The sequence below is a fragment of the Dipodomys spectabilis genome, unplaced genomic scaffold (assembly GCF_019054845.1).
Source record: "Dipodomys spectabilis isolate Male_0828 unplaced genomic scaffold, ASM1905484v1 ptg000178l, whole genome shotgun sequence".
NCBI classification, from domain to species: Eukaryota; Metazoa; Chordata; class Mammalia; order Rodentia; family Heteromyidae; genus Dipodomys; species Dipodomys spectabilis.
In genome coordinates, this window is record NW_024870855.1 from 7,568,141 (window position 1) to 7,854,006 (window position 285,866).

Here is a 285,866-nt window from a genome sequence, read left to right on the forward strand (position 1 = left end):
AGCGCTAGCGTTGAGCTGAAGAGCTGAGGGACAGTGCCCAGGCCCAGAGTTCAGGCCCCACGACCGGACCCAACCCCTTCCCCGTCCCCCCCCCCCCCCCCCCACAAATCAAACTGCTACTCTTAATGTTCGTAGAAACATGGTGCCTACTTAGTTGGTATCACTCAAGTAAAATAAAAGTGGCACTCCAGAATAAAATGTTCTTTAAAGAAAAAGAAAGAAGGAAAGGTCACTCACCTTAAGACTAGCTGGAGCATCACGTCTTCACAATGTAAACCAATGAGAGTTCTGAATAATGCCAGGGACACCACACAGAGCTGAGGAGTCATGAACACATTATTCTATTTCAGATACTGGAACAACAACCTCATCCCCACCACTGTCAAGTAAGTCAGAATTCCAAAATAAAATGGCTTTCTTTCCTCTAGCAGTTTTATGAAACACACACTGCTGACGGAGAGAATGTGTACTGAGGATATGGGCTCTCCTGTAGGAGGGGGTAAGGCAGTGTCTGGGCATGTCACTGAGCAGAATTATCCTATAAACATGCCAGTCTCAGTGTCAGCCATTAAGGATCCAGGAAACATGCTCCCTGTACCACCACCTCCTCCCCCTTCCCCTCCCCATCCCCTTCCCCCTTCTCTTCCTCCTCCTCCTCTGGTAATTTATTCTCTTATCTTTTAAATATGGCCTTGGTTATTCATAGGCCAGATCTCACAGAATGCAACCTAGCCCAACTGTCTTTTAGAGTTCTCAGCTTTTCTCTTGGCTTTGGGGACAAATATTCTCCTTGGTTCCATTTCCTAAACCACTTACAGTGTGATAATGTACTTCTCAAAGAAGTTTGTTTTTAAAAAACCACAAATTCTTTCAATTTCTGATTTTCATAAGGAAAAAAACAAACTTCCAAATAGTGGTGATACCCAAAGGTATGTTATAAAACCATTGTACTCTTTTGAGAGTAAGCGTTCATCAATCTTCCAGTCCATTTAAGTAATTTAGGCTCTCATTCTTCGTACAGGAGAGTAAGTACTAGTTTGTCTTGGAACAGGATGGGCTTCAAATCCGGTCAATGAAATCCATAATGGTGTGGTAAAGAAATAGCTGTACTTGACCTACCCTGACACATCTCTTTTGTTCAAGGAAAGTCGTATACCTGTAGTTAGTCAGAAGCAGAATATCCACCAATTCCAAGTCATTGTATGTGCTGTTTCTTTACCTGGAATTCCTTCCCCATCTCTTCAAAATGCACCTCTTACTTATTCTCAAGGACTTAGGTTAGGTATCAACATCTCTTGGAAATATTTCTATTCTTCCTCACTATATTACCATTCAAAACCTCCTCTGTCCAATCTCAGTTAGGTATCCTTCTTACCTATTGCCAGGAATCCTACAAATCATTGCCAAGTGGGGAAGGGGCTCAATTATATCTTTTTATAACTGAGTTCTTTGTTCTGTGTAAAAAGTACCTTATCAGATACATGATTCAAAAGAAATTCTCCTATCCTTTTGTGGGTAACCTTTTCAATTTGTTGATGTCGTTCATGGAAAAACAAAAGTGTATCATTTTTCTGATTGATGTCCAATGCACCTGCTTTTTCTTTTGCTGATCATGATTTTGGTGTTGTATCTTAGAAAACTATCATAAGGCCACAAGATTGAGTCCTATGTTGTTGTTGTTGTTATTTGAAGAGTTTTATACTTTTTGCCAATACATTCAGGTCTTTGGCCCATCTGGAGTAAATATGTATGCGGTATGACTTAAGACTGACTTTTCCATATGAATTTTGGAATCAGCTTATGAATTTCAGCAGAGAGGACAGAAAAGACAGGGAATGCTTTAAAACTCCAGATCAATTTGGAGAGTGTTCTTATATTAACAATATTGGGACTTCATTTCTTCCTAAATATTTTATTCTTCTAATGCTATTAGAAATAGTATCATCTCCTTAACTTAATTTTTGGATTACTTACTGCTATTGTACAGAAATTTCATTGATATTTTACATTAATCTTACATGTTGCAACCTTATTGAACTCATTGTGAGTTCCAATAGTTTTTAATGTACTCCGCCTTAGTTTTTTGTATTACAGATCTCGTCATACACAAATGCAGATTGTTTTTCTTCTTATCTGAATGATTTTATTTTCTTACTTAATTTTCCTGACTAGAACTTCAAGTACCATATTGAATATAACTGTTGAGTACAGACATTCTTACCTTACTCATTTTTTAGGGGAATTGTTTTGAACATTAGCTCTGAGTTTGTCAGAGATGTTAGATATTGAGTTGAAGAAGTTCCCTCTATTCTTTGTTTGTTGATATGTTTATCATTTTCTATACCTTCTCAGATAAAGATAATTTTTTCTTTTATCCTATTGCTATGATATAGTATATTAGCTGATTTTTTAGACTTTAAGCCAACTTTGTAATTCTAGATTGCTAACTCTCATCTGATCAGAGTATAATTGTTTTCATATATTCTAAATTCTATTCACTAGTGAGAATTTATGTGCCTTTATTCATAAGAAATATTAGTCCACAGTGATATTTTCCTTCCATCTAATATCTTTGTCTGGTTTTAGACTCACCCTGAGCTCATAAACTGAACTAGAGTGTGTTCCTTCCTATTCTGTCTTTGGAAGATTCTGTGAAGCAGTAATTATAATTATTCTGTTTTAAAAATTGTGATAAACATATTATGAAATTTAATTTCTCAATGAGTTTTAAGAGCACATTTAATAGGGCTAAATATATTCACATTGTCATGCAACAGATCTGTAACACAGTTATAGCAAAACTAACTGAATACCCACTCCTCATTATCTTCACCAGCCAGCCCCTGGAAACAACCATTCCACTCTACTTCTACAAGCTTAACTACTTTAGATGAACTACTCTGATGAGTGGGTTCTAGCAGCTCATGCTAGAACTGGCTTTCTTTTTTTTTTTTTTTTTTGTCGGTCGTGGGGCTTGAACTCTGGGCCTGGGCGCTGTCCCTCAGCTCTTCAGCTCAAGGCAAGCGTTCTACCACTTGAGCTACAGCGCCACTTCCGGTTTTCTGGTGGTTTATTGGAGATAGGAGTCTCACGGTCTTTCCTGCCTGGGCTGGCTTTGAACCGCGATCCTCAGATCTCAAGCCTCCTGAGTAGCTAGGATTACAGGCGTGAGCCACCAGCGCCCGGCAGAACTGGCTTTCTTTACCTCGTACAATATCCTCAAAGGTTCATTAGTGTTGTAGTATATCAAAGTAGATTCACATTTTCCTGATGATTTCTTGTTTGACCTACTAATTACTTAGGAACGTGTTATTTAATTTCTATTTGTGGATTTTCCAAATTCCTATCAATAGCTTTTCATTTCAACCCTTAAATCCACTGTAACCAGAGAACATACATTGTGTGATCTTGATCCTTTCAAGTTCATTAAGTCTGTTGTATCCCCTGTCTCTCTTGGAGAACGCTGCATAGACACTTGAGAAGAATGGACATCACTGCTCTGGTTAGACAGAGTATCAAGTTAACTATCACTCCTATCATGCCTCTTTTTCTTTCGAGACTGGGTTTTTTTTGTTTGTTTTTCTTTGGTCAGTCCTGGGGATTGTCCCTGAGCTTCTTTTGCTCAAGGCTAGCACTCTACCACTGAGCCATAGTGTCACCTCTGGCTTTTTGTTTTTATGTGGTATTGAGGAATTGAACGCAGGGCTTCATGCATGCTAGGCAAGCACCCTATCACTAAGCTACATGTCCAGTTGAGACTGGGTCGTGCTGTACCATTCTTGCTATTCTTTTGAGTCTACTGTTTCAGTCTCCCAAGTGCTACGACTATAGGCGCATACCACCATGCATCTAGCTCCTGATTATATTTCCTCAGTAATTTCTTTAGCAGTTGCTCCCAATATTTAACTTATCAGATTCTACTTTAGGTTTATGCTAAATTTTTTCCAGTGAAACATCGAACTGTTTCTACTATTCTCCTGTTCTCCCTCTTTATGCTCTTATTAGGTTAAATATATTACAGTATATATACAATAAATCCAAAGGTATGTTGTTATTCTTGCCTTTAAAAGAATACTTTTTATTACAATAGGGATTGCTTTTGGTAGGGAGTGTGGGTATGAAAGTGGCACTAGTGGTGTTAAGAGGATTTTTCAAAACAGAACTCCCAACTAAGTGACCAGCACATCAACTCATAATTTCCCAGCCTTTCACTTCAGAACACATGGACATAAATATAACTTCCAACAACTGAACCTGATATACTGCTTTTCTTTCTCTACCTGCACCTAACACAGTTCTGCCCTTCTGGAAATGAGTTCTGCTTGTTGCACAGAAGAGAGGGCCAACATAAGCCAGGGGAGGAAAAATGTCCTTCCTATCAAAGGTGGCAGTGCCTGCCACCTCCCTGGCAGGACTCCAAAAAATGAAAATGACATACTTCATCTCTACCCGAACAGAAAGAAGTTAATGGCTGTGGAAATAAAAAAGAAAGGAGAAAAAACAAGAAAAGTAAGACGAGTAGAGATGATCCAGTTTCCCAAACAAACCCATGGATGCTGAGTTGCAAGGCACTTCCTCTGGAGCTTGCCTTACCCGGAACGGGGTGTTGATCCGGCTGGTGAGTGTCCAGGATGTGCACGTTCTCATGCTGGTGCAGCAGGATGAAGCGCAAGAAGAGCTCCAGCAGTGCGGGCTCTGAGATGCTGCGCAGGAAGAGGTCCAGGTATGGGGTGGGTGTCATGACCTCCTCCACAGTCACCTGGGACCTACAAGAGAGTGAGTACAGGTGAGCCCCTTCTCCATGTTGCCATGCTTGCGTCCCCAGGGCCCCAGCCTTGTCACAGTGACCCCATCCAGGGCATACCTGCCACAAAAATTACTCATCAGAAGCTCACAGCCTGCTCCTATGCCATAATGGCTCGTTTTGCTTCTATCCTTTAATTCTACTAGTGAGGACAAAAAAATAAAGGGGAAGGAAGTGATTCAAGTGTTCTAACAATGCTAATCATCACATGTAGTTCAAATACCATAAAGATTTTAGTGCATAATCAAAACTGGAGAGGGGGATTGTATAAAAGTATCTGCATGGTAGTAATGAATTAATGAGAAAGCTTTGTATAACTTGTTCAATTATTGGTCATTCACTAAACATTTATTGGGATCCCTGCCATGTACTAGGAACTAGGAAGATGAGGATATATTTTATACTCAGGAAGATGAGCTTTAACAAATGAAATAATATAATAAATTGCAAAGAAGAGGTACAGACACGATGTGTACAGATGTTCAGATGTCTTACTGGAGAGTAGAAAGTCAAATTTTACAGCTGAGCAATAAACATAAAGAGCCATTTTAAAATGGTACTAGAATTTACTGCTTAAAAAGTGACTGTGATTTTTTTACAATACAATTTAATACTTTCTACCTATATGCTGTTCCCATGTTGTAACACATCAATCTCTGAGTGACTAAGACTCTGAACAGCCAAGGGTTTCAAAGAAGATCTGATGCTCATGGCATCAAAATTGAACCTTAAACATTCTGATTGGGAACATTTTAAGAGCTAGTCTGTGCATTTTGTTGTTGTTGTTGTTCTGCTAGACATAAATGCAGTATCTCATCTTGATGACTAGGGATCATCATCAAAGTCATCAAGTGTTCCACCCACCCTGGAATATATAAGATCATCAAAGCAATAGTTAAACCTTTCAGATTCCAACCCCACACCCTAGAAATCCCTGCTGGGAATTCAATGCACCTGATTCTAAATGAAAGGACATGGCAATGTTTTCAGTAACTATAGCTCCTCCTTTCTGGCTTTCCATCTTCTTTCTTCCTCTGTTAAAAGTGTTGGCTGTCACTTTATTGTACCATTACTGTGCCATTCCTTTTAGACTGCATTCCTCTTCCCCTTTTAGTTTTCAGCTTTCAAAACCCACAGATCAGTTTTGAAACCAGATGTCCAGATCTGCTAGATAAGTGTGGATAGGCCCTGAGTGGATGCATCTGTGAATAAAGGCTTGGCAGCATCTATTTTGGCGGCTTAAATTACTTTTTTTAAGTTCATGGTGCTCAGCTGTGTTGTGAATAGATAAGTCTAGGTGCATACGGTATTACCAAGTCAGCAGTTTGTTTTCTTTATACTTGTTAGACCACTCTTTCGAAATCTACGAACACTCCCCAAACACTCAGCACACCACACAGTCATCTGACCGCTTTGAAGGGCTCTCTGTGGCCCAAGTACAGCAAGGGAAACAGGTGAGTTTCAACACTGGACAAATCAATTACACAGAGAAGAGTGCTTCTCACAGGCTTCAGAGTCCCCCGCCCTGAAACAAGCTGCTCCATGCTCAGACTCCCTGGTGTTCTCTAGTCCCTGATGCATGGCACCTCCTAGGGTGTCCCACAACACACACTTCACCAGCCCAACGCAATGTAAAAAGCCTGGCACACAGAGGCATTTCTCATGGGTGAATGAGAGCAACCCTCCATCATCTATTGACTGACAGCTGAGCTTAACTTTTAGCCTTTCTTATCTTCTGTGTATATCCTCAAGCCTTGGAAAAGTGAGGATGTTTCTCTTTCCTTCTTTCCCTCTCTTCTTTTTCCCTCTCCCCCCTTTTCTTCTTGTCTTGTCTATTCTCTTTCTCTCCCTCTTACACCACCATTTTTTTTTTTTTAGTGCCAAGGATACAAACCAGGGTACTGAGTTACATATCCAACCTTTGTTGTTGTTGTTTTGTCAGTCCCGGAGCTTGAACTCAGGGCCTGGGCATTGTCCCTGAGCCTTTCTGTGCTCAAGGCTAGAACTCTACCACTTGAGCCACAGCACCACTTCCGGCTCTTTCTGTTTGGGTGGTACTGAGGAGTCGAACCCAGAGGGCTTCATCCATGCTAGGCAAGCACTCTACCACTAAGCCATATTCCCAGCCCCCAACTTTTGTTTTTTGAAGACAAGCTCTTTCTATGTGCCCCTGACTGGCCTCAAACTTAGTTCTCTTGCCTCAACCTTCCCAGGGCTGAATTACAGACATGTACCACCATTGCTGTCCCTAAGTATTAGTTTATGTTCATTTGACTACTACAACCTTAGGATTATTTAGCAAAACTTAGTGTAAAGTGATTCAAGCCAAAGTCTAATTTCCTAACAATCTTGATTGACAGATAAAAGTACCGTAAACTGGGTACTGGTTGCTTATGCCTGTAATCCTAGCTACTTGGGAGGTTGAGATCAGAGGATCACAGTTCAAAGCCAGCCCAGGCAGGAAAGTCTGTGACTCTTATCTCTAATTAACCACCAAAAGCTGGAAGTAGAGCTGTGGTTCAAGTGGTAGAGTGCTAGCTCTGAAAAAGAAAAAAAAAGAAAAGCTAAGGGACAGTGCCCAAATCCTGAGTTCAAGTTCCAGAACCCGCACCGGAAAAATAAAAAGAAAATACTGCAGTGTAATGGCTGCCAATGGGCCATGTATTATAGCTTCTTTAACATCACATTTTCAACTTCACTGTGCACAGCTGACCTCTGGTTCCCCCTCCCCACCCCATGTCATTTCCCCTCTTAAGTTAAACTGCCCTTAATCAGCTCAAAAGCAAAGCAATATGTTAACTGTAGAATATGAGTCTCAGCCTTGGGGGCTAAGAGGAATGGAGGGCATTTAGCATCTTTTGTTTACTACTCTTCCTTTGGATACGTGAAAAGATTTTCTTTTTAGAAAGCAAAGATATCATTAATAAGTGGGTGGGATTTTAGGAAAGACTTGAAAAGGCAGTATTTATATAGCACATAATAAATTTAAAGGAAAAAACCAATCCCATTAAGTATCAAGGTTGCAAACTCTTTATAAACTGATGTCATACTTACCATATGTTAATACCCCAACCAGGAAAATGGTTCCTTCCTTTCTCTTCTTTCCCTTCATCCCATCAGACACTCAGAGCCTCCAGAAGCCTTTTATCCCAGAAAATCTTTCTCTGCCCCATCACCGTACTTTCAGAAACTTCTTCTAATCCCGCCACATAGGCAACCTCCTTAGCCAGGCTGAGACCACAGCCTAAGTGTGATTACTTGAAAGCTAACGATAAACCACTAGAGGAAAGATGCTCTGCTGTGAGGAATGCAAAATGGAGTCTTCCACTAATGCCCCAAAGTAATACAGCAAAGCAGGAAAGGAGCCAACTCTCCATGTTCCAGAGGGGAAAGGCAGCCAGCTATAATTCTCTTCTAGATGGCTGTCAATGTTTACTTACCTCATTCTGTAAAGGATGGCAAGAAGCTACAAACTTAAACAGACACACTAATGGAAGTAGTCAGTGAGGCCCCATTGCAGTATTCTATCTTATACAGTACTGGTGTTTAAAAATAGTATAGCCTGGGAGTGTTATTTCTTAGTAAAGGTGGACCACATGACTGCAGTAGCCTAAAGAAAGCTCAGTTTCCACAAACAAATAATTACCCTTGACTGGATGAGGGCAACTGAAACCCTGGGGACACATCTGCTAAGGCACTCTGTTTCGAGCTGGCTTTCCAGCCCAAGTTCTAGAATGGAGTCCTATCTCATATACAGTACTTGATTTTTATTGCTGTCAAATCCCATTTAGTTCCTACTTGGAAATAAATCTTTCTTCACCCTCCTCTACCATTGCCTGGCCCTTATTCATGTCAGAGCCTACACCAATCCCTTAAAGTGGACTTTTGAAAGAATAGTTTGAGACTGAAGAATGGGTGAATGAATTCAATTTACTGGTTCACGAATGGTTTAGACCAGATTCAAATAGAAAATGTTAGTGTCTTCTGCATGTAACAAGCACAAATACTATGCTGTGAGACTTAGGGATACATACTCTGTTGTACATATATCACATATGCATGCTAGTAAATATATATATATATTCAAATGTATGAAACACATTTCTGACTGTGATAAGCAGTCCAGAATACTAGAAACAAGCATGTAGCAGCACAATCCCCAATCTCCTGTAATATCTGTCACCCACTGGTTCTAGTCACCCGCTCCCCATCCTCCGGTCTCTACCACAGCAGGGTCTGGCCTGGAAGAAGGACACAAAGTGAGGTGACTTTAGTGAGCATGAAAGAAACTGAATTTTCATTTAGTTGCCTATTCATTCTTCACCTAAGAGCTCCAAAAGTGTACTTTTCGATTAGAATTTCAAGCTTCACAGAAATAACCAAATGGACAGTTTGTTTGCATTTTTTAAAAAGGCAGTGGGTGGAGGAGGTGACAGCATTTGTAACATTGCACTTTACCATAAAGTCAAAACTATATTAAAAAAAAAATGAAGGCTGGAATACAGCAGAGCCATCATGCCCACAATCATGGCAGTCCATTAACTTGATGCGTAGGAGTGAAATTGAGCATATAGGCACTCTGACCTTTCTGTAATCAGCTCCAGGTGGGCGATTCTATTTGCATCTAATTTAGCATCAGAATCTTCCCTGTGATGGCAAGTTTATGTGTGTCCTGAAAAAATAATTATTAATTGTTTTTGTTTGTTTTGTTTGTTTTATATTTTGGGGGTCTCTTCAGGGTTTTCAGAAATCAGTCACCTTGTTGAACCACTACTAAATATCCTCATGCTGCTGATCACAAATATGGTATATAACATGTGAACACTGTTATATATTACAGACTGTGGTAGACAATTTGCTCCAGGGAAGTTAGAATGAACTTGTGACTTTGAAATTATGTAATCATTTAATCACAATCAAAAAAAAAAAAAGAACCTCGGGGAAGGGAGGGAGGGAGGGGATGGTAGGGGGAAAACAATGGAGGGGGTAACAATGTTCAAGAGGAAGTGTACTCATTACCTCACTCATGTAACTGTAACCCTCTGTATAGTAGCTTTACAATAAAAAAAAAAAAAAAAGAAATCAGTCACCTTGGAACAAATAGATGGATCCTATCTTCTGCCACTCATGTAGGGGACAGGCAGGGGTCAGGTGACTGTGGCACCTTCTTTAAGTTAGAAGATTTCTTTCTTTGGCTTTTCCTGAAGGAGAGAGCTGACAGCTGGTTCTGGTGGATCATCTGTGAGGTCTAAGACCTACCTGCTCCATGGAGGAAGAAAACAATGTGTCTCAGGAGAATATGACCCCCTTAAAGCAGCAGAGGGGGAATGGGATGGTGGGGCCAGATCACAGGAAATAGGAATCAAAGGGTCTTTTCACTCAAGTCTAGTTGCAAGTCTGCTCACTGAGGCAGTCAACAGGCAGGAGGCAAATCACCCATGGGCAGCCAAGGATGGGTTCTGCACAACCCTCTTCCCTCCAAGGACACAGGGCACCACCCAGAATAATATTCAAGTGCAGAAGGTTAGGAACAGACACCCTGATTCTCAACAAACAGCCCTACTGTTTCAGCCAAAAATGTGAGACAGAAAGCATTCAGTTATTCAAAGGCTGAAAACAGACTGCTGTTGACGAGCTGAGTGCCTTCCCTCCAGGACCCCTTTCATGCCTGCCTTCTGCTCCTCAAGCTCAAGGCCACACACTATATTGATGCCACTGCAGGAAGCAGGCTGTGGATGTGGGTGGAGGTGACATTCAAAGTCACAAAGACTGGTTACACATTCCCCAAATATATAAGGAAGGAAGAAATGAAACTAGTGGCTAATGTGAGGACTTCGGGAACCTCGTTTGAGGAAAACACATTTCAAATAAAAGCCTGTCTGCCAAAATTTCCCCAGTATTTCTTCCATGCACCTGTAACATAGTACTTATATAAGTAGAATAGACTTGTTCTGTCTGAAAGCAAGCCACTTGTCAGGCTCCTTCCAGCCCTGACTGGTGTGTGCCTCTCTGTCTACCCAACAGAAAGTGGACTGAGGTTTGCCAAGAGTGGACCAGGCAGCAGAGACACACTCCAGAGGGCAGTGCCACTTGTCCTGCTCAGGCAATGGTGGCACTTCTGAGGTCAGGCAATATCTTTGCTGAGGCTACTCCCCCAAGCCTGCTCTTAACACTCCAAACTGACTCCAAATAGAGATACATGAACTAACCCTGTTCTCATGGAACACCTTTACCAAGCATACCTCAGGTCTTTTGAGCTTTCTTTCTTTCAGAAAGAACACAGGCACACAGCTAGACAAACTCAAGTTCTAATTCTAATGTAATTTTTACTTGTGTGACCTTGATTGATTGTGTTATTTAATCTCTCTGAGCCTGTTTCCTCCTTTGTAAAATGGGGGCACTCTATTATCTTCCAAAGTATAGACCGAACAGACACTATGTTGGAAATGAACTACACAACTTAGCGGGGGTGGGGGAACTGGGAGAAAATGAAGGAGGGGATGACACTGTTCAAAAAGAAATATACTCATTATCTGACTTATGTAACTGTAACCCCTCTGTACATCACTTTTACAATAATTTTTTTAAAATAAGAGACAATAAATAAAGATAATGGCATGAATCTCAAACCAAAGGGACTGAGGAAGAGACAACTACCATTATTTTCTGATTTGGGGAAAGGGGAGAGAGTATTAGTAGGTGATATCGGTGATATAAAAACAATATGGCCAGGTGCTCGTGGCTCATGCTCATAATCCTAGCTGTTCCGGAGGTTGAGGTCTGAGGATTGTGGTTCAAAGCCAGCCTGGGCAAGAAAGTCTAGAAATGGAGCTGTGGCTCAACGAGGCATGCTAGCCTTGAGTAAAAATGCCCAAAGACAAGCCCTGAGTTCAAGCCCCAGAACTGACCAAAAAAAAAAAATCCAAGTAAGAACACAAAACCCTGAATTCAAGCTCTAGTACCATACATGCATACACAAAAACAAAATGTGCCTGGTCTGTACCTATTTGGGAGGTTGGAATGAGAAATGAGAAGAGTAACAGTCCATAGAGAAAATGGACCTTCCTATTTGTACTTCTCCTCTCCTCATTTCCTCCAGAATCAGGGGGTGCTGAGTTGTCGCAGTAGATGGTCTGAGACAGTCCCCAAATAAGTGTGTCCTAGGACAGGCTAGGGTAAGAACAGACACTAAGAATCGCTAAGGTATGTTTTCTTCTACATTTTCCAACATTATGCATTTAACCCTCACTCTAATCTCACAGGACCAACTGAACAATATTCAAAAGCAAAAATAAAGCAAAAAAAAAAAAAGGCCTCATGTCCAAGGCTGCAACTAGGCTTGGTCAAGTTGAAGGGCCTTTGCACTTCTGGCATCAGTGCTTTTTATTCTGCCATCATAAACCACTCATCTCTGGAGTATTCAGTAAATGGTTATGTCTACAATTTCCTGTCCCATATTATGTATGCATAATTTGTGCCCATTAACTTAATTACAACATAATCTATCAGAGTGCAATTCAGTATATGATCCATTTCATTTGACTTTTATCCAATAGAAATACTCCAAATAGGAAGGATTTCAGAGCAATACTCTGAAGCCAGAAGGAACATTAAAATTTGAAGGTTTTCTAAATCACAATCAAATATTACATGAGTATTTCAACGATCATTTAATTCTTTCCTTTCCAATTTACTAATTGTTCTAGAAAGATACTTCCTTATAGATTCAAACTTCTAGACTGCACCACAAAAATGACTTAAAAAGAAAAAGCAAGTCAGGGACTAGTTCCTGAGCACCCACTGTGTACTTAAGGAATTCTGTAAGCATCCAGATGACCATGCAGAACAGATCCTCACAGGAGGCACAGAGGGTGAACTCACAGAGTCACCATCAGGCAGGGAAACAGGAGTACAAAGGATAGGGGTCCAAAGCTGAGCAGCCAAGGCACAGACTGTACATGTGCATTAGCCACCCAGCTCAGACAGAGCTCAAAGCTCACAATGATCCACATCAGAAGAAAGCACTCCGCATCAAAGGGAGATTTTTTAAAACAGTTTTTTATTGTGAAAATGTTGTACAGAGGGGTTACAGTTACATGAATAGGGTAATGAGTACATCTCATAGTTAGCACTGTTACCTCCTCCTTTATTTTCCCCCACCATCACTTCCATCCCCACTTCCCAATTTGTCCCGCCCCCCCCCACATTGTAATGTTCGTTTTCAATATAGAACAATAAAAGACCCGAATAGCAAAAACAATCCTTAGTAGAAAGAAAAGCGCTGGAGGAATATGAATTCCAAATTTCAAACTCTGCTACAAAGTTATAGTAATCAAAACAGCTTGGTACTGGCACAAGAACAGACCTGAGGACCAATGGAATAGGACTGAAGACCTAGAAATGAACCCACAGACCTATAGCCACCTAATCTTTGACAAGGGAGCTAAAGAAATAGAATGGAAGAAAGACAGCCTTTTCAGTAAGTGGTGCTGGCAAAATTGGTTAACACTTTAGAAAACTAAAACTAGATCCTTATATATCACCCTGAACCAGAATCAACTCCAAATGGACCAGAGACCTCGAAATAAAAGCAGACTTCATGAAAACATTACAGGAAGGAACAGGAGAAACTCTAGGGCTCCTTGGCACAGGCTGAAATTTTCTTAATAGAGACCCAGAAGCACAACAAATCAAAGAAAGGGTGAACAAATGGGATTGTATGAAACTGCAGAGCTTCTGCAAGGCAAAGGACAAGCTAGCAAGACCAACAGAAAGCCCAAGGACAGGGAGAAGATCTTCACTAGCCATGCAACGGACAAGGGTTTCATATCTAAAATATACTTAGAATTCAAAAAACTAAATCCTCCAACAGCAAATCCCCAAAGAAACAACTGCCCAATTAACAAGTGGGCTATAGACTTAAAGAGAAACTTCTCTGAAGAGGAAATAAGAATGGCTAACAGACACATGAAGAAATGCTCGACCTCTCCAGCCATAAAAGAAATGCAAACCAAGACAACGCTAAGATTCCACCTAAACCCAACTAGAATGGCCATAATCAAGAAATCTAGTGACAAAAGATGCTGGAGGGGATGTGCCAAAAGGGAACCCTATTGCATTGTTGGTGGGAGTGAAAACTTGTTCAACCACTCTGGAAAGCAGTATGGAGGTTACTCCAAAGACTCTACATAGAACTCCCTTATGACCCAGCAATTCCACTTTTGGGCATTTACCCAAAAGATCACAAAACAAAGTCAAAGCGACCAACACAGTCATGTTTATCAAAGCATTATTTACCATTGCTAAGATATGGAACCAACCCAGATGCCCCTCAGTAGATGAATGGATCAAGAAAATGTGGTATACATACACAATGGAATTCTATGCCTCCATCAGAAAGAATGACATTGCCTCTTTTGTTAGGAAATGGAAAGACTTGGAAAAATTATATTAAGTGAAGTAAGCCAGGCCCAAAGAAACATAGGTCCCATGGTTTCCCTTGTTTGCAGTGACTAGTATATGTCTAGGACAGGCAGAGAAGGTCAAAGCCATGTACATACGACCACATGAGATAATGTTAAGCAAAATGTACCCAAGACAGGGACGCAAGAGGTTTTGGATTTTTTTTCTTCTTTCTTGCTAGTGTTTTTAATGTACTTACAATGCACTATGTGATTCTTTTATTTCTATTGTAGGTTTTCCCCCAATGGTATAACCCATTTTCACTGGAATTGATGCCGGTGTTCTGCATCTTCTATATACATTTTTGTAATTTGGGGAGGGAAAGGGATATTGCAGAATGCTTAAATGAGGATGCAGGCTGACCCATTGTGATGACGAGATGTACAGGCCACTATATTGAAAACAAACGTTACAAACGGAGATTTTACCTGCTGTTTTCCATTCATCTAGACCTTCCCTCATCTTCAGAAATGGTGCTAGAGAAACATTATCTCCAAACTCCCCAAACTCAACTCTTACCTCTTCTGGAAGTCTTAGCCCCTTCAGAATACACTTTTCTAGACTAAGTAAACTCTCCTTCTCAGTTTTCTTAATGCATTTATCTATCCTTCAAGACGGTGAATTTTCCTGCAGACACAAGTACACCTAACTTCCAGTGTGAATTCTCCCCCCTCCCCCCCCCCCCTCCCTGGTTGTGGGGTCTGAACTCTAGGCCTGGGCACTGTCTCTCAGCTCTTCATCTCAAGTCAAGCACTCTACCATTTGAGCCTCAGCCCCACTTCCGGCTTTTTCTGCTTATGTGGTGCTGAGGAATCGAACCCAGGGCCTCGTGCATGCAAGGCAAGCGCTCTACCACTGAGCCACCTTCCCAGCCCCCCAGTGTGAATTCTCAAAGGACACTGAGGGGTATTCAAAGCATAATCAATAAATCAATGTACTGATAGAAATCAGTAGCTTTCTTACAACAACAACAACAAAACCCACTGGTGTTTCAGTCTGTGTGCGGAATGACTTAGCAAGGGAAGGAGATTAATATCACAGAAGCAGAGGAAACTTTCCATTTATAGTTTATAACACACTTCATTGAAAACATGGATCTTAACTCAGGCCAGGCTCTTAAATTACTGCAATTTGGAAAAGTGATCCTCTGGAGAAAAGGATCCTCCTTGGGCTGCTGTATTGCACTTCCTGAGTAGTAAGACAGCTCTACTGAATTCTAACTAGACTAGGCCCAACCTGGAATGATGTGGGTGAGAACCGCTGTAGGAGGTGTTATTCAATGCCTGCCACCCCTTCCCTTATTCCCCAGTGCCCCCCCTCTTCAATCTGCCTCCTGGGCCAAACAAAACACATTGTTTGGATGCATTTCAGAGGGGAATTGTATATTTAGACCAATTTTCCTAGATACTAACTATAACAAAAACAAGTTCTGATGACAAAAGACATTTCACTCCCAGCTTATTTTCCATAAGTGATACAAAGACCTCAATACAATGGGAAGACAGTGTCTGCCGGAACAAATTCAGTAATGCTAGTCATTCTGGTCATTTTTTTCTCTGTTATCCCCAAACCTGCTCATCATCCAGCACTGGGTAATCATGGAAAAGCATCTCCTCAGAATGCAAGTCTGACTGAAGATGAGAGAGTATTGCTTTAAAAGTCACTGTGGGGCAAGAGAAAACTAGCAGGAAAGTAAGATAAATAAGCCAAACTCCTGCCCTGTTTTTCCTTATTTTTTTTTTGTTTTGTTTTTTTTTTCCCTTACAACTACTTGAAGATAAACTTGCAGGGCATTTGTTGCTGATCAATTTTTAATGTTCTCCTAGGAGAGTGCAGGGAAAGAATAAAAAATTCACACCAAATTTCAGACTAGATTTTCCTCTTTCTCTGCATTTATTTACAGGTCGAACACCACCTGGCCTCCTTAGATAAGGTGGAGTTTTGTGTGAGACATTTATTTATTCCCGTATTTCTCTGTGTAAGGGAGGGTGGGGCCTTCTTTATCTTTTCATAATTCTGATGCTTAAGAAGCAAATCCTTTGGTCTGGCATTATCTCCCTCATGCACTTATTGAAATTTAAAAAGGAAACCTAATTTTGCATTTCAAATCAGAACCAAATGGAATCTTCATTTATAACATAATTTCCCTTCCTACACTGGGAGAAAAGTGGCATGAGGCCCTACAGAGAGAGATGAGGAACTTTGATGTACTTATTTTCATACTCCAAAACTATGCAAAAGGGCCACAGTTTTGTCATCCAACCTCTACAATTTCAAAGTTAGGTGAGAAGAGCTGCACTAGGAAGGATAAAGAAATCTCCAGTGTCTAGGGTCAAATGTTTAGGTCCTCTTCTAAGCTGCCTCTGTGCTTATTCCAGCCCACATAGGACACTCTGGCAACTTAGAAAAGTCAGTCCCCTCCCTCCAAGCCCATGGACTGGTTAGCTTTGCCAGAACAGAATGCGCTTTCTGCAGTTTCCCCCTTCCAGTGGGTGAACCCAGCCCCTTACTAGGGCACAAAGACAGGGAGAGAAATGTGAACGCATCCCTCCAGTTTGTACCTTCCACATCATGCCCTTGTGCAATGGACAACCTCCTCCAAGCAAGTCAGCTACTTAAAAAAAAATTATGCTAGTGAAGTCCATTCCAGGTGACAGATTAGGATGCTTCTCCAAAGAATTCACTGAAGCCATAGAGAGAGGAAAAATACATTATTAAGCCAACAAAAGGAACAAGTAGTTTTTTTCTATTTTTTCTATTTTCCATTTTCCTATAGTCCCCGGTACAAGAGCCAACAATAGCCAATCAGTGCTGTCAGGTAAGGACAATGATAATCTTACTTTAAGCCACCACTCTCAAAAGCACAACCTTGGCCCTCACATCTCACATCTCTCAGCCCTGGGCCAAGCCCAGGATGCACTTCACCAGCACCTCTGGGATATATAATGGAGGAGGCAATTAGACACAATGAAAACCTTGCTACCAAATCACAACACATCATAGTTCTTACATTCTGAAGGGTAGTCTTGTAGCAATGGTTCTCAACTCTGCTTCCATGTGTGGGTTCCTCAGGGGGCTACTTACAAATATCCATGCTTCTGGATCAGATAAAGAAGACACGCCAGGGGTAGAGTTGGGCATTACTGGGTGACCCCTATGCCTCCTGCAATGACCAGGAAGCATCTAAACCATGGAAAGAGACCCTAATGAAGACCTGCATCGGGCTCAAGATTGTCTGGTCATCAGCTATGTAAGCAAGAGCAATTCATTTCACCTCTCTGATACTTGATGCCTTGGTCTCAAGTGTGAGGACCTGGGACCAGATCATCTCCAGAATTATATTCAGTATTAAAACTCTACAAGTGTCCATAGCATGCTATGTGTCTAACTTCGTTTAACTTTCTCCATTTAGATTTGGTAGGAAGACAAAGGATATGTTCCATGAAATCTATACCTTCTTAAAAACTGAGATTTTTCAGCCAGGCACTAGTGGCTCAGGCCTGTAATCCTAGCTACAAAGGAGGCTAAGATCTGAGGACTATGATTAAAAACCGCCCAATTTAACTACCAGAAAACTGGAAATGGAGCTGTGGTTCAAAGTGGTAGAACACTAGTCTTGAGCAAAAAATTTCTGGCCTTGAACTTAAACCCTGAGTTCACGCTCTATGACAACCACTACCAACAACAACAGAAAAGCAAAACAAACAACCAAAAATCCAGACATTTTCTATTTATTGAAAGACACAAAGTACCTACTGGGACCACCAAATTTTAAAAATCTCCAAATTCCGGGTCTCTATTCAGAAAATTTCGGCCTGAGCCAAGGAGACCCAGGGTTTCTCCTATTCCATCCTGTAATGTTTTCAGAGTGTCTGCTTTGAGTTCAAGGTCTTTGATCCATTTGGAGTTGATTCGGGTGCAGGGTGATATATAAGGATCTAGCTTTAGTTTTCTACATGTAGTTAACCAGTTTTGCCAGCACCATTTACTGAAGAGGCTGTCTGTCTTCCATTCTATTGTTTTAGCTCCCTTATCGAAGATTAGATGGCTATAGGTCTGTAGGTTCATTTCTGGGTTTTCAATTCTATTCCATTGGTCCTGAGGTCTGTTCTTATGCCAATACCAAGCTGTTTTGATTACTATGGCTTTATAGTAGAGTTTGAAATTTGGTATTGATATTCCTCCCAGAAACACAACAAATCAAAGAAAGGTTGGACAAATGGGACTGCATAAGGTTGCAGAGCTTCTGCAGGGCAAATGACATAGCTAGCAAGATCAATAGAAAGCCCACGGATTGGGAGAAGATCTTCACTAGCCATACAACGGACAAGGGTCTCATATCTAAAATATACTTGGAACTCAAAAAATTAAACCACCCAACAACAAATCCTCAAAGAAACAACTGCCCAATAAGTAAGTGGGCCAAAGACTTAAAGAGAAGCTTCTCTGAAGAAGAAAGAAGGATGGCCAATAGACACATGAAGAAATGTTCAACATCCCTAGCCATAAAAGAAATGCAAATCAAAACAACATTGAGATATCACCTCACTCCAGTTAGAACAGCAAAAATCAAGAACTCTAACAACAACAGATGCTGGAGGGGATGTGGACAGAAAGGAACCTTACTTCATTGTTGGTGGGAATGTAAACTTGTTCAACCACTTTGGAAAGCAGTATGGAGGTTCCTCAAAAGACTTCACATAGAACTCCCCTATGACCCAGCAATCCCACTTTTGGGCATTTACCCTAATGTTTACAAACAAGACCACACTAAAGCTACCAGCACAACTATGTTTATTGCAGCATTCTTTACCATAGCTAAGATATGGAACCAACCCAGATGCCCCTCAGTAGATGAATGGATCAAGAAAATGTGGTATATATACACAATGGAATTCTATGCCTCTATCAGAAAGAATGACATTTCCCCATTTGTTAGGAAATGGAAAGGCTTGGAAAAAATTATATTAAGTGAAGTAAGCCAGGCCCAAAGAAACATAGGTCCCATGGTTTCCCTTATTTGCAATATCTAGCATATGTATGAGTCAAGCGGAAAAAGTCAGAGAATGTGATGTTAGGAAAACGAACCCTCAAATATGTATTTTAATGTTTTTGTTTCTTTCATACATGTGTTTCTAACGCATTTATAAGATTATTTCTTTGTTGCTTTGTATGTCCCTCCCCCACAGTGTAACCCCCGCTTTCACTATATTTGATGTCAGTATAACATGTGGAGGAGACGGGGACAAACAAGTCGTTTAAGGATTCAGGTGTACCTGTTGCAACAATGAGAAGTACAAAATGTCATGTCAAAACCAGCTTTACAATGTCGGTGTGGGGGGGGAGGGGGGTATGATTGGGTGGGGGGGAGGAGGGAGGCTGGGAAGGGAGGTGAAGGGTAAACAAAGGAGGAGGCTGCAATGCTTGGTAAGAAATGTATGCATTATCCTGCCCATGTAATTGTAACCCCTCTGTACAGTATGTTCTCAAATAAAATAAAATAAAATTAAAAAAAAAATAAAATAAAAATCTCCAAATTCCAAAGCTCAGATGCCACCCCAAATTCTATACTTTGGATTCTAGTGTTCTCTGCATTTCCCACAGAAAGGAACAACTTTGTCAGTGAACATGGTTGGAAACCAGATCCGTATCATCAAAGTGTTTTGCATCAAAAAGTGACCCAGATGGCAGCAGGGACGTGGCACACATCCAAAACTGCAAAAGGAAGTCTGCAAAAAGAACCAGCAGGAAGAAGGTCCCTCCCCTCCTTCTATCCCTAACCCTCACTTCCAACTCCCAGACCAGAGACGCTTGAGTAGGGAAGGAGAGAGGGCTCAGAGGCTGGCGCTGAGGCCACTCTGCTCATGTCTCACCATGGCTGTAACCTCAGTGCTCAATTGTGGACCATTAATATTTTATTCTTTTTTTTTTTTTGTCGGTCGTGGGACTTGAACTCTGGGCCATTAATATTTTATAATAGTGATAATGTGAAGATGCTTCTTAATTGCTCTTAAAATCTTCACTCATGATTTGCACTGGACATAAAAATCCAAAACATGCATTGCCAGTGAAAACCAAACCTGGCTGCAAAGGCGTCCTGGCCTGCCCACCTGCATATACACTGATGGCAAGCGGACAACTGGCTGCACCCAGCCTCTCAAAATGTCCAACGTTCCTTCTCAAGTGCCCCCAAATCCTCCATCCATCAACTTAAGTCAATAAGCCATGAAGTACTGGGCCCACAGGGTGCAGATCATGAAAATGTATGCGTGTGTTTGGAATACACAAGGCTGTACAACAAATGGGTTCCATGGTAGCTTGTACGAATCCAACACACATGCCCTTAAGGAAATGTCTGGAATTATTCTTCATGTGTATGTTGTTCAAGCACGGTTTCAGCACACAGGAGAGAGTGGAAAAATAAGGCTTTCTGATAGATTTTTTTTTTTGCTTCTGTTTTTCCAGTCACACTTGCATGGAATAATTTGCCAAGTGAGACACAGCTTGCTGCTCTTGCAAAAACCTCAGAGACACAGGCTCTCTCTGAGGTCACAGTAGACACCTCTATGGCTTTGAGATGCTTGAAGAAAGATGTGTATGAAAACCCTCCCCTCCACCCATCAAGCGCCTCCCAGTGCTTCTGCCTACCACAGACTCCCCAAACTTCTGCCCGCTTTCCTAACAACTCTAAAGAAAGGAGCCAAAGCAGCCCACAGCACTGAAATCAACACAGGTACTTTGAAACAGCATGACTGAGCCAGGGTATGATTTCCACAACCCTCTTAACCCTCCAAACACCTTCCAAGCTTCTTTCTCATCCGAGAGTTGAGACAAGTACTGGAACCATTTTTGGCTGCTACTGTCAGCCATCCACTGGTCTCCCATCCAGCCCAGAACCCTATCAACACACCTAGACAGTCTTCCAACCTACCACCAGTCAGTCAGTCAGCCTGCCTCACCTGTTCTTACCTGATCATACAGGGAACAAAAGTCCTCACCAATCCTTTCACAAGGCCATCTTGCATCTACTTTGGGAGCTTCCTTCCACTCATAAGCCACCTCCAAACACTTTGGACATTACAGAATACAATGTTGCCTCTCCAGCAGGAGCTGGCAGAGTTTTTCCATGAAGATTCAGTGAGCAAAATATTTTAGTATTTGTGGGGGGCAGGAGTGGGGGTAGGGAGCTTGTCGTTTCTTTTTTAAACAACCTTTGAAAAATGTACAAACTATTCCTTTTTAAAAAATGGTAAAATTCACACAACATACAACCACACATCATCCTAACCACTGTGGGTTTTTGTTTTTGTTTTGAGAAAAAGTTTTGTAATACTTCTACCTCAGCCTTCTGAGTGTTAGGATTACACATGTGCACCACTGTGCTTAATGTGCAAACAGTGCAATTCAAATTGCTGTGCAACCGATCTCCAGAACACTTTTCATCTCACAAAATCCAGGGAACCCTTTCAGAACCTTCCCAGGCAGGGCTGCCCACTGCTCAGCTACAGCGAAATCAGAGCAAGGGACTGTGGAGTGCTCCAGCATGGAGGCGTGACCACAGATAATAGCTCTGTAATTCAGCCAGGCCCTGGTAGCTCACGCCTGTAATCCTAGCTACTCAGTAGGCTGCGATATGAGGATTGTAGTTCAAAGCCAGCTTGGGCAGGAAAGTCTGTGAGATTCTCATCTCTAATTAACCACCAGAAAACCAGAAGTGGTGCTGTGGCGCAAGTGGTAGAGTGCTAGTCTTGAGCTGAAGAGCTGAGGGACAGTGCCCAGGCCCAGAGTTCAAGACCCAATATGGACAAAAAAAAAAAAGAAAGTGGAAATGTACTTCAATGTCAAAGGCTTCAAGGAGCTGAGTGCTAGTAGCTAATGTTTGTAATACTAGCTATTCAGGAGGCTAAGACACAGTAATCTGGGTTCAAAGTCAGCCCAAGCAGGAAAGTCTTTAAGACTCTTATCTCCAATTAACCAGCAAAAAGCTAGAAGTTAAGGTGTTAGTTCAAGTGTAGACTAGCTTTGAGGCTCTGAGTTCAAGCCTTAGTACAGGTACACATACAAATAAAAGGGAAAAAAAGAATAAAAAGTTTTCAACATAAGCAAATGATACATGTTTGAGAAGCCAAGTATGTTTACCCTGACTTAAACATTATACAACTTATTCATGTATAAAATAATACACAGAGCACTATTCATATATAAAAAGAGTTGTCCTCAAGGGTAAACAAATTCATCAGTGGTGCTCACTAGACACTATGTTTAAAATAAACTATCCAACTTGGAGGTGAGGATGAGAGGGAAAAACTGGGAGAGAACAAGGGAATGGGTGACATTGTCCAAAAAGAAATGTACTCATCTGACTTAGGTAACTATAACCCCTCTCTACCTCACCTTTAGAATAACAGTTAAAAAAGAGTTGTCCTGAAGGGCGCTGATGGCTCAAGCCTGTAATCCTAGCTACTCAGGAGGCTGAGATCTGAAGATTGTAGTTCAAAGCCAGCCAGGGCAGGAAAGACCGTGAGACTCCTATCTCCAATAAGCCACTAGAAAACCGGAAGTGGCGCTGTAGCTCAAGTTGTATAGCGCTCGCCTTGCGCTGAAGAGCTGAGGGACAGCGCCCAGGCCCAGAGTTCAAGCCCCACAACCAACAACAACAACAACAAAAAGTGAGTTGTCCTTACTATCTATAACATTAAAGTATGTTACTGTAACATAGATATCCTGAAAAACAGTAATCACAGTAGCTATCACTATCATAATAATTGTTCTATGTAGGAGCCAATAGGGAAGAGAGTGAAAGTCCAGTACAATCAATGGATCCTGAAGCTCAGCTACTTTCCTCTAGCGGGGGCCCCTCCACTCAGAGACTGGATGTTTAGTACAGGACACTCACCCCACCCCAAGCAGTACAATCAATACTCACTATGCATTCTGCATGTCCAGAGATAAATGCAAAGGTTTGCCTTACATTTTCCAAATGGATCTAATTGCACACACTTGATATTTTTTTGCCCCCAGAAACTACTAAAATAACTGGGGAATCCCAGTGTTTTGATGTTTAAACCACATCCAAGGTTAACTCTTGAATCTATACAACAGAAAACTCCTAGCCAGACTGAGCATCCTGTTTACTTTGGAAAACCAGGACCCTGCTTTCATAAAACAGGGAGAAGGCTGGGAGGAAGAAGCATCCTCCATGAAGACCTGTGCTTGAAACTAGACAACTCCCAGAGCGCACTTCGTGGCTTCCGCATTGCTATGAATGGATTACTCTTAGACAGTGAAAATGAGACTCAGCATGTAGAAACATGAGCATTTCACCAAAGCAACCCAGAGGTGTTCCTTGCTTCTCTCCCTACCAGAGATAGCAAAAAAGTCAAACTGAGAGAGAGAGGGAAAGAGGGAAGGAGAGGAAAAAAAGAGAGAGGGAGAGAGAGGGAACTAGGGAGAGAGGGAGAAGGGAGAGAGAGGGAGAGGAGAGAGAGAGAGAGACTACTTAAATCAGCATTCTATGTCCATGGTGTCTTAGCAGCACACAATGACAAAGACAGCAGTTGACTTATTACCCAGGATGTGAGTCATCAAGAATTCAGAATGTGCTAATGAGACATCCAACCTTTGATTGGGACTTTCACTTGGCTTCACTTTTAAGTTTTGCTGTCACAGGATTGTCATAATAGAAAATCGTGTCCATTAAGGAGGTGGCAAAGCCAAAGCACTGTGCTCCCCTGACCTATCTACATCCACAGAAGACAGATGTTGCCCTATAGGGCAGCTTAGTAGAGCACCTCCAGCAGCCCCACCCAGGAACTGGAGCAGGTACCAGAGACTCCCTGCCAGTATCCTTTACACTGACTGCCTTACTGACATTCACAAGGCCATATTCTACTATACCAACCATATACCACCAACTTACATGGTGGCTAACTTCACAATTCATGTGTGATATGTTAAGTACGGATGGGAACGGGGAACAGTGGCTCATGCCTGTAACCCCAGGTACAAAGGAGGCAGAGGCAGGATAAGCACCCTCGGAGGCCAGCCAGAGCAGAAAGAGATAAGAACCCTAACTTAAAGCAAAAAGGGCTGAAGATATGGCTCAAGCAAGAGGCCTTGAGTTCAATTCTCAATAATGCCTTCCGTACTCTTCTCCCAAAGTAAATATTGAATGAGAAATGAAATCAAAGGATAGAGCCACCATGGAGTCAGTCATGTTGGGCTCACTTTCCTCAGTTTCCCTAGTTGTAATAGGAACAGACAAAAGATGACATCAGCCAATCAAGACCTTGTGGAGGACAGGAGCCAAGACTGGTACCAAGAATCCATTGTAAATGTAATTGACAAGCTGATTTGGATCAAGGGGTGTGCCACCTAGGACAAAGCGAGAAGTCACAGAAAATTCAGTACAACCTCCCAACTTTCTTAAATGATTCCCTTTATATTCAGAATTCAAAGAGAAAATCTAATTTGGGGCCATTTGTTTGGTAATTAAAGAATAATTCAGATCTCCTACTGCTACATGATTTTTTTTTTCAAAAGATTTATTTAGTATGAACAGCATGGATCCAAATTCAGGTGCAAAATGCTAATTATAGTGAGTTTGTTTGAAAAAGAAGACAGTAAGTAGACCAAACATGTATAAGGACTCATAAAAAGGTTAATATGAAGTATAATTTTTTGCCCCTGATTTCCTTTCTAGGTCCCATCTTATTACTAATTTTTTTATTTGTTTTTTTGTACTGGTCCTTAAATTCTTTTTGCCCAAGGATAGCACTCTACAACTTGAGCCAGCTCCACTCACAGCTTTTTGGTAGTTCATTAGAGGTAAGAGTCTAATGGACTTTCCTGCTTGGGCTGGCTCTGAACCGCAATCCTCAGATCTCAGCCTCCTCAATAGTTAGGATGACAGAAGTGAGCCACCACTACCCAGCTTTATCACTGAGTATTTTTTAAAAGAATTGTCAAAGTTGACAACTAAATATACTTATTTGCTAGCAGAAAAGATTTTCTCAGTTTTAAGATACATTTCCTGATATTTGGGAGGGATATAGAAAGCATTTTCTTAAAAAACAATGTTCTAAAGCAGAGAGTAGTATTTAGGGAGGATTGCAGTTTGAGGACAGCCCCAGGAGAAAAGTTGTCAAAACCCCATCTTAACCAATAAGTTGGAATAATGGTTTGCATCCATAGTCCCAGATACACAGGAGGGGTAGGTTAAGATGATTAAGGTCCCAGGTTGGCCCCAGGCCAACAAAAACCATAAAAATAAGAAAAGCAAAAAGGGCTCTGGATATTCCTCAAGTAGGGGAGTACTTGCTAACAAAGCAGAGAGCCCTGGGTTAAAACCCTAGTACCACCAAAAGAAAAAAAGAATTATTTGGCTTCAATTCAAATATTCAAATATAACTCCCTGTTCTTCATCATGTCCATTAACTTTACTTTTCTTTTAAAGAAAGCAATAGTTAAACAACAAAATAAAAAGCAATTTCTCGGGAATGTGGCTAGATGCTTAAATTACTGCTAACCTCTCTCTGTAGACCTGGAGAGGAACTAATAGTACTGCCATTGTTTTTATTCCCCCACTTCCATAAGAAAATGCTGATAGACTGCAATATTAACGGAAAAAATAATTTAAAATGTAATCCATTTATTAAGCAATAAAAATGCAATGGGAACTAAAGTAATTACGTGCACTTTCTTACAGTAGCTATTTCTTTATTTGATAGATAAATAGATTATAGCTAACATTTTTCACCCTAAAATCACCATAAAATAAAACTGATTTCTTAATAAATCCAATATTAAGGTATATTTTGCTGTATAAAACATTTTTTTGATGAAAGCCCACTACATCCTTAAATATATGTAAAATTTCATTTTTATTGAAAATACGAAATCTGGAGGTAGAAATTGAATCACGAAGCCAAATATACAGAATTTCAGTGACTATTTTCTTTTCCCCTAAAGCAGGCCAATTTCAAAGTAAATTTACTTCGTGTTGCTAAGAATATGGTTAATGTCTTCCCAATTCAAATGGGATAACAATATTCTTTATGTAGTATGCACCATTAAGCAAAATAAAGTGTTTTCCTTTGTTGAATCCCTAGAAGACCTTGAAGTAAAAGTGTTATAATTTGGAGTATTAAAAGCCTAACAATATCTATTTAATAAGTCAGACACTGAACTTACTTATTTTTGATGGTTAAGTGGATAATCAAAACAGAATTAACACTTTTTAAAGAGAAGATAAAGAAAGTCATCTCCGTTGTTTTTTTTTTTCTGAACTGAAATTTCCCAGAAATCTACAAACTTTTTCACTCTTCGGAGGGCACTGGATGGCTTCTGGTAAACTGATCTAACTATCTACAAGTACAATAGGTTCTAGGCTCTGCTGCTGGCTAATCCTAACTCTGCCCTGGCTGCCCCAGGGTGGGGCAGGGGGCAGGCGGAGAAAGGGAGTGCATGGTTTACCTGAATGACTGCATTGCAGAACTCTAGGGAGTTCATGAATTGCACAAGGGACGGCAGCAGCAGCCAGTCGTTCTTCAGAAGGCAGTGCCATTCCTCACCCTTCTCCTCCAGTTTTGTGGGCAGAGAAGAGTAGAGCCCGCTGAGCCCAGTTGCAAGCACCTGCATTCACAAATAGAAACATTCAGTCCTTCCCAACAGCTCACAAGTCATACCCACTGCTGGTCCAAAGACTAGCCTTCGAGTGTGAGGAGTTAAAAGCATGAGAAACTTAGCAGGAAGGAAGGAAGTCATCACCAGGGGAGAGGGGAGGGGAGAGCCATCCCAGGGGATCGGACGACTCCTCACCAAGTGATGAGGTGGCACATGTGTGCCAGGTGCCATGCTGGACTGGGGCGGGGTGAGTAAGAAGGGTAGACACAAGATGAGTAAAACCCCACCCTGAACCCAAGAACTACCAGAAACAGACCAAGTCATAAACAATTGGGGAAAGTACAGTACACTGAATGCAAGCACAGAGACGTATTTTTGTGCAAATACCCTCATCTATAAAGCAGCCTTGAGTTAAGATGTTCCAGGACAAGTAGGGACCAGAAGAGCTTAATAAGAAAGAGACTTGTAATTCCTTGCGAGTTTAAAGTCATGGCTGATCTGTGCATATTTACGATTAGAAAGAACTGGGTAGTGGAGGTCAGTTAGATGTGGTAACTCCATTCAAACAGAGCTAGAAGCATCAGCAGGAGAAAAAGAGGAGAAAATACATGAGCCTCACACATAAAGTGGCTATCAGGGCGATCCAACCAACACATCTGGTTATAATCCAAATTCCTGGGGTTTACTACTCCATTTAAGAAAGATAACTCAATTATCCAGTTAGCCAGTATGGTCATTAAGAGAAGGATGATGCCTCTAATAGAGAAACACTTAATGCCAATGCTTGCTGCAAGGAAAACCATGGATTTCACAGATCTGGGGCCCCCCCTACCTGAGTAGGGAGGGGAGCCTTAGCAGCACTTCAGTCATCCTGATTCAGCAGATACATACACAGAAGGAGTGGGAACAACACTGACTGGACACAAGGGAGTTAGCTACACAAGGGAACATTCTAACACAGATCTGAGGCCAAGGTGAGCTCAAACAGGATGAGCACATTCCAGAAAACACAAAGGGGGAGGCCCAGAAAAGAAATTCTGACATTCTCATTGTCTTATGAGTGGCAAAGGCTCTAGTGTGGTAAATGTTCAGAACACACAGTAGAATACACACATGTGGGTGGACATAAAGCTCTTGAGACAGGCTTGGAGAGAGGGGGCAGTGGGAATAGCCTTAAAAGTGATGTCTGGCTGGGCACTGATAGCTCACGCCTGTAATCCTAACTACTCAGAAGTCTGAGATCTGAGGATCTTGGTTCAAAGCCAACCAGACAGGAAAATCTGTGAGACTCTTATCTCCAATTAATCACAGAAAAAGCCAGAAGTGGCACTGTGGCTCAAGTGGCAGAATATTAGCCTTGAGCAAAAGGAGCTCAAGGACAGTGCCCAGGCCCAGAGTTCAAGCCCCAGGACAAGCAAAAAAAACACACCAAAAAAAGTGATGCCTAACCTACTAAACAATAAACAGGAGTCAGAGACAGAAAGAGAGTATAGGGGATTAACAGTACCAGCAGAGGAAACAGACTGTTCAAAACTTAAAGAAAGGATGGTACCCTCTAGGAGTAAAAAAAGTGCAGAGTCCCAGGTGGGAAAAGAGACAGGCAAGGTAAAAATGAACCTAGAACCCCTGGAGTTCTAGGTCACAATAAAAGGGGCAGTCTGAGAGCCCAGTGGAGAGGCTGATGGACGGCTATATGGGTTTGGTGCTCGGGGAAAGCACTCTCAAGCCACACAAATCAGAAAGAGAAGAAGAGGAGGGAAGTTTCCACAGGTGAGGTATGATAAAAGCCATGGAGCCTTGACATGAGAAAATCAGAAAAATCTAAGGGAATATGGGGTCCAGGTATATTCATCTTAGGGAGATGATTTCTAGATTTAATGCCGTCTCCCTTCCCTTGTCATGCCCATCCAGCATTCTCTGTGTGTCTGTGGTGGTCATCTCTCTGGCTTTCATTAGTTGACTTCATTAGTCTTCTCCATCTCAGGGAAGACCTCCAGTTCCCACTGGAGGTAGGGGTAACACACCTAACTCTACCACCAGAGTAATGGTGGGAGGTCTTAGCACAGAGAAAGCAGGTAGGGACACAGGAGGAACCAGGAAGGCTGATGGAGATGACAAAGGAGCCCGTGGCATAGAATAAAGGGCAGTGAGAGAAATGGACTGACCATCCATTGCAATACTAGAGGAAAGCAGATCACATTCGTTCCTCTGTTCTACTGTGAATTATCACTGTTCATTCACTTTTTTTAAAAAGGGGGGAGGGGGACTTGTCTTCAGGCTAGGTACTAAGTTAAGTTCAGGAAATATAAGCAAGATCATTATCTCTTTCACAATCAGGGCATCTGTGGTCCCAGAGGAAGATGCTCCATAATTAAAGCACTTAACTCCTTGTTAACATACTCAAATCTCTTTAATTCTTCAGATGTGACCCAAATGAGTTACCTGTGCTAAATCAGAAACCTCTGGTAAAAGCAAACAGACCCCAGAAGTTCTCCTTGAAGAGAAGTCTAATCTCGATGCCACATTTTTTAAATCAATTACATTTGCTAACTCATGCTAAATTAACCACAGAACAAAGGCTTTCATTCTGCATACTCCTGCCTTCTTAACCACTGTGGGCTTTGAAGATGAATTCATAAAGACAGACTTAATTTGTCGGACTAAAAACTGGCAATAACTATTCAGTATATCAATATAATTAGAGCAACAATAATTTTCAAATTACATACATCAGTGACAGTAATTAAAAATAACACATACCTAATATTCACTTTTCTTAAGTGAGTATTTTGAAAGGGCATGGCTGGGATGGGAACAGAAAGAAGCATTTCCAGACAATAGGACCCTCCCAGGGCAAGAGCGACAGCTGAGGAGGGGGAGTCCCCAGCTCTGCCTTATCTCTACTAACCCCTCAGAATGACAAAGAAATATGGCGGGGAAATACTCTGCCGAATACAAAGTATTTCCTATTCTTAGGAACAAGAGCCTCAAATGTTCTAGACAGGTTCACTATCACTTGAGCCATGTTCCTCTTGCCCCAAGCCTTGTATGCTCTTGCTCATTTTTTCTTAATAGGGTCTCACTTTCTGCCTGGGCCAGCCTCGACTGAAATCCTCCTATTTACTTACACTTTGCTCATAGCTAGGATGCACATCACCATGACCACATTTTTTTTTTAAATGGTTTAGGTGAGTTTCACTGAACTCTGTCCCTGGGTGAGTCTCTGACTGATTTCCTGATTACAGGTGTGAACCACAGTACTTAAGCTCCCAAATCTTTACAGCTCTGTATATCCTCCCTTCCTAGGTTGATATGCTGAATTCAGAACCACCCACCCTGATGGCACATAGCTCTAAGACAAATACTGTGGGCCAAGCACAAGCAAAGTTGGTGCTGGATAGAACAGGCAGCAGCTAGACATTAGCAGTGTATCCCTGTGATTCTAGCTACTCAGGAGGCTGGGACCTGGAGGATTGCCATTCAAAGTCAGCCTGAGCAGAAATGCCCAAGAATCTCCATCTCAAAGTAACCAGCAAAATGTTAGACTAAAGGATGGTTCAAATGATAGAACACTAACTGTGAACAAGAAAGCAGAGTGAGAATAGGAGGCTCTGAGGTCAAGCCCTAGTACCAGAAGAGAAAAAGAAGAAAAGAAGATGGAGAAGATAGCTCATTCATCCATAAATGCAAGGTCAATTGCTATCCTAAGGAACGGAGAGAGTGCTGTGGCCACTAGGGAAAAGTAGAGTAACAAAAGGTCTATAGATAACTTTTCCAGGTTCAAGAGTTTGATAACATAGTAGATTTACTTTTTATTTTTTAACAGTATTTGAACTGAAGGTCTCGTACTTGCCTGGCAAGACCTCTACTATTTGAGATACACCTCAGCGCTTTTGCTTTTAGGTTATTTTCTGATCCAGTCTAGTATTTTTGCCATAGCTGGTCATGGATCAAGATAATACTATGCCTATTACGTAGCTGGGATTACAAGCATATATCACCATGCCCCAGACACTCTTTTCCTCTCTAATTTCATTTTAACTTGAAAATGAAATTATAAAAAATTTAAAGATGTACTCAAGACTTACTTAAAAATAAAATGCTCATCCACTATTTTGGCCTTTTTTTTCACTCAGACCACACAAAACTTGAAAAACATTTTATTTATTCTCAATAGTATTAACCCAATGTTTTTGTTTTTGTTTTTTTTTAATATATCATCTCCCAAGAGCACTCCTAGAAAATACATAAACTCATGGATAATAGGAGGCAAAGTGCAAAGAACTTCCTTGGCAGCAGCATAGCATGGTGGTACTGAGACCAGGGTTTGAGTATCTGGTTTTTAGCCGGAGTCTGCCACTGATGAGTAGTTATGAAAACTCTCTAAACTTTAGTTTCTTCATTGAATTGTTGCAAGGATTAAAGAGAGCAATTGATGTGATGATATTAGCCCAATAATTTCCACACAGCAATGTTCCCAGGCAGACTCTAAGCACCTTGTTAATTTTAGCAAAAACAAAGATTTTTAGCAGATGGTTTTAGTCTGAAGCTAGCAGCAAAACACCTGCCGGAGACCATTTGATATGACTTGCCATAAATTTTGGATACAGGATAAATAACTTCCTACCTGCAGCTGTGTATCTAAAGGTCATTTATTTCAACACACACATCTTCATTTATGTATAGTGGGCTGTTTCCTGAACTCGCCAACATGTCCCAAAAGGCATGGGCATAACTACACATATGTGGTTAAAAATACCAAATAACCTAAGATTATGTCATCCCCAGCCATCTTTGGCTCCAGGCTGTTCTCTCAGATACCCTTACTCATCGTTACTTAGAGAGAAGAGGCAGCAAAGTCTGTGCTGGCCTCTTCCCATCTACAGTACTTCATAAGGACGAAGTTTGTTAAAGAGGCCCAATTTGCTGAAAGACTCATTACTCTTCCAACGGCCCGATGATAACAGACTTGGACAATCATAGTAATTAGAGAAACTTTCTGTCAATTGTGTCCCTTAGCTGGGGTTAATAGAGTATGCTTTTATTTGCACCATAAAGGGGCCTTTTTATTTTAATTATGTGGTCAGATGTAATTCTAGAAAACTGGGTACAAATGAGATTATGGGATCTGTCCTGAGGAGGAACTTAACACCATGAAGCTCTTCTTCCACTCCAGCAAACGAGGTCAGCTGGTGATTTTGTTTCCTCCACTTTAATGAACTGTACAACGTTTGCAAACACATTTTTAGATAGCAACAGTTACTCAGTGAAATCTGCCTATAACACTTAGCTGAAAGCTAAATATTAAAGGCATGCCCTATTTGATTAAAGTTTTAAATTTTGGAATATGACAAACATACAAAAAACACTAGAACTGAAACCCCTCGGCAATAGCGAACAGATTTTAGCATTTTGTTATAATTTCTTCAGAGCACTCTGCACTCTTTCAAAATACAAAATGTTACAGACTGGGGGTGGAGCTGAGTAGTGGCACTCAGGCGTTGCATGCTCAAGGACCGAGCCTTAATCCAGAGCAAAAGCATCACAACAAATGAATAAAATATTACAAATACAACTTATTCCTACTCCTGACTTTATCTTCCTTCATCCTTCAAACTATAGTCCCAAACACAGTCTATACCATTCCTGTTCTTGTTTTTGTACTTTTAGTGGGTGGTGGGTGGAAGGGCGTCTGTCTGTGTGTAACCAAGAAATGTCAGGCACTACAGTTTTGTGTTCTAAAGCTTGCTGTAAATATGATCACAATGTATGTAACCTTTTGCTACTCAGCATGTCAGCTCTGGCCCCTGCACACAACCTACCAGTTGACCCTCACATCTCTATGACAACCACCAAACACATCCACTTCCATTTCTAAATATCCTCTAGGGAACGTACCACCACTGGCCAAAATCTTCCCATAAAGACTTAACTATGAATTTAACCTACCTATGGCAAGTTACCTCCCCGGTTCCAGCAAAACTTACTAAGGGTGTCCCGCACTATTCTGCAAGGCATAATGCCATATATATTATGAAGGTTGGTAAAAACAACAGATAATGGAAATGTCACTGAACTGGGAAAATATTAATAGCTGTTGTCCAGGAGCAGAAGGCACAAACCTATAAATCTGTCATTTACACCCTTCTTCAAAGACAGCAGAAACATCAAAAAATCACTCGGAGGCCTAAGAACTCCTATGAATTTCAAATTGCTTCCAGTATTTTCTGGACTTGATTAGGCCTGGATTACAAGCTATCTCTAAAGAATCCTGCTCACCATACTTTGGACTTAAAAAACACACAGAGCAGAAAATTCTTGTTACTGCAAATGTGCATTCATTTTTCAAAATAAAATCAATGCTTTGGGTCTACAACTAATGGTCATTACCTTGCTGAGACACTAATTTGTAAAACCAGCTGTGAGTTTTCACCACCTGCCTTGACTCACTGGAACAAACTCAACCACAAGAGCTAAGAATTTACAAAGTGCGAGTTGTTGTTTTTTGTTCTTTTTCTTTGGGTCCAGTCGTGGGGCCTGAACTCTGGGTCTGGGCACTGTCCCTCAGCTCTTCAGCTCAAGGCTAGTGCTCTACCACTTGAGCCACAGCGCCACTTCTGGCTTTTTTTCTTTTTGCTTATGTAGTGCTGGGGAATCGAACCCAGGGCCTCAGGCATGCAAGGCAAGAGCTCTACCACTGAGCCACCTTCCCAGCCTAAAGTGCGAGTTTTACAAATCTCTCAGGATGTGCTCTTAGAAAAAAAAGAAAAATTAAAATCATTCCCAACCCAATAAAAACGCATCAAGAAACAGTAGCACACACAATTTCCTCTTGTGGGTTATTTTTTTTTTTTTGGGGGGGGGGGGGGGTCCGGTCGTGGGGCCTGAACTCTGGGCCTGGGCGCTATCCCTCACCTCTTCAGCTCAAGGCTAGCGCTCTACCACTGGAGCCACAGGGCCACTTCCAGCTTTTTTCTTTTTGCTTATGTGGTGCTGAGAAATCGAACCCAGGGCCTCATGCATGCAAGGCAAGCGCTCTACCACTGAGCCACCTTCCCAGCCCTCGTGGCTTATTTTGAACTGCCAGTGCTCCGCCAAAGAGCCTCTAGGCCTAGATACCTCTGCTCCCTTCAAAGCATTTCTCATAGCTCACAAGAAGAAAGGGGTGTGGGGGGAGAACACTAAGGAGAGGAACTTACTGGACAGAAGTAGGTGTTGTCCACGATGTGATGGGCCACATGCTGTTCTCGGCAGAGAGAGACATGGTAAACAGCAAAGCATCTCGAGCTTGCTGGCCTACTGTCCCCTCACGGTGAATGAAGGGGAGGGATCAGGAGAGAGATGAGGAAGTTGGCGGCCCCTTGATCTTCACTGGTGTGGAAAAACAGTTCCAGAATGGATGGATCTTTGGCAAGGATGGAGCAGAGCTGATTGAGCAGGACAACCAGCTTGGCCTCCACAGCAGGCGTGGTTGTTCCGGAACAAGAGCTCAGCAGCATCATCAGGGGCTTCAGAATGGACTTATGGTGCAGCAGGGGCTGGTGGGATGCATGACTAATATTTCGTACATCTTTAGCTGCTCCATTTTAGTCTCATCAGTGAATTCACGCCTCAAACTCCACAGGAAGAGCTTCTCCATGATGTTCTCTGAGACCACAAATTCCAGAATTGGCCCCATCACAACATCCTTGGCTTGCTCTTCAATTAGCAGGAAGAGCATGTGTTCTACATAGTTCTGCACAGCGCTGGCCTCATCTCGGGGGATGGAGCCATATTTTGTCTGTGTGTTCTTCAAGGGGTCATGCTTCTCGAAGATTTTCACAACCTGTAACCAAGTTAAACATTCATCATCCATCAAATGTTTCTCATGCTCTCAAAACATACACTACCACTCATTTTCACTGAGCCATCATCAAAAATACAAAAACCCTTGGCCACTGAGCCATCATCAAAAATACAAAAACCCTTGGCCACAAGATTTATGTAAGCATTGTAAATTTGTCCCTCCCTCTTTTCCTTCCTTCTTTTTTTTTTTTTTTGGGTCCGGTCGTGGGGCCTGAACTCTGGGCCTGGGCGCTGTCCCTCAGCTCTTCAGCTCAAGGCTAGCGCTCTACCACTTGAGCCACAGTGCCACTTCCGGCTTTTTTCTTTTTGCTTATGTGGTGCTGAGGAATCGAACCCAGGGCCTCAGGCTTGCAAGGCAAGTGCTCTACCACTGAGCCACCTTCCCAGCCCTCTTTTCCTTCCTTCTTAATTCCTTCCCTCCCTCTCTTGCTCCTTCCTTCCCTTCCTCTCCATTTTTCATAAAATGAAGAGTTAAGCTATAGAAAGAATATACCCAAAGGTACTAATTTACAATAGTTATAACTTGGGGCAACCTAAGAACCTAAGAAAATAGTATGGTGATATGAATTAATTTCTTAGACTATTATTATGAAGACTTGAGAACATGAAGAAATGTAAGTGAAATTTAGAAGAAAAAAATGATTTATGGTACAAACATTAATTATCAAACATAACAAAGGGTAAAATATGTGAAAATAATCCTTTTTGTGTTCAAAGGGATGATAAGTTCTTAAACTTCCTCTAAACTGTTAATGATATAATGTTTTTAAATTTAGGTGCATTGAGAAGTACAAGAAAATCTGACTGTTTGTATTCTCCGAGAAATTGAGTTGCTCTGAAGATTTCAGCAGAGCTATATAGCTCCTCACATACCATCCCTCCCTCTTCCACTTTAGTAGGCGCCTTCTCCAACCAAGCATGCAGCACTAGGGAAGAAGAAAGGCAACTGAAACTGAAACTGAAAAGTGAAGACTCTGAATGCTTCATTTCTGTAAGCCAAAAAAGAAAAAAATCTGATAACCAATTACAAAATAAATCCTTAGGAGAAAAGCTTCAAAAGGTAATCCAAGCCAGTTGTCAGTGGCTCATGCCTATAATCTTAGCTACTCAGGAGGCTGAGACTTGGGGATCACAGTATGAAGCCAGCATTGGCAAGAAAAGTCCCTGAGGTTCTGATCTCCAATTAATGGCCAAAAAATTGGAAGGGGAGCTGTGGTAGCCTTAAGCCAAAAAGCTCAGGGAGAGCATCCAGAGTTTAAACATCTGAGCTCAAGCCCCTAAAACCAGCACACATGCAAGGTAACCCAACATTTACCTGCAATAAATAAATAAATAAATCGTTAAAGTTTGGAATGATAAAAAGTTTTGAAAATGACTATGAATATAGTTAATGCAACTGAATTACACACTTAAAATGGTTATATGGTGTATTATGTTTAAGATGCTTCAGTAAAAAAAAAATTGTTAGTCATGGGGCTTGAACTCAGGGCCTAGGCACTGTCCATGAGCTCTTTTTGCTCAAGAATAGCATTCTACCACTTTGAGCCACAGCTCTACTTTCAGTTTTTGGGTAGTTACTTGGAGAAAAGAGCCTCATGGGAACTTTCTTGCCCAGGCTGGTTCTGAACCATGATCCTCATATCTCAGTCTCCCAAGCAGCTAGGATTACAGGCATGAGCCACCAGCACCCAGATACAAAAGTAATTTAAGGGTAAGTTTTTTTTTTATGCTTAAGTAAGTCATGTCATAACCCTGGTCTATTTCTCTCTTACCATGGTAGTCATTTAAATATTTCTTACCTCTCTCTGGCCACTAATTAGTTATTTCTATATTTTGGACCTAGAAATTTAAACAATTATAGACCTCAATTTCTACTTAATTTAATAATGAGATTTAAATAAGAAGTCCACTCATTTTATCCCCTTTAAAAGGTATATACTTGATACTTCATAAATAAGCTAACAATTTATCTATGATTTTATCTTTGGTCCGTTTTGCTTTGCTGAATTGCATGCAATGTTTATCTTTGGCAGAGCCCTCTTGACCCAGTTCTGTGATGTGCTGCTACATGTTGTGTGTTTAGGTAACAGAATATGTTTAGGTAACAGAATATTTGCAAGACACTGAGGAAGCTGGCAAATATGCAATGCTATGTCAGCATACATGAGCAATGTGGGAAAATTATTCCTTGGGACAAATCCTAAGGTCTCTACCCTATCAGAAGTAAGGGGAGAAATCTCTATGAACCAGACAAGAACATCATGAAAGAATAAATGGATTTCCACAGAATCTATCATTTCTATCAATTTCTACTAGAAAATGAACAAGCTATGTTGCAAATGAAAAGCTCACTCCATGGGCTGGGAAGGTGGCTCAGTGGTAGAGCGCTTGCCTTGCATGTATGAGGCCCTGGGTTTGATTCCTCAGCACCACATAAGCAAAAAGAAAAAAAAGCCGGAAGTGGCACTGTGGCTCAAGTGGTAGAGCACTAGCCTTGAGCTAAAGAGCTGATGGACGCGCCCAGGCCCAGAGTTCAGGCCCTATAATTGCCCCCCCCCCAAAAAAAAAGAAAAGTTCACTCCACATCCTGGAGTTGGCATTTTTCATGATGAAGGCTTTCAATGTTCAGGTATACAAGAAGAATATGGCTCAGAGACTGGGGTCCCCAGAGCAGCCACTAGACATCCACTTCTTTGCCAGATTCCTGCCTCCAGAGTCTGCCCACTTTCCCATATCTCTGCTCAACCCTGCAGAACTTTTTGCACACCTGGAAGCCTCACTGGCAGCAGAGACCCTGGGACCTGGCTGAGCCTTTCCCTTTGGTTCAGGACCTTCCCAGCATCTCAGAGCAGAACTGCAGTACCTTACTTGCTCCACAGGGGTCTCCCACCTCAACACTGCACTCTCCAGCTCTCAATGTCCCTACCTCCAAGGCTCCACATTCTGAAGGACAAATACACAATACACTTAATCCATTCTATAATTTCAAATTCCACATGTCCAGTTTACTTGTGAGAGCTACCTTTACAGCTAGACCTTCAAGTAAAAATGTATGTACTTCTCCTGTACTCAGGCTGTCCAAACAGTCTAAAACAAGGATTTTTGAAAAAGGTATGGCAAATTACCTCAGTTTTTCTGGAAAACAATCTGATAATATATAACATAAGTTATGAAATTGTTCCTCCCTTTTGACTTGTAATCTGATCTTAGGTGCTGGTGGCTCACAACTATAATCCTAGCTACTCAGGAGGCTAAGACCTAAGGATTGCAGTTCAAAGCCAGCCCAAGCAGGGAAGTCCATTCGATTCTTATCTCCAATTAATCACCAAAAAAGCCAGAAGTAGAGCTGTGGCTCAAGTGGTAGAGCACTATCCTTGAGGAAGGAAAGCATCCAAACAGCACCCAGACCCTGAGTTCAAGCCCCAAGGGACTAGTACAAAAATAAGGTTCATATCAATAGGTTCTAACAATAAAATTTTTCTTGTTAGTTGCTCTAATTTTCTAACAGAATTAAAATAAAAGTAAGCAAAATGGTTTTGTAGTATCTAAAAAAGGAACCCAAAAAACTGAGTTAAAAAGAATTACTGAAAATCTCATAATTCTCAGAAATTCCCAGGCAATATCAGTTTATAAATATACATACTGGTACTATATGCAATATTTATTGTATACCTAATATGTAATACACAGAAAAAACATTTACATGTCCATAAATCACACTTTTCTCATAAACTAGCCTTCCTTACTACTTAGCACTCTTCCAGCCCTGCTATGAGAAATCTTAGAGAGAACTGAGAATTTTACTCAGACATCAAACTTCTTAGCACTTCTAAACTGAAGTATCTTACTCCTCCTTGTAGTCCCTCCTCTGTGCTATTTCTGAGTAAATAGCAGAGAAAGTGAGAACAGAGTTCTAACAGCCCTCACACAGGGAAGGGTTGTTGATCCCAAGCCCTGGCCACTGGTTTTACTGCCTAGAAGATGGGTGTGTTACAACAAAGGGCTTGAGTCTCTGAGCACTCAGTGCTCCACAAGGTGCTGATTGAACCCACAGTTACCACATATCCTGAACCTGCTCCCCAGGTATCAGAGCCCTCCCAGGCCACCTCCCCTTTCCTTCTAGGCACACATACCCATGACCTGATTTTCAAGTGGGCTCTAAAGGCCTCATCCTGGCACTGGTTCTAACTTGGCAGGGAATAGCTCAGACACTTCCTGGCTGGAACCCAGCCTGCACCAAAATGCTCAAGTGCTTCTACATGGATGTCCAAATTCTTCCACCTGAATGATGTCACAGTTCTTGCAGTTCCTGGAAATTGACTCCTTATGTAAATTATCTTTTCCTTCACTGCCCTCAAACTCCCATCAAACCCTGGTAGCCCTGTTTCCCTGATTTCTGCTTGCTGACTCATGTCACCCATTTGCCATCTCTGACTAACAATCCAATGGGTGCTGAGATTCCATGCTGTACACAGAGCCTCCTACAGGCCTGGCCCTTCCTGTGCTCCTCCAATCTTAATTTCTCATTCTTGTCTTGGATTTTCCAACCCTGGATTCTCCACTATATATCATTGTCAGGGATTCATTTCAGGAGAAATGAATAAGGCTGCAGGGGTTTAGTAGATGAGAAAGTGAAAACAAGCAAAATATGCACTATAAACATTTTCTTTACAAAACAAGTTCACTTTGTTAAGCTGAAAATATCAAAACCCATCAGTACATAAGAACACACATGTTAATTAAGAAAACTAATTGAAATTGTAACAACATTAATGCTGATCATGACTGGGTATTTGATCATCGATACACTTTAATAAATATAGGCACCTGTGTGCATGTATGCACATGCATGTGCATATCATGGGTCACATTTAGAGCCAAATGTAAATTACCACAACCCTACAAAGAAGCATACATAAATCAACAATGTGAACAATGGTGTAAAAATTACCATCAGATCAAAATAGCTAAATTTAAACTAGTTTCACAGCCATTTTTCCTACAAAAAAATTATAACGATTAATGTGGATAAATATAATTAACAGATAATATATTTCTTTCTTAAGCATTCTTTCAGAATGCTCCTTATCTTTATTCCTAATAATGACCCTTGTCAGAGATAATGAGCCTGAAGTTTAAACAATTACAAATCTTAAATAATAGAAGGTTCACATTAATCACAGAGTAGCTAACAAAGGACTTTCCGTCATAATAAACACTGATGTTTCTCTGTTACATTTACTTTGATACCATCTCACTATTGTTCTATGTCTTACATACAACCTGGTATCAAGTGACCACTTATACTACTTTGAGAGCCTAGTTATTTCAGGAAAGTCACCTGACTACAACCCATACCTCCAAATGCTTTGGAATGATACGTTAAAGTAGAATTATGGAAAACAAGTTACTAAGGAACACTTCCATCACACAGAAGAGTGATTTTAGCTGTGCTTGGCCAAATTCTACTTATGTACCCAGGATTTAGCTGTCCTAGGCCGAATTCCACTTACTGCACCAAATAACTACAAGAAAAGTATATTTCCATCCAGTCCATGTTTCTGGGCTCAATTCAGTTTGGAACATTCCTTGCATACCTGTCTCCATAGGGGGAATGGACCTCACCAAGTCATTTATTTTTCCTATCAAGAAGACAACACAGCTTGTGAACTTGTCCCAGTGGTTTAAAGACAGCTTTAATCCTGAGCATCAGAAACTTGTCTAACTCTGAGATGAAAGAGGAAAAAGGAGGACCTATACACAGACAGAAGAGTGTCCTAAGTAATAACATTCCAAGGAACACTCCCTTTAACCACAGCAAAAAACAAAAAACAACCTTATCAAGGAGTCTGCGGTAGTAGAACTGCTGACATTTCTATAGACTCAACTACTTTGTGGTGGAACAGAAGCCCTCATCAATGCCTTAGGCACTTCACCTTAAGAGGAAGAGTTTTTGTTTTCTTTTCATCCAGCAAATTTGGCGTTACCTGTAGAGTTGGTGTGACAAATACAAATTTTTAAATGTTAACAAATAAAAGCTTCCTAAGATAGTCAGAAGAGTAATCAAAGTTCTCTAACAATGTCTCAACTTTCATCTCTCCAAGGCTTTTTCCCCTGTCATTTAGTCTACCACAAGGCAAGTATCAAAAGAACAAAGATGAACATGGCAAGTGAATAAGATTCAATACATGTGACAACTCTACATCTAGATACCATGTGCTCTTCAACAGATTCAGGCTATGTGGAAATCTATACAAGATGCTGTAAATAAAACCTACTATACTTTGCACTATTGTGAGAAGACATTTGACCTAAGCAATCTAGATGGTTCCATTTATTTTCCCATCCTCATTCTCTCTGAAATGAAAAAGATGACTAAATCCACCTCTTTTTCCTCATCTATCACCACTACTGTATTCTTTTTTTTCTTGAGACAGAGTCTGACAATATAGTCCAGGCTGAGCTCAAACTCAAGGACTTTAAGTCTCAGTGCTAAGATTACAGGCATATACCACCAAGCCCAGTCCTCTGATTTTTTTAACCTAATTCCTATGTTCTTGTAGCTCTAAGGACAGACACTACTAGTATTCAGCGCTTGAAAGAAGTATACAGAAAGGTCTATGAAATCACAAAATAACAAGTGGTTAGTGCATACAGCAATCTATTAATTGCTTGGTAAGCCAACGCTCCTTTCTAATTTTACCCTCTTCCATTTTGAAAATGCAAAGTCACAAATATAAGAGATAAAAACAATATACTAGATTATAAAGTGTTCATGAAAGTGACTATAAAAATTAAACACACACACACACACACACACACACATATATATATATATATATATACTATTTCTGATCAATGAATTCAAACCAAATCCAAAGAACTTCCTAGAAGCGAACTGTGCAATGTCTTCAAAATAGTATATAAGACTGAAGCTGTTTCCTATATCTCTCAGATCTTCTACCACTGAGCCACCTTCCCAGCCCGTCTCTCAGATCTTCTGCAGTTGCATTTCTTATTTTCTGCCTTTCAATTCAACAGTTCATTAAACCTCTATAATATGTCACACTCAGTTCTTAACACTGAAAATGTAGATAAATTAGTAATGGTGCTAATCTGGAGGCACTCACAGTGAAGTTGGAAAGAAGATAATGTATCCATAATTGCAATAAAATGTGACTGGTTTAACAGTGAAAGAAAACTCAGGGTGAAGTTGCAACACAGCATAAAAGACAGCAGGAAAAGGCTTCCAGAAGAAATGAAGTTCAAAAGAGTTCTGGAGAAAGAAAAGCATTTAGCCAAGCAGCAGAATACTCAGGCAGAAACAAGAGCAAGTGCTAAGGCAAAGAGGCATGAAACCAGGGAGTAGGTAGCTAGAAACTCTAAGCAGCTTTGTATTTCTCATGACTAAATGAGACGTAGGAATGAAAAAAGGGCATAAAGAACTCTGTGTGCCAACAGGGCCTGTGGGTGGCCAGATGCCGCTGGAAGGTCCAACAAAAGGGACAACCTAGAAAGGTCTTGGTTGTAGGTTCACCTCAAGTTAAGTGGCAAGGTGGCCATTCAGAAGGTGTGAGGAAGTACAAGCAGGTGCTATTTCCTAACCACATTCTTCAGTCACTTACCAGGCATGCAGTTACTCCTGAATGCCTACTCTAGAACTATTCTGGGGCTGCCACAGGGACCAGTGGGACCAGGGAGCAATTCGGAAATTCAAAGTACCTCTGGAACTATCCATGTCTATCTCCTGGTAAGCTCCAGAGTCACAATCTGCTTTGAATATGATCCTAGCTACTTAGACAACTCCTCTGACAGCGACATGGTGCTTGAGACAAGATACTATAACTAGAAGGGCAAAATTTGGGCCAGAGGCTATCTTCCATCTATGACCGCTCTGAAACAGATGTTACTGATAAACAGCAGAACAGAATCAGTCAAATGCAGGTCATTTGTGTTGTATTTTTCACTCAAGGGCCCTATCAGAGAACTCTGAGTCCTACAGACTTTGGTACCTTCATTTCCTCTCATTATCACACATAAAAGCATTGCTCTACTCAGCTAATAGACACTTCAATAAATAACATGTTGCCATCTTGTCTTTGCCACATTTCTGATCTTACATCCCTTCTGGGATTTCTAGGATTTTCTCAGGAAAGCAGCAACTGCAATTCCAGCAGGCAAGAGGTGTGAGTCAGATTTTAACACATTTCTCTACTGCTCTTCCTCTCCAATGGAACAACTCATTACAAAGAATGCCATCTGAAACTCCAAAACAAAGAATACACAACATTCATTTCTACCAGCTGAAGGTCTCTCATTTCCAACCCAAATATCTTATCCTGAAACTTTTTGTCTTCTCCAGCTTCCCCCCCACAATCCCAAATAGGCTAAAACTATTCATTTCCAATATTCATACCATAAAAAGTTTTCTCCCTCCCTTTTCACAGCTAAGTTACCAAACACAAAACAATCACTTTTCCCACTCACCAGTCCATTTCCATCCATACCAGCTCCTTCCCAGAGAGAAGCCAGCATTAATCACTCTGTGATAAGGATTTTTACTCATCCACATTAGCTTGTACATTTCTTAAAAGCCCAGGCCAAGGCTCCCAGCTTAAATCCCACCTGGCATGCAGACAGGGCTGTACTAGTACTATGAGCTAAATAAACCCCTGAAGAACAATAGCCATTTGCCAGCCAAGAGAGTTTCTCACCCAGTACTCTCATTCATAAGGTACCGAAAAAGCCCTCGGGACCTCTGCAGACTAAAACTATGAGTATTTTTAAGATTTGTTTAAAAGGAAAAGTGAAGGGTGCCAGGGGCTCATGCTTGTAATCCTAGATACTCAGGAGGCTGAGATCTGAGGATGGCGGTTCAAAGCCAGCCTGGGCAGGAAAGACTGTGAGACTCTTATCTCCAATAAAACCACTCAGAAAACTAGAAGTGGTGCTGTGGCTCAAGTGGTAGAGCTCTCACCTTGAGCTGAAGAGCTGAGGGACAGTGCCCAGGCCCAGAGTTCAAGTCCCACTACCGATATATATATAAATTCTTTAGCTGGGCTCTGGTGGCTCACGCCTATCCTAGCTACTCAGGAGGCTGAGATCTGAGGATCATGTTTAAAGCCAGCCTGGGCAGGAAAGTCCATGAGACTCTTACCTCCAATAAACCATTAGAAAATGGAAGTGGCACTGTGACTCAAGCAATAGAGCTCTCGCCTTGAACTGAAGAGCGCAAGAACAGTGCCCAGGCCCAGAGTTCAAGGTCTACAACTGACCAAAAAAATAAAAAAAAAGGAAAAGTTAAGCCTCAAAAGATTTTCAAAAAGAAAACAACCAACCAAAGTTAGAGAAATAACTAAGCCAGAACAGTCCTCACTTTGCACAAGAAAGTATTTAATGACTATATACGACAAAGTTCTTACTTTTTTGTTTTTGGAAGAAAAGAATGCTAAGTACCTGCAATATGCTTCCAAACCCATATGATATGTGTATCCTGGGATTTCGTTACAATATGACCTGGGACCAAAACTTATTTTTTCAAGCCAGGCACTAGTGGCTCACACCTGTAATCCTATCTGCTCGAGGATGAGATCTGAGAATCATGGTTTGAAGCCAGCCTGGCCAGGAAAGTTCATGAGACTCTTATCTCCAGTTAACTACCAAAAGCTGTGGGTCAAGTGGCACAGCACTAGCCTTAAGACAAAAAAGCTCAGGGATAATGCCGGGGCCCTGAGTTCAAGGCTCAGGACCAACATAGACACAAAAAATTCACCAGTGTGAGAGATCAATGACATGTTTCTGAACAGGACATTCTAACAGCACTGCCACACTATATAAAAAGCTTGACTGGGACAGAATTTGGCAGGGCAATAACTTGCTGACATATAATCATGAAGCTGAGGCTATAACATCCCTTTAAGAATGGCATGGACTACCAAAGGCATACATCACAGATATCCAGAGAAGTAATTGTAACCAAAGAAGTATATCCAAACAACAAACAAGATGGAGCCCTGGAGCAAAGACTATGTATTAGAGATCTAGATTCCATCTATCAAATGAGATGACTGGAACTGAAAAACACTTCTAACTTGATTGTGCATTTCTAGCAGTTAAAAATAAGCATCAGGGGCTGGGAATGTGTCTTAGTGATAGAGTGGTTGCCCAGCATGCACGAAGTCCTGGGTTCGATTCCTCACTCCCACATAAACAGAAAAAAGCCAGAAGTAGAGCTTTAGCACATGTGGTGGTACGCTAGCCTTAAACACAGAGAGGCCCAAGGAAAGTGCCCAGGCCTAGTTCAAGCTCCAGGACTGGCCAAAAAAAAGCATCAATAGCTTAATTAATGAATAAACACAATGCACTAATACATAATGATACTATGTACATTGTAAACACAAAATACGAAAAGTTTTGAAGAAAAAGAGAGATACAGGTCTTCCTGTATCTTCCCATACCCAGCGCACTATCAGCAGTTTCCGGTAGGGCTCACCCCTCCACTCTGGAATCAATTTTAGAATACTACAAAAAAAATACAAAGTAGAGGAAAAGGTGTTGAAATACTTTCTTCCCTTTACTACTGCAGATGTTACCACCATGTCCACAGACAATCCATTGAAATTTGAACAACAAAAAGTCAGAGAATGGGGAATGCACAAAAATTCATGGAAGCTTTATCCTAGATGGTGACAAGAAGCTACAAAGTGTGAACAGCCCACAAGCCATATTAATTTTGTTCCTTTTTTATTTAAACGATGTCTCCTAAAATTGCTGTGATTTGCAGGTTTGATGCTTTAACTCATGTGTTGTTTCTGGACACAGGAAGGAGCTAGGTAGTCACTAAAAGACTGTCACAGAAATAGCCACTTACCAGCTCACCTGGGAGTGTAATGTTGAACAAATAGTAAAGAATGCCAATTTGGTTTATTTTACTACTGATAAACTCCCTGAGGAAAGGGGAAGGCTAGTCAATTTTCTGAACACTCAACCCTTAATTATCTACACCAGTAGATCAGAGAAGAGTCAGAGAAGCCAAAATAAATAATTTTTTTTAAAAAAAATCAGCTTTGTAAAGAAGACAGATATTTAGGCATAGCCTGACATTTTTCCTTAAATTACACAGCGGCCACCAGCCTGAAAATGGTAGAGTGCTGAGGTCAAATACAAGGGCTTTAGAGTCAAGGGAGTGAAATCTAAGGGCTCACTTGGTAATTCACTAGTTATAGAACCTCAAACAAGTTATTTAACCTTTGTAATTTTCCATTCCCTCGTCTGTAAAATGAGGAAGTTAATACTACTCTGTAGGTCTGTGGAAATTGAGTGATAGAAAGCACAATACTTGGTAAATCCTTAACAAATGTGTATTTAGTAGAGTTTAAGGACTGGATGGGATCAGGAGGGGAAAAGGACCAAAGGGAGAGCTTATAACTATGGTGAAGAGTTTTGTAAGGTGATGTAAAAGTCATTTCAAGGAATGATTGCTGTTATTCTAAAATTACCTTGGGAACAAGCATGTTTCCTAGGTGCTTTTTTTTTTTGCCTGGCAGGGAGGGGAATGATCTTTTTTAACTGGGTATCTATGATAGGAAAGCAAGAAGAGAATGTTGCCTTTGTTTCCATCTAAGAGGGTTTCCCTCCTTGTGTTTCTGAAAACTGAGTTATCCATCACACAGGTAGAAAACCCTGGCTGTGTGTGACAGAGGCTGGTGGGGCTCTGAGGCCAGTAAAGAAGGCGGAGCTCACACATTACCTGTGCCCAGTGGTTTGTAAACACAATCATGCATGTTTCTGGGTCAACTCTTTGCAGGCTCACTGCAGGCTGGAGTTTGCTTTCTGTCGAAACTGATGACATCATAAACCTTCAATGCTTCTAAGTCATACTTCATGTTCGCAAAAACGTGATAGGCAGTCATTAACTTTCAAGCATCACATCAGAAATGTAGCTTCTTCTGTTTTCATGGTTACCTTTAGAACCTGTAATGACAATAACACAAAGTATATCTTGTTATGTTCATATGCTAAGTAAGATGCTAACGGTTAAGTTTAAATCAAAGATAGGTATTATAAAGGAGATGTTTATCCTCAAGTCTTTTTATTTTCTCTTGTCTTGCTACTACAATATGAAGCTCTATTCACATATTAAACAATTGTTGATTTTCTTCTTTCCATAAAACCAAGCACAGTTCCCCATTATTATACTGCATCACTTGAGTCCTGTTTCCATAATTAAGCATGATATCAACTATGTTTGTAGAGTTAAAAAAAAAAAGAGTAATAAAGAGCCATGAGTTGACAGAAATAAAATGGCTTAAGACTATTTAGAAGAATTATAAAACAGCAGTCAGACTCCTGGGCCCAATGTGGTTGAGGCTTTGGTTGTTTGTTTTTTTTTAAATTTTAATCAATGACTGACTAATGAATTGAAAGCATCTCAACTTGTGGTTCTAAACTAGGTGAAAGTTTCTAGCTTTTCTGAAGAATAATAGAATCTTAATAAGTCAGTTAGGAATGATCTACCAAGCGGGGCTGAGAAGGTGGATCAGTGGTAGAGTGCTTGTCTTGCATGCATAAAGCCCTGGGTTCAATTCCTCAGTACCACATAAGCAGAAAAAGCCGGAAGTGGTGCTGTAGCTCAAGTGGTCGAGCGGTAGCCTTGAGCTGAATTGCTGAGGGATAGCGCCCAGGCCCAGAGTTCAGGCCCATGACTGACAAAAAAAAAAAAGAAATGATCTACCAAGGGCTGGGAAGGTGGCTCAGTGGTAGAGTGCTTGCCTTACATGCATGAGGCCTTGGGTTCCATTTCTCAGCACCATATAAGCAGAAAAAGCCAGAAGTGGCGCTGTGGCTCAAGTGGTACAGCACTAGCCTTAAGCTGAAGAGCTGAGGGGCAGCACCCAGGCCCAGAGTTCAGGCCCCATGACTGACAAGGAAAAAAATAAAGTAATGATCTACCAAAATAAGTTGGTGCTTTTGAGGTGTAAGTACAAAGTAGAGTATCTACAAATGAAAGGTGAATTCTGTGGATAAAACATAAAGGAACCCTTATTACCACAGTTTGGCAGGAGAAAAAGAGGAGTCATGAGCAAACACCAAATACAGCCCAGGTATGTGGTACTCTGACAGAAGCAGAAAGATAGAGGCAGTATCTCCCAGGTTCATCAGCCAGGAAAACACTGGGCAGAGTTCAGAATGTGACTTCCTTTAGTGCACAGACTGGAGGAAGTTCAGAAAAAAGTACTCACAATGATCAGAGCTGAAAAACAAAATCTGTGATAAAAATTTGCAGACTTGCGCCAAAACAGGGCATCTATGTTCAAGTGGGTGACAGGAGGACACCACAGGAGCCCTGGGAACGGCTCCCTGTCACCACCACAAATGTGTGGAAGGGAACCTGACGTGCTGAGTCTGGGCCAACTTACAGGTGAAGCTCTTTGTGGGGAGTAGAGTTAAACATGGAAATAGTTGAGGAGTATTCAAAACAAGCCCTCTCCTGCATCAGGGTAGGAACTATTCAAAATGAAAGGATCTTCCAAAAGGATTTCTAGGACATAAGAACAGAAAACTTGTAAGAATTCGTAATTTTGAAAAACTAAATTTAAAGAAAATAGGAGAGGACTAAGGCACATAGAAAGAAATGTCTGTGAGAGAGGCTACAGAAATCACATACTAGAGGAAAATGACTTGTGTAGATAGATAGATATGTATGTATATATGTTATTATTAAAAGACTATTTCTGATTCCCCTTCCTCCGTCTTGGTTAGAAACAGAATCTCTCAGCATTTCTTAATTCCATTTCTCACTTTAGTTTTATTCACAGCACTTATGAACATCTGACACAGTTTGCCGGCCATTTGTTTACTTATTGTCTGTCTTTCCCGCCCCCCCCCCCCCCCCCCCCCCCCACTGAGCTACAATGCTGTAAGGATCTTTACTTATTCACAGACAAATTTTGGACCTAGATCAGGGGCTGGCACACTGTAGGCCCTCAATAGATCCTTTTAAAATAAATGAATGCTGAGTGTCTCTAGCAGGGAGAAGTCTCCCAGGAGCATCAGGCTGGTTCTGCTTCTACAAGAAATCGTGAGTGTCAGCAGGGTCTTGGCCTATGGGATGGATACTTAGGCTGTGACAAGGGTCTCTCACCTCCTCAGTCAACACCGTTCTTTGTGTAACACTCTCCCGTGCTTCTCACCGTCTCCCATAAAGGACTTTGCTTACCAACTCTCCTGAGCTGGATCACAATTCTGAGAAGTATGGATGGAAAGTTTTAAGTTTCTTTTAAAAATATAATCATTTTACAACTAAAAAAAAAAAAAAGACTATTTCTGAGAACATGCTAGCCCCTTTTATTGAGACAATGTAATGATAATAATGAGGAAAATCAAAGTATTCGGGTTTATCCCAGAGATTGAAAACTGAAAGAACTTCTTGAGATTCTTTGCAGCCCCAGGATTCTAAGATTCTCTTCAAAGGAAGGAGAGGAACATGTACACCCAATTGGCTCCAAATCAAACCCTTTTTAAAGATGCTTCCTAAAACCCTTTAAGTTAGGTCTCAGAAAGAATTTATAAATGATCTTGAGAAGAGAGAGAATGCAGTTGAAATAGGATTGATATCTTAGCCAATGTCATGAATACTTTTGATGTAAACAGAATGTTAAGTCTGTAGGTTCCCAATCTAGTACCCCTTCTTAGGAAGTTAGACTCTTCATTCTCCTGACTATAATACAACTCCTGGCCCAATTTTCTTAAGGAATTTCTATCTTTTCTAGAAAGAAACAATTCATATCACTTTTTTTTAGACCAAAATGCTTATCCAATTGCACTTTAGAGACAGATACCTGAGATTCACAATGTATAATTTATACAGAGAACATAGTATAAAGAAAACCTGGGCCAGGTGCTGTGGCTCACACCTGTAATCCTAGCTATTCGGGAGGCTGAGATCTGAGGATCGTGGTTCAAAGCCAACTTGGGCAGGAAAAACCAGTTAATCACAGAAAAAGTTGGAAATTGTGCTGGGGCTCAAGTGATAGAGCTAGCTTTGAGCAAAAAGGAGCTCAGGGACAATGACCAGACCTAGAGTTCAAGCCCCAGGATTGGGGAAGGAAGGAAGGAAGGAAGGAAGCAAGCAAGCAAGCAAGCAAGCAAACAAGCAAGCAAGCAAACAAGCAAGCAAGCCTGGCAAAGAAAGGAAAAATAAGACAAGTCAGAGGAGCTAAGCTTGAGAAAGGAAAAACTATGCAAGATCCAAGCAATGGAAATTGTACTGAACACACCCAGATGCCAGAAAGCCAGGCATTTCTTTCTATTCCCTCTCTCTTACTTCCGCATTAGAGTATTCAAATACTGCCCCATTCCCAGAACAATATAAACTGAAGTAATCCTACCACCAGAAGAGATGGATTAAGATGCATAGTTCCTCCAGCACCATAGTTCCTCCAGCACCAGCACTACATTGACTGCATTTTCCTCTTATCAACCTTTACTTTTTTCTCTTTCTGCAGCCATTGCAATCATTTTATTAAACTCAGATCACAAGAACCAAGTGAAGAACGGGAAGAAATCAAGCAACAAGCTGGGACAGGCAGAAGGGGCAGTCAACAGAATGTATGCCTAGGCCAGGATCATGGAGTAGCAGACACTTGTCGTGCCCACCGCTCTCAAGCTAGGGTATATGATGCTGACGGTTTACAATGAAGCTTGCCACTCTCGGCAAAGATCCAACCCAGTGCTTTAAATTTCATGCCTGAGAGAAAGCTCTACAGACCATTTAGACCTTAAGAAGTGATCTTTTTCTTGTTTTAAACAAACCACAGACACTAAAAATTACCCAAAGGATTCCGTTTACAACAGTGATGGCACATGATTTTAAGGTATGGTTACTATTACTGAATTTTTTGATGGGGGGTGAGAGGGCAGGGAAAAGATGGCTTGTCAAAATAATATGTATGACAACTGGATATTTCAGCACAGATCCTACACTACAAAAACTAAACTGCCCATACTGTTTCTGAGGACACTACTGACTGCTCACATTTGTATTTTATTAATATTATAAAGAGAAATACCTTCCTTTAATCACCAAAGAAAATATTCTATTAAATATTGTTGAAGATGAAATAACCAATATAAGAATCATGTTTTTATTTGTCCTTTTTTGAAAGGACATTTATATTTGACTATGCAGAACAATATATGCTTCCGTATCACGTAAGTATAAAATTTACAATACAATCACACAAATTTGAATTCTAGTGCTCTCAATCACACCTCTTTCCAATGTAAACCTTTCTTCAAATTCACTCCCAAACAGTCTAATTTCACATTCTTGGAAAGCTGTAGCATGTAAATTATACGTGTGTCTAAATCACATTTCTTGTGTGAACTACCAAAGAATTCTATTTTAACATACCACACTCCCACTAGAAAACAGGACTTAGATAATAAACATTTTGGCATTTACTTACATACAATGTCATACTATCCTCCCTCCATCCTTCTCAATGTCCTACTATCCTTCTATTCTTCTATGTATTTGAAAATAATAACAAATTATTTTCTTAAAAACATCCTTAATTGAAAGAGTTGTGCCAAAGGAAATCTTTATTAAAGGAAAACAAGTCATATTTGAAGGCCTACTGGAGAGAATCCAAGAGCATAAACAATTTGACAAAGAAGGTTGATGGAACAAAGAGAGAGAAAAGGTGGGGTCCAGGGAATAGGTAGGAGAGGCCCAGGGGAAAAGGAGAGCAAAGCTGGGTCTTTTCACAGAGAGTTACCAAGTCAGAAGTAATACCTGGAACTTGACAGGAAGACACTGGGACCCCTTTCCCACTTCTTCATCTGTCCAAGAGAACTATTGTTGATTTGAAGAAATGGCCAAAGAATTTAGGTGAGTTTGAAGCAAAGACTAAAGGGTAAGGGCTATGAGGTAGTATCTAAGTTCTCCAAGCCTGGATATTTAAATATATAATGCTAGAGCATGTGAACTTGAGCTCTGAACTCAAATACAGAACACTGGGACTCTAATTCTAGCTCTCAGAGCTGTGAGATCTTCAGCAAACAAATGGGGCTCTCTCTCTGGAACCCACTTAGGTAAGCAGTTAGGACTAAATCATCATTTCTTAGGTCTCTTCCAGCTCAAGTCATTATTTCTTGTACTTTATTGCAACTATTATACCAACTGGGGAGAGTTAATCAGATAATCATTAAAGAAGGATAATAGCCTTTGTATAAAAATCCTTGTAAGAATTCTAGTTATGAATGAGATTCCATCTGTATTCTTTCTTTACTATTAAAGCACATTTCCCTCAAGGAATCCACTGCACAGAAATCAACCGCTCAAATGTAATTTCATGAGTGAGTTTTTTTTTTCCTTCCTTGAGCAACTGTCAATATAAAAACTCATTGTTTTAAAATGCCTTGAACTGTTTGCTCCTAAGTACATTAAAAATTCTATTACTGTAATGTGCTTATCATGTAAAATTCACTCTAAGGGTGAAAACTCTTCAAATATTAGGAACACCCAAAGAGAGGTGAACCCTATGTCCTCAATTACAACTAATAGCAGTTGGGGTGGGGGTTCATTTTGAGTCAAACTACCTCAAATTCTTCTCACAGCCTCACAAAAATCTTATTGATCCTAAATCCTCCTATGCTCTAACCCTTAGGCTCAATGTTCTTTTTCCTCTTTCACAGAATTGAGTGACAATGCTGAACTATGGAAAGTAAAGCATGCATCTAATGGCACCTGATTCACTTCATCCTTCTGTGTGCCCTCAACATACAAGAGTCTGACCTGGCCTATCTGTTGTACAATGTCTAGTATCTCTTCCAATAACTTATGTGCATGAAGAAAACTCTCTCAATATACACATTCTAAATGGCTCCAGGCTTTGAAAAATGCATGCTTCAGAACAGTAACAAGGCTGCAAAATACTGTTAATAAGGCCCTGAAGTAATCCTACCATGTTTTATAGCTCAGTTTCATAGGAGCAGGCTATCAGCTAGTTATATCCAACTGAATGGTTAGCAGCACAGTGGAGAAAGAAAAATCAAAATTAATATGTAAATTCATACTTGAAATTTGTTTTAGAACTCATTTTTAAGATTATTTAGGAAAATAGCATATCAGATGCACTACTTCAAAAAAGTTGAAAAGCCATTTCAAAGATGCACTCGGGTAAAAAAACATTTAAGAGTCCAAAAACACAGGCTAACAGCCAGTTTTGATGCTAAAACTATTATTGCAGAGAATTGTGAGGTTTTATGAGTTTTATGACAACAAAAGTTTTCCTACTAATAGAGAAAATGAAATCATAGATAAGAGGTCTGTCTGAGACTGTCCTGTAACCTCTCTTATTCCAGAGATATCATTTTAGCACTGTTTAAATAGTCAGCAACTACACATCCTACATTCATCAATGGCAGTTTGGATATATAAATTATATGCCATTTCTAATACTACATCACAATTTTTTGTGTTTTTAACAAGAGGTAGTCCCGGGCTGGAAAGGTGACTCAGTAGTAGAGTGCTTGTCATGCATGAGGCCCTAGTTTCGATTCTTCTTCAACACCATATAAGCAGAAAAAGCTGTAAGTGGCCCTGTGGCTCAAGTGGTAGAGCGCTAGCCTTGAGCTGAAGAGCTGAGGGACAGCGCCCAGACCCAGAGTTCAGGCCCCACAACCAACCAAAAAAAAAAAAAAAAAAAAAAAGAGGTAGTCCTAGCTGGGTGCTGGTGGCTCACACCTGTAATCCTAGCTACTCAGGAGGCTGAGACCTGAGGATCGCAGTTCAAAGGCAGCCCAGGCAGGAAAGTCCATGAGACTCTTATCTCCAATAAACTACTAGAAAACCAAAAGTGGTGCTGTGGTGAAAGCAGTAGAGCACTTGCCTTGAGCTGAAGAGCTGAGGGACAGCACCTAGGCCCAGAGTTCAAGTCCCACAACCGGCCAATGTGTGTGTGTGTGTGTGTGTGTGTGTGTGTGTGTGTGTGTGTGTGTGTGTGTGTGTGTGTGTGTGTGTGTGTGTGTGTGTGTGTGTGTGTGTGTGTGTGTGTGTGTGTGGAGAGAGAGAGAGAAAGAGAGAGTATACTCATTAACAGCAGATATGTTTCTTGAAAACTTCATTTTGCTGCAGGCATCATTTTGAGTATTTCTGAAAGCTGAAGAGAGCAAGAGGTCGCTTGCCACTGAATGGAGCAGTGCTAGTCCTCAATGAGGGAGGTACACCCTTGTCCCTGTGCACAGAGATGTGCACATTGTAACACACCTGCATTCATTATTTTATCCTTTTTCAGAGACTAGACAACAGAAAAAGTTCTAAGTTATTTGCTATTAAGCAGTAAAACAGACTCTAATTTCTGTTTGGGAGTTCAGCATTTTGGCCTCCTGTCTAGCTCTACTAAGAGGTTGAACTCAAAAGATGAAATTACTTCTATTAACTAGCTCCTCTATCTCAGAAAGAATGGCTTGTTGCCTGGGTGCTGCCATCCCCACCCACCATACAGCCTCCAAAAAGGGAGATGATATAGTGTCTTTTGTATAGAGAAGGGGGCAAGAGAAAACAAAAGCCAGGAAAGGAAAATCAAAAACAATGTTCTAAGTTGTTTTGCTTCAGATAAACTTTGCATTGGACATTATTTCTCCCTAGAACTGATGCTTCATGTAAAAAACAATGAGCAAGAGAAGATGAGGATTCCTCCATTCCCCTTAAAAATATCCCTCAGAGCTAATTAACTTCAAATCAAAGGCATCGTGAAGAAAGTTGGAAAACAAGAGGAACCTGGCTACTTTGCTTTCTTTTATTTAAAAAATGCATGCAATATTAACACATACATCCATAATAATCCATCTCCATCCTATGCTCTAGAGAATTAACATTAGAAGAGAACTTCAACTTCTCTGGAGAATACATTCTGACATTAGTGCATAAGGCAAGGCATGAAAATTCTCAAAATTAAAACCTCACATCCCTCAGCAAGCAAGAAATCAAAATATTTCTCATTAAGTTGAAGAAGGAGTTAAAAGTTCAACAAAGCAGAAAGTATGTGGGTCAGTCTATAAAAAAAACAATGTGTATGTTCAAATACACAAATTACTTGAGCTGTAAGTGAACTTTAGTGTTTGATTTAGGGAGTACAGAAGTGGGGGAGACAAGGACTTATGCAGTGAGTGAAATGACTTCACAACGCTGGACCTTGTTTCCATATATACCAAAATGTGCACAAAAGTCTATGTACATTATATTTCCTGTTTTTATAAAAGATTATATATAAAAGGAATCAAATGCGGTTAAGGCATCCAATAGACAACCCAAGTAAAATTAAAGACAGATTTTTTCCAGTAAGTAAACAAGACTATTTCTAAAATATCTTCAGTTTACACCTACAAATATGGCATATAAACACTGCCAATTAGAAATTCAGTTATAAACATTATACTCTCTGAAACATTTTTACAAAAGTAAGGGAAATGATAATAATAAAATAAGATCTAAACAAATGTAAGTCTCTGAGTTTTAGGTACTCCTGATTATGCTAATATTTAAAAAAAATTGATGGAGAATTTGCAGTAAAAACTTCCGGCTCATTTCTAGGTTCTTTCTTGAGAAATACAGAGAAAATTTTTATTTTTAACTCAAGCCACAGTTGTTTCTAAGGCTTCCAAAATATGGATATTATATAAGAGTACTTATTTAGCACCAGGGAATACCTCACACGCCTAAATATTATTTGTTGAGCAAGTAAAATTATTCCCTCAAAAACTGCCAGTCTCTTCAGTCATTTATTCTGTGAATGCAAGCTATACAATAAGAAAAAGGTAAATGGGCTGCCGGATTACATTTCATCTAATTATATCACAATAATATCTGTAGTCTAACAAAATCAGTATTCTGTATTTATTGCCCTCACAAACGTGTAATTACTCGCTGATTTGATCAAAATTACTAGGTGACTTGAGTAATTCAGTCAGCCAGCAAGCTTTAGGGCAATTAGTCAAATCAACAATCTATCAAAATGACTAATATGTTTCTGAATCATGGATTAGACTCTCTATGATATCACCATAATTCGTAGATTCAGTCCCCAAATCTCAGTTAGGTTTAACTCCTATTTTCCTTGTAATTTATATCTCTGTACACCACTGAATCTTTCCTCCCCCTTCAAGGAAATAAAGGAAAGGAACAACAAAAACCAAAGTGCAAAACTCAGTGAAATCAGATACTCTTGTTTCAAGAAAAAAATCAGAGGATGGGAAAGAAGAGGAAGAGTGTTATTTTTATTATTGGGCAAGAGGAGAATAGTTGAGAAGAAAGAAACAAAAATGGTTTCTTACCAATCAAACCACTCCTGAGTGCCTCAAATTCCATTAAAGGCCACAATTCTGTTGACTTGATGCCAAATGTTTCTAAAATGTTCTTATCCAAGAAGAGTGTGTTTTTGAAAGAACAAGGAAAGCAATACATTTAAAGGCTGGGAGAAAATTTTCTTCCATTTACTGGGGTCAGTGAAACATCCAGCATAGTGAGACGCAAACACCTCACAGAATTAAAGACCAGACAGCTACTCAAGGAGGAGATCAAAGAGTCAGTGCCTCTGGAGGATTCAAACAAGGAATTGTCTGAACAGAAACCCCGGTGAGTCTTCTCTTAAATCTAGCTTGTGTGATGGGGGGTAGGGAGGGTAGAGGAAGAGCACAAAGCAGAACATGCTATCCAGAAAAGTAATTAATTCTAGTTTGGCTCCCTCTCTGGAGAAAGAATCTTTTCAAAGTCATTAAACAGAATAACCATATAATGAAAGTTTTTAAAAAAGCAAAAATGTTCAAATTAGCTATGTGCTCTCACTATAACTAGGCAATATGAAAGTATTTGCTCAGCATAATGACAACATACTCAGTAAATGACTGTAAACGTATCAAAAGGACCTGGATGTATTTAACTGACATTTTCAGATCTAATTCCACCTGCATTAGCTAAAATACATTGTCCTATCCATTCCAGTCATATGGACAGTTCTAAGAAGTTGTCACGAAAAGTCAAAGCAGGTAAAATTCAAGGTAGAAATAGAACATGTCCAGTATAATTTTAGCAAAATTATTTACCTAGTTTCCAAAATTAAAAAAAAAACACAACACTGAAATAAAATGCCTTTTTTTAAAGGGGAGAGGGGGTGAGAAAAGACTGGACCACAATCTTCTTTGTTTATCCCATCAGAGCTAGAATGACAGTGGGTGCCATTATGGCCAGGTAGGATTACATTATGCCAGTGCAAGTTTTAAACCTATCTACAAATATCTTTCTTATCTTAGTTGATTATTATCGCCTATGGCCCACATGGGTTCTACTTCAGTTTTTCACAACCAAACATAGGTCTCCTTCAGGACATCTTTGGTTATTCATCAGCTGGTACAGAGTGTGGGGCATGTGAATAAAATCTAGTCCCAGACCTCAAGGAGTGGTCAGCTAGGGGTGGGGGCAGGTATCAGCAAGGGGTAAGGAGCCATCAGGGAGCAGGGTTGCCACTCCCTGAGCACTTGCTCTGTACCAGGCACCAAACTCAACGGTGTTTATTCAACAACTACTCAGTGAAGTGGGGACCACTAGTTTCACTTTGCAGACGAAAACACAGAAGCCTTTAGAAAAGTGGCTGGCCACCTGGCTAGCAAGAAGCAGAGGTTGACTGCAAGGTCTGCCTAGGAAAAATAGAAGTCAGTTTGGACCCATGATTTTGAGAAGGGACTCTGAATGGCTTCCCCAGAGAGCAATACCATTCATACCATGTTTGTGTAAGGATACATCTAACAGGGCAGCAGGAAGCAACTGGCCTAAGCAAATCAGAATATGATTTGCACAAATGCCTGATTCCCTACAGTCCAACCCACCTGAAGGATCTCCATTTGTCTGCTTGCTTGCTTGCTTGTTTTTGCCATCAGGCCATCAACACAGTGTTACAGAACTTGTACCAATCAATCCAACTTTCAGGAAGATTAAAAATCTAAACTAAACTAAAAATAGGGGCCAGGGCTGTAGGATTAGGGGCAAAGTACAGCAAGTTATTATTTAATGTGAATTCTTTGGAGAAAAAAAGCCTTCCAGTCTTCTTGTACAGAATTCATTCAGCATTTACAACAAATAGGACTTTGTTGGGAATGCAGAACATCAAAGGGCTTTTTTTGGTGTTATATGTGCAAATCACATTTTCTACTAAAAACTGGAACTATGGCATCACACCTGGGAAAGTCTGCCAGGGTGCAGATGTCTGCCCAAGGGCAGGATGGAAATTACTTTCAAGTCGGAAGATACTTGCTCCTTCAACCCTGCTTGGACAAAGGGTTAATTGATTAAGAGCCAGGCACTGGTGATTCACACCTGTAATCCTAGGTACTCAGGAGGCTGAGATCAGAAGGTCATGGTTCAAAGCCAGTCCAGAAAGAATGTCTTTGAGACTCTTATCTCCAATTAACTACCTGAAAACCAGAAGTGGAGCTGTGGCTCAGCACTAGCCTTGAGCAAAAAAAAAGCTCAGGAACAGCACTCAGGACCAACCAAAAAAACAAAAACAAAACAAAAAAAAATAGTGATTGAGACACAACCAAGAGTGACTCACTAAAAAATGTAGTAGACTAACATCTGAAGAATTTCATTTGAACTACCTATACAATTCTCCTAGATCAATAATGAGGAGTTATTATCTTATCTTCGTCTCCATAGATGGTAATAATTTTTATTTATTCAGTAGTATAACAACCCGAGGCAGCACGATGGGATACCAGAGCAAAAGAAAATGAGAAAAACCGAGGAGGGGGGTGCGGGTAGTGGGGAATCCAAGGCTCACCTGCTCTTAGACCCCAAGTTCCTGCAAGCAAGCTTATTTATTAGGTTTTGTACAAGGAAGGTTACCAAGGGTACATGCAGAAAACAAAGCATCTAAACTATTATTACAATTAGAGACAAAAAAGAGTTTGTGAGAAAAACTGGCTCCCTTATTGTTTTGAGAAAAAAGACTGCAACCCAGGCAAAATCCAAACATGCATTCCACTTTATCAGGCTTATAAGGGCTAGTTCTTAGCCTTTCCAGCATTACATCCTCTTAACCCTTTCCAGAGCTGTCTGCTTCAACCCTTCCATAGCCAGTTCTCAGTGCTGTCAATCTCTCAAACCTTTTCCAGATTTCACAGCTCAGTTTCAGAGTTCCCTACATACAGTGGGGTATGAAATTTGCTAATTTTTGCATTTGTGGGACCTCAGAATTAATCTTTTACCTTAATAGACAGTGTTTCTAATTGTGGCATCAGGAAAAAACATAATGACAATACAGATATATTTTCAGATAGTGTGAAATTAAAGAATCTATAGTTGGTTTCAAAAATGCAATGGGATTCACATTTTATAAATGTAATAGTTAAAAAAATATCGTGAAGAGATCAATTGTACTCATGACAGAAGAGCTCAAGGAGTGTATCCTAATATGTGAATATTATCAAATTTAGCTGTATGTATAGAATATAATCTGTCAGTCAGAAAAAATTACTAATAGTCTTGTGATAATAAAGAGTTTCAGATCTTTCTGAATTGTTAGCTTTCATTTTTAATCATTACTTATCCAAAGGTGCCTCAACTCTGCTGAAGTGATAAATATGATATGTGTGTGTGTGTGCGCGCGCGCGCGCGCGCGTGAACATGTAGATGCGCATGCGTGTGTGCATGCTGATAATGGGCTTGAATTCAGAGCCACATGCTCTTTCCTAGCTTTTTCAATCAAGTTTGGTATTCTACTGCTTAACCACACCTCCACTTCCAGCTCTATGCTGGCTGATTAGAGATAAGAATTCTCAGATTATCTGCCCAGGGTGGCTTTAAACCATTATACTCAGATCTCAGTCTTCTGAGCAGCTCGTATTACAGGGTGTGAGCCACCAGTGCCTGGCTCAAGAGTGATAAATTCTTAATTACTACAATACATGCCATCATGTTACATTTGCATTTAGGTAAAACATACTATCTCCTAATCCTAAAATGCAACACTCTGAAAGCTAAAATAAATTCTCTATTTTTCTAAGTTTATTGCTAATTGTATCTATACTTAGTTGGTCAATCATACTGAAGGAACATAGATATTACAAACCTGAGGGAAGTTTCTGTAACAATAGGGAAAACTTATTTTCTTAGTCCCAATCAACAATTTTACCAATAACGTAGATGTTAGAAAGAGAAGACAGCCTGCCAGGAAAAGTAATCCACTAAACACTAATATATTCTTGTTCATTACTTATTCTAAGAGCAGAAACATACACGCGGGGGCACGCATGCACACACACATACACACACACCTCTTGAGTCATACACTATACCAGATGTTGACTCAAAATATTTTTAAATGTCTTCTTTGATAAGGCAATTGTTCAACAATGTGAGGAGCCACTGTTCATATTCTGTTGTTTCCTGTATGCACTTAAATTAGCAACTTAAAGTGTAACTATATGTGCTTTTCTGTAATTGTTTATAAAATACAAGATAGTATACTATTTTTAAGTCCAAAATAAAGTCATTAATCACACCAAACCCGGCACCCCCACTCACCATACACATATATACCTGCCATGAATCAGATTCCACAATTTAGCTCTTGGTTTTATGAAATTTCTTTTAGATTATTGTTCATATTCTCCATGCAGCATGGCCCCAGACTTTTCATGATATAATTAAAATACAAAGCACATGCTTCTGTATTCAAATGATAGATCTGTAACTTAGCAGGGTTTGGAATTTAAGACTAGAATAAATCAGATCACCAACAGGGCAAATAGTAAATAATTGTATAATTGTATAATATATAATTGTATAAGAACAGTAGTTTTGTCTTTAGAGTTATGTACCAAGTTTTCTCTTCTCCTCCTCCTCTTCCACTCCCTTCTCTTCCTCCTCTTCTGCTTCCTTCTCCTCCTCCTCTTCCACTTCATTCTCCTCCTCCTCCTTCTCCTCCTCTACTTTCTCCTCCTCCTCCTTCTCATCTTCTTCCTCCTCCTCTCTCTCTTGTTCTCTCAGGAAAAGTAGATTTGTCAATGGTTTATATCTTGTGTAACTATCTGTCTACCTTAGGACTGAATTTATCACACAGAAATTATCTGATGACTTTCTTTCCACCTTCCCTTACCCATTTTACTGAATTTCAAGAATTAAAGCATCATAATAGATGCTTAAATGTATTCTCAGTTCCCTCAGGACTGAAAGACTTATTCTGTCTGCTGTAAAAATGGCTGGTTGACAACCATTGCCAGAAACTGATCTCTACTGAAGAGAGCCACTTTGCCCAATACTGCACCCTCTCTTTGAGTAGGGGTGAATGTGATCCACTCTCTCCCCTCTGAGGGGCAATCCCTGACTCCCCGGAGGGCCATCCCAGGCAGTGGTAAGACTTGGAAGCCCATCACCACGCACTACACAAGCCCCAGGCTGATACAGATTCAAGAGAGCAAACCTAAACCTAGCTAACACCTGCATTCAAATGCCCAGCCTGAATCTACCTCTCAAGAGGACATGGAGAGGATCTGGGAAAAAATCATATTAAGCAAAGTAAGCCAGACCCAAGGAAACATAGACTCCATGGTTTCCCTCAGTTGTAATAATTAGTACATGTCTAGGATAGTCCTAGAAGAGGATCATAATAGCTCAATAGCTATGTACATATGACCATACAAGATGATGCTAAGCGAAACAAACTCCAAGATATGGGAACAAGAAGTTTTTCCTTGTTGTTGTCATTTTTTAATGTATTATGTGAAGTTATTTCTTTTTTCTTTCATTATTTCTTTTTTTCCTCCCCTATGGCTTATCCCTATTGTCACTATATTTGGTTTTGGTACCCTGTGTATTGTATATATTTGTCTCAATTAGAGAAGGGAAGGGGAACAACAAAATGGTGAGACAAAGGTGAACCAATGCAACAGCGATATTCACAAAGCAATATGCTGGAAATTAGCTTTACAATTTGATGGGGGGCACTGGGAGGGAGGGAAAGGAGGAGAAAATTGAGGGAGGGGATAACAATGTTCGACAAGAAATGTACTCACTACCTTATGTAACTGTAACCCCTCTGTACATCACCTTGACAATAAAATTAAATTTAAAAAAATAAAGCTGAGAGACATGAACTGAGAAAAAAAAAAAGAGGACATGGAGACTACTACCACTGTTGCTGTGGTTATTAAAGACCTTGAGGGAAAAACTATTGAAGAAAGTATTCTTTTAAATACTACCAGTCTTGGGGCTGGGAAGGTGGCTCAGTGTAGAGTGCTTACCTCACATGCATGAGGCCCTGGATTCAATTCCTCAGCACCACATAAACAGAAAAAGCTGGAAGTGGCGCTGTGGCTCAAGTGGTAGAGCACTAGTCTTGAGCTGAAGAGCTGAGCGACAGTGCCCAGGCCCAGAGTTCAAACCCCACCCACAAATGACAAAATGAATAAATAAATAAATAGTATCAGTCTTGAAACAGGGAAATATCACTTCCTCTTCTAGACAAACCAAAAACACCCCCAGGCAGTTTCAATAAACTTTGTAACTTCAATAAATATTTTCCAATAGTCAATCCTTTAAAATTATGATTCCTAGACCATCCTTAAGCATTAACAAGAGCTTTTCATATTAGATAAAGGAAGCAGCTGTGTATTTATATTACCATTTGAAAAGCAGTTATCCTTCACGCTAAGCTAGTAGGTGACTGAATTAAATTAAAAATAAATAACAACAACCTAGAGAACAAGAAAGATAAATTAATTCAGCCACTTGCTTTTTTTAAAAAAACTCTCTTCAGGAGTGGGGTATAGCTCAGTGGCAAAACACATGCATGAGGCCCTAGATTTGATGCCTAGCATCAAAAAATACACCCTTTCCGACTTGGAAAAAATTATATTAAGTGAAGTAAGCCAAGCCCAAAGAAACATAGGTCCCCATGGTTTCACTTATTTGCAATATCTAGTATATGTACGAGTCAAGCAGAAAAAGTTAGATAAGGTGATGTTAGGAAAATGAACCCTAAGATATGTAAATGTTTTTTTTTCTTTCATGCATTTGTTTCTAACGCATTTATAAGATTATTTCTTTGTTGCTTTGTATGTCCCTCCCCCACAGTATAACCTCTGCTTTCACTGTTATTTTTTTTAATTTAATTTTATTTGTGAACATACTGTACAGAGGGGTTACAATTACATGGGCAGGATAATGCGTACATTTCTTACCAAGCATTGCAGCCCCCTCCTTTGGTTTACCCTTCACATCCCTTCCCAGCCTCCCCCCCAAATCCCAATCCTTCTCCTTCCCCCCCCCTCCCCCCCCCCCCCCCCCCCGCACCGACATTGTAAAGCTCGTTTTGGACATGTCAACTTGTACTTCTCATTGTTGCAACAGGTCCACCTGTATCCTTAAACAACTGGTTTTTCCCCATCTCCTCCACAAGTTATACTGACATCAAATATAGTGAAAGCAGGGCTATACTGTGGGGGAGGGACATACAAAGCAACAAAGAGATAATCTTACAAATGCGTTAGAAACACATGCATGAAAGAAAAAAACATTAAAATACATATCTAAGGGTTCATTTTCCTGACATCACATTATCTGACCTTTTCCGCTTGACTCATACATATACTAGATATTGCAAATAAGGGAAACCATGGGACCTATGTTTCCCAAAGGGAAAGTTTTTATGACTGGAATCTAAAACCTTGAGTATTTCTGTCTTCTGAGGCTTAGCTACCTACAGAAATAAAGTCTAGGCTCTAAAATAGACCAGAAGAGCTGAGATAGTACATATGTATAGCATACATAAGACCCTGGGTTCCGAGCTGGGAAGGTGGCTCAGTGATAGAACGCTTGCCTTGCATGCATGAGGCCCTGGGTGCGATTCCTCAGCACCACATAAGCAGGAAAAAAAATCCAGAAGTGGCACTGTGGCTCAAGTGGTAGAATGCTAACCTTGAGCTGAAGAGCTGAGGGACAGCGCCCAGGCCCAGAGTTCAGGCTCATGACTGGACCCCCCGCCCCCCAAAAAAAGACCCTGGGTTCCATCAACAGCACTGCATAAACAAATAAAAAAGCATTTTTGTCTTTGAACTGAAGATTTGAATATTTACAAGTATTAAAAAATATCTGAGGGCTGGGAAGGTGGCTCAGCGGTAGAGCACTTGCCTTGCATGCTCGAGGCCCTGGGTTCGATTCCTCAGCACCACATAAGCAAAAAGAAAATAAGCCGGAAGTGGTGCTGTGGCTCAAGTGGTAGAGCTCTAGCCTTGAGCTGAAGAGCTGAGGGACAGCGCCCAAGCCCAGAGTTCAGGCCCCACGACCAGACCCAAAAAAAAAAAAAAATAGAAAAGAAACCAGCATGATAATGGCACCAAAAGTTTGACAAGAAATGTGTTTATCGCCTTATTTACATAACTGTAACACCTCTGTACATCACCTTGACAATAAAAAAATTAAAAAAAAAAAATATCTGAATTTCCAATGTTTTCCTTCTTCACTGTCCATGTGAATGACCAGGCGCAGTAGTACCACACCATTTCACATGGCATTTTCAGATGTGGCTATGGCAGCCATATTTTTCAGTTCTAAGAATCTCACTTTTCTGGTCTTGGCTCATAAATCTCCACCACTCAGAAATATTCCCAGGAAAAGTTGTCCTTTTGCCCCATAATACAACAAATTCCACAAAGGCAATATCTACATCTGATTCACCACTATATCTTCAAAGTCTGACTAACACATAATTATGAAATAGTGTCTGAATGAATGAGCAAACATTTTAATTTTTACTTTTTGTCTGTCGTGGGGCCTGAACTCTGGGCCTGGGCACTGTCTCTCAGCTCTTCAGCTCAAGGCTAGTGCTCTACCACTTGAGCCACAGCACCACTTCTGGTTTTTTCTGCTTATGTGGTACTGAGGAAGCGAACCCAGGCCCTCATGCATGCAAGGCAAGCACTCTACCACTGAACCACATTTTAATTTTTTAAAGAAATGGTTATTATGCCAAAAATTTAAGCCCAGTCATACCTATTATTTCCTTATCTTTAAATAACTGTGTCACATCACTAAAATACATGCACAGTCTTTCTTTCATTCTTTCTTTTGTTCTTTTGAGACAGGTTCTCAATTTGTAGCCTATGCTGGCTTCAAAGTCAAGATTCCCCCTGACTCACTGCTGGATTTACAAATGTATGCACCCTAGCGTGGCTAAAGGTAACTTTCTAAGCTTCTCATACAAAAGTCTAAGTGTCACAGTAGTCATCTTTCTCCAAAATGAGAGATCTTCAAAGCAGGTTTCCTTTTCTATTATGTACTTTATTGGTATATTTAATCCAAATTTATTTAATTGATGACATCCTTTGTTCTTGGTTAAAGAGAGATGGTAAAATGTATGTTATTCTGACACTGCATAAGGAAGTATTTTACCTTGATAACTTTATAGTAAATCCTACTGGCAATAAAGGAGAGTCAGGAATTAAACGTGTGGTTTCAAGCCTCAATACTGCTACACTTTGATGACTTAATCATCTCCATATTAGCACAAGCCATGACATTTACTTTTCATTCCACATCACTGGTAAGCAAAAAATTAATCCACCCTACACAGAACTTCCTGGGGGCCATGTGCTCCTTGGGCAAGTGTGAAACATAGAAAGGGCAGTGTGGACTTGCATCCTCTAAACCTGGAGAGAAGGGCCATTGGAAGAGGAAGGCTCTGAGAACTCTCCTGGGGAAGATTAAGTCAAGTTGAGCCCATCTCCATAAATTAGTTAGACACCTCAGCTTTTCTCAGCAGCAGATTGTAACTGTCACCTAAACCCACAATCCTAAGGGATCCTATTCACAAGCACTGGGCAACCCTCCCAGGGGCTGAGGCCTCTGTCTATGAGGGGCCAGCCATATTTCAGATCCCCATCGTCACACTCTTTCCTGGTGATCTGAGGTCTACTAGTTCCGGTGAGAAAAGGAGACCTTTAAATAGTGTCAGATGTGGACTATCAGGTGACAGCAATCAGAATCCCTCTGTCTTAGCCCAACATAATTATTCTGTTCTATGGTCATAGGCTGTAACTCCAAATCTTCCCAGATGAGTTTTACTATAAATGAAGATAGGTGGAGATATGTGGATGGATGAAGGTAAACATGAAACAATGTGACCTAATGAAAAAATCAGTGAGTTTTAAGACTGGAAATTTAAGGTTCTATTCCTAACCAGCTATATGAGTTTGTACAGTTACCGGACCTCGCTGTTTCACTTTCTTTACCTTGAAAAAATTAAGCTGGGAGCTGGGCGCTGGTGGCTCATGCCTGTAATCCTAGCTACTCAGGAGGCTGAGATCTGAGGATCACGGTTCAAAGCCAGCCTGGCCGGAAAGTCCATGAGACTCTTATCTCCAATAAACCACTAGAAAACCGGAAGTGGCGCTGTGGCTCAAGTAGTACAGCGCTCTCCTTGAACTGAAGAGCGCAGGGACAGCACCCAAGCCCAAAGTTCAAGCCCTACTACGGACAAAACAAAACCAAAAACATTAAGCTGGGAATGAGATACATAAGCTCAGTGGTAGAGTACCTGTCTAGTATTGTAAGGCCCTGGGTTCCAACTCCAGCAGTACGAAAGAATAAAAAAAAAAGTAATGGGGATATTGTAAATAATTTCCACAGCTTTCAGATCCTAAAATTCTAGAAAGTTTCTCATCCACTATTGAAAATCCATTACATAAGTGCTCATGGACTATAAAGACTTTGAGTCTTACTACTTTGAAGTCCTTTGGGTTGGGTGCACCTATCTCATTAGCAAAGGTATATCAAAATATGGGAGGGCAATTAATGCTGAGAAACACTCATCTCCCACAATAGAGAAAGAAAGAAGTTGGTGCTATCTTTGAAAGGTAATTTTGCATATTTACCACAAGTCTTTTTAAGGTCACAACTTTTGACATATTTCACCATAGAAATGAATGTAGTCACTTGAAAATCAGAAGCACTATGTATTCAAACTAAAGAAACATTTAAGTTATCACATTCTCTATAACAACTGATAATATTTAATGACACAGGAAAATTCTCATGTTATAATATTAATTATAAAAAGCAAGATGAAACACTAAACAAATTGCATGATCATAATTATGTATTATATATGTTCTACATTGTTATCTACATATGCACAGTATTCATAAATAAGACTAGGAGGTTAGATAATCTGTGAATAGTGGTTATTTTGAGATATATTTTCTTATTTGGTCTCTTGATATTTCAGATTCTCTTATGACACTATGCAAAAATTATAGCCAAAGGAAGTGTTAGTATATATTTAAGACTCAAGGATATAAAACAATGAAAGTTTTGGCAATTACCAACCTGTTTTATCTACTAAATACATTAGGCATTCAGATGGAAGAATATCAATGTGGGCTAGGATGGGGAATGAAAGAGTCCTAAAGGGGTTCATCTGACAGGTCCTTATCACACAAACAGAATTTGGATAGAAAGACCAGTACTTAATCCACAGGTTTTAAAGGCAGATTTCCTATATTCAAATCTTAGCTCTACCACTTTACCTGCCATATGGGATGTTTCAGTTTTCTCATCTATAAAATGGGGCTGCTATCTTTCTGTGTCGAGTTATTCTGATGAATAAACCAGTTCATGAGAAAAGACTGAAGGACAATATGTGCCTAAATATACACAGAAGGTACAGTATATAAGTGCTAAAATAACCAAAAAGGGTTTTAGGTAACAACATATTTCACCCTTTTGCTAATTCTTACTATGTATAAGATCCACACAAAACCCACGCTCACAGGTCTAAGAAGAATGGCCTATCACACCCAACTTACAGATGAGCAAAGAGGGCCAAATTACCACTTGATCCCAGCAAGTTTGACTCTAGTTCCCAGGCTTCTACCATGGTGCCATCCTGCAGGGAGTAGTAAACATTCTCACCTGAACACAGGAGTTCCTCTTGAAAAGTACAGGAAATACAACTGACAGAGGGTGTCCAACTGGTAATGAAATCTAATCAAGGGAATTAAACTCTAATTCCTTAAGCAATTAGAAGTTCATAAAGAACTCTGAACAAAGCTGTAGGACCAAGTATGAATTTAAAGAAATGAGCCCCAGTAGGTAAACATAGGCTGCGCTGGCTGTAGGAAGACAAAGGAAGAAAAGACAGAGGCAGAGAATGACAATATGTAGATATTATAGATGAAGCAGGTGTTGTGTTGATGAGGGACCAGGCAAGTGACAACAAAGAGCACACAAAATTGAGCCAATCAAAACCACTTTCAAAGGAAGATTAAGAAAAACTACAAATAAAATAGTGGGAGCAAAACAGGGCTACGTTACATGCTGGTGGGATCTCATAATCCACTCACGGTGAGACAAGCAAGGTTTCTGTAAATTTCATCCAACTTTTTATGCAATTAACTTAATATTAGGACATTTTGGAACCTAACCCAATGGTGGTCGCAAGCAGAGCATCACAAAGCCCTGTACCCAATGAAGTAAGGCCTGGTGAGTGAAAGGCAGACTGCAGTAAGAGACAAAAGTGATGAACACAGAGGGCATAAACACCGATTGTATAAAGTGGCCATTTACAGAACCAATATAAAGTCCACACTAATGGCTAACACTGACACAGGGTTGGAAAACATCTCCTAGTACAAAGGCCTACTGTTTACCTCTTGTTTTAAAGAGGCAGCTGAGCCTGCCAACAAAAATATGTGATTGATCTAATTAGCACACTGAACTGAGGAAAACAGTATGCTAAACTCATATCCACTCAGGATGACTCCTTCCAGGACAAAGCCATGTCCCATAAAAGCCCTATTCTTCAACCTGCATATTCGCATTCATTAAAAGGGGCAAACCCCTGCCAGTACTCAGCATGGAGGAGCTTAATGAATATTATTGGATGGAGATGACACAGACGTGACACTCAAAAGAATGAGCTCTCAGGGTAGAAAAGAGGAAGAAACATGAAGGGCTGTATAAATGTATGCGCAGTAGCTAAACTCCAATTACCAGCTGCAGCCAGCAATTGCGCTATATTATCCCTGTGTTCACATTCCCACTTTCTGCTTAATGCTTTATTAACAGAGGTGATAGTGCTGCTCTTCACTCAGGGTTATTAGCACATACAAATCTGTTGAGACTGGCAAACTACTTCATTCAGTCAACAAATACGCTTGGGCATTTACTCTGTGCGGGTAATAAAGAATTATCTAGTCTTTCATTGCTAATGCAAGAGAAGGTCTAGAAACCAGGCAGGTGTGTCAAAAATAAACAAATATTAATGGGAAAGGAACAGCAACAACATTGGGGGAGGGGGTGGGGAGTGACATTAACCTCCACCTAACAGTCTGCTGATCACACAGAGCCACTGATCAATGGTGATCTTTGGGGGTAGTTCACACAAACACCCTTCTTTAGGGAGAAGACAACTTCACTGTCTCTCTCATGGATTCAGGGCAAAGTCAATACAGTATGAAGAAAGTTTTATATAGTTATTCGTACAAATTGTCTTGTGTCTTGCCATTTCTCCCTTCAGGGAAGCACAGCAGTTAGGAGGTAAGTAGATGTGGAAACTGGGGTCTGGAAGCCTGGGTGGAACAGGAATGCCTAAGCAGACCCAGGAAATCAAGGCCAACTCTGGGTATAGTGGGCATAGAGCAGTGCACTGATCACATCTTCTATTCACTAAACTTTTCATCATTTTATAAAACTATGACTTTATCTGAAATTATGGTAGCTTATTATCCCAATGTTATGGCTTTTGGATACTTCTGAATTTGATAAATGAATCACCTTGATACTCTTGACCATGAGAAATGAATCATCTTGTATCTACTAATACTGAATAATAGGCATGGGTTTATATGAGAAATCTTTCATGGAGAGAGAAAACAAAAACAAAATGTTGATTTTACCATAACCATTCTACTAAATTATAATTACTCACATTTGGTCAACTGTTCAGCTTTCTTAGCATTCAGCTCAATGACTACAAAAAAATTCTTATTTGAGGAGGGGAAGGGAAATAACAAAATGCTGAAATAAGGATACAGGTTGACCCATTGTTAACTATGAGATGTACAAGACTCTATGTTGAAAATAAACTTTGCAAGTTCGGGGTGGGGCGGGGCGGGGGGGGGGTAGGGAAGGGATGGTAGGAGAAAAAACGAGGGGGTAACAATGCTCGATAGGAAATGTACTCATTACCTTACTCATGTAACCGTAACCCCTCTGTACAGTGTCTTTACAATAAAAAATATATACAAAAAATGATTTTTTAAAAACTGCTGAGGGCTGGGAAGGTGGCTCAGTGGTAGAGTGCTTGCCTCACATGCATGAGGCCCTGGGTTCGATTCCTCAGCACCACATAAGCAGAAAAAGCTGGAAAAGGCGTTGTGGCTCCAGTGGTAGAGCACTCGCCTTGAGCTGAAGACCTGAGGGACAGCGCCCAGGCCCAGAGTTCAGGCCCCATGACCTGGGCGGAGGGGGGGGGGGGGGGACTGCTGATATTCTTTCGCAATTAACAAGAATGATGGTAGGTTAAAGGCCTATGTTATCTAAGACAAAGAAATATAAAATGTGTATATATATTTTAAGTATTTTATCATAAAGCCTAAAAAGAAAATTTCCTTGCCAATATTTTCACGTGGGTCAAAGCTATTTCTCCACATATGAAGTTCAAAGTTATCTTTCTTGCACAAACAACACTCATAAAATAAACTCTACAATTTCCTATATGAGCTATTTGATTTTTTTTAAGAGCTTGATGTGAATCAATCTCAGTATAGAATCTTTCCATATTTTAAATGTCTTTCCTGCCAGGCACCAGTGGCTGACACCTGTAATCCAGCTACTCAGGAGGCTGAGATTTGAGGATCACAGTTCAGAGCCAATCTGGACAGGAAAATCCATGAGACCCGAGTCTCTAATTAACCACCAGAATACCAAGTGGTAGAGCACAAGCTTGAGTAAAAAACCTCAGGGAGAGTGCCCAGATCCTGAGTTCAAACTCCACAACTGACCAAAAAAAAAAAAGAAAAAAAGAATCTTTTCCAGTCATTTAGAGCTCTTTCTTCCGTGTCTAAGTTGTTGCAACGTCTTATAGCAACGTGACACCACTCCATCCAAAGAATTCATAGAAAAACACACATTTCATCCATTTATAGGTTATGTAATAAAATGGTGTATTACTGTAACAACTCACATTGCTCGGCAGTGAGAGATGTTTGAGGCTTTGAGAACTCACTGGGCATGGTCAGAACACTCAGTGGGGAATGGGTCTAAGTCAAGATGTTTCTCAGAGAGCATAGAACCACTGGTAGTCTAGGGAACCACTCTGATTGGGCAAGAGAACTACCACTGTAGTGTACAAAGAAGCCAGTGTGTTCTAGGCATCCTCTAATTTCAAAGGGTATCTTCAAACAAGGTTGTACTTGTTTAGAGGAAATGTGAGTTAAGTCTCTCAGGGTAGGAATGTCTGTGTCTTTTTGCAGCACCCCATGGGGAAGACATGCTGTAGAATCCTTCTTTTTTGCCCAAAAATTATTCACAAATCTCTCTGGTTATCCCCGGAGCTTAATTTACAGTATTTGCACTGCAAATAATATACAGACAAATAGGAGAATTATTAGAATTGAGCAGCCTGATCACAAGAACACTGACACAGAGAGACTCGCAAATAGATTCTCCTCTTGGTCTCCTGACCCAAAAAGATGCCACTTGATAAGACCAAACACAAACTGGTAGCCAGAACAGTGAACCCAGAGACTTGATTTTCATTACTATGCTTATCATTTGGAGACCTTTGGTTATGGCTGCCATGCCTCAGTTTGTCCTCAATCCCACCACTTCCTATGGTATCATCCTGTCTGATACAAATGGGTCTGCAACTGAACCAGTTGGATATACAGCTCTACTATAACTCAATTCTGTAGAGAAGCTAGCTAATCTTGGCCACATCAGAAGTGGTCTTAAGAGAGGAAGTATTTTCGATGGCAGAAGTACCCACTTGAGACCATGAAAAACCATGGACACACAGATATGATCACAGACCTAAGGTAGCTGTTTAAAACCTTCAGCAACCCTTGGAAGGACAATGGAAGATTACTGAAACACACATTCATGGGTCCCTTTCCCTTCTGATTCTGATTCAGTAAATCTGGCAGTGGAGAGCCAAGAACCTGTACCTCAATGAGTTCCCAAAATGACAGGGTACCAGACCCTGTTTCAAACACTTTAACTATAATTACTTAAATCTTGGAACAACTCTGTAAAGTAGGAAGTAATATTATCCCTATTTTACTAATGAAAACATTGAAGGAGAGAGAGATTAAGAAACATGACTGTTCTTTTTCAGCTCATAAGAAGAAGAGCTAGATGAAGTCAGGCAATCTGGTTAAGAAGTTCCTACTCAGTATTACATGGCCTATGCAAACTTGTGAACAATAAAACACAAACCTCTCAAGGTTCACTGCTGCTAACTCAGTTAAAACCTTTTGCCCATCAAGACAACCATCTACTTGTTAGTTAAGCTAAGGACATTTCAACCCAATTCCTACACAATTACCTCAAGTTATGAAATTAAGACCAACATTAGTAAGCCTCAACAGCAGGTCAGCAGTCCATACAAGTCAGGTCGGGTTCTTAGACATGACATCAAAAGCACAATCCATTAAAGAAAAAATAGATAAACTGAAATTCATCACAATTAAAACTTTTGCTCCACATAAGCCTCTGTGAAGAAAATAAAAAGACAGTCAAACATGGTGGCATACCTGTTAATTTCCAGCATTCTAATTGTAAGTTCAAGCCTAGCCTAGGTTATTGGAACTGCCTCATAAGAGAGTGAGGGGCCCTGACAGAACCATGTGGCTTTGTACACATGCCATGTGACAGGGTGTGGGCCCGATGCCCAGATCATATTAAATGGTCTGAAAATGCAGGCTGCTGTTAGTACTCCTAATGACAAGTGACATAAGGTCAAGATAATGTAACAAGGATGTCAACAATAGCTATTTCAATCCTCTTTATGTGTTACAACTGAGGAAACTGGGATATACCCAGCTGAGCCTAGAATTCAGAGCTCCTTCACTTGAGCCTCAGTCTCTTTCTCTAACACAATCTAGTCTGTCAGTGATTTTCTATGAGCAATAGGAACATAGAGATACCTCAGTTCTCCCAATTACACCCAATCAAAGCAATGTGCAATTTGAGTCTCCTTGCTCAAAATACACATGGTTTACAAATATCTGTTACATAATAGTTCCTTAGCAGATATTTTAAGTTTCAGGCTAACAGCAAATGGGTTTGCATCTACCACAGAAAATGATGAATGACTGATTAGAAATCTCTGCTCTGATACAGAGTTTCTGATTGCATTAGACAGAAGGCACGGAGACTAATTAATAATGCTCATGCATTAATCAACGTTGATTTTGAATCCACTGCCCAAGGTAGGGGTGCAGTGCCGTCTCCACAACGACAGAGAAAACAGATGAATTCCCACTCACAACTCCCACAGGTGATCTGTCTTGATTTCAGGGTAAGTGGGCTTTCCCTAATAAACTAAATCACAAACAGAATAACAGGGAGAAAACTCTAGGCCATATTTCACTATTCTAGCTAAGCAGAGGCTGGCCAGACCTGCTCACATGGCACATGACCAATAAATAATTACAGTGGATTGGTAAACAGGTCTGCAGGCATACTTTAGAGATTTTCAAAACTAATTTTTCTAGACGCCTACATAATTGGCAATCACAATACATGATCCAGTGAGGTAAAGGAAATGCATCCTATCTGTCACCACAGATGGCCCTTGCATCCCATCCAGGCCTGCTGTGGGTGGCCTAATCTCTTTCCACCCCTTCAAGGCAGCAATTACCATCTGACAGTCAACCTGCAAAAGCATCACCAAGGTGAAAATGCCAACAGGTCCTTTCCAACAAGAAAAGAGGGTTATTCTCACACACCCCCAAAAAACTCTGCCTCTCACCACAAAGAAGAATGAAAAGAAGCTGAAGTACATTGTGTTCTCCTGTTCTCTCCCTTTCACTCCCCTAACTCAGAAAGCCAAAACTACCACCTGCCTCTCTGACCCAGCTCAGGAATCAGAATGTCACCCAGTGTCAAGATACAAGTGTAGACGAAGAAACCAATACACTCTCAAAGTATCCCTTACTTAAGGAACAGATAGCAGTATTCCTCCAAGGGGCCCCCACAGCAGCACTAGACATTTTCAAGGAAGGAGTCAAGGGAGTGGAAAAGGAATTATAACCGTGTCTTTAGAACCTGTGCAGCATACATCAAAGGCCTGGGCTCCATTCCCAGCACTGCTCAAAAAGTGCACATGCAACCAGGCGCTGGTGGCTCATGCCTATAATCCTAGCTACTCAGAAGACTGAGACCTGAGGATCACAGTTCAAAGCCAGCCTCACAGGAAAGTCCGTGAGACTCTTATCTCCAACAAATCACTAGAAAACTGCAAGTGGTGCTGTGGCTCAAGCAATAGAGCACTCGCCTTGAGCTGAAGAGTACAACGCCCAAGCCCAGAGTTTAAGCCCATGACCAAGAAAAAAAAAGTGCATGCAAATCTGAGGTACTAACTTTGTGATCCACATGATGTATAAAGAATCTGCAACATAAGATATGGATTAGAAAACACATAGTCTTCATTAATAGCAAGCAAAAGTCAAAGTTAAGATATTCAACACAGTGGTTATAATCCTCAGACAGAAAAGAGAAGCTGCTTAAGCAAGATACTTAGCAAAAGTGGTATAACTGTTATGCAGTCACATTTTGAAAAAGCCTTTGCTAGTAATCCTAGCTACTCAGGAGGCTGAGATCTGAAGATCACAGTTCAAAGCCACCCTGGGCAGGAAAGTCCGTGAGACTCTGTCTCCAATAAACCACCAGAAAACTGGAAGTGGCACTATGGCTCAAGTAGAAGAGTGCTAGCCTTAAATTGAAGAGCTGAGGGACAGCGCCCAGGCCCAGAGTTCAAGCCCCACAACTGACAATAAAAAAAAAAAAAAAGAAGAGGAAAAGAAAAAAGAAAAAGCCTTTGCTTTTGTTGAATAATAATCAAATAATAGCACTGATTTATGCAATGCCACACATCCACAGTCTCCATGTTCCTCTCTTATAGATTACTAGGAAGCAAAATTGACATGTTCCATTTAGCAACTTTCTTATATATTCCTTAATTCCTTACATATTTCCTAAACATTCCTATGGGGTTTTTCCCCAGAATCCTTGGCTTTTTTTTTTTTTTTTTGCCTTATTCTCTTCTTTTTCATTTCCTTTTGTAGTATTGGGGATTGAACTCATGGCCTCAAGCCCCCTAGGCAAATGCTCTACCATTTCAGCCATGCCTCTGGCCCTCTTGTTTTATGAACTTTGTTTTTGTTACAATCCAGCTGGCTTCAAATTCATGATCCTCCTACCAAACTGATTCAGAAGGCAAGGGAGTCTACAAAACTAAAGGCCTTACAGAATCGGTGGAAAACGGGTAAAAAAAACTGCAGCAGCAGAGCCCACTGGCTGCAATGGACATTGATGAAAATGAACCACACAACTCATGGGCAGAGATGGGAGGGTGGCCATGGGAGAGAAGGAGGGAACTGACGATACTATGCAAAAGGAAGGAAATGGACTTATTGAATATGTAAAGGCAATCCGCTGTATATCACCTCGAAAACAATAATAATTTTAAAAAGAAAAAAAACTAATGGCCTCAAAATGAAAAATGAAACAAACAAAAAGCACAGCAGTGGCATTATAGGTAAGCAGAGAATGTGAGTAAAGGTTGTGAAAACAGAGGGCTGGAGAGAACAAAAAGAACAGCCACCTTGTCTACAAACAAAATTGGAACCTGATCCCAAAGAAGCCTGGCCACTGGGTCATTCAATCTTGATTGCTTAATGAAAGAAAGTGTGCAAATCAGCAGACATTATGCTGGTATATTCCAAATGTCCCTAATTATGACCAAGTAGATAAAGGCCTTCACAGTCATACTTCACCCTACCTGAAAGGGTGTCTGGCACATCATTAATTAAAACACCTCATCTCCCAACTACATTAGAAGCATGATAATTATCTGCATAAAAAATCTGCTTTACAATACTTGAAATGCTTCGAACCCTAGGATGACAACAGAATATAAACAAAAAGTGCTAATACTAAAGCTCCTCTCCATTACCACAATGCTCAGATCAAAGTTAAGAGCTCCCCCTTTGGAAATCAGGAATATTAACAGGGCTGAGAAAGAATACAATTATTTTCATCATCCTCATCATTGTCTTCATTGTCATCGTCATCATTTTAGCAATGTTTGACTTTTCTTAAGTCATTACCTTGTGCCACATACCATACTAAGTACTCTTTTATATACCCCAAACTAGAGAAACACAGTAACCTGCCAACCAGGCTGAGAGAGCACAACATATCACAGTAGAGAGCTGATTCCAGGTCTGTCTAGCTCCAAAATCTGTATCGTTAATCACTACCATGCTGCCAAAGAGGTAATATTTTAAATGGATAGGAAAATAAAGGAGTTTCCAGTTGCAAACATGTCCCCAGAGCACAACTGGCAAGATCAAAAACAGAATCATGCAAGTTTCACGTTAAGCCACTAGAGAAAGCCAGACTGGCATCAGAACAGTCGTCCTATCTCTCCCAGGGCTGGTAAGACCTAAGTAAAGGAAGAGGAGTGGCAAAGAGTGGCCTGGGGAAGCGGATTCATCTAGGTGTCCATCTGAGGAAAGGTACTGGCTCCTGCTCTGTGTCAGCAGCCATGCCACCCCCTGGTTGTAGGTCTTCACAAGCTGGGAAGAACCCCAGGGGTCTCCTTAGTGAGTAAGAGAATGGTGCACAGAACCTGAGGAAGACTGAAGGAACCTACTCAAGAGTGCTCACACCAGTGTCCCCCCATGAAGTCCGCTATCTAGTCCTTAATTCCACTATACCTAATCAAGAATGGTAGGCACTCTAAGGTACTTCTCAATCATTGAAAACTCTGTATTTTCTAAGATGGTCCTTTCCTAGAGATGGAAAATTGAAAAGCTCTCTTGGTTATCAAGTACCAGGAAAAACAGTTCTGAAATCTTACAGGAAAGGGGTAGCAGTATCGCGATGCTTCATCATGGCCCCCTCTCATCATTTAAGGAGAAGTTAGGGCCTACTAGAGTCAAATAAATCTCTCCTTAAATGTAGCTCTACTCCTATTACATCCATAGCTTGAGGCAAAGTATTTAACCTATTATGGCCCCAATCTCCTCTGTTTCAAAACAAGGATAAGGACTCTTATCTCCTGGCATCCGGTGAGAATACACTCTTCACAGGGTGTGGCATGTGCCCTGCACAAAGCCCCTTCCCAGAGATGCTGGTAATTTTCCCAGCCACTGCTTGGGGGCAGACTTCAACAATTATTTTCTCTCTCCTTCTCTCCCCTCTGTCTACCTGCTAGTCATATGGGACATAACCTAACCAACCCAGGAGTAGGAACTTGATCCAAAATCAGCCAATCCCTAGATTGGCCACCTACCTGTGATATATTTAAGTGTCAAGAGCTGACGATCTCTGGCTTAGCCACTCAAATTCCTAGTTCAAATCTAGGAAGTAAAGAAGCTGGCAGCAGGCAGTAGCATAGATAGGCCACAAGACCAAACAGTAACACAGAGAATAGTAAGATCCAGTAAGGGTAGATGCCCAGAATAACAGCTGCGCTCCAGAACTGGTGTAGATCCAGACAACCATCTGATGCCAGACACTAGGTGTCCAATTTTCCTCAGCTCTTGCCTTCCTGAAGGCTGCAGTTCTCTTTTGCTGAACAGAACAATCATTTGCTACAACCTGAGGTCACAGGAACCAGTCTCTGTTCTTTGCTATCAGAAGTAAGGCAGGTGGGAAGCATAGGCTACGTGTGAAAGAGGCCATGAGGGGCAGAGGAGCAATCAGCATGCTACTTTTGTTGGATCTCATTGAACAGACTGGAAGGGAGAAACAGCATGACCACACAGCTGAGAAAGGCTCAAGAAACTTCTAATACACACAGGTTAGCAAAGGACACACCAAGGCCAGGGAGGAAGGCAAACACCTCCACAGGTGAATGTCATCTTTAAGAAGTTCCATGAAGTGCAATGCCAAATCAGCTCAGAAGCCCGAGAGCCCTTACCACTAATTATAACTTTCTCTGAGTGAATAAACCTAAAAGCAAAGCTTCCCTTGGCCTACCATGCAATATCTAATTCAGAAGATGACAGTCAAAATGTCAAGCCATTGCATGATGCCTTCCCCAAGGCCTACCTCCTCCTGGTCTGGCCACAGTACCATGCCAGCTTTCCTGCAGCACTTTTAGGGGCCTTTCCACTTACCATTCATATTATTACCTGGCTTGTGACTCAGATTGTTCCACTCCATTTATTCTGGATTAAATATGGGAGTTTTATATTGCAACAGAAGGACAGTAGCTTTCAGCAGACACTCTGGATATACATTTCATAGGTACCTGCTTCAGTGCCTCTCGCAAATCTGCAAATAATATGGAAAGTTGGTTTGTGTATGTTCAAAGGCAGCAGTAGAAAAGCAGTCTTGCATAAATCAACCCTGGTGAAGCAGACAGAGGACTCCAATGAGCCCGAGCATAATTTATCCAGATTTACTTTTTCTCAGGCCAATACTCAACCGGGCTTGAGATCTGTTGTTCCCATTAGCTTTTCCTCCAACTACCAAAAGAACCAGGCTCCAAAGCGGCTTCTGAACTGAAAAAGTTTTCACCCCTACCAGGCATAGGGATGGGCAGAAAAAAAAATCTAAAGCCATTGGCCTGAATTTATTCAATGAGTTATGAGAAATACCTCTGATAGCAGCATTCAGCCTTCTGTTTGCAGCTACATGGATTTCCCCTCATTTTCTCACTATACAAGATTCAATAACTTCCTGCCACTGAGTGGCAATAGCTCAAGGTGACAAGCAGTGAATCACAACAAACTCATTGAGTGGTTTTTGTTGCTGTTGTCTAGGTTGTTTGTTTTGGGGGGGAAGGGGGTGTTGCAGCCTATAAATAAAATCAGAATCTTTAAAGCTAGTCAACCTTCAGACATCTCAAGGTTATTCATTTCTATGGAAGTACTTTTTTTTTTTTTTTTGGTACTAGGGATTCATTTCTAAACCTCCCTAGCAAGTACATAAGCACAATCAAAAAACATGTGGCTTATGATTAACAAAATTTCTTATTATAGAAGGCATCACATTTTAATTGTCAGAACTCTGGAGACATTTAACTTCTCAACACTTACAGAATTAAACTAAAAAGTTCATTTTCCAACAGGGTTCAGAAGTACGAAGGTGAGTAGAAAACACCAACCTCACTAAAAAATGAAAAGCTACAGATCTGAATGGGTTTTCTATGATATAACTGGCAATATGGACCGCCCCCCCCCCTCAAAAAAAAAAAATCTAGTTCCTTGTTGTCCTACAAAGAGATTCCAAGACATGTATACAACAATTGGCCAACAACTTTTAAGGAAACTGGGCAACTTTAAGTGAGCTTTTCCATTTGCTGGGTGTTTCTGCCTTATTCCTTTCTTTGTCCCCAAACACATCCAGTTTGGGGCTAGTACCTGGCAACATTCAGGAGCCTGGCCCCCAAAAGCTTACCAAACACAGAGTAAGAAAGTTTTCCATAAAGTAATGGATAGCACTGAAGGTGGAGAGTAAGTGGACAGTGACCACTAGAAGCTGACTTCTACGAAGGGTGGAATCACATCAGCTTTGCTCAATATGCGATTTTTAAAAATATATAAACAAAGTCCCTATTTTTAAGGATTTTTTATGAAAAAATGTAAAGAGAAGATCTGTTGTCCTTTCCCTTCAGAATCCCTAATAGACATGGTGCCAATTTTACTTGGAGAAAACCCTCCTAGGGATAATAGCAGAAAAGATGCGAACTTCATACAATAACCATTCCATATAACAAATGACCAAATTCTACCGTGATAGTAAGTAAACAAATATATCACTTGACTTGTTCTCTATGCTGAGGAATTAGCTGAGAATTGGCCTTTTAATAGAAAAGAATAAGCTACTCCATAATAGTTAACCTAAACACTCTCTGAAATATATATTAATTTGCTTCAAAATGCCACCTCTTCTTAAGCTGATTTTCTCCTCCAACAACCTTAGCTACAGGCAATTATGTCACATGTGCCAGATCTACATGGTCCTATGATGGACAGTCCCCTTAACCAAATATATTGCCATAGCAACAAAAGAACTGCCATTTTCTACCTGCCACAGTCCCATCAATTATTTAAGATGCCCACACTACAGTGACACCATATATATAGATGATCATGTTCATTAGCAGCAGGAGTCAGTCCTAAGAAAACCACAAATACTAGACAGCCAAATAGATTGCAAAGCCAAATACACCCTCTCCTTGAGGGTGGTGATGTGAAAGAGCACAGTGAAAAGTGAGGGAGGGAGAGAGGGTGGGAGGGAGGGGACAAGAAACTGTTTTTAAATTTAAGCCTCTCCTTTATTTACTTTCATATACAATCTCCTAGCTCTTAGAAAAGGGGAAAGAGAAGAAAGAAGAGAAGGAGGGAGGGAGGAAAAAGTACACAATTCCATTTTATACATACATTACATTTTATCAAAAGTTACTGAAAATAGGACAATCAGATAAGATGATCAGAAATCCAAAGAATAAAATTCATGTTAAACTTGTATAGTGTTACCCGAGCTTCGGTTTTGGCCCATTTCTGGCTTATTTCATTTGCATTAGGGGACTAGGAGGACTCTGAACAATTGAACACTGGAATATATGGCAGTTGGCAAGCAGCTGTAACCATTTTCTCTCCAACCTGGTTAGCCCTCCATTAACTTCCCACAGCGAAATTCCTGGACAGAGAACCAGGGAGGATGTCCAGCCAGTTCCCCAGGAAGGGAGAAATGTTTTCATCAAGGGTAAGGGATTAAGTTCAATCCAGGGCTGGATCGGACCTCAAAATGTTAGCGCCAATACAATAATTCTATCAGAAACCATCCTATGATTTAATCCAGTTGGATCTGGGATAGAGTGTCTCCTCCCTGCCTTGTGTTCACAGTGATCCAGTAACTGGTCTGCCGGAACAATGGAGTCAGCATTGGGGCTGGATTGAAGGTAAATGGATTTGCATTCACATTGTGGTTTTCTGTGTTGTTCATAGTCAAGAGAGGACAGAGAGGGAAGGAGGGTGAGTGGCTTCGACATACTGTAGTTTATTCATAAGCATCGTTGGATAAAATTTCAGAAAAAGAGTTTTTACTTTGTTAAAAATAACTGACATCGCCCACAAAGAAATTCTCTAATTTACTGACAAATAAAAGGCATATGTAAGGGCTCATGCCTAGAATCCTAGGTGCTCAGGAGGCTAAGATTTGAGGATTGCAGTTCAAAGCCAGCACTGGCAGAAAAGTCTGTAAGACCTTATCTCCAATCAAGTAGAGCTGTAGCTCAAAGTGATAGAGCACTAGTTTTGAGAAAAGAGCTCAGAGACAGTGCCCAGGCCTTGAGTTCAACCCCACAACTGACCAGAAAAAAAGGTATATGTGAAAACCTAAAAAATCCATTTTTATACAGGATCCTCTGATATGTTTTGGGTCCCAGTGGTCTCAGTCTTCCCGCTTTGCAAATATCTCACCGCCAAGTTGCAACTATCAGACCTTGATTAGATTGTGGAGATGGCTAAATAATTTATGAAAACTGTAGTTTTCCAGCAGAGTAGTCCCTCCAGCACAGATATTCATTTTTATTATGGTAACTACAAGGAACTCTCTTAAATGGTCATGATATACAATTATTTTATTGTTCATAGGGAAGAGACTGTGAAAAAAACAATCAAGTAGTCAACCAAAATAACAGCTTCTCCTTTAAAACCCATCTCCTCCAAAAAAAAAATAAAGCTCACAAATATTTAAAATGAAATCTGGTGGCCTTTCCACTGAAAATTGTTCCTCTAAGTGGGTAAATGGTCACATAAAGAAGCTAAGCATTTACAAACACTTCACACAGTAAACTATGATTTTATATACACTCATAAAATAAAAGCATATACTTCAGGGTCATCTACTCAACTAAATGTCCTTCTGATTACCATATAAAAGAGCTTAGTACAACTTCTCACATCTGACAGTACACAAGTTATGATTGCTTTTCTATTTCCATTATAGAGTGATCACCTGCAGACAATTGGTCAAATACTTGCTTCTCATCTTAAATCTGTTGTCATGTGTTCAAATACATGTTTAAAATATGAGACTCACCGCCGAGCGCCAGTGGCTTACACCTGTAATCCTAGCTACTCAGGAGGCTGAGATCTGAGGATCTCGGTTCAAAGCCAGCCCAGGCAGGAAAGTCCGTGAGACTCTTATCTCCAATAAACCACTAGAAAACCAGAAGTGGTGCTGTGGCTCAAGCGGTAGAGCGCTCGCTTTGAGCTGAAGAGTGCAGGGACAGCACCCAAGCACAGAGTTCAAGCCCCACAACTGACAAAAAATAAAATAAAATAAATAAAATATGAGACTCAGGAAGATCAGTAGGTTCTAGGAAAGTTCTTAAGAAGTGTTCATTTTTATACTTCTCTAACAGTCTCCACTCTGTCTGTATAATAGACAACAGAAACTGTTCTGCTTGGATAAGTGTCCCTAAAGGTCCCAAAGGCAAGGTAAATGGTAGGTGGTAAGAAGCTTTTTAAGAGGTGGTGTCTGGTGGGAGGTCCACAGATCATTAAGAATGTGCTCTCCAAAAGGACAATGGGACTCTGGTCTCCCAATTCCTCTCTGGTTTGGTTTCCTGGCTTCTAATGGGGCGATTTACTCTGTCATATGCTATCCTGCCAGATGCCCAAAGCTGTAGACCCAACCTATCTTGCATTAGGACCTCCAAAACTATCAGTTAAACTAAACTTTTTCTTTTCCAACTTAATTTTCTTCAATATTTCATTACAGGGATAGAAAGTTTACACACCCAAAGCCAGCACTGGTGGCTCATACCTGTAATCCTAGCTACCCAGGAGGCTGAGATCTGAGGATCACGGTTCAAAGCCAGCCCAGGCAGGAAAGTCCGTGAGACTCTTATCTCCAATAAACCACTAGAAAACTGGAAGTGGCGCTGTGGCGCAAGCAGTAGAGTGCTCGCCTTGAGCTGAAGAGCGCAGGGACAGCACCCAAGCCCAGAGTTCAAGCCCCACGACCAACCAAAAAAAAAAAAAAAAGTAAGTTTACATACCCAGAAGCAAAGTGAGTTTTCTTTTTCTCACTACCAAGAACTCCATGGGTACTAATCATGTTACTCATGCACTATACTCTCTTATCAATAGCAGATAAAAATAAAAATCATATTATGTACTTTGTAAAGGCAAACAGTAACATTGCCCTTGTAGTGTATAATTGCCTTGAATTTAGTTAACATTATTTTTGTCACCAAGACTTATATATCAAAGATGTAACACTTACTTATAATATTGCTATGTAATAAAAAAAATCATAAATTTCAGTATGGCCAAGAATGGGAAAGTGATTCATATGACTTATGAAAACCTATACAATACACAACTGTTAAAAAGGTACATTACTAGAAATCAAAGTGCAACAGAACAGAGTGCCCCAGAAACAGACACCCACATACACCATAGTCATGACCTTCAATAAAGGATCTGGCACAATCCAATGGAAGAAAAAATTTTTACAAATGATGGCAGAATAACTGTATATTCATATGGAGACATATTAACCTGGACTCCTACCTCACACCACTCCCCAAAACAGACTTGACAAGTCACAGAGCTACAACTGTAAAAGCTGAAGCCAGACAGCTTTAGTGGAAAACAATGAAGGAGATTGTCATCATAATAGGGAAAGGGCAAAGGTTTCTCGGGCAGAAGAAGAAAAATAGTAAGTATGACTATAAAATTTTAATTCTCCTCAAAAACATAGTTAAGGAAAAGAAAAAGCAAGTCACAAAATGAGACTAAAGAGCTACAAAACATGTATATGGCAAAGGACTGGTTTCCAGATATATATTCCCAGCTATTTGGGAAATAGAGATAGAAAAGACTGCATTACAAGGCCACTTTGCCAAAATGTTAGTGAGATTCCATCTCAAATCACTGGCATGTGGCATATGCCTGTGATCCCACCTGTGTACGAGACAGAAGTAAGAGGATCACAATCCAGGCCAACCTGAGTAAACTCATGAGACCTTACTAAAAAAGTAACTAAAGCAAAATGGGCTGTGAGTGTGGCTTAGGTGGTAGAAGTGCCTTCCTATCAAGCATAAGATCTTGAGTTCAAACCAAAGTAGAGCAACAACAACTATAACAACAAAAATTCAACAACTTTATCCAATATTAAAAATGTCATCCTTTGTGAAGGATGACATTCAAAACAGTTCCTAATGCTACTACATATCAACAAGAAGGACCAAAATTAAAGACTGACAACCCAAGGATATGGAGCAACAGGAATTCCCATATATTATTAATGTAAGAATATAACCAAACAACCACTTTGGAAATATACCTGCCAGTTTCTTACAAAGGTAAACACACATCCACCACATGACCAAGCCATTCTACTCTTATGTATTTACACAAAAGAAACAGAAAATATATGTGTAGCCAGGCAATGGTGGCACACACATGTAATCCTAGCTACTCAGGAGGCTGAGATCTGAGGATCACAGTTCTAAGCCAGCCCGGCAGGAAAGTCCGTGAGACTCTTACTTCCAATAAACCACTAGAAAATCAGAAGTGGTATTGTAGTGCAAGTGGTGGAGCACTCGCTTTGAGCTGAAGAGCTGAGGGACAGGGCCCAGGCCCAGAGTTCAAGCCCACCACTGACACACACACAAAAGGAAATATATATGTGTATAAACATGTATCTACATACACACATATGTGTATATATCTACAAAAATGTTACAGCAGGATTATTCATAATATGGAAAACTGAAAATATCCACATGTCCATAAATAGGGAAACTGTGGTATATCTATACAATGATTTCAGCAATAAAAAAGAACAAACTGTGTCAACATAGGACAACTGGGTTTAGTACAAAAAACATGCTGGATCAAAGAGACTCTACATAAAAAAAGTCTGTGTATGGGGCTGGGAAGGTGGCTCAGTGGTAGAGTGCTTGCCTTGAATGTATGAGGCCCTGGGTTTGATTCATCAGCATCAAATAAACAGAGAAATCCGGAAGTGGTGCTGTGGCTGAAGTGGTAGAGCACTAGCCTTGAGTTGAAGAGCTGAGGGACAGCGCCCAGGCTCAGAGTTAGTGTGTGTATGACTTTTTTAATTAATAAAGGTTGGCACTTTACCATTGGAATCACAGCTCCATTTCTGACTTTTTAGTAGTTTATTGGAGATAAAGAATCCCACAGACTTTCCTGTCTGGGCTAGCTTTGAACCATGATCCTCAGATCTCAGCTTCCTGAGTAGCTAGGATTACAAGCATGAGACACCACTGCCACCTTTATTCTATATGATTCTTTTTATATGAAATCAAACATCAACCAAACTTAAACTATGATGGCAAAATAGAAGAGAGGTTGGCTCTGCTAGAGGGGAGGTAGGGATCACCTGTGAGAAGTCCATAAGGGACTTTCTATGGTGATGTATTATGTACATTTTGATGGACTTTGGGTTAAATAGGTAGGTATATGTCATGGTTAAAACTCAGCACTTACATATTTCAAAGATATATGTATTTCATTGAGTACACATTCTAGATTTTTTTAAAAAGCCACAAGTTTTTAATTTTAGTTAATGATAGGTATGCTTAAGTGCCTGGAGGATATTTCATGATATCTTCAATTTATTTTGAAACATATCAAAAATTAAGTTGGATTAACGGATAAAGAGAATGGTGGACCAATAGAGAGAAATGTGACAAGTCAAGTATAGAGCAATGTTAGAACTGAGATTACAAAAGGAGGTCTGCTGGAAAATGTGTTCAACTTTATGTCTGACATCTATAGTGATAAAATTTTCATGATACAGTGTTGAAAAACATGGCATGAAAGAAATATTTACTGATATGAAAATATTTATATAATAGAAACTATAAAAGTGTTATGTTTTGCTGGGCGCTGGTGTCTCATTCCTGTAATCCTAGCTACTTAGGAGGCTGAGATCTGAGGATTGCTGGTTCAAAGCCAATTTAGGCAGCAAAGTCTGTGAGACTTTCAATTTCCAAACACCCCCCCCCCCAAAAAAAACAAGCCGGAAGTGGAGCCTTAAGCACAAAAGCACAGGGTCAGCATCCAAGTCCTCAATTTAAGCCCCAAAACTGACACACACACACAAAAAACAAAGATGTATGCTTTCTTTTTTTTTAAACAAATACATACAGTGGTGTCACTGCTTATAGCCCTTATGGTAGGATTTAGCAAATAAGATACGCAACAAAAGCTGTTAAAAAAAAAAAAAAGGCCCAGTCACAGTTGGTCTGAAATAAAATATGCATGTAGTGTTGGTTTCATTGAAGATGGCACAGTCAGACCTTGCAGCTCATCAGGAAAAAATTTCCTTTTTGACAATCATATCCATATCCAAAGGCAGGGCTTGCTGCTACTGCTAAACAATTATTTGATTTAATATGCCACAGATGTTTGGATTACAGATGTATATTTGACAGACTGCCACCTATACCACATCTCATACCTATACCTATACCTATACCTCATCTGTAACTGAAAGCAAAACCTAGATACCAGACATGGTCTGATGGACAGGATATGATGTGGGCTCAGTGCTGGTTAGGATGACATGGATCCTTAGAGTACTCAAACCTGCCGTACGTGCTGTTTTGATTTTGCTGAGCCAAACCCATTGCAACTCATTCATAATCAGCTTGCATTTCACACGGACAGACACATGTCTGAGTTTACGGAATGCATTTTCAATGAACTTGGTAAATATGGTCTGTGTGCTTTAAAAGAGACACATCCTACAGTGCAGGACCTGACTACAAAGAACTCTTGCGCTGGAACTGTTGGTGCAGACTTGTCTTCTAGTTCCCAGCCTTGCCTAGGCCAAGTCAGGCTTTAATAATAGTTTTCTGTTGTAATGGAAGCATTGGGCCTTCTAAAAGGCTCCTTCCTGTACCCTAAAGAAAGGTAAATTATCCCAGACCTGACTGATGTTTCCAACCCAGAGCATAACATTCCAAGCAGAGATACATAAAGTGGGTACCTGTAAAAGTAAAAGTACAGCTCTGAGGGGAAAAAATAAACATGGAGTGAGAATGGAGGCACTGGGTGCCTTCTAAACATGTGCCAGACTTCTGTTGGCCACCTTTTTTCTTGCCCCAACCACTACTGACTTTTTGTCTGTTGAGAATGACAATGGAGGTAAATTTCACTCTTCACACAACAATGCACTCACAAATGGTGCCTTCAGTCTCCAAGGGCAGAAGTCACATCTGCTGATGTCTTTTGTACCATGCCTGGCTAAGTGCCCCAAGAAGGTAAAGACCTTACTAAATGCTTCTAGTGATACCATTTGTTTCCCAGCTCATTTACTCTCTTCGAGTAATATTTATAAAGTATTCATCTGTACATGGTTAGCTCTCTACTAAGAGTTCTTTGTATTCTCCCCACCCCTGCCAAAAAAAATGCCGAATACTTTCATGAAAGAATTTGTTTATCTAGACCCCCCCCCCCCAATAAAGCTTGAAAAGCTTCGTAGATTTGCCTCGGAGTGAAAGCTTTACTAAGAATGGTGTGTCAAAGTGATGACTAGGTTTTAGGGATGGCTGGTTAAGGTGGTCATGGGCTACCCAATGGGGAAATGGATGTACCCACTCTTTGCTTATTCGCTCTGTAGCCTCTGTCATGCCAATTCTAAGAGATCAACCTTACCTGTCTCCACATTCAGTGGGTTGCAATTCAAATTACTAACTTTGAGAAAGCCCAATCATTCCAAGCTTTACTAGTTTAAAAAAAATCAAACCTTGTGTAACACTAATCAAGATGCATTATATCCATAAACTACATTGTTGAATGGCAACTCCTTTTATACTACTTAAAGCTTAAAAAGAAAAAGTCCAATCTTGGGTCCAAGAGCCTTTGTATACAAATACAATGCTGAAGTTTTGGTTCAATCAAAAGCTGTAGATGGATGGTGTACTGTTGTTCACTTAGACAGTGTGTAGAAGGCAGCTTGCTCTTTCTTACTCCTCATCTCTTCATGAGCAGCTCCAGCCCAGAGCCATTGCTTACTTCTAATTCTTGTGCCCTGATGAGGAGTCTCTAGATGCGCCAGATCCTGCCCCAAAGGCGGGAGAGTCAATACTAGTCATTGCTCAGAACTTGATACACTGATCATCACTGAACTGTGAAGACAATCTTTCCTAAATTCCTGTGCCTGCTTTGTCTTTCCTAGATAGTAAGTCCTCAAGAGGCTATTTTTCACTTGTAAATGCTGTACCCCTATGAGATAGTCTAAAAACAGAGATATTCAGTACAAGAAGCCATGTAAAGTCATATAATACTGTTAAACAGACCCAGCTTTATTTCCCTGGTTCCATCTCTGCCTCTTCCCTGCCTTTTCATACATCTGCCTTGGAGAGGCCCACTTAATTGCCCACCTTTCCTATTCTATCTATGCCGGTCCTCATCAAAAAACCTCCTAGGTTTGTATTTCTATATTCTGTCTTCTGAATACTTCACCTCAAACTGAACAAAAAAAAAAACACAAAAAAAATCTCTTAAGTTCCTAATACTCCTGGTTCCAGGCTAGGCAGCTGATTCTGTTTAAATAATACATACCACCACTCTCTGATAAGCTCTAGCCTACACTGCTCTTTCAGTTCCTGATGCCCTCCATCCCCGTGAAGGTCTCCACCTCTCCCTGAGGCAAAACTGTGGTTCACAAAATGTTTTTCAACTCATAGGAAGGGAGCAGTGGGACTTTACTATAGGTTATCATAGATTTCAAAATAAATGATAGAGCTGAGTTTGCAGCTGAGTGGTAGAGCATCTGCTGCCTGGCATGTGCAGGGCTCAATCCCCAACTGCAAAAAATACATAATAATAAAAGATCACAAATACCTCTTGCCCACTTAATACTATTTTCCAACAACATATAGGAAATCAAAGCCAAGCCCAGTGACACATACTAACAGTTTAAGGTATTAAAACTCTAATACATTGACTTATTAATAAACTTCCTATTAGATGAAATGAAGTAATAATCTGGGGTTATAAAACACATAAGATGTTATAACTTTTTAAACTTTTTCTTAATTTCTAGTTTCCCACTCACTGCTTATCTCTCATAAATAATTAGATGTACCTGGTTATACATACCACTGACTGAAGCCCTGCTACTCTGGGTAGGAAACTAGACCCACGTACTTCCCACCTAACATCGTAGAAGTCTCTTTTTTTGCCTTAAATACTAATGGGATGTCATACTTGGTTTCTCATTTATAAAGATGGAAGATGTGCCCTTTGTCACAGGATATAGATTGGTTTATAAATAATGACTACAGCTCTGTTCTGGTTTCTTTTTAAATGTTTGGGTTGTTTTTGTTGGTGGGGGGGGGTCTTTACTTTTTGGATACTAGAGATTAAACCTAGGACATTGTACTTGCTAGGCAAGCGCTCTGCCGCTGAGCTACATCCCAGCCCAATATTACCACAGTTCTAAATCACTTCCAAGATAATATAATCTCTCTCTCTCTCTCTCTCTCTGGGGATCCTGAAATTCAGCATTTTAAAGGTATGCATGTCCTTGTTTAAAAAAAATGTATTGGCAAAAGTTCCCAGACAAAGGCCATAGAAAACTCAGCAGAGCTTTGCAGTCATAATATTTTATTAACTATCCTTTTTTTAAAAATGAAAAAAACCAAATAGCCCTTCCTACCAAATTACCACCCAGGTCAATTCTCTTCTTCCATTCCCACCCCATTTGAATTCTACCCCCAAAATACAGGTTAACACCTGCTCTAGTCCAAGAACATTATTTATTAATGCATATGTGCTAGACTCTGACCTGATCTTTAGCATTCTCAGAAAACCATGTGGTGAAACAGCTTTAAATAAAAGTCGCTGACCAAGTCTTGGCAGACTATCATTCTCTTGAGTAGCATAATCTGTCCTACTTTATCAAAAGAGCCTTTTCATGTCTGACTACTGAATCTCTTCAAGTCTAGCTTTAAGCAAACAGAATTGGTTTGCAGATGGTCTACGGCTCAGAAGATTATCAAACACTTTTACATTTTTAGAAACTCCAAATTATCCAGTGCTGGCCACTGAGTAGGAAAAGAGAGTTTTCTCTGTGGCCACTCAATTTATTATTAATGCCCTGAACAACACACAATTTTGTTTTCAGTCCACAGCCTGCTAGCACAACTAAAAATACCCCAGCGGGTGTGCACCAGGAAGTGTGGAGTTGGGTCATTTCCCTGTCTTGATGCAGTCATTACATGGTTGATATTGGCTCACGTTTTCAGTACAGTTAAAGAATTTCAATGACTGTTACTCTGAACACATTTGTTTTACTGCATTAACTTCATATTCGTGTCCTGATACGAGGCTGAGCCAATTCAGTTTCTCTGCATCTGTCCCTTGTTTGTCTTTGAGAAAATAAGTGAAAGTTTTAACTCAACTGAAATCTTACAGATAGAAAAACACTAATTCTTTTTCTTTCTACGGGTTCCATTTAGTTGAGGGCAAGTATGTCTGGGCATACTAAGTTCCAAAGGCCTAGTTGTTTTATTGTGCTAATTCTATACTTTCGCCATAACACAGAACACCCTTGAACAAATCCTAACCTCAAACTGTTTGTCCTCAGGGTCCTAGACAGCTCAATCCCCATCTTCCACCCTGAATAATTAGAATTGGATTTGCCTTGAGTGCAGAATGACAGGGATACTCTTTGGGCGCATGAATTCCCAACTACAGAGAAGCTAAAGGTAGTGCTTGTCACACTGGTGGAGAGCAGAAAGGAGAAATGGAGAGCTATTGTTTAATAGGTGTGACATTTCAGCTTTTCAAGATAAAAGGGTCCTGGTAATGGATGCTAATAATGGGTACATAATAGAAACATACATAATCTCACTGAACTATATACACTTAAAAACAGCTAAGATGATAAATTTTGTTAGGTGTATTTAACCATATTTTTTAATTTAATTTTCTTTTTGTCGGTCGTGGACCTGAACTCTGGACCTGGGCACTGTCCCTCAGCTCTTTAACTCAAGGCTAATGCTCTACCACTTGAGTCACAGTGCCACTTCTGGCTTTTTCTGCTTATTTGGTGCTGAGGAATCAAACCCAGGGCCTCATGCATGGGAGACAAGCACTCTACCACTGAGCCATCTTCCCAACCCCTACCATAATTTTTTTAAAGTATAAGACTTAAGACTAAGCACACTAGCTTAGGTATCTGCAATCACAGCTAGTAAGGATGTAGAAATCAGAAGTACTATAGTTCAAGGCAAGTTTGGAGGAAAAGAAATTCGTAAGATCATATCTCAACAAATAAACTGGGCATCACGTGAAGCTATAATCTCAGCTATTGTAGGAGGCACAGGTATAAATAAAGGCTAGCTCCAGGAAAAAATGCAAGACCCTATCCAAAAAATTTTAAAAAGCTGATGACTCAAGTGGTAGAATGCTTGTTTAGGAGGCCTTGAGTTCAAACAATATTAACACTAAAAACAACTTTTATTTTAAAATTTTTTTAAATGTATTATGCAATATATAAACACTAACAAGATATACCAATAAATTAAATCTTTAGTGAAGAAATATGCCCTTGAAATTAATAGCCTCAACTTACCCAATCTAGTGACAGCCTTAGTTGACTAAATTATATTATCTCCTAGTTTTAACATGCCTTTAATGCCAATCATTATTCTTTACCCTTGAATTATTAGCATATGTGATACTTAATAAAATTTAATATGCGGAATCTAAATGAGAAAAGTAGATATTCATTTGTATCCGATTATATCCCTTTCAAATTTAGCCATAAAGTTCAAAATACAGTTTTATTCAGGTATAACGTCATATTTATTTTATAATAAGCTTCTTGAAAAGTAAACTGTGTCAAATAGCATGTCAGATTGTTTTATTCAAAACAAGGAAAGCTTTACATTTAGAACACATGAGAAGATTAGGCAAAAGTCTGATTTTTCTGCTCCCAGGGTGTCAGTCTCTGGAGATAGTCATGAGAGAAGCCTCAAAATGCATTTTTTTGCACCTGTGCTAGTGAATGCAGCATCACTAATCTTAAGCATGCTTTCTGCAAATGAGTTACACCTTCAGCACTGTAATTTAAAATGTTTAATAAGTATTTTTAACAAGTACTCTAATAACACTCAGAAATCTTGCAAAACACCTGCAGGGATCATTTACAAGAGGCAAATTACAAAGCCTTAGAGGTATACCTTCTAAGGACCTTCAGCTATCATCTTCTTAACCTGATTAATACAGGAACCTATCCACAATCCTGGCAGATTTGATTGATTGCTTTTAAGAAGAAAGAATATCAATATTTACACAATGAAATAAATATTCCTCTGCATAAACTACAGAGCCTAATCACTTATTTTAACAATACCACCGTTGCTTAAGCTCAGATTCACTTCTTAGAATTAATTTTCAATATAAGCTCTCGAGTACATGAATGAATTACAAAAAGAAAAAGAAACCTTGTTTGCTTTTTGCTTTATGCTAGTGCTCCTTCTTGGTTTTGACCAAAAGGGTCCACTTACCACCACAGCTCTAAAGGATTTTAGTCTATTTCTCAAACACATCTTTCCAGGGCTGAAAGATGCCATGGCAAAAAAACTAAAACAAGATGCTGTAAAGAATACTACATGAAGGAGAAAATGGATTTTCACACAAATGTGGGGGGGGGGGGGGATCCTGGGACTTGATCTTAGGGCCTGGGCACAGTCTATGAACTTTTGTGCTCTACTGCTTGAGTCACAGCTCCACTTTCAGCTTTTTGATGATTAATTGCAGATAAAGAGTCTCACGGACTTTCCTGCCCCGGCTGGCTTGGAAGTGCAATCAATCCTCAGCTCTCAGCCTACTGAGTAGTTAGGATTACAGGCATGAGCCATTGGCATCCAGCACAAACAAATATTTTTTAAATACATGGAGTAAAGGAACAGGATAAAGTTCATCTAGATTGAAAGTTCAATTAAGTTTGCTTTCAGAAAGTCTGTTGCTGAAAATTACTGAACACATATCCATGATCCACATCAACCATAACAAGCAAGGAGACATGCCTGTAATTCCTCTGTTCCTTCTGTAGCCCACTGCTGGGTTGTGATTGCTTACTTCACTCTTCAGAGGACTGGAAAAGATTTCTCCAACATTTGTCTCTTCCAGAAACTCCCAGAAGACTTACAAAATCTATAGAAAGAAAGAAAGAAATTAAAGGTCTCACAATTGTTAACAAGCTTCCCTTCCATTTACCATTATGTTTACATTGAGCAAGTTATCCTCAATGGAATTTATCTTCATCATTAAAAGGGGAAAATAAATAAAACAAATATTTATTTAGAAATCTGAATGGGAGCCAAAAGTGAAAAACATTGCCGAGTAGCAAAAAGTAACACAGAGTTCTTCCATTTTCCAAGCTTAAGTAATTACATGGTTCTTTCAGAAGAGAATAAAAAAAAAAATAAAAATAAATCCACATCAGAATGACCTTAACCATTTTATTATAAAATCATAAATTTTTCTAATAGCTGGTAAAATTGCACTTAAGCAAATTATGTGATTGTGGTACATTTACTTGACTGCTTTGGTTTCTAACTTTTTAATTACCGAAGCATTTATTGTTCTTTCAAAAAGATGTTCTTTTTTGAAAACTTTCTGTAGCTCCTACCTGCTGTGATGTTGAGTGATGGCTTCTTATGTTTTTGCTTAGTATTTGCATTAGCTTTTGCCTTCTGAACCTCTTAGCATTTGGGGTTAGTTATTTTGGATGCTTTTTATTGCTATCCTAGCTTTTATTCTCTGTATTTCTCACATGTAGGGTAATTTGCCAGCTCGCTTCTCTTTCAACGCATGTTTTTCTGGTTTAACAATAGAGGAAACCATGCACTTACGTGGTGAAATTTATGGTGCCAGTTATGCCTGATTGTAGGAGGCCCAAAGTAGACTGTCACGGAAGGCAAAAAATAGAACTTTCAGCCATTGGTGTCTAGGGACATTTTGGGAGTATCACACTATTGGCAAGTCTGTAAAACTCGTGTTCCCCTCTTTGCTGTTTTGTATTAACTATTATGATCTTAATGTAATACTGATATAAATATTAGGTAAAATAATCCCCTTCTCTAGATAAGTTATGGTAAGCAGTTCAAATAAGAGTCTTTTCAATAGCTCTATCTATTAAGAACCAATCAGTGAGTTACTCACTGATGTCATAATTGTTCTCCAACATAATAAAAGATGGCTGGCTCCCTATGCCTCAAACTAGTGGCTATTATCCTAGCTACTCAAGAGGCTGAAATCTGGAGATCAACTTTGATAACAGCTAAGGCAGAAAAGTTCTCTAGGTTTCACCTCCAAAATAACCAGAAAAAAGTAGGACTGGAAGTGGGGCTCAAGCAGTAGAGCACCAGCCTCACCAGCCTTAGGCCCCGAGTTCAAATCCCAGTAGCAGAGGAAAATAAAAAAATAGGTTCACAAAACTCACTAAAAGAGGTTCAACACACAACTGTGCTCAACCTACAGATGGCTCCAAAAGCTTAGAGTAAATACCTTTGATTATAACAAACATCTCATGAAAGGGAAAAAAAAAGCAAAAGGAGGGGGGAGGCACAGTGTGACCTTGATTTTCAAAACTGGACTCAGTAGTGGCAATAATGACATGAAAAGCGTGACCTATGAAAAGGATAATATCTCAATGCAGATAAACAAATTTTTCATATTAAAATTTCCTCAATATACCCAAATCACCATTCTCTATAATCAATTAATCGCTTATCAACAGCATGGGACCAGGCAGTTATCACCTCATAATCAAACCTCTAGGCATTTAATCACAAGATGTTGTACAAGTAACAGAATTCTACTGCTGTTTCATAATCCTGCATGAACAGTTTTATCGTCGTGTCCTGGATAGATGTAGGCTCTTGTGCTGCCGATTTAAAATTACAGATTGCCTCCAGATGCTTTCCAGGTGATTTCAAGCCTTTCCTCACTCTGAAATTCATGAATAATGAATGGGCATCCCTAATTCATGAGAAAAGCATCCCCCTAGTTCAGTGTCTATGCTCATATATCTGCCTGTGCACTCTACATGTTTAGGCATTCACGCATACGTGCTCTTACTTAGGTAATAAGGCACCACTGTGTATCAGTAATGGATACACTGAGATCCACTTGTATTTTACCATCAGGATTCTGCCAGCAGCATTGCTTCCTGGCTTCAAAAGAAGTTGATCTTTTGACAGTAATACACAGAATGACATGAGAAGCAAGGGGAAATGGAAATCAAGTAAACTGAAATTCACTGGGTCTTGATAAGGCTCTTGGTTGTCATCTCATTTAAAAACAAAATCTGTCTCCTGCTAAAGAGAGGAGATAGTGACAGTTAACAACTCAGTCACACTCGGATCTCTCCTCAGGGAAGTGCTTTCTTTCTAACAAAACATTCTACCTCCACATAATAAAAGCAAATTCACTCTCATAGTCATTCCTTTTAATAGCTATGTTACAGCCCTAATTTCAATAGAGGAACAAAATTTAAAGCTCATTTCCAGATGGCATAAATTCACTGAATTAGACCTCAACTGTGAGAAGTTTAGAAACCTGCTGAGATAGGAGTGCATTTTTAAAAAACCACAGCCAAGGCAAAAACCACCAAATGATCACTAGGGGTGGGGGTGGGTGGGCGGGATCTATCTGACCACCATGTGCAGCCTGGGTCCCTCCCTCCATCAGAGCAACCAGTGAAGCAGCCTCTACACAGGAGGTGAGATTTGTCTATAGCACAGTGACCTGAGACATATCCAGGGATTACCTGGAAGATAATTAACCAACAATGAGAGATGTGTCAAACAATTCCACAAGTTTTCAAATACAGAAAGCTGACTATGAGCTAATTATTGAGTAATTTCCTTCTCCTTGAGGGCCAAACTGGAGCAGGGGATATATTTATTATATTCACATGTGGAAACTTGCAGAGTAGAACAAAATATTCTACTCAGGTTCCCAATCTTTACTGACTCCATTAGACACACTAATAATACCTTGGAGTCAGAAAATGGACCGACCTATACTGATCACTGAAATCTAATGCCTGACTTTTACAGAGGATGAAACTGAAGCACAGGTGGGCTGCCTGACCTAGTCAAAGCCAGCAGATGGAAAAGGGAAGGGGACAGAGGTAGGAGCCTTGTCTCCTAACTCCCACAGCGATGCCACCATCTGAACATCAAGCTAATAAAGCTTCAACATCCCACCCAGACTTTCTTCTTCCCACTGCCCAGCAAACCTTTTAAAGCTTTGGGGAAAGCTGAATCAAATGAAGCGTAGTCAACTTCCATTCAATTAATTCCTGAGATTTCATGTTAGTAATACAAAATTCTTTCTCTTTTATACCCAAGAAACCTAGTGCAATTCGGATGACTCTGGAAGAATCTCCACTAGGGAACAAATTAATGAGTTGGAGCAGGTTACAGATGAGAGAAAACAAGCAGAGACCATACATATATTAGGGATGAGTCAAGAATACTGATTTATTAAAAAGAATAATGAAGGTGAACACAACTAAATCCAGGTGTTAAAGTAGCAATATTTTACAAGGGAGCAACTGTTCATAAGACTTTTCTCCTTAAAAAGTAGTCCCTGTCTAAAGTTCATTGTCAATTTGGAAAGTATTATATTCTCCTGAGTCCTCAGAAAGCACATTTATTAAACGTCTCAAGTCTCAAAGAAGGCTCATGAAAAAGCAGCTTAGTTTTGTTTATCCCTGTGCGTTCCAGTGTTACTTGACATTGTTGGTGTGCAGAACTTGTACTGAGATCCACCAACACACACTTCAGGCAATGTAAATTACATTATTAACAAATTGCTGAAGTATGACAATTATTAATCAGTATTTACAGGGTAAATAGGCTTCTCTTCCACATCAACTGTTAAAAATCAACTCAGCAGACAAAGGAATCCTGTGATTACAATGAAAATAATAACCACCACTAGCATATAATGAGGGCTAAGTGCAAGACATATGCTGAATTAATTGTGTGTGTGTGTGTGTGTGTGTGCGCGCGTGTGTGTAAAGGTTAGGTATGTCTTATCCTCTCCAAAAGGCATCTGTTCACTTAAAGAAACATTTTGTATGAATCATTGTGCCACAAATAAACATACACACTACACTTTGCATCTCACATTTTTCATGAATGACATATACTGATAATGCTTACACACTGATATATATTGATCTATCTCTTCAATGACTGCACCCTTTCTAATGTACAGCTGTGACACATGTTTTTATCTAATATCCTGGAAAACATTTAGGCTGTTCCCAGTCTTTTACCATTGTAAACACTACTATAATGAGTTCCAATAACTATGTATATGAAAGATCTTTCATAGAATATATGGATGCATATTTTTCTAGGACTACATATTTGTACCTAGGATAAATTTATAAAATTTAAACTACTAGCCTAAGAAACATGGGATTTTTCATATTATAGATTTTGTCAAACTGCCACCTAAGGAGACTGTGTCATTTTGCACTGGTACAAAACAAGCAAGAGAAGGTAACAAGAGTTGTTAACTCTTTGTTCTTCTAACTATGATGACTGGTACCTCAGGGAGGTTGCAGGTATAGGAACTATCTCCTACAATGAGTCGGTAAGCATCTTTCCATGTTTAAAAGCCATGGTTATTGTCCCCTAGTAGACTACTTACTTGCATACTTTGTCTCTTTCTCTACATCAATGTTGGACTCTTTGTTATGGATTTGTAGGAGCTCTGAAAATAAGTCCCATTGATTTTTCCCAACTTTCTGTCCCTGCCTTGTGCAAAATGTTTTCATGAATGATAATGATATGACTGTAATCAGAGTTACCAGTCTCTTCTATTGTTTATTATCTTTATGTAGTTGTACAAAGGAGTTGCCATTCTATAAAGCATGAATACAGTGCATCTTGATCAATTCCACCCCTTTCATCGCCTTCACTTATCCCTCCCTTTTCTCCCTTTTCTTACCTTTGTAGGTTATACACTGAATTTGTGACTGAATTCTCCACCACTTCTCTTCATTCATCTACCCTGGTCTCCTTGACCCTACATTACCCTTTTCAAGTACCCGTTTCCCAGTGTTTATTTTGTTGAACTATGATTCTTTGTATTCTCCCCTAAATCTAACTTATTTCAATTAATACATTACATTAACTTGCATACTGAGAAGGTATTTACTTATAAATATATGAACCAATTCTAGCTTCCTTATATAAAGTTCCTTTTCAGAACTGTCTTAGTCATTGATGTTTATTTATTTTTCCTAAGTGAACCCAGAATTAGCTTGGTTACCTGTTGCTTTTTTTAACTAGAGTTACACTAAACATGCACATTTAGGGATAATTGACATGTATACATCTAAGAAACTGATAGTCTTTCTAAGTTCCTCCTATCTTTTTGTAACCCTCAGAAGAATTTCTAAATACCTTCATACACAGTACATATATTTCTTCAGTTTGTTCTTTAGTATCTTATCCTTTTTTGCCAAAGGTCTTTTCTTCTATTAAGACTGCTAATGTGTTGTTGTTAGTATATGTGAATATTGACACATTGCCTTCTAGGAAATTAATCTTAATCATTAGTTTCTCACTTCATTCTCTTGTTTATTTTATCCTGTATCCCAATATTTGAAAAAAAATTCATTTATCTTTTTTCTAATTTCTATGTTTTTATAATTTTCTCTTTCTAATATCTAGTTGCATTGTCTTGTGATTCCACAACACTATTAATAATGAAATACTGAAAATACTGCATATCCTTTTTGTTTAACTATTTTTCTTTTTTGTCAGTCCTGGGGCTTAAACTCTGGGCCTGGGCGCTGTCCTTCAGCTCTTCAGCTCAAGGCTAGCACTCTACCACTTGAGTCACAGAGCCACTTCCAGCTTTTTCTGCTTACGTGGTGTTGAGGAATCAAACCCAGGGCCTCATGCATGCTCTACCACTGAGCCATCTTCCCAGCCTCCCCGCCTTTTTGTTTAACTTTAATAGCAATGTACCAAAACTTTTTTTTAACCTGAGATTGTTTTGGGGTTGAGATGACCATAACTTATTTGGTAGAACATTTTCCTGTTTTTTTCAAAGGACCCTTTTTTTTTTTTTTTTTGGCGGTTGTGGTGCTTGAACTCTGGGCCTGGTCGCTGTCCCTCAGTTCTTCAGCTCAAGGTGAGTGCTCTACCACTTGAGCTACAGCACCATTTCCGGTTTTCTAGTGGTTTATTGGAGATAAGAGTCTCATGGAAGTACAAAATGTCATGTCAAAACCAGCTTTACAATGTCGGTGGGGGGGGGGGGGGTATGATTGGGTGGGAGGGAGGGGGGAGGCTGGGAAGGGAGGTGAAGGGTAAACAAAGGAGGAGGCTGCAATGCTTGGTAAGAAATGTATGCATTATCCTGCCCATGTAATTGTAACCCCTCTGTACAGTATGTTCTCAAATAAAATAAAATAAAATTAAAAAAAAAAAAAAAAAAAAGTCTCATGGTCTCTCCTGCCCGGGCTGGCTTTGAACCGTGATCCTCAGATCTCAGCCTCGTGAGTAGCTAGGATTACAGGCGTGAGACACTGGCGCCCGGCTTCAAAGTATTCTTTATATCAATAATATATTGAATTTTATCAAATGCTTTTACTATATAAATGATCACGTTTTTCTACTATTTAATAGAATATTTAAATATTTCTATTAATTTTTAATAAAATAAGTAATGTCAAGGTTACACTATTGTATGCTTGCTTTCCTGAAATAAACCTCACCTGGCTGTGGTGTTTTATACTTTTAATGAGCACGTATTTTAAAATGTCCCTTGTCTCAGTATTCTAAGCAGCCCTAGAAGCTGGCTACCCTGTAACACCTGCTCTGCCCTGTACTCTCTACCACTTCCAGAGGAGGAAGAATATAAAGTGTCTGTCATACACTGATCCATACCCCTTTTGGTCCCCCCACCTTTTGTATGACTCTGCTTACACATGACCTCATCACAGAAGCCTTTCCTGCCTACCCCATGTACAAAAGAAGCCTCACTCCAGTCTCGCCACTCTCCACCCCTGACATCATTCTATTTTGTTTGCAACATCCTCAACCATCAGCATATACCAGGTGGAATATACAGGCATTAACTCTATTCTCTTCCATTTTCCCCAATCAAATGGAAGCTACAAGAGAAGGATGTGTGCCTGTCTTGCTGGTTGATTGTTTCCTAGCACCAAGAAAAGGCCTGGCTCATAGAAAATACTCAATATCTCTTGAATGAATGAATGAATGACCACCATGATAAAAACAACAAAACAGAAGCTGAAAGTGAGTAAAGAGCTAAGATTCCACAGTGGCAGACTTGAGATTGGAACTCCAATCCAACTTTCAATTCCTTACCCTTAACTGTTAAAACAAATGACATGTGACTTCAGGTCAGATGATCTTATAAATATTAAAGCATAAGTCAATGACAACACTGACTAAAAGTCAAGAGGAAAATTGTGTAGGTCCCTATATAAGGTGAGCCAAAAAGAATCCATAAATGGCCTCCAAAGAATTACGTGGAAATTATGGTCATCATATTAAGTTCTCTCTCTGCTCTCACCACCCTATGATCTTCACAGCAAGCAACATGAACCACTGACCTTCATCTATAGGTATCTCAAAGATAAAATTAGACACTGTGGTTGAATGACCAATTAATGTGTGCCTACAGCCCTTGGCAAACCTACCCCCTCCCTGGGAGGGGGACAGCCATATTCCAGCCAGTACAGAAAACAAGGACCTAACTTTGACAAAACCCTTGGCTCTTTCAATTGTGAGATGGCTTTTTGTTTGAACAGGGAAGTTACAAGTGGGTATTCTTTATGCCCTTTTCCTCTTCTATCACTTGGATAGGTTCTGTCCTCAAACCAAGTTGAGTCTAAAAACAAAATTTCACAAACCTTCACATATGATAATGAACAGAATCTGTAATTTAATCGAACTCTATTTTAGAACTGTGGGCTGATCCAGTATAGCAGTGTGTTGTATTTAACTCCATCAGTGTAAAGCAATAATGAGCAAAAATTGAGCCAGTGAGGCATAACTAAGTGTTTTCAACTGTGGATTTAAAAAGCATGGCCCATTTGCATTATTTCTAAACAGTAAATAATATCATTTTCCAACATTTCACTATCAAATTACACTAATCCTTTCCCCAGCACACACTTGAGAAAAGCCACAAAAGGCCCTTTTTACCAGTCTACTTGATCACTGCTTATAACCTTCTAAATATTTCTTCTCATTGACTTCTATTCAACGGTAAATGGAAGACAGTAAAATTTATGGAAAATATATTCAGCTGCTTAAACTATATCAACCAAAAAAAAGGAGGCTTTAGAGCTGTATGATAAGTTGTGAAATTACATTGCCATCACTTACTCATTGGTTTCAATAATAGGTAGTAAAACTGACGGACTGGTCAAGTGCCAAAACACCTCCAATGCAGAGCCTGATTTGAGCTTCTCAAATTCTCACCTTGGTCCAAGGCAGAGTAAACACCTGTCCTTAACAATGTTATACAGCATTACTTTGCAAGCCACAAACAAGCTTTCATGCCAGGGAAGCAAATTCCAGCACACTGGACAAATCTCAGCTCTGTTGATTGTTCTCTTGATTTTCTTGGCTATCATCAAGAAAGTGAGGAGAAGAAAAAGAACTTTCTATATAAAAACCATAATGTATAACCAGTCATGCCCTTTAAGCTCTGCACACAAAGTAGTGAAATAAAACTCAGGCCTAAGGTTTTAAATTTAGCTATGAAAATTATGTTCTCGCACTTGACTAAAATGTTGCAAGATTTTAATAAAATAAGATTATTAAAGTGAAGTCAACTGAAGTCAATTTTAACATTTCATGGGCCAAGGAAGAGACATTAAAGGATTTTTTACGTAACATTTCAAAGGTGACATGCTTTATAAAATTAGGTAGGAAAATGGCAGTGGTACCAATTTGGAAATGCCTTACAGTGATGAAGGGAGTTTGGAAAGCAATAGCAACTTTTTAACAAGGAGGCTAGAGTTTTAGAGTTAAAAAAAATCAGCACGGAAGGAAAGCTCACCTAAATAAGACACAGCTTAATACAGGAAAGCAATTTATACTTCTTAGCAATATCATTCTCCTTTACTTAATTCTGAACAATTCTAGAGATCTTTATAATCTTTCATTTACCAGTACAATAAAAGGCATTAAGGTAATCATTTATAAATACGAAAGAGATTTCACTAAAGAGAGAAAGGGAGAAAAAAGGAGAACAACAGAGAGAGAGAGAAGTGCGGATATATGTATGTATGTATGTGTATACGTGCCTCTGTCTTTGTGTGTTTGTATGTGTGTGTATATGTGTATGTGTGTGTGTGTGTGTATGTGTTATCGGAAATTTCAAGGCAAAGAAGACAGGAAGTGCACTCTTATTAGGTTTGAGCTTTTTCCATTTTCCAACAAAAATGAAGTGCGTTCAATGTGAGATGGGCTTCAGTAAGCAAGTATATTTTGAGTTTAGTATGCAATGATGGTAATACAATACTTCCAGTAAAAATAGGCTTGACAAAGTCACTCCAACATTCAAAAATACCTTACTTATAACAAGCAAAAATAATAATAGTAATAATAAAGCAGTGTCTCACTGAGTTTCCCAAACCAACCTCATCCCTCTCTGCCTTGGCCTACAGAGTGACAAGGATTACTTTATTTACTTAGATGCAAATCAACCCTATATCACAAGGATCCACCCTCAGAAAACAAAGATTTAGAGTGCTGTTTTGGTGTTGTTTTCTTATGGTAGGAGCAGTAGAATAGACTAAAGTTAAATTTTAAAAATGATCCCAGGAAAGAACCAGAATTGATAGGAACTTCAGGGGAATCCAGAGCCCTGCTTTGCTTCAGGGTCCCTCTAAATCCTTGAGTTACTAAAGAATTCTGTTCCCAAGATACCAGCACCGGGACCTGGGATGCTGTGGGGCCCTGGAGTCCCTGAACAGAATCCCCATGTACACTCCTGATCACCAGACATGGAGCTTTAAATCCCTGAGACTGAAGCAACAAAAAACTGCATCTGGGTAAAACTGTGATTTTTGGCATCTTACTTCAACTTTGAAAGGTCAAGTCCACATCAGCCAACATTTGAGGCAATTAGTTAACATACCCACTGTCTGGGCCCCACAAATTAAAATCTTGGAACCAAAACACAATGTGGCCCCAGGCCAAAGAAAGGAAAGTGAAAACTTGAGTACAAGGATGCAAGGGCAAAGATATCACTATCAATTATCTAGTCTACAAGCATAATACTGATTAGAAGAACACAGTTTTCCCATGATCCCCTGGGCTCCACTGACAGACTGTGAGGAGGAGGGCAGGAACCCTCTTCCTTCATTCTCTTTGCTGTTCCTCACATCACAAATGCACAAACCCTAAAGTCAATACAGGTATTTTATACCCACCTGCCAAAAACAATGCCTAAACAGCATTAATATGCATATTCCTCATAGAAAGTTAGAATCGCTTACTCTGAGTTCACTATCACCACTAAGCCTTTCTGGCTTGCTGATAGAGACTCACCACCCACAGTTTCTAATACCTTGTCTACTCACTGGATGGCAGGGAATCAAAATAAATGACTGACATCTTGATGTTCTTTTCAGTGACCTTGCTGGAGTGAAAAAGCAATTCAAGTCAGAACAAGGATCTTTACAAGTCATGTTCTAATAAGCACAATATTCCTTTTGGAAAATGCTCTGACCCCAAGCCTTTTCACAAACACTTTTTATAGGCCATCATGCCTTAACACAGCAGTTCTCTACTGATGGAGTAACAGACTCAACACGTTTGCAAAATAAAAGTAAATGCAATGACTACATAGCCAGCTTTCTTCCCTACCATCAAGCAAGAAGCATAAGTAGAATAAACTGAGGCCCTGGCCTCTGGCTTGAGCACAAAGGAATTACTCTACTGCACGTTATTTAAAAATGCAAAACACAATTCTGAAGTTCATTTGTCACGTGGAGAAAGTCCTGTGCTCTATGATGGGAATTCATTTGTGAGAAGCTCTTAGCACAGTTTTCCCTTTTGCTTCTCAATTTATCTTACGTTTGCTACTGCTCCACAGCAAACTCTCATGCACAGTTTTTAAGGCTGTGTGATGTTTTGCAAGGGCAGTAGTCCTTGTAACACAAAGAACAAGCTCATGAAAATGAGATGATACAACCAGCAGCCAGTGGTTTGCCATGTCCTGACCCAAGTGCTAAAAAACAAATACAAAAACAAAAAAACAGCATGGTACAGCATTCTGTAAGGTCTGTGTGGAGGACAAAGGAAGAAGAGCCAGAAATGAGGAAATACTATCTTTATCTATAAAGCTTGATTTAAAAAAAAATAATGAAATAAGAAAGAGCACAAAAGAAATCCACAATTTTAACATTATCTGCTTCCTTTAGAGATAATAGTAACTTCATGTGCTAGAAAATAATCTATCTAAGTTTTTCCTTATTTTTTAGTGCTCAAGGATACAGCTCAGGGCTTTGCACTTGCTAAGCTTATATTCAAGCATTAAGCTTTTCCCCTAACCTCAAGCACATTTATGAGCAACTAGAGCAGAAGCCTACTGGGTGAGTCCACAGCTATTAGGTGATGAACGAGCCTAGTCACACCATTTCCCTCTTTGCTCTCAGCCTCCCTATAATTACCCCCCAAAAGGGACAATATCCACCTGTTCTGTATGCCCCTTAAGAAAGAATTTTTTCATGGTACTGGGGATTGAACCCAGAGCTTTGCACATGCTAGGCACGTGCTCTACCATGTGAGCATCCTCAGAACATAAGATCAAATTTGCAGTAGATATTCTATCTGAAATTACTTCATAAACAAGAAGCACAGTCTAAATGCATTATTGTTGATGACAAGAACAAGGGTTCATCCTTCCAAACACCAAAGTCAGAATAACAAGACTGTACCACTATAGAACTAATCTTGCTCTATTTCACTCAATAGACTACAGGACTGACATATCTGAACTGAGAGCTCTTCCCATCTAATGGCTGCAAATCCTGTGAAAACTTGTTTAAACTATCCTAAAACATATGTGAAAACAGAACTAGGAAATTTGAGAGATGGGTGACGATGGGATATAAAAGAGGGGAAGAATGACGGAAGTAGTGACTGAATGAGATACAGTGTACAAATAAATAGACATGTTAAACTGACCTCTTTGAACAACTATTCAAAGCTTCAAGAATGGAAAATAAAAAAGAAACATAAAAAACAAACAGAAAAGAAAAAATAAAGTAGTTCGCCAAACCCAAGAGCCAAGAGTTCTTTCCTGAGAACTGAGAACCTGAGAAGAAAACGACTGTTTATGCTGAACCTACATTATTGGCTTGAGATCTGACGGGCAGGACAACATGAGGTATAGGAGTGGGGGGTGGGGGGGGGGGGGTGGGGGGGGTGGGCGGGGAAGGAGAGGGAGTTGGGACAATTATAAGAAGGACTCCTGCTTCTGACTGGTTGGGGCTGACAATCTGGGTAGTTTATACCTAGTAGCCTGCTGTGACAGTGTATATGCCAAGGGTTCAACACACAGATAGGAATATGAAACAGTCTGATTTGTTTGGCCCTAAACTGATTGCTGATTAACTTCCCTGTATCTCTCCTTCTCTCCATCCTCTAGACCAAATGTAGGACATATCAAAATGTTTTTCTTAGAATACATACCAGAAAAAGCTTAATTTTATTCTGAAACAACTACATATTTTTGTGTCTAATGCAAAACAATGAGTTCAACAGGCTCAGCTGGGATTACACTGGCTTTATAAATCAACAAGTATCATCTCAATTCTAATTCCAGGAACTAAAAAAAGGACAGTCTAATCTTGAGATTTTTGTACCTAGAATGTATACCACCCACTACAAAATGCAGCTTTTAGTCTGAAAAGAAAATCAATATGAAAATTACTAAGGAAAGAATACAGAATCATAGTAGGCCAATACACTGACTTCTGAAGACTAAGTACACTTTGAAATAATGCTATTTTTGGTGATCATAGTCACAACCCAGGCATTATTTAAACAGATTCCACCCCCTCCAAAAAAAAACCAAAAGACCTCATTACAGCACTGAAGTATATATGAAGTAACCGAAATAGTCTATAGCAGGACTATCTTGTTGGTAGCCATTACTTATAACATTCATATGTAGGCCTGAATTAGGCATATACTACTATTTTAAGAAATAATATACTTCTTGGGTTGTGGGGGGGGGAGGATGGGAAGGCATAGGAAGGGGAAACAAAGGAGGAGGCTACAATGCTTGATAAGAAATGTACTCATTATCTTGCCCATGTTGTACAGTATTTTCACAATAAAAAATAAATAAAAAAATAAAACAAAGAACTAATATACTTCTGACATGCCACAATACCTTTGAAAAAATGCAGTACTCTATGTTGTGTGGTTATATTTAAATTATACCTTGAAATGTTTCAGCACAAGGTTAAAGAAAGGAAATGGCAGAGAGTCTTAATAGTTTTTATTCTTAAGGAAAAACTGATAAACTATATTGAATTTAGAAATTCAAGTCTCAGCTTTCTAACACTGTAGAAATACCCAGAAGAGTAATTTACAGAAAAGTATTTATCACCATGAACTCTACCAATGGTTACTCTCTATGGACCAACTTGCAGCTCACTTAGACATTTTATGATCACATTAAAAAGGCTGAAAGATGGGGCTCTCCCTGTAATAAAATTGTTGAGCCTTTCACAATTTTATCTGTTTGACAGAGATGTCATGGACAAGTAGTTTACCAATGAGTCCTCAAATACAACCAGGCCACATCTGCTCACCAATATACAGGTAAGAAGGAAAGAGGATGATCTGATCTAAGCCTCGGGTCCTGTAATAATGCTAAGTAAAGGGATTTTCATCGGTCCTTTACTTTTTCTTTGAAAAGTCAAGAAGTAGCTCCTGAAAGCTGATGAGAACTTGAAGATATTAGAGATCTTGTACTTATCATTTATAAATAGAAAAAAAATGAGGATATACTTATCAGGGTTAAATGGATTTTTTTCCCCCAGAATCTGAGATGACTGAAAAATCTTGTTTAGTACATTTACCTTTTTTTGTTAGCTGTGTTTTAGTTTGTTTGATGACTATTTTCAAACACATACCAAATAGAATAATACAGGGGCATCACCTGGCTCACATAAAACAATATTTGGCTTATCAAAGATTAAAAACAGAACAATTGTGATTGGCTGAATCATAATCTTCTACTGCTAATATCTTGACCTAACTGTACTGCTTTACAGAAAATTTCAAATATTATATATGAATGGATCACTGGTGGCTCATGCCTCTAATCCTCTCTACTCAGAAGGCTGACATATGAAGATCATGGTTTAAAGCCAGCCTGGGCAGGGAAGTTTGTGAGACTCTTATCTCCAATTAATCACCAAAAAAATCCAGAAGTGAAGATGTAGTTCAAATGACAGATTGCCAACTTTCAGCAAAAAGCTCAGGGACAGTTCCCAGGCCCTGAGTTCAAACGCCAGAACCAGCACACACACACACACACACACACACACACACACACACACACACACACACGCCCCCCCAAAATATAGCTAAGGGAAATGCCCCCCCCCAAGATATATTCACATCCCATTTATTAGAACCTGTGAATATTACCTTGTAAAATAAAAGATATAACTAAAGATTAGGATGAGCCAGGTGCTGGTGGCTCACACCTGTAATCCTATCTACTCAGGAGACTGAGATCTGAGGATCACGGTTCACAGCCGGCCCAGGCAGGAAAAGTCCATGAGACTCTTATCTCCAATAAACACCTGAAAACTGGAAGTGGCACTGTGGCTCAAGTGGTAGAGCGCCAGCCTTGAGCTGAAGAGCTAAGGGACAGCACCTAGGCCCAGAGTTCAAACTCCACAACCAAAAAAATAAATAAAAAAGATTATGATGAAGAGTTGTCTTGTATTATCTAAATAGATCCTAAGTGCTATCATTTGTATTCTGTAAGAGAGACGCAAAGGAACATTCAACCCAGAGAGAAACAGAGGGGATAGCAAAGTGAGGATAAGCAGAGAACTGCAGCCACAGGCAGGCACAGCCTGAAGGAACTAGAAGAGGCCAGAGTCTTCCCCAAAGTCATTGGGGTGTGAAGCCCTGCCTATACCTTGATTAGAGACTCCTAGCTACTTATGAAACACAAAACTACATCCAACAGAAATTCCCACACTCAGGAATTAGTTGATTATATCTCCACAGAAACTGTTTAATGTGGTCCTTTTCCGTTGCTGTTGTTGTTCTAAAAACTGATGGTTGGATCTAAAGATTTTATCAACATCACATTCAGGGTTGGGGGAATAAACTCTATACATGATTCTTTGTGGTTGCTATTATACTAAATTAGGAATCGTGTCATGCTTACTTCTCTCTTTCTAGTAAGATCCACCTATGAGAGCTGGAGGGCTACTAACCTGATCTATCATGAGCTTCTGACCTAGGAGTTTTTCTTGTTTTTTGTTTTGGATGGGTGTTTCTGATTGAACCCAGTGACTCAATCTAGACCTGCAGCCCTAAATAACTTTACTAGCCACTGACAATCAGTCTTTAAATCTGGTATTTTGTTAATGAAATGGTAGTATCTCATTTCTAGCATACACTCCACATTTACTAGCAAGAATAAGGTTTTATCTGAAATAAAGTACTGTGGGGTTTTCCAGGCAAGGCAAGATCTCATCTGGCTTGGATGCTGGATACCATCTAGAGTTTAAGGAGGTGCCAGGATGGATATTAGCTTCTTGACTGCAAAGATTACCTAGTCTACAATCAGTGACCAGAACTGTATTCACTTGGTCCTCCAGTTACCAATTCAAGTAATTTGCCAACACCATGAACTCTACTTTAAAGAATAAAAGCCAAGATCCCAGTCTGACAGTCTGATGTCAGTCTATCAATTGAGTGGGAACTCCTGAACTAGCTACTTCAAATCATCTGCCCTAAGTCCACCTTATCCTAATATAAGCCATCTTCTTTTTCTGGAACCTAAGCGTTTGGTTCAGTTTTCTCCACATCTGCTCCTCTCCCTGAAGTTCAACCAGTTCAACCTGTCCAACACCCCACCTTTCTCCTAAGGCATGGTATTGCATGCCTGTGATCCCAGCTACTTGGAAGGCAGGGATAGAATGATCATGTTCATACCCAGCAAAATGCTATCTAAAAACAAACTAAAGCAAAAGGACTGGAGGCATGGGTCAAGTGGTACAGCACTCTTGCCTAGCAAGTTCATGGCCCTGAGTTCAAACCCTAGTACTGAAGAAAAAGAAAACCCTGCTCCTCTTCTTCAACTAGATTAGGTGTCCATTCCCAGGATTTTGAGAATTTAGACTAAAGGGAAGAGGTCCGGTATTCTTTCTGGGTATCTCGGCTTACTGCAGCTATGTGGAATAAAGTGATTCAAGGCAAGAGCAAGCACAAGCCAGTTTAGGAGCTCTTTTGGCTTCCCTGAGACCCATCACACTTCTCCCACACTTCAGTCAGGTGAACCAGTAAATCTTCTCCTGCAAGATCTGGATTTCTATAATTTGAGAAAACATGAATCCCAATAAACCTAATCATGAGTCTTAAAGGTTGTAAATGCGCTTGTAGTTTCTTGTATTTCCTTCCTGTACAAATAACATTTCATCCCAATTTGATTTTCTGTGAACTGTATATCTGTATCTGTCATCATCATTTGTGGCTTTGCTGACATATAACATAGCACTCTATTGAGCATCCCCAACAGTCCTTAGGAGAATGCTAATGAGTTTCAACACAGGGACAACAATACTATGCATCGATTATTATCCCCAAATTAACACCTCACACATGCTAGCTTATTTAACCCTTTGAGAAACTCCCAGGGATGAGATTACTACCTCTTCCTCTCTCCCTCCTATTCCCTCTCTCTCACCCTTCCCCCCTTCTTTCCTCTCCCTTCCCCTCCCCCCTCCTGTTTTCTCCTTTCCTCTCTCTCCTCCCCTCTTTCTTCTCATTGACAGTGCTGGGCTCAATCCTAGAAACTCACCAGTGTTAAATAAATGCTCTACCACTGAGCTATATCCACAGCCCAAAAATGTAAAATCTTTTGCAGTTTTCTTTCCTTTTTTCCCCCCTTAAATGAAAGCATATCTCACATGTTGCCTAGGCTAGCCTCAAACTTGTGGCACCCCTGCCTCAGTCTTTGGAACAGCTGGAGCTACAGATCTGCACCACCACACCTGGCTCTCCATTTTGAGAAAGCTAAGATTCATCAAAGGAAAGCCATTTGTCCAAGTCACACATTTACTAATGAGTAAGTAGATCAGGGATTTAAACCACATTTGTACCCAAATTACATGCTCTTTCCACTTTGCCCATGAAGCCTTATGCAATAGTAAATCCATGCTAATTAGCCCACCAGCGGTATAATTGATCAAAGATCTCCCTAAATTTCCACTAACCCCAAGGTGAATGATCTTCCATCATTAAAACTAACATGAATTCATGTATAAATAAATGAGCAATATGAAAATCAGACTCTTGAAAAAGTTATAATATAATTTCTCCAAAATTGCTACTGGCAACCTGAAGACTAAATGCTGGCATTTCTCTTAAAGTAATGGGGAAAAAGAATGAATATTTAAGACCACTCTGTCAAAACAAGTTGTATACAACTCCCTTGGCAGTGATATTTCAAAAACAGCAGAAAGAGATTGGTGAGGACCTGTCAATGTGTGACACACCTACAGTTCTCCAATGCTCAAAGGAATATTCTTCTGTCATCATTAGATACTAATCATTATTGAGCACTCCCTTGGCTTGGAGGCAAGAACAGAAAGCTTTTTGGAAGAAAATGGCTGTCTTCAATAGTTTATCAAGGAAAGAGCCTGGGCAACCATCAATAGCAACTTACTAGCATAGAGGCTGAGATTCACTAGCTCTTAGTCAAGCGGAAAAAGTCAGAGAATGTGATGTTAGGAAAACGAACCCTCAAATATGTATTTTAATGTTTTTGTTTCTTTCATGCATGTGTTTCTAACGCATTTATAAGATTATTTCTTTGTTGCTTTGTATGTCCCTCCCCCACAGTGTAACCCCCGCTTTCACTATATTTGATGTCAGTATAACATGTGGAGGAGACGGGGACAAACAAGTCGTTTAAGGATTCAGGTGGACCTGTTGCAACAATGGGAAGTACAAAATGTCATGTCAAAACCAGCTTTACAATGTCGTTGGGGGGGGGGGAGGGGGGGTATGATTGGGTGGGGGGGAGGGGGGAGGCTGGGAAGGGAGGTGAAGGGTAAACAAAGGAGGAGGCTGCAATGCTTGGTAAGAAATGTATGCATTATCCTGCCCATGTAATTGTAACCCCTCTGTACAGTATGTTCTCAAATAAAATAAAATAAAATTAAAAAAAAAAAAAAAAGAACCTTCAGGGCAACTTACTCACTTACAGACTTGTATCTCTGGGCATGGTTCAGTGTACCTGTCATCCCACACATCTTGTAAGCATAAATAAGATCACAGTCCCAGTGAGGCAAAAGTAAAACCTTATTCAAACACTATATAGTGAAGCAAGAAAGGGCTGAGAGCATGGTAAGAGAGAGAGAAAAAAATATATCAAATAAGATCATAAACATAAAAGTACTTTATAAACCATAAACTGACAAGCAAATGTTAATTACTTTTGTTCTTGATGTGTCTACTACAAATGCACAGACCTGGGAAGTAGGGAACTGTACGATTTGAAAGAAATAATTAGGTCTAAACAGAAGGAATATGTTAGCTTTTCTCCTCTCTGTGACAGACCACCTGGCAAAAACAACTTAAGAGGACAGATTTATTTTGATTCTCTGTCTCAGAGTTCCAGTCTATAGTGGCCAGGCCCCAAAAACTTGCACAGAACACTACCATGTCAAAGAAGAGGATTGTCCTTATGGCAGACAGGAAGCAGAGTAAGACAGGAAGGGAGCAGGGACCAGGTATCACATTAAAAAGCACACCACCACCACCACCTACTCCCTCCAGCTAGGTCTCACCTGCTACTAAAGTTTTCAAAATTGCACCACCAGCTAGGAATCAATCACTGAGCCTACAGATAGTATTATTACAGTCAGACTATATAACAAGGAGTCTTGATCAACAGGAAAGAAAATAGAAGACCCAAAACTCCTTGCTATGGAGGCCAAGACAGGGGATGTAGAGAGGTAAAGGGCCTCACATTAACCAAAATCCTTGTTCAATTCAGCAAATCAGCCAGTGATGTCTTCCCTTCACAGACCTTTATATTCACATTTGGGAAGAAAATAAGCAAGAGATATAAATAACCAAGTAAAGTAAAATATGTTGAGACAAGTACAAGAGAACAGAGTAAGAGGACAGGAAGTACACAGAGTTTGCAGTACTTGGAGGTTAAAGACAAACCAGAATGAGGGCAGATTTCTAATGTCGTCCCTCCAAAGCTACATTCCACACAGAAAAATAATCATCATATTGTGCTTGAATGAAACTGGCATAAGATTTGACAAACCCAAATTTCCTAGGAACATATAGCTCACTTTTTGTATTTCTTCCTCACCTCTGTTCAAAATTACAAACCCAAATGTGCTATATAGCATAGCTAGGAAGAAAACAGGAAAAGACCTAGCTAAAGGCAAATCAAGGGCAATTACATGAAACAAAAGTAAAGCATGTAACACTAAAACTGCTGCAAACTACAAATTTGTCCTCAAGAAATGACAAATTCAACAGGCCTTTAAATACTACTCAATTCTTTCCCCTTAAGAACAGATGGCTGTAGGTCAACGATGATATATAGGTTGTATTTCTAATAACCTCAAACAACTGGCCGCCCTTTCAAGAGCAGTGTTGAGAGGTGCTGGAGCCCCTGGGGAATGAATAAGACATTTCAGGGGAGAGGAGTGGCTCAGGATGGGGCAGGGATAAAGCACATATACCCCTAATTTGCCTTGCCTTTCCTACGTAGATCTCAAAACTTTTTAAAAAAGTAGGAAACAAACACTCAATAAAGGACAACACCAGGAACAGTGATGGATATGAACATTTTTGCTCCTAAAAGAATATATAGTCTAGCTGGAAGAGACTGATAAATGTATGAGTGCTAACATTCAACTCATCAAATAACTAAGCTCCTGAAATTTCAGATAAGGTTTCAGATTCCAGGAAGTTGCAATAGGAAAAGACTGCCAAGGAATGGAGAGCACCTCCACTAAGCCAGACTTTAAGAGTACACATCTCTGAAATAATTGAAAAGAGGAAGGACTGGTCATAACAGAGGTAAGGAAGGTATGTTGGGAATGAGGAACCGACCAGTATGGCAGCTGATGCAGAGAATCTCCATGGGTCATCAGGTCACAAACACCCTTAAGTAGTAGGGGTGTTTACGTGTGTTGTGTTGTATTGTGTGTTTTCTTTGTGTGTGTTTATAAGGAGATTTATTACAGGTGCTGTGATTACAGAAGCTGTCCCCAGATATGCAGCTAGTAAACTAGAGTACAGGAAAACCAGTGATGTAAGTTCCATTTGTGTCTGAGTCTAAAAGCAGAAGGCCAATATCCCAGCTCAAAAGCAGAGAGGGAGGAAATCAAGAGAGAAAGGAGAAAGAAGGAGGGCTCTTTCCTTCCCTCCCTCCCTCCTTCCCTTTCTCTCCCATCCTTTCCCTGCCCCCCCACTCTCTCTCTCCTCTCTCTCTCTCTCTGTCACACACACACACACTCTCTGTGGCCTTGACAAATTGAATAAAGTCCACCCATACTGGACTTGTTAACTACATTCTGAAACACTCTCACAGACACACCCAGAATGGTTAACTGGACAACCTTTTGCAGAGGCTAGTTGACATAAAATTAGCCATCACACCCAATGATTGAGTCATTACTCAGTAGGCAACAAGGACCATGATTGGTGACCAGCCAAAATAAACTTCATTAAAAAAGGTAAAAAATAATTGTCCATGCAATAATAAGATCATCAACATTTATAGGATTCTACTCAATACAAGCAACTCTGAGAAGTGACTAAGATATGAAGTTACTTTTAACTCCCTACAGTTTTTAACTTTTTTTTTTGAGATAAGGTTTCACTAAGAATCCCAGGCTGGCCTTGTACTCACACTCCTCCTTAAACCACTTGAGTACTAGGATTATTGTACTGTGCCACTACAGATTTCCTGTAGTTTAATTTGTTATCTGAATGGAGAAGGAAGTCTAGGACTCCAAAGTTCAGCAATGAGGATGAGAAGAGTAAAACACAGCTGGCTCCTGATTGGAGCACAGCAGATTGAGTCAGTGGGGCTGCATCAACAAGCCCTGTCAAACCTACTCATCTGGTGATTCACAATGAAGAAATGGCCACTCCTCAGTGATGACCCAGGACAGGTGGGATTACTTTAAGAAAAAAAAGAGACTACAAGACATCCCCAACTGTTGCAAACTGGTTCTTCTTACTATCTACAGCAACTCCACGATGCACTTTTCAAGTAAGATGTACCAAGTTTCACAGTCACCCAGCAGAGACATGCAAGAAGGAAATTCAGAGGTCAAATCAAAGCAAGGTGATAAGAAACTAACATTAGCCATTACCTTCTAAATACAACCAGTAGGTCAATATCAAGTTGTTTGCTGTTTCCTAAAGCAAACCAAGGTCAATCAAAGTTGTCAATTTTTTTCAAAAGGAAACTATTAGATCCTGCTTAAAATAAGAAAAAAAAGTGTGAATCTCTTGCAATATATACAAATTAAAGAAAACTATCATTTTAATGTATCAAAAAATTAGCTTCATGTTCAAAAATAAACAATAAAAATACATTAGAAAATATTGCATTTTCCCACAAAAAAATCAAAATGAGTATGTGCAAATCATAGAACTGCCATCTTCCAAGAAATTTATTAAGAAAAATTTTGGAGCTGGAGCTATGGCTGAAGTGCAGCCTTGAGCAAAAATGTTAAAGGACAGGGCCCAGGGCCCAGTAGTGGCACACACCCACCCCCCAAAAAGAAAAAAACTATTTTCCTAACATATATATGTTCATATGTAATATCATATTATAATGTGTTATAATGTGTTATAACATGTGTTATAATATATGTAGTATCCTTATTTTGAGACCATGCAGAGTTGTCTGTTAAGTGACCTGCTAAAAATAATACTTGGACACATAACTTGTATGTCTATATACTTATATATGAATATACGTGTGTATATGTATACAGAGAATGATGTACGCAGATTTACATATGACAAAATATTTCTCTATATTCATTCTGAGTTATTATAAAGAACACCAACCTAAACTGAATGCCTAGGAAACACAATCAAAATGGTAAACATTTACTTCAAGGAATAAAATATGTTCTAATGAGATGGTTATAAAAGTGGGGAGAGGCTACATGAAAATATCCATCAACTCTTTAAAGTGGTCACAAAAACTGCCATAGGAATTCCTAAAATGTTCATGCTTCAATGAGCATGAGTCATAAATTTAACAAAATACCTATTTCACATTTTACACACATACACACACAGGGAACCAGTTCCTGGAATTTCCTACAAGCCCAAAAATCCTAAGGTTAACCTAAGACCAGTATTTCAACAAAAGTTAATTTCCATGATACCAGGAGACAAGTCAGCATACATTCCCTCTGCATTCTGCCAAACCTTGTGAATTTTCTGAACTCCTTAATGGCATGTCCTAGAATAATGGTCTTAGGAAAATGTTTTAAAAAAAAACAACCTATGCTTCATAAGAGCTAATTAGCAGATCATCCAACAACTGCTGAGTATTTTTTATAGCTGTTATCAATTACTAGCTTCTCTTTAGGGAAAACATTAAAACCAAAAGGAACCTGAGAGGAGAGGAAATGAGGTGAGCCCCACCTAAAAGTGTGGCATCTTTCATTCGGCTGAACTCACATGAACATAGATTCATAATTTCTATTTTCAGCCTTGTGCATAAGAAGGTGTTTATATAACCCAAAATGAAGAGATTCTATTAGGTAGATACACACACATACACACACACACATACACACACACACACTTTTTTCCTCCTGTGTACTCTAGAACCACTGTAAAATGCTTAAGTCACCAGCACAATATGTTATGTGGAAAAGCACTACAGCCATGTTTGCTTCTGTTCATTTCTTTTCTAATATTCTTGTAAATGAAGCCAGCTACTCTGGAGGTTGAGGAAGGAAGATCACAGTTCAAGGCCAGTAGAAAGGGGTCAGGCTATTTGGTTAAGTAAAAATGAAAGGACTGCTCTTTCCCAGCTCTCTCTTTCCCAGGTCTCTCTTTCCCAGCTCTCTCTTCTCTCTCCCAGCTCTGTTTCCCAGCTACCTCTTTCCCAGCTCTCTCTTCTCTTTCCCACCTCTTTCCCAGCTCTTTCTTTTCCAGCTCTATTTCCCAGCTCTCTACCAGGCCTTTTCCAGCCGCGTGGAGGGCCAACCTGGTCTGGTCCCAGCAGGTCTACTAAATAAACCTACCCCTTACCTGAAAAAAAAAAAAATGAAAGGGCTGGAGGACACAGCTTAAATGGTAGAGTAGTTGCCTGAAACCCAGAGTTCAAAACCCCAGAACCTAAAATAAATAAAGTAATTCAAGTCCATAATTTCACACCTCAGAAGTAACTCTTGTTTCTTCCAATATTTACCTCCAATTTCTATATAATATTTGTACATCTGCTTTTTGATTTGTGCTTATTATCTATTAACTTCCCAAGACAAAAAGAAACTTAACAGAAACAGTGTATTGCTTCAAACTGTCCAGCAATGCATTGCTAGCTAGGCAATTGGGCATAAATTATGTGATTGCTCTACATTTCCTGACTTCACCTCAGTGACACCCTGTTTCTCTAGCTCTTTCTACTCACCCTGCGCAGTTCTGTTGTCGTTATAGTTGGTCTTGGGGCTATAGTTGGTCAGGGCCTAGGTGCTGTCCCTGAGCATTTTTGCTCAAGCCTAATGCTCTACCAATTTGGGCCACAGCTCCACTTCCCACTTCTGACAGTTAATTGGAGACAAGAATCTCACTGACTTTCCTGACCAGGCTGGCTTTGAACTGTCATCCTCAGATCTCAGCCTCCTGAGTAGCTGGGATTAAGGCTTGAGCTACCAACTCTGGGCTCACAATTTTATCCTATTTCTCAAACTATAAAAAACAAATGACACAGAATGCCATTTGTTTTGAAGCAGACACAGATACTATTTTTAGGAGCTTTTGCAGAAAGGGATTAACTGCAGCTAAAAGAAATCAGTCGTCACATATCTGAAAAAAAATATCTAAAGCCAACTAGCGTGGGTGACTAACCAGTAAGTTTAGGAACTGAATCGACTGCTCTAACCAAATTTTCTGTCCAAAAATCACTAAAGTTGTCCAAATAAAAACTCTGGCTGTGGTTTACAAAGCAACTAGTGTCTAGCTGCCTGGTGCAGGAGTGAACTGGAGGTCAGACAGGTGACCCTGACAAGCAGGCATGGTACATTAAGGAAAGGAAATCTTGCCCCGAGTTCGTTAATCAACAGGATAAAAGTGATTAAGCAGGTATTATTTTTCAGTGACCTACATAATTTCATCAGAGCTGCTATGGCTATTAGCAGGCAGCAGCTGACACCTTAAAGAGATGAATTTGACAGCAGAGCCTACCTGAGAATCAAAGGGAGGGGCAGGCCCCAGTTTACAGGGAAGCAATGATCCCTATCCTTCCTCTCCCTGAGGGCTGTCTCCTCAGCTCAAGGCTCTTCTCCCTCCAGGAGGAGTTCTCTGGGTCCCTGCATGGCTAGGGCTGCAACACCTAGTGTGTGGCCAAAGAGGGATGTTATAAATGGAAGGGTCCAGAAGGGTAGGGGTGTGGAATCAGGGATCCTTCTCCAGACCCACTCACGCGATGCCCAAGGTTCCAGGCCCACACCGCTGCCTCCATCACAACTAACCCAACCTGATCTCAAGCAATAGTTCTAACTCCTTCGCACAAGTAGGGTTAAGGGAGCTTTGTTGAGTCTAGGGGGAAACGCACGCGGGTGCCCACGCGTGCACACGCACACACGCACTGTCCATCACCACCACCACCATCTGAACGCAGTTTCCTCAGCGAATGTCTGGAATTGAGCAACAGCCACCCCACAATAATAAAGTCCTTACACCTGAGTGGCACCGCTTAGGTGTCTTGGGTAAGCAAGGAGGTGCCCGAGGACGCCTCCGACCCAGACGTCTTGGCCTCTGCCAAGTCCTCGCCACCATCCCCCCCCTCCCCCGGATCCAGGTGCGCGGCGGCCCCCGGGGACGAGGGGTGGAAAGCCTTGATGACAGCTGGCTCCCCCGGGGCGGCCACAGAATAAGGTCTCGTGTCAGAGCGACACCGGTCGCTCGCCGCCCCCCCCATCTGCCCAGCCCACCGAGGGGGGCGAGGCACCCGCTCCGACCCCCGAAAGCTGGAGAAGCCTACCTGCCTCACTCAGGCGAGCACGCACGAACCTGTCGGCCTCGGCTGCTCCTCCACGCGGTTCCCCGGGACGGCCACAAAGTTTGTGCGGTGGGACGCAGCGGGCCCGGGGACGCGGGTGCCCGAGCGCCCACACGGCCGGGCACGCACTGACGGGGAGGCGGAGGCGGCTCCTCCGGGCCCAGGGCCCGACGGCTAGTCTCAAAGGAAGCACGCCGCAGGCCACGCCCCTCCGCCCCAAACCACACACCCCCGACTTCCTGCCGCCCCCTCCACCTCAGGCCACGCCCTACGCGAGGCTCGGCCGCTGATGCCACGTGCGGAAGGGCTGCCGGCAGTGTCCGCCCCCGCCTAAGCGTGGGCACCCAACGGTTTCCTAGGCGAAGGGGGTGGAGCTTTTGAGAGAAAGTTTCCACCCAAACTTGAACTAAGGAGCCGCGGAGGACCCTCGTGGAAGGGGGGAGGGGGTGTGTCAGGCAGGGCGGGGCGTGGTCACGCCCACTCCCCCGGGGCGTTGCCACCACGTGCACGACCGAAAGGCACGCGTTTCCCCCGAGTGCGCACCCCGGTTTTCCTCACGCTGCCTTTCATTCCCGGGGTTTGCACTTTCAAATGACTCCGGGGAGCTGAGTCGGGAGCTGGAGGAACGTCAGTGTGTCACGGGCAAACTCCCAGGGGGACATCTGGTCCCCAGGGTTAATAAGGTGACAGGATGGGGGGTGCGTGTTGGAGTTTCGGGTTTGGGGGGAGTGCTTTGGGGGGTAACCTAACCTCCCTGCGTCCACACGTCCCCTGGAGGTGGGGGCTCCAAGTCCTCAACCCAGAGCCCCAGGGCAGGGGGAGGGGACGGGAGGAGGAGGGACGGGACCCCCCCCCCACACACAATACCACCCCGCCTACCCCACGCCTCGGCCTGTGGTGAGCAGCCCGTCCCTCTCATCCACAGCTGCCCGCCGCCTCTACCGCGCTCCCCCAGCCGCCCCCTCCTCCCCAACACCTTGTGTCTCCAAGCTCTGCTTTCTGGACTTGAAATCGCTGAGGAGAAATCGGAAACTCCGGGTTAGAAGGCTCTCTTGGTCTGTTCAAGGCCCTGTGGTTGCTGTGGCTGAAACTTGAGGTGAGCCTCAACCCAGGACTGGGAATGGGCTACAGTAGGGCCTCCCTTTCTTGGGTTTTTAGCCTTAATGGTAGGTTTCTTTACTTTGCCATCAGCACCAGCCTTCTTGGCTTCAAGCGTCTTCTCCTTAGTGTCTGGCTTCTCAGCCTTTTTACCCACCATCTTGCAAGACAGGAAAGAGGATAAAACCCTTCTTATTCAAACATTTTATTTATTTTTTTATCGGCCTTATCAGAAATTTCTAAAGATGTCCTGTTAGAATTGCTTTTATTGCTGATATTTATAAGTATTTGCCCTCATTATCCCTCTAGTTTTTGTTCTCTATATTTTGAGTGTATATTGAGGTCATATTTCTTCATTGACTGACAGCATGTATATTTAAATTTTATTGGTGTATTATTTCTTTTACTAATATGAAATCATTCATTTTATCCCTTGTATAAGAATTCTCCTGAGAGGCAGAATCACTTATATGAGATCTATGTATGTCCACGTGTTCATGAAGACTGTCAAGTCCAAACCATCGTTGTGGACCATAAGTCTGGATGCCAGCCTTTTCATCCTATTTAGGTCTTTATCCAATTGGATGAGGGTTTCACATTTTATGGAAGGCAGTTTTTGCCACCATGGTTTGCTAATATAAGCGTTCATTTCTGTGTTTGCTCCAGAAATTTAAAAGAAGAAACCTCCTCCCTTATAACATTTTTGCCTGAAATTCAAACTTTATATTGTTATTCTCGGTTTCTTCTGGCCTGTTACCATTTTCTATTACACTATTTTTTAAATCTGTCACTTGTAAAAAAAAATCACTGCTAGGTCTACCCCTAAAAAACTACATTCTGCAATTTTTATGATTTATAAAGTTAATTTCACATCTACTGTAATTTCTGACATATTAGAACTATACTTGCCAGCTTTTCAAGTTTTATTTTCATTATTCTTACTTTGTTGCCTAATACTTGACAGATAATATTTTCTTCTATTCGTATTTTGTTTTTATTCTTGTAGTTACCCTAGTTTACTACATATCATACTTTTTTTTTTGTTTGTTTCTGGTCATGGGGCTTGAACTCAGGGCTTGGGCATTGTCCCTGAGCTCTTTTGCTCAAGGCTAGCACTCTACTACTTTGAGCCACAGCACCACTTCCAGTGTTCTGGTGGTTAATCGGACATAGGAGTCTCACAGACTTTCCTGCCCAGGCTGGCTTTGAACCAGATCTCAACCTCCTGAGTAGCTAGGATTACAAGCTTGAGCCACCATTGCCAATCTGGTGGCTTGTCATTGCCCTTGTAAACATCTGAAGTTTAGTAAATTATTTCTTCTCTCTAGATTCTCACTTTGCACTAGTAGTGGCTTACTTCCAGGCTGTTTGGGATACGTTCTTTCTGGCCAAATATTGTTATATGTGAGCTAGGTGATTCCCCTGTATTATTCTATTTTGTGTGTGTTTGAAAATAGTCATCCATCAAACTAAAACACACCTAACAAAGAAAGGTAAATGTACTAAACAAGATTTTTCAGTCATCTCAGATTCTGGGGGAAAAAATCCATTTAACCCTGATAAGTATATCCTCGTTTTTTTTTCTATTTATAAATGATAAGTACAAGATCTCTAATATCTTCAAGTTCTCATCAGCTTTCAGGAGCTACTTCTTGACTTTTCAAAGAAAAAGTAAAGGACCGATGAAAATCCCTTTACTTAGCATTATTACAGGACCCGAGGCTTAGATCAGATCATCCTCTTTCCTTCTTACCTGTATATTGGTGAGCAGATGTGGCCTGGTTGTATTTGAGGACTCATTGGTAAACTACTTTTCCATGACATCTCTGTCAAACAGATAAAATTATGAAAGGCTCAACAATTTTATTACAGGGAGAGCCCCATCTTTCAGCCTTTTTAATGTGATCATAAAATGTCTAAGTGAGCTGCAAGTTGGTCCATAGAGAGCAACCATTGCTAGAGCTCATGGTGATAAATACTTTTGTGTAAATTACTCTTCTGGGTACTTCTACAGTGTTAGAAAGCTGAGACTTGAATTTCTAAATTCAATATAGTTTTTTAGTTTTTCCTCAAGAATAAAAAGAATATTTGCCATTTCCTTTCCTTAACCTTGTGCTGAAACATTTCAAGGTATAATTTAAATATAACCACACAACATGGAGTACTGCATTTTTTCAAAGGTATTGTGGCATGTCAGAAGTATATTATTTCTTTTTTTAAAAAATTTTATTTATTTTTTATTGTGAAAATACTGTACAGAGGGGTTACAATTACATGGGCAAGATAATGAGTACATTTCTTATCAGGCATTGTAACCTCCTCTTTTGTTTCCCCTTCCCATCCCTTCCCATCCTCCTCCCCCCCCCACCCAAGAAGTATATTATTTCTTAAAATAGTAGTATATGCCTAATTCAGGCCTACATATGAATGCTATAAGTAATGGCTACCGTCAAGATAGTCCTGCTATAGGCTATTTCGGTTACTTCATATATACTTTAGTGCTGTAATGAGTTTCGTTTTTTTTTTTTTTTGGAGGGGGTGGAATAGAAATTTCTATGTAGAATCTCTTGTTTAAATAACACGTAGGTTGTAACTATGATCACCAAAAATAGCATTCTTTCAAAGTGTACTTAGTCTTCAGAAGTCAGTGTATTGGCCTACTCTGATTCTATATTCTTAGTAATTTTCATATTGATTTTCTTTCCAGACTAAAAGCTGCATTTTGTAGTGGGTGGTATACATTCTAGGTACAAAAATCTCAAGATTAGACTGTCTTTTTTTAGCTCCTGGAATTAGAATTGAGATGATACTTGTTGATTTATAAAGCCAGTGTAATCCCAGCTGAGCCTGTTGTACTCATTGTTTTGCATTAGACACAAAAACGTGGTTGTTTCAGAATAAAATTAAGCTTTTTGTGGTATATATTCTAAGAAAAACATTTTGATATGTCCTACATTTGGTCTAGAGGATGGAGAGGAGGAGAGATAAAGGGAAGTTAATCAGCAATCAGCACAAGCCATCCAATTTAATAGAAATTAATCAGGGCCAGTATGTGTGAAAACTCTGTGCCAGGTGTTAGAGAAGATATCAATATCGTCAAGCATAATAGATCATAAAATACAAAAAAATTACTTCTTCACAAGATGAGATTTATTCTGTAGATATTTATGTGGTACCAATGGTGTGCCAGGACTAGGTTGATAGCCAGGACTGGGTTAGTGACGAGATGACTCGTTCTTTCATTCACTCATTCATCATAAACTGCTGATCATCTATTATGTGCCAGAAGCACTGGAATTGTTACTGAGAACAAAGCAAGCAAGGTCCACATACCCACTGAGTGTTGATTCTGGTGGAAAGTGATAGATATTAAATAAATTAGAAAGATCTACTATGCAAAAAATTAAAGTAGGACAGTATTCAGAGTGACTGGGTGCTGAATTAGATTGCAAATATAAGTGAACTTGGCTTTTGTCCTGGAGGTGACAGATGGGGACAGCTAACTACAGTGTGGTAATCATTGGGTGAACTCGTGGCTGTGTGTGGGTGAAGCTGATCTTGCAGAGCCTGATGTGTCTTCCTCAGGAAGCTGAAGGATGAGGGAACACTGCAGATAGAACCAGATGTGTGTTTATTTGCAATAAGGAACATCCTGAAGTCTACATTAGAGAGGAGAGACAGATAAGCTGTGCTGATAAAGCTCTAGAATCACAGCCCTAATCAAGTGCAGGGACGATTGCTGAGGAAGTGCTTACTTCTCAGGAGATAACTATGGAAGGATTCCTGGGTGAGGTGGCATGTAAACCTGTACTGGTAAAGGAAGGCTGTCCCACGTGGTACCCTGAGGAAGTGGTAAGGTACTTCTGATATTGAGAGTAGCTAGCCACAGGGGTTATGCCTGAAATACCAGCTTGCTTGAGGAGGGCAGATGGAATTGGATGCAAGTCTGTGAGTAGACAGAGCATATATTAAAGGAAGGAGGAAGTAAAACTCATGATCAAAGAAAAATAAATTAGAGCTTTAGGATTTTTTTATTTTTGGTAGTGGGGTGGGGCTGGTCCTGGGGCTTGAACTCAGGGCCTGAGCACTGTCCCTGTGCTGTTTTGATACATGTATTTCTTATGAACCACATCAGAATTATAAATTTGTTTTAGGACTGATTGGGGGTTCAGTAAATAATCCCTTGCTGTTTACTATGAGATTTTTTTTTTTTTCATTTGTCGGTTGTGTGGCTTGAAATCTGGGCCTGGGTGCTTTCCCTCAGCTCTTCAGCTCAAGGCTAGAACTCTACCACTTGAGCCACAGTGCCACTTCTGGTTTTCTGAGTGGTTTATCAGAGATAAGTGTTTCATGGAGTTTCCTGCCCAGGTTGGCTTTGAACTGTAGTCCTCAGATCTCAGCCTCCTGAGTAGTGAGGATTACAGACATGAGCCACCCAGGCCTGGCAAGTATATATATATTTTTTGTCAGTGGTGGGACTTGAACTCTGGGCCTGGGTGCTGTCCCTGAGCTCTTTAGCTCGAGGCAAGGGCTCTACCACTTAAGCCACAGTACCACTTCCTACTGTGAGTTATTCTTAGAATGTTATATATACCATATGTAAACGCAAGGACTCATCATAGTTTATTTATTTTTTGCTAGTTTTGTTACATAACCTATACTGGCTTTGAACTCACCATCTTCTGCTTCTGCCTCCTGAGTGCTGGGTTCATAGATGTGCCCCACCACACCTGGCCTGTGTTTCTTGTTTCCTATGAACTTTGTATTATTAGTTTTTAGCCAAGTATAACTGCAGAGTGTAAAACCTAATGAAAAGATGATGCAACAAGTGAGAGCTAAGTTCATGAGTGAATATTTGTGCATTGATCCAGTCCGTTCTGAACCTCTGCAGTAAGAATTGAGTGGAAGGGGAGTGATAGCAGCAGGTATGGAGGGCCTACACAGAGGGTGAAAGAGGAGGAATATGGTTGATATGGTTTGTTTGTTTGTATGAAAGTAGAACAGTGAAGTCTGTTGAGAATGTTTTAAGATTGGGGAGACTAATGATAAGACGTTGTATATATGTGTGGAAATACACAAGAACCCCTCCCCCTCCCATTTGTATATATGATGTATACTAAAATTACATTAAATTTAAAACTTAAAAATAAATAAAGATAAAATTAAATGTAAAAAGAGAAAAAGAAAGAATAAAATTTGTTTTGGTCATTCATTCACAGATTTATAGGCAGTCCTTTTTGAAACTTGAAGTTTATCTTATTAATGGCCTAGAAAAGATACTTGGAATTTGACAAAATCTGATTTGGTAGTACTTTTATTTCTAATAAATTTATGCAGACCTGATCTTTGAAGAGTGGGTAGTATTAGGGGTTGTTTACTCTTGAGCAATTCAGAGGTCACTGGTTAGGTAAAATGAATTGACTTCTTGCTGCCTAGATTTGTTGTTTAAGGAGAGGTCTTTTTATTTGCATTGTATAAAGGGAAACCTGTGCTCTCAATGGCCTGATAAAGGAATAGACTCATTTATAAAAACAAAACAAAACAAAAACTTTTTTTTTTTTTGTATAAGTATCAGGTTTGAACACTCAGGGCCTCACACTTCCCAGGCATGTGCTCAGCCATCTAAGCCCTTTTTACTCTTATTATTTTTAAATAGGGCTTCATATTTATCCCTGAGTTGGCCTGGGTATGATGCTGCTATTTATAATTTTTTCATGTAAGATGATAAATGCATGCCACCGGAGCTAGAAATATTGGTTGAGATGGGAGTCTCTCTAACTTATTGACATGCAAGCCTTGAACTACAGTCTTTCTGATCTTTACTTGCTGAGTAGCTAACATAAATTTAAATAGCCATATAGTGGTAGTACCTGCCTGTAATCTTAGCACTTAGAAGCCTGAGACAGGAGGATTGTGAGTTCTAGCTCAGCCTAAGCTACATAGTGAAACAGTGTATCAAAAACAACAAAAAAATGCCAAACAATTAAAATGATATATAATGTGTAATGATTGCATTTAGTTTATTTAGCTTCCAATAACAATTTTCCCCAATTGATAACTTGTCAAATGCCTTCCTTCCCTTAAACCACCCTTTTCGTTTCTATGAACTGGAAGAACATAAACTTGTACTGACACAAATTTAGGTAGTGAAAAAGGAAAAAAAAACAACTTTCTAGAATCAAATGGACATTAAATGCAACTATCTTGGTGGAACTGGGGGGCACTGAATCTTAAAACATATCATGTTTCTTCTGCATGTTGGCTGCTACAAAGCTTGGAGTTCCTCCCTTTCCCCTAAACAGCTCTCTTATATGTTTTCCTCTACCTGTGCACAAAACTAGTAATATTTAGATAGAAGACACTTCCATTTCTATTTATTTTCTATATCTCTAGAGTGTCAAAACGTTGACATCAAAGTTTTTGCAATTCAATTTAGCAATCACAGAGTTTAAGAGAAAAAGTTAAGCATTCAGTTAAGCACTTCAGTGACATTGACATTTAGACCCCAACTAAATTTTCTTTCATAGAAGAAATGCAATTATTTAAGATGTGGCAGTAATGTTTTAGTATGTTCTGTGTGGGTGCTATGGGTATGGATTTGAAGTTTGTGGCAGAGCCAAGCCTTGTTTTGCTGCCTCAGGCCTATGAAATACCTTGGTTTTCATTAGAGCCTCTCAAGCTTCCCTTAAATGAATAATTGTTTATTGTAAAAACTGTATCTTTAGGATTTTTACCACATTAAAGACAACGAGAATCTTCTTTTGGGATCCACAGGAAAACCTCTTTCTGAGCTCTCTAATAAAAAATATTTGGGCTTTCTCTAAGCAACTGGTTTATTTTTATCCTGTGGACGTTGAATCTTAGAACATATCGTGTTTCCTCTGTATGTTGGCTGCTACAAAGGTTGGAGTTCCTCTCTTTCCCCTACAACAGCTCTCTTACATGTTTTTTCTCTGCCTGTGCATAAACCTCATCCTGATCATCCTGCTACTCTTTATAGTGCTTTCCACATTTTAGAACTCAAAAGAATGACTCAAGAGAATTTCATATTAATAAGGCCATTTAAAATTACTCTTTGCTTAGGGGTATACTCTAGCCTACAGGTGGTGCTGAGGTCCATCCCTAAAACCGCTAGAAAATTGCTCCATTATTTAGAAGGAGATAAGATGAGGAGAAAGATGTATATGTATAATAAGCCAATGAATCTGTTGAAATATTCTGATAGTCAAAGGAGTTGTGTGGTTGTAAATATATTTGGATGAAATGGGATGCTCCCAAGGATGAGAAAAAATGTTGAATCCAAGAGCTGACACAGGCTGTTTTCCTCTATGTCTTACCTACTAGTGATCCATGTGTTCCATATTACTCTATATGATTGGAATCCAATATGACTGGATAGTCCCATGGGTGAATGGTAATGGTGTGTGGCACATAGTCAACACCCTTTAATAAGAAAGTATATTGAAATGGGAATGAGTCTGATTGAATGTAAAGACCATCAACTTTAGACACATGCCAGTGTGTGCATCTAGCAGTGCATTTCACAACATCTGCATTGGACTGTTGAGCAGAGCAACCTAAGTTTTCTTTTTCAGGGATTTTTTGTTTTGTTTTTGCTAGTCTAGGGACTTGGACTCAGGGTCTGGGCGCTGTCCCTGAGCTTCTTTTGCTTAAGGCTAGCACTCTACCACTTGACCCACAGTGCTGTGTCACTTCCGGCATTTTCTGTGTATGTGGTACTGAGGAATGCATGCAAAGCAAGCACTTTCCCACTAAAACACATTGCCAGTCCATCTTTTTCAGTTTAAAAGGTGTTATATTTTTACCATTCAACACGTGCTATATGTTAGGAGTTATGATTCTAATAGTAAAACTTTATGTGCTGACATAAATAACAACTTAATTCTATAATCCTCTTTTTTTTTTTTTTTTTGAATCCAGTCATGGGGCCTGAACTCTGGGCCTGGGCGCTGTCCCTCAGCTCTTCAGTTCAAGGCTAGCCCTCTACCACTGAGCCACCTTCCGAGCCCAGTGCTCTTTATTATATTTCTCCATTCTTCCCCCTCCTCCAAAACCCTAAGCATATCATTGGTTTAATTAAAACCAGTAATAACAAATCCTCTAAATTTGCTCTAGTAGATTTTTTTTTTTTTTGGTCATGGAGCTTGAACTCAGAGCCTGGGTATTGTCCCTGAGCTTTTTTGCTCAAGACTAGCATTCTGGCACTTTGAGCCACAGCTCCACTTCCAGTTTTCTCTTGATCCTGGGCTGGCTTCAAACCTCTGTCCTCAGATCTCATCCTCTGAACTAGCTAGGATTATAGGCATGAGCTACCCATGACCAGCAAGAATTTTATTTTTTGTAAAAGTTTTATCTTAGGGTTTTTCTTTCTTTCTTTCTTTCTCTCCCTGAGATTTTGAAAGAATGAAAACATACCCGTCAGGGCCCTTTATTGAACTAATGGCATCTAATTGATTTAGTGTAACAGTGATTAAGTAGTTTCAACTTTTTGTCACTTCTATAGCATGTTTTCTGAGTTTAAGCAGTTGTATTCTCCTTATACAGATTTGTTCTAATTCTTGTAGACTCCAGTGAAAAATATAGAAGTTATCTTCCTAAGTAATGATAAAGGTTATGTTCTATGTTACTGTGAATACCTAATTGGGGGTGGCCTAGCATCAGATACATCAACTCTGGGGTCTTGAGTCTGGGTGTTGCAGGCGTGATGAGGGTTGAGATTATTATTTGTGACCCAGTAGTGCCTGGCATGAAGTCAGTGTTCTATAAATAAGTTTTTGATCTTTTAATGTTAACACTATATGGCTTAAGCCACTTATTTGTGTAGCTACAAACTTTTTAATCAATGGAGGACTTGACCTCCATGAAACATTGACAGGGTTGATTTCTTTCTTTCTTTCTTTCTTTCTTTCTTTCTTTCTTTCTTTCTTTCTTTCTTTCTTTCTTTCTTTCTTTCTTTCCCTTCCTTCTTTCCTTCCTTCCTTCCTTTCCTTCTCTCTTTCTTTCTTTCTTTCTCCTTCCTTCCTTCTCTCTCTCCCTCCCTCCCTCCCTCTTCCTTTCTTTGTATTTTCTCTTGAAATCATGGGGTATTACTATATAGCCCAGGCTAGCCTTGAACTTGGGTCATCATGCCCAGCTCAAAAGTTGAATGAATACTTCTATTGGTTCTAGGGATCAAACTCAGGCCTCAAGCATGCTATGCAAGGGTTCTACCACTGAGCTACATGGCAAGCTTTAATACAGTTTAATACCTTCAATACAGTTTTTGAATTCCCCTTATATTCCCAAGGACTGTTTTCCCCCCCTGTAAGATGAACTTATTTATTTATTCATTTATTTATGTTTTGGATCCGGTCGTGGGGCCTGAACTCTGGGCCTGGGCGCTGTCCCTCAGCTCTTCAGCTCAAGGCTAGTGCTCTACCACTTGAGCCACAGCACAGCTTCCAGCTTTTTTCTTTTTGCTTATGTGGTGCTGAGGAATCAAACCCAGGGCCTCATGCATGCAAGGCAAGCAGCCTACCACTGAGCCACCTTCCCAGCCCAAGATGAACTAAATAAGTTTTGTGTGCCTCCATCTTTCTTATTTGCAAGGTGTCTGTGTAGGATGCCCTCTATTAGATGACAGACTCAGGGTGATGATGCTCTGAAACTTCTTCAAGCTAACAATCAGTAATTCTTTGGTTTTATACTTAAGCAAGAAGATTGTGGACATTTGTGTCAAACTCTTAGATCTTGAAGCTTTTAACTGGAAGGACTGAACACTATGCCCTGAGGGAACTCTTCTATTCTGGTTACTTAATCATTTAGAGTTTCTGTTTTTCTTTGATCTAAACCTCCCCTCCAGCATTCCCTCCCCTTCTGTGTAATATTTATTTTAGAATAAAATTATTTATTAGAATAATAAAGTTTATTCTGTTTGTTGTGTCTTTTTTCCTGCTTGAATCTAAGCTTCACAAGGGCAGGGATCTTTGCCAGTTTTGTTCAGGGCCTGGCATTTAGCAGGTAGAGGGTCAAAATATACTTTTGGATAAATAGATGGATCAATCTTTGATGTCTAGCAGATGTTTCTATTCATAGGTCAGTTCTAGTTCTTTGAAACCATTTTTTTTTTTTTATCAATGGCACTAAACCATGTTACCAAGAGCAAACTGCTTAAAGAATTGGCAGCTACATCTGAGACTGAAAATTGGTGATTTTCAAGTGGATTAAGACAATCACTTGGTTCTGGGCACTTAGACAAGGATAGTACATTCTCATAGAAGGTGAGTGAAGCGTTATCTTCTCAGATAGAACCTTAGGAGCCACTGGCTAATTACTTAAATTACTAAAATTTATTATTAAATTAATAGCTTGTTTTAAATTCATAGTTGGTCTAACATTTTGATATGCTTCTTGTGTCATATTAATTCTATTGGAGCCTCTTTGTTGCTTCCAAAGCCCCAGTTCCTAGGGCTGAGAAGGTGGCTCAGTGGTAGAGCACTTGCCTTGCATGCATGAGGCCCTGAGTTCGATTCCTCAGCACCACATAAGCAGAAAAAAAAAAGCCGGAAGTGGTGCTATGGCTCAAGTGGTAGAGCACTAGCCTTGAGCTGAAGAGCTGAGGGACAGCGCCCAGGCCCCGAGTTCAGGCCCCACGACCCGACCCCCAAAACCCCGGTTGCTGCATCTAGTGAAATCTCCAGAATTTTCCATTGTTTTCCAGTGTGTCACACTAGCGTCCCTTGTCCTTCTGCCATCCAGCAGAGGTCTCTTCCTGAGTACCTAAAAAAGCATCATTGTTTCTACTCCTTAGTCCCTGTTCACATTGCACTGATGTCTTGCCCGTAACCATTTCTACCATGCTATTTGTGAATACTTCTTCATTTGTATATTTATCGTTTGCCTTACTTATGATAACCTTTTGGGGATTAGTTGAATGAGTCACAATTCACAGCTAGTGCAAAATCTTCTAATCTGTTCTACAAAACTGACCTAATGTTAGTACATGTAACTCTAATGAAGTTTTAAAGGGTTTACAATATTCTGAGATCAAGTCCTTTCTTCTTACTTTTTTTTTTTTCGTTAGTTTGTTAGTTGTGGGACTTGAACTCAGGGCTTAGGTGCTGTCCCTGAACTTTTGTGCTCAATGCTAGCACTCTACCTCCTTGAGCTATAATACCACCTTCCAGTTTTCTGGTGGTTAGTTGGACATAAGAGTCTCACAGACTCTCCTGCCTGGCCTGGCTTTGAACCACAATCCTCATATCTCAGCCACCTGAGTAGCTAGGATTACTGGTGTAAGCTACTGGCACCTGGCTCTTCTTACTTTTTAAGAGTATTATTCTTTAAAGTCACATGATAATTATAATATATGTAATAATAGTGGGTTCAAATGAAGTATATTTGCTTAGAAAAATAGAAAATTGACAGTTGAATAGGTCATGTATGAATTGACATGTAGTTGAATATGTTTAAAGTAACTTAATCCATGGGATCAGACACTAGTGACTGGGTGATTGCTCCAGGAAGGCATACAGATGTCTTTACCTGGAGCTCATCTCTTGTTCTCCAGTGTTCATCACATCCAAATGTCTTGTAGACATTTGCTTAACAGTTTCCTGTTGTGGTCTGACTGCTTTTCCAGCCACTAAGTGTGTGAGAATTTATGTTTTAACCTTCCCTGCAGACAAATGAGGCTTTTTTCTTTAACTTCAAAGAATATTTCTTTGGTGCACCTTTCTAAATAAATCAGCTTTTTGAGAGTTATCAAAACAGAGATTTTTGCATGGCTTTCCAATTTTTCAGGCCGAATAAAGAACTTAATGAGATACCAAAGATATTATTTTGCTCATTTGCTTTCCAAAACATGAACTGTTTTTTTTTCTTGCTCCATATTGTAAGACAAGTTAACATCTTCCCTCTCCTAATTTTTCTACAATTTCAGGGTTTTTTTGGCTGCTTCATCAAATTCACTACACATTTACATTTGGATTTTGACATCTAAACTATTGGGACTATTTGATCACATATAATCTTAATAATGCGCAACAATGCCACACAACTCACATGTGTACACATGCTGTCAGGATGACAGTCAAAACTGTGTTGCACAGACTTAAGTGAAGGGATGGGCAAGGTATTCCCGTGTTGCTGGTTACTATGCAGTTCCAGGCAATAAACACCTGATATCTTAGTTACAGAGAACAGAGGCCACTCAAGTAAACTTAAAAATCCCCTTAAAATTTATAGATGTTGGACTTATCTACTAATCTAAGTGACAATAACAGACCTATTAGTATCTATGTCATGGCTAGAAAGTTGGGGATCTCCTCTCTAGTTCTTCCTTTCCATGTTTTTCCCTTTTCTCTCACATAGAGCCAGTGTGTTTATACCTGAGAGCATCTATATAAGTTTTTGTTTTAGGCACTTGGTAAGCCTTTTTTGTTTGTTTGTTGTTGGTCATGGGGCTTGATCTCAAGGCCTGGGCACTGTCCCGGAGCTCTTTTACTGATGGCTAGTGCTCTACCATTTTGAATCACAGTTCTACTCCTAGTTTTCTAGTAGTTAATTGGAGATAAAAGTCTCATGGACTTTTTTCTGCCTATGCTGGCTTCAAACTGTGATATTCAGGTCTCAGTCTCCTGAGTAGCTAGGATTATAGACATGAGCCACCAGTGCCTGGCTTAGAACCTATTAAAAATAATAAATTTAATTCTTAGAAGAGACAGTTTGATTGGCTTAATACAGCCTATAGCTTCATTCCCTGGCTTAGGCAGTTATGTGGGCTTAATAATCGCTTGGATAGGAATAGGGAAGAGTATGTTGGATATTGTACTTCTGCATTGGTTTGTTTATCATCTATTCTTTCATATGGTCTGTGCTTTTATCTCTTTGTTATACATGTTGAGAGGTTTCTTTACTGTTGTAGTTCTTCTTTGGAATTTTTATTTTGGCAATTCTGTTTTATTGTATCTTTATTCTATTGTTCCTTTTTCCCAGCACAGACTTTTCCAAAGATGAGGTTGTGGGAAATATCTATCTATCTATGGATCAATCAATATGTAGTAAATGTACAGCTATTTTCTTGAGGGAATTTTTGAAGGCATGAGAATTGTATATTCAACCCCAATGTGTTTTAATAGCCTGAGAGGTTAGGATGAAAGATGTTGAGATGGGAATATTTATGAATACATCCTTTGACTTTTAGCTTGTGTGTGTACATGGAAGGGATTTTTGTGGTTTATTTGTTTTTTTTTTTCCCCCTGTTCCCTTGTAAGGTTCTCCCTCAATCTACCCTTACCCAAAGAGGAAGGATGATAAGTTAGGCTGGCAATGAATGCCATTCTCTGCTGTGGTTTGGAGTGAAGGGGCCTCAGTCTCCCCTTCTCCCCTCCCATCGGTCAAATCACAGTCAGACTGCCATTCGAAACTCCAGTTCATATAGTTGAGAAGTTGACGCTGAAGCTGCTCAATTGAACAGTGACAAGCTTGTTGACCAGCAGCCATTGCATCCAGGGCCTTCTAAGATGAGTTTTATGTACATAACTCATAGCTTTTCTTCATGTGACTTGTATGCCCATCAGTTTAAGAATTCACAGAAGATATCATTAAAGCTATGGAAGCCAAAGAGTGTAGGGACGTGTTCCCTGTTATTAGGCAATCTTCAGTGTCACTGTGATAATAGCGCCTTGTTTAAGGAGGCTGGTAGCTCTGCCAGTACCTTGTGGGCACTGCTATTGTAAACTGAGCTAATGCTGCTGTCAGTAATGGAGGCTGGGCTTGGCCTGGCAGGAGCAGCTCCTCTTGCCTCCTGCTTTGTACCTTTAATTCTCTTTGCATTAGAAAAGCTGGGTCAGGAGTGTGGAGCCAACTGCCTGCACCTGGAGCAGAGTGGCCTGAGTTGTATTCCTGAAATGTCACACTCCACATCTGTTCCTCCACTTGGGGAGATCAGAGCTGGTTCAGGGAGCAAGCACTTCCTCCTTCCCTCTGCAGTGCGGCTGTGTTTTCTAGAAGCCTTCTCATCAGTGAGTCTGACTCAATGGGATGACGTCTCAGTCTTCATTAGTATGTAGAATACAATGTCACTTCTAAAGTCAGGCTTTACTATTAATTGATTAATGAGTGGTTTGATTGTGTTTATTCAGTAGATATTAAACTTTCTACTGAGTGATCAGTGCTGTGCTAAGCTCTGTGGAGGCATATAAAGCAAATAGATGTCTTTGGTTGGTGTTGAAAGCAGTGTGGGATATTAGGCAGCACTGAGTGCTGACACGTCCAGCTGACCACAGAAAGGACTGCACTCTGTGGGACAGATCTCACTCTGTGGAGCTGTGGGGAGGGATGCTTGTCACAAAACCTCTCAGAAGATGAAACAGACACACATACAGAGAAGGAATGGCAAATAGATAGCTGTTCTGTGTGTTACTCTTGGCTCCTTCCAGAACTCCTTGCGGGCTTTTTGTAAAATGTACCCTGAATCTTCAGTAGTGGCTCTAATGCAGTATTGTTAAAATGTAGAGTAGAACTTTTTCACCTGATAGCTTCCTTTTTTGTTATGTGCAAAGCTATTAGATAAACATGACAGGTGCATTTAGACAGGAAATTGCCAGGAGAGTAACCTGCATGTAGAGGAAATCTCTGCTTTTCCCTCCCTACTCCCCTTGCCCCCAGTACTGGGGTCTGAACAGTACTCTACCACTTGAATCATATTTCCAGTTCAAGTCTTTTGCTGGTTAATTGTAGATGGAGTCTCTAGACTTCCTGCCCCATCAGGCTCTGAATGGACCTCAGTTCTTCAGATCTCAGCCTCCTGTGTCAATAGAATTATTGACATGAGGCACTGGTGCCTGACTGTGACTCTGTGATGTGTTTTGACTTTGGACCACAGAAATTTGAATTGCACTGATAGGAAAAAGCTGGGCACTCCATGGTGTAGCTACTCAGAGTGTTGCTCTGCTGGCTTTGTGGTTTTAAAGGAAGCTACCAGTTTTCTGGAGCCTAAAAGAAGAGGAAGCAGCAGTCAGGTCTGCTGGAATGGACAGGCGCTAAAGCATTCTTCACCTGATTAGTCTGGCAAGAAAGCAATAGTTTCTGTGAGGTGCAAAGAGATGTGTGGGGTGCATGCAGCAAATAAGAGTGGAAAATCAGACCAAAGGGAAGTTTCAAGGCAGCTTGTAAATACATTTGGGCTGAGGTGAGCAAGGTCTGCTGGAACATTTTGTACTAAGTTCCTTAGCTGTGTAGTAGGGACTACCAAGTACTGTAGAATAAAGAACAAAAATGTATGGGATCTAAGATTTACTCTAGGTCTTCCTGTTACAGTAAACCTTAAAAATAAATGAGGCTTTTATCTGGCTGCAGGGACTGGCCTTTGTCTGGTTTATCTCATCAGGGATGGCAGAGTCACTCTTTTCACTCTTTTGGGCACTTCCCGGGCTGTGAGCAAAAAGAGGGTCAGGGAAATGTCTCTTTCTCAAGCCTTTGGATGTTGGACTAACCAGAACCACCAAATATTCAGCACCTTTAAACAAACAAGCAGCCCTCTTGTACCTTGTAGCTCTCAAAGCCTCTCTGTCTGCATGACTTTAACACAAGGAAATGGGAAGTAGAGGCAGCTGGTTGCCAACCTGCTTCACTGGAACATGAGCCCTGGGGAAGAACCGCCTCTGAGAGAGAGCTGTCTGGGCAAACCTGAGACAGCCCTAAGAGAAGCAGAAGTAAGAAAGTATACACACCCAGGAAAACATTGAAGGGCTCTGTCTTGAAATGTGAATATATGACAGGAATATTTAAGAAAATCAGATTGATTGATGGAGGTTGTTTCTGCTGCCTAAAGGCTTTAATAAATACTTTAATAAACACTGAAGGAGGACGAGGCAAAGTTGATTGCAAGAAACCTAATACTATAGAACAAAAGCAGACTGGATAGAAGTAAATTAGAGCCTGGGTGGGCCCAGGGAAGCCCTCTGTGAATTCTGTCTCATTGCATGAAGTGATCTGTTTTCTTTTCTTTATCTTGGTTTCTTTTTTTTACTTTATACTTTTTACTTTTTTTTTTAAAGTGATCAGTTTTCTTGAAGCTACAAGCCCAACTGGTCCAGTTTGTTTTCAGATTTGGAAGCAAATACTTGTGCAAGGAACTGCTGGCTGGACAGCATCTCCATCTGGGATATCATTTAAAAATTTGGCCCAATCTCTAGTGATTTATGTTTAGTAAACAAGATTATCTTCAGCTTCCCATTGTGAAGGAGCAAATGATTTGGGGTTTAGTTGCTGCTTTTCAGCCTCCTTTAATTGCTTCTTCCAGGTAATACTGCATTAATCTCCCATAATTCTCTCCAGTGTTGATTTGCAACCCTGGCTTCTAAAGCAAGAAATGGGAACTTTGGTTGATGGAAGAATGGCTGAAACCTTAATAGGCTTGTTGTAGATTCCCCAGACTATAGCTGCTGAGAGAAGGCGGAGAAGGAAGAAAGAACTTTTGCTGACTTGAAAGTTAGCATTTTAGTTTCCTTTTTTTTTATAGTATAAGACAGATGATAATTTATTTTATGAGTATATGAAATAAAAGAACTCTCAAGGTAGTTGTTTTGATTGCTTATGATTTTTCATGTTTTAAGAGTTTAATTTCTGCCCAATGGAGACAAACATTTCTGAAATTATAGGTGTCCAATGAACAATTACATTTCTTTTTTTATAACATAAGGATATATTATTATGATCACTAAACACTGGCATTTATTAAAGCCTGAGTAACTTTTTAATGTGTTTCTGCATTTAAATAGTTTGTGGAGGTTCTAGAATAAAGGCATATTATTATTATTATTAGGTCTGACTTTATGAAAAAGAAACTTTTTCTGCAAAGAAATGATCACTTCATTCTGGAGGACTGACAAAAACATTACTGAAGTGTTTCAGGGCCCAGCATTTATAATAAGCTGTGTATTGTGGGGGCTGGGAAGGTAGCTCAGCGGTAGAGTGCATGCCTTGCAAGCATGAAGCCCTGGGTTCGATTCCTCAGCACCACATAAACAGAAAAAGCCGGAAGTGGCGCTGTGGCTCCAGTGGTGGAGCACTTCCCTTGAGCTGAAGAGCTGAGGGATAGCGCCCAGACCCAGAGTTCAGCCCCATGACCAGCAAAAAAAAAAAAAAAAAGCTGTGTATTGTGTATTTCACGTTCTGTGCAGATGAAAATAGCTGCTTGCATATGGCTGCTGAGTTTGTATGTGGTAGCTGCCACCATTCCTGTGGAGCCTTGAGTTGAAGGTCTCTTTCTCCACTTTCTCCACTTCTGCCTTAACATTTTAAGTTTTATGTCTGATAGTGTAAACTAAGCAAAAGATAAAGTATAGAGAAGGTCACTCTGTCTCTCGGATTTTATTAGCAATTTTAAGTCTCATTCTTAAACTGCTCATGATACCTTGGCAACCAGCCATGCACTTGTCATTTTGTCTCCTTAAGTCTAGTCTTGTCAAGAACAGATTGACCAGTATTTCTAATCACCTGCCTAAAGCTTTCATTTCCAAAATCAACTGAAGAACTTGAACTGATGTTCAAGTGTGGATGGAGCTCATGTGCAGTGGAAGTTGTGAGCACCATCAGGAACGCACTGAGGGGAGAGAAGAGCTGAGATTTTAGGCTCTTGTGGAAGTTATATGATTTGGGAAACCATCTGTACATAGGAAAATGGAGCAGTGCTTCAGTGATGTCATTGTGTGAAGTGGGTATGAAGTTGATTTGATTCATACTAACAGTTTCTTTTGGTATGCTTTTTTATGTATTTGAATATGCTACCTATTCTTGTAAGTCACTAGAGTCTGTTAGAAAATTGGAAGTCTACAGATAATCAGTTGAAGACTTAGACTTCTGTAGTATAGTATATACAGGACAGAAGAGGGAAGGGAGTCCATTAGTTAAAGCAGTGGGGGCATGGGAGAGGGCAGATACTGCTTATGAAAGAGCAGCAGAATCTGTGGTGGACATACAGAGGAAAGAAGGTTTAAACAAGGGAGATGGAGAGGTGTTTAGGATAGGAGTTTACTTGAGAAAACATTTGTTGCTGGAGAATAAAACCTATGAGCATCTTGGGGACTAGAAGGTCAGGTTTCTCAACAGATCATTCAGGATAGTATTGTTGATGCTGCAGAGCAAGAGGTGTATGTGGGGATGTATGTGAGGGGCAAGGGGTATATGGCACTCATTCCTGTGACTGCAAGGAGGATAAAAGTGGAAAAGCATGTAAGGAGCTGTATTAGCCTGTAGGGAAACTGGAGTTTATGTGTCTCTGAAGGGAGTGGGAAATAGTAGCAATTGGAACTTGGTTTTTAATCAGATCATCTAGTTGAATCAAATTAGAGTATCCTAATAGGCCCATCTCATTCTTCTGAGTCATCCTGACCTGCACACTTTGGGTACAGGATCTGCTTTGTGTTGTGTACTGAGTAGCACTGACCTGGAAGAACTTGGAAGATGTGACATTAGAGCCCCTCCTGTTTACTTCAGGCTTCTTCCTGAGATGCCTGTAGCATCACATTGTTCACTGTCAGAACCTACTTTGCTGGGTCTGAGCTGTAGGATCTGGATTTTTCTTGATGTTCTTTCCAGCTACTATGTTACTTATTCAGTCTGTCATTCTCTTACTTTTCTAGAAAACTGAAGCTAATTTGCTAAAAACCTATTCATTCTTCTGTGCAGGATTCATATATAACCCTTTCCTTGTTCTATGATTGCATTCATCAGAAGACTCTCTAATATGACAGCTCAAAGAACTAATGGCACTTTTGGAATGATTTTGGGTAACTATGAAGATAGTGACATTTAAGAGGACTCATGATATACATACTTTACTCATGGGAAGTGTCTAATGCATGTGACTAAAAGAAGAAGACCCAGAACTAACAGTTGAAATGCGATGATCCCACTCCTGCAAGAATATGAGGCAGGCAATGTGAGTCTGCTGCTTGCAGGGTGATTTGATTTCCTCCCAGAATGTGAGCATTTGGGGTTTAAACAGTGTGTCCATAAAAGGCAAGCCAGCCACTTCCTCTGGTGTTTACCAGAACAGACAATAGCTTTTTGCAAGGCAGGCAAACTGTTTATCTAGGGCTTACCTAGAGATGGCTGTCTTATAAGTACTCTGTGAGGAACTTGAAATTTTTTTCTTCTGGTCCTGGGCCTTGAACTCTGGGCCTGTGCACTGTCCCTAAGCTCCTTTTGCTCATGGCTAGCACTGAGCTACGACACCAAATCTGGCTTTTTCTGTGCTTGTTTGGAGATAAGTCTTATGGGCAGGGATATTCCTGCCCAGGCTGGCTTTGAATTATGATTCTCAGATCTCAACCTCCTGAGTAGCTGGGATTATAGGTGTGAGCCACCAACCCCCAACCTCAGAAATTGAGAATTTTTAAGTTGAAAATTTTATAGTTTTCACTATAGACCTGTGTGGCTTAATGACACTGATATATGTGGAAAATGCATTTTTAGGTGATGCTTTCTTTATGGACTTACACAACCCTAGTTGCTATGGCCTACACACACTAGACCATGTGGTACATCATTATACCAGAATTATAACAGTTATAAACAATTATAACAGTGATAAAGTTGTGTATGTGAGCATTGAAGAGAGAAATAAACATATGGTGTAAAAGATAGGAAGTTGCCATGGGGTGTTAGTGAGTGATTGGGCACCAGTGGAAGTGAAGGCGTTACTGTGTGCCCTTGCATACTTCACAGTTTTAAACACTTTTGGACTCTTTGTAAGAGCCCTTACTTTAAGATGCATACATGTTATATAGCTGTCTCCTTGTCCTACAGTTTTTTGTTGAAAAAAATCTTTTGCATTTTTCTTGTATCTTTTTTCTTGTTAAGAACAAAGACACAGTACATGTCACAACTCAGGCCTTCTCCACCGAGCAGGATATCAACGTCATAGTAATAGTGCAATTGCTAGGTCAAATAAGAGAGATGTAATTGCTCCTAAGAAGAATTTTATAGAAAATGACCATCTCTTCAGCTTGTCCTGCTGCAGGGCTTCAGGGGCATGAATGTAAGGAGCTCTTCCTGTGATAACTGTACCTTCTTCTGGACCTCTCCCAGAGGACCTGCACGACAGGTCCATTGGGACCTTAATTATGACTATTATTTTTTTTAATTCTGGAGAGTTCTGCCTCCCAAATGTTGGGCTTACAGATATACTCTACCATGCCACGCCTTTTTTAAAAAAGGGAGTTCACTCTAAATAATGATAAAGATAGAGTAGTAAATATATGTCAGTAGTCTAGTTGTTCATTGAAATCAAGCATTCTGTACCATGATCTGTTTTGATACCACTGGCAGCTACAAGTAAGTTTGTATGCACCATCTTGCCACACATTACCCTGCACTCACTGTAAGATGTTGTGATGGTTACAGTTATGCTAGACAACTGGAATGTTTTAGCTCCATTATAATCTTATAGCACCACTGTTGTGCTGTCTGTTGTATGGTACATGACTATAGTGGTTTGACTAGATTCTATCCCAGTGCCCTGAATCGTTAGGTCTGATTTCACTGTGCTGTTGGTTGAAGGAGTAACCCTTTTAGCACCCCTGCTAGCTACTTGAGATTGGGGTTTTGTGTTAGCATTGTCGGAGGAGCTCAGAAAACGATTTTATTGAATGATATAATAAATACAAATAACTTCCCCTGACAGAGCTCTCTGGCTGCTTTGGTTCAGAAGAGATGGGCAAAAAGTATGAGACTTCATCTGAAAAATAGCTAAAGGAAAAAAAAAAAGAGAGAGAGACTATTTAGAGTGTGACTCAAAGTGGTAAAGCACCTTCCTAGCAAATGTGAGATCTTGAGTTAAAACCCTAGAACGAGTCAAACATCCAACCAGCCACATCTGTTCAGGTGCACCTATTCTGTGCTTCACAGTATTGCCATGCCAGTTACTGAAGACTGTGTTCTTGAAGGGTGTTTGCATGACAGGGCAAGGTTAGGTAGAGGTAATTACCCCTGAAGTTTGTCTCTTTTTCATATTACATTTTCAGGGTGAGTGGCTGGCCTCATCGAGTTTGAAAGCTGCTCTGTGTGATGTTCAGATCCTCATTATAGACAGTAGAGTCATTTGAGTGCGGATACTTTGTGAACTTTTTTTGTGTGTGTGAAAATACCTTACAGAGGGTTTACAATTACATGAGTACATTTTTATAAAGTATTGTAAAGTCCTCCTTTGTTTCCCCTTCACATCCCTTCCCATCACCTCTCCCACCCTGTTGTTTGATGTAACGTCTTGTACATCTCATTGTTGCAGTGGGTCCACCTGTATCCCTATTTAAACACTTTGTGAACTTTTGTGATTTCTTTTAATGTTCCACTGAACTTTTGATTGTTGTGTTGGTCAGCACTTGGTCCTTGTGATAAAATTCTTCAGACAATCATCTTGGAAGAGAAAAGATTTATCTTAGCTCATGGGTGGATATAGGGGCTTCTGTCTAGAATCAACTGACTCTGTTGTTTCTGAGCCTGTGGTGAGGCAGAACATCATAGTGAGGGACTCATTGTTTACTGCTACAAGGAAGCAGGAAGAGAGAGAGAGTGAGTGAGAGGGGGTGGGGAGAAGGAGAAGTGTGCAATATATAGGCTCTAAGACATACCCTCAAGGACCTGTTCTTTTCAACTAGCTCCCACCTCCTGGATTTCCATCACCTCCCAATCTCCCACTAAGTTATGAACCCATCAGTGGCTTTATCAGAGCTGCATTTTGACTCGGTGCATTGGTAACTAAGCCTTCAACAGATCTCTTCCATAACAGTTATGTTGTAGTAGAATCACAGAAATGGAGGGACTCCTACAAGGAATTGAATGCAGTGTTTTTGAAATCTTTTTTTCCCTGTGAAGGAACAGTTGTAATAACACATGTAAATCAGAGAGAAAGTAACCTTTTGATTCAAGGAGGAATAGAAGTGAAGGGCCAAAGCCTCCATCACTTCTCTACTTCTGTGCACTCCAGCACTTGAGACACTCAGGGCTCTGGGAATTCAATTCAAACTGCAGCTCTGAAGTGATGTGTGGATTACAGAGTGTTACAACCTCATGGCACAAATTGGCTGGTTATTGCTTCTTGAGAGCAAAATTTGAAATGGAACCACTGCAACTTCTGCAGCTGTCTGTAGTGTGATTTGACAACAGACACTACCAGGCATCAGGAAACATCTTGAATGTTTGTCCCAGCCAACATGCACTATAGATACTACAGGTAAGAGGAGACTTAGATGATGGGGTAGAACCATACAACTTGATGAGTGGCCTATGGCTGACACCATGCATGAAGATGCTTAAGAGGGTGTTGGAAACGTAGGTCCCATGGTTTCCCTTATTTGTAATATCTATTATATGTATGAGTCAAGCGGAAAAGGTCAGATAATGTGATGTCAGGAAAATGAACCCTTAGATGTGTATTTTAATGTTTTTTCTCTTTCATGCATGTGTTTCTAACACATTTATAAGATTATCTCTTTGTTGCTTTGTATGTCCCTCCCCCACAGTATAACTCCTGCTTTCACTATATTTGATGTCAGTATAACTTGTGGAGGAGATGGGGAAAAACCAGTTGTTTAAGGATACAGGTGGACCTGTTGCAACAATGAGAAGTACAAGTTGTCATGTCCAAAACGAGCTTCACAAAGTTGGTGCGGGGGGGGGGGGGGGGCGGGAAGGAGAAGGATTGGGATTAGGGGGGGAGGGGGGAGGCTGGGAAGGGATGTGAAGGGTAAACAAAGGAGGAGGCTGCAATGCTTGGTAAGAAATGTACACATTATCCTGCCCATGTAACTGTAACTCCTCTGTACAGTATGTTCACAAATAAAATTAAATTAAATTAAAAAAAAAAAAAAGAGGGTGTTGGTATTCATGAGTAGTAGCATCAACACCTCTAAAACTCAGCATCCTAGCTCTTGGTATTACCCTAGAAACTTGGAGGGTGGAGCCCAAGTACAACAATTCATATTCAATAATTCCTAAGTGATTCTGTTGCATTCAAAGCTTGAGAACCTCTGTATGTGTTAATCCACTGATTGTGCCAAGAGTTGATCTCAGATGCCTTATCTTACCTTCTTCCTACAGCATGCTCCATGCATAGCTACAGAAATGAAATATTTTTTTTCAGTTTTACATGAAATCTCAAGAAGTTTTAGCTTCAAAACAAATTTCCTGTCTTAGACTTCCAATTTTATCACTACCCCAAAGCCCCTTCTGTGTGGAAAATTCTGAAACAGCCATTGGGTGTGTATACACATATATTTTTTAAAATGTTATCTTAGTTGAAACCTTGATTATTTATCAAAATAAGTTATTTGTTGCTTGACCTATAAGAGTCTTATTTATCTGAATACTGCCAAAGGTACCTGGGAAATAAAGATCTTCTGCTAGATATATTCTGATAGATTTCTTAAGTGCAAAACCCCTGTAACTACAAACATCTTATCTAGAGGACTTTTTTATCATTATAAGTCTGCTTCTTTTTCCTGGGCCTTTATGATTAACTAGGCTGAGATTCAACAGGTTGTAACCTGAGATCTCAAGAACTATCCCTGATAGGAGAAAAATAAGCTTTCAGGCCTTGTGTTCAATCCCCAGCACTACTATAAAAACAAAAGCAAACAAAGCTCACATGCCAAAACAAAACAGAATACACACACACACACACACACACACACACACACACACAGAAGCTTGCTTGAAATATAGATATACTTTTCTGGATAGAGTTACAGGTTTTCATTAGATTCTGGAAGTATTGCTTGTCCTCTCTCTCTCTCTTTTCAAGCTGGTTAACCATTGTTTTAGGATAGTTTAAACAAGTTTTCACAGGATTTGCAGCCATTAGATGGGAAGAGCTCTCAGTTTAGATATGTCAGTCCTGTAGTCTATTGAGTGAAATAGAGCAAGATTAGTTCTATAGTGGTACAGTCTTGTTATTCTGACTTTGGTGTTTGGAAGGATGAACCCTTGTTCTTGTCATCAACAATAATGCATTTAGACTGTGCTTCTTGTTTATGAAGTAATTTCAGATAGAATTTCTACTTGAAATTTGATCTTACGTTCTGAGGATGCTCACATGGTAGAGCACGTGCCTAGAATGTGCAAAGCTCTGGGTTCAGTCCCCAGTACCATGAAGAAAATTCTTTCTTAAGGGGCATACAGAACAGGTGGATATTGTCCCTTTTGGGGGGTAATTATAGGGAGGCTGAGAGCAAAGAGGGAAATGGTGTGACTAGGCTCGTTCATCTCCTAATAGCTGTGGACTCACCCAGTAGGCTTCTGCTCTAGTTGCTCATAAATGTGCTTGAGGTTAGGGGAATAGCTTAATGCTTGAATATAAGCTTAGCAAGTGCAAAGCTCTGAGCTGTATCCTTGAGCACTGAAAAATTAAGGAAAAAACCTAGATAGATTATTTTCTAGCACATGAAGTTACTATTATCTCTAAAGGAAGCAGATAATGTTAAAATTGTGAATTTCTTTTGTGCTCTTTTTTATTTCATTACTTTTTTTAAAAAAATCAAGCTTTATAGATAAAGATAGTATTTCCTCATTTCTGGCTCTTCTTCCTTTGTCCTCCACACAGACCTTACAGAATGCTGTACCATGCTTTTTTGTTTATGTTTTAGTTTTTTTTAGCATGTGGGTCAGGATATGGCAAACCACTGGCTGCTGGTTGTATCATCTCATTTTCATGAGCTTGTTCTTTGTGTTACAAAGACTACTGCCCTTGCAACATATCACACAGCCTTAAAAACTGTGCATGAGAGTTTGCTGTGGAGCAGTAGCTAATGTAAGATAAATTGAGAAGCAAAGTGGAAAACTGTGCTAAGAGCTTCTCACAAATGAATTCCCATCATAGAGCACAGGACTTTCTCCACGTGACAAATGAACTTCAGAATTGTGTTTTGCATTTTTAAATAACGTGCAATAGAGTAATTCCTTTGTGCTCAAGCCAGAGGCCAGGGCCTCAGTTTATTCTACTTATGCTTCTTGCTTGATGGTGTAGGAAAGAAAGCTGGCTATGTAGTCATTGCATTTACTTTTATTTTGCAAACGTGTTGGGTCTGTGTCTCCATCAGTAGAGAAGTGCTATGTGGTAAGGCATGCTGGACTATAAACAGTGTTTATGAAAAGGCTTGGGGCCAGAGCATTTTCCAAAAGGAATATTGTGCTTAGAACATGACTTGTAAAGATCCTTGTTCTGACTTGAATTGCTTTTTCACTCCAGCAAGGTCACTGAAAAGAACATCAAGATGTCAGTCATTTATTTTGATTCCCTGCCATCAAGTGAGTAGACAAGGTATTAAAAACTGTGGGTGGTGAGTCTCTATCAGCAAGTCAGAAAGGCTTAGTGGTGATAGTGAACTCAGAGTAAGCGATTCTAACTTTCTGTGAGGAATGTGCATATTAATGCTGTTTAGGCATTGTTTTTGGCAGGAGGGTATAAAATATCTGTTTTGGCTTTAGGGTTTGTGCATTTGTGATGTGTGGAACAGCAAAGAGAATAAAGGAAGAGGGTTCCTGCCCTCCTCCTCACAGTCTGTCAGTGGAGCCCAGGGGATCACGGGAAAACTCTGTGTTCTTCTAATCAGTATTATGCTTTTAGACTAGATAATTGATAGTGATATCTTTGCCCTTGCATCCTTGTATTCAAGTTTTCATTTTCGTTTCTTTGGCCTGGGGCCACATTGTGTTTTGGTTCCAAGATTTTAATTTGTGGGGCCCAGACAGTGGGTATGTTAACTAATTGCCTCAAATGTTGGCTGATGTGGACTTGACCTGTCAAAGTTGAAACAAGATGCCAAAAATCACAGTTTTGCCGAAATGCAGTTTTGTGTTGCTTCAGTCTCAGGGATTTAAAGCTCCATGTCTGGTGATCAGGAGTGTACATGGGGATTCTGTTCAGGGACTTCAGGGCCCCACAGTATCCCAGCTCCCGGTGCTGGTATCTTGAGAACAGAATTCTTTGGTAACTCAAGGATTTAGAGGGACCCTGAAGCAAAGCAGGGCTCTGGATTCCCCTGAAGTTCCTATCAATTCTGGTTCTTTCCTGGAATCATTTTTAAAATTTAACTTTAGTCTATTCTACTGCTCTGACCATAAGAAAACAACACCAAAACAGCACTCTAAATCTTTGTTTTCTGAGGGTGGATCCTTGTGATATAGAGTTGATTTGCATCTAAGTAAATAAAGTAATCCTTGTCACTCTGTAGGCCAAGGCGGGGTGGGGGGATGGGGGGGATGAGGTTGGTTTGGGAAACTCAGTGAGACACTGCTTTATTATTAGTATTATTATTTTTGCTTGTTATAAGCAAGGTATTTTTGAATGTTGGAGTGACTCTGTCAAGCCTATTTTTCCTGGAAGTATTGTATTATCATCATTGCATAATAAACTCCAATTATACTTGCTTACTGCAGTTCATCTCACATTGAACCTACTTCATTTTTGTTGGAAAATGGAAAAAGCGCAAGCCTAATAAGAGTGCACTTCCTGTCTTCTTTGCTTTGAAATTTCCTGAAACACATACACAAAAACATACACATACACATATACACACACATACAAACACACAAAGACAGAGGCACGTATACACATACATACATACATATATCCGCATTTTTCTCTCTCTCTTGTTCTCCTTTTTTCTCTCTTTCTCTCTCTTTTTTTTAATAAAATGAAACTTTATTTTAAAATAATATACATATCACTCATTCCATTTTATATTTGTAGTGCATAGCTATGTGTGGAAGGAAGCACATAGGAAATTAAACATAAGAAATAAAGATAGAAGTATATATGCAAAGATATTCTATGTATCTATAAACAGGCTTGGAGATATCAAAAACAAGATTAAAAATCATGCAAAAATCTATTTAAACCATGGTAGGCAAGTGCAATCCGTAAAAGGTATGGTTTTCTAGATACAAAACTCTACATGTTCTTTGGTTTGAAAATAATACAAATGTGTGGCTTGGCTTTTATGTTCCAAGACAAAGATCAATAAAAGTAAAAAAAAATGTGTATATTGTTATGCCATATGTGATAGTAAAATATTCAAGGCCACAGATGGAGGTCATCAGCTTACAAAAGAAAAATGAGAGCTAAAGTAAATATAGAGAAATGCAATAAAAAAAAATGCCACCTCTGCCTAAATCAGGATACTAACCACACCATGCTGAATTTTCATTTTCTCTGATAAAAAGTACTCACTGTATATTATAAAGTTCAGTGAATAAGATGAACAATAAATGTAAAGTATTGGCCTCAGGGCAGATTTCATTTCCCTTTCATTTTATACATGAATGAAAAAAAAAGAGTATAGAATTAGGAATGCTCTCCATTTCATTCAGGTCACTATCTTTAATGTTTAATTTGGCACCAGGATATAGCAACATGAAGACTAATTAAAAGCAAACTTTCAACTAAGATTTCACATTAGGAAACCAAATGTTCTTCACCATTATAAAAATCAAATGCTTAAAGCAGGTTTTAAAGTTAGGATAGAAAAATCAATAAGGAAAAAAATTACAGAGAACAGAATATTCTGGTTGCCTTTATAGATTTTTTCCCCCTTTTATTGTTTTGAAATTGCATCCTATTGTTGAAATGCAGGCCGCTTTGGATTGTTACAGCTCAGTATTGCTTGGCGCTCACCTCCTAAGACAACATCCTCCTACACTCCACTGAACAGAAAACCATCCCTTCCACAGGCATGAACTTCTGTCCAATGAGACACTTGCTGCAGCAAGAGCACAGAAAGCACTCAGTGGACGCGTGCCAGTTGAAGTTGTTGTAGGTCACCCTCTGAACTTCCGGATCAATGGCATTGTGGCATCCTTGACACACCACAGCGTGGTTCTTCACGTAGCAGGGCTTGCACGTGGGCTTGTCACTGACCATCACATACATTTCACCTGCGAGGATGTTGTCACAGTCAAAGCAGCAGAAGTGTTTCAGATGCCAATTCTTGTTTTCTGCTTGGGTATATTCATTGCTGAAAATCAACTCATCACAGCCCGCACACCGGGGCTTCTCGCTGTCACAGTAATGTCGGCCACAGTACAGCTTCCCGCTCTTCCAGAAGTATATCATGTCGACCAGGAGTTCACTACAGCTGCTGCAGGTGAAACAAGCGGGGTGCCACAGTTTATCATAGCCTGCCCTCTCGGCATAGATGGCTGGGTCTCCTTCTTTCATAGCCAGTTTGCAGCTGTGGCAGGAATATTGGGATTTTTTGTTGTCGGAAGACTTCTTCTCCAGGGCTCCCATTGCTGTTGGGGTGCTTCTGTCCCCGCCAGAGATACGTACTTTGTCACGGCCGTGGGCATTCATCTCACAGGGGAGTGTGACATCTCCTACTCCCAGAGCCTCATTCTTGTATTTCTTCACAAACTGCTCCATCTCCTTCACCTCGCTGGCAGACAGTTCATGGGATTTTGATGGATCTTGGTCATGTGCAGGGAGCTGCTTTGCCAGCTGCTTCTTCCGGTACTGTGCCCCCTCGGAGCCTGCCACTGGTTGCTTGTCTTTAGGCAGCATCTGCATGTACTGTCTAGCCAATGCCTGATTGTGGACAGGAGGAGCCCATTCATAGGTAACCGTATTGATGGAGACATTCTTCTTGGCAGGAACAGGATTAGTCAATATCATAACATTGCGCTTATACATGGTAACGCCATCAGATTTTAGCTTTGCAATCAAGGTGGTATACTTAGTGTCTTCAAAAAGTTTCCCCAGTTTTTGATCCTCCTCATTGCTCAAAAGGACATCATGCTCTTCTTGGCCACACTTGCAGTTACGACACACTTTTCTCCAGAAGTGCAGTTCAAATCCTTCACATTCTTTGCACTTTAGACAGGGGGCTCCAAATCCTTGTTCATGGCCTAAGCCCATCTTCATCATTTTGGATTCCAGGTCCATGGTGGTACGTCGGGCGGAGGGGTGGGGGGATCCGTCCTTGTCCCGGATATCACGCCCGAACTAGGCTGGCCTCCCTCTCCACTGCGAGCACCACGGGAGGCGCCGCAGCCAGAGCCACTCAGCCCGCGCCATGGAACTTCCCCTGCGCAGTCGGCCACCGCGGTTCTGCGACAGAGACCAGGAACAAAGAGCTCTCTTTCTCTCTTTACTAAAAACTCTTTCATATTTATAAATGATTACTTTATTGCCTTTTATTGTACTGGTAAATGAAAGATTATAAAGATCTCTAGAATTGTTCAGAATTAAGTAAAGGAGAATGATATTGCTAAGAAGTATAAATTGCTTTCCTGTATTAAGCTGTGTCTTATTAAGGTGAGCTTTCCTTCCGTGCTGATTTTTTTTTAACTCTAAGACTCTAGCCTCCTTGTTAAAAAGTTGCTATTGCTTTCCAAACTCCCTCCCTTCATCACTGTAAGGCATTTCCAAATTGGTACTACTGCCATTTTCCTACCTAATTTTATAAAGCATGTCACCTTTGAAATGTTACTTAAAAAATCCTTTAATGTCTCTTCCTTGGCCCATGAAATGTTAAAATTGACTTCAGTTGACTTCACTTTAATAATCTTGTTTTATTAAAATCTTGCAACATTTTAGTCAAGTGCTAGAATATAATTTTTATAGCTAAATTTAAAACCTTAGACCTGAGTTTTATTTCACTATTTTGTGTGCAGAGCTTAAAGGGCAAGACTGGTTATACATTATGGTTTTTATATAGAAAGTTCTTTTTCTTCTCCTCACCTTCTTTTTTTTTTTTTGTTAAAGGTTGTTTACTGTATATCTCCTCACCTTCTTGATGATAGCCAAGAAAATCAAGAGAACAATCAACAGAGCTGAGATTTGTCCAGTGTGCTGGAATTTGCTTCCCTGGCATGAATGCTTGTTTGTGGCTTGCAAAGTAATGCTGTATAACATTGTTAAGGACAGGTGTTTACTCTGCCTTGGACCAAGGTGAGAATTTGAGAAGCTCAAATCAGGCTCTGCATTGGAGGTGTTTTGGCACTTGACCAGTCCGTCAGTTTTACTACCTATTATTGAAACCAATGAGTAAGTGATGGCAATGTAATTTCACAACTTATCATACAGTTCTAAAGCCTCCTTTTTTTTGGTTGATATAGTTTAAGCAGCTGAATATATTTTCCATAAATTTTACTGTCTTCCATTTACCGTTGAATAGAAGTCAATGAGAAGAAATATTTAGAAGGTTATAAGCAGTGATCAAGTAGACTGGTGAAAAGGGCCTTTTGTGGCTTTTCTCAAGTGTGTGCTGGGGAAAGGATTAGTGTAATTTGATAGTGAAATGTTGGAAAATGATATTATTTACTGTTTAGAAATAATGCAAATGGGCCATGCTTTTTAAATCCACAGTTGAAAACACTTAGTTATGCCTCACTGGCTCAATTTTTGCTCATTATTGCTTTACACTGATGGAGTTAAATACAACACACTGCTATACTGGATCAGCCCACAGTTCTAAAATAGAGTTCGATTAAATTACAGATTCTGTTCATTATCATATGTGAAGGTTTGTGAAATTTTGTTTTTAGACTCAACTTGGTTTGAGGACAGAACCTATCCAAGTGATAGAAGAGGAAAAGGGCATAAAGAATACCCACTTGTAACTTCCCTGTTCAAACAAAAAGCCATCTCACAATTGAAAGAGCCAAGGGTTTTGTCAAAGTTAGGTCCTTGTTTTCTGTACTGGCTGGAATATGGCTGTCCCCCCTCCCGGGGAGGGGGTAGGTTTGCCAAGGGCTGTAGGCACACATTAATTGGTCATTCAACCACAGTGTCTAATTTTATCTTTGAGATACCTATAGATGAAGGTCAGTGGTTCATGTTGCTTGCTGTGAAGATCATAGGGTGGTGAGAGCAGAGAGAGAACTTAATATGATGACCATAATTTCCACGTAATTCTTTGGAGGCCATTTACGGATTCTTTTTGGCTCACCTTATATAGGGACCTACACAATTTTCCTCTTGACTTTCAGTCAGTGTTGTCATTGAATTATGCTTTAATATTTATAAGATCATCTGACCTGAAGTCACATGTCATTTGTTTTAACAGTTAAGGGTAAGGAATTGAAAGTTGGATTGGAGTTCCAGTCTCAAGTCTGCCACTGTGGAATCGTAGCTCTTTACTCACTTTCAGCTTCTGTTTTGTTGTTTTTATCATGGTGGTCATTCATTCATCCATTCAAGAGATATTGAGTATTTTCTAGGAGCCAGGCCTTTTCTTGGTGCTAGGAAACAATCAACCAGCAAGACAGGCACACATCCTTCTCTTGTAGCTTCCATTTGATTGGGGAAAATGGAAGAGAATAGAGGTAATGCCTGTATATTCCACATGGTATATTCTGGATGGTGGGGGTGTTGCAACCAAAATAGAATGATGTCAGGGGTGGAGAGTGGCGAGACTGGAGTGAGGCTTCTTTTGTACATGGGGTAGGCAGGAAAGGCTTCTGTGATGAGGTCATGTGTAAGCGGAGTCATACAAAAGGTGGGGGGACCAAAAGGGGTATGGATCAGTGTATGACAGACACTTTACATTCTTCCTCCTCTGGAAGTGGTAGAGAGTACAGGGCAGAGCAGGTGTTACAGGGTAGCCAGCTTCTAGGGCTGCTTAGAATACTGAGACAAGGGACATTTTAAAATACGTGCTCATTAAAAGTATAAAACACCACAGCAAGCATACAATAGTGTAATCTTATTTGACATTACTTATTTTATTAAAAATTAATAGAAATATTTAAATATTCTATTAAATAGTAGAAAAACGTGATCATTTATATAGTAAAAGCATTTGATAAAATTCAATATATTATTGATATAAAGAATACTTTGAAGCCGGGCGCCAGTGTCTCACGCCTGTAATCCTAGCTACTCACGAGGCTGAGATCTGAGGATCACGGTTCAAAGCCAGCCCAGGCAGGAGAGACCATGAGAATCCTATCTCCAATAAACCACTAGAAAACCGGAAGTGGTGCTGTAGCTCAAGTGGTAGAGCACTCACCTTGAGCTGAAGAACTGAGGGACAGCGACCAGGCCCAGAGTTCAAGCACCACAACCGCAAAAAAAAAAAAAAAAGGGTCCTTTGAAAAAAACAGGAAAATGTTCTACCAAATAAGTTATGGTCATCTCAACCCCAAAACAATCTCAGGTTAAAAAAAGTTTTGGTACATTGCTATTAAAGTTAAACAAAAATGGGGTGAGGCTGGGAAGATGGCTCAGTGGTAGAACATGCATGAGGCCCTGGGTTTGATTCCTCAACACTACGTAAGCAGAAAAAGCTGGAAGTGGCTCTGTGACTCAAGTGGTAGAGTGCTAGCCTTGAGCTGAAGAGCTGAAGGACAGCGCCCAGGCCCAGAGTTTAAGCCCCAGGACTGACAAAAAAGAAAAATAGTTAAACAAAAAGGATATGCAGTATTTTCAGTATTTCATTATTAATAGTGTTGTGGAATCACAAGACAATGCAACTAAATAAGAGAAAGAGAAAATTATAAAAACATAGAAACTAGAAGAGATAAATGAATTTTTTGTCAAATATTGGGATACAGGATAAAATAAACAAGAGAATGAAGTGAGAAACTAATGATTAAGATTAATTTCCTAGAAGGCAATGTGTCAATATTCACATATACTAACAACAACACATTAGCAGTCTTAATAGAAGAAAAGACCTTTGGCAAAAAAGGATAAGATACTAAAGAACAAACTGAAGAAATATATGTACTGTGTATGAAGGTATTTAGAAATTCTTCTGAGGGTTACAAAAAGATATGAGGAACTTAGAAGGACTATCAGATTCTTAGATATATACATGTCAATTATCCCTAAATGTGCATGTTTAGTGTAACTCTAGTTAAAAAAAGCAACAGGTAACCAAGCTAATTCTGGGTTCACTTAGGAAAAATAAATAAACATCAATGACTAAGACAGTTCTGAAAAGGAACTTTATATAAGGAAGCTAGAATTGGTTCATATATTTATAAGTAAATACCTTCTCAGTATGCAAGTTAATATAATGTATTAATTGAAATAAGATAGATTTAGGGGAGAATACAAACTGTTATTCCTTGGAAAGGCAGAATCATAGTTCAACAAAATAAACACTGGGAAACGGGTACTTGAAAAGGGTAATGTAGGGTCAAGGAGAGGAGGGTAGATGAATGAAGAGAAGTGGTGGAGAATTCAGTCACAAATTCAGTGTATAACCTACAAAGGTAAGAAAAGCGAGAAAAGGGAGGGATAAGTGAAGGCAATGAAAGGGGTGGAATTGATCAAGATGCATTGTATTCATGCTTTATAGAATGGCAACTCCTTTGTACAACTACACAAAGATAATAAACAATAGAAGAGACTGGTAACTCTGATTACAGTCATATCATTATCATTCATGAAAACATTTTGCACAAGGCAGGGACGGAAAGTTGGGAAAAATCCATGGGACTTATTTTCAGAGCTCCTACAAATCCATAACAAAGAGTCCAACACTGCTGTAGATAAAGGGACAAAGTATGCAAGTAAGTAGTCTACTGGGGGACAATAACTATGGCTTTTAAACATGGAAAGATGCTTACCGACTCATTGTAGGAGATAGTTCCTATACCTGCAACCTCCCTGAGGTACCAGTCATCATAGTTAGAAGAACAAAGAGTTAACAACTCTTGTTACCTTCTCTTGCTTGTTTTGTACCAGTGCAAAATGACAGTCTCCTTAGGTGGCAGTTTGACAAAATCTATAATACGAAAAATCCCATGTTTCTTAGGCTAGTAGTTTAAATTTTATAAATTTATCCTAGGTACAAATATGTAGTCCTAGAAAAATATGCATCCATATATTCTATGAAAGATCTTTCATATACATAGTTATTGGAACTCTTTGTAGTAGTGTTTACAGTGGTAAAAGACTGGGAACAGCCTAAATGTTTTCCAGGATATTAGATAAAAACATGTGTCACAGCTGTACATTAGAAAGGGTGCAGTCATTGAAGACATAGATGAATATGTATCAGTGTGTAAACATTATCAGTATATTTTATTCATGTAAAATGAGAGATGCAAAATAGTGTGTATATTTATTCGTGGCACAATGATTCATATAAAATGTTTCTTTAAGTGAACAGACGGCTTTTGGAGAGGATAAGATATACCTAACCTTTACACACACACACACACACACACACACACACACACACACACAATTAATTCAGCATATGTCTTGCACTTAGCCCTCATTATATGCTAGTGGTAGTTATTATTTTCATTGTGATCACAGGATTCCTTCATCTGCTGAGTTGATTTTTAACAGTTGATGTGGAAGAGAAGCCTATTACCCTGTAAATACTGATTAATAATTGTCATACTTCAGCAATTTGTTAATAATGTAATATACATTGCCTGAAGTGTGTGTCTTGGTGAATCTCAGTACAAGTTCTGCACACCAACAATGTCAAGTAACACTGGAACACACAGGGATAAACAAAACTAAGCTGCTTTTTCATGAGCCTTCTTTGAGACTTGAGACATTTAATAAATGTGCTTTCTGAGGACTCAGGAGAATATAGTACTTTCCAAATTGACAATGAACTTTAGACAGGGACTACTTTTTAAGGAGAAACGTCTTATGAACACTTGCTCCATTGTAAAATATTGCTACTTTAACACCGGGATTTAGTTGTGTTCACCTTCATTATTCTTTTTAATAAATCAGTATTCACCTTCATTATTCTTATTAATAAATGAGTATTCTTGACTCATCCCTAACATATGTATGGTCTCTTCCTGTTTTCTCTCATCTGTAACCTGCACCAACTCATTAATTTGTTCCCTAGTGGATATTCTTCCAGAGTCATCCGAATTGCACTAGGTTTCTTGGGTATAAAAGAGAAAGAATTTTGTATTACTAACATGAAATCTCAGGAATTAATTGAATGGAAGTTGACTAAGCTTCATTTGATTTAGGTCTCCCCAAAGCTTTAAAAGGTTTGCTTTATTAGCTTGATGTTCAGATGGTGGCATCGCTGTGGGAGTTAGGAGACAAGGCTCTTATCTCTGTCCCCTTCCATTTTCCATCTGCTGGCTTTGACTAGGTCAGGCAGCCCACCTGTGCTTCAGTTTCATCCTCTGTAAAAGTCAGGCATTAGATTTCAGTGATCAGTATAGGTCGGTCCATTTTCTGACTCCAAGGTATTATTAGTGTGTCTAATGGAGTCAGTAAAGATTGGGAGCCTGAGTAGAATATTTTGTTCTACTCTGCAAGTTTCCACATGTGAATATAATAAATATATCCCCTGCTCCAGTTTGGCCCTCAAGGAGAAGGAAATTACTCAATAATTAGCTCATAGTCATCTTTCTGTATTTGAAAACTTGTGGGATTGTTTGACACATCTCTAATTGTTGGTTAATTATCTTCCAGGTAATCCCTGGATATGTCTCAGGTCACTGTGCTATAGACAAATCTCACTTCCTGTGTAGAGGCTGCTTCACTGGTTGCTCTGATGGAGGGAGGGACCCAGGCTGCACAAGGTGGTCAGATAGATCCCGCCCACCCACCCCCACCCCTAGTGATCATTTGGTGGTTTTTGCCTTGGCTGTGGTTTTTTAAAAATGCACTCCTATCTCAGCAGATTTCTAAACTTCTCACAGTTGAGGTCTAATTCAGTGAATTTATGCCATCTGGAAATGAGCTTTAAATTTTGTTCCTCCATTGAAATTAGGGCTGTGACATAGCGATTAAAAGGAATGACTGTGAGAGTGAATTTGCTTTCATTATGTGTAGGTAGAATGTTTTGTTAGAAAGAAAGCACTTGCCTGAGGAGAGATCCGAGTGTGACTGAGTTGTTAACTGTCACTATCTCCTCTTTTTAGCAGGAGACAGATTTTGTTTTTAAATGAGAGAACAACCAAGAGCATTATCAAGACTCAGTGAATTTCAGTTTACTTGATTTCCATTTACCCTTGCTTCTCATGTCATTCTGTGTATTACTGTCAAAAGATCAACTTCTTTTGAAGCCAGGAAGCAATGCTGCTGGCGGAATCCTGATGGTAAAATACAAATGGTTCTCATTGTATCCATTACTGATACACAGTGGTGCCTTATTACCTAAGTAAGAGCACATATGCGTGAATGCCTAAACATGTAGAGTGCACAGGCAGATATATGATCATAGACACTGAACTAGGGGGATGCTTTTCTCATGAATTAGGGATGTCCATTCATTATTCATGAATTTCAGAGTGAGGAAAGGCTTGAAATCACCTGGAAAGCATCTGGAGGCAATCTGTAATTTTAAATCGGCAGCACAAGAGCATACATCTATCCAGGACACGACGATAAAACTGTTCATGCAGGATTATGAAATAGCAGTAGAATTCTGTTACTTGCACAACATCTTGTGATTAAGTGCCTTGAGGTTTGATTATGAGGTGATAACTGCCTGGTCCCACACTGTTGATAAGCGATTAATTGATTATAGAGAATGGTGATTTGGGTATATTGAGGAAATTTTAATATGAAAAATTTGTTTATCTGCATTGAGATATTATCCTTTTCATAGGTCACGCTTTTCATGTCATTATTGCCACTACTGAGCCCAATTTTGAAAATATAGGTCACACTGTGCCTCCCCCCTCCTTTTGCTTTTTTTTTCCCTTTCATGAGAGGTTTGTTATAATCAAAGGTATTTACTCTAAGCTTTTGGAGCCATCTGTAGGTTGAGCACCGTTGTGTGTTGAACCTCTTTTAGTGAGTTTTGTGAACCTATTTTTTTATTTTCCTCTGCTACTGGGATTTGAACTCGGGGCCTAAGGCTGGTGAGGCTGGTGCTCTACTGCTTGAGCCCCACTTCCAGTCCTACTTTTTTCTGGTTATTTTGGAGATGAAACCTAGAGAACTTTTCTGCCTTAGCTGTTATCAAAGTTGATCTCCAGATTTCAGCCTCTTGAGTAGCTAGGATAATAGCCACTAGTTTGAGGCATAGGGAGCCATCTTTTATTATGTTGGAGAACAATTATGACATCAGTGAGTAACTCACTGATTGGATCTTAATAGATAAAGCTATTGAAAAGACTCTTATTTGAACTGTTTACCATAACTTATCTAGAGAAGGGGATTATTTTACCTAACATTTATACCAGTATTACATTAAGATCATAATAGTTAATACAAAACAGCAAAGAGGGGAACACGAGTTTTACAGACTTGCCAATAGTGTGATACTCCCAAAATGTCCCTAGACACCAATGGCTGAAAGTTCTATTTTTTGCCTTCCGTGACAGTCTACTTTGGGCCTCCTACAATCAGGCATAACTGGCACCATAAATTTCACCACGTAAGTGCATGGTTTCCTCTATTGTTAAACCAGAAAAACATGAGTTGAAAGAGAAGCAAGCTGGCAAATTACCTTACATGTGAGAAATACAGAGAATAAAAGCTAGAAGTATCAGGATAGCAATAAAAAGCATCCAAAATAACTAACCCCAAATGCTAAGAGGTTCAGAAGGCAAAAGCTAATGCAAATACTAAGCAAAAACATAAGAAGCCATCACTCAACATCACAGCAGGTAGGAGCTACAGAAAGTTTTCAAAAAATAACATCTTTTTGAAAGAACAATAAATGCTTCGGTAATTAAAAAGTTAGAAACCAAAGCAGTCAAGTAAATGTACCACAATCACATAATTTGCTTAAGTGCAATTTTACCAGCTATTAGAAAAATTTATGATTTCATAATAAAATGGTTAAGGTCATTCTGATGTGGATTTATTTTTATTTTTTTTATTCTCTTCTGAAAGAACCTTGTAATTACTTACGCTTGGAAAATGGAAGAACTCTGTGTTACTTTTTGCTACTCGGCAATGTTTTTCACTTTTGGCTCCTATTCAGATTTCTAAATAAATATTTGTTTATTTATTTTCCCTTTTTAATGATGAAGATAAATTCCATTGAGGATAACTTGCTCAATGTAAACATAATGGTAAATGGAAGGGAAGAAAAAAAATAGAGAAATGTAGATTGGGTTTTACAGCTTGTTAACAATTGTGAGACCTTTAATTTCTTTCTTTCTATAGATTTTGTAAGTCTTCTGGGAGTTTCTGGAAGAGACAAATGTTGGAGAAATCTTTTCCAGTCCTCTGGAGAGTGAAGTAAGCAATCACAACCCAGCAGTGGGCTACAGAAGGAACAGAGGAATTACAGGCATGTCGCCTTGCTTGTTATGGTTGATGTGGATCATGGATATGTGTTCAGTAATTTTCAACAACAGACTTTCTGAAAGCAAACTTAATTGAACTTACATCTAGATGAACATTATCCTGTTCCTTTACTCCATGTATTTTAAAAATACTTGTTTATGCTGGGTGCCAATGGCTCATGCCTGTAATCCTAACTACTCAGGAGGCTGAGAGCTGAGGATTGGTTGCACTTCCAAGCCAGCCGGGGCAGGAAAGTCCGTGAGACTCTTTTTATCTCCAATTAATCACCAAAAAGCTGAAAGTGGCGCTGTGACTCAAGCAGTAGAGCACAAAAGTTCATAGGCCCTGTGCCAGGGCCCTGAGATCAAGTCCCAGGACCCCTCCCCCCACCACATTTGTGTGAAAATACATTTTCTTCTTCATGTAGCATTCTTTACAGCATCTTGTTTTATTTTATTTTTTTTTGCCATGGCATCTTTCAGCCCTGGAAAGATGTGTTTGAGAAATAGACTAAACTCCTTTAGAGGTGTGGTGGTAAGTGGACCCTTTTGGTCAAAACCAAGAAGGAGTACTAGCATAAAGCAAAAAGCAAACAAGGTTTCTTTTTCTTTTTGTAATTCATTCATGTACTTGAGAGCTTATATGATATTGAAAATTAATTCTAAGAAGTGAATCTGAGTTTAAGCAATGGTGGTTTTGTTAAAATAAGTGATTAGGTTCTGTAGTTTATGCAGAGGAATATTTATATCATTGTGTAAATATTGATATTCTTTCTTCTTAAAAGCAATCAGTCAAATCTGCCAGGATTGTGGATAGGTTCCTGTATTAATCAGGTTAAGAAGATGATAGTGAAGGTCCTTAAAAGGTATACCTCTAAGGCTTTGTAATTTGCCTCTTGTAAATGATCCCTGCAGGTGTTTTGCAAGATTTCTGAGTGTTATTAGAGTACTTGTTAAAAATACATATTAAACATTTTAAATTACAGTGCAGAATTCATTTGCAGAAAGCATGCTTAGGATGAGTGAGGCTGCATTCACTAGCACAGGTGCAAAAAAATGCATTTTGAGGCTTCTCTCATGACTATCTCCAGAGACTGACACCCTGGGAGCAGAAAAATCAGACTTCTATCTAATCTTCTCATGTGTTCTAAATTTAAAGCTTTCTTTGCTTTTAATAAAACAATCTGACATGCTATTTGACACAGTTAACTTTTCAAGAAGCTTATTATAAATATGACATTATACCTGAATAAAACTGTACTTTGAACTTTATGGCTAAATTTGAAAGGGATATAGTCAGATACAAATGAATATCTACTTTTCTCATCTAGATTCCACATATTAAATTTTATTAAGTATCACATATGCTAATAATTCAAGGGTAAAGAATAATGATTGGCATTAAAGGCATGTTAAAACTAAGAGATAATATAATTTAGTCAACTAAGGATGTGACTAGATTGGGTAAGTTAAGGCTATTAATTTCAAGTGCATGTTTCTTCACTAAAGATTTAATTTATTGGTATGATATCTCTTGTTAGTGTTTATATATTACATAATACGTTTAATAAAATTTTAAAATAAAAGTTGTTTTAAGTGTAAATAGAGTGAACTGAAGGCCTCCTAGACAAGCATTCTACCCTTGAGTCATCAGCTTTTTAAAATTTTTTGGATAGGGTCTTGCATTTTTTCCTGGAGCTAGCCTTTATTTATTCCTGTGCCTCCTACAATAACTGAGATTACAGCTTCACCTGATGCCCAGTTTATTTGTTGAGATATGATCTTACGAATTTGTTTTCCTCCAAACTTGCCTTGAACTATAGTACTTCTGATTTCTACATCCTTACTAGCTGTGATTGCAGATACCTAAGCTAGTGTGCTTAGTCTTAAGTCTTTTTTTTTTTTCATTTATTTTTATTTTTTGTGAACACACTGCACAGAGGGGTTACAATTACATGGGCAGGTTAATGTGTACATTTCTTATCAAGCATTGCAGCCTCCTCCTTTGTTTACCCTTCACATCCCTTCCCAGCCTACCCCCCCCCCACCCAATCTTCCCCGCTTCCCCCCCCAAGTCTTAAGTCTTATGTTTTAAAAAAATTATGGTTGGGGGGGAGTTCTCAAGATGGCGACGGGGCAGTAGGGAAACGCCACAGCTCTCTCCAACCAAAAAGAGAGTTCGAGTTCCAACCTTTAATCTCCCCAAGAGACCGACAACAACAAAAAGACGAACACTCAGAGAAAAACCAGAGGTGGAAAATAACAAAAAAAGAAAGAGAGGAAAAGAAGAATATCAGAACAGAGAAGAGCGAAGACCCCTCCCCCAACCTTTACTGGCCGCGCGGCAGTGCGCCAAGCCGCCGGCCAGCCGGCCCGGCAGGGGCTGCCGGAGCCACAGAGACACAGGGGGCTGCTTGCAGATCACCAGGTACCGGATTGCAGAACAGCGGATCGCCAGAAACAGAGAAACCTACCAGCCGGAGTCTCCAGGAGGATCCCACCCCACCCATCACTCTCCACCGGAGCGGAGAGGCTCCATCCCGCCAAAGCCGCCCGGCACCAGCAGCGCCACAAAGGGACCTGTCCGCAGACCACCCGCCCAATCGCGATCGCAACGACCCGGCGGGGGGCCGCCCAACCCAGCCCGCAACCACCCCAACTGAACTCGGACTGCAACAACAACTGACTGACTGCAACAACAACTGACGACCTACAGGGTGAGTACCCATCAGGGGACAGGGAATCCATCAAGGGAGACCAGAGCTGGAGGGAATCCCCAGACCCTGACCTAGACTCCCTACCCCAACACCCGGACCACAGGACCCACTAAAACTGGGAACTGTTCGAGAGCCCCACCAGCCGGTGGAGCACACTCTGCTGGCCAGGCCAGAGCAAGAGCGCCCCGGGAAGGGAGCTTAAATGCTCAAGCCAGGAACAGTGCCCCTGGGTCAAGACTACCAACAGTAGAAGAAATTTGAACTGTGTCCTCCAGGCTGCATAACCAAGGTGGTATACACATTAGCACAGGCCTAACGAGCGCGCTCCAGGCTGGGGCCGGAACCAGGCCAGGGGACCGGCGCCTGAACAAAGCAAAAAGGGTCAGAAGTGGGGCTGTGGCTCAAATGGTAGGGTGCCAGCCCTGAGCTGAAGAGCTGAGGGACAGCACCCAAACCTAGAGTTCAAGCCCACAACCAGCCCAAAACAAACAAACAAAAACACATCAGGAGCCCATAGCAGACTCCAGTATTTGGGAGAGTGCATCCAGAGCATCTGATCTTCCCAAGAGCACCCGCAGGAGCAAACACAAGCAGTCTAGGCTGCTCAACCCTTCCAAAGGCGGGAATTGCTACAGCAGAGAGCTGAGAATCCTAAGTGAATAGCAGCTGGAAATAGGCTCCCAACAGAATCCAGATCAGGCACAGACTCTCTCTACCAATAGAGAATCAGCAACCAAGCAAAGACAGACACACCAAAACAAGATTGAAGAGCAGTCTCCTGAACCCCCATGCGAAAATCACAGAGAAAAATCACAAGGTTTACCACTACCCAGGACAGCAAGCTCACCTCAAAAGCCAGCAGCCACGCAGGGGAGAGCCCCAGTGGGAGCAAAGCAGGAATGGAAGACAAAAACTACATCCAAGGGTTGCTGGAGGCAATGACTCAAGAAATAAAGCGAGAAATGGATCAGAAATTGAAAGAGCACAAGGATGAACTATCAAAAGATATACAGGATATCAAACAAAAATTGGATGCAAAAATAGAAGCTGCACAAACCTCAGTAAGAAGTGAGATAAACGCCAAATTAGAGGTAATGCATACTGATATCACCTCATTGAGAGGTGAGATCAGTACTCTGAGAACCAACATTGAATCCATAAAGGGATCCATTTCCACCATGCAAACCACAATAGAAGCCACGGTCAACAGAGTGAATGAAATGGAAGGTAGAGTGTCAGATACAGAAGACAGAATATACCAACTGGACCAAAAAGTGACAGATATGGAAAAATCACTCAAATTAAACCAAAGGGAAATTCAAGAGCAAGCAGATAATGCTAAAAAATTTAACCTTCGCATAATCGGAGTGGACGAAGGTGAGGAATTCCAGAGCAAGGGAATGCAACACCTATTTAACAAGATAGTCAATGAAAATTTTCCCCACCTCAAAAACGACCATCTTAACTACATCACAAAAGCTTATCGAACACCCAACAAGCAAGATCCCAGGAGAAACACTTCTAGGCACATAATAGTAACAATGATGGATCTGAATAATAAGGAAACAATCCTGCATGCAGCAAAAATGAAGAAGGAGCTATACTACAACGGGAAAAAAATTAGAATCACTGCAGATCTCTCCACACAAACAATGAATGCAAGAAAAGCCTGGGAAAGCACCATACGAGCCCTGAGAGCCAATAACTGCCAACCCAGACTGATATACCCGGCAAAGCTAGCATTCACATTCGATGGAGAACTGAAAACTTTTAATAGCAAAGAAAAACTAAATGAATACATAAACATTAAGCCAGCATTACAAAGAATTCTAAGAGGGGGGACACAACCTGAAGAAAGCAACCAGGAACTGGGACCTGCCCCAAACAGGCATTACTCAAAGTCTAACTGAGCAAGCACAGGAGGAAAGGAAAGAAGAAAAACTTAGGAAAACGGAATGGCAGGGACAACAATGCATCTCTCTATACTTTCTCTTAATATAAATGGGCTGAATTCGCCAATTAAAAGAAAACGAACTGAGGACTGGATCAGAAAACAAGACCCATCCATCTGTTGCCTTCAGGAGACCCACCTCTCAGCCAAACATACAAACAAACTCAGAGTGAAGGGGTGGAAAAGGATCTACCAATCAAATGCCCCCAATAAGAAAGCAGGTGTAGCTATCCTGATATCTGACAAAATAAACTTTTCATTAAAATCAGTACAGAAAGACAAGGACGGACACTACATATTAATAAAGGGAACAATCCAAGAGGAGGATATAACCATCATCAACTTATATGCCCCAAATATCGGTGCACCCAGATATGTTAAACAAATGCTCTCAAACTTACAGAATAAAATAGATCCCAATACGATAATACTAGGAGACTTTAACACGCCACTCTCACCAAAGGACAGGTCTACCAACCAGAGGATTGGCAAAGAAGCTACCGAATTAAGTGAGGCCATACTTCAAGCGGAATTAACTGACATCTACCGAGTATTTCACCCTAAAACAACACAGTACACATTCTTCTCAGCAGCTCATGGAACTTTCTCCAAAATAGACCATATCATAGTTCATTCAAGGAACTTAAGCAAATACAAAGGGATCGACATAATCCCCTGTATCCTATCTGACCACAGTGGAATCAAGCTAGCTCTCAATAACAAAGCATACCGCAGAAATTTCTCTAATACATGGAAATTGAACAGCACACTCCTTAACAAGGCCTGGGTAACAGAAGAGATCAGAGAAGAAATAAAGCATTTCCTAGAACTCAATGAAAATGAAAACACCTCACAAAGAAACTTGTGGGACACAGCAAAAGCAGTTCTGAGGGGCAAATTTATTGCCCTCAGTGCCCACATCAAGAGAATGGAGACAGACCAAGTAAATAATCTCATGTTGCAACTAAAACAGCTAGAAAAACAAGAAAAAATGGGACCTAAAGCTACTAGACGAAGCCAGATAACCAAATTGAGAGCAGAGATTAACCAATTAGAAAATCAGAAAACCATAACCAAAATAAACCAAACAAAAAGCTGGTTCTTTGAAAAAATAAACAAAATTGATGGCCCGTTGGCAAGATTAATTAAAAAAAGAAGAGAGGAAACCCATATTAATAGGATTAGGGATGCCACGGGAAACATCACAACACGTACCCAAGATATCCAAACAATTCTAACAGACTACTTTCAAAAGCTATACTCTCTAAAGGAAGAAAATCTGGCGGAAATGGATGCATTTTTAGAGAAATACAAGTTACCCAAACTGAGCAAAGAAGAAGTTAACCAATTAAATAAGCCAATATCCTATAATGAGATACAGGAAGCTATCAAAAGTCTTCCAACAAAAAAAAGCCCAGGACCAGATGGATTCACAGCAGAATTCTATAAGACCTTTAAAGAAGAACTAATACCCATACTCCTCAAGCTCTTCAGAGAAACAGAGAAGGAGGGAGCTATCCCAAACTCATTCTACGAAGCCAATATCACACTCATCCCCAAACCAGGCAAAGACCCAACCAAAAAGGAGAATTACAGGCCAATCTCCTTGATGAACACAGATGCACAGATCCTTAACAAGATTCTAGCTAACAGAATCCAGAAACACATAAAAAAAATAATACACTATGATCAGGTAGGCTTCATCCCAGAGACACAGGGATGGTTTAACATACGTAAGTCAATAAATGTAATCCAGCATATCAACAGAGCCAAGGTCAAGAATCACATGATTATCGCCACAGATGCAGAAAAGGCCTTTGATAAAATTCAACATTCATTCATGCTAAAAGCTCTGGAGAAAATAGGAATAGAAGGAACATTTCTAAAAACAATAAAAGCCATTTATGACAGACCAATAGCCAATATTATACTTAATGGGGAAAAGCTACAACCAATCCTCCTAAAAACAGGAACAAGGCAAGGATGTCCACTGTCTCCACTCCTCTTCAACATAGTCCTAGAACCCTTAGCCAGGGCAATAAGGCAAGAAAAAGACATTAAAGGGATCCGCATAGGGAAAGAAGAAGTGAAACTATCCCTTTTTGCAGACGACATGATACTATACCTCCACGATCCCAAAAACTCCATCCCCAAACTTTTAGAAATCATAAGTCACTTCGGCAAAATAGCAGGATACAAAATAAACCCACAAAAATCAGTTGCCTTCCTATACACTGATAACGCACAGGAAGAGAGGGAAATAAAGGGAGCAACCCCATTCACAATAACCTCCCAAAAAATAAAATATTTAGGAATTAACCTAACCAAAGATGTAAAAGAACTATTTAATGAGAACTATAAAAAGTTAAAGAAAGAAATTGCAGAAGACACTAGGAAATGGAAAGACCTCCCATGCTCCTGGATAGGCCGACTTAATATAGTAAAGATGGTGATACTTCCAAAATTAATATACAAATTCAATGCAATTCCTATTAAAATCCCAATGACGTACATCACTGAAATACAGAAAACAGTCCAAAAATTTATATGGAACAACAAAAGACCTAGAATAGCCAAAACAATTCTAGGGGATAAAGACAATATGGGAGGGCTATCCATGCCGAACTTCAAACTCTACTACAGAGCTATAATCACAAAGACAGCATGGTACTGGCACAAAAACAGACCCGAAGACCAATGGAACAGAATAGAAGATCCAGATATAAATCCACAGGCCTACAGCCAGCTGATATTCGACAAAGGAGCCAAAGACATACAATGGAAGAAACACAGCCTCTTCAACCGCTGGTGCTGGGAAAACTGGGCAGCCACATGCAGAAAACTAAAAGTGGACCCCAGCCTATCACCATGCACCAACATCAACTCAAAATGGATTAAAGACCTTAACATTAAACCTGAATCTCTGAAACTACTGCAGGACAGAGTAGGAGAGACACTTGAACTAATAGGCACAGGAAGGAACTTCCTGAACAGAGTCCCAGGGTCACAACAAGTTGGAGAGAGACTCGACAAATGGGACTACCTTAAAATAAAAAGCTTCTGCACAGCTAAATCTATCGCAACTAAGCTAGAAAGACAACCAACTAATTGGGAAAAAATATTTACCAGCAATATATCAGACAAGGGGTTAACATCCTGTATATACAGGGAACTCAAGAAACTAATCCCTCCCAAACCTAACAAACCAATTACTAAATGGGCAAGGGAACTAAAGAGGGACTTCTCAAATGAAGAAATAAAAATGGCAAAGAAACACATGAGGAAATGTTCATCATCCCTGGTGGTGAAGGAAATGCAAATAAAGACAACCCTGAGATACCACCTTACCCCAGTCAGAATGTCCCACATCCACAAATCAGCCAACGACAAATGCTGGAGGGGATGTGGAGAAAGAGGAACCCTATTACACTGCTGGTGGGAATGTACACTTATACAACCACTTTGGAAAGCAGTCTGGAGGGTCCTTAGAAAGCTAAAGATTGACCTCCCTTACGACCCAGTCATACCACTTCTAGGCATCTACCCTGAACAACAGGAACCAATATACAAGGACACGTGCACCTCCATGTTTATTGCAGCACTGTTCGCAATAGCTAGGATATGGAAACAACCTAGGTGCCCCACCACAGATGAATGGATCCAAAAATTGTGGTATCTATACACAATGGAATATTATGCAGCCATTAGAAATGACAAAATAATGGCATTTGCAGGGAAATGGATGGAGCTAGAAGGAATCATGTTGAGCGAGGTAAGCCAAGAACGAAGAGACAAACGGTACATGGTCTCCCTCATAAGTGGATGCTAAATCCAAAAGGTTAGTGATACGACAAAACTAACAGGACTTAAGAAACAAAGAACTCCCGCTCATCTGGTTGAACCACTACTAAATATCCTCATGCTGCTGATCACAAATATGGTATATAACATGTGAACACTGTTATATATTACAGACTGTGGTAGACAATTTGCTCCAGGGAAGTTAGAACGAACTTGTGACTTTGAAATTATGTAATCATTTAATCACAATCAAAAAAAAAAAAAAAAAGAACCTCGGGGAAGGGAGGGAGGGAGGGGATGGTAGGGGGAAAACAATGGAGGGGGTAACAATGTTCAAGAGGAAGTGTACTCATAACCTCACTCATGTAACTGTAACCCTCTGTATAGTAGCTTTACAATAAAAAAATAAAATAAAAAAAAAATACAAAAAAAAAAAAAAATTATGGTTGGGGTTGGGAAGATGGCTCAGTGGTAGAGTGCTTGTCTCCCATGCATGAGGCCCTGGGTTCGATTCCTCAGCACCAAATAAGCAAAAAAAGCCAGAAGTGGCACTGTGACTCAAGTGGTAGAGCCCTAGCCTTGAGTTAAAGATCTGAGGGACAGCGCCCATGTCCAGAATTCAGGTCCACGACCGACAAAAAGAAAATTAAATTAAATTAAAAAATATGGTTAAATACACCTAACAAAATTTATCATCTTAGCTGTTTTTAAGTGTATATAGTTCAGTGAGATTAAGTATGTTTCTATTATGTACCCATTATTAGCATCTATTACCAGGACCCTTTTTATCTTGAAAAGCTGAAATGTCACACCTATTAAACAATAGCTCTCCATTTCTCCTTTCTGCTCTCCAGCAACCAATATACTATTTTCAGTTCTTGAATTTAAGTACTCTGTGTACCTCATATAGTATTTTATGCTTTTGAGACTGGTTATTTCATTCACCATATGTTCTCACAAAACCATTTGTCTCTGTTTTCACTCCTTCTGGGTATCTATCTAGAAGTATAATTGCTGGGTCCATGTTTTGTAACTGCTTTTCTATTCTACATTTCTTATCTCGTTATGGTTTTGATTTGCATTTCCCTAATGATTCATGCTATTGAGCATCTTTTCCTATGTGTGCTGGTCATTTGTGTATCTTCTTTAGAGAAATGTTTGTTATGCTTTTGGTGTCATGTCTAAGAAAACATTCAATATCATGAAGCTTTCCCCATAGATTTTTTTCTAAAAGTTTTATAGTTTTGGTTCTTAGATTCTTTCTGAGGTAGTTTCCTGAGCAAAAAATCATGTGTAAGAGGTTTCATAAAATCCTCTGCTTCTAAGTAAAAGTACATTTCAGAAACAAAAAGTATTGCATAGATTTGAAACCTTAGGCTAAGATTTAATAATCATAAGTTAATCTATATTTAAGTTTTGTTTCAGTTGCATGACAGTTAATGACTTCTTAAATTCTTGAGTTTTAGTCTTAAGATAGAGAGAGAGAGAGAGAGAGAGAGAGAGAGTATGTGTGTGTGTGTGTTTCCTGTTACAAGACTTTTCCCAGTTAGCTCTTTCTGAGTGATACAGAATTTTCATCTGTTACTTTCAGTGGGTTGAGCCCACAAAATCCCTTTTGGCCCAGCAGCTAGCCAAGATCACTGGGGTAGCAGCCCTGTAGCAGGCAAGCCTACTTAGTGTTGCAGTCACAGCTCAGGGCACACAATGCCTGCCAGTATTGTAGCTCTACTGCCAGCGTTGCTGTGGCTTCCTCTGGTTCTTGTCTCAGGAGTTTGATGAATGAAGTCCAGGACAGTGAAGGATGAGTGGGAAGAACTGTCTTCAAATCAGAAGTATCTAGCTCGAAGGTTACTTCCTCATGCTGCTCCACCAGTCATCCATCAGGTGGGTGGCTGTCTCAAGGTCTCTGTTGGTGACTCTGAGACTAGGGGTTCTTATACCTTGGGCTGTGTCCTAACTGATTGAGTTTTAGAAGGTAACACTTTATTGGTTGGCTATCCCAACATTCTGATTGGTTGTTAATTCCTGATCAGGTCTCTACTGTAAACCCTGATGAGGCTAGAGAGGGGCACAGTCAAGATGCTCTGAAGCAATGTCTCTATTGCATCTGGTTTCTGGATCCTAATTAATTTACTCTTTCATGACCAGTGACAGATTGTCTCATGTTTTAGGGAGCATTAGTTTCTAGGCCCTAACCACAATCAGTAGTCTGAGGATGAAGAATAGCTACTCAGGAATCTTGGAAAAAGTTCCCACCATTTTAAACCTTTGTCTCTCTGTAGGTATTCTTTGGAACCCATCTTTCTGTAGATGACATGTGTTTTGAGAGAATGATACTTGGATTGGCTTTGAAAAGGTCACACCCAAATATTGTACCCTGGGAAATAAAGCTACTTTGGGGGAATGACAGTAGAGTAGAGAGTACAAAAGCAAATATACTGAATATATGTAACTGAGGGGAGAGACTTGGGGCATCTGAGGTGGAGGAGGAAGGGGAGTAACACGGATAATGAAACATTCCAGTGTAGCACTGTCTTAGGAGGAAATGTGTCCTGAAGGGAACACAGCAGGAACTACAAGTGGAAAATGGGGTTAGATATAGAATCTGAAGTATTCATGAGCATATGAAAGAAAGTATGTATGATTGTCCTGCAGAGTTGCTGACAGTAGAATTCATCCATTGTGAATTGTGGATGTGTTCTCAGAAGAGCGAGACAAACAGCAGGTAGACAGGAGCAATTACATATATTCTGAGCTGTTGAATTATATATTTGAATCTACTATTTTAGGGCTGAATGCTTCTGCATGACAAAAGAATAGCAGTTGTAGCAGCATTTGAATGCTGAGTTTGGGTTGTAATGTCATGAATGGGAGGCATGAAGAATTGGGGTAGTGAGAGAAGATTGTTGCCTATGGCTTGCCTGGCTTTTTTTTTTTTATTGTAAAGATACTATACAGAGGGTTACAGTTACATGAGTGAGGTAATGAGTACACTTCCTCTTGAACATTGTTACTCCCTCCATTGTTTTCCCCCTGCCATCCCCTCCTTCCCTCCCTTCCCCGAGGTTCTTTTTTTTTTTTTTTTTGATTGTGATTAAGTGATTACATAATTTCCGGAAATTCACAGTATTGTGGAATAATGATGCTCATTTAAAGTCACAAGTTCATTCTAACTTTCCTGGAGCAAATTGTCTATCACAGTCTGTAATATATAACGGTGTTCACATGTTATATACCATATAGGTGATCAGCAGCATGGGGATATTTAGTAGTGGTTCAACCAGATGAGTGGGAGTTCTTTGTTTCTTAAGTCCTGTTAGTTTTGTCATATCACCTAACATTTTGGATTTAGCATCCACTTATCAGGGAGACCATGTACCGTTTGTCTCTTCCTTCTTGGCTAACCTCGCTCAACATGATTCCTTCTAGCTCCATCCATTTCCCTGCAAATGCCATTATTTTGTCATTTCTAATGGCTGCATAATATTCCATTGTGTATAGATACCACAATTTTTGGATCCATTCATCTGTGGTGGGGCATCTTGGTTGTTTCCATATCCTAGCTATTGTGAACAGTGCTGCAATAAACATGGAGGTGCACGTGTCCTTGTATATTGGTTCCTGTTGTTCAGGGTAGATGCCTAGAAGTGGTATGACTGGGTCGTAAGGGAGGTCAATCTTTAGCTTTCTAAGGACCCTCCAGACTGCTTTCCAAAGTGGTTGTATAAGTGTACATTCCCACCAGCAGTGTAATAGGGTTCCTCTTTCTCGACTTTGTTTTGAATAAAAATGTCTTCTAGAAGTGGCGCTGTAGCTCAAGTGGTAGAGCGCTCGCCTTGAGCTGAAGAGCTGAGGGACAATGCCCAGGCCCAGAGTTCAAGCCCCACGACTGAAAAAAAAAAAAAAGGTGTAATAACTTTTTTTGGGGGGGAGGGGGGAGGCTGGGAAGGGATGTGAAGGGTAAAACAAAGGAGGAGGCTGCAATGCTTGGTAAGAAATGTACGCATTATCCTGCCCATGTAATTGTAACCCCTCTGTACAGTATGTTCACAAATAAAATAAAATTAAATTAAAAAAAAAATGTCTTCTAGAGTGGTTTGGGATGAGGTTTCCTGAGTAAACAGTACAGAAAGATACCCAGAAATGACTTGTGGGGGAGTGGTTAAACCACGCACATGCTATAAATCTGAACTTCATTCATTTCTTTGCACATATCTTTCCCCAATATCGTAGATTTTTAAAATCTCTATGTATAACTGACATCTACTTTCTTTCGTTAATTTATTGTTGTATTTATTCAGTGATTTTTGTCTCTTCTTCTATGCCATGACCCTAATCATTTCATTTGATCTTAGCTTGGATCTTTTCCAGCTTTTTAATGTCTCTTCTAATTGACCACATGGCTTAGAATAAATGCATATAATTTATATTTGCTCATGTTTTTCATTTCATTTTCAACCTTTTCCTTTGTCGTGGTCTTTAGTATTATTAGTGGCCACACTTGGCCACCTGTGACAATCAACTCTGGAGTACACTAGTGGTTTTCCAAGTGTGTTCCTTGGTTTTTTTTGTTTTGTTTTTTTTGGGTCCAGTTGTGGGCCTGAACTCTGGGCCTGGGCGCTGTCCCTCAGCTCTTCAGTTCAAGGCTAGCCCTCTTCCACTTGAGCCACAGCGCCACTTCCGTCTTTTTTCCTTTTTGCTTATGTGGTGCTGGGGAATCGAACCCAGGGCCTCATGCATGCAAGGCAAGCACTCTACCACTGAGCCACCTTCCCAGCCCCAAATGTGGTCCTTGGAGAAGCACTTGGGAACTTATTATAAATGTGAGACTGGAGGAGAGCTCAGAAGTTTGTGTTTAAGGAGTCTTCCAGGTGATAGTCATGCATGCTGAAGCAAATCTCTAGGTGAATTCACAGATGTGTGCTGTGTTCAGGTGGCTCATTTTGTCCAGTCTGTGGTCCTGTGTGCAAGGAAAGTAAGCATTCTGAGATTTGGTGTGGACTTGGATCATCTGGTAAGGTAAGCTTGTTTAAGAAGTCTCAAGAGGTAGTGAATTTCTCCTGATGTGGCAAGCATTGTACCATGAGCTCTCTAAGTAGTTCTCTTCTCTGTGACCCAGCAGAGATAAATATCCCTCAGTTTTCTTCTAGTCCCTAGTTGATATGATTTAAAAAGACTTTTTTAGGGGCTTAGAAATGAAAGACTTAAGGAAAAAAGTTCATTTGCAAAGTATACTTTGGATTTTCTTCACTGAAGCCAAATTTTGTTCTGATTTTTTTCTTTAACAAAATATGAGTTCTCCCCCCCCTCCCCCCCCCCCCCCGTTATGTGCTCAAAATAGTGTTTATTTTTCTGAGGCTTATGTTAGAAAGATAGTCAGTCTTAGTTAAAAGGCAGCCAAAGAGCTTTGTGAGCTTAGAGATTTCATGTGTAATTCATAAAAATAGAAAACTTTAGGGCTGGGAAGGTGGCTCAGTCGTAGAGCACTTGCCTTGCATTCATGAGGCCCTGGGTTCGATTCCTCAGCACCACATAAGCAGAGAAAGCTAGAAGTGGCGCTGTGGCTCAAGTGGTAGAGCGCTAACCTTGAGCTGAAGAGCTGAGGACAGCGCCCAGGCCCAGAGTTTCAGGCCCCACAACCAGACCCCCCCCCCCCCCAAAAATAGAAAACTTTAAACACTGATTCTAGGTAATGCATCTTTCATTGAGGACCAAACTCAAAAATAACAAGTACAAAAAATGCTTAGAGATAAGGCTCAGTGATAGAGTACTCTCACTTAGCAAGTGCAAAACCCCGAGTTCAAATCCATATAAAACAAAACACAAATCTTTATTAGGATTCTGCCTTCAGATTGATAAGCAAGTCTCTATTAATCTATATTATTAAAGTTATTAATATAAGTTAAAGAACCATAAATGGGAAAAATGAAAATATATATTATAAGGCATTATAATGCCAGAAAGGATATGTAATACCAATCAATTAGCCTCCTACAGTAAGAAAAGAACTACTACATACAAAACTTAGCAAACAAATCTATATTCATTTGTTGAAATGTACATAATATTTATATAATTTTCATGATGCATAGATGAGGCAGCTTTTAGAATTGATTCACTATCCAATATGATCTTGAGTAAACAAAAAGTTTTTTTAACTATATTTGTTACCCCAAAGCCAGAATACTCTATCCCTAATTTAGTGTGAATATAAAGATTTTATCTCTCCCTCCAGATACTTCATGATAGATTTCAGAACCATGACACTTATCAACTCTCCAGTAGTCAATAAGTTCTCCGTTTTTCATCGATATATTGATGACAGGGCTGGCCCCTGTCAAAATTGCAAAATAGCTTTGGTATGTTCAGAAATAGGAAGAGTTCTGGCCCTCTTTCTGTCTTCTTTATGGAAACAGAGTCCTCGTAGCATACTACCCACATGGTTCACTGGCCAGAGCTAGGTCAGCTATTCATCCTTAACCTAGCCTTAGCAAAGACTCATCAAACTTGAATCCAAAAGATGGAGCTAACCCTAACTCATGTGAGGCAGAGATAGCTACCTGAGTAAGACCAAATGGCTATAAACAGAAAATGAAGGGCTAGCCGGTTACTGAATGGTATCCAGGAGCTATATGTGGACAGAATATCCTTCACATAATCTTGCTTGAATGTTAGTTCTTTTTGTTCTTTTAACTTAGCTTTCATAGGAGCTTAGTAACAGAGAATCTAGGGTTAGTTTCTGTTTTGTGATCATTTCCAGTTCAGTTATTCCAAATTGCTTAGAAAGATATTCACAACGGTCATCTGAGTGAGTGGCAGGTTGCCTTGCCCTTCTGAAAAATTGTGACAAAGCTCTCAATCACAGCTGAATAGATGACTGCCTCATCTTGGCATGGATGGGGGTCAGTGCTAAACTATCGTAGCTAGTGACTGCGGTGGCCCAGGAAGTTTAAATCACATTGCTTTTTGGTAATAGTAGTTTCTTTCTTTTGAGAACTCCTTTCCTATTTCATGTGACCCTAGCCCAGCTGCATTGACCTTCATGTTCTAGGTTGCAGAGATATATTTAAGGGAAGGCATGGGTTTCAATCTGGCAAATGACAACACTCCCTGTACCTTTGTGACAGAGCCAGGAAGGCATTTATGGTTTTAGGATGGAAATGCAGGGCATATCATAGCCTGAGGGAGCTTATTTCCTGTATCATACAGTGGATATTCATGAGGTAGAAGAGAGGGAAGCCTGTAGGCAGGCAGACATGGGACAAATAGAGGCTAGGATGGATGATAGGTGATGGGTCAGGAAATGAGTTCCTCATACCAAAGTCCTGATGCCAACATTCTTAACATTCTGTGAGCTACCCTAAAGCCTCCCCAGCTAGATGAACGGATATTTTCTATTTTGCTAAAGCAAGTTTGAGTTGCATTCTTGCTGCCTGCAACTTCCAGTATCCTGCTGAGAAAGTATGTAAGGCTAGAGTCATTATTTCCCTTAGAATATTGACTTTATACTTGACATGATCACTAAACCATTGAGGCCTTACTCACTGTTCCATGCTAAAGGGAACACTCATCTAACCAAGGATGTTCCTAGGGAGCTTGTATTACTAATTGCCATGGGGGTGGTGGGCGGAACAATCTCAACCAGGAAGTGATCACTGGCCAAGTGATCACTGGCCTTGTAGCTTGTTCCTGATAAATGCTTCAGGACAAATGAGTTGCAAAGATGTTTCCTAAGAGATGTTATTCTACTTAAATGTGGGATGATAAACACTTTAAAAAGTACTTGAGGAAAATCACTAGAGTAATTGGAATAGTTTTAGAATAGTTATACTGTTGGAGAGAGACTTCATAATAGTACTTGCCTCTTTGGGTTACTCAGAGTTCATAAAAATATAGCCATATGACCAGTGTGACAAGCACTACCTTTAGCTTCTCTGTAGTTGGGAATTCATGCGCCCAAAGAGTATCCCTGTCATTCTGCACTCAAGGCAAATCCAATTCTAATTATTCAGGGTGGAAGATAGGGATTGAGCTGTCTAGGACCCTGAGGACAAAGAGTTTGAGGTTAGGATTTGTTCAAGCGTGTTCTGTGTTATGGCGAAAGTATAGAATTAGCACAATAAAACAACTAGGCCTTTGGAACTTAGTATGCCCAGACATACTTGCCCTCAACTAAATGGAACCTGTAGAAAGAAAAAGAATTAGTGTTTTTCTATCTGTAAGATTTCAGTTGAGTTAAAACTTTCACTTATTTTCTCAAAGGCAAACAAGGGACAGATGCAGAGAAACTGAATTGGCTCAGCCTCGTATCAGGACACGAATATGAAGTTAATGCAGTAAAACAAATGTGTTCAGAGTATCAGTCATTGAAATTCTTTAACTGTACTGAAAACGTGAGCCAATATCAACCATGTAATGACTGCATCAAGACAGGGAAATGACCCAACTCCACACTTCCTGGTGCACACCCGCTGGGGTATTTTTAGTTGTGCTAGCAGGCTGTGGACTGAAAACAAAATTGTGTGTTGCTCAGGGCATTAATAATAAATTGAGTGGCCACAAGGAAACTCTCTTTTCCTACTCAGTGGCCAGCACTGAATAATTTGGAGTTTCTAAAACTGTAAAAGTGTTTGATAATCTTCTGAGCTGTAGACCATCTGCAAACCAATTCTGTTTGCTTAAAGCTAGACTTGAAGAGATTCAGTACTCAGACTTGAAAAGGCTCTTTTGACAAAGTAGGACAGATTATGCTACTCAAGAGAATGATAGTCTGCCAAGACTTGGTCAGCGACTTTTATTTAAAGCTGTTTCACCACATGGTTTTCTGAGAATGCTAAAGATCAGGTCAGAGTCTAGCACATATGCATTAATAAATCATGTTCTTGGACTAGAGCAGGTGTTAGCCTGTATTTTGGGGATAGAATTCAAATGGGGTGGGAATGGAAGAAGAGAATTGACTGGGTGGTAATTTGGTAAGAAGGGCTATTTGTTTTTTCTCATTTTTAAAAAAAGAATAGTTAATAAAATATTATGACTGTAAAGCTCTGCTGAGTTTTCTGTGGCCTATGTTTGGGAACTTTTGCCAATAAATTTTTTTAAACAAGGACATGCATACCTTTAAAATGTTGAATTTCAGGATCCCCAGAGAGAGAGAGAAAGAGAGAGAAAGAGAGAGAGAGACAGAGAGAGAGAGATTATGTTATCTTGGAAGTGATTTAGAACTGTGGTAATATTGGGCTGGGATGTAGCTCAGTGACAGAATGCTTGCCTAGCAAGTACAATGTTCTGCGTTTAATCTCTAGTATCCAAAAAGAAAAGACCCCCCCCACCAACAAAAACAACCCAAACAGTTAAAAAGAAACCAAAACAGAACTGTAGTCATTATTTATAAACCAATCTATATCCTGTGACAAAGGACACATCTTCCATCTTTATAAATGTGAAACCAAATATGACATCCCATTAGTATTTAAGGCAAAAAAAGAGACTTCTACGATGTTAGGTGGGAAGTACGTGGGTCCAGTTTGCTATCCAGAGTAGCAGGGCTTCAGTCAGTGGTATGTATAACTAGGTACATCTAATTATTTATGAGAGATAAGCAGTGAGTGGGAAACTAGAAATTAAGAAAAAGTTTAAAAATTTATAACATCGTATGTGTTTTATAACCCCAGATTATTACTTCATCTAATAGGAAGTTTATTAATAAGTCAATGTATTAGAGTTTTAATACCTTAAACTGTTAGTATGTGTCACTGGGCTTGGCTTTGATTTCCTGTATGTTGTTGGAAAATAGTATTAAGTGGCCAAGAGGTATTTGTGATCTTTCATTATTATTTATTTTTTGCAGTTGGGGATTGAGCCCTGCACATGCCAGGCGGCAGATGCTCTACCACTCAGCTACAAACTCAGCTCTATCATTTATTTTGAAATCTAGGATAACCTATAGTAAAGTCCCACCGCTCCCTTTCTATGAGTTGAAAAACATTTTGTGAACCACAGTTTTGCCTCAGGGAGAGGTGGAGACCTTCACAGGGATGGAGGGCATCAGGAACTGAAAGAGCAGTGTAGGCTAGAGCTTATCAGAGAGTGGTGGTATGTATTATTTAAACAGAATCAGCTGCCTATCCTGGAACCAGGAGTATTAGGAACTTAAGAGATTTTTTGTGTTTTTTTTTTTTTTTGTTATTCAGTTTGAGGTGAAGTATTCAGAAGACAGAATATAGAAATACAAACCTAGGAGGTTTTTTGATGAGCACCGGCTTAGATAGAATAGGAAAGCTGGGCAATCAAGTGGGCCTCTCCAAGGCAGATATACAAAAAGGCTGGGAAGAGGCAGAGATGGAACCAGGGAAATAAAGCTGGGTCTGTTTAACAGTATTATATGACTTTACATGGCTCGGTGTACTGAATAACTCTGTTTTTAGACTATCTCATAGGGGTACAGCATTTACAAGTGAAAAATAGCCTCTAGAGGACTTAAGATCTAGGAAAGACAAAGCAGGCACAGGAATTTAGGGAAGATTGTCTTCACAGTTCAGTGATGATCAGTGTATCAAGTTCTGAGCAATGGCTACTATTGACTCTCCTGGTTGCTGGTTCTGGAGTAGTTAGTCTTTGGGGCAGGATCTGGCCCATCTAGAGACTCCTCATCAGGGCACAAGAATTAGAAGTAAGCAATGGCTCTGGGCTGGAGCTGCTCATGAAGAGATGAGGAGTAAGAAAGAGCAAGCTGCCTTCTACACACTGTCTAAGTGAACAACAGTACACCATCCATCTACAGCTTTTGATTGAACCAAAACTTCAGCATTGTATTTGTATACAAAGGCTCTTGGACTCAAGATTTGACTTTTTCTTTTTAAGCTTTAAGTAGTATAAAAGGAGTTGCCATTCAACAATGTAGTTTATGGATATAATGCATCTTGATTAGTGTTACCCAAGGTTTGACTTTTTTTAACTAGTAAAGCTTGGAATCATTGGGCTATCTCAAAGTTCGTAATTTGAATTGCAACCCACTGAATGTGGAACTAGGTAAGGTTGATCTCTTAGAATTGGCATGACAGAGGCCACAGAGCAAATAAGCAAAGAGTGGGTGCATCCATTTCCCCATTGGATAGTCCATGACCACCTCAACCAGCCATCCCTAAAACCTAGTCATCACTTTGACACACCATTCTTAGTAAAGCTTTCACTCCGAGGCAAATCTAGGAAGCTTTCAAGCTTTATTGGGGGGGTCTAGATAAACAAATTCTTTCATGAAAGTATTCAGCATTTTTTTGGCAGGGGTGGGGAGAATACAAAGAACTCTTAGTAGAGAGCTAACCATGTACAGATGAATACATTATAAATATTACTCGAAGAGAGTAAATGAGCTGGGAAACAAATGGTATCACTAGAAGCATTTAGTAAGGTCTTTACCTTCATGGGGCACTTAGCCAGGCATGGTACAAAAGACATCAGCAGATGTGACTTCTGCCCTTGGAGACTGAAGGCACCATTTGTGAGTGTATTCTTGTGTGAAGTGTGAAATTTACCTCCGTTGTCATTCTCAACAGACAAACAAGTCAGTAGTGGTTGGGGCAAGAAAAAAGGTGGCCAACAGAAGTCTGGCACATGTTTAGAAGGCACCCAGTGCCTCCATTCTCACTCCATGTTTATTTTTTTCCCTCAGAGCTGCTAGAAAAGTACCTAAATACTGTACTTTTTATTTTTACAGCTACCCACTTTATGTATCTCTGCTTGGAATGTTATGCTCTGGGTTGTCAACATCAGTCAGGTCTGGGATAGTTTACCTTTCTTTAGGGTACAGGAGCCTTTTAGAAGGCCCAATGCTTCCATTACAACAGAAAACTATTATTAAAGCTTGACTTGGCCTAAGCAAGGCCGGGAACTAGAAGACAAGTCTGCACCAACAGTTCCAACGCAAGAGTTCTTTGTGGTCAGGTCCTGCACTGTTGGATGTGTCTCTTTTAAAGCACACAGACCATATTTACCCAGTTCATTGAAAATGCATTCAGTAAACTCAGACATGTGTCTGTCCATGTGAAATGCAAGCTGATTATGAATGAGTTGCAATGGACTTAGCTCAGCAAAAATCAAAATATCACCTAGGGCAGGTTTGGGTACTCTGAGGGTCCATGTCATCCTAACCAGCAGTGAGCCCACAGCATATCCTCCCCATCAGACCATGTCTGGTATCTAGGTTTTGCTTTCAGTTACAGATGATGTATAGGTATAGGTATAGGTATAAGATGAGGTATAGGTGGCAGTCCTGTCAAATATACATCTGTAATCCAAACATCTGTGGCATATTAAATCAAATAATTGTTTAGCAGTAGCAGCAAGCCCTGCCTTTGGATATGGATATGATTGTCAAAAAGGAAATTTTTTTCCTGATGACCTGCAGGGTCTGACTGTGCCATCTTCAATGAAACCAACACTACATGCATATTTTATTTCAGACCAACTGTGACTGGGCCTTTTTTTTTTTTTAACAGCTTTTGTTGCATATCTTATTTGCTAAATCCTACCATAAGGGCTATAAGCAGTGACACCACTGTATGTATTTGTTTAAAAAAAAAAAAAAAAGCATATATCTTTGTTTTTTTGTGTGTTTGTGTCAGTTTTGGGGCTTAAATTGAGGACTTGGATGCTGACCCTGTGCTTTTGTGCTTAAGGCTCCACTTCAGGCTTTTTTTTTTGGGGGGGGTGTTTAATTGGAAATTGAAAGTCTCACAGACTTTGCTGCCTAAATTGGCTTTGAACCAGCAATCCTCAGATCTCAGCCTCCTAAGTAGCTAGGATTATAGGAATGAGACACCAGCGCCCAGCAAAACATAACACTTTTATAGTTTCTATTATATAAATCTTTTCATATCAGTAAATATTTCTTTCATGCCATGTTTTTCAACACTGTATCATGAAAATTTTTATCACTATAGATGTCAGACATAAAGTTGAACACATTTTCCAGCAGACCTCCTTTTGTAATCTCAGTTCTAACATTGCTCTATACTTGACTTGTCACATTTCTCTCTATTGGTCCACCATTCTCTTTATCCGTTAATCCAACTTAATTTTTTATATGTTTCAAAATAAATTGAAGATATCATGAAATATCCTCCAGGCACTTAAGCATACCTATCATTAACTGAAATTAAAAACTTGTGGCTTTTAAAAAAAATCTAGAATGTGTACTCAATGAAATACATATATCTTTGAAATATGTAAGTGCTGAGTTTTAACCATGACATATACCTACCTATATAACCCAAGTCCATCAAGATGTACATAATATATCACCACAGAAAGTCCCTTATGGACTTCTCACAGATGGTCCCTACCTCCCCTCTAGCAGAGCCAACCTCTCTTCTATTTTGCCATCATAGTTTAAGTTTGCTTGATGTTTGATTTCATATAAAAAGAATCATATAGAATAAAGGTGGCAGTGGTGTCTCATGCTTGTAATCCTAGCTACTCAGGAAGCTGAGATCTGAGGATCATGGTTCAAACTATCCCTGGCAGGAAAGTCTGTGGGATTCTTTATCTCCAATAAACTACTGAAAAAGCCAGAATTGGAGCTGTGATTCCAGTGGTAGAGTTCCAACCTTTACTGGTTAAAAAAAAAATCATACACACACTAACTCTGGGCCTGGGCGCTGTCTCTCAGCTCTTCAACTCAAGGCAAGTATATCAGTTTCCCTATTTATGGACTTATGGATATTTTCAGTTTTCCATATTATGAATAATCCTGCTGTAACATTTTTGTAGATATATACACATATGTGTGTGTATGTGGATACATGTTTATACACAAATATATTTCCTTTTTTTTGTGTGTGTCAGTGGTGGGGCTTGATCTCTGGGCCTGGGCGCTGTCCCTCAGCTCTTCAGCTCAAGGTGAGTGCTCTAACACTTGAGCTACAACACCACTTCTGATTTTCTAGTGGTTTACTGGAGATAAGAGTCTCACGGACTTTCCTGTCGGGCTGGCTTAGAACTGTGATCTTCAGATCTCAGCCTCCTGAGTAGCTAGGATTACAGTTGTGAGCCACCAGTGCCTGGCTACACATATATTTTCTATTTCTTTTGTGTAAATACATAGGAGTAGAATGGCTTGATCATGTGGTGCATATGTGTTTACCTTTGTAAGAAACTGCCAGGTATATTTCCAAAGTGGTTGTTTGGTTATATTCTTACATTAATAATATATGGGAATTCCTGTTGCTCCATATCCTTGGGTTGTCAGTCTTTTTAATTTTGGTCATTCTTGTTGATATGTAGTAGCATTAGGAGCTGTTTTGAATGTCATCCTTTGTGAAGGATAACATTTTTTTCATTTTTAATATTGTATAAAGTTGTTGATTTTTTTGTTATTGTTGTTGTTGCTCTACTTGGGTTTGAACTCAAGATCTTATGCTTGATAGGAAGGCACCTCTACAACCTAAGCCACACTCACAGCCCATTCTGCTTTAGTTACTTTTTTAGTAAGGTCTCATGATTTTACTCAGGTTGGCCTGGATTGTGATCCTCTTACTTCTGTCTCTTACACAGGTGGGATCACAGGCATTTGCCACATGCCAGTGATTGAGATGGAATCTCACTAACATTTTGGCAAAGTGGCCTTGTATTGCAGTCTTTTCTATCTCTATTTCCCAAATAGCTGGGAATATATATCTGGAAACCAGTCCTTTGCCATATGCATGTTTTGTAGCTCTTTAGTCTTATTTCGTGACTTGCTTTTTCTTTTCTTTTCCTTAATTATGTTTTTGAGGAGAATTAAAATTTAATAGTCTTACTTAAATTTTTCTTCTTCTCCCTGAGAAACTTTTGCCCTCTCCCTATTATGACAATCTTCTTCATTGTTTTCCACTAAAGCTGTCTGGCTTCAGCTTTTACAATTGTAGCTCTGTGACTTGTCAAATCTGTTTTGGGGAGTGGTGTGAGGTAGGAGTCCAGGTTAATATGTCTCCATATGAATATACAGTTATTCTGCCATCATTTGTAAAAATGTTTTTCTTTCATTGGTTTGTGCCAGATCCTTTGTCGAAGTTCATGACTACCGTATATGTGGGTGTCTGTTTCTGGGGCACTCTGTTCTGTTGCATTTTGATTTCTAGTAATGTACCTTTTTAACAGTTGGGTATTGTATAGGTTTTCATAAGTCATATGAATCATTTTCCCATTCTTGGCCATACTGAAATTTATTATTTTTTTCTATTATATAGCAATATTATAAGTAAGTGTTACATCTTTGATATATAAGTCTTGGTGACAAAAATAATGTTAACTAAATTCAAGGCAAATATACACTACAAGGGCAATGTTACTGTTTGTCTTTACAATTACATGAGCAAGATAATGAGTACATTTCTTGTCAAGCATTGCAAACTCTTCCTTTGTTTACCTTTCACATCCCTTCCCAGCCTTCCACTGCCTCCTCACCCAGTTCTCCCCTTCTCCACCCCCTCCCCCACCAAAGTTGTAAAGTTCATTTTGGACATGACAACTTGTACTTCTCATTGTTGCAACGGGTCCACCTGTATCCTTAAACGACTTGTTTTTCCCCTTCTCCTCCACAAATTATACCGAATATAGTGAAAGCAGGGGTTATACTGTGGGGGACATGTCAGTTATTTTTTTTTTAATTTAATTTAATTTTATTTGTGAACATACTGTACAGAGGAGTTACAATTACATGGGCAGGATAATGCGTACATTTCTTACCAAGCATTGCAGCCTCCTCCTTTGTTTACCCTTCACATCCCTTCCCAGCCTCCTCCCTCCCCCCCCATCCCAATCCTTCTCCTTCCCCCCCCCCCCTCCCCCCCGCACCGACGTTGTAAAGCTTGTTTTGGACATGACAACTTGTACTTCTCATTGTTGCAACAGGTCCACCTGTATCCTTAAACAACTGGTTTTTCCCCATCTCCTCCACAAGTTATACTGACATCAAATATAGTGAAAGCAGGGGTTATACTGTGGGGGAGGGACATACAAAGCAACAAAGAGATAATCTTATAAATGCGTTAGAAACACATGCATGAAAGAAAAAAAACATTAAAATACACATCTAAGGGTTCATTTTCCTGACATCACATTATCTGACCTTTTCCGCTTGACTCATACATATACTAGATATTACAAATAAGGGAAACCATGGGACCTACATTTCTTTGGGCCTGGCTTACTTCACTTAATATAATTTTTTCCAAGTTTTTCCATTTCCTAACAAATGGGGCAATGTCATTCTTTCTGATGGAGGCATAGAATTCCATTGTGTATATATACCACATTTTCTTGATCCATTCATCTACTGAGGGGCATCTGGGTTGGTTCCATATCTTAGCTATGGTAAATAATGCTGCAATAAACATAGTTATGCTGGTAGCTTTAGTGTGGTCTTGTTTGTAAACATTTGGGTAAATGCCCAAAAGTGGGATTGCTGGGTCATAGGGGAGCTGTATGTGAAGTCTTTTGAGGAACCTCCATACTGCTTTCCAAAGTGGTTGAACAAGTTTACATTCCCACCAACAATGAAGTAAGGTTCCTTTCTGTCCACATCCCCTCCAGCATCTGTTGTTGTTAGAGTTCTTGATTTTTGCCGTTCTAACTGGAGTGAGGTGATATCTCAATGTTGTTTTGATTTGCATTTCTTTTATGGCTAGGGATGTTGAACATTTCTTCATGTGTCTATTGGCCGTCCTTCTTTCTTCTTCAGAGAAGTTTCTCTTTAAGTCTTTCGCCCACTTATTTATGGGGCAGTTGTTTCTTTGAGGATTTGTTGTTGGGTGGTTTAATTGAAAACCCAGAAATGAACCTACAGACCTATAGCCATCTAATCTTCGATAAGGGAGCTAAAACAATAGAATGGAAGAAAGACAACCTCTTCAGTAAATGGTGCTGGCAAAATTGGTTAACTACATGTAGAAAACTTAAGCTAGATCCTTATATATCACCCTGCACCAGAATCAACTCCAAATGGATCAAAGACCTTGAACTCAAAGCAGACACTGAAAACATTACAGGATGGAATAGGAGAAACCCTAGGTCTCCTTGGCTCAGGCCGAAATTTTCTGAATAGAGACCCGGAAACACAACAAATCAAAGAAAGGTTGGACATATGGGATTGCATAAAGTTGCAGAGCTTCTGCAGGGCAAATGACATAGCTAGCAAGATCAATAGAAAGCCCACGGATTGGGAGAAGATCTTTACTAGCCATACAACGGACAAGGGTCTCATATCTAAAACATACTTGGAACTCAAAAAATTAAACCCCCCAACAACAAATCCTCAAAGAAACAACTGCCCAATAAATAAGTGGGCGAAAGACATGTCAGTTATTTTTAACAAGGTAAAAACTCTTTTTCTGAAATTTTATCCAACGATGCTTATGAATAAACTACAGTATGTCGAAGCCACTCACCCTCCTTCCCTCTCTGTCCTCTCTTGACTATGAACAACACAGAAAACCACAATGTGAATGCAAATCCATTTACCCTTCAATCCAGCCCCAATGCTGACTCCATTGTTCCGGCAGACCAGTTACTGGATCACTATGAATACAAGGCAGGGAGGAGACACTCTATCCCAGATGAACTGGATTAAATCATAGGATGGTTTCTGATAGAATTATTGTATTAGCGCTAACATTTTGAGGTCCGATCCAGCCCTGGATTGAACTTAATCCCTGGTTATTCTTGATGAAAACATTTCTCCTTTCCCGGGGAACTGGCTGGACATCCTCCCTGGTTCTCCGTCCAGGAATCTCCCTGTGGGAAGTTAATGGAGGGCTAACCAGGTTGGAGAGAAAATGGTTACAGCTGCTTGCTGACTGCCATATATTCCAGTGTTCAATTGTTCAGAGTCGTCCTAGTTCCCTAATGCAAACGAAATAAGCCAGAAATGGGTCAAAACCAAAGCCCAGGCTAACACTATACAAGTTTAACATGAATTTTATTCTTTGGATTTCTGATCATCTTATCTGATTGTCCGACTTTCAGTAACTTTTGATAAAATGTATGTATAAAATGGAATTGTGTACTTTTTCCTCCCTCCCTCCTTCTCTCTTCTTTCTTCTCTTTCTCCTTTTCTAAGAGCTAGGAGATTGTATATGAAAGTAAATAAAGGAGAGGCTTAAATTTAAGAACACTTTCTTGTCCCCTCCCTCCCTCCTACCCTGCCACCCTCCCTCCCTCGCTTTTCACTATGCTCTTTCACATCACCACCCTCAAGGAGAGGGTGTATTTGGCTTTGCGATCTATTTGGCTGTCTAGTATTTGTGGTTTTCTTAGGACTGACTCCTGCTGCTAATGAACATGATCATTTATATGGTGTCACTGTAGTGTGGGCATCTTAAATAATTGATGGGACTGTGGCAGGTAGAAAATGGCAGTTCTTTTGTTGCTATGGCAATATATTTGGTTAAGGGGACTGCCCATCATAGGACCATGTAGATCTGGCACATGTGACATAATTGCCTGTAGCTAAGGTTGTGGAGGAGAAAATCAGCTTAAGAAGAGGTGGCATTTTGAAGCAAATTAATATATATTTCAGAGAGTGTTCAGGTTAACTATTATGGAGTAGCTTATTCTTTTCTATTAAAAGGCCAATTCTCAGCTAATTCCTCAGTATAGAGAACAAGTCAAGTGATATATTTGTTTACTTACTATCACGGTAGGATTTGGTCATTTGTTATATGGAATGGTTATTGTATGAAGTTCACATCTTTTCTGCTATTATCCCTAGGAGGGTTTTCTTGAAGTAAAATTGACACCATGTCTATTAGGGATTCTGAAGGGAAAGGACAACAGATCTTCTCTTTACATTTTTTCATAAAAAATCCTTAAAGATAGGGACTTTGTTTATATATTTTTAAAAATCGCATATTGAAGCACTCATCCAGGGACAGTGAGAGCAAAGCTGATGTGATTCCACCCTTCATTGAGGTCAGCTTCTAGTGGTCATTGTCCACTTACTCTCCACCTTCAGTGCTATCCATTACTTTATGGAAAACTTTCTTACTCTGTGTTTGGTAAGCTTTTGGGGGCCAGGCTCCTGAATGTTGCCAGGTACTAGCCCCAAACTGGATGTATTTGGGGACAAAGAAAGGAATATAGGCAGAGACACCCAGCAAATGGAAAAGCTCACTTAAAGTTGCCCAGTTTCCTTAAAAGTTGTTGGCCAATTGTTGTATACATGTCTTGGAATCTCTTTGTAGGACAACAAGGAGCTAGATTTTTTTTGGGGGGGGGCGTCCATATTGCCAGTTATATCATAGAAAACCCATTCAGATCTGTAGCTTTTCATTTTTTAGTGAGGTTGGTGTTTTCTACTCACCTTCGTACTCCTGAACCCTGTTGGAAAATGAACTTTTTAATTTAATTCCGTAAGTGTTGAGAAGTTAATGTCTCCAGAGTTCTGACAATTAAAATGTGATGCCTTCTGTAATAAGAAATTTTGTTAATCATAAGCCACATGTTTTTTGATTGTGCTTATGTACTTGGTAGGGAGGTTTAGAAATGAATAACCTTGAGATCCCTAGTACCAAAAAAAAAAAGTGCTTCCATAGATATGAATAACCTTGAGATGTCTGAAGTTTGACTAGCTTTAAAGATTCTGATTTTATTTATAGGCTGCAACCTCCCCCCTCCCCCCCCAAAAAAAACAACCTGGACAACAGCAACAAAAACCACTCAATGAAGTTTGTTGTGATTCATTGCTTGTCACCTTGAGCTATTGCCACTCAGTGGCAGAAAGTTATTGAATCTTGTATAGTGAGAAAATGAGGGGAAATCCATGTAGCTGCAAACAGAAGGTGTCAAGTTGCTATAAGATGTTGCAACAACTTAGACACAGAAGAAAGAGCTCTAAATGACTGGAAAAGATTGATTCTTTTTTTTTTTTTTTGTCAGTGGTGGGGTTTAAACTCAGGATCTGGGCACTCTCCCTGAGCTTTTTTACTCAAGCTTGTGCTCTACCACTTGGTATTCTGGTGGTTAATTAGAGACTCAAGTCTCATGGATTTTCCTGTCCAGGTTGGCTCTGAACTGAGATCCTCAAATCTCAGCCTCCTGAGTAGCTGGATTAGAGGTGTTAGCCACTGGTGCCTGGCAGGAAAGACATTTAAAATATGGAAAGATTCTATACAGAGATTGATTCACATCAAGCTTTTAAAAAAAAACATCAAATAGCTCATATAGGAAATTATAGAGTATATTTTGAGTGTTGTTTGTACAAGAAAGATAATTTTGAACTTCATATGTGGAGAAATATCTTTGGCCCACGTGAAAATATTGGCAAGGAAACTTTCTTTTTATGCTTTATGATAAAATACTTAAAATATATGTACACATTTTATATTTCTTTATCTTAGATAACATAGGCCTTTAACCTACCATCATTCATGTTAATTGCAAAAGAATCTTAGCAGTTTGGTTCCCCCCCCCCCCCCCCCCCCCCCCCCCCCCCCGTCATGGGGCCTGAACTCTGGGCCTGGGCGCTGTTCCTCAGCTCTTCAGCTCAAGGCTAGCGCTCTACCACTTGAGCCACAACACCACTTCCGGCTTTTTCTGCTTATGTGGTGCTGAGGCATTGAACCCAGGACCTCATGCATGTGAGGCAAGCACTCTACCACTGAGCCACCTTCCCAGCCCTCAGCAGTTTTTTTAAAAATCATTTTTTGTATATATTTTTTATTGTGAAGATATTGTACAGAGGGGTTAGGGTTACATGAGTAAGGTAATGAGTACATTTCCTATCGAGTATTGTTACCCCCCTCCTTCGTTTTTTCTCCTACCATCCCTTCACTCCTCCCCTCCCCAACACTCCCCCCCACTTCCCTACCCCTCCTCCTGCCCTGAACTTGTAAAGTTTATTTTCAACATCGAGTCTTGTACTTCTCATAGTTACAATGGGTCAACCTGTATCCTTATTTCAGCATTGTGTTATTTCCCTTCTCCCCTCCTCAAATTATAATTTTCTTTTTTATCATTGAGCTGAATGATAAGAAAGCTGAAAAGTGGACCAAATGTGAGTAATTATAATTTAGTAGAATGGTTATGGTAAAATCAACATTTTGTTTTTGTTTTCTCTCACCATGAAAGATTTCTCATATAAACCCATGCCTATTATTCAGTATTAGGAGATACAAGTTGATTCATTTCTCATGGTCAAGAGTATCAACGTGATTCATTTATCAAATTTAAAAGTATCCCAAAGCCATAACATTGGGATAATAAGCTACCATGATTTCAGATGAAGTCATCGTTTTATAAAATGATTAAAAATTTAGTGAATAGAAGATGTGATCAGTGCACTGCTCTATGCCCACTATACCCAGAGTTGGCCTTGATTTCCTGGGTCTGCTTAGGCATTCCTGTTCCACCCAGGCTTCCAGACCCCAGTTTCCACATCTACTTACCTCCCAACTGCTGAGCTTCCCTGAAGGGAGAAAAGGCAAGACACAAGACAATTTGTACGAATAACTATATATACTCTATTGACTTTGCCCTGAATCCATGAGAGAGACAGTGAAGTTGTCTTCTCCCTAAAGAAGGGTGTTTGTGTGAACTACCCCAAAGATCACCAGTGAGTCAGCGGCTCTGTGTGATCAGCCGACTGTTAGGTGGCGGTTAATGTCACTCCCCTTCCCCTCCACCCCCCCCACCCCCACCCCCAAGGTTGTTGCTGTTCCTTTCCCATTAATATTTATTTATTTTTAACACACCTGTCTGGTTTCTTGACCTTCTCTTGCATTAGCAATGAAAGACTAGATAATTCTTTGTTACCCGAACAGAGTAAATGCCCAGGCGTATTTGTTGACTGAATGAAGTGGTTTGCCAGTCTCAACAGATTTGTATGTGCTAATAACGCTGAGTGGAGAGCAGCACTGTTAATAAAGCATTAAGCAGAAAGTGGGAATGTGAACACAGGGATAATATAGCGCAATTGCTGGCTGCAGCTGGTAATTGGAGTTTAGCCACTGCACATACATTTATACAGCCCTTCATGTTTCTTCCTCTTTTCTACCTTAAGAGCTCAATTCTTTTGAATGTCACGTCTGTGTCATCTCCATCCAATAATATTCATTAAGCTCCTCCATGCTGAGTACTGGCAGGGGTTTGCCCCTTTTAATGAATGCGAATGTGCAGGTTGAAGGATAGGGCTTTTATGGGACACGGCTTTGTCCTGGAAGGAGTAATCCTGAATGGATATGAGTTTGGCACACTGTTTTCCTCAGTTCAGTGTGCTAATTAGATCAATCACATATTTTTGTTGGCAGGCTCAGCTGCCTCTTTAAAACAAGAGGTAAATCAGTAGGCCTTTGTACTAGGAGATGTTATCCAACTCTGTGTCAGTGTTAGCCATTAGTGTGGACTTTATATTGGTTCTGTAAATGGCCACTTTACACAATGGGTGTTTATGCCCTCTGTGCTCATCACTTTTGTCTCTTACTGCAGTCTGCCTTTCACTCACCAGGCTTTACTTCATTGGGTACAGGGCTTTGTGATGCTCTGCCTGGGACCACCATTAGTTTAGGTTCCAAAATGCCCTAAAATTAAGTTAATTGCACAAAAAGCTTGATGAAATTTACAGAAACCTTGCTCATCTCACCATGAGTGGATTATGAGATCCCACCAGCATGTAACGTAGCCCTGTTTTGCTCCCACTATTTTATTTGTAGCTTTTCTTGATCTTCCTTTGAAAGTGGTTTTGATTGGCTCAATTTTGTGTGCTCTTTGTTGTCACTTGCCTGGTCCCTCATCAACACAGCACCTGCTTCATCTATAATATCTACATATTGTCATTCTCTGCCTCTGTCTTTTCTTTCTTTGTCTTCCACAGCCAGCGCAGCCTATGTTTACCTACTGGGGCTCATTTCTTTAAATTCCTCCTTTCTCCTACAGCTTTGTTCAGAGTTCTTTATGAACTTCTAATTGCTTAAGGAATTAGAGTTTAATTCCCTTGATTAGATTTCATTACCAGTTGGACACCCTCTGTCAGTGGTATTTCTTGTATTTTTCAAGAGGAACTCCTGTGTTCAGGTGAAAATGTTTACTACTCCCTGCAGGATGGCACCATGGTAGAAGCCTGGGAACTAGAGTCAAACTTGCTGGAATCAGGTGGTAATTTGGCCCTCTTTGCTCATCTGTAAGTTGGGTGTGATAGGCCATTCTTCTTAGACCTGTGAGCGTGGGTTTTGTGTGGATCTTATACATAGTAAGAATTAGCAAAAGGGTGAAATATGTTGTTACCTAAAACCCCTTTTGATTATGTTAGCACTTATATACTGTATCTTCTGTGTATATTTAGGCACATATTGTCCTTCAGTCTTTTCTCATGAACTGGTTTATTCATCAGAATAACTCGACACAGAAAGATAGCAGCCCCATTTTGTAGATGAGAAAACTGAAACATCCCATATGGCAGGTAAAGTGGTAGAGCTAAGATTTGAATATAGGAAATCTGCCTTTAAAACCTGTGGATTAAGTACTAGTCTTTCTATCCAAAGTCTGTTTGTGTGATAAGGACCTGTCAGATGAACCCCTTTAGGACTCTTTCATTCCCCATCCTAGCCCACATTGATATTCTTCCATCTGAATGCCTAATGTATTTAGTAGATAAAACAGGTTGGTAATTGCCAAAACTTGCATTGTTTTATATCCTTGAGTCTTAAATATATACTAACACTTCCTTTGGCTATAATTTTTGCATAGTGTCATAGAGAATCTGAAATATCGAGAGACCAAATAAAATATATCTCAAAATAACCACTATTCACAGATTATCTAACCTCCTAGTCTTATTTATGAATACTGTGCATATGTAGATAACAATGTAGAACATATATAATACATAATTATGATCATGCAATTTGTTTAGTGTTTCATATAATTAATATTATAACATGACAATTTTCCTGTGTCATTAAATATTATCAGTTGTTATAGAGAATGTTATAACTTAAATGCTTATTTAGTTTGTATACAGTGGTCATAGTGCTTCTGATTTTCAAGTGACTATACTACAGATATTTCTATGGTGAAATATGTCAAAGGTTGTGACCTTAAAAAGACTTGTGATAAATATGCAAAATTACCTTTCAAAGATAGCACCAACTTCTTTCTTTCTCTATTGTGGGAGATGAGTGTTTCTCAGCATTAATTGCCCTCCAGTATTTTGATATACCTTTGCTAATGAGATAGGTGGTAAAATACAAAGGTCATGGTCTGAATTGCACCCAACCCAAAGGACTTCAAAGTAGTAAGACTCAAAGTCTTTATAGTCCATGAGCACTTATGTAATGGATTTTCAGTAGTGGATGTGAAACTTTCTAGAATTTTAGGATATGAAAGCTGTGAAAATTATTTACAATATCCCCATTACTTTTTTTTAAAATTCTTTCGTACTGCTGGAGTTGGAACCCAGGGCCTTACAATACTAGACAGGTACTCTACCACTGAGCTTATGTATCTCATTCCCAGCTTAACGGTTTTTGGTTTTGTTTTTTGTTTTTGTTTTGTTGGTAGTGGGGCTTGAACTCTGGGCTTGGGTGCTGTCCCTGCGCTCTTCAGTTCAAGGAGAATGCTCTAGTGCTTGAGCCACAGCGCCACTTCTGGTTTTCTAGTGGTTTATTGGAGATAAAAGTCTCATGGACTTTCCTGCCCAGGTTGGCTTTGAACCACGATCTTCAGAGCTCAGCCTCCTGAGTAGCTAGGATTACAGGCATGAGCCACCAGCCCCCAGCTCCCAGCTTAATGTTTTTTTTTTCTTGTTTTTTTTTTGGGGTCCAGTCGTGGGGCCTGAACTCTGGGCCTGGGCACTGTCCCTCAGCTCTTCAGCTCAAGGCTAGCACTCTACCACTTGAGCCACAGCGCCACTTCCGGCTTTTTTCTTTTTGCTTATGTGGTGCTGAGGAATCGAACCCAGGGCCTCGAGCATGCAAGGCAAGCACTCTACCACTGAGCCACCTTCCCAGCCCCAGCAGCTTAATGTTTTGAAGGTAAAGGAAGTGAGACAGCGAGGTCCGGTAACTGTACAAACTCATACAGCTGGTTAGGAATAGAACCTTAAATTTCCAGTGTTAAAACTCACTGATTTTTCATTAGGTCACATTGTTTCATGTTTACCTTCATCCATCCACATACCTCCACCTATCTTCATTTATAGTAAAACTCATCTGGGAAGATTTGGAGTTACAGCCTATGACCATAGAACAGAATAATTATGTTGGGCTAAGACAGAGGGATTCTGATTGCTGTCACCTGATAGTCCACATCTGACACTATTTAAAGGTCTCCTTTTCTCACCGGAACTAGAAGATCTCAGATCACCAGGAAAGAGTATGATGATGGGGATCTGAAATATGGCTGGCCCCTCATAGACAGAGGCCTCAGCCCCTGGGAGGGTTGCCCAGTGCTTATGAATAGGATCCCTTAGGATTGTGAGTTTAGGTGACAGTTACAATCTGCTGCTGAGAAAAGCTGAGGTGTCTAGCTAATTTATGGAGATGGGCTCAACTTGACGTAGTCTTCCGTGGGAGAGTTCTCAGAGCCTTCCTCTTCCAATGGCCCTTCTCTCCAGATTTAGAGGATGCAAGTCCATACTGCCCTTTCTATGTTTCACACTTGCCCAAGGAGCACATGGCCCCCAGGAAGTTCTGTGTAGGGTGGATTAATTTTTTGCTTACCAGTGATGTGGAATGAAAAGTAAATGTCATGGCTTGTGCTAATATTGAGATGATTAAGTCATCAACGTGTAGCAGTATTGAGGCTTGAAACCACACATTTAATTTCTGACTCTCCTTTATTGCCAATAGGATTTACTATAAAGTTATCAAGGTAAAATACTTCCTTATGCAGTGTCATAATAACATACATTTTACCATCTCTCTTTAACCAAGAACAAAGGATGTCATCAATTAAATAAATTTAGATTAAATATACCAATAAAGTACATAATAAAAAGGAAACCTGCTTTGAAGATCTCTCACTTTGGAGAAAGATAACTACTGTGACACTTAGACTTTTGTATGAGAAGCTTAGAAAGTTACCTTTAGCCAAGCTAGGGTACATACATTTGTAAATCCAGCAGTGAGTCAGGAGGAATCTTGACTTTGAGGCCAGCATAGGCTACAAATTGAGAACCTGTCTCAAAAGAACAAAAGAAAGAATGAAAGAAAGACTGTATATCGTTAGTAATTACCATGTATTTTGGTGATGTGACACAGTTATTTAAAGATAAGGAAATAGGTATGACTGGGCTTAAATTTTTGGCATAATAACCATTTCTTAAAAAAAATTAAAATGTGGTTCAGTGGTAGAGCTATTGCCTTGCATGCATGAGTCCCTGGGTTCGCTTCCTCAGCACCACATAAGCAGAAAAAGCCAGAAGTGGTGCTGTGGCTCAAGTGGTAGTTCACTAGCCTTGAGCTGAAGAGCTGAGGGACAGTGCCCAGGCCCAGAGTTCAGGCCCCCGAAAGACAAAAAAATTAAAATTAAAATGTTTGCTCATTCATTCATTCATTCATTAAGATACTATTTCATAATTATGTGTTAGTCAGACTTTGAAGATATAGTGGTGAATCAGATGTAGTTATTGCCTTTGTAGAATTTGTAGTATTATCGGGCAAAAGGAAAACTTTTCCTGGGAATACTTCTGAGTGTTGGAAATTTGTGAGCCAAGACCAGAAAAATGAGAATCTTAGAACTGAAAAATATGGCTGCCATGGCCACATCTGAAAATGCCATGTGAAAGGGTGTGGTATTACTACACTTGGTCATTCACATGGACAGTGAAGGAGGAAAACATTGAAATTTCAGATATTTTTAATACTTGTAAATATTCAAATTTGATAACAATCTTTAGTGCAAAGACAAAAATGCTTTTTTATTTGTTTATGCAGTGCCCAGGGTCTTATGTATGCTATACATCTGTGCTATCTCAGCCCTTCTGCTCTATTTTAGAGCCTAGACTTTATTTCTGTAGGATTCTAAGCCTTAGAAGACAGAGAAATACTCAAGGTCTTAGATTCCAGTCATAAAAACTTTCCCTTTGGTCCCTCTGTCATCCACTGTGTATTAGATCCGGCCATTCTCTGTCTTACCACTTGTCCCTTAGTTGAAAACTGCGTATTTGTTATTTCTCTGTGTTGGCAGATCTGATTAGAGTGGTTTAGTTCTATTTCAGAAACCAAGAGGGAATAGTGTGACTTGATTTTGTGCAGTGCTGCCATTGATCGGCTCTGTGTTGTCCCCTGAAGAGTTGTCATCGAGGACAGTGGGCTATCAGTCTTGGGCTGTGTGAGAAGTGACAGAAATGTCTGCAGCTGCAGACCCTTTCTGAAACAGTCCAGATACACCTCTCTGCTGTCCTGTGGAATGGCAGCTCAAGCGGAGGGCCATCTATAGAGCAGGTCACAGGCTCCCAAGCAGTTAGGCTTCATCTGTGAGGTCATTGAATTTTCCAGTGCTCTTTGAGTTTTCATAGACAATTTTTTTCTGGAGTAAAATTTATGGAAATCTAGGGTATACATATGATAAAAGCAGTCAATTGACACCTGATAGAAAGTTTTGATACCCATCATTTTTAATGTCTACAGCATTAAAATTAGTTATTAGTTGGTGTACCAGCACTGGGACTGAGGAATTCTGGATCTGTAGCCCATGTTCTCTGTGCTGTACCATAATGATTACTACTTTGAAAGCATCAGAGAGATATTAACAAATCAGCTACTTTCCCAGAAACACACTTCCCTTTAAATAAAATGTAGCATAGGACACATACTTTTTTTTTAAACTTAGAATAGCCTTTTGGTAAAGGGAGATGAGAAAACTGCTCTTGTAGAAGCAAAAATCTCTCCTTTTCTGCCTTACTTCCTACCCTTTATGATTAGAATACTTGGCAAAATCTTTGTAAAGAGTGTATTATTTGATGCTGGGGATCAAATCTAGGGCCTCATGCATGTGTTTTGCCACTGAGCCTTACCCCACTCCTGAAGAGAGTTTATTTTTAAAGGAAAAAAGCAAGTGGCTGAATTAATTTATCTTTCTTGTTCTCTAGGTTGTTGGTATTTATTTTTAATTTAATTCAGTCACCTACTAGGTTAGCGTGAAGGATAACTGCTTTTCAAATGGTAATATAAATACACAGATGCTTCCTTTATCTAATACGAAAGCTCTTGTTAATGCTTAATGTTGGTCTAGGAATCATAATTTTAAAGGATTGACTATTGGAAAATATTTATTGAAGTTACAAAGTCTATTGAAGCTGCCTGGGGGTGTCTAGAAGAGGTATTGATATTTCCCTGTTTCAAGACTGATACTATTGATTTATTTATTCATCTTGTCATTTGTGGGTAAGGTTTGAACTCTGGGCCTGGGCACTGTCGCTCAGCTCTTCAGCTCAAGACTAGCTCTCTACCACTTGAGCCACAGCGCCACTTCCAGCTTTTTCTGTTTATGTGGTGCTGAGGAATTGAATCCAGGGCCTCATGCATGTGAGGTAAGCACTCTACCACTGAGCCACCTTCCCAGCCCCAAGACAGGTAGTATTTAAAAGAATACTTTCTTCAATAGTTTTTCCCTCAAGGTCTTCAATAACCACAGCAACAGTGGTAGTAGTCTCCATGTCCTCTTTTTTTTTTTCTCAGTTCATGTCTCTCAGCTTTATTTTTTAAAATTTATTTTTATTGTCAAGGTGATATACAGAGGGGTTACAGTTACATATGTAAGGTAGTGAGTACATTTCTTGTCGAACATTGTTATCCCCTCCCTCAATTTTCTCCTCCTTTCCCTCCCTCCCAGTGCCCCCCATCAAATTGTAAAGCTAATTTCCAGCATATTGCTTTGTGAATATCGCTGTTGCATTGGTTCACCTTTGTCTCACCATTTTGTTGTTCCCCTTCCCTTCTCTAATTGAGACAAACATATACAATACACAGGGTACTAAAACCAAATATAGTGACAATAGGGATAAGCCATAGGGGAGGAAAAAAAGAAATAATGAAAGAGCAAAGAAATAACTTCACATAATACATTAAAAAATGACAACAACAAGGAAAAACTTCTTGATTCCATATCTTGGAGTTTATTTCGCTTAGCATCATCTTGTATGGTCATATGTACATAGCTATTGAGCTATTATGATCCTCTTCTAGGACTGTCCTAGACATATACTAATTATTCCAACTGAGGGAAACATGGAGTCTATGTTTCCTTGGGTCTGGCTTACTTTGCTTAATATGATTTTTTTCCAGATCCTCTCCATGTCCTCTTGAGAAGTAGATTCAGGCTGGGCATTTGAATGCAGGTGTTTGCTAGGTTTAGGTTTGCTCTCTTGAATCTGTATCAGCCTGGGGCTTGTGTAGTGCATGGTGATGGACTTCCAAGTCTTACCACTGCCTGGGATGGCCCTCCAGGGAGTCAGGGATTGCCCCTCAGAGGGGAGAGAGTGGATCACATTCACCCCTACTCAAAGAGAGGGTGCACTATTGGGTAAAGTGGCTCTCTTCAGTAGAGAGCAGTTTCTGGCAATGGTTGTCAACCAGCCTTCTCCTTACAGCTGACAGAATAAGTCTTTCAGCCCTGAGGGAACTGAGAATACATTTAAGCATCTATTAGGATGCTTTAATTCTTGAAATTCAGTAAAATGGGTAAGGGAAGGTGGAAAGAAGGTCATCAGATAATTTCTGTGTGATAAATTCAGTCCTAAGGTAGACAGATAGTTATAAAAGATATAAACCATTGACAAATCTACTTTTCCTGAGAGAAAGAGAGAGAGAGGTGGAGGAAGAGGAAGAGGAGAAGGAAGTAGAAGAAGAGGAGGAGAATAATGAAGTGGAAGAGGAGGAGGAGGAGAAGGATGTGGAAGAGGAGGAGGAGAAGGAAGTGGAAGAGGAGGAGGAGAAGAGGAAACTTGGTACATAACTCTAAAGACAAAACTACTGTTCTTATGCAATTATATATTATACAATTATATATTATTTGCCCTGTTGGTGATCTGATTTATTCTAGTCTTAAATTCCAAACCCTGCTAAGTTACAGATCTTTCATTTGAATACAGAAGAATGTGCTTTGTATTTTAATTATATCAAGAAAAGTCTGAGGCCATGCTGCATGGAGAATATGAACAATAATCTAAAAGAAATTTCATAAAACCAAGAGCTAAATTGTGGAATCTGATTCATGGCAGGTATATATGTGTATGGTGGGTGGGGGTGGAGGGGTTGGTGTGAGGATTAGTGTGATTAATGACTTTATTTTGGACTTAAAAATAGTATATTATCTTGTATTTTATAAAAAATTACAGAAAAGCACATATAGTTAGTTACACTTTAAGTTGCTAATTTAAGTGCATACAGGAAATAATAGAATATGAACAGTGGCTCCTCACATTGTTGAACAATTGCCTTATCAAAGGAAACACTTAAAAATATTTTGAATCAACATCTGGTATAGTGTATGACTCAAGAGGTGTGTGTGTATGTGTGTGTGCATGCGTGCACCCCAATGTATATTTCTGCTCTTAGAATAAGTAATGAATAAGAATATATTAGTGTTTAGTGGATTACTTTTCCTGGCAGGCTGTCTTATCTTTCTAACATCTAAGTTATTGGTAAAATTGTTGATTGGGACTAAGAAAATAAGTTTTCCCTATTGTTACAGAAACTTCCCTCAGGCTGGTAATATCGATATGCCTTCAGTATGATTGACCAACTAAATATAGATACAACTAGCAATAAACTTAGAAAATAGAGAATTTATTTTAGCTTTTAGAGTGTTGCATTTTAGGATTAGGAGATAGTATGTTTTACCTAAATGTAAATGTTTCATAATGGCATGTATTGTAGTAATTAAGAATTTATCACTCTTGAGCCAGGCACTGGTGGCTCACACCCTGTAATATTAGCTGCTCAGAAGGCTGAGATCTGAGGATAATGGTTTAAAGCCACTCTGGGCAGATAATCTGAGAATTCTTATCTCTAATCAGCCAGCGTAGAGCTGGAAGTGGAGGTGTGGTTAATTAGTAGAATACCAAACTTGATTGAAAAAGCTAGGAAAGAGCATGTGGCCCTAAGTTCAAGCCCATTATCAGCATGCACACACACACACACACATATCCTATTTATTACTTCAGCAGAGTTGAGGCACCTTTCCATAAGTAATGATTAAAAATGAAAGCTAACAATTCAGAAAGATCCTGAAACTCTCTAATTATCACAAGACTATTAGTAATTTTTTCTGATTGACAGATTATATTCTATACATACAGCTAAATTTGATAATATTCACATATTAGGATACACTCCTTGAGCTCTTCTGTCATGAGTACAATTGATCTCTTCACGAAATTTTCTTAACTATTACATTTATAAAATATGAATCCCATTGCATTTTTGAAACCAACTATAGATTCTTTAATTGCACACTACCCGAAAATATATCTGTATTGTCATTATGTTTTTTTCCTGATGCCACAATTAGGAACACTGTCTATTAAGATAAAAGATTAATTTTGAGGTCCCACAAATGCAAAAATTAGCAAATTTCGAATCCCACTGTATGTAGGGAACCCTGAAACTGAGCTGTGAAACCTGGAAAAGGTTTGAGAAGTGGACAGCACTGAGAACTGGCTGTGGAAGGGTTGAAGCAGACAACTCTAGAAAGGGTTAAGAGGATGTAATGCTGGAAAGGCTAAGAGCTAGCCCTTATAAGCCTGATAAAGTGGAATGCATGTTTGGATTTTGCTTGGGTTGCAGTCTTTTTTCTCAAAACAATAAGGGAGCCAGTTTTTCTCACAAACTCTTTTTTGTTTCTAATTGTAATAATAGTTTAGATGCTTTGTTTTCTGCATGTACCCTTGGTAACCTTCCCTGTAGAAAACCTAATAAATAAGCTTGCGTGCAGGAACTTGGGGTCTAAGAGCAGGTGAGCCTTGGATTCCCCACTACCTGCCCCCCCCCTCTGTTTTTCTCATTTTCTTTTGCTCTGGTATCCCATCGTGCTGCCTCGGGTTGTTATACTACTGAATAAATAAAAATTATTACCATCTATGGAGACGAAGATAAGATAATAACTCCTCATTGTTGATCTAGGAGAATTGTATAGGTAGTTTTAATTAGTCTACTACATTTTTTAGTGAGTCACTCTTGGTTGTGTCTAAATCACTCTTTTTTTGTTTTTGTTTTGTTTTGTTTTGTTTTTGGTTGGTCCTGAGTGCTGTTCCTGAACTTTTTTTTGCTCAAGGCTAGTGCTGAGCCACAGCTCCACTTCTGGTTTTCAGGTGATTAATTGGAGATAAGAGTCTCAAAGACATTCTTTCTGGGCTGGCTTTGAACCATGACCTTCTGATCTCAGCCTCCTGAGTACCTAGGATTACAGGTGTGAATCACCAGTGCCTGGCTCTTAATCAATTAACCCTTTGTCCAAGCAGGGTTGAAGGAGCCAAGTATCTTCCGACTTGAAGGTTATTTCCATCCTGTCCTTGGGCAAACATCTTCACCCTGGCAGAGTTTCCCAGGTGTGATGCCATAGTTCCAGTTTTTAGTAGAAAATGTGATTTGCACATATACCACCAAAAAAAGACCTTTGATGTTCTGCATTCCCAACAAGGTCCTATTTGTTGTAAATGTTGAATGAATTCTGTACAAGAAGACTGGAAGGCTTTTTTTCTCCAAAGAATTCACATTAAATAATAACTTGCTGTACTTTGCCCCTAATCCTACAGCCGTGGCCCCTATTTTTAGTTTAGTTTAGATTTTTAATCTCCCTGAAAGTTGGATTGATTGGTACAAGTTCTGTAACACTGTGTTGATGGCCTAATGGCAAAAACAAGCAAGCAAGCAAGCAGACAAATGGAGATCCTTCAGGTGGGTTGGACTGTAGGGAATCCGGTGTTTGTGTGGGGAATCATATTCTGATTTGCTTAGGCCAGTTGCTTCCTGCTGCCCTGTTAGATGTATCCTTACACAAACATGGTATGAATGGTATTGCTCTCTGGGGAAGCCATTCAGAGTCCCTTCTCAAAATCATGGGTCCAAACTGACTTCTGTTTTTCCTAGGCAGACCTTGCAGTCAACCTCTGCTTCTTGCTAGCCAGGTGGCCAGCCACTTTTCTAAAGGCTTCTGTGTTTTCGTCTGCAAAGTGAAACTAGTGGTCCCCACTTCACTGAGTAGTTGTTGAATAAACACCGTTGAGTTTGGTGCCTGGTACAGAGTAAGTGCTCAGGGAGTGGCAACCCTGCTCCCTGATGGCTCTTTACCACTTGCTGATACCTGCCCCCCACCCCTAGCTAGCCACTCCTTGAGGTCTGGGACTAGATTTTATTCACATGCCCCACACTGTGTACCAACTGATGAATAACCAAAAATGTCCTGAAGGAGACCTATGTTTGGTTGTGAAAAACTGAAGTAGAACCCATGTGGGTCATAAGGCGATATAATCAAACTAAGAAAGATATTTGTAGATAGGTTTAAAACTTGCACTGGCAGGGGCTGGGAAGGTGGCTCAGTGGTAGAGCGCTTGCCTTACATGCATGAGGCCCTGGGTTCAATTCCTCCGCACCCCATAAGCAAAAACAAAAAAGCCGGGAGTGGCGCTGTGGCTCAAGTGGTAAAGCGCTAGCCTTGAGCTGAAGAGTTGAGGGACAGCGCCCAGGCCCAGAATTCAGGCCCCACGACCAGACCAAAAAAAAAAAAAAAAAAAGAAGAAGAAGAAAAAAAAAAACAAAAAACTTGCACTGGCATAATGGCTCAAGTCTGTAATCCTACCTGGCCATAATGGCACCCACTGTCATTCTAGCTCTGATGGGATAAACAAAGAAGATTGTGGTCCAGTCTTCTCCCACCCCCTCTCCCCTTTAAAAAAGGCATTTTATTTCAGTGTTGTTGTTTTTTTTAATTTTGGAAACTAGGTAAATAATTTTGCTAAAATTATACTGGACATGTTCTATTTCTACCTTGAATTTTACCTGCTTTGACTTTTCATGACAACTTGTTAGAACTGTCCATATGACTGGAATGGATAGGACAATGTATTTTAGCTAATGCAGGTGGAATTAGATCTGAAAATGTCAGTTAAATACATCCAGGTCCTTTTGATACTTTTGCAGTCATTTGCTGAGCATGTTATCATTATGCCGAGCAGATACTTTCATATTGCCTAGTTATAGTGAGTGCACATAGCTAATTTGAACATTTTTGCTTTTTAACAACTTTCATTATATGGTTATTCTATTTAATGACTTTGAAAAGATTCTTTCTCCAGAGAGGGAGCCAAATTACAATTAATTACTTTTTCATCACAGATTTCTGGATAGCATGTTCTGCTTTGTGCTTCCCACCCTCCCACCCCCCAAATCACACAAGCTAGATTTAGGAGAGGAATCACAGGGGTTTCCATTCAGACAGTTCCTTGTTTGAATCCTCCAGAGGCACAGCCTCTTTGATCTCCTTGAGTAGCTGTCTGATCTTTTATTCTGTGAGGTGTTTGCGTCTCACTATGATGGATGTTTCACTGACCCCAGTAAATGGAAGAAAGTTTTCTCCCAGCCTTTAAATGTATTGCTTTCCTTGTTCTTTCAAAAACACACTCTTCTTGGATAAGAACATTTTAGAAACATTTGGCATCAAGTCAACAGAATTGTGGCCTTTAATGGAATTTGAGGCACTCAGGAGTGGTTTGATTGGTAAGAAACCATTTTTGTTTCTTTCTTCTCAACTATTCTCCTATTGCCCAATAATAAAAATAACACTTTTCCTCTTCCTTCCCATCCTCTTATTTTTTTTTGAAACAAGAGTATCTGATTTCACTGAATTTTGCACTTTGGTTTTTGTTGTTCCTTTCCTTTATTTCCTTGAAGGGGAAGGAAAGATTCAGTGGTGTACAGAGATATAAATTATGAGGAAAATAGGAGTTAAACCCAACTGAGATTTGGGGACTGAATCTACAAATTATGGTGATATCATAGAGAGTCTGATCCATGATTCAGAAACATATTAGTCATTTTGATAGATTGTTGATTTGACTAATTGCCCTAAAGTTGCTGGCTGACTGAATTACTCAAGTCAACTAGTAATTTTGATCAAATAAATACAGAATACTGATTTTGTTAGATTACAAATATTATTGTGATATAATTAGATAAAATGTAATTCTGGCAGCCCATTTACCTTTTTCTTATTCTATAGCTTGCATTCACAGAATACATGACTGAAGAGATTATGGCAGTTTTTGAGGGAATAATTTTACTTGCTCAACAAACAATATTTAGGCGTGTGAGGTATTCCCTGGTGCTAAATAAGTACTCTTATATAATATCCACATTTTGGAAGGCTTAGAAACAACTGTGGCTTGAGTGAAAAATAAATATTTTCTCTGTATTTCTCAAGAAAGAACCTAGAAATGAGCTGGAAGTTTTTACTGCAAATTCTCCATCAATTTTTTTATTTTTTTTTTCTTTGAAAAACTTTTATTGCGCATGAAACAGACCTTTCTCCTTTGTGGTCAGATGTGATAACCCTTTTATGGTTGGTTTGTTTTTACAGTGCTGGAGATTAAACCCAGTGCCTCATGCATTCTAAGCATACTTTCTACCACTGAGCTACATCTTCAGCCACTCATTCTATTTTTCTGACTCTTTTCTCTTCCTGCTGCAGTGAAAAATGTCAAGAAAGGGTTAAGAATGATCTATCATTGCTGGTCGGAATCAGCTCAGGGTGGCTCCTGGGTGGAGGCCGCAGATGTCTTACTTTATTATTATCATTTCCCTTACTTTTGAAAAAATGCTTCAGAGAGTATAATGTTTATAACTGAATTTCTAACTGGCAGTGTTTATATGCTATATTTGTAGGTATAAATTGAAAATATTTTAGAAACAGAGACTTGTTTACTTAATGGAAAAAAAAATCTGTCTTTAATTTTACTTGGGCTGTCTGTGGGATGGCTTACCAGCATTTGATTCCTTTTATATATAATCCTTTATAAAAATAGGAAATATAATGTACATAGACTTTTGTGCACATTTTGGTATATATGGAAACAAGGTCCAGCGTTATGAAGTCATTTCACTCACTGCATAAGTCCTTGTCTCCCCACTTCTGTACCCCCTATATCAAACACTAAAGTTCACTTACAGCTCAAGTAATTTGTGTATTTGAACATACACCTTGTTTTTTATAGACTGACCCACATACTTTCTGCTTTGTTGAACTTTTAACTCCTTCTTCAACTTAATGAGAAATATTTTGAATTCTTGCTTGCTGAGGGATGTGAGGTCGTAATTTTGAGAATTTTCATGCCTTGCCTTATGCACTTGCCTTATGTCAGAATGTATTCTCCAGGGAAGTTGCAGTTCTCTTCTAATGTTAATTCTCTAGAGCATAGGATGGAGATGGATTATTATGGATGTATGTGTTAATATTACATGCATTTTTTAAATAAAAGAAAGCAAAGTACCCAGGTTCCTCTTGTTTTCCAACTTTCTTCACGATGCCTTTGATTTGAAGTTAATTAGCTCCGAGGGATGTTTTTAAGGGGGATGGAGGAATCCTCATCTTCTCTTGCTCATTGTTTTTTACATGAAGCATCAGTTCTAGGGAGAAATAATGTCCAATGCAAAGTTTATCTGAAGCAAAACAATTTAGAACATTGTTTTTGATTTTCCTTTCCTGGCTTTTGTTTTCTCTTTCCCCCTTCTCTATACAAAAGACACTGTATCATCTCCCTTTTTGGAGGCTGTATGGTGGGTGGGGATGGCAGCACCCAGGCAACAAGCCATTCTTTCTGAGATAGAGGAGTTAGTTAATAAAAGTAATAGAAGTAATTTCATCTTTTGCGTTCAATCTCTTAGTAGAGCAGGGCAGGAGGCCTAAATTCTGAACTCCCAAGCAGAAATTAGAGTCTCCTGTACTGCTTAAAAGCAAATAACTCAGAACTTTTTCTGTTGTCTAGTCTCTGAAAAAGCATAAACTAATGAATGAAGATGTGTTACAATGTGCACATCTCGGTGCACAGGGACAAAGGTGTACCTCCCTCATTGAGGACTAGCACTGCTCCATTCAGTGGCAAGCGACCTCTTGCTCTCTGCAGCTTTCAGAAATACTCAAAATGATGCCTGCAGCAAAATGAAGTTTTCAAGAAACATATCTGCTATTAATGAGTATACTCTCTCTCTCTCTCTCTCTCTCTCTACACACACACACACACACACACACACACACACACACACACACACACACACACACACACACACACACACACACACACATATATTTTGGTCGGTTGTGGGACTTGAACTCTGCGCCTAGGTGATGTCCCTCAGCTCTTCAGTTCAAGGCGAGTGCTCTACCGCTTGCACCACAGCACCACTTCTGGTTTTCTAGTGGTTTATTGGAGATAAGAGTGTCACGGACTTTTCTGCCTGGGCTGGCTTTGAACCCCGATCCTCAGATCTCAGCCTCCTGAGTAGCTAGGATTATAGGTGTGAGCCACCAGTGCCTGGCTTGAGTATACTATTTTTTAGGAGAAAATTTAACTTAGTTATAAATATGTAATGATCTTTGGCTTTTAGTGTATATCTTGGTCTGAAAAAGTAGATTATAGTTTATACAAAAGAGCCCTCTAAGAAAAGCCAAATTAAACAAGTTGTGAAGTGTGGGAAGGCTAGTCAAGTATAACTATGGTTCAGGATGCTTCTTTTGGATATAACACTTCCTGTAGTTTGCTGTGCTTACTTTGACTGATTTTATTTTTTCTTAAAAAGACATCCTAGAAAAAAAATACCAAGAACCTTAGGTGACCATTAGAAATGGTCTTGAAGGAAGGAGCTTTTGAGCCTTCTCTGAACATAATTGTAGAACAACAAAAACAGGTTTGCAAAACATTAACTTTATAAATTACTAGAGCAATGAACCCCTTAGGCTGAAGGTAAATTACATAAATTGAATTCCATAAGTATGATTTTGCAGTAGTATTAAAATAATGATTAAAAATAGAGCTTCTTAAAAACAAGTCCTACTGCTCTTCTGAATACCTTACCCTTTCCTGCCATGTCCCTTTTCTTTTTGGTCAGTTGTAGTTCTTGAACTTGGGGCCTAGGCACTGTTCCTGAGCATTTTTTGCTCAAGGCTAGCATTCTACCACATTGAGCCATAGCACTGCTGGCAGCTAATTGGAGATGAGAGTCTCATAGACTTTACTGCCAAGTCTGGCCTTGAACCATTATCTTCAGATCTCAGCCTCTTGAATAGCTAGGATTACAGGTGTGAGCCACCAACACCAGCTAGGACTACCTCTTTTTTTTTTTTTTGGTTGGTTGTGGGGCCTGAACTCTGGGTCTGGGTGCTGTCCCTCAGCTTTTCAGCTCAAGGCTAGCGCTCTACCACTTGAGCCACAGGGCCACTTGCAGCTTTTTCTGCTTATATGGTGTTGAAGAATCGAAACTAGGGCCTCATGCATGGCAAGCACTCTACCACTGAGCCACCTTCCCAGCCCGGGACTACCTCTTTTTAAAAACACAAAAATTGTGATGTAGTATTAGAAATGGCATATCATTTATATATCCAAACTGCCATTGATGAATATGTAGGATGTGTAGTTGCTGACTATTTAAACAGTGCTAAAATGATATCTCTGGAGTAAGAGAGGTTACAGGACAGTCTCAGACAGACCTCTTATCTATGATTTCATTTTCTCTATCAGTAGCAAGACTTTTGTTGTCATAAAACCTCACAATTCTCTGCAATAATAGTTTTAGCATCAGAACTGGATGTTAGCCTGTGTTTTTGGACTCTTAAATGTTTTTTTACCCGAGTGCATCTTTGAAATGGCTTTTCAACTTTTTTGAAGTAGTGCATCTGATATGCTATTTTCCTAAATAATCTTAAAAATGAGTTCTAAAACAAATTTCAAGTATGAATTTACATATTAATTTTGATTTTTCTTTCTCCACTGTGCTGCTAACCATTCAGTTGGATATAACTAGCTGGTAGCCTGCTCCTATGAAACTGAGCTATAAAACATGGTAGGATTACTTCAGGGCCTTATTAACAGTATTTTGCAGCCTTGTTACTGTTCTGAAGCATGCATTTTTCAAAGCCTGGAGCCATTTAGAATGAGTATATTGAGAGAGTTTTCTTCATGCACATAAGTTATTAGAAGAAAACAAGACTGTTTTACTGAGATACTAGACATTGTACAACAGATAGGCCAGGTCAGACTCTTGTATGTTGAGGGCACACAGAAGGATGAAGTGAATCAGGTGCCATTAGATGCATGCTTTACTTTCCATAGTTCAGCATTGTCACTCAATTCTGTGAAAGAGGAAAAAGAACATTGAGCCTAAGGGTTAGAGCATAGGAGGATTTAGGATCAATAAGATTTTTGTGAGGCTGTGAGAAGAATTTGAGGTAGTTTGACTCAAAATGAACCCCCTCCCCAACTGCTATTAGTTGTAATTGAGGACATAGGGTTCACCTCTCTTTGGGTGTTCCTAATATTTGAAGGGTTTTCACCCTTAGAGTGAATTTTACATGATAAGCACATTACAGTAATAGAATTTTTAATGTACTTAGGAGCAAACAATTCAAGGCATTCCAGTATGCATTTTAAAACAATGAGTTTTTATATTGACAGTTGCTCAGGAAAGGAAAAAAAAAACTCACTCATGAAATGACATTTGAGCGGTTGATTTCTATGCAGTGGATTCCTTGAGGGAAATGTGCTTTAATAGTAAAGAAAGAATACAGATGGAATCTCATTTATAACTAGAATTCTTACAAGGATTTTTATACAAAGGCTATTATCCTTCTTTAATGATTATCTGATTAACTCTCCCCAGTTGGTATAATAGTTGCAATAAAGTACAAGAAATAATGACTTGAGCTGGAAGAGACCTAAGAAATAATGATTTTGTCCTAACTGCTTACCAAAGTGGGTTCCAGAGAGAGAGCCCCATTTGTTTGCTGAAGATCTCACAGCTCTGAGAGCTAGAATTAGAGTCCCAGTGTTCTGTATTTGAGTTCAGAGCTCAAGTTCACATACTCTAGCATTATATATTTAAACATCCAGGCTTGGAGAACTTAGATACTACCTCATAGCCCTTACCCTTTAGTCTTTGCTTCAAACTCACCTAAATTCTTTGGCCATTTCTTCAAATCAACAAGAGAACTATCAGGACAGATGAAAAGTGGGAAAGGGGTCCCAGTGTCTTCCTGTCAAGTTCCAGGTATTACTTCTGACTTGGTAACTCTCTGTGAAAAGACCCAGCTTTGCTCTCCTTTTCCCCTGGGCATCTCCTACCTGTTCCCTGGACCCCACCTTTTCTCTCTCTTTGTTCCATCAACCTTCTTTGTCAAATTGTTTGTGCTCTTGGATTCTCTCCAATAGGCCTTCAAATATGTTTTCCTTTAATAAAGATTTCCTTTAGCACAACTCTTTTTTTTGTTTGTTTTTGGGTCTGGTAGTTGGGCCTGAACTCTGTGCCTGGGTGCTGTCCCTTAGCTCTTCAGCTCAAGGCTAGCGCTCTACCACTTGAGCCACAGCACCACTTCCGGCTTTTTTCTTTTTGCTTATGTGGTGCTGAGGAATCGAACTCAGGGCCTCAGGCATGCAAGGCAAGCGCTCTACCACAGAGCCATCTTCCCAGCCCACAACTCTTTCCGTTAAGGATGTTTTTAAGAAAATAATTTGTTATCATTTTCAAATACATAGAAGACTAGAAGGATACTAGGACATTTAGAAGGATGGAGGGAGGATAGTATGACATTATATGTAAGTAAATGCCAAAATGTTTATTATCTAAGTCCTGTTTTCTAGTGGGAGTGTGGTATGTTAATATAGAATTCTTTGGTAGTTCACACAAGAAATGTGATTTTGACACATGTATAACTTTCTTACATGCTATAGCTTTCCAAGAATGTGAAATTAGATTGTCTGGGAATGAATTTGAAGAAAGTTTTACATTGGAAAGGGGTGTGATTGAGAGCACTAGAATTCAAACTTGTGTGATTGTATTGTAAATTTTATAGTTATGTGATATGGAAACATATATTTTTCTGCATAGTCAAATATAAATGTCCTTTCAAAAAAGGACAAATAAAAACACATGATTCTTATATTGGTTATTTCATCTTCAACAATATTTAATAGAATATTTTCTTTGGTGATTAAAGGAAGATATTTCTCTTTATAATATTAATAAATTCAAATGTGAGCAGTCAGTAGTGTCCTCAGAAACAGTATGGACAGTTTTTGTAGTGTAGGATCTGTGCTGAAATATCCAGTTTTCATACATATTATTTTTTTTTTGGGGGGGGGGGGTCGGGTCGTGGGGCCTGAACTCTGGGCCTGGACGCTGTCCTTCAGCTCTTCAGCTCAAGGCTAGCACTCTACCACTTGAGCCACAGCGCCACTTCTGGCTTTTTTCTTTTTGCTTATGTGGTGCTGAGAAATCGAACCCAGTACCTCAGTCATGCAAGGCAAGCGCTCTACCACTGAGCCACCTCTCTAGTCCCCATACATATTATTTTGACAAGCCATCTTTTCCCTGCCCTCTCACCCCCCATCAAAAAATTCAGTAATAGTAACCATACCTTAAAACCATGTGCCATCACTGTTGTAAACGGAGTCCTTTGGGTAATTTTTAGTGTCTGTGGTTTGTTTAAAACAAGAAAAAGATCACTTCTTAAGGTCTAAATGGTCTGTAGAGCTTTCTCTCAGGCATGAAATTTAAAGCACTGGGTTGGATCTTTGCTGAGAGTGGCAAGCTTCATTGTAAACCATCAGCATCATATACCCTAGCTTGAGAGCGGTGGGCAAGACAAGTGTCTGCTACTCCATGATCCTGGCCTAGGCATACATTCTGTTGGCTGCCCCTTCTGCCTGTCCCAGCTTGTTGCTTGATTTCTTCCCGTTCTTCACTTGGTTCTTGTGATCTGAGTTTAATAAAATGATTGCAATGGCTGCAGAAAGAGAAAAAAGTAAAGGTTGATAAGAGGAAAATGCAGTCAATGTAGTGCTGGTGCTGGAGGAACTATGGTGCTGGAGGAACTATGCATCTTAATCCATCTCTTCTGGTGGTAGGATTACTTCAGTTTATATTGTTCCGGGAATGGGGGCAGTATTTGAATACTCTAATGCGGAAGTAAGAGAGAGGGAATAGAAAGAAATGCCTGGCTTTCTGGCATCTGGGTGTGTTCAGTACAATTTCCATTGCTTGGATCTTGCATAGTTTTTCCTTTCTCAAGCTTAGCTCGTCTGACTTGTCTTATTTTTCCTTTCTTTGCTAGGCTTGCTTGCTTGCTTGCCAGGCTGTCTTGCTTGCTTGCTTGCTTGCTTGCTTGCTTGCTTCCTTCCTTCCTTTCTTCCTTTCCCAATCCTGGGGCTTGAACTCTAGGTCTGGTCATTGTCCCTGAGCTCCTTTTTGCTCAAAGCTAGCTCTATCACTTGAACCCCAACACTATTTCCAACTTTTTCTGTGATTAACTGGTTTTTCCTGCCCAAGTTGGATTTGAACCACAATCCTCAGATCTCAGCCTCCTGAATAGCTAGGATTACAGGTGTGAGCCACAGCACTTGGCCCAGGTATTCTTTATACTATGTTCTCTGTATAAATTATACATTGTGAATCCTCAGGTATCTGTCTCTAAAGTGCAATTGGATAAGCATTTTGGTCTAAAAAAAAAGTGATATGGCCGGGCGCTGGTGGCTCACGCCTGTAATCCTAGCTACTCAGGAGGCTGAGATCTGAGGATGGCGGTTCAAAGCCAGCCCGGGCATGAGAGACCGTGAGACTCCTATCTCCAATAAACCACCAGAAAACTGGAAGTGGTGCTGTTGCTCAAGTGGTAGAGCACTCACCTTGAGCTGAAGAGCTGAGGGACAGCGCCCAGGCCCAGAGTTCAAGCCCCACGGCCGACCAAAAAAAAAAAAAAAAAAGTGATATGAATTGTTTCTTTCTAGAAAAGATAGAAATTCCTTAAGAAAAGAGGGCCAGGAGTTGTATTGTAGTCAGAAGAATGAAGAGTCTAACTTCCTAAGAAGGGGTACTGGATTGGGAACCTACAGACTTAAAATTCTGTTTACATCAAAAGTATTCATGACATTGGCTAAGATATCAATCCTATTTCAACTGCATTCTCTCTCTTCTCAAGATCATTTATAAATTCTTTCTGAGACCTAACTTAAAGGGTTTTAGGAAGCATCTTTAAAAAGGGTTTGATTTGGAGCCAATTGGGTGTACATGTTCCTCTCCTTCCTTTGAAGAGAATCTTAGAATCCTGGGGCTCAAAGAATCTCAAGAAGTTCTTTCAGTTTTCAATCTCTGGGATAAACCCGAATACTTTGATTTTCCTCATTATTATCATTATATTGTCTCAATAGAAGGGGCTAGCATGTTCTCAGAAATAGTCTTTTAATAATAAAATACATACATACATATCTATCTATCTACACAAGTCATTTTCCTCTAGTATGTGATTTCTGTAGCCTCTCTCACAGACATTTCTTTCTATGTGCCTTAGTCCTCTCCTATTTTCTTTAAATTTAGTTTTTCAAAATTATTAATTCTTACAAGTTTTCTGTTCTTATGTCCTAGAAATCCTTTTGGAAGATCCTTTCATCTTGAATAGTTCCTACCCTGATGCAGGAGAGGGCTTGTTTTGAATACTCCTCAACTATTTCCATGTTTAACTCTACTCCCCACAAAGAGCTTCACCTGTAAGTTGGCCCAGACTCAGCACGTCAGGTTCCCTTCCACACATTTTGTGGTGGTGACAGGGAGCCGTTCCCAGGGCTCCTGTGGTGTCCTCCTGTCACCCACTTGAACATAGATGCCCCTGTTTTGGCGCAAGTCTGCAAATTTTTATCACAGATTTTGTTTTTCAGCTCTGATCATTGTGAGTACTTTTTTCTGAAGTTCCTACAGTCTGTGCACTAAAGGAAGTCACATTCTGAACTCTGCCCAGTGTTTTCCTGGCTGATGAACCTGGGAGATACTGCCTGTATCTTTCTGCTTCTGTCAGAGTACCACATACCTGGGCTGTATTTGGTGTTTGCTCATGACTCCTCTTTTTCTCCTGCCAGACTGTGGTAGTAAGGGTTCCTTTATGTTTTATCCACAGAATTCACCTTTCATTTGTAGATACTCTACTTTGTACTTACACCTCAAAAGCACCAACTTATTTTGGTAGATCATTACTTTATTTTTTTCCTTGTCAGTCATGGGGCCTGAACTCTGGGCCTGGGTGCTGCCCCTCAGCTCTTCAGCTTAAGGCTAGTGCTGTACCACTTGAGCCACAGCGCCACTTCTTGCTTTTTCTGCTTATATGGTGCTGAGAAATGGAACCCAAGGCCTCATGCATGTAAGGCAAGCACTCTACCACTGAGCCACCTTCCCAGCCCTTGGTAGATCATTTCTTTTTTTTTTTTGTCAGTCATGGGCCTGAACTCTGGGCCTGGGCGCTATCCCTCAGCAATTCAGCTCAAGGCTACCACTCGACCACTTGAGCTACAGCACCACTTCCGGCTTTTTCTGCTTATGTGGTACTGAGGAATTGAACCCAGGGCTTTATGCATGCAAGACAAGCACTCTACCACTGATCCACCTTCCCAGCCCCGCTTGGTAGATCATTCCTAACTGACTTATTAAGATTCTATTATTCTTCAGAAGAGCTAGAAACTTTCACCTAGTTTAGAACCACAAGTTGAGATGCTTTCAATTCATTAGACAGTCATTGATTAAAATTTAAAAAAAAACAAACAACCAAAGCCTCAACCACATTGGGCCCAGGAGTCTGACTGCTGTTTTATAATTCTTCTAAATAGTGTTAAGCCATTTTATTTCTGTCAACTCATGGCTCTTTATTACTCTTTTTTTTTTTAACTCTACAAACATAGTTGATATCATGCTTAATTATGGAAACAGGACTCAAGTGATGCAGTATAATAATGGGGAACTGTGCTTGGTTTTATGGAAAGAAGAAAATCAACAATTGTTTAATATGTGAATAGAGCTTCATATTGTAGTAGCAAGACAAGAGAAAATAAAAAGACTTGAGGATAAACATCTCCTTTATAATACCTATCTTTGATTTAAACTTAACGGTTAGCATCTTACTTAGCATATGAACATAACAAGATATACTTTGTGTTATTGTCATTACAGGTTCTAAAGGTAACCATGAAAACAGAAGAAGCTACATTTCTGATGTGATGCTTGAAAGTTAATGACTGCCTATCACGTTTTTGCGAACATTAAGTATGACTTAGAAGCTTTGAAGGTTTATGATGTCATCAGTTTCGACAGAAAGCAAACTCCAGCCTGCAGTGAGCCTGCAAGGAATTGACCCAGAAACATGCATGATTGTGTTTACAAACCACTGGGCACAGGTAATGTGTGAGCTCCGCCTTCTCCACTGGCCTCAGAGCCCCACCAGCCTCTGTCACACACAGCCAGGGTTTTCTACCTGTGTGACTGATAACTCAGTTTTCAGAAACACAAGGAGGGAAACCCTCTTAGATAGAAACAAAAGCAACATTCTCTTCTTGCTTTCCTATCATAGATACCCAGTTAAAAAATATCATTCCCCTCCCTGCCAGGCAAAAAAAAAAACACTTAGGAAACATGCTTGTTCCCCAGGTAATTTTAGAATAACAGCAATCATTCCTTGAAATGACTTTTACATCACCTTACAAAACTCTTCACCATAGTTATAAGCTCTCCCTTTGGTCCTTTTCCCCTCCTGATCCCATCCAGTCCTTAAACTCTACTAAATACACATTTGTTAAGGATTTACCAAGTATTGTGCTTTCTATCACTCAATTTCCACAGACCTACAGAGTAGTATTAACTTCCTCATTTTACAGACGAGGGAATGGAAAATTACAGAGGTTAAATAACTTGCTTGAGGTTCTATAACTAGTGAGTTACCAAGTGAGCCCTTAGATTTCACTCCCTTGACTCTAAAGCCCTTGTATTTGACCTCAGCACTCTACCATTTTCAGGCTGGTGGCCGCTGTGTAATTTAAGGAAAAATGTCAGGCTATATCTAAATATCTGTCTTCTTTACAAAGCTGATTTTTTTTAAAAAAAATTATTTATTTTGGCTTCTCTGACTCTTCTCTGATCTACTGGTGTAGATAATTAAGGGTTGAGTGTTCAGAAAATTGACTAGCCTTCCCCTTTCCTCAGGGAATTTATCAGTAGTAAAATAAACCAAATTGGCATTCTTTACTATTTGTTCAACATTACACTCCCATGTGAGCTGGTAAGTGGCTATTTCTGTGACAGTCTTTTAGTGACTACCTAGCTCCTTCCTGTGTCCAGAAACAACACATGAGTTAAAGCATCAAACCTGCAAATCACAGCAATTTTAGGAGACATCGTTTAAATAAAAAAGGAACAAAATTAATATGGCTTGTGGGCTGTTCACACTTTGTAGCTTCTTGTCACCATCTAGGATAAAGCTTCCATGAATTTTTGTGCATTCCCCATTCTCTGACTTTTTGTTGTTCAAATTTCAATGGATTATCTGTGGACATGGTGGTAACATCTGCAGTAGTAAAGGGAAGAAAGTATTTCAACACCTTTTCCTCTACTTTGTATTTTTTTTGTAGTATTCTAAAATTGATTCCAGAGTGAAGGGGTGAGCCCTACCGGAAACTGCTGGTAGTGCGCTGGGTATGGGAAGATACAGGAAGGCCTGTATCTCTCTTTTTCTTCAAAACTTTTCGTATTTTGTGTTTACAATGTACATAGTATAATTATGTATTAGTGCATTGTGTTTATTCATTAATTAAGCTATTGATGCTTTTTTTTGGCCAGTCCTGGAGCTTGAACTAGGCCTGGGCACTTTCCTTGGGCCTCTCTGTGTTTAAGGCTAGTGTACCACCACATGTGCTAAAGCTCTACTTCTGGCTTTTTTCTGTTTATGTGGGAGTGAGGAATCGAACCCAGGACTTCGTGCATGCTGGGCAACCACTCTATCACTAAGACACATTCCCAGCCCCTGATGCTTATTTTTAACTGCTTGGAATGCACAATCAAGTTAGAAGTGTTTTTCAGATCCAGTCATCTCATTTGATAGATGGAATCTAGCTCTCTAATACATAGTCTTTGCTCCAGAGCTCCATCTTGTTTGTTGTTTGGATATACTTCTTTGGTTACAATTACTTCTCTGGATATCTGTGATGTATGCCTTTGGTAGTCCATGCCATTCTTAAAGGGATGTTGTAGCCTCAGCTTCATGATTATATGTCAGCAAGTTATTGCCCTGTCAAATTCTGTCCCAGTCAAGCTTTTTATATAGTGTGGCAGTGCTGTTAGAATGTCCTGTTCAGAAACATGTCATTGATCTCTCACACTGGTGAATTTTTTGTGTCTATGTTGGTCCTGAGCCTTGAACTCAGGGCCCCGGCATTATCCCTGAGCTTTTTTGTCTTAAGGCTAGTGCTGTGCCACTTGACCCACAGCTTTTGGTAGTTAACTGGAGATAAGAGTCTCATGAACTTTCCTGGCCAGGCTGGCTTCAAACCTTGATTCTCAGATCTCATCCTTGAGCAGATAGGATTACAGGTGTGAGCCACTAGTGCCTGGCTTGAAAAAATAAGTTTGGTCCCAGGTCATATTGTAACGAAATCCCAGGATACACATATCATATGGGTTTGGAAGCATATTGCAGGTACTTAGCATTCTCCTTTTCTTGCAAAAAAAAAAAAAAAAGTAAGAACTTTGTCGTATATAGTCATTAAATACTTTCTTGTGCAAAGTGAGGACTGTTCTGGCTTAGTTATTTCTCTAACTTTGGTTGGTTATTTTCTTTTTGAAAATCTTTTGAGGCTTAACTTTTCATTTTTTTAAATTTTTTTGGTCAGTTGTGGGCCTTGAACTCTGGGCCTGGGCACTGTCCTTGCACACTTCAGTTCAAGGCAAGAGCTCTATTCCTTTAGTCACAGTGCCACTTCCATTTTCTAATGGTTTATTGGAGGTAAGAGTCTCATGGACTTTCCTGCCCAGGCTGGCTTTAAACATGATCCTCAGATCTCAGCCTCCTGAGTAGCTAGGATAGGTGTGAGCTACCAGAGCCCAGCTAAAGAATTTATATATATCGGTAGTGGGACTTGAACTCTGGGCCTGGGCACTGTCCCTCAGCTCTTCAGCTCAAGGTGAGAGCTCTACCCCTTGAGCCACAGCACCACTTCTAGTTTTCTGAGTGGTTTTATTGGAGATAAGAGTCTCACAGTCTTTCCTGCCCGGGCTGGCTTTGAACCGCCATCCTCAGATCTCAGCCTCCTGAGTATCTAGGATTACAGGCATGAGCCCCTGGCACCCTTAACTTTTCCTTTTAAACAAATCTTAAAAATACTCATAGTTTTAGTCTGCAGAGGTCCCGAGGGCTTTTTCGGTACCTTATGAATGAGAGTACTGGTTGACAAAGTCTTGGCTGGCAAATGGCTATTGTTCTTGAGGGGTTTATTTAGCTCATAGTACTAATACATCCCTGTCTGCATCCCAGGTGGGATTTAAGCTGGGAGCCTTGGCCTGGGCTTTTAAGAAATGTACAAGCTAATGTGGATGAGTAAAAATCCTTATCACAGAGTGATTAATGGTGGCTTCTCCCTGGGAAGGAGCTGGTATGGATGGAAATGGTCTGGTGAGTGGGAAAAGTGATTGTTTTGTGTTTGGTAACTTAGCTGTGAAAAGGGAGGGAGAAAACTTTTTATGGTATGAATATTGGAAATGAATAGTTTTAGCCTTTTTTGGATTGTGGGGGGGAAAGCTGGAGAAGACAAAAAGTTTCAGGATAAGATATTTGGGTTGGAAATGAGAGACCTTCAGCTGGTAGAAATGAATGTTGTGTATTCTTTGTTTTGGAGTTTCAGATGGCATTCTTTGTAATGAGTTGTTCCATTGGAGAGGAAGAGCAGTAGAGAAATGTGTTAAAATCTGACTCACACCTCTTGCCTGCTGGAATTGCAGTTGCTGCTTTCCTGAGAAAATCCTAGAAATTCCAGAAGGGATGTAAGATCAGAAATGTGGCAAAGACAAGACAAGATGGCAACATGTTATTTATTGAAGTGTCTATTAGCTGAGTAGAGCAATGCTTTTATGTGTGATAATAAGAGGAAATGAAGGTACCAAAGTCTGTAGGACTCAGAGTTCTCTGATAGAGCCCTTGAGTGAAAAATACAACACAAATGACCTGCATTTGACTGATTCTGTTCTGCTGTTTATCAGTAACATCTGTTTCAGAGCGGTCATAGATGGAAGATAGCCTCTGGCCCAAATTTTGCCCTTCTAGTTATAGTATCTTGTCTCAAGCACCATGTCGCTGTCAGAGGAGTTGTCTAACTAGCTAGGATCATATTCAAAGCAGATTGTGACTCTGGAGCTTACCAGGAGATAGACATGGATAGTTCCAGAGGTACTTTGAATTTCCGAATTGCTCCCTGGTCCAGTGACCTGTGGCAGCCCCAGAATAGTTCTAGAGTAGGCATTCAGGAGTAACTGCATGCCTGGTAAGTGACTGAAGAATGTGGTTAGGAAATAGCACCTGCTTGTACTTCCTCACACCTTCTGAATGGCCACCTTGCCACTTAAGTTGAGGTGAACCTACAACCAAGACCTTTCTAGGTTGTCCCTTTTGTTGGACCTTCTAGCGGCATCTGGCCACCCACAGGCCCTGTTGGCACACAGAGTTCTTTATGCCCTTTTTTCATTCCTACGTCTCATTTAGTCATGAGAAATACAAAGCTACTTAGAGTTTCTGGCCACCTACTCCCTGGTTTCATGCCTCTTTGCCTTAGCACTTGCTCTTGTTTCTGCCTGAGTATTCTGCTGCTTGGCTAAATGCTTTTCTTTCTCCAGAACTGTTTTGAACTTCATTTGCTCTGGAAGCCTTTTCCTGCTGTCTTTTATGCTGTGTTGCAACTTCACCCTGAGTTTTCTTTCACTGTTAAACATTTTATTGCAATTATGGATACATTATCTTCTTTCCAACTTCACTGTGAGTGCCTCCAGATTAGCACCATTACTAATTTATCTACATTTTCAGTGTTAAGAACTGAGTGTGACATATTATAGAGGTTTAATGAACTGTTGAATTGAAAGGTAGAAAATAAGAAATGCAACTGCAGAAGATCTGAGAGACGGGCTGGGAAGGTGGCTCAGTGGTAGAAGATCTGAGAGATATAGGAAACAGCTTCAGTCTTATATACTATTTTGAAGACATTGCACAGTTCGCTTCTAGGAAGTTCTTTGGATTTGGTTTGAATTCATTGATCAGAAATAGTATATATATATATATATATATATGTATGTGTGTGTTTAATTTTTATAGTCACTTTCATGAACACTTTATAATCTAGTATATTGTTTTTATCTCTTATATTTGTGACTTTGCATTTTCAAAATGGAAGAGGGTAAAATTAGAAAGGAGCGTTGGCTTACCAAGCAATTAATAGATTGCTATATGCACTAACCACTTGTTATTTTGTGATTTCATAGACCTTTCTGTATACTTCTCTCAAGCACTGAATACTAATAGTGTCTGTCCTTAGAGCTACAAGAACATAGGAATTAGGTTAAAAAAATCATAGGACTGGGCTTGGTCGTATATGCCTGTAATCTTAGCACTGAGACCTAAAGTCCTTGAGTTTGAGCTCAGCCTGGACTATATTGTCAGACTCTGTCTCAAGAAAAAAAAGAATACAGTAGTGGTGATAGATGAGGAAAAAGTGGTGGATTTAGTCATCTTTTTCATTTCAGAGAGAATGAGGATGGGAAAATAAATGGAACCATCTAGATTGCTTAGGTCAAATGTCTTCTCACAATAGTGCAAAGTATAGTAGGTTTTATTTACAGCATCTTGTATAGATTTCCACATAGCCTGAATCTGTTGAAGAGCACATGGTATCTAGATGTAGAGTTGTCACATGTATTTGAATCTTATTCACTTGCCAAGTTCATCTTTGTTCTTTTGATACTTGCCTTGTGGTAGACTAAATGACAGGGGAAAAAGCCTTGGAGAGATGAAAGTTGAGACATTGTTAGAGAACTTTGTTTACTCTTCTGACTATCTTAGGAAGCTTTTATTTGTTAACATTTAAAAATTTGTATCTGTCACACCAACTCTACAGGTAACGCCAAATTTGCTGGATGAAAAGAAAACAAAAACTCTTCCTCTTAAGGTGAAGTGCCTAAGGCATTGATGAGGGCGTCTGTTCCACCACAAAGTAGTTGAGGCTATAGAAATGTCAGCAGTTCTACTACAGCAGACTCCTTGATAAGGTTGTTTTTTGTTTTTTGCTGTGGTTAAAGGTAGTGTTCCTTGGATTGTTATTACTTAGGACACTCTTCTGTCTGTGTATAGGTCCTCCTTTTTCCTGTTTCATCTCAGAGTTAGACAAGTTTCTGATGCTCAGGATTAAAGCTGTCTTTAAACCACTGGGACAAGTTCACAAGCTGTGTTGTCTTCTTGATAGGAAAAATAAATGACTTGGTGAGGTCCATTCCCCCTATGGAGACAGGTATGCAAGGAATGTTCCAAACTGAATTGAGCCCAGAAACATGGACTGGATGGAAACATACTTTTCTTGTAGTTATTTGGTGCATTAAGTGGAATTCGGCCTAGGACAGCTAAATCCTGGGTACGTAAGTAGAATTTGGCCAAGCACAGCTAAAATCACTCTTCTGTGTGATGGAAATGTTCCTTAGTAACTTGTTTTCCATAATTCTATTTAACTTATCATTCCAAAGGATTTGGAGGTATGGGTTGTAGTCAGGTGACTTTCCTGAAATAACTAGGCTCTCACAAAGTAGTATAACTGATACCAGGTTGTATGTAAAACATAGAACAATAGTGAGATGGTATCAAAGTAAATGTAACAGAGAAACATAAGTGTTTATTATGATGGAAAGTCCTTTGCTAGCTACTCTGATTAATGTGAACCTTCTATTATTTAAGATTTGTAATTGTTTAAACTTCAGGCTCATTATCTCTGACAAGGGTCATTATTAGGAATAAAGATAAGGAGCATTCTGAAAGAATGCTTAAGAAAGAAATATATTATCTGTTAATTATATTTATCCACATTAATCGTTATAATTGTAGGGAAAATGGCTGTGAAGCTAGTTTAAATTTAGCTATTTTGATCTGATGGTAATTTTTACACCATTGTTCACATTGTTGATTTATGTATGCTTCTTTGTAGGATTGTGATAATTTTCATTTGGCTCTAAATGTGACCCATGATATGCACATGCATGTGCATACATGCACACAGATGCCTATATTTATTAAAGTGTATCGATGATCAAATACCCAGTCATGATCAGCATTAATGTTGTTACAATTTCAATTAGTTTTCTTAATTAACATGTGTGTTATTATGTACTGATGGGTTTTGATATTTTCAGCTTAACAAAGTGAACTTGTTTTGTAAAGAAAATGTTTATAGTGCATATTTTGCTTGTTTTCACTTTCTCATCTACTAAATCCCTGCAGCCTTATTCATTTCTCCTGAAATGAATCCCTGACAATGATATATATAGTGGAGAATCCAGGGTTGGAAAATCCAAGACAAGAATGAGAAATTAAGATTGGAGGAGCACAGGAAGGGCCAGGCCTGTAGGAGGCTCTGTGTACAGCATGGAATCTCAGCACCCATTGGATTGTCAGTCAGAGATGGCAAATGGTGACCTGAGGCAGCAAGCAGAAATCAGGGAAACAGGGCTACCAGGGTTTGATGGGAGTTTGAGCGCAGTGTAGGAAAAGATAATTTACATAAGGAGTCAATTTCCAGGAACTGCAAGAACTGTGACATCATTCAGGTGGAAGAATTTAGACATCCATGTAGAAGCACTTGAGCATTTTGGTGCAGGCTGGGTTCCAGCCAGGAAGTGTCTGAGCTATTCCCTGCCAAGTTAGGACCAGTGCCAGGATGAGGCCTTTAGAGCCCACTTGAAAATCAGGTCATGGGTATGTGTGCCTAGAAGGAAAGGGGAGGTGGCCTGGGAGGGCTCTGATACCTGGGGAGCAGGTTCAGGATATGTGGTAACTGTGGGTTCAATCAGCACCTTGTGGAGCACTGAGTGCTCAGAGACTCAAGCCCTTTGTTGTAACACACCCATCTTCTAGGCAGTAAAACCAGTGGCCAGGGCTTGGGATCAACAACCCTTCCCTGTGTGAGGGCTGTTAGAACTCTGTTCTCACGTTTCTCTGCTATTTACTCAGAAATAGCACAGAGGAGGGACTACAAGGAGGAGTAAGATACTTCAGTTTAGAAGTGCTAAGAAGTTTGATGTCTGAGTAAAATTCTCAGTTCTCTCTAAGATTTCTCATAGCAGGGCTGGAAGAGTGCTAAGTAGTAAGGAAGGCTAGTTTATGAGAAAAGTGTGATTTATGGACATGTAAATGTTTTTTCTGTGTATTACACATTAGGTATACAATAAATATTGCATATAGTACCAGTATGTATATTTATAAACTGATATTGCCTGGGAATTTCTGAGAATTATGAGATTTTCAGTAATTCTTTTTAACTCAGTTTTTTGGGTTCCTTTTTTAGATACTACAAAACCATTTTGCTTACTTTTATTTTAATTCTGTTAGAAAATTAGAGCAACTAACAAGAAAAATTTTATTGTTAGAACCTATTGATATGAACCTTATTTTTGTACTGGTCCCTTGGGGCTTGAACTCAGGGTCTGGGTGCTGTTTGGATGCTTTCCTTCCTCAAGGATAGTGCTCTACCACTTGAGCCACAGCTCTACTTCTGGCTTTTTTGGTGATTAATTGGAGATAAGAATCGAATGGACTTCCCTGCTTGGGCTGGCTTTGAACTGCAATCCTTAGGTCTTAGCCTCCTGAGTAGCTAGGATTATAGTTGTGAGCCACCAGCACCTAAGATCAGATTACAAGTCAAAGGGGAGGAACAATTTCATAACTTATGTTATATATTATCAGATTGTTTTCCAGAAAAACTGAGGTAATTTGCCATACCTTTTTCAAAAATCCTTGTTTTAGACTGTTTGGACAGCCTGAGTACAGGAGAAGTACATACATTTTTACTTGAAGGTCTAGCTGTAAAGGTAGCTCTCACAAGTAAACTGGACATGTGGAATTTGAAATTATAGAATGGATTAAGTGTATTGTGTATTTGTCCTTCAGAATGTGGAGCCTTGGAGGTAGGGACATTGAGAGCTGGAGAGTGCAGTGTTGAGGTGGGAGACCCCTGTGGAGCAAGTAAGGTACTGCAGTTCTGCTCTGAGATGCTGGGAAGGTCCTGAACCAAAGGGAAAGGCTCAGCCAGGTCCCAGGGTCTCTGCTGCCAGTGAGGCTTCCAGGTGTGCAAAAAGTTCTGCAGGGTTGAGCAGAGATATGGGAAAGTGGGCAGACTCTGGAGGCAGGAATCTGGCGAAGAAGTGGATGTGTAGTGGCTGCTCTGGGGACCCCAGTCTCTGGGCCATATTCTTCTTGTATACCTGGACATTGAAAGCCTTCATCATGAAAAATGCCAACTCCAGGATGTGGAGTGAACTTTTCTTTTTTTTTTTGGGGGGGGGGGCAGTTATAGGGCCTGAACTCTGGGCCTGGGCGCGTCCATCAGCTCTTTAGCTCAAGGCTAGTGCTCTACCACTTGAGCCACAGTGCCACTTCCGGCTTTTTTTTCTTTTTGCTTATGTGGTGCTGAGGAATCAAACCCAGGGCCTCATACATGCAAGGCAAGCGCTCTACCACTGAGCCACCTTCCCAGCCCATGGAGTGAGCTTTTCATTTGCAACATAGCTTGTTCATTTTCTAGTAGAAATTGATAGAAATGATAGATTCTGCGGAAATCCATTTATTCTTTCATGATGTTCTTGTCTGGTTCATAGAGATTTCTCCCCTTACTTCTGATAGGGTAGAGACCTTCAGGCTTTGTCCCAAGGAATAAATTTCCCACATTGCTCATGTATGCTGACATAGCATTGCATATTTGCCAGCTTCCTCAGTGTCTTGCAAATATTCTGTTACCTAAACATATTCTGTTACCTAAACACACAACATGTAGCAGCACATCACAGAACTGGGTCAGGAGGGCTCTGCCAAAGATAAACATTGCATGCAATTCAGCAAAGCAAAATGGACGAAAGATAAAATCATAGATAAATTGTTAGCTTATTTATGAAGTATCAAGTATATACCTTTTAAAGGGAATAAGATGAATGGACTTCTTATTTAAATCTCATTATTAAATTAAGTAGAAATTGAGGTCTATAATTGTTTAAATTTCTAGGTCCCAAAATATAGAAATAACTAATTAGTGGCCAGAGAGAGGTAAGAAGCATTTAAATGACTACCATGGTAAGAGAGAAATAGACCAGGGTTATGACATGACTTACTTAAGCATAAAAAAAAAAACTTACCCTTAAATTACTTTGGTATCTGGGTGCTGGTGGCTCATGCCTGTAATCCTAGCTACTTGGGAGACTGAGATATGAGGATCATGGTTCAGAACCAGCCTGGGCAAGAAAGTTCCCATGAGGCTCTTTTCTCCAAGTAACTACCCAAAAACTGAAAGTAGAGCTGTGGCTCAAAGTGGTAGAATGCTATTCTTGAGCAAAAAGAGCTCATGGACAGTGCCTAGGCCCTGAGTTCAAGCCCTATGACTAACAATTTTTTTTTTACTGAAGCATCTTAAACATAATACACCATATAACCATTTTAAGTGTGTAATTCAGTTGCATTAACTATATTCATAGTCATCATTTTCAAAACTTTTTATCATTCCAAACTTTAATGATTTATTTATTTATTTATTTATTGCAGGTAAATGTTGGGTTACCTTGCATGTGTGCTGGTTTTAGGGGCTTGAACTCAGATGTTTAAACTCTGGATGCTCTCCCTGAGCTTTTTGGCTTAAGGCTACCACAGCTCCCCTTCCAATTTTTTGGCCATTAATTGGAGATCAGAATCTCAGGGACTTTTCTTGCCAATGCTGGCTTCATACTGTGATCCCCAAGTCTCAGCCTCCTGAGTAGCTAAGATTATAGGCATGAGCCACTGACAACTGGCTTGGATTACCTTTTGAAGCTTTTCTCCTAAGGATTTATTTTGTAATTGGTTATCAGATTTTTTTCTTTTTTGGCTTACAGAAATGAAGCATTCAGAGTCTTCACTTTTCAGTTTCAGTTTCAGTTGCCTTTCTTCTTCCCTAGTGCTGCATGCTTGGTTGGAGAAGGCTCCTACTAAAGTGGAAGAGGGAGGGATGGTGTGTGAGGAGCTATATAGCTCTGTTGAAATCTTCAGAGCAACTCAATTTCTAGGAGAATACAAACAGTCAGATTTTCTTGTACTTCTCAATGCACCTAAATTTAAAAACATTATATCATTAACAGTTTAGAGGAAGTTTAAGAACTTATCATCCCTTTGAACACAAAAAGGATTATTTTCACATATTTTACCCTTTATGTTATGTTTGATAATTAATGTTTGTACCATAAATCATTTTTTTCTTCTAAATTTCACTTACATTTCTTCATGTTTCTCAAGTCTTCATAATAATAGTCTAAGAAATTAATTCATATCACCATACTATTTTCTTAGGTTCTTAGGTTGCCCCAAGTTATAACTATTGTAAATTAGTACCTTTGGGTATATTCTTTCTAGAGCTTAACTCTTCATTTTATGAAAAATGGAGAGGAAGGGAAGGAAGGAGCAAGAGAGGGAGGGAAGGAATTAAGAAGGAAGGAAAAGAGGGACAAATTTACAATGCTTACATGAATCTTGTGGCCAAGGGTTTTTGTATTTTTGATGATGGCTCAGTGAAAATGAGTGGTAGTGTATGTTTTGAGAGTATGAGAAACATTTGATGGATGATGAATGTTTAACTTGGTTACAGGTTGTGAAAATCTTCGAGAAGCATGACCCCTTGAAGAACACACAGACAAAATATGGCTCCATCCCCTGAGATGAGGCCAGCGCTGTGCAGAACTATGTAGAACACATGCTCTTCCTGCTAATTGAAGAGCAAGCCAAGGATGCTGCGATGGGGCCAATTCTGGAATTTGTGGTCTCAGAGAACATCATGGAGAAGCTCTTCCTGTGGAGGTTGAGGCGTGAATTCACTGATGAGACTAAAATGGAGCACCTAAAGATGTATGAGATGTTAGTCACGCATCCCACCGGCCCCTGCTGCACCATAAGTCCATTCTGAAGCCCTTGATGATGCTGCTGAGCTCTTGTTCCGGAACAACCACGCCTGTTGTGGAGGCCAAGCTGGTTGTCCTGCTCAATCAGCTCTGCTCCATCCTTGCCAAAGATCCATCCATTCTGGAACTGTTTTTCCACACCAGTGAAGATCAAGGGGCCGCCAACTTCCTCATCTTCTCTCTCCTGATCCCCTTCATTCACCGTGAGGGGACAGTAGGCCAGCAAGCTCGAGATGCTTTGCTGTTTATCATGTCTCTCTCTGCCCAGAACAGCATGTGGCCCATCACATCGTGGACAACACCTACTTCTGTCCAGTAAGTTCCTTTCCTTAGTGTTCTCCCCCCACACCCCTTTCTTCTTGTGAGCTATGAGAAATGCTTTGAAGGGAGCACAGAGGTATCTAGGCCTAGAGGCTCTTTGGCTGAGCACTGGCAGTTCAAAATAAGCCACGAGGGCTGGGAAGGTGGCTCAGTGGAAGAGCGCTTGCCTTGCATGCATGAGGCCCTGGGTTCGATTTCTCAGCATCACATAAGCAAAAAGAAAAAAGCTGGAAGTGGCGCTGTGGCTCAAGTGGTAGAGGGCTAGCCTTGAGCTGAAGAGGTGAGGGATAGCGCCCAGGCCCAGAGTTCAGGCCCCACGACCGGACCCCTCCCCCCCAAAAAAATAATAACCCACAATAGGAAATTGTGTGTGCTACTGTTTCTTGATGCGTTTTTATTGAGTTGGGAATAATTTTAATTTTTCTTTTTTTTCTAAGAGCACATCCTGAGAGATTTGTAAAACTCGCACTTTAGGCTGGGAAGGTGGCTCAGTGGTAGAGCGCTTGCCTTGCATGCCTGAGGCCCTGGGTTCGATTCCCCAGCACTACATAAGCAAAAAGAATAAAAGCCAGAAGTGGCGCTGTGGCTCAAGTGGTAGAGCACTAGCCTTGAGCTGAAGAGCTGAGGGACAGTGCCCAGACCCAGAGTTCAGGCCCCACGACTGGACCCAAAAAAAAAAAAAAACAACAACTCGCACTTTGTAAATTCTTAGCTCTTGTGGTTGAGTTTGTTCCAGTGAGTCAAGGCAGGTGATAAAAACTCACAGCTGGTTTGACAAATTAGTGTCTCAGCAAGGTAATGACCATTAGTTGTAGACCCAAAGCATTGATTTTATTTTGAAAAATGAATGCACATTTGCAGTAACAAGAATTTTCTACTCTGTGTACAGTTTTTTAAGTCCATAGTATGGTGAGCAGGATTCTTTGGAGATAGCTTGTAATCCAGGCCTAATCAAGTCCAGAAAATACTGGAAGCAATTTGAAATTCATAGGAGTTCTTAGGCCTCCGAGTGATTTTTTTGATGTTTCTGCTGTCTTTGAAGAAGGGTGTAAATGACAGATTTATAGGTTTGTGCCTTCTGCTCCTGGACAACAGCTATTAATATTTTCCCAGTTCAGTGACATTTCCATTGTCTGTTGTTTTTACCAACCTTCATAATATATATGGCATTATGCCTTGCAGAATAGTGCGGGACACCCTTAGTATGTTTTGCTGGAACCGGGGAGGTAACTTGCCATAGGTAGGTTAAATTCATAGTTAAGTCTATATGGGAAGATTTTGGCCAGTGGTGGTACGTTCCCTAGAGGATATTTAGAAATGGAAGTGGATGTGTTTGGTGGTTGTCATAGAGATGTGAGGGTCAACTGGTAGGTTGTGTGCAGGGGCCAGAGCTGACATGCTGAGTAGCAAAAGGTTACATACATTGTGATCATATTTACAGCAAGCTTTAGAACACAAAACTGTAGTGCCTGACATTTCTTGGTTACACACAGACAGACGCCCTTCCACCCACCACCCACTAAAAGTACAAAAACAAGAACAGGAATGGTATAGACTGTGTTTGGGACTATAGTTTGAAGGATGAAGGAAGATAAAGTCAGGAGTAGGAATAAGTTGTATTTGTAATATTTTATTCATTTGTTGTGATGCTTTTGCTCTGGATTAAGGCTCAGTCCTTGCGCATGCAACGCCTGAGTGCCACTACTCAGCTCCACCCCCAGTCTGTAACATTTTGTATTTTGAAAGAGTGCAGAGTGCTCTGAAGAAATTATAACAAAATGCTAAAATCTGTTCGCTATTGCCGAGGGGTTTCAGTTCTAGTGTTTTTTGTATGTTTGTCATATTCCAAAATTTAAAACTTTAATCAAATAGGGCATGCCTTTAATATTTCGCTTTCAGCTAAGTGTCATAGGCAGATTTCACTGAGTAACTGTTGCTATCTAAAAATGTGTTTGCAAACGTTGTACAGTTCATTAAAGTGGAGGAAACAAAATCACCAGCTGACCTCGTTTGCTGGAGTGGAAGAAGAGCTTCATGGTGTTAAGTTCCTCCTCAGGACAGATCCCATAATCTCATTTGTACCCAGTTTTCTAGAATTACATCTGACCACATAATTAAAATAAAAAGGCCCCTTTATGGTGCAAATAAAAGCATACTCTATAACCACCCAGCTAAGGGCCACAATTGACAGAAAGTTTCTCTAATTACTATGATTGTCAAAGTCTGTTAGCATCGGGCTGTTGGAAGAGTAATGAGTCTTTCAGCAAATTGGGCCTCTTTACCAAACTTCATCCTTAGGAAGTACTGTAGATGGGAAGAGGCCAGCACAGGCTTTGCTGCCTCTTCTCTCTAAGTAACGATGAGTAAGGGTATCTGGGAGAACAGCCTGGTGCCAAAGATGGCTGGGGATGACATAATCTTAGGTTATTTGGTATTTTTAACCAAATATGTGTAGTTATGCCCATGCCTTTTGGGACATGTTGGCGAGTTCAGGAAACAGCCCACTATAATAAATTAAGAAGTGCATGTTGAAATAAATGACCTTTAGGTACACAGCTGCAGGTAGGAAGTTATTTATCCTGTATCCAAAATTTATGAGATTTTTTTTTATTTTGGCAAGTCATATCAAATGGTCTCCGGCAGGTGTTTTGCTGCTAGCTTCAGACTAAAACCATCTGCTAAAAATCTTTGTTTTTGCTAAAATTAACAAGGTGCTTAGAGTCTGCCTGGGAACATTGCTGTGTGGAAATTATTGGGCTAATATCATCACATCAATTGCTCTTTTTAATCCTTGCAACAATTCAATGAAGAAACTAAAGTTTAGAGAGTTTTCATAAGTACTCATCAGTGGCAGACTCCGGCTAAAAACCAGATACTCAAACCCTGGTCTCAGTACCACCGTGCTATGCTGCTGCCAGGGAAGTTCTTTGCACTTTGCCTCCTGTTATCCATGAGTTTATGTATTTTCTATGAGTGCTCTTGGGAGATGATATATTAAAAACAAAAACAAAAACATTGGGTTAATACTATTGAGGATGAATAAAATGTTTTTCAAGTTTTGTGTGGTCTGAGTGAAAAAAAAGGCCAAAATAGTGGATGAGCATTTTATTTTTAAGTAAGTCTTGAGTACATCTTTAAATTTTTTATAATTTCATTTTCAAGTTAAAATGAAATTAGAGAGGAAAAGAGTGTCTGGGGCATGGTGATCTATGCTTGTAATCCCAGCTACGTAATAGGCATAGTATTATCTTGATCCATGACCAGCCCTGGCAAAAATACTAGACTGGATCAGAAAATAACCTAAAAGCAAAAGCGCTGGAGGTGTATCTCAAATAGTAGAGGTCTTGCCAGGCAAGTACAAGACCTTCAGTTCAAATCCTGTTAAAAATTAAAAAAAAAAAGTAAATCTACTATGTTATCAAACTCTTGAACCTGAAAAAGTTATCTATAGACCTTTTGTTACTCTACTTTTCCCTAGTGGCCACAGCACTCTCTCCGTTCCTTAGGATAGCAATTGACCTTGCATTTATGGATGGATGAGCCATCTTCTTTTCTTCTTCTTTTTCTCTTCTGGTACTAGGGCCTGACCTCAGAGCCTCCTGTTCTCACTCTGCTTTCTTGTTCACAGTTAGTGTTCTATCATTTGAACCATCCTTTAGTCTAACATTTTGCTGGTTACTTTGAGATGGAGATTCTTGGGCATTTCTGCTCAGGCTGACTTTGAATGGCAATCCTCCAGGTCCCAGCCTCCTGAGTAGCTAGAATCACAGGGATACACTGCTAATGTTTAGCTGCTGCCTGTTCTATCCAGCACCAAGTTTGCTTGTGCTTGGCCCACAGTATTTGTCTTAGAGCTATGTGCCATCAGGGTGGGTGGTTCTGAACTCAGCGTATCACCTAGGAAGGGAGGATATACAGAGCTGTAAAGATTTGGGAGCTTAAGTACTGTGGTTCACACCTGTAATCAGGAAATCAGTCTGAGACTCACCCAGGGACAGAGTTCAGTGAAACTCCATCTAAACCATTAAAAAAAAAATGTGGTCATGGTGATGTGCATCCTAGCTATGAGCAAAGTGTAAGTAAATAGGAGGATTTCAGTCGAGGCTGGCCCAGGCAGAAAGTGAGACCCTATTAAGAAAAAATGAGCAAGAGCATACAAGGCTTGGGGCAAGAGGAACATGGCTCAAGTGATAGAAAACCTGTCTAGAACATTTGAGGCTCTTGTTCCTAAGAATAGGAAATACTTTGTATTCGGCAGAGTATTTCCCCGCCATATTTCTTTGTCATTCTGAGGGGTTAGTAGAGATAAGGCAGAGCTGGGGACTCCCCCTCCTCAGCTGTCGCTCTTGCCCTGGGAGGGTCCTATTTTCTGGAAATGCTTCTTTCTGTTCCCATCCCAGCCATGCCCTTTCAAAATACTCACTTAAGAAAAGTGAATATTAGGTATGTGTTATTTTTAATTACTGTCACTGATGTATGTAATTTGAAAATTAATGTTGCTCTAATTATATTGATATACTGAATAGTTATTGCCAGTTTTTAGTCCGACAAATTAAGTCTGTCTTTATGAATTCATCTTCAAAGCCTCACAGTGGTTAAGAAGGCAGGAGTATGCAGAATGAAAGCCTTTGTTCTGTGGTTAATTTAGCATGAGTTAGCAAATGTAATTGATTTAAAAAATGTGGCATCGAGATTAGACTTCTCTTCAAGGAGAACTTCTGGACTCTGTTTGCTTTTACCAGAGGTTTCTGATTTAGAACAGGTAACTCATTTGGGTCACATCTGAAGAATTAAAGAGATTTGAGTATGTTGACAAGGAGTTAAGTGCTTTAATTATGGAGCATCTTCCTCTGGGACCACAGATGCCCTGATTGTGAAAGAGATAATGATCTTGCTTATATTTCCTGAACTTAACTTAGTACCTAGCCTGAAGACAAGTCCCCCTCCCCCCTTTTTAAAAAAAGTGAATGAACAGTGATAATTCACAGTAGAACAGAGGAACGAATGTGATCTGCTTTCCTCTAGTATTGCAATGGATGGTCAGTCCATTTCTCTCACTGCCCTTTATTCTATGCCACGGGCTCCTTTGTCATCTCCATCAGCCTTCCTGGTTCCTCCTGTGTCCCTACCTGCTTTCTCTGTGCTAAGACCTCCCACCATTACTCTGGTGGTAGAGTTAGGTGTGTTACCCCTACCTCCAGTGGGAACTGGAGGTCTTCCCTGAGATGGAGAAGACTAATGAAGTCAACTAATGTAAACCAGAGAGATGACCACCACAGACACACAGAGAATGCTGGATGGGCATGACAAGGGAAGGGAGACGGCATTAAATCTAGAAATCATCTCCCTAAGATGAATATACCTGGACCCCATATTCCCTTAGATTTTTCTGATTTTCTCATGTCAAGGCTCCATGGCTTTTATCATACCTCACCTGTGGAAACTTCCCTCTTCTTCTTCTCTTTCTGATTTGTGTGGCTTGAGAGTGCTTTCCCCGAGCACCAAACCCATATAGCCGTCCATCAGCCTCTCCACTGGGCTCTCAGACTGCCCCTTTTATTGTGACCTAGAACTCCAGGGGTTCTAGGTTCATTTTTACCTTGCCTGTCTCTTTTCCCACCTGGGACTCTGCACTTTTCTTACTCCTAGAGGGTACCATCCTTTCTTTCTTTAAGTTTTGAACAGTCTGTTTCCTCTGTTGGTACTGTTAATCCCCTATACTCTTTTTCTGTCTCTGACTCCTGTTTATTGTTTAGTAGGTTAGGCATCACTTTTTTTGGTGTGTTTTCTTTGCTTGTCTTGGGGCTTGAACTCTGGGCCTGGGCACTGTCCTTGAGCTCCTTTTGCTTAAGGCTAGCATTCTGCCACTTGAGCCACAGTGCCACTTCTGGCTTTTTCTGTGATTAATTGGAGATAAGAGTCTCACAGATTTTCCTGCCCTGTTGGCTTTGAACCAAGATCCTCAGATCTCAGACTGCTGAGTAGTTAGGATTACAGGCGTGAGCTATCAGTGCCCAGCCAGACATCACTTTTAAGGCTATTCCCACTGCCCCCTCTCTCCAAGCCTGTCTCAAGAGCTTTATGTCCCCCCACATGTGTGTATTCTACTGTGTGTTCTGAACATTTACCACACTAGAGCCTTTGCCACTCATAAGACAATGAGAATGTCAGAATTTCTTTTCTGGGCCTCCCCCTTTGTGTTTCTGGAATGTGCTCATCCTGTTTGAGCTCACCTTGGCCTCAGATCTGTGTTAGAATGTTGCCTTGTGTAGCTAACTCCCAGTCAGTGTCCAGTCAGTGTTGTTCCCACTCCTCTGTGTATGTATCTGCTGAATCAGGATGACTGAAGTGCTGCTAAGGCTTCCCTCCCTACTCCGGTAGGGGGGGCCCCAGTTCTGTGAAATCCATGGTTTTCCTTGATCTTATGCTCTATAAGATAAAATCAGCAAGCATTGGCATTAAGTGTTTCTCTATTAGAGGCATCATCCTTCTCTTAATGACCATACTGGCTAACTGGATAATTGGGTTATCTTTCTTAAGTGGAGTAGTAAACCCCAGGAATTTGGATTATAACCGGATGTGTTGGTTGGATTGCCCTGATAGCCACTTTATGTGTGAGGCTCATGTATTTTCTCCTCTTTTTCTCCTGCTGATGCTTCAGTGGGCCCCAGTTGCTCTGTTTGAATGCAGTTACCACATCTAACTGACCTCCACTGCCCAGTTCTTTCTAATCGTAAATATGCACAGATCAGCAATGACTTTAAACTCGCAAGGAATTACAAGTCTCTTTCTTATTTTTTTTTCTCAAATTAAGCTGAATTTTATTTAAAATGTAAAAGAAATTGTTCCCAAAAAGTGGATAAATAAATCAAAAAGATACAAAGTTAGCCAACCTATATGTACAGCATAATGTACAGTACTTAAGGCTGGTAGAATTTCACAGTAGAGTTTGATGTGATCAGACTGTGTCTAGATTGTAAAGGGATTCTCAGTGTGTGATGCTTGGTTTTGGGTTTACTCCTTTACTGAGCATGAGCAAGAGCTCCTGCTCCTTGACCATAGCCAAATCCCTTAGGCCCAAAATTCTTTGCATAGCATCCTTTTTTACAATAGATTTCACCATCTTTCTCAGTCAGAGTTGTTGATTCAAGACTCTTACCACATTTGGCACATCGGAAACAGTTTTTGTGCCAGGGCTTTCCAGCTGCAATTATCTTCTCTGCTGCATATACAGAATCCCCACATCTGGAACATTTTCAGCGCCTCCAAACTTCTGAGCAAATTTAGAAGTGTTTGGATTTGTTGTAGGCCTGTGAGGCTGAGCACTCTCTGGCTTTATGCCTAGCCTCTCACCACAGTCCATGTTGAGTGTGCCAGCACCTTGGCCATATCCATAGCCTTTTGACCCATACTTTTTTCCATAGCAGGATTTGCAGTAGATCTCTTCATCATGAATTGCCACTGTTGTACTATCTAAATTTTTCCTGCAAACCATGCACAGAAAGCAGCAGCAGTGGAAGCTCCTGCCGTCGCACTGCACCTCTTCTGCATGGTACACGGTCCTCCCGCAGGCCCCACACTTATTTCCACCTCCCCAGACAGGCATTTCGAGTCGGAGGCGGGAGCGCACTGCCCACGGAGCTGGCGAGAGCCAGACCGGAGGACAGAGCCCGCAAAGAGTTCCAGACAAGTATCTTTCTTATTAAGCTCTTCTGGTCCCTACTTGTCCTGGAACATCTTAACTCAAGGCTGCTTTATAGATGAGGGTATTTGCACAAAAATACGTCTCTGTGCTTGCATTCAGTGTACTGTACTTTCCCCAATTGTTTATGACTTGGTCTGTTTCTGGTAGTTCTTGGGTTCAGGGTGGGGTTTTACTCATCTTGTGTCTACCCTTCTTACTCACCCCACCCCAGTCCAGCATGGCACCTGGCACACATGTGCCACCTCATCACTTGGTGAGGAGTCGTCCGATCCCCTGGGATGGCTCTCCCCTCCCCTCTCCCCTGGTGATGACTTCCTTCCTTCCTGATAAGTTTCTCATGCTTTTAACTCCTCACACTCGAAGGCTAGTCTTTGGACCAGCAGTGGGTATGACTTGTGAGCTGTTGGGAAGGACTGAATGTTTCTATTTGTGAATGCAGGTGCTTGCAACTGGGCTCAGCGGGCTCTACTCTTCTCTGCCCACAAAACTGGAGGAGAAGGGTGAGGAATGGCACTGCCTTCTGAAGGACGACTGGCTGCTGCTGCCGTCCCTTGTGCAATTCATGAACTCCCTAGAGTTCTGCAATGCAGTCATTCAGGTAAACCATGCACTCCCTTTCTCCGCCTGCCCCTGCCCCACCCTGGGGCAGCCAGGGCAGAGTTAGGATTAGCCAGCAGCAGAGCCTAGAACCTATTGTACTTGTAGATAGTTAGATCAGTTTACCAGAAGCCATCCAGTGCCTTCCAAAGAGTGAAAACGTTAGTTTGTAGATTTCTGGGAAATTTCAGTTGAGAAAAAAAAAAAAAAAAAACCAAGATGATTTTCTTTATCTTCTTTATAAAAAGTGTTCATTCTGTTTTGATTATCCACTTAACCATCAAAAATAAGTTCAGTGTCTGACTTATTAAATAGATATTGTTAGGCTTTTAAGTACTCCAAATTATAACACTTTTACTTCAAGGTCTTCTAGGGATTCAACAAAAGAAAACACTTTATTTTGCTTAATGGTGCATACTACATAAAGAATATTGTTATCCCATTTGAATTGGGAAGAAGTTAACCATCTTCCTAGCAACACGAATTAAATTTACTTTGAAATTGGCCTGCTTTAGGGGAAAAGAAAATAGTCACTGAACTTCTGTATATTTGGCTTCGTGATTCAATTTCTACCTCCAGATTTCGTGTTTTCAATAAAAATGAAATTTTACATATATTTAAGGATGTAGTGGGCTTTCATCAAAAAACGATTTATACAGCAAAATATACCTTAATATTGAATTCATTAAGAAATCAGTTTTATGGTGATTTTAGGGTTAAAAATGTTAGCTATAATCTATTTATCTACCAAATAAAGAAATAGCTACTGTAAGAAAGTACATGTAAATTACTTTAGTTCCCATTGCATTTTTATTGCTTAGTCAGAGGAGGTTTTATTTATATAAAAGATAAATGGATTATTTTTTTCCTTTAATATTGCAGTCTATCAGCATTTTCTTACGGAAGTGGGAGAATAAAAATGATGGCAGTACTATTAGTTCCTCTCCAGGTCTACAGAGAGAGATTAGTAGTAATTTAAGCATCTAGCCACATTCCCGAGAAATTGCTTTTTATTTTATTGTGTAACTATTGCTTTCTTTAAAAGAAAAGTAAAGTTAATGGACATGATGAAGAACAGGGAGTTATATTTTGAAATTGAAGCCACATAATTCTTTTTTTCTTTTCGTGGTACTAGGGTTTTAACCCAGGGCTCTATGCTTTTTTAGCAAGTACTCTCCTACTTGAGGAATATCCAGAGCCCTTTTTGCTTTTCTTATTGTTTGGTTAGGGTCTTATTTTTATGGTTTTTTTTATTTTTATTTTTATGGTTTTTGTTGGCCTGGGGCCAACCTGGGACCTTACTCATCTTAACCTACCCCTCCTGTGTATCTGGGACTATGGATGTGAACCATTATTCCAACTTATTGGTTAAGATGGGGTTTTGACAACTTTTCTCCTGGGGCTGTCCTCAAATTGCAATCCTCCCTAAATACTACTCTCTGCTTTAGAACATTGTGTTTTAAGAAAATGCTTTCTAAATCCCTCCCAAATATCAGGAAATGTATCTTAAAACTGAGAAAATCTTTTCTGCTAGCAAATAAGTATATTTAGTTGTCAACTTTGACAATTCTTTTAAAAAATACTCAGTGATAAAGCTGGGTGGTGGTGGCTCACTTCTGTCATCCTAACTATTGAGGAGGCTGAGATCTGAGGATTGCGGTTCAGAGCCAGCCCAGGCAGGAAAGTCCATTAGACTCTTACCTCTAATGAACTACCAAAAAGCTGTGAGTGGAGCTGGCTCAAGTTGTAGAGTGCTATCCTTGGGCAAAAAGAATGTAAGGACCAGTACAAAAAACAAATAAAAAAATTAGTAATAAGATGGGACCTAGAAAGGAAATCAGGGGCAAAAAATTATACTTCATATTAACCTTTTTATGAGTCCTTATACATGTTTGGTCTACTTACTGTCTTCTTTTTCAAACAAACTCACTATAATTAGCATTTTGCACCTGAATTTGGATCCATGCTGTTCATACTAAATAAATCTTTTGAAAAAAAAAATCATGTAGCAGTAGGAGATCTGAATTATTCTTTAATTACCAAACAAATGGCCCCAAATTAGATTTTCTCTTTGAATTCTGGATGTAAAGAGAATCATTTAAGAAAGTTGGGAGGTTGTACTGACTTTTCTGTGACTTCTCGCTTTGTCCTAGGTGGCACACCCCTTGATCCAAAATCAGCTTGTCAATTACATTTACAATGGATTCTTGGTACCAGTCTTGGCTCCTGCCCTCCACAAGGTCAGTGATTGGCTGATGTCATCTTTTGTCTGTTCCTATTACAACTAGGGAAACTGAGGAAAGTGAACCCAACATGACTGACTCCATGGTGGCTCATTTCTCATTCAATATTTACTTTGGGGGAGAGTATGGAAGGCATTATTGAGAATTGAACTCAAGGCCTCTTGCTTGAGCCATACCTTCAGCCCTTTTTGCTTTAAGTTAGGGTTCTTATCTCTTTCTGCTCTGGCTGGCCTCCGAGGGTGCTTATCCTGCCTCTGCCTCCTTTGTACCTGGGGTTACAGGCATGAGCCACTGTTCCCCGTTCCCATCCGTACTTAACATATCACACATGAATTGTGAAGTTAGCCACTATGTAAGTTGGTGGTATATGGTTGGTATAGTAGAATATGGCCTTGTGAATGTCAGTAAGGCAGTCAGTGTAAAGGATACTGGCAGGGAGTCTCTGGCTCTGGTGCCTGCTCCAGTTCCTGGGTGGGGCTGCTGGAGATACTCTACTAAGCTGCCCTATAGGGCAACATCTGTCTTCTGTGGATGTAGATAGGTCAGGGGAGCACAGTGCTTTGGCTTTGCCACCTCCTTAATGGACACGATTTTCTATTATGACAATCCTGTGACAGCAAAACTTAAAAGTGAAGCCAAGTGAAAGTCCCAATCAAAGGTTGGATGTCTCATTAGCACATTCTGAATTCTTGATGACTCACATCCTGGGTAATAAGTCAACTGCTGTCTTTGTCATTGTGTGCTGCTAAGGCACCATGGACATAGAATGCTGATTTAAGTAGTCTCTCTCTCTCTCTCCTCTCCCTCTCTCTCCCTTCTCCCTCTCTCCCTAGTTCCCTCTCTCTCCCTCTCTCTTCTTTTCCTCTCCCTCCCTCTTTCCCTCTCTCTTTCAGTTTGACTTTTTTGCTACCTCTGGTAGGGAGAGAAGCAAGGAACACCTCTGGGTTGCTTTGGTGAAATGCTCATGTTTCTACATGCTGAGTCTCATTTTCACTGTCTAAGAGTAATCCATTCATAGCAATGTGGAAGCCATGAAGTGCGCTCTGGGAGTTGTCTAGTTTCAAGCACAGGTCTTCATGGAGGATGCTTCTTCCTCCCAGCCTTCTCCCTGTTTTATGAAAGCAGGATCCTGGTTTTCCTGGCTAGGCTTTTCTCTTGTATAGGTTCAAGAGTTAACCTTGGATGTGGTTTAAACATCAAAACATTGGGATTCCCAAGTTATTTTAGTAGTTTCTGGGGGCACAAAAAGATAAAGTGTGTGGAATTAGATCCATTTGGAAAATGTAAGGCAGACCTTTGCATTTATCTCTGGACATTTAGAATGCATAGTGAGTATTGATTGTACTGCTTGGGGTGGGGTGAGTGTCCTGTACTGAACATCCAGTCTCTGAGTGGAGGGGCCCCCTCTAGAGTACAGTAGCTGAGCTTCAGGATCCATTGATTGTACTGGACTTTCACTGTCTTCCCTATTGGCCTCCAACATAGAACAATTATTATAATAGTGATAGCTACCGTGATTACTCTTTTTCAGGATATCTATGTTACAGTAGCATACTTTAATGTTACAGATAGTAAAGATAACTCACTTTTTTTGTTGTTGTTGGTTGTGGGGCTTAAACTCTGGGTCTGGGCGCTGTCCCTCAGCTCTTCAGCTCAAGGCGAGCGCTCTACCACTTGAGCTACAGCGCTACTTCCGGTTTTCTAGTGGCTTATTGGAGATAGGAGTCTCATGGTCTTTCCTGCCCAGGCTGGCTTTGAACCACAATCTTCAGATCTCAGGCTCCTGAGTAGCTAGGATTACAGGCTTGAGCCATCAGCGCCCTGCAGGACAACTCTTTTTTAACTGTTATTCTAAAGGTGAGGTAGAGAGGGGTTATAGTTACCCAAGTCAGATAATGAGTACATTCCTTTTTGGACAATGTCACCCATTCCCTTGTTCTATCCCAGTTTTTCCCTCTCATCCTCACCCCCAAGTTGGATAGTTTATTTTAAACGTGTCTAGTGAGCACCCCTGATGCATTTGTTTACCCTTGAGGACAACTCTTTTTATATATGAACAGTGCTCTGTGTAATATTTTGGTACATGAATAAGTTGTATAATGTTTGGTTTTTTTGTTTTTATTTTTTGTTTTTGTTTTTTGTCGGCCGTGGGGCTTGAACTCTAGGCTTGGGCACTGTCCTTGTGCTCTTCAGCTCAAGGCGAGCACTCTACTGCTTGAGCCACAGCACCACTTCCGGTTTTCTAGCGGTTTATTGGAGATAAGAGTCTCACGAACTTTCCTGCCCGGGCTGGCTTTGAACCATGATCCTCAGACCTCAGCCTCCTGAGTAGCTAGGATTACAGGCGTGAGCCACCAGCGCCCCGCTAAGTTGTATAATGTTTAAGTCAGGGTAAACATACTTGGCTTCTCAAACATGTATCATTTGCTTATGTTGAAAACTTTTTATTCTTTTTTTCCCTTTTATTTGTATGTGTACCTATACTACGGCTTGAACTCAGAGCCTCAAAGCTGGTCTACACTTGAACTACCACCTTAACTTCTAGCTTTTTGCTGGTTAATTGGAGATAAGAGTCTTATAGATTTTCCTGCTTGGGCTGACTTTGAACCCAGATTACTGTATCTTAGCCTCCTGAATAGCTAGTATTACAAACATTAGCTATTAGCACTCAGCTCCTTGAAGCCTTTGACATTGAATTACATTTCTACTTTTTTTTTTTTTTGTCCATCATGGGTCTTGAACTCTGGGCCTGGGCACTGTCCCTCAGCTCTTCAGCTCAAGGCTAGCACTCTACCACTTGAGCCACAGCACCACTTCTGGTTTTCTGGTGGTTGATTAGAGATGAGAGTCTCACAGACTTTCCTGCCCAAGCTGGCTTTGAACTACAATCCTTATATTGCAGCCTTCTGAGTAGCTAGGATTACAGGTGTGAGCCACCAGGGCCTGGCTGAATTACAGAGCTATTATCTGTGGTCACCCCTCCTTGCTGGAGCACTCCACAGTCCCTTGCTTTGATTTCGCTGTAGCTGAGCAGTGGGCAGCCCTGCCTGGGAAGGTTCTGAAAGGGTTCCCTGGATTTTGTGAGATGAAAAATGTTCTGGAGATCGATTGCACAACAATTTGAATTGCACTGTTTGCACATTAAGCACAGTGGTGCACATGTGTAATCCTAACACTCAAAAGGCTGAGGTAGGAGTATTACAAATTGGGCTTCATAACAAAACTTTTTCTCAAAACAAAAACAAAAACCCACAGTGGTTAGGATGATGCATGGTATGTTGTGTGAATCTTACCAATTTTTAAAAAGGAATAGTTTATACATTTTACAAAGGTTGTTTAATAAAGAAACCACAAGCTCCCCACCCCCACTCCTGCCCCCCACGAATTACTAAAATATTTTGCTCACTGAATCTTCATGGAAAAACTGCCAGCTCCTGCTGGAGAGGCAACATTGTATTCTGTAATGTCCAAAGTGTTTGGAGGTGGCTTATGAGTGGAAGGAAGCTCCCAAAGTAGACGCAAGATGGCCTTGTGAAAGGATTGGTGAGGACTTTTGTTCCCTGTATGATCAGGTAAGAACAGGTGAGGCAGGCTGACTGACTGACTGATGGTAGGTTGGAAGACTGTCTAGGTGTGTTGATAGGGTTCTGGGCTGGATGGGAGACCAGTGGATGGCTGACAGTAGCAGCCAAAAATGGTTCCAGTACTTGTCTCAACTCTCGGATGAGAAAGAAGCTTGGAAGGTGTTTGGAGGGTTAAGAGGGTTGTGGAAATCATACCATGGCTCAGTCATGCTGTTTCAAAGAACCTGTGTTGATTTCAGTGCTGTGGGCTGCTTTGGCTCCTTTCTTTAGAGTTGTTAGGAAAGCGGGCAGAAGTTTGGGGAGTCTGTGGTAGGCAGAAGCACTGGGAGGCGCTTGATGGGTGGAGGGGAGGGTTTTCATACACATCTTTCTTCAAGCATCTCAAAGCCATAGAGGTGTCTACTGTGACCTCAGAGAGAGCCTGTGTCTCTGAGGTTTTTGCAAGAGCAGCAAGCTGTGTCTCACTTGGCAAATTATTCCATGCAAGTGTGACTGGAAAAACAGAAGCAAAAAAAAAAAAATCTATCAGAAAACCTTATTTTTCCACTCTCTCCTGTGTGCTGAAACCGTGCTTGAACAACATACACATGAAGAATAATTCCAGACATTTCCTTAAGGGCATGTGTGTTGGATTCGTACAAGCTACCACGGAACCCATTTGTTGTACAGCCTTGTGTATTCCAAACACACGCATACATTTTCATGATCTGCACCCTGTGGGCCCAGTACTTCATGGCTTATTGACTTAAGTTGATGGATGGAGGATTTGGGGGCACTTGAGAAGGAACGTTGGACATTTTGAGAGGCTGGGTGCAGCCAGTTGTCCGCTTGCCATCAGTGTATATGCAGGTGGGCAGGCCAGGACGCCTTTGCAGCCAGGTTTGGCTTTCACTGGCAATGCATGTTTTGGATTTTTATGTCCAGTGCAAATCATGAGTGAAGATTTTAAGAGCAATTAAGAAGCATCTTCACATTATCACTATTATAAAATATTAATGGTCCACAATTGAGCACTGAGGTTACAGCCATGGTGAGACATGAGCAGAGTGGCCTCAGCGCCAGCCTCTGAGCCCTCTCTCCTTCCCTACTCAAGCGTCTCTGGTCTGGGAGTTGGAAGTGAGGGTTAGGGATAGAAGGAGGGGAGGGACCTGTCTTCCTGCTGGTTCTTTTTGCAGACTTCCTTTTGCAGTTTTGGATGTGTGCCACGTCCCTGCTGCCATCTGGGTCACTTTTCGATGCAAAACACTTTGATGATACGGATCTGGTTTCCAACCATGTTCACTGACAAAGTTGTTCCCTTTGGTGGGAAATGCAGAGAACACTAGAATCCAAAGTATAGAATTTGGGGTGGCATCTGAGCTTTGGAATTTGGAGATTTTTAAAATTTGTGGTCCCAGTAGGTACTTTGTGTTTTTCAATAAATAGAAAACGTGTGGGTTTTTTTGTTTTTTTGCTTTTCTGTTGTTGTTGGTAGTGGTTTTCATAGAGTGTGAACTCAGGGTTTAAGTTCAAGGCCAGAAATTTTTTGCTCAAGACTAGTGCTCTACCACTTTGAACCACAGCTCCATTTCCAGTTTTCTGGTAGTTAATTTGGGCTGGTTTTTAATCATAGTCCTCCGATCTCAGCCTCCTGAGTAGCTAGGATTACAGGCCTGAGCCACTAGTGCCTGGCTGAAAAAATCTCAGTTTTTAAGAAGGTATAGATTTCATGGAACATATCTTTTGTCTTCCTACCAAATCTAAACGGAGAAAGTTAAATGAAGTTAGACACATAGCATGCTATGGACACTTGTAGAGTTTTTATACTGAATATAATTCTGGAGATGATCTGGTCCCAGGTCCTCACACTTGAGACCAAGGCATCAAGTATCAGAGAGGTGAAATGACTTGCTCTTGCTTACATAGCTGATTACGGGACAATCTTGAGCCAGATGCAGATCTTCATTAAGGTCTCTTTCCATGAGTCCTTTTGAGCTAAATCATAGGTCGAATGATAGCTTACATGTGAGAGTTTTAATGCCTCCGCTCCCAAAACAGAGTTTGCTTTTGTGCAAGATAGAAGGTTCATGGAAGAGCAGGCCCTGGGCAGTGCAGGTTTTGCTTGAATGTGCCAACATTAATTCTTTAATGTCCTTTCCTCTAGGTAAGACTGTTCGAAAAGGGTAGCTTGCACCATATAGTGGATCTAAGAAAAGGCTCTCAGGTTTAATTTTTGGTGGCCCTCTTTTGAAGAGAGGAAATATTATACTGATTTAAGGCATCAGCACATACTTGATTAGAAACCTTTGCTTGTGTCTTGAGGTGATCTTAGCAGCCTGGAATGAAGGAGGGGTCACTGCACCTCACAGTGGGGAAAACAAGGTGCATTGTTGACCTCGCTTCTTCCCCTCTTGGTAGAGCCGGAAGGAGGCAAGGCCTCCTTCCAAGGGTTATACTTTAGCCCTGTTTTCTCTTCCAGTACTTGGTGGTTGGAGTCTTTCACTCATTAAGCTAAACATTAGCTCTTCTGTAATGGGTTTTCCGATTATAGTTGGTTAACAGCCAAATCCTATAATTCTGAAGATTCCTCTAGTGCTCATTTGGACAATTAGCTTATTGAAGAATGTACAATATTCTACTATCCTGTTGGATAAATGAAGTTCTTAGAAGCTTCCAAATGAGTCCTTTGTTTTCCTTCATTTAAGATATTCAGTCTTTTTCACCAGCTCTGGAGAAATACATCATGTGGCAGGTAGTATACATAGACAAGTCTACGTCTGGATAACATGAAGACTGAATAGGCAGCACAGGGTATGGCATCTCAGCACTGGTTTACTCATAACTTTTTGTGCCTAGGTTTCCTTTGAAAGATGTTTGGTCATCTTTATCATATGCTGCTCAGTGAAACAAACAAACCCTAGGTTTTTAGAGCACTTTGTTCACCTATGAGAAGTACCTTAAATGGTAGCACAGTACTTGCGTGGTTTAGATGCTTCCTGGTCATTGCAGGAGGCATAGGGGTCACCCAGTAATGCCCAACTCTACCCCTGGCGTGTCTTCTTTATCTGACCCAGGAGCATGGATATTTGTAAGTAGCCCCCTGAGGAACCCACACATGGAAGCAGAGTTGAGAACCATTGCTACAAGACTACCCTTCAGAATGTAAGAACTATGATGTGTTGTGATTTGGTAGCAAGGTTCTCATTGTGTCTAATTGCCTCCTCCATTATATATCCCAGAGGTGCTGGTGAAGTGCATCCTGGGCCTGGCCCCGGGCTGAGAGATGTGAGATGTGAGGGCCAAGGTTGTGCTTTTGAGAGTGGTTACTTAAAGTATGATTATCATTGTCCTTACCTGACAGCACTGATTGGCTATTGTTGGCTCTTGTACCAGGGACTATAGGAAAATGGGTATCTCACACACAAAAAACTATTTGTTCCTTTTGTTGGCTTAATAATGTATTTCTCCTCTATGGCTTCAGTGAATTCTTTGGAGAAGCATCCTAATTTGTCACCTGGAACAGACTTCACTAGCATAATTTTTTTTTAAGTAGCTGACTTGCTTGGAGGAGGTTGTCCATTGCACAAGGGCATGCTGTGGAAGGTACAAACTGGAGGGATGAGTTCACATTTGTCTCCCTGCCTTTGTGCCCCAGCAAGGGACTGGGTTCACCCACAGGAAGGGGGAAACTACAGAAAGCACTTTCTGTTCTGGCAAAGCTAACCAATCCATGGGCTTGGAGGGAGGGGACTGACTTTTCTAAGTTGCCAGAGTGTCCTATATGGGCTGGAATAGGCACAGAGGCAGCCCAGAAGAGGACCTAAACATTTGACCCTAGACACTGGAGATTTCTTTATCCTTCCTAGTGCAGCTCTTCTCACCTAACTTTGAAATTGTAGAGGTTGGATGACAAAACTGTGGCCCTTTTGCATAGTTTTGGAGTATGAAAATAAGTACATAAGAGCTCCTCATCTCTCTCTGTAGGGCCTCATGCCACTTTTCTCCCATTGTAGGAAAGGAAATTAGTGTTATAAATAAAGATTCCATTTGGTTCTGATTTGAAATGCAAAATTAGATTTCCTTTTTAAATTTCAATAAGTGCATGAGGGAGATAATGCTAGACCAAAGGATTTGCTTCTTAAGCATCAGAATTATGAAAAGATAAAGAAGGCCCCACCCTCCCTTACACAGAGAAATACAGGAATAAATAAATGTCTCACACAAAACTCCACCTTATCTAAGGAGGCCAGGTGGTGTTCGGCCTGTAAATAAATGCAGAGATAGAGGAAAATCTAGTCTGAAATTTGGTGTGAATTTTTTATTCTTTCCCTGCACAATTAAAAATTGATCAGCAACAAATGCCCTGCAAGTTTATCTTCAAGTAGTTGTAAGGGAAAAAAAAAACACAACAAAAAAAAAAAAATAAGGAAAAACAGGGCAGGAGTTTGGCTTATTTATCTTACTTTCCTGCTAGTTTTCTCTTGCCCCACAGTGACTTTTAAAGCAATACTCTCTCATCTTCAGTCGGACTTGCATTCTGAGGACATGCTTTTCCATGATTACCCAGTGCTGGATGATGAGCAGGTTTGGGGATAACAGAGAAAAAATGACCAGAATGACTAGCATTACTGAATTTCTTCCGGCAGACACTGTCTTCGCATTGTATTGAGGTCTTTGTATCACTTATGGAAAATAAGCTGGGAGTGAAATGTCTTTTGTCATCAGAACTTGTTTTTGTTATAGTTGGTATCTAGGAAAATTGCTCTAAATATACAATTCCCCTCTGAAATGCATACAAACAATGTGTTTTGTTTGGCCCAGGAGGCAGATTGAAGAGCGGGGGCACTGGGGAGTAAGGGAAGGGGTGGCAGGCATTGAATAACACCTCCTGCAGCGGTTCTCACCCACTTCATTCCAGGTTGGGCCTAGTCTAGTTAGAATTCAGTAGAGCTGTCTTACTACTCAGGAAGTGCAATACAGCAGCCCAAGGAGGATCCTTTTCTCCAGAGGATCACTTTTGCAAGTTGCAGTAATTTAAGAGCATGGCCTGAGTTAAGATCCATGTTTTCAATGAAGTGTTATAAACTATAAATGGAAAGTTTCCTCTGCTTCTGTGATATTAATCTCCTTCCCTTGCTAAGTCATTCCGCACACAGACTGAAACACAAGTGGGTTTTTGTTGTTGTTGTTGTAAGAAAGCTACTGATTTCTATCTTAGTACATTGATTTATTGATTATGCTTTGAATACCTCTTGGTGTCCTTTGAGAATTCACACTGGGGGGGGGGCTGGGAAGGTGGCTCAGTGGTAGAGCGCTTGCCTTGTATGCACGAGGCCCTGGGTTCAATTCCTCAGCACCACATAAGCAGAAAAAGCCAGAAGTGGGGCTGAGGCTCAAGTGGTAGAGTGCTCGCCTTGAGCTGAAGAGCTGAGGGACAGCGCCCCGGCCCAGAGTTCAGACCCCACAACCGGGAGAAAAAAAAAAGAGAATTCACACTGGAAGTTAGGTATACTTGTTTCTGCAGGAAAATTCACCGTCTTAAAGGATAGATAAATGCATTAAGACAACTGAGAAGGAGAGTTTACTTAGTCTAGAAAAGTGTATTCTGAAGGGGCTAAGACTTCCAGAAGAGGTAAGAGTTGAGTTTGGGGAGTTTGGAGATAATGTTTCTCTAGCACCATTTCTGTAAATGAGGGAAGGTCTAGAGGAATGGAAAACAGCAGGTAAAATCTCCCTTTGTAACGTTTGTTTTCAATATAGTGGCCTGTACATCTCGTCATCACAATGGGTCAGCCTGCATCTTCATTTAAGCATTCTGCAATATCCCTTTCCATCCCCAAATTACAAAAATGTATATAGAAGATGTAGAACACCGGCATCAAATCCAGTGAAAACAGGGGTTATACCATTGGGGGAAAACCTACAATAGAAATAAAAGAATCACATAGTGCATTGTAAGTACATTAAAAACACTAGCAAGAAAGAAAGAAGAAAAAAATCCAAAACCTCTTGTGTCCCTGTCTTGGGTACATTTTGCTTAACATTATCTCATGTGGTCGTATGTACATGGCCTTTGACCTTCTCTGCCTGTCCTAGATATATACTAGTCACTGCAAACAAGGGAAACCATGGGACCTATGTTTCTTTGGGCCTGGCTTACTTAATATAATTTTTCCGAGTCTTTCCATTTCCTAACAAAAGAGGCAATGTCATTCTTTCTGATGGAGGCATAGAACATGTATACCACATGTTCTTAATCCATTCATCTACTAAAGGGCATCTGGGTTGGTTCCATATCTTAGCAATGGTAAATAATGCTGTGATAAACATGATTGTGTTGGTAGCTTTGGTATGACTTTGTTTTGTGATCTTTTGGGTAAATGCCCAAAAGTGGAATTGCTGGGTCATAAGGGAGTTCTATGTAGTCTTTTGAGGAACCTCCATACTGCTTTCCAGAGTGGTTGAACAAGTTTTCAATCCCACCAACAATGCAATAGGGTTCCCTTTTGGCACATCCCCTCCAGCATCTTTTGTCACTAGATTTCTTGATTATGGCCATTCTAGTTGGGTTTAGGTGGAATCTTAGCATTGTCTTGGTTTGCATTTCTTTTATGGCTAGAAAGGTCGAGCATTTCTTCATGTGTCTGTTGGCCATTCTTATTTCCTCTTCAGAGAAGTCTCTCTTTAAGTCTATAGCCCACTTGTTAATTGGGCAGTTGTTTCTTTGGGGATTTGTTGTTGGAGGAATTAGATTTTTGAGTTCTAAGTATATTTTAGATATGAGACCCTTGTCCGTTGCATGGCTAGTGAAGATCCTCTCCTGGTCCTTGGGCTTTCTGTTGGTCTTGCTAGCTATGTCCTTTGCCTTGCAGAAGCTCTGCAGTTTCATGCAATCCCATTTGTCCACCCTTTCTTTGATTTGTTGTGCTTCTGGGTCTCTATTAAGAAAATCTCAGCCTGTGCCAAGGAGCTCTGCAGTTTCTCCTGTTCCTTTCTGTAATGTTTTCATGGAGTCTGCTTTTATTTCGAGGTCTCTGGTCCATTTGGAGTTGATTCTGGTGCAGGGTGATATATAAGGATCTAGTTTTAGTTTCCTACAAGTTTTTAACCAATTTTGCCAGCACCATTTATGGAAAAGGCTGTCTTTCTTCCATTCTATTTCTTTACCTCCCTTGTCAAAGATTAGGTGGTCTGTGGGTTCATTTCTAGGTCTTCAGTCCTATTCCATTGGTCCTCAGGTCTGTTCTTATGCCAGTACCAAACTGTTTTGATTACTATGACTTTGTAGCAGAGTTTAAAATTTGGAATTCATATTCCTCCAGCGCTATTCTTTCTACTAAGGACTGTTTTTGTTATTCGGGGTCTTTTATTGTTCTATATTGAAAACGAACATTACAATGCATGGGGGGGGGTGGGACAAGTTGGGATGTGGGGATGGAAGTGATGGTGGGGGAAAATAAAGAAGGAGGTAACAGTGCTAACTATGAGATGTACTCATTACCCTACTCATGTAACTGTAACCCCTCTGTACACCATTTTCACAATAAAAAAAAAAAAGTTTTAAAAAATCTCCCTTTGATGGGGAGTGCTTTCTTCTGATGTGGATCATTGTGAGCTTTGAGCTCTGTCTGAGCTGGGTGGCTAATGCACATGTACAGTCTGTGCCTTGGCTGCTCAGCTTTGGACCCCTATCCTTTGTACTCCTGTTTCCCTGCCTGATGGTGACTCTGTGAGTTCACCCTCTGTGCCTCCTGTGAGGATCTGTTCTGCATGGTCATCTGGATGCTTACAGAATTCCTTAAGTATACAGTGGGTGCTCAGGAACTAGTCCCTGACTTGCTTTTTCTTTTTAAGTCATTTTTGTGGTGCAGTCTAGAAGTTTGAATCTATAAGGAAGTATCTTTCTAGAACAATTAGTAAATTGGAAAGGGAAGAATTAAATGATCATTGAAATACTCATGTAATATTTGATTGTGATTTAGAAAACCTTCAAATTTTAATGTTCCTTCTGGCTTCAGAGTATTGCTCTGAAATCCTTCCTATTTGGAGTATTTCTATTGGATAAAAGTCAAATGAAATGGATCATATACTGAATTGCACTCTGATAGATTGTGTTGTAATTAAGTTAATGGGCACAAATTATGCATACATAATATAGGACAGGAAATTGTAGACATAACCATTTACTGAATACTCCAGAGATGAGTGGTTTATGATGGCAGGAAAAAAAGCACTGATGCTAGGAGTACAAAGGCCCTTCAACTTGACCAAGCCTAGTTGCAGCCTTGGACATGAGGCCTTTTTTTTGGGGGGGGGGCAATGACAGCTTTATTTTTGCTTTTGAATATTGTTCAGTTGGTCCTGTGAGATTAGAGTGAGGGTTAAATGCATAATGTTGGAAAATGTAGAAGAAAACATACCTTAGCGATTCTTAGTGTCTGTTCTTACCCTAGCCTGTCCTAGGACACACTTATTTGGGGACTGTCTCAGACCATCTACTGTGACAACTCAGCACCCCCTGATTCTGGAGGAAATGAGGAGAGGAGAAGTGCAAATAGGAAGGTCCATTTTCTCTATGGATTGTTATTCTTCTCATTTCTCACTTCACCTCCCAAATAGGTACAGACCAGGCACGTTTTGTTTTTGTGTATGCATGTATGGTACTAGAGCTTGAATTCAGGGTTTTGTGTTCTTACTTGGATTTTTTTTTTTTTTTTGGTCAGTTCTGGGGCTTGAACTCAGGGCTTGTCTTTGGGCATTTTTACTCAAGGCTAGTACGCCTCTTTGAGCCACAGCTCCATTTCTGGCTTTTTGTGGTTAATTAGAGGTAAGACTCTCCTAAACTTTCTTGCCCAGGCTGGCTTTCAACCGCAATCCTCAGATCTCAACCTCCTGAACAGCTAGGATTATGAGCATGAGCCATGAGCACCTGGCCATATTGGTTTTATATCACCGATATCACCTACTAATACTCTCTCCCCTTTCCCCAAATCAGAAAATAATGGTAGTTGTCTCTTCCTCAGTCCCTTTGGTTTGAGATTCATGCCATTATCTTTATTTATTGTCCCTTATTTTAAAAAAAATATTGTAAAAGTGATGTACAGAGGGGTTACAGTTACATAAGTCAGATAATGAGTATATTTCTTTTTGAACAGTGTCATCCCCTCCCTCATTTTCTCCCAGTTTCCTCCGCCCCAAGTTGTGTAGTTCATTTCCAACATAGTGTCTGTTCTGTCTATACTTTGGAAGATAATAGAGTGCCCCCATTTTACAGAGGAGGAAACAGGCTCAGAGAGATTAAATAACACAATCAATCAAGGTCACACAAGTAAAAATTACATTAGAATTAGAACTTGAGTTTGTCTAGCTGTGTGCCTGTGTTCTTTCTGAAAGAAAGAAAGCTCAAAAGACCTGAGGTATGCTTGGTAAAGGTGTTCCATGAGAACAGGGTTAGTTCATGTATCTCTATTTGGAGTCAGTTTGGAGTGTTAAGAGCAGGCTTGGGGGAGTAGCCTCAGCAAAGATATCGCCTGACCTCAGAAGTGCCACCATTGCCTGAGCAGGACAAGTGGCACTGCCCTCTGGAGTGTGTCTCTGCTGCCTGGTCCACTCTTGGCAAACCTCAGTCCACTTTCTGTTGGGTAGACAGAGAGGCACACACCAGTCAGGGCTGGAAGGAGCCTGACAAGTGGCTTGCTTTCAGACAGAACAAGTCTATTCTACTTATATAAGTACTATGTTACAGGTGCATGGAAGAAATACTGGGGAAATTTTGGCAGAGACAGGCTTTTATTTGAAATGTGTTTTCCTCAAACGAGGTTCCCGAAGTCCTCACGTTAGCCACTAGTTTCATTTCTTCCTTCCTTATATATTTGGGGAATGTATAACCAGTCTTTGTGACTTTGAATGTCACCTCCACCCACATCCACAGCCTGCTTCCTGCAGTGGCATCAATATAGTGTGTGGCCTTGAGCTTGAGGAGCAGAAGGCAGGCATGAAAGGGGTCCTGGAGGGAAGGCACTCAGCTCGTCAACAGCAGTCTATTTTCAGCCTTTGAATAACTGAATGCTTTCTGTCTCACATTTTTGGCTGAAACAGTAGGGCTGTTTGTTGAGAATCAGGGTGTCTGTTCCTAACCTTCTGCACTTGAATATTATTCTGGGTGGTGCCCTGTGTCCTTGGAGGGAAGAGGGTTGTGCAGAACCCATCCTTGGCTGCCCATGGGTGATTTGCCTCCTGCCTGTTCACTGCCTCAGTGAGCAGACTTGCAACTAGACTTGAGTGAAAAGACCCTTTGATTCCTATTTCCTGTGATCTGGCCCCACCATCCCATTTCCCCTCTGCTGCTTTAAGGGGGTCATATTCTCCTGAGAAACATTGTTTTCTTCCTCCGTGGAGCAGGTAGGTCTTAGACCTCACAGATGATCCACCAGAACCAGCTGTCAGCTCTCTCCTTCAGGAAAAGCCAAAGAAAGAAATCTTCTAACTTAAAGAAGGTGCCACAGTCACCTGACCCCTGCCTGTCCCCTACCTGAGTGGCAGAAGATAGGATCCATCTATTTGTTCCAAGGTGACTGATTTCTGAAAACCCTGAAGAGACCCCCAAAATATAAAACAAACAAAACAAACAAAAACAATTAACAATTATTTTTTCAGGACACACATAAACTTGCCATCACAGGGAGGATTCTGATGCTAAATTAGATGCAAATAGAATCGCCCACCTGGAGCTGATTACAGAAAGGTCAGGGTGCCTATATGCTCAATTTCACTCCTACGCATCAAGTTAATGGACTGCCATGATTGTGGGCATGATGGCTCTGCTGTATTCCAGCCTTCATTTTTTTTTTAATATAGTTTTGACTTTATGGTAAAGTGCAATGGGACAAATGCTGTCACCTCCTCCACCCACTGCCTTTTTAAAAAATGCAAACAAACTGTCCATTTGGTTATTTCTGTGAAGCTTGAAATTCTAATTGAAAAGCACACTTTTGGAGCTCTTAGGTGAAGAAGGAATAGGCAACTAAATGAAAATTCAGTTTCTTTCATGCTCACTAAAGTCACCTCACTTTGTGTCCTTCTTCCAGGCCAGACCCTGCTGTGGTAGAGACCGGAGGATGGGGAGCGGGTGACTAGAACCAGTGGGTGACAGATATTACAGGAGATTGGGGATTGTGCTGCTACATGCTTGTTTCTGGTATTCTGGACTGCTTATCACAGTCAGAAATGTGTTTCATACATTTGAATATATATATATATATTTACTAGCATGCATATGTGATATATGTACAACAGAGTATGTATCCCTAAGTCTCACAGCATAGTATTTGTGCTTGTTACATGCAGAAGACACTAACATTTTCTATTTGAATCTGGTCTAAACCATTAGTGAACCAGTAAATTGAATTCATTCACCCATTCTTCAGTCTCAAACTATTCTTTCAAAAGTCCACTTTAAGGGATTGGTGTAGGCTCTGACATGAATAAGGGCCAGGCAATGGTAGAGGAGGATGAAGAAAGATTTATTTCCAAGTAGGAACTAAATGGGATTTGACAGCAATAAAAATCAAGTACTGTATATGAGATAGGACTCCATTCTAGAACTTGGGCTGGAAAGCCAGCTCGAAACAGAGTGCCTTAGCAGATGTGTCCCCAGGGTTTCAGTTGCCCTCATCCAGTCAAGGGTAATTATTTGTTTGTGGAAACTGAGCTTTCTTTAGGCTACTGCAGTCATGTGGTCCACCTTTACTAAGAAATAACACTCCCAGGCTATACTATTTTTAAACACCAGTGCTGTATAAGATAGAATACTGCAATGGGGCCTCACTGACTACTTCCATTAGTGTGTCTGTTTAAGTTTGTAGCTTCTTGCCGTCCTTTACAGAACGAGGTAAGTAAATATTGACAGAGAATTATAGCTGGCTGCCTTTCCCCTCTGGAACATGGAGAGTTGGCTCCTTTCCTGCTTTGCTGTATTACTTTGGGGCATTAGTGGAAGACTCCATTTTGCATTCCTCACAGCAGAGCATCTTTCCTCTAGTGGTTTATCTTTAGCTTTCAAGTAATCACACTTAGGCTGTGGTCTCAGCCTGGCTAAGGAGGTTGCCTATGTGGGGGGATTAGAAGAAGTTTCTGAAAGTACGGTGATGGGGCAGAGAAAGATTTTCTGGGATCAAAGGCTTCTGGAGGCTCTGAGTGTCTGATGGGATGAAGGGAAAGAAGAGAAAGGAAGGAACCATTTTCCTGGTTGGGGTATTAACATATGGTAAGTATGACCTCAGTTTATAAAGAGTTTGCAACCTTGATACTTAATGGAATTGGTTTTTTCCTTAATATTTATTATGTGCTATGTAAATACTGCCTTTTCAAGTCCTTTCTAAAATCTCTTGCACTTATTAATGATATCTTTTGCTTTCTAAAAAGAAAATCTTTTCACGTATCCAAAGGAAGAGTAGTAAACAAAAGATGCTAAATGCCCTCCATTCCTCTTAGCCCCCAAGGCTGAGACTCATATTCTACAGTTAACATATTGCTTTGCTTTTGAGCTGATTAAGGGCAGTTTAACTTAAGAGGGGAAATGACATGGGCTGGGGAGGGGGAACCAGAGGTCAGCTGTGCACAGTGAAGTTGAAAATGTGATGTTAAAGAAGCTATAATACATGGCCCATTGGCAGCCATTACACTGCAGGATTTTCTTTTTATTTTTCCGGTGCAGGTTCTGGAACTTGAACTCAGGACTTGGGCACTGTCCCTTAGCTTTTCTTTTTTTTTTCTTTTTCAGAGATAGCACTCTACCACTTGAGCCACAGCTCTACTTCCAGCTTTTTGGTGGTTAACTAGAGATAAGAGTCACAGACTTTCCTGCCTGGGCTGGCTTTGAATTGTGATCCTCTGATCTCAGCCTCCCGAGTAGCTAGGATTACAGGCATAAGCAACCAGTACCCAGTTTACGGTACTTTTATCTGTCAATCAAGATTGTTAGGAAATTAGGCTTTGGCTTGAATCACTTTCCACTAAGTTTTGCTAAATAATCCTAAGGTTGTAGTAGTCAAATGAACATAAACTAATACTTAGGGACAGCAATGGTGGTACATGTCTGTAATTCAGCCCTGGGAAGGTTGAGGCAAGAGAACTAAGCTTGAGGCTAGTCCGGGGCACATAGAAAGAGCTTGTCTTAAAAAACAAAAGTTGGTCCATTTGTAATAGCCCCACAAAAAATAAAATACCTAGGAATTAACTAAAGAAGTGAAGGACCTATATGATGAAAACTTTAAAATCTTGAAAAAGGAAATCAACACAGAACTTAAAAAATGGCAAAACCTCCCATGCTCCTGGATTGGAAAGATTAACATCGTGAAAATGGCAATACTTCCCAAGGCTATCTACAAATTCAACGCAATACCTATCCAAATTCCAACCTCATTCTTCAAGGAAATAGAAGAGGCAATCCAAAAATTCATATGGAACAATAAAAGACCCCGAATAGCAAAAACGCTCCTGAATGGAAAGAACACTGCTGGAGGAATATCAATACCAAACTTCAAACTCTATTATAAAGCCATAGTAATCAAAACAGCTTGGTATTGGCATAAGAACAGACCTCAGGACCAATGGAATAGAATTGAAAACCCAGAAATGAACCTACAGACCTACAGCCATCTAATCTTTGATAAGGGAGCTAAAACAATAGAATGGAAGAAAGACAACCTCTTCAGTAAATGGTGCTGACAAAATTGGTTAACTACATGTAGAAAACTTAAGCTAGATCCGTATATATCACCCTGCACCAGAATCAACTCCAAATGGATCAAAGACCTTGAACTCAAAGCGGACACTCTGAAAACATTACAGGATGGAATAGGAGAAACCCTAGGTCTCCTTGGCTCAGGCCGAAATTTTCTGAATAGAGACCCGGAAACACAACAAATCAAAGAAAGGTTGGACAAATGGGATTGCATAAGGTTGCAGAGCTTCTGCAGGGCAAATGACATAGCTAGCAAGATCAATAGAAAGCCCACGGATTGGGAGAAGATCTTTACTAGCCATACAACAGACAAGGGTCTCATATCTAAAATATACTTGGAACTCAAAAAATTAAACCCCCCAACAACAAATCCTCAAAGAAACAACTGCCCAATAAATAAGTGGGCGAAAGACTTAAAGAGAAACTTCTCTGAAGAAGAAAGAAGGATGGCCAATAGACACATGAAGAAATGCTCAACATCCCTAGCCATAAAAGAAATGCAAATCAAAACAACATTGAGATATCACCTCACTCCAGTTAGAACGGCAGAAATCAAGAACTCTAACAACAACAGATGCTGGAGGGGATGTGGACAGAAAGGAACCTTACTTCATTGTTGGTGGGAATATAAACTTGTTCAACCACTTTGGAAAGCAGTATGGAGGTTCCTCAAAAGACTTCACATAGAGCTCCCCTATGACCCAGCAATCCCACTTTTGGGCATTTACCCTAATGTTTACAAACAAGACCACACTAAAGCTACCAGCACAACTATGTTTATTGCAGCATTATTTACCATAGCTAAGATATGGAACCAACCCAGATGCCCCTCAGTAGATGAATGGATCAAGAAAATGTGGTATATATACACAATGGAATTCTATGCCTCCATCAGAAAGAATGACATTGCCCCATTTGTTAGGAAATGGAAAAACTTTGAAAAAATTATACTAAGTGAAGTAAGCCAGGCCCAAAGAAACGTAGGTTCCATGGTTTCCCTTATTTGTAATATCTAGTATATGTATGAGTTAAGCGGAAAAGGTCAGATAATGTGATGTCAGGTAAATGAACCCTTAGATGTGTATTTTAATGTTTTTTTTCTTTCATGCATGTGTTTCTAACACATTTATAAGATTATCTCTTTGTTGCTTTGTATGTCCCTCCCCCACAGTATAACCCCTGCTTTCACTATATTTGATGTCAGTATAACTTGTGGAGGAGATGGGGAAAAACCAGTTGTTTAAGGATACAGGTGGACCTGTTGCAACAATGAGAAGTACAAGTTGTCATGTCCAAAACGAGCTTTACAACGTTGGTGCGGGGGGGGGGGGGGGGGGGGAGGGGGAAGGAGAAGGATTGGGATTTGGGGGTGAGGGGGGAGGCTGGGAAGGGATGTGAAGGGTAAACAAAGGAGGAGGCTGCAATGCTTGGTAAGAAATGTACGCATTATCCTGCCCATGTAACTGTAACTCCTCTGTATAGTATGTTCACAAATAAAATTAAATTAAATTAAAAAAAAAAAAAGAATTAAAAAAAAAAAAAAAAAGTTGGGGGCTGGGAATGTGGCTTAGTGGTAGAGTGCTTGCCTAGCATGGATGAAGCCCTCTGGGTTCGACTCCTCAGTACCACCCAAACAGAAAGAGCCGGAAGTAGTGCTGTGGCTGAAGTGGTAGAGTGTCTAGCCTTGAGCACAGAAAGGCTCAGGGACAATGCCCAGGCCCTGAGTTCAAGCTCCAGGACTGACAAAACAACAGCAACAAAGGTTGGATATGTAACTCATATCGTATCCACCTAGACTGATCTATTCACAACACAGCTGAGCACCATGAACTTAAAAAAAGTAATTTAAGCCGCCAAAATAGATGCTGCCAAGCCTTTATTCACAGATGCATCCACTCAGGGCCTATCCACACTTATCTAGCAGATCTGGACATCTGGTTTCTAAACTGATCTGTGGGTTTTGGAAGCTGAAAATTAAAAGGAATAGCACAGTAATGGTACAATAAAGTAACAGCCAACACTTTTGACGGAGGAAGAAAGAAGATGGAAAGCCAGAAAGGAGGAGCTATAGTTACTGAAAACAGTGCCATGTTGTTTCATTTAGAATCAGGTGCATTGAATTCCCGGCAGGGATTTCTAGGGTGTGGGGTTGGAATCTGAAAGGTTTAACTATTGCTTTGGTGATCTTATATATTCGAGGGTGGGTGGAACACTTGATGACCCTGTTGATGATACCTAGTCATCAAGATGAGATACTACATTTATGTCTAGCAGAACAAAAAAAAAAATGCACAGACTAGCTCTTAAAATGTTCCCAATCAGAATGTTTAAGGCTCAATTTTGATGCCATGAGCATCAGGTCATCTCTTTGAAACACTTGGCTGTTCAGAGTCTTAGTCACTCAGAGATTGATGTGTTACAACATGGGAACAGCATATAGGTAGAAAATATTAATTTGTATTGTAAAAAAATCACAGTCACTTTATTAAGCAGTAAATTCTAATACCATTTTAAAATGGCTCTTTATGTTTATTGCTCAGCTGTAAAACTTGACTTTCCACTCTCCAGTAACACATCTGAACATCTGTACACATCGTGTCTGTACCTCTTCTTTGCAATTTATTATATTATTTCATTTGTTAAAGCTCATCTTCCTGAGTATAAAATATATCCTCATCTTCCTAGTGTCTAGTACATGGCAGGGATCCCAATAAATGTTTAGTGAATGACTAATAATTGAACAAGTTATACAAAGCTTTCTCATTAATCCATTACTACCATGCAGATACTTTTATACAATCCCCCTCTCCAGTTTTGATTAGGCACTAAAATCTTTATGGTATCTGAGCTACATTTGATGATTAGCATTGTTAGAACACTTGAATCACTTCCTTCGCCTTTGCTTTTTTTTCCCTCACTAGTAGAATTAAAGGATAGAAGCAAAACGAGCCATTATGGCATAGGGCAGGCTGTGAGCTTCTGATGAGTAATTTTTGTGGCAGGTATGCCCTGGATGGGGTCACTGTGACAAGGCTGGGGGCCCTGGAAACAGAAGCATGGCAACATGGAGAAGGGGCTCACCTGTACTCACTCTCTTGTGGGTCCCAGGTGACTGTGGAGGAGGTCATGACACCCACCACATACTTCTTCCTGCGCAGCATCTCAGAGCCCGCACTGCTGGAGCTCTTCCTGCGCTTCATCCTGCTGCACCAGCATGAGAACGTGCACATCCTGGACACGCTCACCAGCCGGATCAACACCCCGTTCCGGGTAAGGCAAGCTCCAGAGGAAGTGCCTTGCAACTCACCATCCATTTTTTTTTTTTTGTGAAACTGGATCATCTCTACTCTTCTTACTTTTCTTGTTTTTTCTCCTTTCTTTTTTCTTTCTGCAGCCATTAACTTCTTTCTGTTTGGGTAGAGATGAAGTATGTCATTTTCATTTTTTGGAGTCCTGCCAGGGAGGTGGCAGGCACTGCCACCTTTGATAGGAAGGACATTTTTCCTCCCCTGGCTTATGTTGGCCCTCTTTTTTTCTTGGGGGGGGGGCGGGTCCTGGGGCCTGAACTCTGGGCCTGGGCGCTGTCCCTCAGCTCTTCAGCTCAAGGCTAACACTCTACCACTTGAGTCACAGCGCCACTTCTGGCTTTTTTCTTATGTGGTGCTGAGGAATCGAACCCAGGGCCTCGAGCATGCAAGGCAAGTGCTCTACCACTGAGCCACCTTCCCAGCCCTTTGGCCCTCTCTTCTGTGCAACAAGCAGAACTCATTTCCAGAAGGGCAGAACTGTGTTAGGTGCAGGTAGAGAAAGAAAAGCAGTATATCAGGTTCAGTTGTTAGAGGTTATATTTATGTCCATGTGTTCTGAAGTGAAAGGCTGGGAAATTATGAGTTGAGGGCTGGTCACTTAGTTGGGAGTTCTGTTTTGAAAAATCCTCTTTAACACCACTAGTGCCACTCTCATATCCACACTCCCTACCAAAAGCAATCCCTATTGTAATAAAAAGTATTCTTTTAAAGGCAAGAATAACAACATACCTTTGGATTTATTGTATATATATTGTAATATGTTTAACCTAATAAGAGCATAAAGAGGGAGACCAGGAGAATAGTAGAAACCGTTCCATGTTTCACTGGAAATAATTTCGCATAACCCTAAAGTAGAATCTGATAAGTTAAATATTGGGAGCAACTGCTAAAGAAATTACTGAGGAAATAAAATCAGGAGCTAGATACATGGTGGTATGCGCCTATAGTCCTAGCACTTGGGAGACTGAAACAGTAGACTCAAAAGAATAGCAAGAATGGTACAGCACGACCCAGTCTCAACTGGAAATGTAGCTTAGTGATAGGGTGCTTGCCTAGCATGCATGAAGCCCTGTGTTCAATTCCTCAGTACCACATAAAAACAAAAAGCCAGAGGTGACACTATGGCTCAGTGGTAGAGTGCTAGCCTTGAGCAAAAGAAGCTCAGGGACAATCCCCAGGACTGACCAAAGAAAAACAAACAAAAAAAACCCAGTCTCGAAAGAAAAAGAGGCATGATAGGAGTGATAGTTAACTTGATACTCTGTCTAACCAGAGCAGTGATGTCCATTCTTCTCAAGTGTCTATGCAGCGTTCTCCAAGAGAGACAGGGGATACAACAGACTTAATGAACTTGAAAGGATCAAGATCACACAATGTATGTTCTCTGGTTACAGTGGATTTAAGGGTTGAAATGAAAAGCTATTGATAGGAATTTGGGAAATCCACAAATAGAAATTAAATAACACATTCCTAAGTAATTAGTAGGTCAAACAAGAAATCATCAGGAAAATGTGAATCTACTTTGATATACTACAACACTAATGAGCCTTTGAGGATATTGTACGAGGTAAAGAAAGCCAGTCACACAAGCATGAGCTGCTTGAACCCACTCATCAGAGTAGTTCATCTAAAGTAGTTAAGCTTGTAGAAGCAGAGTGGAATGGTTGTTTCCAGAGGCTGGCTGGTAAAGATAATGAGGAGTGGGTATTCAGTTAGTTTTGCTATAACTGTGTTACAGATCTGTTGCATGACAATGTGAATATATTTCTCCCTATTAAATGTGCTCTTAAAACTCATTGAGAAATTAAATTTCATAATATGTTTATCACAATTTTTAAAACAGAATAATTATAATTACCGCTTCACAGAATCTTCCAAATACAGAATAGGAAGGAACACACTCTAGTTCAGTTTATGAGCTCAGGGTGAGTCTAAAACCAGACAAAGATATTAGAAGGAAGGAAAAAAATCACTGTGGACTAATATTTCTTATGAATAAAGGCACATAAATTCTCACTAGTGAATAGAATTTAGAATATATGAAAACAATTATACTCTGATCAGATGAGAGTTAGCAAACTAGAATTACAAAGTTGGCTTAAAGTCTAAAAAATCAGCTAATATACTATATCATAGCAATAGGATGAAGGAAAAAATTATCTTTATATGAGAAGGTATAGAAAATGATAAACATATCAACAAACAAAGAATAGAGGGAACTTCTTCAACTCAATATCTAACATCTCTGAAAAACTCAGAGCTAATGTTCAAAACTATTCCCCTAAAAAATGAATAAGGTAAGAATGTCTGTACTCAACAGTTATATTCAATATGGTACTTGAAGTTCTAGTCAGGAAAATTAAGTAAGAAAACAAAATCATTCAGATAAGAAGAAAAACAATCTGCATTTGTGTATGACGAGATCTGTAATACAAAAAACTAAGGCGGAGTACATTAAAAACTATTAGAACTCACAATGAATTCAATAAGGTTGCAACATGGAAGATTAATGTAAAAAAATCAATGAAATTTCTATACAATAGCAGTAAGTAATCCAAAAATTAAGTTAAGAAGATGGTACTATTTATAATAACATAAAAGAATAAAATATTTAGGACGAAATGAAGTCCCAATATTGTTAATATAAGAACACTCTCCAAATTGATCTGGAGATTTAAAGCATTCCCTGTCTTTTCTGTCCTCTCTGCTGAAATTCATAAGCTGATTCCAAAATTCATATGGAAAAGTCAGAATTCTTAAGTCATACCACATACATATTTACTCCAGATGGGTCAAAGACCTGAATGTATGGGCAAAAACTATAAAACTCTTCAAATAACAACAACAACAACAATATAGGACTCAATCTTGTGGCCTGATGATAGTTTTCTAAGATATGACACCAAAATCATGATCAGCAAAAGAAAAAGCAGGTGCATTGGACATCAATCAGAAAAATGATGCACTTTTGTTTTTCCATGAACACCATCAACAAATTGAAAAGGTTACCCACAAAAGGATAGGAGAATTTTTTTTGAATCATGTATCTGATAAGGTACTTTTTACATAGAACAAAGAACTCAGTTATAGAAAGATATAATTGAGCCCCTTCCGCACTTGGCAATGATTTGTAGGATTCCTGGCAATAGGTAAGAAGGATACCTAACTGAGATTGGACAGAGGAGGTTTTGAATGGTAAGATTGTGAGGAATGATAGAAATATTTCCAAGAGGTGTTGATACCTAACCTAAGTCCTTGAGAATAAGTAGGAGGTGCATTTTGAAGAGATGGGAGAAGGAATTCCAGATAAAGGAACAGCACATACAATGACTTGGAATTGGTGGATATTCTGCTTCTGACTAACTAGAGGTTTATGACTTTCCTTGAACAAAAGAGATGTGTCAGGGCAGATCACTATTTCCTTACCACACCATTATGGATTTCATTGACCAGATTTGAAGCCCATCCTGTTCCAAGACAAACTAGTACTTACTCTCCTCTACGAAGAATGAGAGCCTAAATTACTTAAATGGACTGGAAGATTGATGAACACTTACTCTCAAAAGAGTACAATGGTTTTATAACATACCTTTGGGTATCACCACTATTTGGAAATTTGTTTTTTTCCTTGTGAAAATCAGAAATTGAAAGAATTTGTGGTTTTTTAAAAACGAACTTCTTTGAGAAGTACATTATCACACTCTAAGTGGTTTAGGAAATGGAACCAAGGAGAATATTTGTCCCCAAAGCCAAGAGAGAAGCTGAGAACTCTAAAAGACAGTTGGGCTAGGTTGCATTCTGTGAGATCTGGCCTATGAATAACCAAGGCCATATTTAAAAGATAAGAGAATAAATTACCAGAGGAGGAGGAGGAGGAAGAGGAGGGGGAAGGGGAGAGGGAGGAGGTGGTGGTACAGGGAACATGTTTCCTGGATCCTTAATGGCTGACACTGAGACTGGCATGTTTGTAGGATAATTCTGCACAGTGACATGCCCAGACACTGCCTTACCCCCTCCTACAGGAGAGCCCATATCCTCAGTACACATTCTCTCCGTCAGCAGTGTGTGTTTCATAAAACTGCTAGAGGAAAGAAAGCCATTTTATTTTGGAATTCTGACTTACTTGACAGTGGTGGGGATGAGGTTGTTGTTCCAGTATCTGAAATAGAATAATGTGTTCATGACTCCTCAGCTCTGTGTGGTGTCCCTGGCATTATTCAGAACTCTCATTGGTTTACATTGTGAAGACGTGATGCTCCAGCTAGTCTTAAGGTGAGTGACCTTTCCTCCTTCCTTTCTTTTTCTTTAAAGAACATTTTATTCTGTAGTACCACTTTTACTTTAGTGATACTAACTAAGTAGGCACCATGTTTCTACGAGTATTAAGAGTAGCAGTTGGATTTTTATGTGTGTATGTGTGTGTGTTGTTTTTTTTTTGGGTCCGGTCGTGGGGCCTGAACTCTGGGCCTGGGCGCTGTCCCTCAGCTCTTCAGCTCAAGGCTAGCGCTCTACCACTTGAGCCACAGCGCCACTTCCGACTTTTTTCTTTTTGCTTATGTGGTGCTGAGGACTCGAACCCAGGGCCTCAGTCATGCAAGGCAGGCGCTCTACCACTGAGCCCCCTTCCCAGCCCCTAATATTTGTGTTTTATCCCAGGGTTAAATTTAGTTTTATTATGAAAAGGGTTTTGGATAGTCATGCACATTATTTCATAAAAATGTTGCTGGAAATAATAGAGTATTGAAACATTTGGGAGGTATTATGAAATCTCATTCATACTGTGGCTAGCCTTCTTCATCCTGAAGGGGATTTATTAGGACTTTTTTCCCCCAAAATTGAATTCAATGTCTTTGATTTTTCCCCCCTTTGGCAATGGCATGTGTCCAGTGTGCACTCTCTTGTCTGTTTCAATTCAACCCACTAAATACATAAGGCAAGCTCTCAGGGTACAGTTTAGAAGGAAGTAAGGAGAGGCATAGATGACCTGAAAAGGACTCGAATTCAAGGTGGCAAAGCAGTTTCTCTCAGACGTACATGTGGGAAAGGTGACTTGAAGGGGCTGGGCTTGAAGGGGGGTATTGAAGATCAAGGTGAAGTGCTATTGGGATGATTTGGTAATTTAGATAAAAGATTCCTGGTACCAAATCCTGCCTTGGCCCAACTGTGCTGCTTCTTCCCATTCTAAAGGAAGTATCTATGATTTTGAGAGAAAGTGATGATCTCAGTGTTAGCTCAGGATTTGGCCCTGTCAGTTAGAGTTCTAGAAAGCACCAGGACTGACTGTGGTGCACTCTTCTTCCTTTTCACTGACTCTTGGAATCAACTTCAGTGAGCCTCCCGCCCACTCCCAACATTGCTGAAAATGCAGCCAGGCTGAAGCTTGGTCCCATGCTGAGAGGGACCTGGGACCCTTGCAATTACTATACCATGCCATGAGTGAGAATGGCCTCCCCTAGAACCAGCAGAAATACTTAGCTCCCTGGAGAAAGACTGTCTGCCAGTTCCGTTACTGGGGCCCACACCAAAATCTAACTATTGTATTTCCTGCCTTTTTTTCCTTTTTTCTTTTCTTTTGTTTTGTTTTATTTTGTGGGCTTGAACTCAGGGTCTGGGCTCTCTAATACTTTACCACTTTGAGCTACAGCACCACGTCTGATTTTCTGGGGGTTAATTGGAGGGAAGAGTTTTACGGACTTTCCTGCCTGGACTGGCTGTGAACCATGATCCTCTGATCTCAGCCTCCTGAGTTGCTAGGTTTACAGGCGTGAGCCACCAGCACCGGCCTATTTCATGATTTTGTTTCCTCCGTCTATAAATTGTGACATTGTTATGAGCAAAGCAGCAATCAGATTGAGACTTTCTCTCTCCTCAGATTTGACCAGAATTGTAAAGCAGTTTATGTGTGCATGCATACATACATACATATGTCATGTGTGCATGTGTGTTTCTCTCATTACTCTCTGTCATCACTGGTTGAGATAAAGAAATCATCACCTGTGAATGGTCTGTCCTGAGGAGGTGCTATTGTCCATAGGGGTAGTTGTGCTCCCTTGTCATAAAGATACTGATTAATCCTGTCCTTCACGGATTCCAGGGTGATTGTAGAGTGACTGTAGAGAGAATCATGGACACATACAAAATAGAAAGGAGATGCCAAGTTTTTCTCCTGCTATCTTTAATTCATAGGCCCAGCAAAACAGCTTTTAAGTACCTTTAATACTGACATGCCTTCCTTAGTGGGGATAAAGACAGATGAAGCAGAAAGGAAAGGAAGAGAGGATTTGGCTTCACTTAGTCCACTGTGGGGTTTTGACATGTAGGTGTAGATTACCTAGGGAAAGACATTCCAGGTAGGTGTGGAAGCATAGGAAGCTCTGGAAAACTAAAGGGGTATCAAAGGCCTTCTGGGAAGAGCAGGGGTAGCAGCAATGCCTAGGAACTGGTCAGAAATGCAAATTTTCAGCCTCCTACTAGAAACTCTGAAGATGTGCCCAAGTGAGGCATATTTTAACAAATATTCTAAAGGATTCTGATAGATGCAGTGCCAAGTATGAGAAGGACTGGTTCTGAAAAACGGTGCAGGGTAAGCATAGCATCCCACAAAAGGGAGCAATTAAGACGGGACAATTAAAAGGCAGCAATTGAGAAGGGGCTGGGAAGGTGGCTCAGTGGTAGAATGCTTGCTTTGCATGCATGAGGCCCTGGGTTTGATTCCCCAGCACCACATAAGTAGAAAAAGCCGGAAGTGGCACTGTGGCTCAAGTAGTAGAGCACTGACCTTAAGCTGAAGAGCTGAGGGACAGTCATTGGTTTTTTAATATAAGCAAATGCATATAGATATGGGCTTTGTATATACAAAGTGATTAAAAATGTGAATGGAGGCAAACAAGAAAGAAACAAGTAGACTCAGTCTCCTTTGTGACCTATATCCTCTATCTCTTTGAATCCCAATCCTAAACTTATTATTCTTTTTTCTAGATGAAGGGACCAAAATCCAAAGAGTTTAAAAATCTCAAGAATTGGGGGCTGGGCATGTGGCTTAGTGGTAGAGTGCTTGACTAGCATGCATGAAGCCCCGGATTTGATTCCTCAGTACCACATAAAGAGAAAAAGTGGTAGAGCACCTGCCTTGAGCACAGAGAGGCTAAAGAACACTGCCTAGGCCCTAGTTCAAGCTCCAGGACTTGAAAAAAAAACCCAAAATCGGAATAATTTTGGAAAAGTGTATACCCCCATCTATGGCAATTTCTCTAAAGAAAGACTGGGTGAATAATTAAACTAAGTATCCAGGTAGTTGAAACAAAATCACCTCGCTATGAGGAAAGGGATTGGGAGTGAAAACAGTGCTGATTTATTTATTACACATTTCCTTTTTTTCCTGAATTATTCCAGATGACTACATCGATTGATTGGATTTGTATGCATCGAGTGCCCTTAAGAAATTTTATAGGTAGGGCCTCAACAGAACAACAAATGGGATCCTCCTGAGCAGGAAGGCAGAGACAGACACAAAAGATGATATTGCTGCATTATTTGGCCTCTATGGAATAAGCCATGAGGAGCCTCAGGAAAATCGATTATTGATGTGGTATAATAAAGTGAGCTTTCTTTTCCTCTGGTCAACTCATGGTTTATTTTGTATAAACTGCTATGAAACATTGCCACTAAAGGTTGCTTTTCAGCACAAGGGAGCTGTATAGGATTTCACATGGGGTCTTTTCGCTGTTTGGCAAGAGCCTCTCATGTTTTCTCAGTGAGGGTGCTGTCACGTCATCACTTGATTTCTCATCAACATGGAAGCATTGGATTCAGGGCTATTTCCTTTTCCCCTCCACTCCTCTCTTGTCCTGTACTTTTAGTTCTCTTCAAGTTTCAAGGGATTCCTGCTTAGTTTCTGCTTCTATATTTCAGTTATTCCATCTCTTTCTTCACTGTTTATCTTTGCTTGCTTGTTAAAAAATACTCTTTAATTGTACTACAGTTGAGAAAAGATATCTATTTAAGATAAAGTAGTAGTTTTCTTTAAAGGGCTGACTGTACTTTGAAGATATATTTAAAATCCACAGCCCTGTTCTCTTATTGTTCACACACCTGCAAAGTTCATGGCAAGTTGGTATGAAACATCAGGACAAACAAACTCAAAAGTCCAAATGAAGAAATTTTTTAATGTAGACTACCAATTAAATAAGAATAATTGATCAGTTTTGGATGAAAAATGATCAATACAGATGAATAATTTTAGTAACGCTCTTCTGCAGATACATTACATAATGTTTGATTTGTATTCTGTTTTGCATTTGGTTAACACTGATCTTTTTAACTGGTATAACTTAATTGGACAAGAAGGTTTCCTTGTATTTCTACATATGTATAAATTGCACTTGGGCCGAATTTGTACCCCTTTTCCTGAACTCCCTTTCCTCCTCCCCCTCCACCTTTTTTCTGAAGTTTCTAGTGGGCCTTATCATATTAATTTTATATATGCCACACTTCAATCACATTCTTCTCCATCATCTTTCCCTCCCCTTCCAACTAGTTCCACCCCTAAAGTCTCCCTCTTTGACAATTGTATAGTATTATTATTACTAACCATAATAGCAATCATATTTAGACCAAGATAGGGGAAAGATGGCATTTGTCTTTCTGAACTTACCTCATTCAGGATGGCCATCACCAGTTCCTCCCATTCTTTCCTGTGAATGACATAATTTCATTCTTCTTTATAGCTGGGTTACACTTCATTATGATTATTAGAGGGTTTGATTTCTCCACTCAGTAGTTGGGCACAATGATTGATTTCATGGCTTGGCTCTCTCGAATAGAGTGGAAGTAACTTAGGTGTATCTCTATTGTGTCGATTTATATGCCTTTGGTTATATGCCCAGGAGTTGAAGACAGGGATTCCATTATAGTTCTATCTTCAGTTGTTGTTTTTTTTTTTTTTTAAGAAACCTCCATACTTACTTCCATAGTGCCTGCACTAATTTACATCCCCCACCAGCAGTATATCAGGGCTCCTTTTTGTTTTTGGCCTGAATCCTCACCAGGACTTGTTTTATAATGATTCTCATTCTGGAGGGGAAAGATGGCATCTCATAGTGGCTGTGATTTGCATGTCCTTTATGGCTATGGATGCATTTAGTTGCCATTTGTCCACATTTTTAGAACTGTCTAAATTAAAGTCATTGGTCCACTGACAGGTTTATTCGGCTTTTGTTGCTTACAGATTTTAGCTCTTTATATATTCTGGATATATAAATCACTTGCAAACGTTTTCTTATTTTCTCAATTGTCTTTTCATTCAAATGACTTCTTTTTGGCTGGGTGCCAGTGGCTCACGCCTGTCATCCTAGCTACTCAGGAGACTGAGATCTGAGGATTGCAGTTCAAAACAAGCCCAGGCAGGAAAGTCCGTGAGACTCTTTATTTCCAATTAACCACCAGAAAACTGGCACTGGCACTGTGGCTCAAGAGGTAGAGCACTTGCCTTGAGCTGAAGAACTGAGGGACAGCGCCCAGGCCCACAGTTCAGGCACCATGAACAACAAAAGACTTGTTTTTTCTCTTCAGGGCATGGAAGTTTCCTTAATTTGATGCAATCTCATTTGTCAATTCTTCCTGAAATATTGGAGATTCCTGTTCAGAAAGATCTATGTCTTTGAGTGTTATGGCTATGTTTTCCTCTAGTAGTTTTGAAGTTGGGTTCTTAGAGTAGGCTTGTTGACTCATATTGTGTTGGGTTTGTGGAGGGTAAGGGATAGAGGGGCATCTGTGTGCCACTCCGGGGCCAGAATGCACTTTACTGAGTACACCCCCTCTTGTGGCAGATGCCACTCCTGGGCTAGGGTGCTCTCTTGAGTTCACCCCCTCTTGCAGAGGCTACTGAATCTATTCCTTGCCTCAGGCAATGACTCAGAATGCCAGCTAACTTCTGCTCAAATTTGGCAGTGTTTGCTACTGGATGCTGTGTTCTCAACAGGTGAGGAGTCTTAACTCTCTTCCACATCCAGGGATGAGTTAGAACACTGGTAGATAACATGGGAGGGTCCAGGGGATTCACCGCTGTGATCAGGTATTCCCAAACAACTGTCAAATTTCATTGTTGCTCACAAGTCAAATCCCTTTGCAGCTTCACACATGTGTGTTCATACATACACACACTTGACATGAAATGTGTACACTTGCTGGGCGCTGGTGGCTCACATCTATAATCCTACCTACACAAGAGGCTGAGATCTGTAGATCACAGTTTGAAGCCAGTCTAGGCAGGTAAGTCCATGAGACTCTTATATACAGTTTATCACCAAAAAGGCAGAAGGGGAGCTGTGGCTCAGTGGTAGAGTGCTAGCCTTTAGCACAAAAGCTCAGGGACAGCACCCAGGCCCTGAATTCAAGCTCCAGGACTGGTGAGTGCACCCACATGCATGTATACACACACACACACACACACACACACACACACACACACACAATGTAGACATTTAATTAGCATATTATGAAAAGAATGCCAAAGCTAAGTGTACAGGTCCATCTAGGAAATGTTGAAGCCAGATAAGGAACCAAATTTGCCAAAAAGAAAATTGATATTTGGACAGATTTGCAAGATCAAGGCAGAATCTAAATTTGATAGTGACTGATTGAAATCAAGATCAAGTGGTCTAAGCTGGGTGCTGGTGACTCAGGCCTGTAATCCTAGCTACTCAGGAGGGACTGAGATATGAGGAGCAAGGTTTGAAGCCAGCTGGGGCAGGAAAATCTGTGAGACCTTTATCTCCAATAAACTACTCAAAAAAGGCTGGAAGTGGCACTGTGGCTCAAGAGGTTGAGTGCCAGTCTTGAGTCAAAGTAGCTCAAGGACAGCCCCCAGGCCCTGAGCCCTAGGACTGGAACAACAACAACAAAAGAATCAGAGGCCTGATTCTAGTTGCTGTACAACTTTTCATGGGATAAGAACTATCCTGCAGAGTTACTGAGAAACATAACCTGAAAGTTGGCCATGGTCACCTTCCTTCTAATTGATCCAAACTAAATTCAAATTCATTCAGAGGGGCTGGGAAGGTGGTTCAGTGGTAGAGTGCTTGCCTTGCATGCATGAGGCCCTGGGTTCAATTCTTCAGCACCACATAAGTAGAAAAAGCCAGAAGTGGGGCTGTGGCTAGCCTTCAACTGAAGAGCTCACGAACAGCGTCCAAGCCCAGAGTTCAAGTCCCAGGACACACAACAAAAGTAAAATAAAAAATTCACAGAGTTCCTTTCACATCATTGCTTGGAAAGAAAATGTTGAAATTAAATACATAATGAGCCTGGTGCTGGTAGCTTATGCCTGTAATCTTAGCTACTCAAGAGGCTGAGAGCTGAGAATCCTGGTTCAAAGCTACCTGGGCAGGAAAGTCCTTGAGACTGTTATGTCCAATTAATGACTAGAAAAACCAGAAGTGGTGCTGTGTCTCAATGTTGTAAAGTGCTATTCTTGAGTGAAAGAGTTCAGGGACAGTGCTCAGGGCCTGAATTCAAGCCCCGCCACTGACAGAAAAAAAAAAAGCAAAAACAAAAGACCATAATGAACAATCCAGCCTTCTGTTTAGAAGGTGTGCACAGTGCTGCATGGAGGTGATCCTGGTTGCAGCAAAGCCACCAACGTAATGAGAATCTGGCAAGTTTTTTTTCTCTAGACAGAACCAGCGATTCCCAGAGTAGAAAAAAGACCTGTATACTATTTTTCTTTATCGTTAATACACTGTGATTTAGAATCCAGACAATTGGATGATGAATACCTGTATTTCTTCAAAGATATCTCTGTAGTCTCCTCTTTATTTCTTCCAATTCCTTTCTAGTTTTAATTCATATTTCATAAATAATATCACATGTTTCACAATATTTGGTATATTATTTTATCATATTATTCCTTTGTTTTCTAGATGAACCTTGCAATTTATGGTGGTGTCATATCAATTTAGTATTTGTGGAGAAGAATCTTTAGGAAAGAAATAGATGTAAAGACTTATTAGCTGCCATGACATACTTATAATGCGTAACATAATCAAGGGTGTCTAACCTGACCATACTCCTCCTCATAACACTGAACGTCTAAATTATTATCACCATTCTACATATGGATACACAGAGACTCAGAATTCAGGTTAGGCAGCTTATGTAGTCCCTGGAGTATGTAGTAGAGAGTTATTGCAGAATAATATCTAAATCTGCTGCCATGGAGGAGGGTGGAATTTAATGATGCTTCTCTGTAGTGCCAGGACATAGCACAATTAGGGGGTCCGGTTTTTGTTTGAAGTTAATCTCCCACCTCTGCCTTGTCACCACAGCCGGCAGAACTCTGATACCTAGAACACATCTGCCAGGATCATTACAAACAGGAGAAACTGGGGTGGCAGTGAGCAGGCTGCAGAGTTACAAGCCATTCTGGATGCTAACAAGCAACCGGAAAGGACTGTGGAAAGGATAATAGGATGGGAAGGAGCTTTTCCTGCCTGGTGTGAGGGATATGACCAGGAAGAGAAGAAAGGAAGGGAATTAGACCGCTTGCAAGCTACTCAGGGAGGCACCAGCCACACCATGAGTAGAGTCTGGACATTAAGAGCAATGACCTCTTACCTGGCCCTTAAAACTGACTGGAGGTGAGCTATAGTGATTGCATCAGCTTATACATGCTTCTAGCAATCAAGTACTGCTCTCTGTATCAAATTTATACCTGCTTCTAGCACATGATCATTTTCATCAAGCTCTGAATTCAAGTAACCCATTCAGATCTTGTCTTACTCTTCTCCTAAGTCTTCAAATCACAAATGAATGGCCCTGTTAGGTGGTCACATCTACGGGTCTCTGGTTTGTTTACCATGTTGATGGGGTGACATAAACTACAGTTTGTGTCTGCAGCAAGACTGGAAGGAAGTTCTTCCAATAGGAAGAAAGGGAGAAGAGGGGAGCTTGTGGATGCTGTGTAAAAGGAAGGAAAATGAAGCTAATGTCCAGCAACTCTGCTGCAGGAAGTAGCTTTAAAGCACAGTAATGCCCAATGGAAGTTTTTATTTTTTATGTTCTCTTCTGTGGACTGTCTGGTGTAAACATCTTAATCTGCCTCCCAGCGCTCCTCAATTGAGTCTGCATGGGTCCCCAGTGCTTCTCCATTAATGGGTTCCTTGTGGGAACTCGGTCACGTGCTAAGCCTGACACCTGGCTTGGCTCTGTGCAAGGGCAGAGGTAGAAGTATAAGGAGGTCACGGGGATGACCTGAGTAGGGTATGCCCTTGATGGCGCTTCAAGACAAGGTTTTGTTCTCTGGGAAGTAGAGGAGAAGACAGAATAAAGGAGAGCAGGAAACAAGAGGAAAGAAGGGGGAATTAAAGGAGGAAGGGAGGAAAGGAGGGATGGAAGAATAGAGGACAGGAGTAGTGGTGCCCACAGGATGATTTTATGTAATGTTTGGCTAGGTAGAGTTTGGGAACTGAACCTATTTCTCTAACCTCAAATCCCTTCATTTTCTACTTACAAGGCAAGTGTACAAAGACATGCTCATTTCTAGTCAGCCCACGGCAAGAACTTGGTCTGTGCTGACTTCAGAACGCAGAGTGGATGAGTTGATTAGCTTTCCCCGTCCCCTTGCCTATGAAGAAATGCCTGGGATAGTCAACGCGGAAAGGGAAGAAGGGCTGTTTTGGTTCATGGTTTTGGAAGTCCATGGTCTCTAGGTGGTTCTGGGGCCTCTGGCAACCATAGCACATCACGATGCAGCATGTGATAAAACAAATGCTAAACTACCAGCCAGGAAGTACAGAGCAATAGGACCAGCTCTGGCGTCAATATTCCCAATGACCTAAGAACCTTCAAAGGCCCATAGCATCTCCCAGGTCCATCCTGTACATGGGCCTTTGAGTGCCACTCTGCACTGAACACACAGCAGAGGAAACATTAGTGGTTCTTGTTACCTAGTGAAAGCGCCTCAGGCTCCCAGGAAGACCCCCAACCTCCCTCCCAAGAGCTCCATGCTGTAGATTTAGCTGTAATTTCCACTGCCCTGGAATAGTCCAGTCTGCACTCACTCTTGTATGTGGTCCCCAGCATGAGTCTCCTTGCTACCCTCATCCCTCCACTGTTTTGGCAATACTGAGGTTTGAACTCAGGGCCTTGTGCTTGCTAGGCAAGTGTTCTACCACTGAAGCTACATCTCCAGTCCTTGTCTCCCTTTGGCACAAAGTCCTTTACCTTTTTTCAAGACCTTGTTTGCCTCATCCCACCCCTGTGGAATGGAACAATTCTTCTCCAAGTCTCCTCACTTTCTCTATGTCTGTCTTTGCTTGCCTGTGTGTCTGATATCCTAAGCCATCTGGGCATGCTCTGTACAGGCCTTGCACGATAGGGGGATAGACGAGTTCCCAATGTATATTGATTGCTTTCAATTGAAAAATGATGTTTCTGCAACACCATGTACAGTGAACCTAAGCAATTTGCCTTAACAAAGTGTTCTCTCTGGGGATGCCGCTGGGTGTGGCCTGTATCTGGCCCTGGGTTTTGCATCCTCAGCATCAGAATACAAACAAACGAACATCACTTGTAATACAAAGGGCTCCCTCTTAAGTTCCTCTTGGAAAACAGGGGACAAGTCACATGGCACTGAATCCAGATGCTGCCAACCCAGCATTTACCACTCTCAGGTGCATGGGTAGCAGATTGTTCAGCAGACCTCTAGAAATACCACACCCACATCTTCCTGACACCTTCACTGACACAGACTCCCATCCTTTCAAGAAGTGTGTGTGGAAACAGAAGAGCAGTGTGGGAAATCAAGTGTCCTGCTGGGGGAAATTGTACCCAGTTATGCTACAAACACTTGCCCCCAAATGGAAACAAACACAAAATTACGGAGTGGTTTATGTGCTTTACTTCATGCATTTTTGCCAATATTATTCTTGAGAGTCACATTCTGTTTTGTTTTGAAAGGCCCCACAGATGATACCTAGATGAGAACATCTTTTTTTTTTTTTTTTGTCGGTCGTGGGGCCTGAACTCTGGGCCTGGGCGCTGTCCCTCAAGCTCTTCAGCTCAAGGCGAGCGCTCTACCACTTGAGCTACAGCGCCACTTCTGGTTTTCTGGTGGTTTATTGAAGATAGTAGTCTCACGGTCTCTGCTGCCTGGGCTGGCTTTGAACCGAGATCCTCAGATCTCAGCCTCCTGAGTAGCTAGGATTACAGGCGTGAGCCACCAGCACCCGGCAGATGAGAACATCTTAACAAAAGAGCATTTAGTGCCAAATGGCATATCCTCTTCCTGCTTCAACAGGCTTCTCCAAGTTCAACATTGTGTGAATATGAGGAGGGTATGGGGAAGATGAGAAAGAGAAGGAAAGCCATAGAAACAAGCAGACTGGAAGAGATAAAAGCAGACAGAGGGGCTGGGAATGTGGCTTAGTGCTTGCCTAGCATGCATGAAACCCTGGGTTCAATTGTGTCACTGTGTCACAGTAGAATGCTAGCCTTGATCAAAAGAAGCTCATGGACAGTCCCCAGGTCCTGAGTTCAACCCCAGGACTGGAAGCAGAAGGAAGAGGAGGAGGAGGAGGAGGGATCAGGAGGGAGGAGGAGGAGAGAGAAATCCACAAAGACTGTGAAAGATAGAAATCCTGTGGGAGGCCCAAGAGGCAGTATCAGGACATACAGAAGGATACACGTGGCTGGGCAGGATACTCGGGAAGGTGGAGACTATCAGGCTGGTCCAACACAGCCTTCATCCAAACTGGCCTCTGGTTTGCTCTGGGCTCCACAGCATCTGAGACCGTTTTTTATCTCTCTCTGCTACCCTGACACACTCTTCCAATATCCGTTTGCCAAAACATGGCAATATTTTCAGATATGGAAAAGGGAGCATGGAAAGGAAGCAGCAAGCAGAAGTTTCAGAATGACAGAGTCAAAACAGACTCAAGAAAAGAGGACACAGAGAGCCCTGCGAAAGGCAGGGGCGGGGGTGGGGAGAGACATACTGTCTCTAGGAAGCCATTTCCACATTCCAGAATAGAGCTTACTAGGAGCAGGGATGGTCCTGGTGGAGTGAGGGCCTTTCCATATTCCTCTCTGCAACTCTATGTTGAAGGCTAAGGCCACCTGCTCTTACCACTGATCCTGCCTTTTAATATGCAAGTCAAATGGCTCAGGGGAAATAGGTAAACCCACAGTACTTACTGGCCTGGTACTTTGTAATTAAATGCCAGTGCTTCCACAAAACAATGAGTAAGAAAACAAGGAATAAACATGATAAAGCATATAGAGAAAGACAAAACAAATAGCATGCAATACTAAGCATCCTTGTCCTTGGTAGGATGCTTTTGCTTATACATTTGCTTGGAGCCTGGTGCCAGTGGCTCATGCCTGTAATCCTAGCTACTCAGGAAGCTGAAATATGGAGGATTTCAGTTTGAAGTCAATTTGGCTGGGTAAAAAAGTCTAAAAGACTCCGTCTCCAATGAACCAGCCCAAAGCTGGGCTGATGGCATGGCTCAAGTGGTAAAGCACTAGTTTTGAGAAAAATAAAAGCCCCCTTCCCAGGCATGGTGGGACACCCAGTTTCCCTCTCTGTTTCTGCGGGGCCTTGGAATTCTCCTCCACCCTTGCGCCCATTGCTGAATATACAGCACCACTTTCTTGTGTTTGCTGGATCTTGGTTGTCTTCACCCCACATCTACCCAATGGTGGACACAACCCTTCTTCCCAATCCATACAAAGCTCCACCATGGCCATTGTGTGTGATCCTCTTACTAGCAATTCTGGAGCAGAGAGCAGGAGGCAGTTGCTCATCAGAGCCAGAAAGCACAAAGGGAAGATGCATACATTCAGTCGCCTTTCTGTATCTGCACGAGGTTGGTTCCAGGACTCCATGGATTCCAAAAACACAAGAATGTGCAAACACTTTTTAATATAAAATGGTGTCGTATTTGCATGTAAGGTATGCACGTCTTCCCATGGCCTTTGATCCAACTCTAGATTATAGTACTTAAGATAATGTAATCTTACGTAAATATTTTTCGACTGAGTCATTTAGGGAATAATAACAGAAAAAAAATAGATAGTCTCTACACATTTGACAGAGACACAATTTTCCCCTGATGTTTTCAGTCCAACTTTGGTTGAGTCGAAGGATATGGACCCAGATACACTTTGAAAGCAAAACTTAACAAAACCTTGGTTTGCTGTTACATTTTGAAAGTGAATGCTATATGTAATTGTCTTGTTTTTTGTTTTTTACACCAGTCTTGGGCTTGAACTCAGGGCCTAGGCTCTGTCCCTGAGCCTCTTTTGCTCAAGGCTAGCACTCTACCACTTCACCCACAGGGCGATTTCCAGCTTTTTCTTTGTATGTGGTACTGAGGAATCAAACCAAGGGTTTCATGCATGCAAGGCAAGCACTGTAACGCTAAGCCACATTCCCAGCGCCACATCTTGTTCTTATAATGGTTTAGAGGCTAATTATTTACTGTTAGCGAAATGAGTCCCTTCCCACAGCTTCGTCCACTCCTTCCCTTCTCCACAGCGCAGCATGCTCCCTTCCCAGGCAACACTTGGCCCAGGTAGTACAGGCAGTAAATAATCAACTTCCAGCCTCCTTTACCTTGAAATGGCTCTTCTCTGGGGCAGCTACCACCATATAAGGCAACAAGAGCCGCTAGAGTAACCTCCAGGTCTGGGCAGCTGCGGGACCCTTATCTACTCTTTGGACAGCAGCCATAAATCCTAGTCCAACATGATGAAGCCCCTGTCCACACCAGGGTCTTCACCCCCTAGCCCTTTCTAGCCCCTCCTAAACCTCCTAGGTGCTATAGATCACCCCAGACAATAGCCCGTGGTACTTCTCATTCCTCCCTTATGAGAAGGAGTCTTGCTGGCCCCCTCTCCTGGCAATAAAACTTTCTTTGTTCTCTGTACCTGGATGTCCGTGTGGTTTTCTAGCAAAGTCTATTTAATCTTAATTTCCTAACATTTACTGCATTTACTAAGTGGGCCTAGTGTTGCCTAGGAAGGGAGCATGCTAAGCTGTGGAGAGGGGAAGAAGTATACTAAACTATGGGAAGGGAGCTCATTTTGCTAACACTCACTCCTGATATAGGTTAGCTAAATCTCACATGTGTTGCATAGATATTCCTCAGAAATATGTAGAGATAAACTAGCATTTACTGATCAAGTGTTGAAAGCCAGCGTTGGAAAAGTATTTGGTGAGGACATTGACAGCCAATGAACCACACCAGATCCTCTTGGGCCCCTGGCGTGGCTGGCCTTGTTCTCAGCACATACCAAGTTCCCACTGAAGGCCTCTCACTGAAGGCCTACTGACTATGCAAATGCATCGTTTTCTTTCCTTATTTAGGTCCAACTTGAAGGTCATCTCCAAGAGTAAAGTATCTTCCCTGCTCCTAGTAATGCCCATGCCCATCTTTGAAACTCTAGCTCAGGTGCCACTTTGATTCAGTCAGAATTGTACAATATGAAGTTATAAGAAGAAGTCAGGTTTTGTTGTTTTGATATTTGGGTTTTTTGTTGTTGTTTTTTGGTGCTGGTGCTGGGGCTTGAACTCGGGGCCTGGGCGCTGTCCCCGATCTTCTTTGGCTCAAAGCTAGTGCTCTACCACTTGAGCCACAACACCACTAACAGGTTTTTCTGAGTAGTGTATTGGAGATAAAAGTCTCACAGACTTAACTGCTCAGGTCGGCTTCAAACCATGAAGTACAGATCTCAGACTCCTGAGTAACTAAGATTACAGGCATGAGCCACCAATGCCTGGCTTGCAAGATGGGGTTTTGATTCAATAAAAATTATACAATATGAAGTTGTAAGATATAAAGCAAGGCAGGCCCTGGTGGCCCACACCTGTAGTCCTAGCTACACAGAAGGCTGAGAGCTATGACCACATAGTTTAAATCTTAGGCAGAAAAATCCAAGAGACTCTTAGCTTCAATTAAACAGCCAAAACCCAGAAGTGGAGCTTGGGCTCAACTGGTAGAGCACTAACTGTAAGCACAAAAGGCTAGGCAAGAGCCAGAGGCTCTGAATTCAAGCCCTAGTACCAAAGCAAAACATGGTCATGGGACATGTGCTGTTAAGAGGAGTAGTGGGGCTTCCCCTCCTCTCTGTTCTAGCTCTCCTGGCCATGTTCCACCACATGCTCCTGTCACAGGCCCAGAATCAATGAGCCAATTTACAATACACTGGAACTCCCCCTCTCTCTTTCTCTCTCTCTCCCTCCCCCACCCCCAATACTAGCTTGAACTCAGGTCTCAAGTTTGTTAGGCAGGTGCTCTACCACTTCAGCTATGGCCTTGGTAAAACTTTGGTCCTTATAAGTTGGTCATCTTGGGTATTTTTTTTATAGTTTTAGAAAGCTGAATAATGCAAATCTTCTACTCTGCAACATTGATGAACTCACTCCAAAGGTTTGGATTTGTTTTTCGTAGATTCTTACAGATTTCCTACAAAGACAGTGCAGACAGTTCTGTCTGTCACATTTGTACAGTTTGTTTTCTTGACATGTTGTAGTGGTTAGGCCTATGCTAATAAGAGTGCTAGTAAGAGTGTAGTGGCTAGGCCTATGCTAATAAAAGTGGTAAGAATGGTTGGTCATTGGCAATCCTTGCCTTGTTCCTAATCATAGGAAAACATAGCATTCAGTCATTCACCATTAAGAATGTAGCTGCCCGGGCACCAGCGGCTCACACCTGTAATCCTAACTACTCAGGAGGCTGGGATCTGAGGATCACAGTTCAAAGCCGGCCCTGGCAGGAAAGTCTGGAAGACTCTTATCTCCAATTAAGTGGTGCTGTGGCTCAAGTGGTAGAGCACTTGCCTTGAGCTGAAGAGCTCAGGGACAGCACCCAGGCCCAGAGTTCAAGCTCTATAACCAAAAAGAAAAAGAAAAAAATGATAGCTGGGTACTGGTGGATCTAATTCTACTCTAATGGCCTAATTATACTCACGAGGCTGAGATGTGAGGATCACAGTTCAAAGGTAGCCCAGAAAAACAAATCAAAGACTCTCCAATTAATCAGCAAAAAGCCAGAAGTAGAGGTGTGGCTCAAGTGGTAGAACACCAGCCTTGAGTGGAAAAGCTAAGGGACAGTACCTACATCCTGAGTTCAAGCCCCAGGACCTGCACAAAACATTAAAAAAAAATAAAAACAGAATATGGCTACTTTAGTTGCGGCCAAGATGGAGTGTGTGTTGTTTGTATTTATTTATTGGTACCAATACTAGGGCTTGAATTCATGGACTCAAATTCTTGCTTAGCTTTTCCCTTTAAGGGTAGAGCTCTACCAGTTTAGCTATACCTTCATTTCTGCTTTTTTCTGGTTAACTGGAATGAGTCTCATAGACTTTTCTGCCTGGACTGGGTTAGAACTGTGATCCTTGTATCTCAGCCTCCTGAGTTACTAGAATTGCAGGTTGAGCTAGTAGCTACTAGTGAAGCCAAGATTTGATCACCAGTGCTAACTTTAAATTTTGTCCTCTCCACAAATTATGGATTTCTATTTCTATAATAACCTTTAAAAAATAAAGAGTTGAACACTACTAATATTTCTTCCTAGTAAAATTTAAATATTTGGGAATGAGATAGCATTTCAACTAAGAAGGGCAACGGAGGGAATAGAGAAAGGAGAGAAAATATACTATGTGGTTTATCATTTTTGTTCCATATGTACAGCCATTCCCATTCTTTACATATTGCATACACCCCAGTCCTTTGTGCTTTATTTAGTTTTCAGACAGTATCTTGACTTTTTATACAAGGCTCCCTGAACTCTCAATCCTCCTATCTATGCCTCCCTGTGTTTGGGATCACCGCCACCAGGCCTGGCTTGTTGGCCTGAAACCATCCTCTGGCTCTCTGCCTCCTGGGTAGCTGGGAGTATAGATACATGTGTGTGTTTCATTTATGCATATATTTAGCGTTCAGTTTCCACAGCTTTATTAATTTCTAGGCAACTTATTTTTCTCATGGGGCTTCATTTCTTTGATGAGAATTTTTTGTTTCGTGTTTGTTTCCTTTTTTGTGAGTAGATCTCTCTGCTCACAGGGCTTCCCTTATTTCCTATATCTAGCTGCTTGCTGTTTTGGTTGAATAGAACCTACCAATTATACCCTGCCCTTTTAGCCAGGTGCACACCTGTAATCTCAGCCTTCAGGAAGCTGAGGTAGGAGAATCTAAAATTCAAAGCAGCTCTTTGGGCTGCTGTAGTGAAACCCCAACTCAAAAACAACAACAACAAACCCAGCTAGAACTGGTGACACACATGCCACCTGTAATCTTAGTACTCAGGAGGCTGAGATCTGAGGACTGCAATTCAAAGGTCTTACTTTCTCTGCCCCCCCCCCACACACACACAGACACACACACACACAGAAGTGGAGCTTTGGCTGAAATGGTAGAGTGCCCACCTTGAGTGAAAAAGCCAAGGGATTGTTCCCAGGCCCTGAATTCAAGCCCCAGGATTGGCACAAAACAAATAACCCAGAACAACATTAGCAAAATGCCCTTTGGAACTTTACAAAGTTCAAAGTGCTTTATGACTTCTTTTGTTTTGAGTATTGCAGACTTAGTTTTTACTACTTTAAGTAAGTTTGTATTCTGTGAATATTTAATCTTTTTTAATTACACTGAAAAGTCACTGTTCTTATTCTTTATTTCAGAGTCTTCTCCTCCAAGTGAGTACTTGTAGAGAAACCGACCCACATGGATGTTTAAAGAGTCTTGAGAACACAAAGAGAACCAATGGATGTGGTCCTTCCTCCTGAGATCTGGGCAGGGCGAGAAGGCCTTCCCCAGCCCTGCCACCCATGCTAGGGAAATGTGCAGTGTCCTGTCACTCACTGTAGTCACCCTGCTGGACCTCAGTGACTCGAACTCATCCTTCCTGGAAAGGAAGGACCAACATCTCTCTCTTCTCTGTCCGTTAATCCCAGCCCCTGCTACTCTCTGCTGCTTGTTTGGCTTTTTCTGATCCCACATATGAGTGAGGTCCTGAAGGATTTGTCCTTCTCAGACTGGTTTATTTCACTTCACCTGATGCCTTTCAGGTTCATCCATGTTTTCATAAAATTGCCTTCTTTCCATGGCTGGGTAGTATTACACTATAGGAATGCTCACTCCATTTTCTCTGTTTATCTGTGGATTGAAAGTTGAGTGGATTCCATGGTTTGTCTACTGTGAATGATGCTGCAGCAAACACAGAGTGTACTTCTCTCAGAAGGTACTAATGTCCAGTTCCCTTGAGGGATACTCAGTTATGTTGTAGCTGGATCCTGTTGGTGATCTAGTTTTTGTTTTTGGTGGGTTTTGTTTTGTTTAGGTAGTACTGTTGCTTGAACAAAGGGCCTTGCCCTTGGTTGCCATGCTGCTAGTCCTTTGTGGTTTGTTTTTCCCAAAAGGGTCTTGGGCTTGTTCCTGGGCCACCCTGGACTTCCATCTTCCCATTTATGCTTCCTGTTTAGCTGGAATAAAAGCTCTTACCATTACATCCAGCTTTTTATTGGTTGAAATGGGGGTTTCACTAATTTTTTGTTGAGGCTAGCCTCCAACTATGATCTTCTCAGCTCTGCCTCTCAGCTAGGGTGAAAGGACTGAGGCATCAAACCCATCTTAATTGGTTCGTTTGTTTTGAACTCAGGGTCTCACTCTCACTGCTTTTTCTCCCACAGCTGGCCCTTTGCCTCTTGAGCCTGCCCTCTACACTTCTAGCATTTACTGGTAAGATTCTCTCAGATTTGGCTGCCTGGGCTGTCTCCAGTCACGATTCTGAGATCTCAGCCTCCTGACTAGCTAGGATTATAGGTATGAGCCACTGGCGCTCAGCTGGATTGTCTGCGCTTCTCTGAAGTCCACATTAGTGAAGGGGAGGAATTTTGTAGTGGGGGGGAACGACAAGTGGCACACAGATCCAGTCTCCATCTGAGGAGGATGCGATAGGTCACAGCCTGAGTGGCCTGGTGGAGGTGCTCTCACTGTTTAGTTCCTTTGGGTCCCTGTGTCAGCTGAGACTTTTCCAGCCTGGGACAGTGATGTGCGGAAGCGTGAGCATCCACAAGGGGGCGCTCTGTCCTTACCTTCCAAGGTCAAAGTTGGGGCACATGTTTTCCCATTCATGATTTGTGTTGGGAGGTAGGATTGGATGTTTGATTTCTGTGTAGACGTCAGGAATAATCCTCAGGCAAAAGGTGAGAAATACATTCACTCTTCTATCTAAAATGAATGTTAAAATTTCATATTTAAAATTGTCATGCTTATCTGTATGTACTTGATATTGCAGGCCCAGGAGCTTCTCCATCTGAATCGACTCCGGCAGAGTTCAAATAAACCCAGATGTCACATTCAGGATCACCTTTTTAAGTAGCTCACCACGGTGTGACTAGGTCGAAGCTGTATTTATAAGGCACTCGTTATATTTTATTAGTATAGACTCTTACAGAACCGTATATCTCACAGCATACACACTATCTCTGAGGCACAGCTAGGGAAAACACTGTTTTTTTTTTTCCCCTCCCATTTCTCTGTGGTGCTGAACTCGGGGTTAGAAGGAGGTGCCACCACCACGATCTCTGGGACCTTTCACTCTGCCAGCCTGGTGACCTCTCAGGACTGGTCACTTCCTCCTGTCATCCTGGAACTGCACCTCCAGGATTCATCACCATGTGGGTGCCTCCTCTGAGATTCTGAACAGGAAGAAACTCACAGAATAAGCCTCAGCATTGTTCTTCTATTGTTTGGTTCTATGATCTTTGTAGAAACACTCTTCCTGTTTAAAAAAATTAAAATATGATGACATAGTTTGTATTTAAAATATTATGCCTTGAAGTTTTCTATGCTTAATAGAAAACATTATAACATTTACTAGTTTAAATTTTGCCAATGCTGTGAGCATAACTACAGTTTAAAATATGAAGCATTTCTTATTTTATATCCTTTCATTGGAGATGTGCTTCATAGACTTAAAGCTTTGAAATAATCAGCTGAGTGCTTTAGTTTTATAAAAGTTATTGCTTGCATATTAGAAATTTGCATTCAAATATACTTAAAAGTTTTATATCTTTAATTCATTAATTTTTTGGACAGCTAATTTTTTTTTTTAGGAAGCCATATAAGGTCACAGACATTTGTACCTTCTTTCCTGGAATGACTTATCATGCACTTGCTCAGCTAAAACTCAAGTTTCATATTAGAACTCTAACTGAGCTGTTTAATGGAACATTCACGTGTCCATTGTATAATCACAAGGATGTTGCTGTGGAAGAATATGTATGCGATATGTAAAGAATGGGAATGGCTGTACATATGGAACAAAAATGATAAACCACACAGGATATTTTCTCTCCTTTCTCTATTCCCTCCGTTGCCCTTCTTAGTTGAAATGCTACCTCATTCCCAAATATTTAAATTTTACTAGGAAGAAATATTAGTAGTGTTCAACTCTTTATTTTGTAAAGAGTATAGAAATAGAAATCCATAATTTGTGGAGAGGACAAAATTTAAAGTTAGCACTGGTGATCAAACCTTGGCTTCACTAGTAGCTACTAGCTCAATGCAATTCTAGTAACTCAGGAGGCTGAGATATAAGGATCACAGTTCCAACCCAGTCCAGGCAGAAAAGTCTATGAGACTCATTCCAGTTAACCAGAAAAAAGCAGAAATGAAGGTATAGCTAAACTGGTAGAGCTCTACCCTTAAAGGGAAAAGCTAAGCAAGAATTTGAGTCCATGAATTCAAGCCCTAGTATTGGTACCAATAAATAAATACAAACAACACACATTCAATCTTGGCCGCAACTGAAGTAGCCATATTCTGTTTTTATTTTTTTTTAATGTTTTGTGCAGGTCCTGGGGCTTGAACTCAGGATATAGGTACTGTCCCTTAGCTTTTCCACTCAAGGCTGGTGTTCTACCACTTGAGCCACACCTCTACTTCTGGTTTTTTGCTGGTTAGTTGGAGAGTCTTTGATTTGTTTTTCTGGGCTACCTTTGAACTGTGATCCTCACATCTCAGCCTCGTGAGTATAATTAGGCCATTAGAGTAGAATTAGACCCACTAGTACCCAGCTATCATTTTTTTCTTTTTCTTTTTGGTTATAAAGCTTGAACTCTGGGCCTGGGTGCTGTCCCTGAGCTCTTCAGCTCAAGGCAAGTGCTCTACTACTTGAGCCACAGCACCACTTAATTGGAGATAAGAGTCTTCCAGACTTTCCTGCCAGGGCCGGCTTTGAACTGTGATCCTCAGATCCCAGCTTCCTGAGTAGTTAGGATTACAGGTGTGAGCCGCTGGTGCCCGGGCAGCTATCATTCTTAATGGTAAATGACTGAATGCTATGTTTTCCTATGATTAGGAACAAGGCAAGGATTGCCAATGACCAACCATTCTTACCACTTTTATTAGCATAGGCCTAGCCACTACACTCTTACTAGCACTCTTATTAGCATAGGCCTGGCCACTACAACATGTCAAGAAAAAAAACTGTACAAATGTGACAGAACTGTTTGCATTGTCTTTGTAGGAAATCTGTAAGAATCTACGAAAAACAAATCCAAACCTTTGGAGTGAGTTCATCAATGTTGCAGAGTAGAAGATTTGCATTACTCAGCTTTCTAAAACTATTTAAAAAAATACCCAAGATGATCAACTTATAAGGACCAAAGTTTTACCAAGGCCATGGCTGAAGTGGTAGAGCACCTGCCTAACAAACTTGAGACCTGAGTTCAAGCTAGTATTGGGGGTGGGGGAGGGAGAGAGAGAGAGAAAGAGAGGGGGGGAGTTCCAGTGTATTGTAAATTGGCTCATTGATTCTGGGCCTGTGACAGGAGCATGTGGTGGAACATGGCCAGGAGAGCTAGAACAGAGAGGAGGGGAAGCCCCACTACTCCTCTTAACAGCACATGTCCCATGACCATGTTTTGCTTTGGTACTAGGGCTTGAACTCAGAGCCTCTGGCTCTTGCCTAGCCTTTTGTGCTTACAGTTAGTGCTCTACCAGTTGAGCCCAAGCTCCACTTCTGGGTTTTGGCTGTTTAATTGAAGCTAAGAGTCTCTTGGATTTTTCTGCCTAAGATTTAAACTATGATCAGCTCTCAGCCTTCTGTGTAGCTAGGACTACAGGTGTGGGCCATTAGCGCCTGCCTTGCTTTACATCTTACAACTTCATATTGTATAATTTTTATTGAATCAAAACCCCATCTTGCAAGCCAGGCATTGGTGACTCATGCCTGTAATCTTAGCTTCTCAGGAGTCTGCTTCATGGTTTGAAGCCTACCTGAGCAGTTAAGTCTGTGAGACTTTTATCTCCAATACACTACTCAGACAAACCTGTTAGTGGTGTTGTGGCTCAAGTGGTAGAGCACTAGCTTTGAGCCAAAGAAGATCGGGGACAGCGCCCAGGCCCTGAGTTCAAGCCCCAGCACCAGCACCAAAAAACAACAAAAAACCCAAATATCAAAACAAGAAAACCTGACTTCTTCTTATAACTTCATATTGTACAATTCTGACTGAATCAAAGTGGCACCTGAGCTAGAGTTTCAAAGATGGGCATGGGCATTACTAGGAGCAGGGAAGATACTTTACTCTTGGAGATGACCTTCAAGTTGGACCTAAATAAGGAAAGAAAACGATGCATTTGCATAGTCAGTAGGCCTTCAGTGAGAGGCCTTCAGTGGGAACTTGGTATGTGCTGAGAACAAGGCCAGGCACGCCAGGGGCCCAAGAGGATCTGGTGTGGCTCATTGGCTGTCAATGTCCTCACCAAATACTTTTCCAACGCTGGCTTTCAGCACTTGATCAGTAAATGCTAGTTTATCTCTACATATTTCTGAGGAATATCTATGCAACACATGTGAGATTTAGCTAACCTATATCAGGAGTGAGTGTTAGCAAAATGAGCTCCCTTCCCATAGTTTAGTATACTTCTTCCCCTCTCCACAGCTTAGCATGCTCCCTTCCTAGGCAACACTAGGCCCACTTAGTAAATGCAGTAAATGTTAGGAAATTAAGATTAAATAGACTTTGCTAGAAAACCACACGGACATCCAGGTACAGAGAACAAAGAAAGTTTTATTGCCAGGAGAGGGGGCCAGCAAGACTCCTTCTCACAAGGGAGGAATGAAAAGCAGCACTGGCTATTGTCTGGGGTGATCTATAGAACCTAGGAGGTTTCAGAGGGGCTAGAAGGGGCGAAGACCCTGGTATGGACATGTGGGCCAGGGGCTTCATCATGTTGGACTAGGATTTATGGCTGCTGTCCAAAGAGTAGATAAGAGTCCTGCAGCTGCCCAGACCTGGAGGTTACTCTAGCGGCTCTTGTTGCCTTATTTGGTGGTAGCTGCCCCGGAGAAGAGCCATCTCAAGGTAAAGGGGGCTGGAAGTTGATTATTTACTGTATCTGGATATCTGCTTGGTTCTCTGGCAAAGTCTAATTTACCCTATCAGTGAGTGAAGGGGGAGGTATAATTTGACAAGAACTCACTGATTATGACATTTAAAAACTCACATCTGAGGGCTGGGAGGGTGGCTCAGTGGTAGAGTGCTGGCATGCACGAGGCCCTCCGACCATTCCTCAGCACCACATAAGCAGAAAAAGCTGGAAGTGGCACTGTGACTCAAGTAGTAGAGCGCTAGCATTTATACTTAAACCTGAACTGGACACCTGTGGCTCATGCTTGTAATCTAGCTACTGAGGTGGAAATAAACTCCCAATCTTCCTGAATTCATGAAGAATTTTAGTCTGAGAGTATTTAGGATAAAAAACACAAATAGAAGATTGTGTGGAAAGCTGGAGTAAAGGCAGAGGCTGGGGGCAGCAAAGGGTGACAAGCAGGTTAAGGTGAACCTGAATCTTAGGCCCCAAGCTCAACTCCAGCTCTGTACAGTTCAGGTCCAGACACTTGCCCCAAGCTACCATGGTGAAATGCACAGAAAGGTTTAGGAAGAGGAAACTGAACATGTCAGCCCATCTTCCCAGGTAAAACTTGAGCTTTAGGTTGAAGTGGAGAAAGGATTAAGGCAAGAGGGTAAAAGGTATGCTTAATTATAAAGCAATCATAGTCAAAGCAGGGGCTGCTGGCCCTAGGAAAGAGTTCCCAGGGAGCAGTTATTTTCCTCATTGAGGGAAGAAACCTCTGGAGTCTTTGTGGCCTGGTGGGTGGTCTGTCCTGAGTGGTTCAGCTGTGTCAGGCACTTAGCAGTACCTTTGCTAAAAGTTAACTAACAACAAAAATTGCTAAAAAGCACTATTTTCTTGGGCCCACAAATTAACTAAAAGCAGGAGGAGCAACTTGGCATTCCAGCCTGTATTTTCCTGTCTTGAAGTTGTTTCCTTTACAATCATTTAGCAATTACCTTGGAATCCAGGAAGGAAATGTATTTTTTGCTTTTTGTTTTGTGTGTGTGCCAGTTCTGTGACTTGAACTCAGAGCCCCATTGTATTTATTTGTTTGCTTGCTTGCTCAGGGCTGGCATGCTACCACTAGAACCAAAGGTTCACTTCTAGCTTTTGGTTGGTTAATTGGAGATAAGAGTCTCCCAGACTTTTCTTTCCCAGTCTGGCTTTGAACCTCTACCCACAGATCTCAGCCCCCCTAGTTCCTCAGGAGGTTGAGCTCTAAGGATCCAAACTCAAAATCAGCAGAAGACAGAAAAAGAAGTCCCTAAGACTCTTTGCCAATTAGCCAGCAAAAGTCAAGAAATGGAGCTGTGGTTCTAGTAGTAGAGAGCCAGCCTTGAGCAAAAAAGGTCATGGATAGTGCTCAGGCCTATCACCAATACCAGATTGAGGCTTTATACTTTATACCTTGTCTAATTCTTGGATAATGGTTCTGGGTGGCTGAGCCCTACCCAATAAACAGGTCACCTTCAAGAGTTTCATTGGCCAGTGTGGCCTCTTTATTCTCTAGCCTAGAGAATTTACAGCCTTCTTTTCCCCTTAACATTTCAAAGGAAAGGACAGATTTAGATGGCCCCTCACAGTCTCTTATTTTTGTAGCTTTACATTAAAAATGAGTTATAAGGGTATGCACCTTTCAAGGGTTTTTTTTGTTTACTACCAGGTTTGATTTTTGAGTCTTGCCTTTTAGATGTTTGGTGAAAATAGTGCAATTTCCCTTATTGCCGCATCTAGCTTTCCAGCCTCAGTTCTGAGGTGGATTTTTACCCATTCCCCAGGGGAGTGTTATTTCCTGGTGTGACCTGGCTTGGAGGAGCTTGCCTTTCGGAAGGCCTTAGCCCTCAGTGTGTATCAGAGTTTGGGGTACAGCCATGCAGAGCAGTAGCCCTCACTCATCTGAATTTGCTCACTCTGGAAGTTGTTAAGACAATGTAGGATTTTCAAGTGAGGCATAAAAATGGCTATAAAATTGGCATCTAGTTTGTGATATCTGAAAAAAAAAATTTGTGCCTGTCCCTGAACTTCCCCACCCCCCCAAAGCTAATGCTCCACCACTTGAGCCACAGCTTTTTTCTTTTTTCTTTTTGCTGGTCATGGGGTTTAAACTCAGGGCCTTGGTGCTGTCCCTGAGCTCTTTTGCTCAAGGCTGGCACTCTACCACTTTGAGCTGCAGCTCCACTTCCAGTTTTCTAGTGGTTAATTGGAGATAAGAGTCTCATGAACTTTCCTGTCCTAGCTGGCTTTGAATAGTGATCCTCAGATGTCAGCTTCCTGAGTAGCTAGGATTCTAGGCATGTGCCCAGTGAGATCTGCAAAATTTTAACCTGACAAGTAAATCTTGATACTTGTTTCACTTTCGAGTTTAGCCTCGGCAGTTTCTTGAAAATTAAAAAAAAAAAAATCTTTTAGGCCAGATGGTGATGGCTTACACCAATAATCCTAGCTACTCAGGAGGTTGAGATCTAAGAAGCCAAGTTCAAAATCAGCACAAGGCAGATGAAAGTCCCTACTCATCTCCAATTAACCAGGAAAAGTCGGGAAGTGGAGCTGTCTAGTAGTAGAGAGCCAGCCTTGAGCAAAAAGGTCAGGGATAGTGCCCAGGCCCCCTCCCCCTCCTGAGCACACACACACACACACACACACACACACACACTCCCCCTCCTGAACACACACACACACACACACACACACACACACACACACACACACACCCCTTAATCTCCACAGGGAGGAGGAGGCTGACAGGCTCTTCTCAGAACCCCAGTCCCAGAGCAAAGCAATTAAGTTTACACCTGGCAGCTCTTCACACACACACACACACACACACACACACACACACACACACACACACACACACACACACACACACACACACACACACACACACACACACACACACACACACACACACACACCCTTAATCTCCACAGGGAGGAGGAGGCTGACAGGCTCTTCTCAGAACCCCAGTCCCAGAGCAAAGCAATTAAGTTTACACCTGGCAGCTCTTCCCAAGACTCCAGGTTGTCCTCAGGGCAGGACCAATGAGATAAGCTGGCAAAGGACACCACAGAGAGGAGATGGTGCTGGGAAGGCCCTAGGGCTGGGGAGAGCGCCTGGAGCTGGAGGGACAGGCTGGCCTGCTGGGAGGTGGCTGGATGAGTCACTTCCCCTCACCCTGCAAGCTCGCTCCTGACTTTCCTCCCACCATGGGGGAAACTCTCAAGGTCAGGAAGGTTCCTGGAGAATCCATAAACTGACCGGAAAGAGGGAGGGGGAACCCAGCGCTGACCATTCCCAGCCCCAGGTTCCTCACCCGTTCACGTTATACATTCCCTCCCTCACTCCCTTGGTGCGTGTCCCTCTGGGGTCGCCTCCGGAGAGACAGACAGACAGCAAGACAGTCAGACAAGACAGAGGCAGACAGAGCGACTAGACAGAGGACGGACTCGGGCTGGTCAGTGGTG

At 40.4% G+C, this 285,866-nt stretch overlaps 3 protein-coding genes and 1 pseudogene across 3 annotated transcripts; 1 reads left to right on the plus strand and 3 right to left on the minus strand.

The window, feature by feature from the left end:
• Positions 1 to 233: 233 nt before the first annotated feature.
• On the minus strand, positions 234 to 118,717 carry LOC122120728 (annotated as a pseudogene).
• Positions 118,718 to 147,259: 28,542 nt separating this feature from the next.
• LOC122120892 (testin-like) lies at positions 147,260 to 148,684 on the minus strand. Its single transcript, XM_042695141.1, has one exon. The coding sequence runs from the start codon at positions 148,608 to 148,610 to the stop codon at positions 147,348 to 147,350; it is 1,263 nt and encodes a 420-aa protein (XP_042551075.1). The 5' UTR covers positions 148,611 to 148,684; the 3' UTR covers positions 147,260 to 147,347.
• Positions 148,685 to 209,954: 61,270 nt separating this feature from the next.
• Positions 209,955 to 259,272, plus strand: LOC122120851 (FHF complex subunit HOOK interacting protein 1A-like). Its single transcript, XM_042695079.1, is given in 9 exon segments — positions 209,955 to 210,041; positions 211,489 to 211,712; positions 223,206 to 223,479; positions 223,482 to 223,790; positions 223,793 to 223,830; positions 231,981 to 232,139; positions 234,292 to 234,378; positions 254,797 to 254,958; positions 259,189 to 259,272. Coding segments are annotated over 8 exon segments (1,218 nt in total). The 5' UTR covers positions 209,955 to 210,041; positions 211,489 to 211,607.
• Positions 230,647 to 231,480, minus strand: LOC122120850 (cysteine and glycine-rich protein 2-like). Its single transcript, XM_042695078.1, is given in 2 exon segments — positions 230,647 to 231,091; positions 231,094 to 231,480. Coding segments are annotated over 2 exon segments (582 nt in total). The 5' UTR covers positions 231,443 to 231,480; the 3' UTR covers positions 230,647 to 230,858.
• Positions 259,273 to 285,866: the final 26,594 nt, after the last annotated feature.

Bases quoted from the DNA above. Each gene is read 5' to 3' on its own strand.
- LOC122120892 (XM_042695141.1), bottom strand. From the start codon at position 148,610: ATGGACCTGGAATCCAAAATGATGAAGATGGGCTTAGGCCATGAACAA.